Genomic DNA, 247,610 nt, shown 5'->3' on the forward strand with positions numbered 1-247,610 from the left:
TTGAAGGTTGTCGGAGAAGATTGCATCCACATCAGGACCCGATTTCATAAAGCTGTTCACCCAGCATTTCGGTAATGCAGACCGAAACACTAGTATGCATTAGGCGGGCCATGAAAACTATGGCTAATTAGCACACACTAATGAACTACACAAACGTGGGGGGATTTAATGCTGCACTTTAAAAAATGGACTCTGAGCATACCCATGCAAAAATTGAGTAAAAAGCGATTGTAACCGTTTGTTATAAAATGCATTTGGTAGAAATATGTTGTAAAAGTAGAATACAATGATCCACACAAACATGCCTCGAAATTGCATGGTTTTCCTTTTACCTCGTCGACTAACACGGTCGGCCATTTGTGGAAGTCAAATTTTGACTCCCATAATTTATGCGGATCGTTGTATTCTACTTTTGCAACATCTCTCTAACTATATGCATTTTATAACAAACGGTTACAAGCGCTTTTTATAGACCAACTCGTCCGATCCATTGCAACGTGTTCCTTTAATGTAATTTTGGCTGAAAAATACTGCTTGACAACTTTTGCTAAGCAAAAATTGAGTGGGACACCATGCAGTCACAACAATGTAAACTTTATGTAACTTTGGCTGGTAACCCGTTACTACTAAGTATTATTTTTCGGTGCTTAGCATGTTTTTGTGCTAACAGGCTTTGTGAAATTAGGCCGTGGTATGGAAAAAAAAAACCTGAAAAGTGTACAGAAGATGGCAGCCGAGGAGTGCACTTGCAAAGCTATCACTATGGTTAAGCACGGGAGTTATAATTTATTTCAAAGTGAAACTGGTTGCAATTTAAATTAATTGGGTTTGAACAGAGACTCTTTGTCAAGACGATATTTACTGAGCGGGATTCGAACCTCCGGATTAACGTAGGTTGGAGGAGGAGGAAGATTCAAAAGAGGGCGCTATATCAGAAGAAGTTTGTAAATGGTTTGTACAATGTACGTAGGCAATGGAGAAAGGGGCAAATCTTACAGGGGACAGAAGAATCTCCTGGTCTTAATTAGTAAAAGTGGAGAATACGTGTAGCTGATTGTATGTAAACTGCTTGGTGCCCACGGTCCTTAGGGACATTTTCCTGCCATTGACATCAATCAACATTAGAACCATTTATTTATTAAATTAGTCCATTAGTCGAGATTAGTCTAAATTAATCAGTTGCACAAGTCACTTTGATGTGCCCTTGAGCGTGTTGAGTGGAGGCTATAATCTCATGACGTGTTGCGTAAACTCCCTTGGGCCGTGGCGGCTACGGCTAACGGCTGTTGCTAAAGGCGTTACAATGGGCATTCACGATCAAGCCGTAGCCGCAGCCGCAAGTTTGGACACGGCCTTTTCGAAACCACGGCTTTGAATCCGGCTCCAGCTCAACCCTTTGTCTTACGGCTGAGGCCACCGTGCGGCCCGGCTTCTTTCCAAATCAGTTCCAAGGATCTGACTGGCTGAGGGCACTTCAGAAGCAATGAAATGGACCTTTTCGAAACTACCTATTGCGCATGCACAAGCGCTTACTGTAGAACGAGGTGCATGATAGGACCAGGGCCCAATTTCATAAAGACTGTAAGCACACAAATTTGCTTAGCATAATTTTTTCTTCCTTTGATAAAAAAACAAGATTACCGACCACATTTTAATGTGTTGCATATTGCTTGTTACTGACATTCAGCTGTTGTTTGCTTATTCTGAAAATCACGTGGAAATTTGGTTGGTGTTCCTGTTTTTATCATGGAAGAAATTTCATGCACCTCATTCCACGCCTGGCGATTCGAGTTTCAGCTGTACCTTCACCCCAGTTTATTATTCAAGCGACCCTTTTGTTGAGGCAAAATTTATTGCGTCCTTTGGTTGTCTAGGTGACAAGTAATATTATTAAGTGACCAGAGATGAAATAATGGAGACAAGCTGATGGGGACAAAAATGAATAGATGTTCTTTATTGGAGAGATTGATTTCTTGTTTTTGAGGCAAACCTTTGGTTGTTGGAACCATTTGACTCTTTTCGAAAAATAACATCAGAAGATTTCATTTGAAATGGGTGAAACGCTCCCTCGGAAATTGAGTCATGTACAAGAAAACCTGTATCTAAAAACCTATAGAAAAACAGTTTATTTAAGTTGTTAAAATGTGTTTACTTTCTCAAATTATACTTTGAAACTACCCCCCCCCCCCCACAAAAAAAAACAAAAAAAACAAAAAAAACTATTTTCTCCTGCCTCACACTACCATAATTTACACAGGTTTGTTATTTTGTTTATGAAAAAATACGAGTATCTGCCTACCAATCAAAACGACCTATGGTATACAAATGCAAAACAAAATGCTAATGGCCTGACATTTCTATATATTTCTCTCGAAGGCTTAAAGTAACACGTTGCCTTGGAGTTGGTCTTTGAAAAGCGTTTGTAACCGTTTGTTATAAAATGCATTATGATAAGAAAGATATTTTAAAAGTAGAATATAACCTCCGATTATCTACTCCGCGGCAGTAGAATAAAGCAAGACAGTTCCCTAAGAACTACTCTACCTGGCAAGTAGATACACACATGGTGTTACCGCAAACCAAATATACATTGATACCTCACCATGCAATGCCTCAAATCCTAAATAGAATATAATGATCCACACAAGTATCACTCAAAATTACGTGGTTTTCCTTTTACCTCGTCGACTAACACGGTCGGCCATACTGGGAGTCAAATTGTTTACTCCCATAAAATGGCCGACCGCGTTAATTCGCAAAGTACAAGTAAAACCACGTATTTTCGAGGCATATTTGTGTGGATCATTGTAATCTACTTTTAAAACATCTTTCCAACCATATGCATTTTATAACAAACGGTTACAAACGCTTTCAAAGATTAACTCGACCGATCCAAGGCAACGTGTTTCTTTCAAGACAGTGCACACTATTGGTAATTGCCAAAGATTAGTCTTCACAGTATCTCAACATGTGCATAAAATAACAAACCTGTGAAAGTTTTAGCTCAATCGTTCGTCGAAGTTGCGAGATAATCATGATAGAAAAAACACCCTTGTCACACGAAGTTTTGTGTTTCCTGATACTTGATTTTGAGACCTCAAGTTCTAAACTTGAGGTATCGAAATCAAATTGGTGGAAAACTACTTCTTTCTCGAAAACTACGTCACTTCAGAGGTAGCTGTTTCTCACAATGTTTTATACTATCAACCCCTCCCCATTACTTGTAATCAAGAAAGGTTTATGCTAATAATTATTTTGAGTAATTACCAATAGTGTCCACTGCCTTTAATGTACAAAGCTGACACACAAACACAGACACAACATGATCATGTCTGCAACTATTTTGTCAGCTCTGCAAATCCTGTATTACCTTTCAGCTTTGAAAACAGGTGGTGCTTTTAAAATGTCCAATCCTGTTATAAGATACATACCATATCGAGTTGCTTTTGCAGATTCTGTTGACTTAGACTTAGAGAGACAGGTTTGGATTTCACTAAGAGATCAAACTAGTCTTATATCGGGTTAGGACGAGTTACTCATCCTAACTCAGGACTAGTCGTCATACGGTTTTTATATCTCCTATAGTACTTGTCCTACTTTTTTGTGAAATTGACCGATGAGTTCTCACATAACCCAATGTTCCTTTCTGATCCACACATGGATTTTCTGACTGTCAAAGTATTGATGTAAAACAAAGGTCTCTTAAATACAATGGTATAGTCGTCAAAGACCAGTCTTCTTATTTTGTGTATCTCAACACATGCATAAAATAACAAACCTGTGAAAATTTGAGCTCAATCGGTCGTCGAAGTTGCGAGATAATAATGAAGAAGAAAACAACACCCATGTCAAACGAATTTGTGGTTTTTTTTAAAGTATAAATTACCAATAGTTTCCACTGCCTTTAGTATCTCCTATCCTAGGCCTAAGTCCTAAGTTCATAGGACTAGTCCTAAGTCTTTGTGAAATCGACCCCTGAGTTCTCACATAACCCAATGTTCCTTTCTGATCCACACATGGATTTTCTGACTGACAAAGTATTGATGTAAAACGAAGGTCTCTTAACAAAGCTGATCTGTCTGACAATCTTTATTAAAGTAAAACAAAGTTATGCAGAAATGCACACAGAACCAACTTTTTTCCTCGGTACAGTGAAACCTTGCGTTTCTTATCACGTGTCTTATTTTGTTTTAATCTTCACTTTAAATCGGGATATCTGTCAAAATGACCCAACAGACGCCAAAAAAACCCATTATATTAACAATCCAATGTTTAACCATTAAATTTCGGGTCAGCCAGACCCAGTTCCCAATAATGTTCTCCTTTCTCCTTAAAACTGTATCAATCCATGATCAATCCAAATTGCGCTCTACAACACGTACATATTAAGCTTTCCATCATGTGTTTGGATTGATCCGAGGTGATGTTTGTCAACTTGCACTTTCGGTCGTCTGCATGCAGCGTAGCGTGCATAATGTTTAAGTGCAAATTATGTAACCCTAGGATTTGATCGCGAATCTCCATGTGAAATGCATGTGAGGTCAATTGTTCTTTTGGCCAGGGATTGACGAAGGCTCAAGGCTGGTCGCTGACGTATTCCACGAGCCTCGAAGTGTGACGTCAGACGTTCAGGCTAAATACAAAGGCGTCAATATTGTTTATCACTGATGCAAATAATTATTGCATCTAAAAAGCATTTCTGGATAACAATGTGGAGCTAAATCTGCATTTCTAATAATACGCTCCCTTTCCACGAAAAAAAGTATGCTATCGTATTACTGTTTTCAAACAAGGCAAATTTATTAAATGTTTACTTATTCTAGATTTTTCTATCAACCTTTATAAACGTCAAAAGGAATTTCTTAAGTGCCGCGCACATTTCTTTATTTATTGGACTGAGTTAATCTTGGGCTGTATGTACTTTTGTACTCAATGCATTTAAATTGGCTTTTATTGTGCAGCTGCTCCTAGCCGCACTGGATGGACATTGAGCCGCTAGTTTATGAATCTTTATTGTGCACCGCCGCATCTCAGATACATCACACGTACCTCAGGCAATCATTATTCATAACTTCACTGTGTGTGACATTTTTAGCAGAATAACAAGTCAAGATTTCAATGAAACGCACTTCGGACCCCCATGTAGAAATAGATGGATGTTTGTTTTGCCGAGACGAAGGAGTGAATAATAACCAATGGAGCCAAGCGTGTGCGTGCGGACTCTTTGGTGGGGTAGGGTTAGGGGGCAGAAAAGTAACCGCTAATTTGCCCACCATTTTGCGCCATTTTATACTCGGATAAAGGTACTAAGTTCTTATACCGGGTAAAGAGGTTGTCTTTGCTATCTCTGCTGATTTGTCTTTCTTATCAATACTGTGCCCTATCATTTTCTCTTTTATAGTTTTGCCCGAATTATTGAGGGGGCAGTTTCCCCTACCCGCCCTTGGGTTTGCTCGGCCATGTGATCACGGCAGATAAACAATGCTCAGCTTGAGGGGATTCGGATGGGAGGGAGGTGAGCTTATACGGGCGTGCCCTTATGGGATCTTTTACACATTGTAAATTTTGTCAATTTTGGTTGTCATTATTTCCCACTTTCGTTTTTGAGATATACAATGCCCGATATCTATAACCAGGTGCCCCAGTTGTTTCCACATTTTAACACACCCTATTTTCCCTTGTGCGTTCTCAAATATGCATCCATGTGAAGACATCTTTTGTTCTTTCCATTGTCCCTGTACTGAATAATTTCTCATAGACTTTGTACACAAAATATCATGTGTAGCACCCGGCCAGTCTTTAGAATTTCCCTATGGAGTCGTTTTATTTTCCCTTTTTTTTTTTTCCTTGGTCCCAGAAGGTACCGAATATGAGAGCAGAAGTACCCCCTAAAAAAATGCTGACGAATTCCGGAGATATGCAGAGCACAACGAACGACACAATAGGAGGAGGTGGTACGGAATATGCCACAGAAACGAGCACCAAAGGTTTTTGAAACAGTATCATACAGCATCAAGTTTGCACGGTTTCCAAACATAATATACCATACGCATTTTTCAGTTTAACAGCCCATGAATTACCAATTCTTCTCAGTAGACGTCTTCGAAGTCTTGTTGTTTATTTATTCAAACACAGCCTAGGTGGCACCGGAATAATTGGTAGGGGGGTATTACAATGCCCATATCAAACACCAAAAGCTTTTTGGAACAGTAATACAATTCCAGTTTTGGTTTCCAAACATTATGCCATACGCATTTCAATTTAGCAACCCATGAATTACCAATTCTTCTCAGCAGACGTCTTTGAAGTCCTGTTATTTATTTATTCAATAATTGCAAGGCAAATACAGGTGGCAGAAGAATAATTGGCGCACAGCATGAGAAACAAGATGAACATGGATGACCTACATCCACAACATGGTTAACATTGTTAAGTGCGCTAAAACACGATGCGAATGTCACTGTACTAGGCAATATGGTATGGTATTCATTTTCCTGAAACGTTTCCTTGGTGCACCAGAGTCTAGACGATTGAATTCACCCTCAAGCGAGGCTGCAAAAAATCAATGTGATATTACCCTTAACTTTGAGATTATACGTGGCTTTTAAGCCAAGTGCAATTTTGAGTAAAGGGTTTGCTGAGCAGCCGGCAGTTATCAAACCATCGAAGGAAAGTAATAGTATGCGAAGTAAAAACTGCCTGGTCAGACCATGTCCTTACTCTGTCAGACTTGACCAATATCTCAAATACTCTTGAACCATTCAGGGGTCAGGCTGTCACGAAACCTGGTTACAAATAAAATGTTGACCCGGTTTTCTTCTTAAAAATCCGAATCGTTTTTACCCCCAAGCGGGCCAGGCCCAACGGAACCCGGATCCGGGTCAGATTCCTGGTCCTGTTGGGCTTGATCATTGAACCACAGCTCACTCCTCTCCTAACCCCCTTCCCCATAATGGGGGATAGGGAAAGATCAAAAGAGTGTGCATACAAAGAGTGATTCCCAAGACGATACCATTATGCAAAAGGGTTGTTATGTTCCCTTTCTGACAATCAGCGATCCAAACTATGTTTTTACTATGTTTGTTTTTATTGCATTCAGGAATCATCAACTCCTTTTCTTTATCTGCACCAACTATACTTCTAAATTTACCATAAAGGAGTCACGGGAACGTGTTCACCACTTCAATGGGCGTCAACACCTGATCGTGTTTGACCGTGTGCATTGCAATCATAGTACAGTGAGACGTTGAAGGCGCGTGCTGGAGATACCAGACATAAGCGCATGTGCCATTACAATACACGGTGATGTGCACGCCAGCCGTAGATAGCAACTTCACTTGATGAACTAGGTGAAATAATACACCGGATATTGGACATCAGTCTTGCGGATTATTATTGCTCTTGCCGTGGAATTAATATTTTTGTATACTTTGACGGCACCAAATGTCAGTCTACTTTTATAAACCATCACTTACATCATTCCTGGATGATGGAGGATTCTGTTCTTTTACGCTGCCAGCCTCTTTAATCGTGTAAGTGATCTCTTTAGTCTTAACCCACGCAGTTGGTTGGGACTCGACCTCAGTGACGCTTTAATGGCTTTACATCAGTTTGAATTAGGCAGTATTGTTGAGTTCTTCGGTTGTGACATTTTGCAGAGAGATTTGTTCTTCGAGAGTTGAATCTACAAAACTTATTTCAACAATGAGATTCAGGAATTGATTGACCTAGTTCTAGTCAGATGTGAATATTGTTAAGCTTCTCCGTGGTTTTGTTTTCGCGTCTCCAATGAGATTGGCGTTTGCGTTGTTTTGCACTCGGCTGGATATTCCTGTGACAGCACTCTCGCAACTCAAGAATCCCGTCTGGGAATTAGATGAACTTCCCCACTTAGCCAAGAAGCAAATGAAGTGGGACTTTTAATGCGAGTCAAAAGCCTTGGATACCTAGTGTTTGCTAGTCTTACTCTGAAGAGTTCTATGGACAGATTGCACTGTGAAAACGGTGTGGGAGATTAGAAAAAGTCATTAGCGCATTTTCTAGACTGTTCAGCTTTTTCCCCCGCGGGGGATGATGCTGATGGTAGTCGGTTGAATCCCGCGGGTTCAAGCAAGACCATCATCATCACCGGTCCTTTAGGAGGAAAGGAGTGAGAGTAAACAACAAGTGGTGACCCCGTCATCTTATACAGTCATCCATCTTCTTAAGAATAGAGCGGCTAAAGATTTTTTACCAGCAAGTCTTTTTTTTCTTCAACCAGCAGATGTTGCAGGATTTATGAATCTGTTGTTCAGAAAACAGTTGCGCTGTTAGTGTTTTGGCGCATACGCTCATGTCACAATCTCGTTTTATGCAATACCCGTAAGATAATAATTTGTGACCTCCTTCAAAAACAGCTCTGCTGATGAGGACCAGGTATTAAGTGTCACTTGAATAAGAGTCTGCGTGCATAATTATTACCACCTGGAACCAATGTAGTGAACAAATGATTAGTACATAGTCTCGCGAGTATTCGTTTCTCGTATATCGATACCATACAATTGGCATGGTCAGACCTCATCAAGGTGTTGAAGTCTCGCGAAATTATTACACGCCTAAGACGAGACAGGAGGAGACCGTGCTCTCCCAGCAACGCTGAATACAAATAAGACGGGATGCAAAGCCTCCTTTTGGCGGGATGTTTTTCTTGCTCTCTGCACTTTAAAAAACAAGTTTTTGCGTCAAAATTGAAAGGAGGAACCATGCTGTTATGAAGGAATCGCGTCACTGAATCAATATAGAGCATCTGATCCGCCTTGTCAGTGAACTGGAAAATTTCATCTTTTATATTTCAGCACTCGTCGCACTGATTGCGAGGAAAGATTTGTGCTGCTGAAATTAAAACCGACGGGAAAGTGGACTGAACTGGTGATTTCTACTGATTGGCAGCAAGTGTGCAGGCCCCCGCGTATTTTGTGATAAGGATGATATAAACTCTGCTTTATTCACAACGGGACTACGTAATTCGTGATATGGAAGGATGATGAAACTCTGCTTTCAGAATAAAGGGACTACGTTGAATTGAAAAACGGCAGTCATGGATAACTTTACAAACCTGACTTTGGATGGGACTCAACAAAACACTTCATCAACATCCGACGTTTCGTCCGATGGAACAACAGTTCTTTTACTGGTCGTGTATGGAATCATAGGATCAGTGGGTGTGATTGGTAACACTGTCGTTATACTAGTTTACACGCGGTCGCCATCGTTCATGCGGAACGTTACCAGCTCTATCGTGTGTAACCAATCAGCAATAGACCTTGCTATGAGCTTGGTCTTCTTAACCATCAACCTTGGTCCCAAGATAAGCATCCCCACCGACAAAATAGCCGCTAGTTTACTATGTAAACTGTGGATATCAGAGTATGCCATATGGGCCCTGGGAGCGAGTTCAACGTGTAACCTTGTGTACCTAACGATCGAACGGTACATCGCTGTGTTCCATCCGTTTTACTATCGTTCCAAATTCACTTTACGCAAAGCTCGAGTTCTATGTGTTCTACCGTGGGTCATAGGTCCAATCCACGAGTTAGGGTGGGGCCTTACTAATCACGTGACCAACGGCACCTGCTCGGCGAAATGGCCATCCGTCGCACTCAACCGTGCCGTCGGGTTCGTGTCTTTAATTGACCATTACGTCATCCCACTCTGCGTGATGACGTTTGTTTACTCCCGCATTATTTACAAACTGCATAAAGCCTCGAGAAGGGCCGACTTGGATCTCGCCAGCAGTCAGACCAGAAAACGCCTGGTTCAACAGGCTTCCCGTAACGTCATCATTACCACATTCCTAGTGTCTTTAACCTATCTCATTTGCTGGGGACCTAATGAGCTCATGTATTTTTATGTTAATATGGGTGGTGACGTCAACATGGGCGGGGTGCTCTTCCGGTCGTCAGTCGTGATGGCGCTAGTGAATATGTGCGTGAACCCTTTCATCTACGCTATGTGTTATAAGGACTTCCGTATGGGCTTTTGGGTGTGTCTTGGGCGGAAACACGCTATGTACAACGCCCCCTACGGATCCCCGACGCAGTCCCATGAGCATGAGATAATGTCGACGACTGTTCACTGTGGTCACGAAGTACGACGTGTTGTGCATGAGACACAGCAGACAGCCTTTTGACAGGAGTTTATTTTAATCTCAAATTTTATTAAAGTTATCACACATCTATTTTCACTCAGATTTAATTTAACAATCATTGCCTCTTTGTATATTCTCTGTGCTCTGCCAAATACCTATTTCAGTAAACCAAACTAACTTGCGGAGAAAATATTCCGATTTGTAAATTCGAACTGCTCCTTTAATTTAGATATGTGATTACATAGAGGATAAATAATATAATAATAGGATTCGAACTGACTCTAGCTACCGGGCAACCTCGGTAGTCTAGTTGGTAAGACACTACTCTATAATTGCAAGGGTCGTGGGTTCAAATCCCACCCGAGTAAAATACTCTGATATTTGTTTTATCCCCGATGCAAATTTAACATCTTTTAATAATTCTGGGTTCTTGTCACCATTATGAACGGTGAGCACGCTGTATGCCCTACTTTTGCTACGTCACATCCACAAACTTTGCCAACTTACGGACGGCCTTCACGGCAAAAAAAGTAACAAATGTTTATCATGTATCATCAATTTTGCGAACATTACTGAGGAATATGCCACCCAAACAACAACCAGAAAACTGCTTAAATTGATTATTTCAAGTGTTGTGAAAAAGTTAAACACTAACTTTGTAGTTCTCTTTTTGTATTTTTGGTGTTTTTTTAATGTGCAGAGTTAATTATAAGTTGACCAGAATAAGTATTATCGTCAAGTTACTGAATCAAAATGTATACATTTTGTGCAATTGATAATCAAGGACGCTAATGTTTGTAGGAGAGATTTTCTGTTGCCAGCTTGGTGTTTATAAAGTATCCACTTGTGTGAGTTTTCCCGAGTTCCTATGATTGGAATTGATTAAACACTAACTTTGTAGTTCTCTTCATGTAATTTGGGGGTTTTATTGTGCAGAGTTAATAGTAAGTTTTGTAACTGCTGTAAACCCGAGCCTGAGTTTACCCAAACAGCAAAAAAAAAAAGGGGGGGTCGTTTTATTCGTTTTCTAAACTTATACAATTACCACGAGAGATGTTTCCATTCAATGCTCAAAACAAAAATAGCTCAGAATCGTTTTAAAAGCAGTGGACACATTTTGGTAATTACTCAAAATGATTATTAGCATAAAACCTTACTTGGTGACGAGTAATGGGGAGAGGTTGATGGTATAAAACATTGTAAAAACGGCTCCCTCCGAAGTAACGTAGTTTTCGATAAAGAAGTAATTTTCCACTAGTTTGATTTCGAGACCTCAGATTTAGAATTTGAGGTCTCGAAATCAACCATCTAAACGCACACAACTTCGTGTGACAAGGGTGTTTTGTTTATTTCATTATTCTCTCGCAACTTCGACGACCAATTGAGCTCAAATTTTCACAGATTTGTTATTTTTAACCTATGTTGAGATACACCAAGTGAAAAGACTGGTCTTTGACCATAACCAATAGTGTCCACTGCCTTTAATTTCTGACTTCGGTTGTTTGAAATAACAGGTGCACATGCACAAACTCCCATTTACAAAAGCTAGCGGGCGAGAACTTATGATGGGTGTTCTGGAAAACATGACAGTGTTTGATGGCATTTACACAGCTTTGTTGTGTATCAGGTATCACTGATTGGGCCTTTAGATTGGAAGGAGCTAAAAGCACTGGGCACTATTGGGAATTACTCAAAACATGGAGGTAGAAATGCTCAAAACAATTGTTAGCATACAAACCTACTTGGTAACGTTGTTGATATAAGAAAAGGCTCTCTCTGGAGTAACGCAGTTAAGAAAGAGTTATAGTTTCTCACTCAAATAATAAACTCTTCAGCTAAAGTCCTCTATTATGCATCTGAAAGCACACACATTCATTTTTGCAACAAGGGTGGGTATTTTTTTTCACATTGTGCCCTAACTGGTATCTTTGACAACCAGCCCAAATGATCACAGGTTTGTTATTTTATACATGTTGGGATACGTGAGAATACTCACAGGTCTTTGACAATTACCACACAATTACCACACATTTAATTGTACTTATAATTCTACCGTGTGAGTTTTTCTGTCGTCACTTTGGGTAGGCAAACAGCCCATAAAATTTATTGTTGCTGCGCGTTTAGGACGGCTTGTGACATACATACATACATATACATAAAACTAAATATTTATAAAACGCTTTTACATCAAGATCTAAGCGCTGAAAAGAGCAAAACCAGTGGAACTATATACAAAAAGTTACATATGATACAAGTGAGTTTTGAGAGAGCGCCCAGTGCCTTTAAAAAGCTAGTTGGAGAAAGTATGATGGGTTTTCGGGAAAATCTGACAGTTTTTGATAACTTACTACGGCTGTGTTGTGTATCAGGTATCACTATAAAGGCGCCTTAAGATTGGAAAGAGTTAAAGGGAAGGTATTTGTTTTTTAAAATAATGGCAATCATCACTTTTGGTTAGAAGCAAAAACGGCGGCTTTCTAGAAAGAATTTTGAGAAACATTTCACTTTGAAGTACTTGGTTGTTTAAAAGGATATATATAAGTTTTTATTACCAAAAATAACTCAGATTTTGTTTCCTATTCTTCCTGTTTGGATATAATTTTCGCTCTAAGTTTTCAGCTATATTTAAGAATAAAAAATATAAAAAAAGCGATCACTAATGTAGGATTTGATATTTAAAGACACTTGACCCTTTTGGTAATTGTCAAAGACTATAGCCGTCACAGTCGGTGTATCTCAACACATGCATAAAATAACAAACCTGTAAAGATTTGAGCTCAATCTGTCGTTGAAGTTGCAAGATAATAATGAAAGACAAACGCTCTTGTCACACGAAGTTGTGACCTTTCAGATGCTTGATTTTGAGACCTCAAATTCTAAATCTGAGGTCTCAAAATCAAATTCGTGGAAAACTACTTCTTTCTCGCAAACTAGATTACTTCAGAGGGAGCCGTTTCTCACAATGTTTTATACTATCAACCTCTCCCCATTACTCGTTACCAAGAAAGGTTTTGTGTTAATAATTATTTTGAGTAATTACCAATAGTGTCCACTGTCTTTAAACAACCGAACTGTACCAAACCAAAGTTTTATAGGCCCATTTAATTATACTTGTCCTGTAATACGTCCACTATGTATGTACTGCATCATTCTCCCCACTACTTTATAACTGTTCTTTGCAATTGATATTTCTGAGTATCTGTTTGGGATGGAAATAAATGTCTTGAAATGAAATGAAAATGCTGAGTTCCCCGCTCATTTCCAGTGAATTATGCGACTGATTTAATCGTCGCGTTGCTCTATATATGTTCACGCCATATGTTCACGTTGCTCTATATATGTTCATTGAAAAACCCTAAAAATGGTCGTTCGACCCCACTTTAGTATTGTTTGGCCAATAATTGTTCCTCTGTGTCATATACGATTAAAACAAAACATGGCCTTTCCAGTTAAACAATTCTTTTTAAATTCGAAGCAGCGTTTCACAATAAGCTCTTTTTTGCGCCTTTTCTGCTAAAATGGATGTCGATTTGGCATGGCTGTGGGAAGAGCACCTGAACAATTTCAAATTAATTTAAGCTATCAACCAATTTGGAAGCCTCAAAATGAAAATGAATGAATATTCCAATTGGATCAGCAGTTGTTGTTAAACAAATTATTGCATGACTATGCAGGGGTCGTTTTTATTGGGTTTTTTTTTTGCGGGAAATGGCGGGATAAAACTGAATAATATTTGGCTAATTAAAAGTATTGCTTTCATAGTGCCCCGGGATAGAGCCTCAAGGTGTCTTATACACAAGCATATAAAACAACGAAAGCAATTAGATAGATTTTTTTTTTTTAAAAGGGGGTCTGACAAAAAAATAAATCACCAAAAGCAAAACAAATCACCCAATTTGAACCAATTAAATAAAGATATGAAGCGCAAAGAAAAAAATAATTTATGGCAAGAGTTATGTCAGCTTTGACTTCGACACAAAGACAGTTTAGGAATTTGTTACTAGTCTGTTGGTTTGCTTCCCGGGGTCTGGAGGCAAATTTCCATAATCTATCCATAATCTATGAAAATCAGTACGAGCGGGAATAGGGCAACAACATGAAGTGACTGTCCCTTTCAATTAAGCTTTATAAGTATAACTTTCCATCAGTGAGTAGACAAAGCATCATCATACAATATCCATCGCCAATTTCGCAAATTACCTTTCTTACTTATGGCCTATTATAATGATGTTCCCCCTCAAACATTAATAAGCGTACATGAATGGTTTAATACAGAGTTTTCGACGGCGAACTTTTGTCGCCAGCCATCTTGAGTGGACCGTCTGATTAAACCGGACATAGTAATGGGATTTTGCTTGAAACGATTCAGCACACTACAAAACTCATCTGACGTTTGGAACCCTTTTTTTCAATGAGCAAGAAGTCTGGAAAAGGTCCCCTCTAACAAAGATGTTTTTGACATCTTCATTACTGAGTAACAAAAGTCGATGTTTTCAATTTCCTTCTTCTTTGTGATTGAGTTCAATTTTAAAGGCGTCATCGGAACTTAGTTGTCGGGCATGTCAGCGTGGACAGAGAAACACCACGGGGCAATAGCAGTTTGTAATATCAAGCGAAGAGTGTCGTGATTTTGTGCTGACTGTTGTAATAAAGTTGAAATGGAACTTAAAGGAGAGAGACTTTATAAAAGCAAAATTATTTGACCTTTTCCCGAGGGAATAAACAAAATAATCTAGAGGTTAAATTCAGTTTTGTGATGGACTTTATTTCTCAGTAGATTGTAATTCCTTATGTAAGTTGGGAACAAAAATAAAGTTTATATACATTACTGGAAAAATGGAAGGTATATACATCTACATCTATCTATCGACATCTATTCAGCTACTTGACAAAGCCTATTCAGCATCTGGACAAGGGGTGTGGCTGCCGACGGTGGACGGTTTGTGTGCAAGTAAAAACAGGACTTGATGCTTACTCGCATCTGATGGCCTCCTTGAACTGCTCCAAGGTGGGCAGCTCGATGAGGTGTGGAGGAAGCTCATCCCAGTCTTTTTATACGTTTGGCAATCACTCTTAAAATTAATGGCAATACAAACTTTTGGTTAGAAGCCTACATCAGGTTTGTTCGATAGTATCAACTATCAAGTATGTTGAGAAACATTTCACTTTGAAGTATAAATGTGGTTATGTAAAAATAAAAATAAAGATAAAAATAAAAATAAAAACATAACGACAAATTATCCCCCAAATATTTGAATCGGAGAAATGTTACTGACAGGAACGTTCATTGTTTTACTCCAGCGGAATAATCTCCCTGCGTGGACACAAACCGTTCCGAGTATACGGCGATATACCTCAAAAACTCTACTACCTTTATAATTTCACAGGTTGGTTTATGTAGTATATTTCTAAGATATGTTTTCCTTAGGACATAATGTAAAACAGCCGTTGTGCTGTTTGTATCCTGTAGAAAGATCATGAAATAAAATAAATAAGTAATAAATTAAAGGCAGTGGACACTATTGGTAATTGTCAAAGACCAGTCTTCTCTCTTGGTGTATCTCACAAAATAACGAACCTGTGAAAATTTGGGCTCAATTGGTCGTCGAAAAAACACCCTTGTCACACGACGTTGTATGCTTTCCGATGCTTGATTTCGTGACCTCAAATTCTAAATCTGAGGTCTCGAAATCAAATTCGTGGAAAATTACTACTTTCTCGAAAACTACGTCACTTCAGAGAGAGCCGTTTCTCACAATGTTTTATTCCATGAACCTCTTACTCGTTACCAAGTAAGGTTTTTGATGCCAATAATTATTTTGAGTAATTACCAAGAGTGTCGACTGCCTTTAAATAATCGAATGATTCAAATACCGAAGGTATAGCCTAGGCCTACATTCCATTTAAATTTAGTTTGGATGCATTTTACTTTTCACTAGAGTGTAAGTCCTTATGAAAGAGGGGGAAATCGACAAGTTCTGACCTATTCTTTAAAAAGGTGGGAAACGCCATTGCATTTGTGACGCCCTTTAAAATTAACATCATAAAAACTAGCGACTTCACAATTCAAACATGAATGTGTGCACTTTGGGTGTGGAGATTTTGTTTAGTCAGTTCTGCTTGATTTGATGATTTTGGCGAGAAATTCCTTTTGTGAATGCTGGACCTAATGTACTATTGACATCCATTGACGCATGTTTCTAATTTCACTCTAAAAGAGTATACACGAGATGCCACGTCATTAAAGGCACTGGAAACGTTTGGTAATTGTCAAAGGCCAGGGGCCGATTTCACAAAGCAATAAAATTCATCGCAAGACAAATTTTCAGTTTCACCATAGTGATTTGTATTGTGACATCACGTTTTACTAAGCAACTACGATTGATTTGCAGTAACGATCAATCTTAGATCTTTGTGAAATTGGCCCCCAGGGCAGTATTCTCACTTGGTGTATCCATGGTGTATCCCAACATATTATGCATAAATGAATAAACCTGTGAAAAAATGGGCTCATCGAAGATGCTAGAGAATTATGAAAGAAAAGGGAGAAACACCCTTGTTGCACAAATTTGTGTGCTTTCAGATGCAAAATAAAAGACTTCAGCTGAAGTGTTTTATTATTCATGGAGTGAGAAACTACCTCTTTCTCAAAAACTACGTTTCTTCAGAGGGAGCCGTTTCCCACAATGTTTTATACTACCAACAGCTCTCAATTGCTCGTTACCAAGTACAAAATACGCTATAACAATTATTTTGAGTAATTACCAATGGTGTCCAGTGGCTTCAACATGTGAATAAAGGCATGAAATATTATGTTCCATTTTCAAGGAGTTCGAAATGAGTGAATAACGAACTGAATTTATCAATAGAGGCGCCCCAATTCTCCCGTGAAAATAATCCATCTCAAGTACCGTCATAGGTCGTCGATCTACCTTTGAAAAAAATGTATTGCTTATTTCGGTTGCAACAATCGAACCTTATGCACATGACGTCATTTTAGTAGGGCGCCCAAACCCAGAGGTCAAACGGAGGTTGTTCATTGGTCAATCATGTGCGCTGCGCGTACAAATCTGTGCTTTTCGATCGTTTCGTCACCGTTTTACCTCTAAGATGGCGCCTGGATGACGTCAATGCATAAGGTCTACTAATAAATGTTAATCAAACTTGATGGAGTGTGTTCAAGGATTGGTCAGAACCTAGGATTGGAAAATGTGCCATACCATGGCCGAGCGGTAATGGATGAGCACCGGACTCAATGTTTCCGATCAGCAGCGTGTGGGTTCAAGTCCCGGCCGTGGCACTTATGTTCTGAATCCTTCAACAAGATTCTTAACCATAGTTTGTCCTTCGGATGGGACATTTAGCTGTAGGTCTCGTGTAGGGTTGGTAGTGCACGATACAAAACAAAACAAATACAGTGGAAAAGGTGTTTACCTGAGTGTTGGTTCAAGTAGCAAGCACCCTTGATACGGGTTCCATTAGGCTTGTCACTGTAGCTCGTGAGCTCTCACCATGAGGTATCCTTGTTTCATTAAAAAATTATAACATTTTGTACCAGAACGAAATGCTTTGTGGTAGGATTTGTAGTGCATATTAAAAAATAAACGAAACACTGACCAGTGGAAGTTTTACCTGTTTGTTCTTGTTCAAAAAGCTTGATACAGGTTTCCCAAGGCTTCTAAGCTACAGTGATTTATTTTAACCACGGTAGCTCGTGAGCTTTAACGCTCACCATGAATTATTTAAAAATATATTACGGTTTTTTTGACCGAACAAATTGCATTCACGTGCGACCTATCATGGTTCGGCTATATCAATTTGTAGGTTTGTCAGTACTGCCACCAACAGACCATCACATTGACTGATGAAGCAGCCACACTACCACACGGAACCACGTCTCATTACAGTGTCATGCTGCGTTAAATGATTGCATTTATAAAGGAAAAATAATACCGACCCTTGTTTAAATGCATTGGACACTATACTGGTAATTACGAAAAATAATTGTTGGCAAAAAAACTTACTCGGTAACGAGCAATAAGCCATTTTGAGATATGGTGAACACATTCATTGGACACTTACTGGGTTTTGGTAAATCTGTCTGTAAACACCTAAACCAAACAGTGTACTCCATACCTCAAAAGGGCTATTGGAGAGCTGTTGATAGTATAAATCATTGTGAGAAACGGCTCCCTCTGAAGTAGGGTGTTTTTTGAAAGAGGTAAATTCCTCCCTCAAATAATAAAATACTTCAGATCAAGCCTTTTCATTATGCATCTGAAAGCATACAAAGTATAATATGCAACAATGGTGTTTTCTTTCTTTATTCTCTTGCAATTGCGATGACCACAATTGAGCCCAAATTTTCACGGGTTTGTTATTTTGTGCATGTGTTGGGATACACCACGTGATGAGAAGACTGGTCTTTGACAATTACCAAAGGTGTCCATGTGACTACTCCTTCAAAATGTAATTTGAAACATGACGTCGGTGGAAGTCAACAGTACAAAGAGGTCCAGTATCAACAAAGGAATTTTTCGCCAGTCAAAAGATGAAAGGCAAAGCCGTCCCTTGAAAATCGTGCAAACCAAGCAGAACTGACTGAACAAAATCTCCACAATCAAAGTTCACAGATCCATGTTTGAATTGTGACGCGTCGCTCGGTGTTTTATGTTCATTTTGAAGGGCGTCAAATGCAATGGCATTTCCAACGCACCTTTTCATAAAAACTTGATATTTTTTCTTTATAAAAGGAATGCTGGTCTTTCACAATTACCAAACGTGTTTCAATGCCTTTAATTGATTGGTAATACCATGGACCACTGCCCTCGATCACAGGACATCCGGCGAGCGTGGACATCGTGAAAGAAAAACTGATCTTCAATCAATGTAACAAATGAGGCTTGAAGATGGAGAAATAGCCCATGATATTTCTTTTCACAGCTCTTTAGATAAAAATACGTCATCTTTTGTCTGGGGAATTTGGGGTACCGCCAGCAGCTGCTCAGAAAAAAAGTCAAGGCCTTAACACTTTTCAGTCGATGAATTGAAAAATGCACTCAACGCGATACAAAATAATAGAATATTATATAGAATAGTCAGATAGGATGGTTTATTTAAAAACTGTCCTCGTTTACAACAATTTTACATGATACAAAAAAAAACACAAATTGAAATTAAATTGGAGGCTTGAGAACGCTATAGAGCCACAATTTTACATTTCAAATATTGCAAATTGGTAATAGCAAATTTAATAGCAAATAATATTGCAAACTTCTAGGGCGCCATGTCTGTCAATGATAACAGTCCTGGCGCAAAAAAAACAAGAACTCTGCTAAAATGACACAAGACAACCAAAAGTGTTTAGCGCTTTACACTCTCATAAAATCTAATTGTTGTTGTATTTTGGGATGGGGTCTACGAGAGCTGACCGATTTTACTTTTTATGATATAGGCTAACTTAAATAAAAATTGAGTTATGATAATATAAGTTATCACACAAGCGCGAGTGGAATACGGAAAAATATAGCGCTTCTGCGTCCCATATCCAACGAGGCCGAAGGCCGAGTTGGATATGGGACGCAGACGCGCTATATTTTCCGTATTCCACGAGCGCGCGTGTGATAACGTATTTATCTTCAAGCAAACTTGGTGCGTAACATAGAACACACAAGACGCATGGTAGTGATATTAGCCGTGCAATATTATACAAATATTGACTGCGTCGAGTGCTATGGTTAAAACTATGACTCCCGAGGTGATCCCCGTACATTACAAATTGTTTGCACACGCCGAGTCTCACATTGACCGTCAGTATTCAACTTTACTAAGTCGCTTCTCAATTTCGCACGGTGCGCGTGCAGCGTGACTTCTGATAAGCGCGCGAGGGCAGAAACCCAGTGTGTGTCAGTGGCAAGTTTATGAGTGCTCGAAACCGCGCTTCTCTCCAATGGCGTACATGCCGCGAAGCACTCGCAAAATTCGGTCTAAATACTATCCGGGTTTTTATCGAAACTTGAACAGTTTACCTGAATTAAAAGGAATTCGACGGCAGAGGAATACAGTGAAGTGGCGGCCAACAGAAGTTTTTGATATAGAGGTTTGTAATTTTGTGTATTTCTTTCGTTAAAAATTGCTAGAAATTATGGTTTCAGGGCACGCTTAAAACACACACACAGCAAGCTTGACAACGCTCAAAAGTTTGTGGAACGGACCATTTTTGCACAGGGGTAGGTTGTTCAGAAAGAGAGGGACGTTGTGTGTGTGACTGGCTGCCGGCTGTGTAAGCAGTTGCATGTCGGTTGTTGTGACTTGTTTTGTTTTTAATTTAAGCAAAAAAAAAGCAGATTTAATAATTATCTGTTGGACAAAATGTTCAAATCTTTAGAATCTACTGTTAGTGTTATTATGCTTTTATTTCATATGTTTGTTGTTTATTATTAATTAGGCCTATTGTTTTTTCTCTCTTTTTTTCTGAAATATCTGAAATTAAGATAAATTTTGAAAACACTTAGCCTTACTCAGGCCCAGGCACAACAAAAGTAGTAAGGAGGCCAGATCAGTGTTTTCTTTACTATAAACTTCATGTAACAAATACCTCATTTTTCATATTGACATGAATTTATTTCAGATCACAGAAGAAAGCGCAACATAGTACCGTATTCACTTCATTGGTTACTCAAAGGCTTGGGAACAGTGGATTGGCAAATCTGACGTCGTTCTTCGAAGTTCCCAGAGAGTGGCAGAAACTCCTGTTGACATCAAAGCATCTGTGTTCTGCAAAAATCTTCAAGTGGAAATCAAGCACAAGTTGGACTCAAGCCGAAAGAACGATCCAAAGGTAGTTTTGTACGTGGATTGTGATCCTGATGTGTTTGAGCATTTGTTTGGAGAGAAACGCAGAACAATTCGAATTTCAAATACTGTTTTAAGTGGTATATTCGACAAGGACTGGGATACTCGTTGCCTGAACAAGCTAGGCGATTATTGTTTTGTGACTGACAATACAATTGAGTTAAGTTTGACAAAACATCGTCCACTGCTGGAGTTCGTAAAAGGATGGGATGGTGAGCTTCATGAGCATCAGATCCATCGTGGCCACTTTTTGACCTTCGGTTTTGTACGAGGAGACGCCAAAAGATACACCGGTACAATGCATATGTAGTAGTTTGTTTTGAAATGCCAGCCATATGCCAGCAAGTATTCACCCGTCACTTGGACTGAATGTCAATATTCCTATAATTTTTGATTTTGTTAGAGCAAATTATTTGAACAAATCTTTGACAAGTTTGTCATTCGAAGTATTTGAAATTATATGTAAGACACATTCAGTTGAGTTAATATTTTCATCCCGTTTACAGAGTCGAATCAGGTGTTTGGTTTCAAATTTGATTAAACGCTGGAAAAAATCCTGGTCAGGTAGTGGAGCAAAAAAATCATTCAAGAATTGGTGTGATCAAACCTCATTTTGGAAGATCCATGTCCTGTCAACTGAGTTGGCAGGACATGCACTTGTAAACAAAGTCAAAACATTGAAAAGTCAAGCAAAAAAGCTTAAAAGAGAAAACAGGAACAGAGAAATTACAAGACTTGCTAGAAGAAGCCTCTCACATAAACGGTTCAAAGCTAGAGATATAAGTTCTTACAGTCGAAGTCAGCAATTTAAAGTCAAATCTAGACTTAAAGATCATTGCGCAGCAGTATTGAAATTTCTTGGACTGCATGGTTACGAAGCTCACACTGTTCAAGTGAAAAACAGTAACACTAAAGAATTTGAAACATTTACTGTTGTTGACACTGCGGAGAAAAACGAAGCATCAAATTCCTCCAAGCTATCAGAAAAAAATCTAGAAAAGATTAACCTTGCAGTTCTGGTTAAGGATTCTTATAACATTTCTGATGAAGCATTTAATGCCCTTGCTAAAATCTCAAATTTACCAAGGTTATGTGCTGTGAAAAAGCAAGGCAAACAAATTGGAAAGAATCTGTCTGTAACAAAAACACCATCAGACAAGCCAGGGATTCAGAGAAGTCTTCAAGAACTGCTTAAGTTGAAAATTGAAGATTTGGCAAGGTGCAAAAAAATTGACGCTGAACACAGTGACATCCATGTGAAACTGACAGGGGACGGAACATTCGTGGGAAAACACATTCACTTTGTTAATGTAACTTTCACTGTTCTTAATGATGAGGACCCTAACTCGCCTCATAGTCATCATCCATTAGCCATTCTTTGTGACCTGGAAAAATATGATAGCTTGAAAGTCCAGCTCTCTGATATCATACAAACTGTGGAGTGTTTTACTGAGTACATATTGGATGGTGTTAAGTATTCCATTGTTTACTATCTGAGTGGTGATTATAAGTTTCTCCTGACAGTTTGTGGCCTCAATAGTGCAAATTCTAAGTACCCTTGCATATACTGTAAACGAGAAAAAGGAACTCTCCACAATTTATCTGTTGAATCAGCATCTCGTACCACTGCAGAAATTGCCTGCCTTGCTCAGAAAACTTCCAAAGTAAACAAATACTGCTGTGCAAGAACTCCATTATTTGCAACAATTCCCATTGACAGAGTAATTATTGACGTTTTACACATGTTTCTGAGGATATCAGATGTGTTATTCAATTTGCTCATCATTGAGTTGCGAAGATTGGATGCCATTCAGAGTCGAGCATTAAAAGAGTTTGACAGGAATCAGGCAACACATTGTGCAGATTTGGAAAAACTCTTGTCAGACATAGGGATACCTGGGTTTTCTTTTTATCTTGGAAAAGAAAGTAAGGTGCTTAAGTGGCGAGATCTAACAGGGCCCGAGAAGATAAAACTTTTCAGGAATTTGCATAGAGTTAAAGACTTACTTCAAGGTATGTCTGAAGAAGAGGTGCAGCCTATTATTGACGTTTGGCAGGAATTCTTTGAAATTTATGAGTTGTTGCGATCATTTAATGAGTTCTGCACTGGAACAAATGACGGTCCAAAAATTGAAGAACTAAGAGTTCGTGTAAACCGCTGGCTGGAAATGTTTGTTGGTATTTATCACTACAGGCATGTAACGCCATACATGCACCTTCTAGTGAAACATGCAGCAGAATTGATAGAAAGACATGGTTCTTTGTCTATATTCAATGCACAAGGTCTGGAAAAACTGAATCACCTAATGACAGTAGACTACTTCAAAAGCACAAACCACTGGCAGGGTATCAAGGCACTAGACCAGCTAATGAGGAAGCAAAACAGAAAGTTGTGGCTTGCCAGAAATCAGATCAAACTGCAAAAAAAACACAACATTAAATGCGCCAAGTGCCATAAAACTGGCCATAATTCAAAGACGTGTCATTATCATTAATTTGACAACAACTCAGGAGCTAAGTTAATAAGAACTGAGAAGAGTTCGTAGTGCAAGAACAGCTAGTTGGTTTAAATGTTATGCTGTTAAGCAACAATGAATCTATATAAAGGTTTGCTGATATTAAAGTCAATGCTTTTATGTTAATACAATTTATACAAATTGTGCACTCCTGTGTATTTTTACATGATTTATTTTCGTTAAAATAAACGTCTTCAGGAACGTCCAATATAAAAGGCTGGATTCTCACTGTGATATCATCATGACATGATATTCTTACTAGCTATTTTTAGAGAACAATTGTCCTGGGACGGGGTCTACCAAAGAAGTGTGTGTTTTCGATTTACAATTTTACTCATGTGACATACATTGTGTATAGAAACTCAAGTAATCCAGCAAGTGACCTAGCTGACTAAGTGAACTTCAAAAAAAGTTTTTTTAAAAGAAGATAAATCATGTAAAAAATAACCAGGAATGCGCAAAATTATTTGTGTCCAACTGAATAAGTAAAAATAACAAGGTGTAACATAAAAGCATCATTACTTGTGTTCTATGTGAGTACAAGTACATGTATTTGTAAATTAAGGTTATTGTTTCAGTTTCATTACATGAATTGAATTTAAGTGTTTTAAAAATATGTTATTTACAGCAATTCCATTTAATGAACTTTCAGAGATGCTTGATTTTTTAACCAATTTAAATGTTCTGAGAAAGGAGAAATTGATTGAAATAAAATTTATTTTGGATTCTTTAATAGTGTACAGTTTTTTTAAGTGTTTTAAATTTGTTATTTACAGCAATTCCATTTGATGAACTTTCAGAGATGCTTGATTAAACCAATTTTTACATGTTCTAAGAAAGGAGAAATTGATATAATTTATTGTGTGATTCTTTAATATCTAGTGTACATTTTGTTTTACCCCAGAACATAATGATAAACATGTAGTCTAAAAAAAATGCTAAATAAGACTGTCACTCACAACACCCCAGCCTCTAAATTTGATGACATTATAATATTTTATTACAAAATGATACAATAATGAAGCGGATTGATGCACGCGTTTCCGCCCCTCCGGTATGTTACTTCAGTTGAAACCCCCACACGCAGAGTGGAGCAGGTCCATTTTGCGTACGCCACATTGCAAGTAGGTCATGTGTATGGTACCTGTACTGAAACTTCGGGTAGCGGGTGCATTAGTTGAACGAAAGAAGAAAAAAAAGCTGGCACCATCTTCTGTGTGATCTGAAGTACCTGGTACTTGTGTGGCAAAAATTCACTGGTGCTCGTGAAGAACATGACGGTTGTTTATACACAACGCATCGGGGACGATAGAGCAAGCATTCTAGCGCGCCCTCATTACTTACAACGTAACACGGGTCATGAAGTGACATGAACTTGAATTTTGATTACAGCGGGTGGATTCTTTTAAGATATGAACATCAAAACACCACGAAATGATTGACTAATAATGCCTTCAACAGAATATGAAGTAGCAATAATTTTAAAATGTACAACTTCTTCGCCAACTGTCTGTAAAGTTTGAAACCCTATACGTTGTGCGCAACAGTTTCGGGCCGGGTGTGATCGACGTGCGACGCGCTATGCGTAAATGAGACTGCACTATTTGTAATGAGCGTTCTATTTTCCCGAGGCGAAGCCGAGGGAAAATAAAACGCTCCGGGGATCACCGAGGGAGTCATAGTTTTAACCATTGCACGAGTAAAAGCAGTCAATATTTGTTTTATAACACCCCAAACATTTCTAAATACTGTACTATTATTATTAAGTTACAGACCTGAATGCTACAATCCACGGACGACGCGAATACAGATTGCAAACACTTTTACTGAATGTGTTCATGTAGTGTCGTGCAATCCGAAATGGTTACAGACTATTAATTTGTCATACTCGCACACGCAACGGACGTCTGGGTACTGCACGCCGTGTGCTAGTCTGTCGGACTAGCGCACGGCGCCATGTGCTAGTCTTCGGACTAGCGCATGGCAAACCGACGGCCGTCGTCTAGCAAAACTAAGACATGTCATGTGACGCGCTCTAAACCAATGAGCAGGCAGAATACTTGCAAGGGGTGTTATAAAGGTTTTTATCACCACTCCATTCTGCCAATCTGATTGGAGGATTAGCGCGTACTTGAAGATAATAATAATATGAGGAGCTTCGTTCAGCCTCTGCGGGAATATCTTGGTGTAAATACAATAAAAGAAGGTGGTAAGGATAGGTTGATTTTTAACTACATTATTTTTTTTTTTTTTTAATCCCAGAGCGTTTATGTAATAATAAAATTATAGGTTCAGCTTGATCTCACATTAAAGGCAGTAGACACTATTGGTAATGTACTCAAACATATTTGTAAGCATACAAACTAATACTTGGTAGAGAGTAATGGAGAACTGTTGATGATACAACATTGTGAGAAACGCATCCCTATGAAGTTAACGTATAGTTTGAGAAAGAGGAAAGCTCTCATTCAAATAATAACAAACTTAATAGTTACCAATAGTGTCCTCTGCATGTAACTTCTTTGGTTATGTATCATTTTGAACTTTTATGTCAAGTATAAGCAAATAAATGTGAGTTTGGATTAAAATTGAATCGAATGACTGTACGATTTTGCACAGCTATATTGGATTGTTTAAAAGTACACTGCAACAACTTTGGTGCTAAATTTGACAACATAGCTGTTGTCACACATGTTGCCACGTAACTAGATATACAAGAGAGAATCCAATTACCAACATATGGTGTTAAAAGAACACCAATGTAATTCTGCTGCCAGAAATTAGCGTTAATTTTACATATGGTGTAAATTGATGTGGTTTTTTTGGTATCTATAATTATGTTATACAACGTCTAACGGTGCAAAATGTTAACACTCCAGATTGTGCGGTGTAAATCGTCCGCTAGCCCATGGCTCAATTTCACGATGAGCTGCTTAAAGCACAAAAAAGTAGCTAAGCACAGCAACATTATGCTAAGCAGATTAAGGTTACCAGCCAAAATGCCATGTCACGTGTACAATTTATGACTGGTACCCTGCCCATTTCTGCTAAGCAAGGAACTGTTAAGCAAACTGTTCTGCTTGAGCAGCTTTATCTGGCTGATTCCAAAAATCAATCAAGGCAAAATAATTCAATGATTTTCTCGTTCTCTTTATCAAAAAAATAAATAGACCATGTGAACTTTGTTTTCAATAATTGTGACCTTGTACATTATTTGGCTAGTCTGGCAGGCGAGATACTGCACTAGTCATATGGGAAAGTTGGCATTTTGTGTCATAATTTCCACATCAATCCAAGAGTTATATGAAAGTAAAAGCTGGACAAGTTTTGAGATGTGCCCCCTTTGACCATATCAGCAGTTGATATGAATTAGACAGTGAAATCTCAATCAAACATAAGGTTTTCTGTTTTCTTCCATTAGGCTGTATATACAAATCATGCGTGCAGGAAGTCCAGGCTTTGTGGCTCTTTTGTAAACATGTGATGTCACAGGTCACATCGTCTAGAGGGAGCAAAATGTTCATAGACCTTTTCGCAAATACTGGGGCGCGCGCGTAAAGCTTGGAATTAGATGCATTGTGGTCTAGCTGGTAGCAAAATTTGATTCATATCTATCCCACAATGCACCTCATTCAACAGTCTGCGCTTGCGCATTGGTATTTGCGATAAGGTCTATGGGCATCCGATGCCTCTATGAGTCATGTTGCAACAAAAACAAATGTGCATGGCAAAACAAATTATTGCTAAGAGCATTGTTTACCAGACAATGTGCTGCAGTATAGCCAAAGGTATATTGGCTTTGACTGGTCCCCTGGTCCTTCTAGATAAGCAATTAATTCCTTATGAACATTCACCTGACGTGGTTTAAACGTGTAGTGGTTATAGGGCTAGGAGAAGGGTAGGGTTTAAAGACAGTGGACACTATATTGGTAATTACTCAAAATAATTATTAGCACAAAACCTTATGCTTATAATTAATTATCATATTACCAAAAAACCTTATACTAATAATTGTCCACGAATTTGATTTCGAGACCTCAGATTTAGAATTTGAGGTCTCGAAATCAACCATCTAAACGCACACAACTTCGTGTGACAAGGGTTATTTTTCTTTCATTATTATCTCGCAACTTCGACGACCAATAAATTGAGCTCAAATTTTCACAGGTTTGTTATTTTGTGCATATTTTGAGATACACCAAGTGAGGAGACTGGTCTTTGACAATTACCAATAGTGTCCAGTGTCTTTAAAGGTTGTCAGAACAAAGGGGTGCCGGAACATTTAGGGGCGTAACCGCCTGAGTTATGCCCGCTTTGTCTTTGCTTAGCAGAGGTTATCTTATTTCTGCTCAACTGTTTCTCAATGTTCGATTTGATTGGAACTTGACGGGTACATTATTCGAATGTGCTGTTATAGATGACATTTATAGTGACTTCATTGATTGCCCATCCCGTGCTCAGAATATTTCAAACATCCGAAACAGCTTGTGTTTGTGCATAAACACATTTTTAGTTTTCTTGTTCTCTCTTTCTCTCTGTGAAATACGAGCCGTTACTTTGCCAAAATTCCCTGCCTGGCTTCTCACAAATCACCGGTCCAGGAAAAACCTCGGGGCAAATTGATATATTTTCATATTTATTTTTAGTCATCCTGAGGTTTAACAAAAAAACGTAAAACCTTTGCCAGTTAATGCACTATGAGTAATGAAATACGCGCTGTATATATCTCGAGGTACACCGGGTTGTATTAACGCAGCATCAAAGCCTAAAATCAAAGCCAAAGCATTAATTTGTGTGAAATATGAGTTGATTGAAATATTGTTTCCCTTTTGTTCGACGCTATGAAAATTAACTACGACGCGGCCCGTCTAAAAAATTTCAAATAGTTGTTTATGTATTTTTGCTTTGCGTTTGAATCGAAGTCATATAACGCACGTATCTACCAAACAAGGTACTCAAGGCGCTGAGTATATACAATTTTTCAGAAAGATAGGTTATTGCAGTGATGGATTCTGAGACCCAATTATGTAGCACCTTAAAATGGTATACAAGGTGCTATGGTGCATACAGCAGTCACAGCCAGGAACACTGGGGCGAACCCCTTCTCTTTTCGATAAGGGCATGTCTGGGTTCTTTTACATGCGCTCCACAACACATGGGACCAACGGCTTGACGTCCCATCGGAAGGACGAAGCAAAGTGCCTTGCTTAAGGACACAAGTGTCACGGCTTGGGATTCGAACCCACACTCTGCTGATCAGAAACACCAGAGTTTGAATTCGGTGATCTTAACCGCTCGGCCACGACACTTCCATTACCAACACTGCTGATGACCAACACTGCAAAGTATGAGTTATCACTCTTAAAATTACTGGTAATAAAAACTTCCTTGGTTAGAAGTACAGCAGATTTCGGTGGTAGAAAGCATTTTGACAAACATTTCAGTTTGAAGTAGCGTTGTCATTGAAATAATAACTCACTATCCCGTAACAAGTAGAATCTGCTAAGCGTTACTGACAGTAACGTCTCTCGCGGGCATAATGCCCTGCGCGGACATTCCTAAAATGCTCCTGCATATCTTAAACGGCCGCATTTTGAAATGCAATGAATTTTTCACAGGTTAATTGTATTGTGTACACATATATTTACGTTTACATATTCAGTTCTTTTCCGAGTTCTAGAGAGAGAAAAAAGGGACAAAATAAAATGTTCATGTTTTTTCGGGTTTCTTTGAGGGCTAAGGGGCTCAGATTTTCATCTGTATAATGCGGCTCAAATTTATTTAGTCTGAATCATCTGAGTTTCAGTGTCGGCAGATTATTTTGCCCGGGCACACACGGAATATTTATTCATTGGGGATCGTTTGAATCGCCGCAACCTCAGATGACTTTAAAGGCAGTGGGCACTAATGGCAATTGTCAAAGACTAGCCTTCACAGTTGGTGTATCTCAACATATGCATAAAATAACAAACCTGTGAATATTTGAGCTCAATCGGTCTTTGAAGTTGCGAGATAATAATGAAAGAAAAAACACCCTTGTCACACGAAGTTGTGTGCTTTCAGATGGTTGATTTCGATAACTCAAATTCTAAACTTGAGGTCTCGAAATCAAATTCGTAAAAAATTACCTCTTTCTCGAAAACTACGTCACTTCAGAGGGAGCCGTTTCTCACAATGTATTATACTAGCAACCTCTCCCCATTACTCGTTACCAAATGAGGTTTTATGCTAATAATTATTTTAAGTAATTACCAATAGTGTCCACTGCCTTTAAACGACCGCCTTTTGAAATGCAATGAATTTTTCACAGGTTAATTGTATTGTGTATACATATATTTACGTTTACATATTCAGTTCTTTTCCGAGTTCTGGAGAGAGAAAAAAGGGACAAAATAAAATGTTTTTTTTCGGGTTTCTTTGAGGGCTAAGGGGCTCGGATTTCCATCTGTATAATGCGGCTCAATTTTATTTAGTCTGAATCATCTGAATTTCAGTGTCGGCAGAGTATTATGCCCGGGCACACACGGAATATTTATTCATTGGGGATCGTTTGAATCGCCGCAACCTCAGATGACTTTAAAGGCATTGGACACTATTGGTAATTGTCAAAGACTAGCCTTCACAGTTGGTGTATCTAACATATGCATAAAATAACAAACCTGTGAACATTTGAGCTCAATCGGTCATCGAAGTTGCGAGATAATAATGAAAGAAAAAACACCCTTGTCACACGAAGGTGTTTGCGTTTAGACGGTTGATTTCGAGACCTCAAGTTCTAAATCTGAGGTATCGAAATCAAATTCGTGGAAAATTACTTACTTCAGAGGGAGCCGTTTCTCACAATGTTTTTATACCATCAACCTCTCCCCATTACTCGTCACCAAGAAAGGTTTTATGCCAATAATTATTTTGAGTAATTACCAATAGTGTCCACTGCCTTTAAATCCTTACCAAATATGCACTCAGCATTCAAATTATATAATTACTCAAGCTAGAAATCATTTGGTTACCAGCGCTACGTCAGCCAATGAAATCAACGAGCTTGCACACCCGGAGACTTTGATCCCTGTGTGTCTACATAGTGACGTCATTGCGTAAATTTCTTGTTGTCTACTTCACTGAAAATTATTAGGGTTGATGTGGTGATCTAGCTAAAGTCAAACAAAATCTACTCAGGTGAATTCTGACCGTTAAAGCCATTATACACTTTCGGCACAGAAAACAAAACAGTTTTACAAATAACTTACAGGGTTTACAGAAGGTAATGGTAAAAGACTTCTCTTGAAATATTATTCCATGAAATGCTTTACTTTTCGAGAAAACATTAAAACGATTATCAATTCTCGTTGTCAAGAATTACGGAGTTATTTTAAACACATGTCATGACACGGCGAAACGTGCGGAAACAAGGGTGGTTTTTCCCCGTTATTTTCTCCCGACTCCGATGACCGATTGAGCCTAAATTTTCACAGGTTTGTTATTGTATATATAAGTTGTGATACACGAAGTGAAGTGTGGGCCTTGGACAATACAGTTTACCGAAAGTGTCCAATGGCTTTAAAGGATTTGGGTAGGGCACAAAACTCAATGTCCACTTTACAAAACTCAATGTCTACTTTACAGTACCTCAGCAAGTAATACTTTAAGGGAAGCTTTCTACCATCATTATCTTCAAACTGTGTAATAAGTTTAATGTAAATCTGTGGACATTGTGCACAGAGTCCCTAAACCCTTAAGATAAACTGCCAGGAATTAGACTTGCTTATGATGTTGATAGACGACGTAAAACTCTTTCACTGTTGAATACAAAATGAAAACAATCAAAACTTGCAGAATTTGTGATCCCGAACCACAAGGGTTCATTAAAGACACTGGACACTATTGGTAATTTTCAAAGACTAGTCTTCTCACTTGGTGTATCTTAACACATGCATAACATAACAAACCTGTGAAAGTTTGAGCTCAATCGCTCATCGAAGTTGCGAGATATTAATGAAAGAAAAAACACCCTTGTCGCACGAAGTTGTGCGCATTCAGATGCTTGATTTCGAGACCTCAAATTCTAAATCTGAGGTCTCGAAATCAAATTTGATGAAAATTACTTCTCTCTCGAAAACTAGGTTACTTCAGAGGGAGTCATTTCTCACAATTGTTTTAATTATATAACTGACATACATATCCTTGTCATTTGATTGGTGGAACTTACTTCACGTGTCATTCACTATTACTCCCATCCGCCGGCGATCAAAACGACCTATTCGCCCATGGGGAATAGCATTTCTCATTCAACAGATAGGATCATCCGTGTTCCCAATATTTTTGAGCAGTATATACAGCGCCGCCGCGCCGCTGCTAAAACAAAGGAGCACCCGGTGCAAAAGGTTGTGATCCGATTTGTGCATTGTTGCCGCTACGCGGCGCTGTATGATTTTTGGTTTTCAGTAAATTTTTGTGATTTTTCATAATGTTATACTTTTAAAATACATCAAATGACAAGGATCTATATGTCAGTTATATAAAACAAATATTGAGTGGCTTTAATTCGTGGAATGGAAGGAATATTATCGCTCGGTAAAATTTGGACTGTTCCATTTCACTCGGCTTCGCCTCGTGAAATGGAACAGTCCAAATTTTACCTTGCGATAATACTCCTCCCATTCCACTCTGAGCCACCCAATGTTTGTATACTATCAACCTCTCCCCATTACTCGTTACCTAGTAAGGTTTTATGCTAATAATTATTTTGAGCAATTACCAATAGTGTCCACTGCCTTTAATATATACATTGTATTTATTTCGCTTTGCTTGGACACATTTTTAAGTGCTCTGACCTTTCGGTACTAATAAAACGTCTCTGAATGTATTTAAAACGCAATCATGTCCGTATTAGAGGGTGATTGTTGCTGGTGAAATCTCAAGGGAAATTTAACATGGAGATGACACATTTGAGTAAGCAACAAATGCCCTAAGTCGGTTTACGATCCCATCTGTATTACTCAGGGGAGTGCATAAGACATGTAAGACCAGACCTACATAAAAACCTTTTTCAAAACAGGAGTCAGAAATAGAATACAAAGTATAAGAACTCGAAAAGTCATTACGATTCGAAAGGTCACCTAGGTATCATATAACTGTTTTAATATAGGATCGGTGATGATAAAAAATAACATCCTACTTTAGAGGCAGCGGACACTATTGGTAATTACTCAAAATAATTCTCAGCATGAAACCTCACTTGGTATAACGAGTAATGGGGAGAGGTTGGTGGTATAAACCATTGTGAAAACGTCTCCCTCTCTAACAATAGTTTTCGAGAAAGAAGTAATTTTCCACGAATTTGATTTCGAGACCTCAGAATTAGAATTTTGACGTCTCGAAATCAAGCATCTGATAGCACACATCTTCGTGTGACAAGGGTGTTTTTCTGCCATTATTATCTTGCAACTTCAACGACCAGTTGAGCTCAAATTTGCACAGGTTCGTTATTTTATGCATATGTTGATATACACCAAATAAGAAGACTGGTCTTTGACAATTACCAATAGTGTCCAGCGTCTTTAAAATAAACTTTACAGTCTGAAAGCTTACTGATTATAAACATCTTATCAGCACATTTTTGTATCTGAAGCAGAAACATAGTTTGAGAAAACTGTATCCCAAAAGAGTTAAAACCTAATTCAGAATAAAAAAACTCGGAAAGTCAATACAGTTCGACAAAAAGATCACCTGTTTTTAATTTAGGATGGCTGAGAAATAATGGATGGGTTGCTATGGTGATGTGCGGAATTCATTGAGGGCTAACGCCGGATCAGTTATAGCTTCGTGATGTTTTTCAGAGGCATCCTGGAAATTATTTATATAAGAAAAACCGCGGTAACCGGGAACGGATATGAAGAACCAGACGACAGCAATATTGTGGATGGAATGAAAGAGTAACACGGAAGTTAATCTGGGGCAACGTGAAAATCATTCAGCATTGAGTGGAACATGCACTAGACCGGCTGACAAGTCGTTATGTTTGTTGGTGTTCGCGTTCTGGCTCTCTCGGCGATTCTCGTGACACTGGCGTTGTTCTCGCGAGACTGCTGGTCCACGCGAGACAACTGCCACACCCTTTCAAATCCACGGCATCAGATTCATCTCATGATAGCTAGCTTGGGCCCGCGTTTGTTTTGACAATAAATTCTGGCTCTCTCGGCGATTCTCGTGACACTGGCGTTGTTCTCGCGAGACTGCTGGTCCACGCGAGACAACTGCCACACCCTTTCAAATCCACGGCTTCAGATTCATCTCATGATAGCTTGGCCAAGCGTTTGTTTTGACAATAAATTGTGCGTGCTTTGCGTACGCGCTCAGGGCTTCAGACGAGAGGCAGAGCCTGAAGCCGAATCCAAAGCCGAAGTCGTGGTTTTCGAAAACGGTTATTATATAGATCTAAGTTTTGGAAAGGAGTCAAGGAGCCAGTAGCCTCGCGCGAGAGCAGTCTTCAATCACGATAAGAAATAGCTACTCATTGAACTATCACGGCAGTACCGACTTGTCCATAAGTCCACACGAGCACTGGCGGTGTCGCATCAGGCCAATCTGTGTCCTGGAAATAATGGGAAATTAACATGGGCTGTTGGATTCGTGAGTATTTTTTAAACGGGGCGCTATCAAATAGAAATAGAAACTTTATTTCGAAAGTTTGTGAGTGTTTTTTCTTTCTCAGATCTGGAGTGGATGTCCCCGCATTAAGAACAATCACTAATACATTGCCGTCGCAACGCTTCACAGATTCACATGTTGGGCATAACAACTAATCTCTTTGTACATACAAGTTAAATGTTTCACAAAATGTTTTATACTATCGAAAGCTAGCCTGTGGGCTTATAACAAAAACAAATTAGTGCCGATAATTTTAACCCTTTAGTCCCTGCACCGCCCGAGTTTGCTGAAATCCAATTTCTCAAGATTATTGCAGTAAATTACTGGAATCGTAGTTCAAATTTTAAAAGATAGCCATGGCTTAATGTGTATGCACAATTTGTTACCCTTTCGGTAATATTTGTATAAAAGTACAAGTTCTCATGGGAACAATAAATGCCTCTCGTTAAACGGCTACGGTAATTTTTATGGCGAATATTTTTGTGCACGGATAAAATGAACACAATAGCTTTTCAAGGCTTTTGTCTGGCTCAATGCTAATACTGATTAAATGCGAAGGCGTTAATTTTCGACAATATTATCATAAATGATGAACAGTTTCCTGTTTACTAATGAACGTTTTATTTTTCGTAAGAGCTAAATGATTTCATCATCATTAGCTTCGACAAGTCAACTGTGAAGGGAGAATTAATAACGATCTATAACAACTAGATATAATATTAACAAATGCGTAGACCTACTAATGACTATCGAGTTTTCTTTTGATGTTCCTTTTTTTCAACACAAGCTAGCGAGGTTTCCTCGTACCGCATACAGTGTATCGCTTTATGCGGCTGGGCGGTACAGCGGCTAAATGGTTAAAGGGACACACCGGCTCACTGTTTACGCAATTTAGGGGTGTAGAATCATAAATAATGTTTTTATAGATGGTTGCTGTAAAAAAAAATCATCAAAATGTCACGTATTTAGCGAAAAATGATTTTAAAAATCTAAAGTGGCCATATAACAAGCTTCAGTTACACGGACTCTTTGAATGTGATCTTACGTTAGAATTTTCACCATTATTTACATTTTGTAGCGATAATTTGAATACATGATCTTTTTCGTCAATTATTCGTAAATAATTTTGTAAAAAAAATATTTAAATTTGGTTAAGTAAGTTACTTTTAGACGGCTGAAATTAAAACTAGCCCGGAAGGTCACGTGATTGTTTGTACCACTTTTTGGTTAGAACAATCACGCGACCTGCGTTTTTGTCTTAAAATGCTCAAAAACGGCTAAATTTGATGATTTTTTTAAGGACTGTTCTTCTTCATTCCTGGAAGACTCTTGAAGTCACATCTTAGTCTATTTTGTTGCCCAAATAGCCCAATTCGGCCGGTGTGTCCCTTTAAGATGCCAAACCTGTACATTCCTTTAATACAAATCGGACGGTGTAAAGGGTAGAACAAAAACAAATATTTGCCACACTTATTGTTTTCGCGGGATGACTTATTAGCAGTTCCAGTCAACACTTTGTTAGACAAATATCAATAATGACAGCAAACAGCACGACCGACTGGGTCATGGTTTGTTTGTTTGTTTAGATGATCTTCCCATCAAGGGAACTCGGCAAACTCCCACAAGGGGATATAATAAAGGCCAATTTGGCAACAGCTAGACTTGTGGACAAGTCGTTAAATCGGCCCCACGCGGTAAAGCAGTCGAGTTATAGCGGTGCTCTCGCGAGATCACTGCTCTCGCGCGAACTGCTGGCTCCCCGATTTCGACTCCTCATCATAGAGTTAGGCCGTGTCCGAAACGGCGACTTCGGCTACAGCTACGGCTAGATCGCGCGCGTCTGCTATTCTTCAACACTAGTAGACGCGCTGATCTAGACGTAGCTGTAGCCGAAGTCGTCGCTTCGGACACGGCCATAAAAAATTATACTCTATGCTCCTCATAGAGTTTAGAAATCGGTGAGCCAGCAGTTCGCGCGAGAGCAGTGATCTCGCGAGAGCACCGCTACAACTCGACTATCTTTACTGCGCGGGGCCGATTTAACGACTTGTCCACAAGTCTAGAAAAGTGCGCATTGTAAATTTATATTATTATTATATTATTATTATCTAGGCAAACCCTCTCATATCATTGGTTTAATCAAGCAGATGCGGTTCAGTAACTCAGACGACAATGTTTTGTAGTCAATGTGAAATCAGCGGTTAGCTGGGGGATTCGAACCAACAACCTCGTGATTGCAAGTCATCTGCAGTCTCAACCTTTTGACCACGGTGACCGCGGTGTAAGAGTAGACAAAACAAATATTTTCCACACTTATTGTTTTCGCGGGGTGACTTATTAGCAGTTTTAGGCCCACACTTTGTTAGACAAATATCAATAATGACAGCAAACAATACGACCGACTGTTCAATTAGCAGTCTCCGGTTCAATTAGACGTTTGAGCAAATCTTATGCTACTGGTAAGGTTAGTTAAAGACGCCACATGGTTTTAAAATAATTTTAAAGGAACATTATACTTAATTTGTAAGAAACAAAATCGTGAAGATCACAGATTTACATAAACTTACACGGTCTAATGATGACGACAGTAGAAAACATCCTTTGGAATATTTCTATCTGAAATGTCATTTTGATGAGAAAAAAATTCCTGTTGGAGTTTATCTCTCAGTGAGCGTTTTATTGTGAATCGATGTCATGCAAAATGTGTAATCGGGTTTTTACTATTTTCTCGTGACCCATCTTCGAATTCACTGCATCAGCCTCGTCCCTCTCCCGATAGTGGATTTGACTCACCCCCAATCCCTTGCATGCCATCGCCAGACAGAAAACCATCTTTTTGATGTTCTGGATTCCCCAACCTGTTTCGCACGCGGGACAGGATCGGACCTCAGGACCACATTTTGACGACGAGCGCGCACACTGTGTATACGCCTCTCTTAATTATTTATGCATGAGGTACGTCACAATGCTAACTCAAAACGAGGCAATGGGCGCAGCCACTGCAAGTCAGGGGGAAGTGCGCCCATAGCCTCATTTTGGGTAAGAACTATGACGTCATGCATAAGTATTAAGAGAGGCGTATACGGCTTGTTTGCTATAGTTGGCGCGATATGCTTGGGAACCGCTCACACGAGAACGGGACTTGAATCAAGTCTACCGATAGTGTGGCTCTACGAAGCCTGGAGAGACAACGAACAACAATTAAAAACAGGCAAAATAGATGTACTTAAAATAGACCTCTGTATCCTTGGTCACAATTTTTATTTTGCTAACAACGCTACAATAACATATCCGCAGCAAATCGCTACAGTTCTTAAAATAATGATTGAAAAAACAACTGCTCTTCTCCAATTTTAAAGGCTTTGAAATTTCAATATAAACCACAAGGGAAATTAAAGTGGGCTTTGAAATTTGTAACAAAAGACAAGACGTAAACTTTTGTATTGACGCCGTGAAATATCATACAATATCATTTTCCATTGCTTGTGAAAAACCCGACGACGGTGATCATGTTGGTATCGCCTATCTCGACATAGGTATAAAGTAATACACGTGTTCTCTTTGAGAAAAATTGTGATAGACAATCGACAAGCTCGGGGTTGTCCGTAGAAGAATCAATTTATCTTCATACACCGTCAATAGCCGACCATTATACTGTCCCGGTGTACCAGGGAAATCGGTCCGCTGAAAATTCTGTCCCCCATATTATGGAAAATTAAAGTGGGCTGAAGGAGGAAATGTCAAAAGAGGGCGCCATCAGTATAGTTTGTACATAGTTTGCTGTATGTGGGACAGAATGACCAGGGACCGAATCTCCTGCCAAATCGACTTAGTTGAGGCATGGAGGTAGAAAAAGTGTTGGAAAAATGGCGCCGGAATGAGGGTGCTGATGTTTCGGTTATATATTACTCACAAACACTTCACTATCATCAATCTAATAAGCGAAGAAAAAGAAAAAAAAAGGGAATATAAAATAGTACTAATAATAGGCCTATTATAAAAATAAACAAATTGAAACAAGTAAAAAAGACGGGGAAAAAGGAAGAAAAAAATACGACAAGCCCTTCCCTTCGTGAAAACATTGACGACTTGCTTTTATAATTTCATGAAGATAACAGGTTCATATTTAACGTTAAAGAGGTAAAAGGAAAACCATGCAATTTCGAGTGATACTTGTGTGCATCATTATATTCTACTTTTAAAATATCTTTATAATCATATGCATTTTATAACGAACGGTTACAAACGCTTTTCAAAGACCAACTCGACCGATCCAAGGCAACGTGTTCCTTAAGGCTGATAAGTTGGGTGTACTTAATGTGGACTTGACATGCTAATGTTATAGTAATGATATAGGGCTGCGTATAGACCATGTGACCTTTGTTTACAATAAGTGTGGCCTTGGACATTCTTTAAGTATTCTGGCAGGCACTGTACTACACTGGTCCTATGGGAAAGTTGATATTTTGTGTCATAATTTCCACATAAAACCAAGAGTTATGAAAGTAAAAGCTGGACAAGTTTTGAGATGTGCCCCCTTTCATCATTTTATTATCAAAGTTGATAAGAATTATACAGTGCAATCTCCATAAAATATAAGAATTCATATTCTCTTCCATTGAGCTGTGTACAAATCGTGCCTCCAGGAAGTCCAGGCTCTCTGGCTCTTTTTTAAACATGTTATGTCACAGGTCACTATATTATGGCTATGTTATGGTTATTCAAAACCAATGTGAAGATTGCGTTTAGCAATGCCACCCAACATTTTCGAAATTGTGCATTTGCAAGTCCGTAAATAATGGGTTTACAATACATTTTCACGTATATAATGTTTATATGTTATAGTTATATATGTGGCTATAATTATGATTTTTTTATATGTTATGGCTCTATAATAAGGTGATATGTTATGGTTATTCAAATCTAACAAATGTGAAGATTGCGTAGCAGTTCCACACAGTCTTTTCGAAACCGTCTATTTGCAAGTCCATAAATAATGGGGTTACAGAAATTGTTCACGTACAAAACAGAAAAAAACTGACTTATTATATCTACGATTATTGGGCTGGTACTCAACCCATTAAGGGCAGCAAAATAGACACAGATGTAAAGACAATATGGCAGCCAGGTCACCATTAACACCACACTGGTAATCAACAACATTCTGGTGGTCTTCCGCTGCAGAGAAGGGGCACCAGTTGTTTTCACACGACGCCCTCTGTTGTCACGGTGCGCTTGATCTGAAACTTTGGACCCACTCGTGCCCATCTGTGACGTAGATGGGTGGACGTTGTTCTCACTGCTACCCTCTGAGGCCGCCTTGTTAGTTTCGCTTGTCGATGAAGATGTTACCAAGGAGGTAGAAATAGATGCTACTGATATCTTCTGAAGTGACATATTACCCGATTTGTCAGGAACAGTTAGTAAAGCTGGTTCTGGTTTCATTGGTGCAGTTACAGCAGGGTTTGGTTGTTGGTTAGGGTTTGGTTGTTGGTCGATGTTCGGAGGGCTAACAACGGCTTTGGCCATCTTGGACGGCAAACCAATTTTGACATGCTTCCGGATAGTCATGTAGACCCTAGAATAAGAAATGATGATGACCACAAATGCAAATAATAAATAGGCTAGATAAGTTCCCAACGAAACTTGTTCCAATAAGGGAAGGTCAACGTTAATAAATACCTGGATGAATTTTGGAGTTGTTAATAAGAAAGCGACCAGAAATGAGATGAAAGCTGCCACCTTTCCTCTTGTCGCATTAAAAAATCGCCGTTGCGGACGGCAGATACAGTCGTAACGATCCAGTGCAATTATTAAGGTGAGACTAACAGAAGAAGAAATGCAGGTGTCCTCAATCCATCCCATTATCTCAAACATGATGTGCTTATTTATTTGACCTGTTATTAGCGCAAGAGCATCGTACACAAGATCAGAGACCTGAACTAAACAGATAGCGAGATCCATCAGAGCCAACGACATGACCAGAATGTGTGTGCTTGTCGTGATCGCCTTTGACCAATACACGCGGAGAATGAGAGAGTTTCCAGGCACTCCGAGCAACACAATAACAACGCTGCTCATCACACGGTACACGTAAGTACCCACGTCTATTTGAAAGTCACTCGGCTGTATCTCAGTGGAAGAGTTGCCAACTTGGATGTCATCCATCTTAAACGCAGATAGTTATTTAATTTTGAACTCTCGGTCAAAGATGATGCTCACAACACACCCACACAAATCGGCAATCAAATTTGACGATAAGTGATGGTTAAGAGTTTCAACTGAAAATGTGTTAGATCTACCTTAAGAAGTTTGACAAAAATTATAGTTAGGTTGCTATTCGAAACGCAAACACAGATACACCCAAGAACGTTGAAAGACTCAAATTTCACTGCGGCTTTTATAGGCACAGTCAGGGGTAAATTTAGATTAAATTATTTCAACGGCCAATCAGTTTTGCCAAAGTCTTTATTCATGGAAGTACAATGTATGTTATTCCGTATAGCTTGGAGACAGCAACCAAAAGAGATGGATAACAGACATTGAACGTTGTTTACAGAGGTTGCTAAAACATGACAAAGGAAGAAAGCAACCATCTCCAGAAAGGGATGAATTGTGAGAGTTTGCATACCAGGGAACGGACAGAATTTCCAATGAAGGAATTGTGTATCCAAGGCTGATTAGCTTTTCCCGCATCTTTTCTTAAAATAATAATAACAGGCATATAGGGGAAGGCCATTTTTATTTTTCAAAAGGCACTACCATTGGGGAAATAATATCAAACAATATTAAAGCAGGGAAACTTCTTAGTAGTGAGGATACAGCACTACTTTTAAAGAACACACAATAACGTTGTATACTCAAATCAAACTGTGAAACTCCGACGAAAAAACACTCGACTTGTACTTGTGACGCACGTACATTGTTAACTGTATCCACAATCCATTACAAAGACACAATGACGCGCACGTAGCTAAAATCAAACCAACTCAACTCCAAAGAGAAAAAAAAACACTCTTATCTCGCAACTTCGACGACCAATTGAGTTTAAACTTTCACAAACAGGTTTGTTATTTTGTGCATGTATGTTGAGGAGACACCAAGTGAGAAGACTGGTCTTTGACACCCACCAAAGGTTTCCAGTGCATTTAAAGGACACACAATGAAGCACGATAGTTCCAGCCACAATTAGACAGACCAAAACAAACCTACCACATATCGACTTCTACCACGCACGTGTAAAGTTCAGCTCCAACATACCCCCAGCTACACTTAGTTAACCATCAACCAACTCACCTCCGAATAATTGTGAGCATAAAAACTTACTTGGTAAAGGGCAATGGAGAGCTGAAGATGAGTATATACAACATTGTGAGAAACGGCTCCCTATGAAGTAACGTACAGTTTTTGAGAAAGAGGTAATTTCCCACTTAATTAATAAAAGACTTCAGGCCGCAGCCTTTATATTTGATGCATCTGAAAGTACGAAAAATTGTTAAACAATGGTGTTTTTCTTTTATTATTCTCTTGCAACTTCCGATGACCAAGATGAGTTCAAATTTTCACAGGCTTGTTATTTTATGCATTATATGTTGGTGGTATACACCAAAGGAGAATACTGCTGGTCATTGACAATTACCGAATGTGTCCATGCAATGACACCTGCTGCAGTCAATGTTCATTGTTCCTAAGCGGCAATAAAAAAGGAAAATTAATACGGGACCCCAACCGTTTTAACAGGTTTTCGCGAATTCTTTTTGTGTGCAGAATTGAGCCCGCACAATCAGACATCCATATTACAAATAAATCAAACGATCCATGTTTTACTTCTTCGTACAAAATCTTTATTATCAACTGAAAATAAACATATTATTCCAATCAGGAATCTAAAGAGATCAGCTTGAAACAATATCACGTTTAGATTTCACGCAACGGATTGGTTTAAATGTTGACACATTTCATATTTATTTCTCAGTTATTAAAGGAACATTACAGAATTTGGTAAGAAAACAAATCGTCTAAGACAACAGGTTGACATAAAACTTACACGGTCTAAGGATGATGATTATTAAAAAACAGCCATTAAAATTTTCTGTCTGAAATAATATATTTTAAATAAATGAAACTAATTTTCCGTTTCGAGTTTATCGCTCAATGACCGTTTTATTCATTTTTGTTTTGAATCGACGTCATGCAAAATGTATAGGTGGTTTTTCACTTTTTGTTATCGCAACCCAGATGGCTGATCGATCTCAAATTGCCACAGGGTTGTCAGTTTATGTATGTGGATAGCATAAAGTGCCTACACTGCCCGCAAATTTTCCGTTAGCAAAAAAAAAAAAAGATTCTGTAATGTTCCTTTGGCACTGGACACCTTTTTTAATTGTCAAAGACCAGTCTTCTCACTTGGTGTATCTCAACATGCATAAAATAAGTAGGATTTGAAACTTTGCATGGTGGAGATAAGATATATAAGAGTTTGCGGTAACACCATGTAATGACTTTCTCTAAATGAGTTGGGGTGGTTCTGAAAAGTTGGTTTAACTCTGCATAAACCGTTGGTTTAACTCTGCATAAAATAACAAACCCGTAGAAAATTTTGCTCAGTTGGTGGTCGAAGTTATGTGAGAATAATGGAAAAAAAACCTTTATCGCACAAGTTGTGTGCTTTCAGACACCTTTGAATTCGAAAACCTCATGGCGAGGTCTCAATATTCAATTCGATTATTTTAGTTAGAAACTTTCTCAAAAACAATGTGCTTCAGAGGGAGCCGTTTTTCACAATGTTTTATACACAATGTTTTATACTATCATAACGGAAGTTTTTTGCTATCAATTGTTGTGAGTAATTACCAATAGTGTCCAGTGCCTTTAACATAAATGTATTAGTATTTTTTTATCAATTATTAATCTACGAGGTATAATACCGATTAGTATTTTCTGCTGATGATCATTCCAATCTCATACGTCTCTCAACATGACAAGAATGTATCCCAGGGGATACCCATCATCATAGAATAAGTCTGTGCTGAGCGTACCTGCATTGCAATAAGTAAAATGCATCAATAATTGAGTTGTATATTCCATTAAAGGCAGTGGACACTATTGGTAAATGTCAAAGACTAGCCTTCACAGTTGGTGTATCTCAACTATGCATAAAATAACTAACCTGTGAAAATTTGAGCCAAATCGGTCATCAAACTTGCGAGATAATAATGAAAGAAAAAAACACACCCTTGTTTCACGAAGTTGTGTGCGTTTAGATGGTTGATTTAGAGACCTCAAGTTCTAAATCTGAGGTCTCGAAATCAAATTCTCGAAATCAAATGACTTCTTTCTCGAAAACTATGGTACTTCAGAGGGAGCCGTTTCTCACAATGTTTTATACCATCAACCTCTCCCCATTACTCGTCACCATGAAACGTTTTATGCTAATAAACATTTTGAATAATTACCAATAGTGTCCACTGCCTTTAGTTGCTGCAAATTGTTGGTGATGAATAGATAGATAATCCATACTTTAAGAAGATGAAACAGGTGTTTTTTTTCCTCAGGGGTCATGGGTCATGCCGACAGCAATGGTGATGTTTAAAGGGACATAACACAGTTCGTGCTATTGGATGAGATTTAAGGGGTCACTGCCACCGGAAGCTGATCTATTATGACGTCATTTAGGTAGGGCGCCCTCGCTTGAATGTCAAAATGAAGTTTTGTTCATTGGGGCCAATAATTGTTATTTTTGCCGCGCTCGCTTAGAAATCTGTCCGTTTTCATTGGTTTGCTTTTATGATGGCGGTTGAATGATATCAATGCAAAAGTTTTAATGTAATTTAGTGCTGAGATGTATTTCAAAAATGCACTAAACTATCACTTACCAGCTACTTTCTGCCCCCTATAGGCGCTTTGTCATTTGCGACCCACTTCTTGTTGACATCGATAGCTGCATCAGCTTCTGTAAAAAGGAAGGAAACAAAAGTATTAAGCTTTTTTCATCCATGGTATATTGAAGCTCCTCAAATTAATGTGTATTTGTTGTATACTTTGGCCCGAAGGATAGGGCCATCGCTTAGTTTATGTCAACGTAATGCTGGTGTAAAGGCACTGGACACTATTGGTAATAATACTCAAAATAATTGTTGCCATAAAAACTTACTGGTAACGAGTAGTGGAGAGCTGTTGATAGTATAAAACATTGTGAGAAACGGCCCTCTCTGAAGTTGCGTAGTTTTTTAGAAAGAAGTAATTTTCCACGAATTTGATTTCAATACCTCAGAATTAGATGTTGAGGTCCCAAAATCAAGCATCTGAAAGCACACAACTTTGTATGACAAGGGTGGTTTTTCTTCCACCTCGCAACTTCGACGACCAATTGAGTTCAAACTTTCACAGGTTTGTTATTTTGTACATGTTATACACCAAGTGGGAAGACTGGTCTTTGACAACTACCAAAGGTGTCCAGTGTCTTTGAATTTACAAAGACACAAAAGTCACATTCTAAATAATAAACGCATGTAGCTAATTGAGGAATAACTATACTCCCTAAAAAAAATGCGAAAGAGTGTATAACACCACTCTTTACATTTCGGGTTGTCCCTCGTATGGCTCTTTAAAAAAAGTGGTGGTTATTTCACTATTTTAGAGGGGTATCACTCCAGGAAAGAGTGATAAATCACTCAAAAAGATGCAAACTTCAATCTAAAAGATTGGAAGACCACTGGAAAAAGAGTTGTCCCTCATATGGCTCTTCAAAGAGTGCCTTTTCACTCGTTTGCATTCTAAGATAAGTCAATAGTTTTAAACTTTGTAATCTTGGGTTTGGAGTTTTGGTCACTTGTAGAACAGTAAATCAATATGTTTCATCTGAATGTGCCGTTGTATTGTTTCTCAGGTTGGGTCGGGGGTTTGTGTTTCTACACTCAACCTCTGTGGACCCCGGTTCGATTCCTGGACCGAAGTCTTGCATGTGGATTGGGTTTTTTCAGTCCCCTTTGTAGAGACTACGTAGGTTTCCTCATATGTGTTTTCTTCCCACGTTTAAAACAAAAGGGCGACTGTCATAGACGCGTACTTTTTTGAATACCTATTAATACAATTCGGAAGAACTATAGTAAGTGGAGTCTTTCTTTATTGTCTTCTTAGAAAAGTTGGTGTGATGTTTCCATTCTATGATTCTTTGTCGACTAATATAATTCAGATTCAGAAGGGTGTCCTGAAAGTTTACTCATACCGTTTATCATATTGAGCTTTGCTTCCCTCTTGGCCACATAACTGCGACGACGTCTTTGTAAAATTCCGGCATTTACCTCTGTAACATATCACAAACCGAAACCATCAATAAGAATCGAACCAGTTATATCTATCTATCTATCTATCTATCTATCTAATGCGAGTAAGGTGTCCGTTTGTGTAAGAAAACCGCAGTAAATGGTGACGTAGCCGCCTTTTGGGGTCAAACAAACATATAGCATACGATCCCACAAGCGACAGAAAAAGGGCGACTGTCATGGACGTGTACTGTTTTGAATAACTAATACAATTCGGAAGAACTATAGTAAGTTGAGGGCGCTATCAACGATTCGCCACCCCTATCCTACCCTTTGGCAGGGCCATCTCCAATGTGCCCTGAAATTTCTTTCTGTACAATATGATGCTGTGTCATTAAAGGAAACGTTGCATTGGATCGGTCGAGTTGGTCTTTGAAAAGCATTTTTAACCGTTTGTTATAAAATGCATAAAGTAGAATATAATGATCCACACAAACATGCCTCAAAATTGCACGGTTTTCCTTTTACCTCGTCGACTAACATGGTCTGCCATTTATATATGGGAGTCAAATTTTTGACTCCCATAAATGGCCGACCGTGATAGCTCGCACAATTTCGAGGCACATTTGTGTGGATCATTGTATTCTACTTTTAAGACATCTTCCCAACCGTATGCATTTTATAACAAACGGTTACAAACGCTTTTCATAGACCAACTCGTCCGATCCAAGGCAACGTGTTCCTTTAAACGAGCCTAAATTCTTGTATATCATAATCACACCACAGTGCATAGCCACCCGTGTAATTTAAACTTTTTGACCGAGCTCTGTGTTTATGGATTGTTCTGACTAGGCCATTCTCTTACCAGTGGGAGGAATGATCAGCAGCATCGCCACAATAAGGATACATGCTATTTGCACCTTCATCTTTGTTGGCTATGATATGAAAAAAGAAACAGGTTTAGGCCTATAATATATAGATTAGATTTTGCAGTCATGAAAAACGTGTACTTCAATGCTACAAATTACCCGACATAAAGGCAGTGGACACTATTGGTAATTACTAAAAATAATTATTAGCATAAAAGCTTTCTTGGTGACAAGTAATGGGGAGATGTTGATGGTATAAAACATTGTGAGAAACAGCTCCCTCTGAAGTGCCAAAGTTTTTGAGAAAGAAGTAATTTTCAACCAACTTGATTTCGAGACCTCAGATTTAGAACTTGAGGTCTCGAAATCAACCATCTGAACGCACACAACTTCGTGTGACAAGGGTGTTTTTTTTTCATTATTGTCTCGCAACTTCGATGACCGATTGAGCTCAAGTTTTTACAGGTTAGTTATTTTATGCATGTTGAGATACACCAACTGTGAAGGCTAGTCTTTAACAGTTACCAATAGTGTCCACTGCCTTTAAGCGGCGAAGGCTACGTCATGTGACATTATTTCATGGGGTGTGAATAAATATAAAAATACTGTAAGTTGTTATCATTTTGAAGCGATGAATACAAGCAGCCATATTAATATTTTCTTTTGAGAAAATGAGCATAAAATGTGCACGTCTAAAAATGCCCTTATCTCCTAAAGACGCACGCTGCAAAGTAAGGTTGTGTCCGAATTTGCAGATCCGCCTTTCAATGGGAAAAACCAATCAATTAGAAAAGCTACATTTTTAGAGAGTTTCAGAGAGTTGTTTTGCCATAAAAACGGGAAGAAAGTGTAAACAAAAAATGTCGAGATAATTATAATCATTCACATCATGCATCATGCCTATGAAACTTTGAAATGATCTTTGTTAACAACTTGAAACCAATCGAGTTAACACTCAACACCTTTGGTAATATTTTCAAAGACCAGTATTCTCATTTGGTGTAACCAAATAATGCATTAAAGGCAGTGGACACTATATTGGTAATTAGTCAAAATAATTATCAGCATAAAACCTCACTTGGTAACGAGTACTGGGGAGAGGTTCATACTATAAAACAATGTGAGAAACAGCTCCCTCTGAAGTGACGTAGTTTTCGAGTAAGAAGTAATTTTCCACGAATTTGATTGCGAGACCTCAAGTTTAGAATTTGAGGTCTCGAAATCAAGCGTCCGAAAGCACACAACTTCGTGTGACATTGGTGTTTTTTCTTTCATATTTATCTCAAAATTCCGACGAGCAACCGAGCTCAAATTTTTACAGGTTTGTTATTTTATACATGTTGATATACATCAAATGAGAAGACTGGTCTTTGGCAATTACCAATAGTGCCCACTGTCTTTAACAAATCTGTGAAAATTTGACTCAATTTGTCATCGAAGTTGCAAAAGAAAATAAACAAAACACCTTTGGCTGTTGCACAATTGTGTGCTTTCAGATGCCTATAAAAGGCTTCGGGCCTGAAGTGTTTTAGTATTTTGAGTGAAAAATTACCTCTTTTTCAATAACCGTACGTCACATTCAGAGTAAGCGTTTCTCACAATGTTGTACATTTTCATGGAGGAAGATTTATTCCTCCATGATACTATCACCGGCACTCCGTTGCCCGTTCCTAATAAGTTTGTAAGCTAACAGCTATTCTGAGTATAGTGTCCATCAGTGGCTGTAAACATTGCCCTTTTTTAACAGAAAAGCCTACCTTTTGGATCTTGTGTTAACTACGCACAGGCTAATTATCTTGTTTTTTTCTTCTTCTTCAACTGGTTGCAAGCACGTCACGAGCCGGTCGGTGAATGATCCCGAACAGGATGGTGAGAACGTGATTTCGTTCAATACACATAATTGTGAGGTCATTTGTATTAACTTCCTCCACCAATGAAATTGTCCTAAATCAACCCGAGTGACACGAATTGAAAAGCTATTCATGCTGAGCAAATATAAGGCAAGTTTGGTTGTGTGCTTTTTATTCTTTGGGGCGGGGGCTATCGAGTAGTTTAAGATTACCTGGGTGCGGATCAATAGAAACTCGGCTGTCGTTCACGCTTTGCTGCGAACCGTTGGCAGGCTGTATGGCCAGCTCTCCACAAGGACAAAGTTATGAAACCTTGAACCTATAAATAATTTAGCAAAAGAAAACACGAAGACGGTTGAGTGGCCTCAAGTACACAAAACACGAAGACGGTTGAGTGGTCCCACGTACACAATATTATGGCGGACACTACATGAGTGCACTGTTTGGTTTGAGAAGACAAATTTAACCAAACCAATTGTGTCCAACATATCTACTATGAAATGGCTTATGCCGGTAGCTGTACATGGATTTATGAATGCACCCTACTGAAAACAAGCTCCCATAGCATTAATTTACAAATACACAAAACACATTCAGAAATCTCAGCTTGTTTGTTGTTTTGGGGTTGTTGTTTTTTTTTTTTAAATGGAAATTATTTATTAACTCTTGTACTTGAAATCTCTCTCAAGCTGATGGAGAGTCCCAACAATCGTCGATTGCAATTTTCCCTAACGTCCGAGCATACATCTTGAAAATGTTCCTAGATGGTCTAGACCAGATTTCAAAAAAACTTCGAGCGTCATTTTTTAGTAAACGTTGGTAACATACCTTCTAGTTTACCTAATTTGGGGGGGGGGGGCTTATTCCGAAATTAATGATGGATACCAATTGAGGCATATAGGCAGCCGCTGTGGCTACTACTGGTAATTACTCAAAATAATTATTAGCATAAAACCTTACTTGGTAACGAGTAATTGGGAGAGGTTGATAGTAGAAAACATTGTGAGAAACGGCTCCCTCTGAAGTAATCCAGTTTTTGAGAAAATATGTAATTTTCCACGAATTTGATTTCGAGAACTTAGATTTAGAATTTGACGTCTCGGAATCAAGCAGAAAGCAAACAATTTCGCGTGACAATGGTGTTTTGGCTTTAACTTCGATGACCGATTGAGCTCAAATTTTCACAGGTTTGTTATTTCATGCATATGTTGAGATACAGCAAGTGAGAAGACTGGTCTTTGACAATTACCGAAATCTTAGCAGATGACAGTACTTCACATTAAAAAATAGTCGTAGTTCTGCTGTAGTCCCATAATATAGATGTCATAATTGGTAAGGAAAAGACTCCTCTAAGAATAAGATTACAGAATATATACACAAGCTTATAGACCGTGTGAACTTTGTTTACAATAAGTGTGACCTTGTACCTTTTGAGGGTATTCTTATGGGAAAAATTACAATTTATGTCATTATTTCCATATAAATCCAAGATTTTTTAAAGTAAAAGCTGGACAAGTTTTGAAAAGAATTAGTAGACACTGCAGTCTCCATAAAATATAACATTTAATTTTTTCTTCCGTTGGGCCGTGTACAAGTCGTGCGTGCAGGAAGTCCAGGCTCTATGGCTCTTTTGTAAACATGTGATGTCACGGGTCACTTCGTCTACATGTGTACATATGGTCTAGTGATGATGATAGTAGAAAACATCCCTAGAAATAAAGCTAATTTCCAGTTTAGAGTTTATCGCTCAGTGAGCGTTTTGTTATTTTTTTTTAAATCACTGTCTTACACAATTTGTAATCTGTTTTCACTTTTTTCTCGTGACCCAGAGGCCCATCGATCTCAAACTTCTCCAGGTTAGTCAGTTTATGTACAATTGTATATGGTGGATCACATAAAGTACTTACACTGCCAGCAAATGTTTTGTAATTCTCCCTTTAACCCGTATTGAGTTGAACCCTCTGGAGGTATGGTGAAACATATCCCGCGGTTAATCAACAAGATTAAGTCAACGGTAGCACGAGTCTTAGTTAGTGAAGAGAAAATGTGGGCACATCCGACAAAAAAGGTAGAATAGAATGGAGAATAGAATAGAATGGAGAACAAAAAATCCCAAAACGTTTTAAATATTTTGTTTTTTTACAAAATTACATAATATGAAAGACCAGTAACACCAACACTCACGAGTTAAATTCATCAATATCTTGACATAGATGTTTATTACTCTCCCACAACTTGTTAAAATTAAAATGGTACAATTTCCCTGAAGTGCACAGTTTGTGTCCCCTATCTGCAGTAGCAATAAGGAATACTGTCTTTATTAAAGGCACCGGACACTATTGGTAATTACGCAAAATATAAACTGACTTGGTAACAAGCAATGGAGAGCTGTTTGTAGTATAAAACTTTGTGAAAAACGGCGCCCTCTGAAGTAATGTAATTTTTGAGAGACAGGTTATTTCTCACTCAAATAATAAAAGGCTTCAGCTGAAGCCTATTATACATCTGAAAACCTACAAGGGAATTTTTTTCTTGCATTATTCTTTTGCAACTTCGATGACCAATATTGAGCCCAAGTATTCACAGGTATGCATAAACAATTGGCTTACACCAAGTGAGAATACTGGTCTTTGATTTGTACCAAACGTTTCCAGTACCTTTAAGAGGGGTCTGACTGACTTTTCCTTCTAGCATCGATCAGTTAGGTTACATTGATCTGAATTTGTAAAATACAAACAGTTGCCGCAAAAAAAAGTTTTGGACATTTTCAAAAACCACAGTTTCTACATTGTCTCCCGCTTGGAGCGACTTAGTCTAGACTTGATGACAAGTCGTTAGGCGCTGCCTATTTGTCTGCCTTTCATGCAACAGTCACAGTGCGATGTTACACATGCAACAGTCGTAGGTAGCGCGAGGCGACTGACTCACACACACATACTGGGATCGAGGGTGTGTATATCGTCCCCGTAGCTACACCGCACTGTAACTACACACCGCGCTTAACAATTACCGTCTTGACTTCAAGACTAGACTTAGTCTGGCTATCTGAACCCAATGCACATGTTTTAAAATTTTACAAGCCCAAAAGCAAGTCTCAGTCGCGCCTGAACTGAAAGTCCAAGCCTGAGCCCAAAGCTGAGCCTGAGCCCAAAGCTGAGCCTGAGCCCAAATCAGAGCCTGAGCCCAAGTAAGACCCTAAGCCCAAGTAAGACCCTGAGCCAAAGTAAGACCCTGAGCCAAAGTAAGACCCTGAACCCAAGTGAGAGCCTGAGCCCGAGTAATACCCTAAGCCAAAGTCAGAGCCTGAGCCCAAGGCCAAGTCTAAGCCCAAGTCGGAGCCTCAAGCCTGAACCTAAGCCCAAGTCAGAGCCTGAGCCCAAGTCAGAGCCTGAGCCCAAATCAGAACCTGAGCCCAAGTCAGAACCTGAGCCCAAGTCAGAGCCTAAAGCTTGAGAAGCTGTGCATGAGCCCAAGTGGGAGCTAAGTGTTCATTGGTTTCAAATGGGGCCAATAACAATTTAGCTATAAGCCTATTCGGAGTTCCAGCTGCGCATGTCTGTTACTGCTGACAACGCAATTTGTTGCTCTCCCTTGACCGTTTGACAATACGAGCGGGTATTGTCAAAAGGTCATTAGAGAGTAACAAATTGCGTTATCAGCAGTAACAGACATGCGTAGCTGGAACTCCGAAAAGGCTTATTAGACACTGACTGTACAAATTTATGTATTCATCTAATATACACATTTGGTATTGCATAATTGATTTGTATTTACAAAATAAAAATATGACCTATTTGGTTTGACATTTTAACATGTATCTAAGCTAATCAGAACAGCTGATTGCATACAAAGTAAGAGTCGAACAACCAATAACCTGGTTCGTTACATAAATAAGTTACACAAAAAATGATAAATCTTGAATACAGACACCATTTTTCTCAAAATAATTTGAAAAAAAAACCAAAAACCCCAAAACAAACTGTTGAGCAAACTTTGAAAAACATCTAAATATAAACGAAAAATAGTAAAAGGAGCAAATGACATACGTGTATAAATTTGACCCACTGTATATTAGTTTGTTCTCTCAATTTAATTTAGAAACACTGATCGCTATAAAAACAAACCAACACCCTGTCTAGTTTGACCTCCAATTAAACAAATTTTAAGACCGATCCATTAAGGTTAAATGTAAACACAGACGTTTTAAAACCCCATTATCAAAATGTGAATAGGCTTGAACCTTTTGGACTGCTGGGCATGAATAAACCAATCAATTTTAGTTCAACTTTATACGTTCCTAGTGTTTCTGTAGTAAATTTCTCATCCTTTCTCAACACACAAAATGATAGGACTTGAACAAGGACAATGCCGGATCCAATGATATGCATTGTTATCTGGGTGTGCACTTCCAAATCCTTGGAAACTTTCGCAACTTTCTAAATAGATGTTGTACCAATTGGCACCGATAGGTGTAACAATAGATCAGTCCAGTGAGTGTCAAAGTAATATTTAACTACATTATGGTTGTTCCCGTTAATGTTTTTTTAACTGTGGAAGGAGTCCAATATTAATTTTAACAAGGTAGAAAAAGAAAGGAATTCATATTTCCATGAAATCAACTTTGATTTGGTCTTCAAAGTAAAATGACGTTAACTTAGCTGCACTCTTCACCACAAAAAAATCAGAACCATATAAAAAAAAAAGATTTTTTATTTAATACTGATGACGATAGAACACATAATCAGAAGAAAATATAGAAATTTTACCTGATTATTTTTATCAAACGTACACCTTACAAACTTTAACTTAACACACAGATTATTAACTCATTATTATTTCAAATATTAAAAAAAATCTTATATTGGATTTCAGCTTAGCTCATATTGTCTGTCTTTTTCTTAAAACATTGTCGCTCTTCATACATTCGAATACTCAGAAATCACACTAGAGTAGGGACAAAATCATGCTTGTAGAGTGTTCCGACAACCCTATGTTCTGATAACCCATCCTGAAGTTGCTAGGGTCGGAATTAAAAGGACATAGGAAAATAGGGTCAGAACATAAGAGTTTCGAAACATAGGTGTGTGATTGAGCAGTAACCTTATTATTAATATTATTATTATTATTATTACAGAGACTGCTCAACTTGGCACTGTTCCCTCAATATGACGAAATGCCTCCCCCTACAAAGTATACAGCAATCCTTTACTGATCAAGAACTCTTGGTGGAAGCACTGCGGTGGTACCTGGGTTGTACTTAGCCTGGACTCTGACGTCACACTTCGAGGCTTGTGAATAACGCCAGAGACCTGCCCCCAGACCGGCATGTACTTTCACCTTTGACCTACATTCATTTCACATAGAGATACGCAGTCAAAATCTATTGCGGCCGTGACAGCAGTGTACTGTTTTGGCATCTATGGAAAGCTCATGTCACTGCACGTTTATCAAATGATATCATTGTATCCAATGGAATCACTGGATATGAGGAGCAGGGACCTGTAGGATAAAGACAGGGGCCTACAGTCTAGGTTGTACTGCGCTGCCTAGTGACAGGCTTAAGGGTTGGGCTACACAGCAATCAACTGATCAGTCATGGGTTATTGGACTTTTACTTTGCAAACCGCTGGTACAAAAGAATGCTGGTCAACTCGTACAGATATTTTCCAGGTAACACCGGAGTGTCTGCTGCCCCCAAGAGTTCAAGATCGTTGAAGGAATGCTGTATACCTGCAATATTTTAATCATTCCTTGCCTAATGGTACCTCATCAGCTGACGCTGGTTTTTCGGTGGCCGAGACGGCTACGTTCCCCCGCCCATGACTTTGACTTGGCCTTGAAGGTTTTGCAATCTTCCCGGTAGTCTTCATGTTCCATTGGTAAATAAGTCTGCGGCTCACACATTGTCTATGGAACATAAGAGAACAATGGTTTGTTACATTTTAAACTATTAATGATGTTTTTTTCTCCCCATTTTTTCCCCATTTATTTATTAAGAGAGGATTTTTTTACATTTCAATTTATTAATGATGGTTTATCTATTTATTTATTTGTTTCACTCATTTATTTAGAGAGGGTTCCCTTATCAGTATTACAACAGCTATCCCTACGGGTTCTGTGAACATACAGTAAAATAGTAACATAGTAAAATAATTAAATACAGAGCAATAAGAAAAGCCATGAATCAAAAACAGAAAACTGAGTGTATAACATAAACAAAATTCTTACAAGGTTAGACGAAAAGTTACAAACATTTTTACACAAAAGCCGGGCGAATAGTTATTCTAAAACCAAATCAAAATTCAAAATATTAGTTCAAACATTGTTGAATTTCATATCAAATATGGTTATATCACACTTATAACTTTAGAATTACATTCAGCATAATAGAGAAATAGTTTCCACATTCAGGCAGATTCCAATTTTTTGTTCATCTGAACATGGAAAGATTTGCGAATTTTCAGGACACTTTCTGCAGAATCAGGGATACTTGGCAGCTCTGGTAAAGGGCCTCTATAGGGGGAAAATGTAAATTCAATTGGGACATTTCAAGGGGCACCAAGGCAATTACTTGGGGCATGTTGCCTTAATTGCCTTTATGAAGTATCTGGGCAGGAATATTTCAAGGGCACCAAGGCAATGACTGGGGGCACCAAGGCAATTTCCTCAATTGCCTTTGAAGTATCAGGGCAGGAATATTTCAAGGGCACCAAGGCAATGACTGGGGGCACCAAGGCAATTTCCTCAATTGCCTTTGAAGTATCAGGGCAGGAATATTTCAAGGGCACCAAGGTAATGCCATAGGGCAATGAAGGTTATTGGCTACATTGCCTACTGTGAAGTATCATGCCTGGGTTTGGTAAGCTAGAAATATCACAAATATTACTTCTTCAAAAGTTTTTTCTGACGTACCTTGTCGTTTTCGTAGAATGCTTTATACCCGCCGTATAAAATATAGAGTTCTGGATAATAGAGGGTCGGGTAGTGGTCGATGTTGGCGTCCCGATCTTTGTTACGGAGGAAACGGAGCAAGTCCGGCCCTCGCTTGGATGAGAATTCACAGTGGAAGATGATGACACGCCCTTCTTTCTCCTCCATGGGTTTTTCCAAGAAGAACTTTCTGACCAAATCCTTGGTGTAAAGATTCATGGCTCCCTGTAAAAAAAAAATCACATTTTTTTAATGAAGAAAAACCACTGAGACTGAAGTAAACTCCTGAAGGACTGGTGGAAGTGAACTGTTAGCAAAAAATGGCTACCTGAATTATGAAAGGATCACATTAAAAAATAATAATAACATTTTGACCGTAGCAGAACAAGCATTTCTTAAAATGACAACAAACATTTTAGCTGATGTAGAGTAAAAATGTACACAAACTAAGATGCTAAAACTTCAAAGCTGTTGCAAACTGCCCACCAATCAAAAAGGACATGTGGTATAAATGCAAAAGAAGTAGTGAATGGCATGACATTTTCACCTAAACAGAAGGCCTTCAAGAAAGATTCTGCAAGGGTCGAAACGTCAGAACATCAACAAGCCTATATGCTTCTTTTTTTTTAAAGGGCAAGGGCACCAAGGCATTTTTCCTTGGTAAAGGGCAGGCCCCAAGGCTATGACAAAGGGGCTAAAAGCAATCACCTCTGTATCAGTATCTGGGGCCGATTTCACAAAGAGATAATATTGATCTTAACTTCAAACAAATCAAAGTTGCTAAGTAAAGTGTGGTGTCACAATACAAATCACTGTGGAAATACTGACAATTTGTCTTGCAATGAATTTTATTGCCTTGTGAAGTCGGCCCAAGGCCTGCATTAACTATTTTTTGGAAGATGTTGAAATCTGACCTTGATGTGTCCGCCTTTGTACTCGTAGGGGTATCGACAGTCAAGGATGAAGTGCTCCTTGACCTCTGGGATCTCTGACCTTAAGACTCTACACATCGTCTCTGGTGTGATGCTCTTTAAGTCGCGGTGCTTACCATCACACAGCGGTAAGGCGTCCGGCTGAAAAGAATTATGACTCAACATTATTGTATTGTACCAACAAGATATTTTCTTGGCTCTTCTAAAAAATTAATTGAATACAAGGTCTGACCTACTTGTGCATATTATATATGATGCGATCGAGCAAGATGAGTCAGTTGTCGACCCAGGAAATTTAACTTTTTTATTGAAAAGAGCAATCTATGTTTTATTACTGCTAAAACCAAAACTTTGTTTCAAAAGTTGTGGAAGTAGAAACAACAAGAAATGCAAGAGAATAAAACTAAGAAAAGGGGAATTAAAGTTGAGTTGTTTATTGAGTACAAGACAAACTGAAGGCACAAGGAGAGATCCTCAAATCAGGAAAAAACTATTCACGAATCACAAGCCTGAATAAAAGCCTTTCTTTTCCCAATCTGAATTCAGATCAAAATCTGAAATTTCTCATCCCCAGATTACCCCCCCCCCCCTCTTCATTTTACCTGTGATTTCCTTTCTAGCCTACCTTTGTGCGGTCACCAGTGAGCACAGTATGGTCACAATTTAAAGCCATGGCCACTTTCTGATGATAGTCCCGCCCCTCATCCATAGAATGGGATCGCCCAAGACGCCGCGCCCTTGGACTCTGTGAAAGGAGAATGTACCGTCAAGTCAGTTTAACAGATCAAAAGAAGTATTTCATATACGTTGTTTACAAAAAAGTAGGCCTACTTTCTACATCCTACGCCTAAAATAATTATGGTTACGGGAGTAAGATTACCAGCCTAAAATACAAAGTTACATGTACCCTTTATGACTGCTCCCCTCCTCATTTTAGCTTAGTAGACAAATTTTCAGCAAAGTTTCCTGCTTTGAAAAGCAGGTCAACGAAGTTAGGAATGGTTGTGGCAGGCAAAAGAATTGAGAAGATTTCCTTTTTTGTCATAATAAGCTAACAAATAAAGAATTGAAAAAAAAATCAGCTGAACAAGTTTTTAGATGTGCCTGCCCCCTTTCTTCGTATCAAAAGCTGATACAAATCAGACAGTGCATGCAATAGACATCTAAAAATAATGAACAATTTCATGATTTCTTTGAGCTGTGTACAAATTCGTTTCAGGGCTCTATCTGTCTATGGCCTTTTTGTAAACATCATCATGTGATCTCGAAAGATGGTCTATTTTAAAAGTTATAGGCCTACAAAACACCATTTATACCAAATCATTTACAAACGAAAACCACATTTTTAACCTTAGGCAACAATAAAATACAAAATGCAAACTATAAACTATGAATTTAACAGCTACACAGTTAACAGTAAAATTCAAAATGCATTACATAAAATAGTCCTAGGGAGTTAGAAGGAAAACAGTACACAATGAAAAACAAAATGCAATAAACAACTTAGTCCTGGAGTCGGCAGAGGAAAACAGTACCTTAACAACAACAAAAACCAAAATGCAATACAAAAAATTGTCCTGGAGTAGTCAGCAGGGGAAAAGAGTACACAGTAAAATAAAAAAATTTTTTAAACATAAATCAGTTGAATCAGAACAGACAATGAAGAAGAAGAATAGTTTTCACAGCCAATGGTTAAAAACAATCACAGGATTATGTAATGTTGAACACGCAACATCATACACAATATAATTATCACAAAGGTAACGCTATAGATCAATTTTTGTCATAATGTAATGCTAATTCAAAGCCAAAACTTTAATAAAAAAAAAGAGAGAAAAAAAATTCTCCAAAGGTTTCACCTGAAAGCAGTGTCTACTCTTCTTAATTTAAAATTTGAATTTTCACGATTCATGCATAAATCGTTTCTCCCCCACAAGCAAATTAATAATAGTAAATAAATTAAATTATATTACAGCACTGCGTCATGTAACCAAGAATATCCCGTGTGAGGATCTGACATCGAATCGTCTTTAAAAACCATACCTGATATATTTGTGTATCTAATTCTCTATCAAGTTCAGGCGCGAGGGTATCTGAACTACTCCTGTATCTTTTACTCTGAACTGGGCTTGGGGTGTCCCGCGGTCGATCTGCCCGCTTCAAGAAAGACGACCTTCTCAATCCCGGCTGGCTCGGGACTTTGAAAATTGGCCTTCGACATTTGGGACCATTCGGGGTGTCATCTAAGGTGTTGCAGTCGAGGTCACGAAGGGCGTGGTCAGAGGATGGTGTAGGCGGTGAGATGACCATGGGGGCGCTGAGGAGGCTGCTAAGACTCCCAAGTACAGCCGATTCTGAGGTCTGTGACAAGAATGTCTAGAATTAGTAATCTGTACAAAATGCAATTCAGAAACTTCACAAATTTTACATGGTCACAAAAAGTATGAAGGTTTAATCCTTCCTGTATTGAATTTGGACATAACAGACACTGGTGATTGCATTTTTGACCATTCAAGGGGGAAACACTTTACACAACTGAAAGCTGTTGTTCAAAGCAGGCCATTACATGGAGGCTAGGCCTCCGTTGCCCCTGGTCTTCGCCTTGGTGCCCCTTCAAAAGTTTCCCACTACCTTCAAGATTTTCCAATTGAAGTGCCCTTTGCAAAATGAAAATGGCAAAATGAAAAGAAGACGCATGATTGGCTTAGCAGATTTGAACCCATGACGATTTCAGAAAAAAAAGGATACATTTGATTGGCTTTACAGATTTGAATTCCAAACAGACTTCAGTAAAAGGAGATGTTTGATTGGCTCACCTCATTTGAATCCATGAAGAGTTCAGTAAAACCATCTTCCTCATCTTCGTTGCTGCTGACGAGGCGGCAGTGTTGAAGCTTGACAGGGGAGTTGAGTACAGTCGTCTGTGGTCTCGCTGCCTGCTCCAGCTAACACAGAAAAAGAAAACATCAGGACAAAGTTCAGCATATATAAGTTTGATTCCCACTAAACTTCTTTTTGTTTTTGTTCAAGGGACTTAGCGGGAATGTCTAGATCATATGATGGAAGGAAACATGCACCAGACAAGGAGTTGCAAAGAGATGCAGTACGTGAAATAAAGCTGTTGGCTCCTTCTACATCTCAACCACATATGATGGAAGGAAACATGCACCAGACAAGGAGTTGCAAAGAGATGCAGTACGTGAAATAAAGCTGTTGGCTCCTTCTACATCTCAACCACATATGATGGAAGGCTGACTGTGGGTGAAACATGGAGATGTCAAACTTACCAAGGAAGCAGGAGCAGAGATTGGTCTCTCTTTAGTTGTGGCGTTAGACGTTCCAGTCTCGATGAAAGAAATCTGCCTGGGCCGGCCTGTTTTGAAGGTGTCAATTTTCCGCTGCATTTGGAGGAAAAAGCAAACCACAAACATTGCCAATTTGTCAAAATATTCTTCACTGTGGCAAGAAAAAAACAACAAAGGGACCACTTTGCATCTGTTACATTAGCAGGGTTTTTTCCAGTTGGTGTACTTTTCTTAAATACCTGAAAACACACAAAAAATATTCAATATGTGAAACATACCGAAAACAGTTTAAAGTGATTAATACAATAACAATAACATGCATTTATATAGCGCTTAATATAAGGTTTCTAAGCGCTGAACAGGAAGTGTAACTAAGATAATAAAAAATTACAAATAAAAGTGGATGAAATAGCAGAATCTGAACAGACTAGATGGATTTAAATAAGTGTGTTTTTAGAGCGGTTTAAAATGAGTAGCTTTTAAAACAAATGTGACCTTATTTATTTAGGCCAAACATTGGTCATTTTTGGTCAAGAATTCCCGTAGTAAAAAATAAAAATAAAAAATGTGGGGTAGAAACCCGATATTGATTATGTAACTACCTGAACATCAATATTTTCTTGATCATTACACGCTTCCCACATGATCGTCTCTGCTCGCTTTCTTTGACACTCCTTCTCATCAACCTCCGTCGCTAAGCAACCGTTTGAGCCCTCTTCACTTTTTATTTCTTTGGATAACGAGAAGACTGGGGGATCAGAGGCAGCTTGTGGACTGGGGAGGGAATTGTAGCGCCGGAATGCACTCATGGAAGAAGATCTGCAAAGAAAAAACAATTCTTATTCATGTAATTTGGAAGTCTTAAAACTAAGTGAGGAATTTTAGTGTAAAACTTTAAGGTATGCATTAGATTCGGGCCCAATAGATCGATCCAGTAGGCTCAACCCACAACGCAAGTGTGAGCAACTACACGTGGGGCTCTCCAATGCACAACTCTGCTGCGCGCGTAAAGATACGTGCACGCATGTCGGACCTTATTTGTCGGACCTTTGTTGCGTTGTGACTGGTCAATACGCAATTGGGGCGGAGCTTAATGGATCGGTCTAGTTCATAAAGCCAATAGGCATTAACAACTTGCTTAGCACAGAAAATCATGCTTAACAGAAACTGGTTACCAGCCAAAATTCTGTAAAGTTTACATTGATGCAACTCGTGCATGATATCATCTTTATCGTCTATGGTATCATCTTTATGTGGTCTGAAGCATATTATGGCAAGCCCATGTGTTGAAAATGTGAACAAACCAAACCAACTGGGCCCAGATAATTTGCTTAGCTTAGCAAAGACGAATCTTCCTTAGCAGGAAAATGTTCTTAATCAGATTCTGTAAAGTAGGAGTTTCCACAAAGACCTGCAATCAACACATATTATTCACCGAGTTTCCTGTAAATGCTAATTACATGGTTTGATTAATAGGCTATTGCTGACGCACTGGTAACCCAACAAAAGACCAGCTGGCAGCTGTAAAGTTTAAGGGATTTTTGGCTGGTAACCAGTTTCTGTTAAGCATGATTTTCTGTGCTTAGCAAATGTTAATTCTTACACAAAGACTTGCAGTCAATGCATGTTCACTCTGACAGTTCACTATAAATGCAAATTACGTGGTTTGATAAATAGCTTAGGGGCTGAAGTATCCCAACAAAAGACCAGCTGGCAGCTGCCTGCCTCAATGACTAGAGACCAATGAGCCATTATAAGGTCACACACACAACAGCTTGCCAGGATGGGGCAAGGGAGGGAGGGGGTTTTAAAAAGTGGCTCACTGAGTTGGTTAAAGCATGGAGATTGGGGGATAAGCATGGATGAAGAATTTTCTTTCTTCCATGGTTAATGAATGTGAGGTTGGTTGTTGTTGCTGCCTTGCTGTTTTATAAGCCAAATTATCAATGAAGATACAGTAGAAGTCGCATAAGAAAGTTTCAGCTGTTCAGCGTACAGTGTCTACTTGTTGAGGAACAGTCAAAAACTGTGGTATTTTCATCATTGGGGACACTTTGAACAGATGAAATGACCTTGCAAGAATGCTTACCGGTACTACCATAACCATCTTTTATTTATCAGGCTTTCGGATAAAAGTTACCATAACAAAATTTGGGGTTTTTAACAAACATCACCCCAACCTGTAGGCAGAAGGCCTGTTTATAGGTGTATTCACTATTTCACTTCTTTGTTCAGCCCAAGTTTCACTCTGAAAAGGGCATATTTTAAAATCTTTAGGAATGACTTTTTGAAGGGGCACTGAGGAAATGACTGGGGGCAACTTGAAACCATGTAAATATATCTGAGGTGCAGTTTCAAGGAATGAAAGAATAGAAAACCACTCACTGTTCTGCAAAGGGGGACTCGTCTGCGGTTGGGGAACCTATGTAAAATACTGTACCAAAAAAAAGGGGGACAAAATAAACAGTTGTCAGATATTTTCATAAAAAAACAACTAAATATGAAACACAAAGATTTAACACATTCTTTCTAACAGGGATTGCTTTAAAATGTTGTACAAGAACACATTTTTTTTATTCAAGATTTGTTAAAGTTGCATGGCTCAATTTTTGCTGGAAGATATGTCTTCCTTTAAAAAATCTTGTCTGAACGAATTTTGACGGATGATGCATACAAAAAAACATTTAAAAAAAAAACATACCAAAACTTCCGCAAAATAAATGAGATTGCATAATTGTTTGCACATCTTTTAATTAACACATTTTAGGCCTAACGTTGCAGTTTTTTGTTGTGCAATTCCTTTATAAAAAATAAAATTAAAATAAAAAAAATCTATAGGGAACCTAAATTTGAACCTAGCAACTCCAAAGGCCTCAATTTTTGAATCAGAGACTTTTCCCAAAGAAGAGCTACAATGATAAAAAAAGTCAGACAAAGGATTTGGTGGCTGCCTACATGTACCAGCAACTAAGCTTACCAGCAACATGTTCAATCCATCAGCAAAACAGTGTCACAATCATCAATTGTTCACTTATTTCTTGCACATTTGGAGTCCCAAAACAGGTCACAATAGAGAGTCCTATTTCATATTCTGAAAACTGTGTGGATGTGCAACTTGTTCTTTTTTGTAAAACATCTGTTTTTTGAAGGGATCTAGAAACTGAAAGGTCAGTAGAGACCAGTTGATGCATGAGAGACTTTAATAAACCACAAGTAATATTCAAACATTATTAAAGGACTTCTGAAAACCTACAAATGAAACATGAAAAAATGCAGCAAGAGGTTACTGACCTGGTTGTCCTAGATCTGAACTTTGTGACGACGCTCTAGAACTGACCGGGGTGTCTCCTGTGCTAGAGAGTGACAAGCGTCGCTTTGGAGTGCTACCCTCGCTGCATTGGAATAAAGTTTTAAACTCAATCAAAATCACAAACAAAGAAGTAGGGCCTACATGAGGTACGTCTTGATGCTGAAATTTGCATAATAAAGACTCTTAACAGACAAAGCTTAGGACATGTATGTACAGTCATGTTTGTCATGTGACGACCCAAAGTTTCAAAGTCTCCTGTGCGAGAGAGCAACAGTCGTCGTTTTGGAGGCTGCTACCCCCGCTGCATCGGAAGAAAGTTTCAAACACAATCAAAAATCACAAAGAAGGGCATGTTAGACTCAGGTATCTGTTGATGCTGAAATTGGCATAGACTCTTTAAAGGATTTGGGTACTTTTTCAAAATGTCCATAAATTTACATTAAACTTACAGGGTTTGAAGATAATGATAGTGGAAAGCTTCCCTTCAAATCTTACTTGAGGTGCTGTAGTTTTTGAGAAATGAGTAAAACAATGTCATGAAAATACGTTTGTAAATGATTAAAATAATTTTCGTCTCATGAGACGAAAATTATTTTCATGACGTTGTTTTACTCATTTCCCCCAAACTACAGCACCTCAGCACATAGTATTTTTAGGGAAGCTTTCTACTATCATTATCTTCAAACTGTGTAAGTTTAGTGTAAATCTGTGGACATTGTGTTTTTTGTCCTACAAAAGTTACATAGACCCTTTAAGCTACAAAAAAACATAATTCTCGCTCCTTACCAATTTAACTCCCCCATGAACGCAGACAACGTAGTCATTGGGGATGCCAATGTAGGTCCACCCATCTTTGTAGGGAGCAACGGTGAGAAAGGCATGTCCTCTTTTTGGCCGAACTTTAAGGATAAACTTCTCTTCTTCAAGCCAAGCATGTCTTTACGCTTGGTGTTATTAGACGCCATTCTGGTTCCTGAACAGGATGTCAAGGGTTCAGCAATCTTCTTTTCTCTCGGTTGTTTGCTTTTTCCAGGGGAGGATTGATTTCATAAAACCTAAGAGGCAACTGGTAAATTCATTTCCTGCAGAAACACAATAGTATGAAGCGATCACACATCAAATTAAAACTGGGATAATAAATCGGAACTAAAATCCAGTGTTTTTTTTTAACAATGTAGTGCAAATGGAGAAAATTTAAAACTAAGCTAAGGTGCCTGCTACATTACAAAGCTAATTCAAAACCCTTGTGTTACTTTACTCAGATACAAAAAAATACAATTTTTACGCATTCTCGTTGTTCAACAAGGGGCAGATAGTCATTGTTCTACCACCACATCTCATGATCATGATTCATGATGTTCTTTCTTCTGCAGAGAAGGACAAATTTCACAAACACAAGCTTGTGAAAAAGACCTTCAAAACAACTGAAACAAGAGATTGTTTGTTTAACATAACATGACTTTTAAAGGCTTTAGTATATTTTTATAAGAACATTAAACTAAAATTTAATTTAAATTAAATAAATAAATTCAAAAAAAAAAATCAAATAAAATTATTAATTAAGGCCCATCACCAGTCCATCACATGATTTGAATTTTTATTTTAGGGTCACATTGTATTGTTATGATTTACATGGAAAGAAATGAAACTAAACAGAAATAAACCACTATTTTAATTATATTGCTAGTTCGTAGTCGTATGATTTATCCAAAATGTCAAACAATGCAATGCCGTCTCGTGCCGGCCACGGCCCCGGACATCCGTGTCCGTGCCAGCCGTGCCGTGTGTGTGGGGAAAGTGAGCCCCTGGAATGTCGAAGCATAAATCCGCGTCATTGCCGACGAAATTCGTACATATTTTGACACACAATATCTCGCAATAAACACAACATATTCATGTATTCTCAAAAACGAATCACAACTTACCTTCTTGAGACACATATAACCCTAGTAACTACATCCATTTTGCAGAAAATTTAAGGGGATTTTATGAGGGGGTGATGAGAAATTTGTATTTGCCGCTCTGCAAAACACATACACCCTACCGGTATACCACCACCACACACTCGAGTTTGAACCATAACAAAAAAGGACGTAGGAAGTGTTCTGTTCCACTAAGTGCAGGGGGATATAATTACAAATGACCTTTGTATTTATATTTCAAATAACAAAATTTAAAAATATTACACCTCAAATTGTGTGAACTGTTTTATTTTTATGTTAAATTGGTTTTTTAAATTTTTATTTACAACTTGTGATATGTTTATATATATTTTTTATATTGAAACATAAAAATAGGTTACCCTTCAAATAAATGGTACGAACTACCTCCAGCTGATTACAGTCTGGCATCAGCCGCTATTTCGTACTGTTTATATGGAGAGTGTCCAGATTATCTTCTTTTATTTGTTCTTTCGATTGTATTGCTTGTACCTCAGGATCTGGATGAACGCTAAAAGAACTTCTTTTAAAAAAAATGATAAAAATAAATTATCGTTCATAGATAATGGAAAATCCAAGTATTATTTATTTGAATACATTCTCAAACCAGTGGTTGATAAAAAGATGAAAAATTACTTCCTTTGTTCGGTACAGAATATACATATTCATAAGTCACTGCCCGCCCCTTACACAGAGTTCATGCGCAGAGGTCTCCTTTTCGTTTTCGCGCGAAATGTAAAAAGAAACATCGTCCCTCTCAAAGTAGTCGTCCGTGTGAAACTGTCTCCACTAGCGCTCTCAATTTTCCTGTTTTATCCTCATTTTTGTCCGTCTTTCTCCAAATTATTTAAGCAATATGGCTTCTGTAAGAAGTAGAAATCACCAAGGTGAAAAAGAGGACGACGAATTTCGGAGCTGGAGATCACCACATCACAAAACAAGTGATCATTTTCGCAAGCACGGCGACCGTCATCATCATGAGCAACAAGGGGAAGGCGAGACGCGGGAACGTCGTGACCGTGAGCGGTACAGTGATCGCCGGGGCAGTTCGGACAACAATGCCGGTCACAGAACACGCTACAGGGAGAGGTAGATAAAATTACAAGTGTTTAAAGTCTATAATAAGTGTGTGTTAAATTTGGTAATTTTAGGTGTTTTAATCAAACTTGTATGGACGCTGTTGCCGTTCATTTCATGGCAAACATTAAACCAAAACAAAATTGACAAAAGTCCGGGAAAGATTTTCGTATCCTGATTCCCGCCACCACTTTCCCACTAATTTTTACCAAAAAAGGAGTGGGTTGTGGAACAATCCTAGGGCAGGCCTACCTCATTTGAACAAATTTAGATACTTCACACAAAAAGTGGTAGGCCCCTAGCTGGAAACGGGATTTTTGTTTTTTTTTAATAAGTTTTCATTTAAGATATTTCTTCAATCAATTCAACTTCTTCAACTTTCAAGTTTATTGTTTTGTGTCATTCTCGATTGTTGTCACTCTCTCTTGCTTAGACTTATTTAGTCTAATCCTTCACTCAATCACTGCTCAGTCTTCATCATGTTCATGGTCTCGGACAGCATCTTTCTTTGGGTGTTACTGTATCAATATCATTATCATGTGTGTTTTTAGCTTCTGAATCTTAATCATGTTTTCAATAACAACATTATTCCACTGTTTAGGGGCCTAAACAAAATATTTGTGCTTTTTAAGTTTTTGGTTTGATCATATTCATAGTTTGTTAGATCATGCCAAGCAATTTTAAAATCCCCAGCTAAGTCCCCGATAGTCCAGGGTCCCCCAGGACAAATGATGTGATTGTAAATTATTCTGTAAATATCAATCAAGTCACTTTTAATGACGAAACAAATAACAACTATCAACGGATCAATTCAATTTTCCCATTTTTCCTCAGCAAACCTCATCGATGGACGAGTGACAAAAGAACACCTGATGGAAATAAGAAGATGGACTTGAAAAGTAGCTCAGAGTTTCCTTCTCTTGGAGCCAAGGAAATGAAAACCAGATCCAGGTGCGACAAGACAACAATCAATTTATGAATATTTCAGTCTGTGAATCAACGAACATGGGGTTTTGGAACTTTTTCTAGTCAAAACACAATGTCAATAGACTTACTTTAAACTAACACAGTTTGAAGATAATGGTGGTAGAAAGCTTCCCTTTAACTTTTACTCGCTGAGGCGCTGTAGTGTTTGAGAAATGAGTACAAATAATTTGTTTTTGACATTGTTTTACTCATTTCTCAAAAACTACAGCACCACAGCAAGTAATATTTTAAGGGAAGTTTGCTTAGCAAATCCATTTTTAACAGTAATTTTTGCTTAGTGTCAGCTCTATTTAATGGCCCCCTGGGCCCAATTTCATAGAGCTGCTTAAGCACAAAATTTTGCTTAAGCAAATAAATCCTTGCTTAGTAAAGTCAGATTACCGACTAAGACTCCACTCAATTGTAAATGCTATTAGTAAACCACAGCTAAATACCAGTCACAAGCAATGTATATGGCATGAAATTTTTGCCAGTAACATGTGAAAAATAAGCGAGCTATTTTCATGCTTAATTTGCTTAAGCAGCTCTATGAAATTGGCCCCTGGTTTTTACTTAAGAGACGAAACAAACATAAAACAAAAATGACCAAATTAACTCGACTTTCATTTTTGTGCAGTTTCACACCAGACGTTGTGCGGCCGTCCACGCAGCGAAGCGTCATAACCTCGAGTGCAAGCTGGGCAGATAAAATAGTGCAATTCGAGCAGGACAAACAACGAGCCATGAAGGACATGATGAAGTACAAACGTCGTCTGCTGATGTCCGAGTCCAGCGACGGCAGTAACGAAGATCAGGATCTACAGTGAGTATTGGGTCAACAGTGAACAATTTCCCTTGTATTGCAGGGCAAGATGCTTCGCAAAATGTATCAGTTGCTACTCAAAAAACATCACTTGCTACTAGGCCTGGGCGAATTATTTGAATATCCGGTTAATGGCGAATAGGTTTTCCTATCCGTAACTGCGAATGCCTTTTTTTTCTTAACCGGATATCCGCAATGGGCGCGAATACCTATTTATAAACCGGATAGTTCTGTAATTACAACCAAGTAACCGGATATTCTTTAATATCCGAATATCCGCGGACGTCGGGCGACAACTGATATGAATGTTTTGTCTGAATCCTTATGAAACTTCTATTAAGACAGCATAAAACAGCATAAATTAAGTATTTAACTATGCTCACCTCCGTGAAGAGTTAACATAATGACATTTCGGATGTAATTTGTTCAAAGATTACAAAAGTTTTCTTTCACGTAGAGTCAATCACGATCAAAAGAAAAAGCAAATCGCCATCTTAAAATTAGATCTGGTCATTTTTATGAATGAACCGAGTGACACTGTCTAAAACTAATATCAATCCGCCCATAAGATCACATTCACAAACGAACAGCGCCCTCTAGTGGCAAATTTTATATATATTTTATTAAATAGCGGCGAAAAAACTGTTCGAATATCCGGTTAATTTCGGATAGTTGGCCAGCGGTATCCGAATAGCAAAAATTCACTATTCGCCCAGCACTACTTGCTACTCAATATTAGCTTTCATATGCACAAAACATCAGCCAAAAAGATTTTCCTATGCAATAGTGCTGCAGGCCTGATTCTTCCACGGAGGCAACGAAATTACTATCTGCTAGATTGAGTTTCATTCTCAGGCCTGATACTTTACGGAGGCAACGAAGGCGATTGCCTCCGTGTCCCCTGGTCATTGACTTTGTGCCCTTGAAATGCTCCAGTACAAATTTGCGATTTCATCATAGAGTGCCCTTAACCAAGAAGAAAATGCCTTGGTGCCCTTTCCCTTTCAAAAACAAAGCATACAGCCCTGGTGCTGGATGAAATCGTTCCCTGTGTCATCACTCATTAGACAGTGACAGCAAACAAATTTACAAGATTTAACCGTTTATAATGCTCCAGAATGCTGCTATGGAATTTGCAACCAATATAAACACCTAGTAGAAAACATTCCATGAAGACCTGGTTTCTATTCATCGTCCTTTGGCCAAAAGATTTTGGTCGAGAATACCTCAGTTTAAAAGAAAAAACCTTGGGAGAACCCTGACAAAAACATAGATTTTTGTGGCATTGACAGTGTTGCATCTCTCTCCGAGTCTCGCGACACTGGTATTGTTCTTTCGAGACGGCTGCTCCCTACAAGACTACAGCTATTAAAGTACGTCCGCCATATAATGGGGTATTATATGGAAGCCAGCGTAGAGGGCAGTAGTTCCATAAGAGCAGTCTCCCCAGGCAGTGTCACAAGGGTTTGTCTAGTGGACCAATTTGGCTAGAGGACCACTGTTAGGGGGGGGGGGGGGTCGCTGTCCTTGGAACAACCATGTCCAAGCTATGACAATCCGCGCATCTTGATTTTGGATGTTTGAGCTAACTTACACAAACACTCACAGGAAAATTCTATACAACTATTAAAGTGTTATACTTAAATATTGTCATTTACATTGTCATATTAACAGCAAAGGCCACAAAGTAAACATGAGTGCCGAGCCCAAGAAAGAATACGAAACCGACGAGAATATCATCGTACGCCGACAGAAGCAGATAGAGTACGGAAAAAATACACTCGGATATGACAACTACCTGCAAGAGGTCCCCAAGTAAGTTATGCTTATATGTTTATCAGGTCAGCTTGACTAAACCACACCAGGGGGGAAAATGTCTGCCACTCAAAAGATCCTGGGCTGAACCCTGATTTAGTATAGTAGAATAATGAGCATTTCTACTCTGGCATGTCTGTCAAAAACAAAATCTCTGCTATACACAAATGCAGAAAGCTATGATTTCCCCAAGAGAGAATAATTTGAGAAAAAGTATCTGCTTGTCAGAGTTGAAGTGAGATGCTGTTTCCAAAGAGATGGTCAGCATGTGACAAAAAACTATCACCCCAGAAGTGCCGGGAACTCAACAACCGCCTCATCTCTGAATGTTTGCTTTAACCTGTACCCAGGAACAAACGAGTAAAAGGAAAGCACATGTCAACGCCAAATAAGTTCCACAAATGCAGCCGTCGAGCTTGGGAAGGTTTGGTCCGCCAGTGGAGAAAGAAACTTCACGAGTATGATCCAGCGGACACCTACAAACCAGACACAGTCGCCAGGTATGAACAGCTTAAATTTGGGTGCTTAAATAAAATAGTAAAAATAGGATTGCACATAGCGTCATTGCCCGCAATATTTGATGATAAACAATGGGGAAAGTGTTTAGTTTCATCAAAGATGGTGGTCAGTGCTTCATGCGCAATCCATCTAATACACAAGATAGTCACAATGATATTGTGAGCCATTAACGTTTATTTTTGTTCACCTCTAAATTAAAATAAGTGCCATTAGTACTCTATTTACCTTAAATAACCACAAAAAGAGAATAATGCGGTTAGTAACTTCTGACCTTGAAATTTCTGTATTGAAATTGAAAATAATACTTTCATAAATAGCAAATCTTGAAATGTGGTTTATTTAAAAGATTATTTTAACCCAGTTTGAAAACAAAAAAACTGTCTATTTATAAAACTTACAATTTCAAAAAACTAATACATCCAACAAGTTGACTACTTTTGAAAGACACGCCCCAACAGGTGTAAACTGACCTTATGAGAGAACTTACAATTTGACAATTTTTAAACTCTTTATGCATTTGCAGAAAGGAACTCCATTTCTCAGATACAACTTCAGAAGCCTCGTCCACCGACACTGATGCCAAGATGGACATCGATCTCAACAACTCTCTGTCCTCTGCCATCAGCGACTACCTCGCAAGTAACGAAAGCAGTCGCCCTCAGACTCCAGAGTTGGTGAATAACAGACCAACAACTCCAACCACCGAACTTAAAGGTCTAAGCGTAAATGATCACCTCAACGGGAACCATCCGGAGGTCAAAGTACCGAATCAAAGAGAGAAGGGTGATACGGCGACCCCTGACTCGACATTGACCCCGACGGTAACCCCAGCTGATCACGAGGTCGAAGACAATAACAACTACCAGCCACAGTTCAATCCAGGTGATTTGTTAGCGGCGCTTCATCAAGCCTCACAACATATGCAGCCACCCCCTCAGGTCATGCCTGCGACCTTTAACCTCAACCTCCAGTGTGCGCGACCTCCACTTGTCCCCTTTGTCGTCCCCAACATCAATTCGCTACCATGCCCCAGCGGCGTCAACCCAAACCAACAGATGTCCAAGAAAGCCAAAAAGGGTGACATCTTTGATAATTTCAACTTGGATGATTGTTTCAAGAATGATGATGTGCAGTGAATTAATTTGTATCATACAACATCGAGCATCTCATACCTTTGCAGGTTGAAATAATTAGCTCTGAATCTATACCAAATTTTATATTTAAAATAATTCAAAAACTTTGACCAAAATAATTTGTTAAAATCTTTTGACAGCATGTTGAAAAATAGTACTTTTGCAAATGAACATCAAATCAGAAATTGAGGCGAATCAAAGTTTTTAAAGATGTCTCGTCCTAAAATGAAAAAAGAGTATGTTATACATTTTATAGTATCACAAAAAGAGATATTTTTTTCTTTTATGTATTAACGTTTTACTTATAAACTCATTCAATTTGAAACATCTTGTGAGCAAACACTCATCAGCAGTTTTAAGTTTTTAAAGCTAAAGTTTTAAAGATGTGTGTCATGTAATTTACAAAAAAAATGTACCTTTTGTTCTGTATTTTATATGGTTGTTACTTGGTTTCCTTTTATAGCATTTTATATTATTTAAATAGTTTTTAGGTCTAACAAGTGAAAGACTCGTGAAAGACCAATGAACATTGTTTTAACAATAGTTTCAAAGTTAATCGATCACTGAAAATTAGTAGTAGCAATCTAACAACCGATACTTTCTTTCAAAAACCAAATGTAAATATTTAACTAAAGTTATACTTTCATCACTAAACTTTTTGGCTATTTTAAGTTCCGTTTCCCCTTTCTAGTTTATAACAAAACTTCTTTGCACATTTTAAAGAGGTTTAAATTTAAACGTGAAAATAGCGTTACTTTTTGTTTCCTTTGTTGTGTGTACTTCAAAGGTTTCCATTTCTAAAGTGTTAACATTTGATGTATTTTTTTATATAGATCAACCGTAGCAAGTGTAACTTCATTTGTTCCAGTTAACTAGCTAACTTTTTGGCAGGATTAAAGGAAAACCAACAAATTTCTGCGGATATTTTAATTTGCTTTGTATGTTTTAACAATTGCCATGCTTTATAAGTCAGTGTAAAGGTCTTAAACTGTTTTGGGTCCAATCTTCAATATTTACATCTGTGAGTCATTCAGAAAAAAAATAATTGTTTGTGTACTACAGGGTTCTTTTTCAAAACTGGGGGGCTTTCTGGACCCAAATTTGTGAAGTTGGGCTGTAGCATGCTGAATTGAACAGGCATGAGATTGTTCAGACTTTTGGCTGAATTCAGACTTGCTATGTCGGCCTGGTGAAGAAAATCAGACAATATTTTTTCAACCAATAGAGAAATCCTGCTCATTGGTCTACTTCTCTATTGCTTTGGATACTGTTTCCAAAAGCTCTTTGTATTCTATAACTCCAGGGGTTATCAAACTGTAGAAATGGCATCATTTCAAAATACCTTTGAATTTGTATCCAAGTTTCAGACTTTTTTGTTAAAAATAACTCTCACCCCTGACTGAAACAAGCTCTTTAGAATGGAATTCTCGGACTGTAATGTTTGTCTTGGCTTTAAAAGCCCTACCAAGCTATCTGGAACACTCTACATGTATATGGTTTCTCTTGATGAAATTATTATTTTTATATACAAAATTATCAGGGGGTATTATTTTCGTATCGACTGAAATTTTTGCATAATACCTGCTAGCTCTTACATTAAGAGAACTCTTTTACCAAGTATAACCATCAGGTCTAAGAAGTAACAAAACGATTGAAAAGCATTGAGGGAAAATAACTGACGTACAAGATGAAAAAGAAACCAAGCTTTTTAATCACATTTATTTATTTATTTCAATTGTCAAACCATTTGAAACCATTCAATTGCATGGGTAGTCTTGGTTCCAAGACCACTGGTGTTGCGCGGTCACACACAACCAACGTTTCGATCTATGCATGGCAAAACTTGTACACGAAAGTAGCTGGCTCTCTGTTTCTCTGTTTTCTGGATCTCACCAGAGATGGTTTACACTTTTTACACTGAAAAACCATCTCTGGTGAGATCCAGAAATCAGAGAAACGGAGCGCGCTATGTTCGTTCATCACAATCGTGTACAGTTTTTGCAATGCATAGATCGGAACGTTGGTTGTGTGTGACTGCGCAACACCAATGGTCTTGGAACCAAGACTATTGCATGGGTTGATTTAAGGTGGTACAACTGAACATGTGTTCTGTGAAGAAGCATTTCTTTGCACATGTATCACTAGTATTGCTAACTGCTTGGTCAACTTATCTATCATCAAAGCCATGTGGGCGATATTGAGTGGTCAGACAGTAGGAGGGTTGACTGTGTTCTGTGAAAATGTAATCATTCACATGATACTGTATGCTGGCAAAATTGCATTCAAACCAAATTGGACGATGTTGATTGGATAGACAGTAAGCGGTTTAGATCAGGGCCCAATTTGATAAAGCTTTTTTAAGCAGAAAATTCTGCTTGAAAAATTTCTTTGCTAAGCAAGAATTGATCTGGGCACCTATCATAACAATGTAAATGTAATGTAATTTTGGCCGGTAACCTGTTTCTGTTTTAGCAAAATGTTTGTGCTTAGCGCATTTTGTTGCTTACAGGCTTTATACAATTGGGCCCTGCATTCACAAAATGATAGCATATGCAAGGTGGATGACGTGAATGGTTAGATAGTAAGAGGGTTGATTGTGTACGGTCAATAACTGTATTCACAACATGATAAATGGACCCTTCCCATGAAATATGCTAATTAAATTTACGCATACATACAGACCCTATTGGTTGGCAAACACCATAGAGTTGTGCACTAAGCAGACGCGCAATCGGTCTGCGTCACGCAGCCATTAGCCATGTACAAAACAGCGTGATTTTCCCTCATTTTGCCAACCAAAATGTTAGTGCGCACGCGCTGTGTGCAATTTACATATTTCATGGGAAGGGTCAATTGCAGGGTGGCATAGTTTGTCTATTATTCACGATACAGTGGATGGTGTTGATTGGTCAGAGGGTAAAATACCGAGTACATTGTATACATAAAGTTAATTATTTCCGCATCATAAATATTTGAAAATGATTTTTTTTTACACCAATTATTCATCAAAAATTTTAAGACACACTGTACATAGAAAATGTGTTGGAAATACTTAAAAAAGATTTGAAAAGAACCAAAATAAAAGACAGAACTTAACTTTAAAAAAGAAAAGATTCCTGTTTTATTTGTAAAAGACCTCTGTTTCGCTACATCATCGTTAGAAAGGTATCAATAGTTTGAGATTGCACTGCCATTCTCATCTCCACAATTATCGACCAACTTCTTACAAAATCAAGAAGGGGAAGAAACATACAAAAAGAGTACTGAGCTATATATAAAAATGGCAGAAAAAATATTAAAGATGCTATGGCAGATTTTTGGCAGATTTGACCAAAATATTTTGATTTAAAATTCAATAGGTATTTTGATGGCGGTCGAGAAAGTTGCAAGCTTTCATTTGAGCCATTGCTCTCAAAAAGTCCGCCAATTATTAGTAGCAGTGAAATAAAGAGCTCAAAATTAGTTTTTGTAGGGATCCCGACAATATATCACGCGACCAAGTGTTTTATAAGAAACGTTTTTTAAAAAATTCATGGTTCCTGACCATTAAAAGTAAAAGTTAAACTTTTTTTCGTTAGAGCGGGTGATACTCTTTGAAATACCATTCACTCAAAAAAATCTATTTTTTAATGTTTGGGGCCAAAAATCTGACATAGCATCTTTAAAACAAAACAGAGGACAAATAATTATAGGCACTGATTGCTATAAGCAACTTATGCTTCAACGCATGTCAACATCATGTTAACCAACTCGGAACTGACCTCGCACAAATTTAGTAAACTGGTTTACAAAGAACGTGAGACTGGTCCATTGTCAACTTGTGCTTAAAGGAACACGTTGCCTTGGACAGGTCGAGTTGGTCTTTGAAAAGCGTTTGTAACCGTTTGTTATAAAATGCATACATGATTAGAAAGATATTTTAAAAGTAGAATATAATGATCCACACAAGTATCACTCGAAATTGTGTGGTTTTCCTTCTACCTTGGCGACATTTAATGGCTCCCGTAAATGGCCGACTGTGTTGGTTCGCAAAGCAAAAGGAAAACCATGCAATAACCAGGTAAATGTCTGTGGATCATTATATTCTACTTTTACAACATCTTTCTAACCATATGCATTTTATAACAAACGGTTACAAACGCTTTTCAAAGACCAACTCGACCGATCCAAAGCAGCATGTTCCTTTAATTAATTTATAATTTTTGCTACTAAGCAGCTATATGATTTGTATGCCTTGGTTCTACAGCATTCGTATTGCACTGCCGAGTCTAATTTACACCACTTTTCATTTTCACTTTAAAGACACTAGGGACGCTATTGGTCAATTGTCAAAGACCAGTCTTCTCACTTGGTGCATCTCAACATATGCATAAAATACCAAACCTGTGAAAATTTTAGCCCAATTGGTCGTCGAAGTTGCGAGATAACAATGAAAGAAAAAACACCCTTGTCACACAAAGTTGTGCGCTTTCAGATGCTTGATTTCGAGACCTCAAATTCTAAATCTGAGGACTCAAAATCATATTCGTGAAAAATTACTTCTTTCTCGAAAACTACTTTACTACAGAGAGAGCTGTCCGTTTCTCACAATGTTTTATACTATCAACCTCTCCCCAATACTTGTTACCAAGTAAGGTTTTTATGCAATAGTGTTGCCATGTCACACAAGAGAAACTTTATATTAGCAGGCATCTTGACCCAAAATCTTGGGTTGAATTTGAGCGGGAACATCCACAAGACTGCAGGACTCAAGCTCAGAATTTTTACTAGACCATAAAGCGTAGCAATTAAATAATAATGATAAAATTACAAAGACTAAGTTCCGTTACTTACAAAATAAAATGAATGCCGTTTGTTTATTTTAAGAACTGTTTGTGGTTACCGACCTGTTTTTGCGTAGCTCTCAAAAATTGTTTCAGTTAGTGAACTTTACGTCAGAAAATTGTTTTTCGTCATGGCCGCCAAAACACACTCCTAGTCGAAGTCAAAGTGTGGTGGGCATTTTTTAAACAGTCCCACAAATGTATTCGATCGCAAAACACACCTCTACTCTTGATATAAATATGTGGGGAAAAAAAACCTCAAGCCACCAGTTATCCTTCGATCGAGACCAAAGACGAATAAATGAACCTAAATTTAACATCTATTGAACCTAGGTCTGTCTTCGCCATGACTAGAGCAAGCTAGTCAAAACGTTGAGACCAATTCAAGAACTGACTCCGCAGATTCGATCCTATAAGCTAAAGTAGTAGTCCTAGCCAATTTCCTATACCTTCCCATCGGGTAGTAGTTTTAAAGCAGGACAGTTCTTTTCAGAACTGAGAAGTCTCCCGAACATCTACTCCGCTGTATAGTAGAATAAAGAAAGACGACAGTCGCAGAACAAACTACACACATGGTGTTACCGTAAACCAAATACATATTGATACCTCACCATGCAATGCCTCAAGTACTATATAGGTTTGTCTTGTTTTTAACAAAATTTTTGCACAAAGGTGCAAAGCAGCTTCAAAGGCCTGTTGTCAGTTGTCATGGCAATGTTGTTGGTTGTCATGGCAACGACTTCGGTAGAAAACCTGGTGTTATCTGTGCATTCCACTGTGTCCCATCATGCTCTGGACCATGGGAGGATGGTAGGAGAACGTGCCTCCAGAATGTCCTGCAAAAAACAAAAAAACAAAAAAATCGGGCCTTACAATTGTTTTTTAGGGCAGAGGCAGTTGTTGACCATGTAATTCCAAAACTTGATATTTGAAAACAGTGAAAATATGAGAAGGTTTTTCACTATTTTCTTTCACGACTAAAATTACCGATTGAGCTTTCAATGACTTGTCAATTCATATCTATGTTGGGTCACATAATGTGCAGATACTTAATACTAGGCGCTAAATAAATTAAACATATTGTATTATTATTACTTTTCTTTGACATTTACTAATGGTTTTTTTGCAGGCTTCAAGCTCCATCTACTCAAGACATATGACCCTGTCCCTTTCGCCCTACAAGAATTACAAACCTAGAAAGACAAATATGACAAAGTCACCTGGAAATAGATTTTTTTTTCTTTCAAACATAAGAGTATATGCTAACGAACAATAAAACAATTTTTTTAGTAATTGTTTGTCACGATTTATATGTTTAAAAAATATATAAAGTTGTTTGGGGGGCTGATTCCGCCTACCCCTTATGTGACGTCAATCAAGGCAGACTTTGCCTGCAATGCGTATAGTAAACACACGTTCAAAGTACATGTACGTCCAAGTCGTGAGTTGGTACATTTCAAAAAGTGTTTTTCTGCATTCAGCAGCAATACACCTGGTCGGCATTGCCGGAAAAAGACATACAAACTCACGACTTGGTCCATACATGTACTTTGCAATTATGTTTACTCTACGCATTACAGGCAAAGTCTGCCTCGATTGACGTCACGAACAGCGCCCTCTCGGGTCGGGGTCTACTCTTAAATTTGTAAATAACATAAGAACTGATTTTTTAAAACCTTAGTTTTGTTTATTCACATTCCATTCATCAAAACACATATATTAGTGACAAAAGCTTTATTTTGAAAAAATACCACTTCCAGGTGACTTTAAGTTCTTCCTAGTTGGAAATAAAATTTGTCATGTTTAAACATCTTACCTTCCCCCGTACAGCCCAAACAGTTTACGCCAGTTCTCCAACACCCCAAAATTGTAGGGACTTTTGTACACCTATAAAATAAATATATTATGGTCAGATAGAACTGTTGATAAAAAGCTTGCAAAGGGGGCTATCCAGGCATTTTAACTTTCGTAGAGCTGCTTAAGCACAAAAATAATCTAAGCAAAACAAAATTATGCTAACCAGAATAAGGTCACCAGCCAAAATACCATGTCACATGAACGAGTTGTGACTGGTGTCCTGCTCATTATCGCTAAGCAGGGATATCTTAAGCAGTTCCTTCTGCTCAAGCAGCTCTATGAAATTGGGCCCTGGTATTAATAATGTGTAACAGGAAGGCCCCTGTTCTCCAGGCTCTAAACATTCCAGAAATCATCTCAACTCCTTAGGAATATGCAGCACCGCCAACCAAATGGGCGCACAGGTTGTCAATCATTCACACCAACAATTCCTACACTACCCTACTCCTGGATGATGAGACCCAATTATAGTCAAATGTCTCGCTCAAGTGTGACAACGGTGACTCGAACCCGTACTCCGATGACTCAACCACCAGAACCTGAGTCCCATACTAGACCTCTCGGCCATGACACGCTGTCATCAGGGATATGAGAGAGAAAAGTGAACTATGAGCTCAAAGCGTGAAAGCTTGCAAGCACAAAACAAAAAAAGCTTGCCAGCGCGAAAGCTTTGAAGTGCGAAGCCTGTTTACATACTTTATCTTTGGTCTTGACTGCCATACTCTGCTATCTGGGGTGGATTTCACAAAGAGTTTAGACGTTTCGTGTACCTCCTAGGAATAATAATAAGTTAGGAGTAGTTCTAACTCTTTGTGAAATCGACCCCTGGGTTGTTCCATATGGTTTTATCTTGATTTTCTTATAATTTTGATCTTAGTTATAAAATATGTAAACAAACATTCTTTCCCCCATTTGGGTGCCGGTAGGGGTTTAACAACATTTAGATTTCTGGTTTAAATTTGAGAATTTGAATCCCTGCACTATTAAAGGCAGTGGACACTACTGGTAATTACTAAACATAATGATTAGCATAAAACCTTACTTGGTAGGAGAGCTGTTGGTAGTATAAAACATTGTGAGAAACAGCTCCCTCTGAAGTGGCGTAGTTTTCGTGAAAAGAAGTAATTTTCCACGAATTTGATTTTGAGACCTCATAATCAGATTTTGAGATCACGAAATCAAGCATCTGAAAGCACACAACTTTGTGTGACAAGGGTGTTTTTTCTTCCATTATTATTTCGCAACTTCGACGACCAATTGAGCTCAAATTTCCACAGGTATGATGTTTTATGCATATATGTTGAGATACACCAAGTGAGAAGACTGGTCTTTGACAAGTACTAATAATATCTAGTGTCTTTAAGTTAAAGAGAATAAGTACATCTGATCGCAACTCACCACATTGACCTTCTTCAAGCGAGCCCTCTCAGAGTCATTAGTGTATTTCTCTATGCTGGTCTCTCCTCGTGATACAAGACGAGCGTGCCAGAACGTCAGCAGACCTAGAGCTATTAGAACGCTGAAACAGATGATGAACTGAAACACGATGGCTTTATGGTACGTCGACTCTGCGGGCGTCAGGGATGAAACGTACCCCGACTGTGAACTTGTGCTATTTTTTAGCTGGAAGAAAATTCAAAAATGAAACCGATTTTATTTTTAATGAAAAATAAAAAGATAACGATACTAAACAATTATCATTATCGTAACATGTATGAGAATATTGTTAATTTCTATTAAAGGGAATGTATATGTTCTGTAATCACTCTTAAAGGCAGTGGACACTATTGGTAATTGTCAAAGAATAGCCTTCACAGTTGGTGTATCTTAACACATGCATAAAATAACAAACCTCAATCGGTCATCGAACTTGCGAGATAATAATGAAAGAAAAAACACCCTTGTAACACGAAGTTGTGTGCGTTTTATGGTTGATTTCGAGACCTCAGGTTCTAAATCTGAGGTCTCGAATTCAAATTCGTGGAAAATTACTTCTTTCTCGAAAACTATGGCACTTCAGAGGGAGCCGTTTCTCGCAATGTTTTATACCATCAACCTTTCCCCATTACTCGTCACCAAGAAAGGTTTTATGCTAATAATTATTTTGAGTAACTACCAAATGTCCACTGCCTTTAAAATTAATGGCAAAAAAAACTTTTGGTTAGAAGCCTACAGCAACTTTGGATAGTATAAAGCATTTTGAGAAAACCCATAATCTCAAAATATGTAAAACAATATGTTTTTATGACCGACAATTTTTATCTGAAAATCATTACTGTCAGTATAATGTTTCTCAGATTAAAGGCAGTGGACACTATTGGTAATTACTCAAAATAATTATTAGCATAAAACCTTACTTGGTAACGAGAAATGAGGAGCTGTTGATAGTATAAAACATTGTGAGAAACAGCTCCCTCTGAAGTGATGTAGTTTCGAGAAAGAAGCAATTTTCCACGAATTTGGTTTTGAGACCTCAGATTTAGAATTTGAGGTCTCGAAATCAAACATCTGAAAGCACACAACCTCGAGTGACAAGGGTGCTTTTTCTTCCATTATTCTCTAGCAACTTCGACGACCAATTGAGCTCAAATTTTCACAGGTTTGTTATTTTATGCATATGTTGAGATACACCAACTGTGAAGACTAGTCTTTGACAATTACCAAAAGTGTCCACTGTCTATAAATTACTATTAGGGATTGTAATTTGAATACTCACTGAAGCTTGATACGAGTGCAGAAATGTAAGGAGCAGAGATCCAGCCATTAAACTATCAAACGTCTTCTGTAACAAGAAACAAAATAATTTGTTAAAGGGTGTGAAAAAAATTGGTAAATGCCACCCAAGTAATATGCCTGTGATTTTTTTAACAGAGCTCAGGAAAATACCAAGTATACAGTGCTAACACACATTAATAATTAAAATTTCCATCTATTAAATTACAAATATGAGTATTCACTTCTTTACAAATAAATTAACATGGTATAAAAATGGTCATGGTGGAAAACATCCCTGTAAATATATCTATCTGAAATTCCTTTTTACTATTTTGAGATATGCTTGACACATTACAAGGTTACTATTGAGTTCTGGGTAAACCTGTCTGCATGCCCCAACCCAAACCTTGCACTACTGCCGTGTCCAACATACCTCCCATAGGCTAATTGAATTTTAGAAGGAAAACAATAAATGTTGAACAATAAGTTTTGATTTGTCTAAAACCAAATTATTATTAGGCCTATATTTGTTATTAACCCTTGGAACTCGAGCCTATTGTATAAAAAAAATCAAAAAAATTGTGGAAAATAAATAATGAGATCTAATTGTAGACAGATCTACATGTATTACAGCTTTATAGTCATGTTTAATGTTGACCGGATAATGATAGATAAACCAGTCTCTTTTACTAAAACAACCCAAGCAAATAAATGCAAACTTTTCAAGAAAGGATTGATAAAAGGGTTAACTGAACATTATTTCCAAATCCAAACACTGCAAAATGAACAATATTTACAGGAAAGAGGCAAATAAAAATACAAAATGCAGGGATAAATAAATCACGACAAAGCATGGAAGTAAAAAAGGGTCCTTGAAGAAACAGCTTGTCTGGTGTGGGCCCCCACAACTATATTGTTTATTAAATTCAATTTTCTGGTCAAAGCCAACATTTATTTCATACTACTTTTCTCAAAATAACACATACATACAAAATTTTACATAAATAAGCAAAATAATAAGAATGGATAAAAAAATGCAAGTCGCCAGACACACAAGGCCTGAAGGCCACTTCAAGGTATGGGCTACAATTATTTTTGTCCAGAGGCCATTGCCACCTACACCTAGGGCTGAAACAGGGTTACCCCTTTTACAGTCCATACGGATGTAGGCTTGGGTATCATCAGTCCAAAGCCTGGCCGGTAGAGCAGAAAGCACTACCTCCCCAATTTTATGTAGCAAGTGTCACGACCGGGATTCAAACCCACACTCTGCTGATCAAACACCAGAGCTTGAATCCGGTGCTCTTAACCGCTCCACCATGACACGCCACATACTGCAAAGGAAAGAGTTAACCTATGTTGACCAAAATAAAGAGAGCATGGGGCTGTCAGATTAAGTCAAGGCTTGTAGAAGACAGCCTAGAAAAGTAAACTACAAATGTTGAGACAAGACAAATAGAAATGGAAAAGAACAAAAACTTTTCCACATGATGTAATAGGCCGTGTCCGAATCGGTGGCTACAGCTTCGGCTACGGCTGGATCACCACTATGCATTGAAGTATAGGATGTCCTTAGCAACACCCCTAGCAACAGGCGTAGTCATAGCTGTAGCCGCAAATCCGGACACGGCCGAAATCTCACCTTTGGATCAAAGAATTCCTGGCGGAACAGCGGCCATGCCGATATACAAACATAGAGAGTTCCAATCCACATGTAGATGCAGAACAACATGAAATAGCGATGGTTATAGTGTCCTATGCAATTGTTGACCCATGCTGTGTAGATTAATTATTAAGGAACTTGCTTTTGATTACGGGTGATTTTGCTTGTTATGGGAATTAACACTCCATTAAAGAATTTCCGAGTGTGGCCACAACAGAATCAGAAAGTACAGATCCTTTTCACTGAGGGTAAGTTGACATTAAATTAATTGGGTTATTAACCTTTATGGCCCGGATGAGCAGTTTTATCTGCCTGGGGCAGTCAGCGGCCCTACTGGTTTGTGCATGATCCAATTAAGTCTACTGTTTGGAAAAGGAATTACATGGAGATAACAGGTGTGAGTTGCCAGACGAAAAGGATGTGCCTCTTTCTTTAATGATTTTTTTTTGTACGGAATATACAGTGTGCCCTCTACTGTTTAAAGGCAGTGGACACTTTTGGTAATTACTCAAAATAATTATCAGAATAAAACCTTTCTTGGTGACAAGTAATGGGGAGAGGTTGGTGGTATGAAACATTGTGAGAAACAGCTCCCTCTGAAGTGCCATAGTTTTCGAGAAAGAAGTAATTTTCCACGAATTTGATTTCGAGACCTCAAGTTAAGAACTTGAGGTCTCGAAATCAACCATCTAAACGCACACAACTTCGTGTGACAAGGGTGTTTTCTTCTTTCATTATTATCTCGCAACTTTGATGACCGATTGAGCTCAAATTTTCACAGGTTTGTTATTTTATGCATATATGTTGAGATACACCAACTGTGAAGGCTAGTCTTTGACAATTACAAATAGTGTCCACTGCCTTTAAGAGAGGTAAACAAGACCTGTGGTACATTGAAGATTTTCTGACAAATCAAACCCTGGGTATGAAAGTCCTACAATCTACATGGCAAAAGAGAAAGGGCTGACCCCAAATTCCTGAGATTTACTTTGCAGTTGTGTGCATTTTCAGAGATAAAGGATACGACAGTGATGATCCATCTTCAGAATGCATTTATTACAGATGCTACAGTGGTGGGTTCGGGGCGGCTTGGGAGCAATGCACTTCTTGCATATAGAGGAGACGCCAGTTTCCGAAACAATCTGGAAATCAAGAATGTGATGTCAAGATATGTTTAGATGAGCGGAGTATTTCCTGTTTGGCTATTTTTCTGGTATTGATACCTTGCAACACCTCAACTGTGGCACTTAAGCCAATGGCCAGGGAGGACAAAACCAGGGGTCAGAGAGGTCAAGACCAGGGGCCAGGCCAGCTAGTACCAAGGGTCAGAGAGGCCAAGACAACGAACGAGTGAGTTCCAGGGCCCATATAAAAATACTGCTCAGCAAATTTCTATGCTAGCAAAACAAATCGGTGGGGCACCAGTCACAACAATGACTTTTGGCTTAGGCCAAGTAATATTTGTCTCTGATCAGCAATTTATTTTGTGCTTACCAGCTTTATGAAATTGGGCCCAGGGGCCCGGGAGGCCAAGACCAGGGGCCAATTTCATAGAGCTGCTTAAGCAAAAAATTTGCTTAAGCACGAAAATGGCTCGCTTATTTTACACGTATGTTACTGGCCAAAAATTCATGCCATATACATTGCTTATGACTAGTATTTAGCTGTTGTTTACTTAGCATAACAATTGAGTGGTATCTTGGCCGGTAATCTGATTTTACTGAGCAATGAATTTTTTGCTTAAGCACAATTTTGTGCTTAAGCAGCTCTATGAAATTGAGCCCTGGGGCTAGGGAGGACAGGACCAGGGACCAGTGAGGACAGGACCAGAGGACAGGGAAGGGGAGGCAAGGGGCCGGAGGCTCACTGGACAGGACCAGAGGACAGGGAAGGGGAGGCAAGGGGCCGGAGACACCAAGACCAGGCCAGACAAGACCAGGAGCCAGGGACGCCAAGACCAGGGGTAAGGGAGCCCAAACCAGGCCAGGGAGGCCAAGATCAAGGGTCAGAGAGGGCAAGACAAGGGGCAAAGGAGGCAAAAACCAGGTTCCACAGAGTCCAAAACCAGGTGCCAGGGAGGTCAAGACTAGGACCAGGGAAGCCCAAGACCATTAGTAAGAGAGACCAAAACAAGTGGCCGGAAAGCCAAAGACCAGGGGCCAGGTAGGCAATGGCAATGTGAAGCATGGGCCAAAGGAGCCAAGACCATGGGCAAGAGGAATAAGCATTAGAGGTTTAAAGGGGCCTAGACCATGTAACTCCAGGCATGTTAACAGCTATTCATAAACACCCCAGACAGTTTCTCTACTCCTTTTGGTGGAGAGCGCGTCACGTGGGTGTGCATAAACCTTTTGTTAATGCACACTGGAGCTCTGTTTATGCACACCGAGCTGGCTTCCGCATGTTGGGCGCGCAAGATTTTCATGAGGAACGTGCAAATCATAGCTATCAGCGCGTAATCTAAGCGCGCGCGCGTACACACAACCCTTGCGCCTCGTACAGATTCTTCACAAAGTTTTATAGAAAAAAAATTCAAACCTTGAATTTTCAATTGTTAAAGTGTATATAACTGTATTTGTTTACGTTTTTCAACAAAAGGGCATTTATGAATGGGAATAAAAGAGTAGTGACTTGTTCTTCAACGCCCATTACAAACCTTGCAGGGTCATTGCCGTGCGATAAAGGCCCTCGCCTTCGGCTCGGGCCTTTATCACACGACCGCCGACTCTGCCGGCTTTAAACATATGTTAAAGATTTAACTCGTCGCTGCCCTTTTATTCCCTTAATCAGAGAAGGGGTAATGAAGGAGGGGGTTAAAGTTTGGGAGGGGGTTACCTGAGGTGGGTATCCCGGGGGTGTAGTGACCCCCTTGTAGTAATGGAAGGCAATATTCATAAGCAACCAATGGCCAAAGGTCAGGTGAAATATCGTCTGTACGTGGTCTTCATTCTCAAGGCAGCGAGGTAAGATGCATAGGTAGAAGACACTGATGACGACAGAGGTTAGCAAGATGACAAGGACCACCATCAACTGAAGTGATCAAGGAAATATAATAAAATTAGTCTCATGACGATGACTAATTAGAGCAAGCTAGTCGATACGTTGAGACCAATAGGCCGAAGCCTTTTGTGAGTTAGATTTGAAAAGTGTCTGGTACTATGGGTGCGTTCGTTTAGCTTCCCTGGGTCATCCCCGGTGTGTGGCGTTTTTTTTTTTCAGGACGAACGTGGGTAATTATCTGCACACGTTCGTCCTGGAAAAAAAAAACGCCACACACCGGGGTCGACCCAGGGAAGCTAAACGAACGCACCCAATGACTTGCTTAGTCAAAATGTACAGTTTACATTTGAATTACTCAGATATAGAGACAGCTTGCTAGGTAAACTGGTTTGGGGCAAGCCTTTGCATACAACCTCCAATGAGTAATTAACCCTGGTACCATTGTGCCATACACCATCCATTCAGAACTGTGTAAAAATGTTCACCGTCTCTTGTGTAACTAGGCAAAAAGCTTGTCCCTAATCATGTGACCTAGCAACTGTCTTGATAGTCTGAGGAATTAAAATTTAGGAGTAACTTGTGATCAAACGCAGCATTGCACCAGACAGTATTCAAATCTAACCCACAAATGGCTTATTAGGAACTCACTCAGCGATAGTGAAGTTTAAAAGGAGAAGTTCCCTCGATCCACTATAAGGTGGGCCCAATTTCAAAGAGCTGCTAAGCACAAAAATTTGCTTAGCATAACATTTCTTCCTTGATAAAAACAGAATTACCAACCAAATTTCCACGTGATTTTCAGGATAAGCAAACAACAGCTGAACACCAATATAAACAGGCAATATGCAACAAACAGAAAATTAGTTGATAATCCTGTTTCTATCAAGGAAGAAATTTCATGCTAAGCCAATTTTTTGCTTACCAGCTCTATGAAATTGGACCCTGATTTTCTACCTTCCGCCTAGGTAAGCAGTTATTTTCGGGACTAAAAAGTCAAATCGAAAAAATCTACTCTCCGATAGTACATGTAGAATATAAAGCAAGTTCTCAAAAGAACATAATCTACCTCATTGTAGATCATGTCAATAGGTCTTACTTTTACAATGTCACAGCCCAAGTTTTTGTCAACCCTAGTTGAAAAACTACATGTATGGATTATTATAGTTGCAATAATTGCAGTCCCCCTATGTCCACCAAGAAAGAAATACGACCTTAAAGGCAGTGGACACTATTGGTTATTACTCAAAATAATTATTATCATAAAACCTTTCTTGATTACGAGTAATGGGGAGAGGTTGATAGTATAAAACATTGTGAGAAACAGCTCCCTCTGAAGTGACGTAGTTTTCGAGAAAGAAGTAATTTTCCACGAATTTGATTTTGAGACCTCAGATTTAGAATTTTAGGTTTCAAAATCAAGCATCTGAAAGCACAGAACTTTGTGTGACCATGATGCGACAAGGGTGTTTTTTTCTTTCATTAATACGACGACCGATTGAGCTCAAATTTTCACAGGTTTATTTTATGCGTATGTGGAGATACACCAACTGTGAAGACTAGTCTTTGACAATTACCAAATCCAATAGTGTCCACAGGTGTCTTTAAACAACTCATACTATCATATTTAATGGGGCAATGAAAACAACTCACCGGCCCCATATATTTTGAGACTACACCAACGAGCCAGAAAAGCGGTTCCATACAGGTATCAAACGCCATCCAGCGATCGTTGAAGGAATTATACGTCAAACTGCGGAGGCAGAATTTGAAATAGCGCCATTGATCCAACATACGAGTGCAGATGTTACGTCTCTTTCTCTTCTTGTCGTCCATGGCACTTAAAGAATTGAGGTTATAAAGTGAGATTTTGGTGTGTTCTCTCATGGGGCAATCGGCATCTACAAGAAACAGACAAGATAATGGTAGGAGACCAAACTAATCGTTTTGCAATTTAAACTACTATTTCAAATAATCATTCTTTTCTGTACTGGGTTGGGGAAAGACTTCCAAAGCTCCGCCCACTCAGGTTCAAAATCTCAACTTGGGAAATTCGTGACCGTTTCGCTCCGGGCTCTGGTATTAAGTTTTTGTCCTTTTTCTTCAAAATGTTTCCTCAATGGTGTTTTGAGTGTTACCTATGACATGTATGAAAGGAATCATTACAAATTGAGGATCAAGTTAAAATGGAGCAAATCTGGCAAATCTGGACCATTTCGCCCTGTTTCGCCCTCGGAATTTAGCTCGTAAGGAGGTACTTTTAGAAACTATAAGGCTCCCTCGTGAGCCCTTATAGTTTCTAGAAGTAGTAAGGAGGGTTACCTTAAATCGCAACTAAAACTATGCCTACCCGTGACGCATTGCGGTTCTGAATCGCGATAAACCTTGGGATGCCAGGTCTTACTCTAAAACTAAAATAAAAAGGACAGAAAAAGGATGGTCCGATGGAAGTCCTTCCTGAAAATTCCTCTACAAACAAATAACACTACAGCAACTGGTTGAACTTGAATCATATAAATTAACAAGGATTAATATGCAGGAACAAGAATGGTGCCTGGTTGATGGTGGTCATGGCCCATGGAATGGCAATAATGGAGAGCACGCTCGATGTGGATGAACAACATGGTGAACATTATTTACATTTTGATTGAACAATCGATTTAAAGGAACACGTTGCCTTGGATTGGAGGAGTTGGTCTATAAAAAAGCGTTTGTAACCGTTTGTTATAAAATGCACATGGTTAGAAAGATAATTTAAAAGTAGAATACAATGATCCACACAAGTTTGCCTCGAAATTGCGTGGTTTTCCTTTCACCTCGTCGACTAACATGGTCGGCCATTTATGGGAGTCAAACATTTGATGTGTGGATCATTGTATTCTACTTTTACAGCATCTTTCTACCCATATGCATATTATAACAAACGCTTTTCAAAGACCAACTCGACCGATTCAAGGCAACGTGTTCCTTTAACTACACAAAAATAAATGACAAAACTTAGACCCAGTAACTGGGGCGCTGTATTGTGTAGGCCTACAGTCGTTTGACCAGTTCTGAATCACTTTTTGAATTCACATTGTTTTTTGTTGCAATCTCTTTGATATTTTAAACAAAAAAGTTTATCAGTTTACCTAAACATGACATAAAACCACCAAGTATTCACTGACAAAAAAGATTCGTTCTTTTGAAGAGGCTTTAAGAAAAGTAATGTCACCTGTTTGACCAGTTCAGGATCAGTTGAATCTATTCTGAATCAGTAGAGTGCCCTTTATTGCAAACCCATACTCCCATTCATAAAACTGTCTCTCAAGGACACAAAACTTCAGAGGTGTGTTGGCATGGACTTGGACTTCATTTGTTTAGTGAATGTCAAAAAAATGAAAAAGTGAAGCGAACCTAAAAAGCATTATCGACCCCTCCAAGTTTAAATTTCTCAAAAAAAAAAAATCTAAAAGAATTTGTTGAAGTAATGTTTCTCAAAATCATCTGAATAAACTTTCTACTGCAGTAGTATGATTTTACCATACTTAGTAAGTTAGTGCGGCACCATTTGACGCAATGAGATGTTGAGTGATCCCGAACTGGTCAAGGGTAAGTTGCCCCCCTAAAGAAGATTTTGGTAACTTCGTGTCCTCAAAAAAACAAGATGTCTGCACAGTATTTACAGGAATGTTTTTTTACACATTTTTATCATTTTACATAAATATTTTTTGCCCCAGCACTCCAATTCTAAAGGTAAGAAGTTTTAACAGTGTTTTTCAACCAACATTTTTAAACAAAAAAATGATAAATTTCGCAGACAACCTTCAGGAAAACAGCATAATTTATTTGCTGATGATGTTTGGCACCTTATTTTGGGTTTGTTGGTTTAATGGGTGTTAATCTTCACATTTATCAACAGAAATTGGTAATAATGAGAAGTGATATAACTATTTGGTTATTGCAAAGTTGAAGTGATCCCGAACTGGTCAATGATCCCGAACTGGTCAAATGACTGTACTCCTTTTTCGAAATTTTGACAATGACATGACCGATAATGTCAAAACTTAGAAAAGGAATAGGCCTACAGCGCCCCATTTACTGGGTCTAGGCTAGGTCCTGTCTAGACAAAACTCTCTAGTCCTATCTATAGAGTGAGAGACAAAACTCAAAACTCAATGCAAAATTGAGGAAACAATGAGTGGGCCTAACTAAATACTAAGGCCTAAAAAAAAAATGACTTCACATCTGCTTCACACTGCCTGACTCAGTGACTTCCCTGAAAGTCAGGAAGTCAGGCTAGTCTTTCCACCTAGCGGGAGATAAACATCACACTCATAGTTAAAAGCAATATAAAAAACAAGAATAAAGAAACACTGCATTTAAATTACAACTTATAACCTCAAATCAACAAAACAAAACTATTGACCAACCTTTTTCTATCCAGCAGTGGCCCAGCAGTGACTACATATTTTGCGCATAGAGAAAAATAAATCGAGAAATTCAACGGCGTGCTTATCTAGCGCCCTCAATAGTCAACGAAGAAATTTTTGCAGACCGGTCTTGCCGAAATATTTTTTTCCACACACGGCTGCAGATTATTTTTTTTCACATCAAAATGTTTCAGAAATCGAAGCCAGTGCACATGAAGGGGAGTGCTTCCCTGCTCTACAACAACCTGACGGTCTTATCGAGTCCTGAGAAGAATATGACGACCTACGCGGTGGTCCACAAATCGGTAGTTTGTATGGCGAGTTGTGCCAGCGACACATCGAATGTCAGCCACAAGCAAGTCGCCTGTAAAGACCCGTCACCAACCCCGCAAAGCACCGTCATTCTACAGGTGAAAATTTACTGATTTTCTCTTGTTCAATTTTCATTTCGAGTTATAATTGCAGAATCACAATAAATTAAGAATGATTTATGTTGGCTTATTGTGTTTTTTTAGCAGCTGGATGTTATTAATATAGTTCAAAAACAATGGCAATGTCAAACATTTCGGGAAAAATATTTTAACATTTTCTGACACAATCTCGCTGTCTGCCATTTTACGGATGCTAGTAACCATAGCAACCAAATAATGGTTTTTCCAATCAAATGCTAGTTTTGTTCTGGATTTTTATTTTGACATGATTTTCACTTGTCATTTGCAAATGTATATTGGTTAGCTAGTTATGTTTGAAAATTCCCACAAAAATAAAATTAATATGTGGCCCCTTTTTTGTGGGCGTGTTATATTTTTAGTTTTAATAAAAGTCATTCTTTATTTGATGTTTATCATTCAATCAACTGTAGATCTTTACCTTTTTTTTGTGTTCTTCTCGAGAAAAAAAAGGAATCAAAGTGGCTCACAAATTAAGTTTAGAATGTATTGGACGGTCCGGGAGAGTATAATTTGTAATGTAATGACAATTTTATTGTTCAATTATTATTTGTTTGAATTTTTCCCTCTCAGGCCAAGTTTTGTCAGCTACCAAATCGGACATTGCTCGTTCTTTGCTACCAAAGAGGAATTCAGGTATGAAGACAATCCCAGTATTTTCTTAACTCCTCATCTGTCGGCTACGTCGGTGGGGAAAATACTGCCTTTAGAATTAAATCTTCCCGACAGAATTTAATAATTTTGGAAATCTGTGTATTACAGAGCTTTTTTGTAAATGATCAAAATATCCATGTTGGTCTCTTTGCAGATGTTTGAGCCAGATGGTTCAGCTCTGGTGTTCTGGCATGCAATAAGTCACATTGACCCAAGCTCAGGTAAGATAAAATCTCTGAATCACGCTTAAAAACAAGACTAAACCATTTCTTGACGACACAAGACCGGTTCATACTTCCTTTGAATGCTTTTGTGCAAAGCAAATTTGACGTCACAGCTCTCTGTTTTTGCTGCAAATATTTCCCTAAGAAATAGGCTCTTCCGAATTGTACGACGCGATTTTGTGACGTCAAAATTTGTTTCACAGTGCATTATCAGGAAGTATGAACTGGGTTTAACAATAACTGCATTTAAGTTTTAATTGTAACACTGGCCTAACAAATATTTCATCCTGGTTTAAACATTTTTTCTTCTTATTCCAACAGGCATGGCATTTGCAAGAGGAATTGCGGCATTGCATGAAAACTACATCGCTGTCGGTAAGCTTGTCTACAGACACTAGTCTTGGTTTCGAGACCCTGCAGCATGCAGTTGCGCGTCAAAAAAATCTTGTCACCACCAGAGGGTGTAATATAATTCCTTCAGCCTCTTTTACAGTAACATCCTGAGCAGATTCTGTAAAGTTCCCACTAAAACACTCCTCTGATAGCAGTTACAGGAATGATAGTGCCCTCTGGTGGCGATGGGTTCATGGGGCGATAGTGGATAGTTTTTTGTGACTACGTGCGTTCAAGGCTACACAATTGTAGTGTCTTTGAACCAAGACTATTCAGACACTAATGGTGGGGTGTGGCGCTCTTGAGCACCTGCCTCAAGTTCTTAGGGAACATTTCCCCTAAATAATTCTCGAATCTACCACTCTTGATGTGAAATTCTTGGAATTCTCTTCCGCAGGTACATCCTCGGGCCAAATTCTTATCTTCAGTATCCCCTCGAGAGGGACCAACGTGATGTTTTCGGAGAGCCTTAGCAGTCATTCTTATCCTATCAGTGCCATAGCCGGTGACGGGTCAATCATGGCTTCAGCCGACGACTCTGGATGCATCATGGTCTGGCAGGCCGGACAAAAAATCAATCGGGTTTGTCGGATCAACGGTGGAGGGTAAATCAGTCTATAAGTTTCTTCAGAGCAACTCGTGGTGTGCCTGGGAGAAGGCGTAAGGCTCTGTGCCCAGAAGGGCGTAAGGCTCTATACCCAGGAGGGCGTAAGGCTCTATACCCAGAAGGGCAGAAGGCTCTACGCCCAGAAGGGCGTAAGGCTCTATGCCCAGAAGGGCGTAAGGCTTTATACCCAGGAGGGCGTAAGGCTCTATACCCAGGAGGGCGTAAGGAGCTTTGCCTTTCTTACAGGCTCACAATGTACTTTTTTCCCAGTAACAAAAGGCCGTTAGCAATAAATTGGCTCCTGACATCAAAGTATAGCCTGACTGTTATATTCTTGTTGCTAGAGTTACCCCAAAGAGATGTTTTCCCATTCCCATGTAGAACTTAACTTTCATATGATAACTAACGAATGTTAGAAAACGGATCAAACTTTCACACTAAGTTGTCTTGAAACACAATTAAGCACAATAATTGCCTTCTACCGTTCTCTGTTATGGCAGTCTTCCAAGCACACGACAAACTTTCCTAGCTTTTCACCTCTGAAACCCAGGTTCAAATCCCACCGGGGGCACTATGTGGATTGGGTTTGCAGTCCCTGCCCAACTGCTTGGGTTTTCCCTGGAGTAATTCTCTCGGCTTTCCCTCCCACATCTAAAATTAAAACTTCCTTCATTATCTTCTCTCCATTGGTTTCACTTCAAGTTCACTTTCTGAGAGTCCTGGCTTCACAACCAGAATTAATTGATCAATCAAATGAAATGAAATGAAATTTGTATTCCATTTCCTTCTCAGAGTATCATGTTCATCAGTCTGTTTATTTGATGGCTTGGTGATCGGTGGTTATGGTAGCGGACACATCAGAGTCTTTGATGCCATGAAAGGAGTGTTAGTCTCTGAGATATGCGCTCACGCTAAGTGGATTCACTCTATTGACATAGCACCTACTGCTGGACTGGTAAGTGATTTTAGTAACCCTTCTTTCGTATTAATGATAAAATTAATATGTTTATTGAGTGCTTTATCAACAGGCTTCTCATAGCCCTGATTTTTTTTTTTTTTTAAGGACAAATTTTAAAGTGTTTTTAATTCTTAGACTTATTTATGTTGCATCATACATGTATAAGGGTTTGCGGCGCACTCGGCAACCATTGCCAGAAACACCTGGGTGAACCTTTCTCTTTGCGATAAGTGTAAAAGAGCTGCCAACTCTCTGATTCTGCAGAAAGTTTCTTAAAATTAATTTAATATTTCCTTGTTCTGGTAAAGGAATCTTGTTTTATTATGTTGAATGTAATTCTAAGTATCTCTATGATTGCAATACATCCCATTCCATCCGACTCTCTGCCAATCAGAAACATCGCCCAGCCACGACACACCAATCAATCTGACAATTCAATATTTCCTTGAATGATAGATGCACAATGCATAGTGGCACGGTGCGTAAAGCGTCGCCTCTCACCAAGGTGACACCTGTTCGATTCCCGGCCAGGGCCATATGTGAGTTGAGTTGTGCGTTGGTTCTCTGCTGTGCCACAAGGGTTTTCCAGAACATCCGGTTTTCCTCCCTCGGGAAAAATCAAACACTTTCGATCTTGGCCGTGCTCTGTGGTCATAATGGGTTGATGTGGCTGACAGCCAAAGGTGCCCTTGCATGCCTGCTTCTCGATCACATTGTAGCCGCATCCTTCGCAATTCAGCTCTTAGCTGCGAGTAAGGATGATTAGCCCCCAAATTATTATTATTATTATAATGCCAGCCTGCAACATGATATCATGTGGAAAACTAAAGTGAGCACCTTACTTTCAATTCGCTTGTTTTTCTTCTTGTCATGTATAGCTGTTGTCGACATCAGAAGATACATTTGTTAGGGTGTGGTCAATTGCAAAAGATGGCGACGTCACACAGGTAAATTCACTAATAATCATAAGTCTGGTTCATACTTCCTTCGAATGCGAATGGCATCACAAAAATGCAACGAATTATTCGCAACAGTTGACTTATGCTCAACACCTGTGAACTGTCCTGTGACGAGTCTTGTGACGTCATATCATGTCCTGTCACACATGATGTTACCGCAAACCCACAAATTATGTTGATGCCTTGTCATGCAATGCCTCAAATCCCATAGACAATAATTATTCTGTGCTAATATCCAGTGCCTTCTGAAGACCAAGGACAACACAAAAAGAGAAAATAAAAGGACTCCATTGGGAAATTCTAAAGACCGGGGTGCTCCACACGGAATCTTGAGTACAAAGTCTATGGAAAAATCTTTTACTGGGACAATAGAAAGAACAAAGACGTCTCCACAGGGATGCATATTTGAGAATTTGTGTTCTTAAACCTTCCTGTCAAAAATGTGCTTAATTTTTTGAACATTTTCGTTTTTCATAGATTCAGTTGATGTTTGCTGAGACCGTGTCTGATACTCAGCTGACGGGAGCGCAGTTTACAAACAAGAGCGGACGAAATTTCATTCTCTCGGGCTACGACCTGAATGAAGTTGTGTGTTATAACCAAAAGTAGTGATAGGGACCATGGAAAGATGTTCGCGGGACCATGTAAGCTATTGACCAGTTCTTTCAGGTTGTGGGAAAGTTTTTTTTTTAATGTGTTATTCAATTCAAACTCAAACAGGATTGTCAAGTGCTATGTTTTTCTTGTGCTAATGTATTCCACCGCAGTGTAGTGACTTTGAAGGCAGTGGACACATTTGGTAATTGTCAAAGACCTGCAGCCGATTACACGAACTCTAGGATTAATTCTATCTCGAGTTAGGACGAGTAACCCGTCCTGACTTAGGATGGGTTTAATGTGTACTATACAGAACTTCACTCGTTCTTAGTCTTAAGATTAATCCTAAGTTAGGAAGAGTTTGGTGAAATTGAGGGCAGTATTCTCACTTGGTGTAACTCAACATATGCATAAAATAAGAACATTTTGACTCAGTTGGTCATTGAAGTTGCAAAAGAATGTCAAAAAAATAAAAACATCCTTAAAGCTGCACAAACTTGTGTGCTTTCAGATGCTTAAGAACGCTTCAGGTCAGAAGTCTTTTAGTATTCGAGTGACAAAATTAATTACAATTTCTCAAAAACTACGTTACTTCACGATGTTATAATATCAACAGCGCTCTATTGTTTGTTACCAAGTAAATTTTATGCTAACACTTATTTTGAGTAATTACCAATAGTGTCCGATGCCTTTAAAGCCCTCTGTTTATGTTATTTAGCCTAGCATTATGATTAGTGTTTCTGTGGCCCATTCAAACTGGTGGTGGTTAACCTCGCGAACGCTGTGTAGCCACAAAGTGACTGGAACAGAGACCACACGGAATAGCTTCGTAGTAAAAGAAAAGTAAATTCAAACTATTTTCTGGCAGTGCCTTCAATATTTTCTATCCACAGAGCTAGAACGGTTTCCTTTGAAACGGAACATTTTCACTAAAAATTAAAGATATTTTGTCATTAAGGAAGGTAATTGTAACGTAGATTCACCACATTTCCAAGTTTGGAAGTATCAGTGTCAAATTTTAAAATTATATATTTTGTGAAAGGCCAGCAAACTTGAATATAATTCTAATAATTCCATCATGGCAAAAAGTGTTTTACTATTGCTATTTCATTCTTTTTGTTTAGCCTTACACCGATGTGTGATAAGTACTGTATGAAGGGGTAAAAGTCGGTGCTGCATATCTTATGAATTAGAATTATATATAAGAACTATCGGGTGCATTGGCCTATATACACGGCCTGTCATGCATGCATGCGGCCATTTTTTAAGTTGACAAAACAGCATCGCACAACGTGTGTTTGTGCAGCCATTTTGTAAGTTGACAAAACAGCGTTGCCTAGCATTCAATAAACACAAACTCCAACGTGTACTTCATATCCAAACGCGCGTACAGAATGGCGCCTGTGTCTCCATGCGGTCATGTCGCGTTTGTTCAAGCAGCATCACCAGTGCGCCCTCTAGTTCTTATATATAACTCTATAGGAGGTACACACATGATGTACATTGAAATGATAGCAATTTAACCTTTAGTAAACCCCTAGAGTTATAGTTTTCAAGGAGCTTCTGAGAACAGTATCCTCAGTACATCTAAGAGCACAACTTTCATTTTATTTGTTCTGGCTGTGAAGCCAAGGGCTCTCAGAAAAACAAACTTGATCACTGTACTAGCCAAGAACCCCCAATGTAGAGAAGACGATGAAGGAAGTTTCAGTTTTAGATGTGGGAGGCAAAACCCCAGAGAATTATTCAACGGGAAAACCACCCACGCAGTTATGTAGAGAGTAGAGACCCAATCCACTTGGTGCCGTGGCAGGATTTATACCATGGCCCTAGGGGTGGAAGGTGAAGAAAGATACCACAACGCCAACCAAACTTTATTTATTTGGAGATAACAAAATTTTGTTTGCCAGAACTTTAAAAAAACTTATTTCAAATAAGTCTAAAATTTCTTATCCCTGTGTATAGACAATGTGACCTATGTTTACATTCAAACCGCCCACTGTATGCGTCATGTTTCAGCGCGCAAAAAGACGCGTAGTCATGGTAAGATTGCATACACTTTCTAGCTGGCTGCCAAAACACAAAGGTTTTGCCCGGCGGTATGCGCGCAAATCATGTTATGGTTTTCGAGTGACGTCAAATATCATATCGTCTATACTCGGTACTTTCCGATTTTTTCCTGGACAAATCGATGTAGGAGTAAAAAAAAAATAACCTCAATGCAGGCTTTCTAGTTGTTTGAAAGTTAATGTTATTCTGTGAATGTATTCACAAGTTTTCAAAGCTATATTTATATTGTAAATATTATTGTATTTGTGACAGTACTTGTTTGACTCTATTGTGTAAATTAAGTTGGAAACATTGTAGTGTATAAAGAGTGACTTTAAATGTTGTAGTAGAAACAAAATGAGAACAGATCAACAAGCAAAACATGATGTCATTTAAGGTTTCTTTTTTAATGGAAACAAAAATATTACAAGAAATTAATCCTTATTTTACTGAAGCATTCACCCTGACCTTGCTTAAAAGTTTAAATTTGTGATGAAGTTGAATCCTTTAAAAAAAGTTTATTCACTTTTTTGTGTAAAAAAAAAGAGATGTGCAATTAGTTCAATAAACTCCGTCCAAGTAAGTTGATATTACTAAAACTGAAATGTCTTTTCAAAGGTGAACAAGGGTCAATATAAAGAGGATGCTACTTTAAGAACTTAAAATTTGACAAAAGTGATCTTATGATCTAGTATCCTGGGGTGGATTTCACAAAGAGTTAAGACTAGTCGTACTCAAGTTAGGACGAGTTATGAGTTACTCGTCCTATCTAGCCTTCAGTTTTTAATAACTCCTAAAGAGTCCTAGGACTAGTTCTAAGTAAATAGGACTAGTCCTAAAGTTATCAGGCTTATCTTTGTGAAATCAACCCCTGGGCAGGCAAGCCTCCTCAAATTACCCCCCCCCCCCTTCTTCATCCCATGGCATGAAAATACTGTACTAAAAAATGTGCCAACTTAATTGACCATCAAAAGATATAGATACAAATTTTACAACGCCTTATATTCTTCAATCAGATCCGACCATTATTCGCTTAAATAAAAACCAAAAGAAAAACACTGTTATCTTGCATCTGAGGACTTTAAGTCCTACTACTGTACTTATCTTTTCTCAAGGCGGCTATTCCAATCCTTCTCGGAATTAGTTTCTTTCTTTTTGTTTTGTTAAAGACACTGGACACTGTTGGTAATTGTCGACGACTAGTCTTCACAGTTGGTGTATCTCAACATATGCATAAAATTAAAAAACCTGTGAAAATTTGAGCTCAATCGGTCGTCAAATTTGCGAGATAATAATAAAAGAAAAAATACCGTTGTCACACGAAGTTGTGTGCTTTCAGATGCTTGATTTCGAGACCTCAAATTCTAAACTTGAGGTGGAAAATTACTTCTTTCTCGAAAACTACTCCACTTCAGAGGGAGCCGTTTCTCACAATGTTTTATACCAACACCCTCTCCCCATTACTCGTAATCAAGAAAGGTTTTATGCTAATAATTATTTTGAGTAATTACCAATAGTGTCCACTGCCTTTAACTGAAAGTGTTGTAGGAATGCATTCCATAATTGTTTACAATAAATGTCATGATAAAAAGAAAGTCTTCTGTGAAATGATTCCTTCAGTACACTATTTATTAAACGTTATCGTTCTTATTAATTGCAAATATTAATCGAATTTCATCCCATGTTTAGTGCCAGTGACAACTAAAAAACACTGTACACTAAATTGTGCTGGGCATTTTCCTCTTTTTCAACCCAAGAACAAATTTTCAAGTCAGATTTCAAGCATTAGCTATACTATGAAACCGTCTGCTGCCACTTTTAGCATTGTTACATCTCCAATGAAATCAACAAAAACTTGGCCTCTTTCTGAAACCAACACACCTTCCCAAGATGGACTCTTTATTTATCTTTATTTACCATGCAACTATGAAAAATCTTCCCAATAAAAAGGATGACGCTTTAATACTATTTACAGAACTTCACAATCCCAGGAATGTCATGAGCTCATTTTGCAAGCTTTTATTATAGTCTGTGCCCTTTACTACAAAGAACCCTGATAAAACTTGTCGCCAAGACTGATTAGCAGACTTCCACTGCAATGTTTTTTTCATAGTAAACTAAACTAGGCACATTGAATTTTTACATCTTGCTTTTCCAACTTCACCACCCTGATAGTGCAACAAGAGACTTGCTTTATGCCTCCGACCATTAAAATTACAAGATTGTTGCTGCCTTTCTATTTTAAGGACAGGGTGTTATAACCACACAGAAGAAGGACTTGGGGAAAGTCTATTTACACCACCGTTTCAAATTCATTCTATTTACAAAGGTCATTCCAAGATAAACAACTATTGGTCACAAAAAAACACTGCAATTTATATTCATGGTCTTGACTGCAGGGCAATGTGCGTGTTTCTAAAACAGCGCCCTTATGTCTCAACAAAAATACCCGCAGCATCTACAGGGCTCATCAACGTATTCAATAGAAGAACTTCCGGTTTATCCAATACTTTCATGCATCCTGTATGCCCATGACAAAAGCGCCCTCACAGGACACCACTTAAACATATGCGCAACGCCTTGTCAACTGAACTCTCTTCGTTGCTGTCCTCATCGCCAGAACTTCTGGTAGTTTTGGATGCATCCTATAAGCGCAAGACAACAGCACTCTCGCTTGACAACAGCGCCCTCGCAGGACACCACAAAACTATACGTTCAGCGCCTATTCCTCATCCGAGCTGTCCTCATCACTGTCTTCGCTGCTAGAGTCTCTTGCTTCTCTGATCTCGATGCTGAACTTGTACTCTTGATCGCATCCCATGTAGGCGTCGCTCATGTAGTAGATGGTGTAGTTGTGAACGCCAGGGGACGGAGCCACAAAGTCCAGCTTGACCTTGGCCTTGTGCTGGAGGGTCAAACGCTTGATGGAGATCAGACTGTTGGTCTTGGTGTCGCCGATGACCACCCACCAACCTTCTTCTCGTTTCTACAGAGGCGCAACAAAATATTATTAGTTTGAACAGAGAAGAGTTGTGAGGATCGAGACTCTACCAACTGAACTACCCAGCCCAAGGTTTATACTAATAAAATGGAGGTGTTCAACAGCACCGAAACTGTTGAAATATTATACTATACACAAAGTAAAAACCAACCTAATCAACTTCTTTTTTTAACAAATTTCACATTAAAAAACCACATCTAAAATACACATAAACAAATTTAAAAGCAATTTTTTCATACAAATGATCATGATTTGGATTAAAACTTAAACACACAAACAATTGTAATACAATGCATTTGGCAAAAACATACATTTAAATTTAATGTAATGGAAAAACTGCACATTCAATAAACGTAAACAAAACAACAATCATGGATAAGTATCAATGATAACCAGTATTTGTTTTTAAAATGCCACTCAAATCAGTTAAATAAAGACAAACATTTCAAGAAATATCAGATACTTTCAAACAGGCTCAATTGTTAAAATGAACAGAAAAAAAACTCCTGTACAGAATGAAGAACCAGACATTTGCATCTTGCAGTCAGGGAAATTTTTCAAATTTGTTCATCAAAACATGGAAAGATTAGTTTATTTTCAGGGAACTTTCCGCAGAATCAGGGAGAGCTAACAGCTGTGTAATTGAAATATACTTTTCATGCCTTTATTGATGGGGTTTTTTCTGGCAAGACCACAAAGTCAGAAGATCGGAAAACATTTCTGGTAAAAATTTATCAACTACCAAGCTTCAGTGGCTTAGCACAATCTGGACTTCAACCAGCGAAACTGTCAGCTGAAAACGAAGGTGTCTTTCGATCCTCTTGCCTTTGTGGTCTTACCAGAAAGAAAAACATCATTATTCTATTGTTAAGCCCGATTCCTGCGAATGCGAATGAGAAGAGAATGTTGACGTCACAAAATTCACAACGAATTTAGCAGCAGTTCAGCTCTGGTCAACTCACTTGCGAATATCGCTGCGAAAGGATAGTTGTGACGTCAAATTCACATCAAATTCGCTTTGCATTTGCATTAAGTATGAACCGGGCTTTACAGAACTGATGAAAGTCAACACCGATATTTAATAATCCTTTTTTGAGAGAAAACAAGAAAATGAGACTAAAGTAGGAGGAATATCATGATTGTGCTGAACTTACCTGGGGGAAGAACGGAGCTACGACCGGTCCAGTTACTTCATCTTCTCTTTCCAGAATTACGTTGACCACAACGGGAGAGCCACTATATACAAACAAACAAACAAACAAAAACATTCCATTGTTACATAATTGTATCAAAAATCTATCCACCTAATTCCACAGCGCAAATTTTTGAGAATTGAAAGGGATTTATCAGACTGAAAGTCAACATTTTAACAAAACCACAAGACAGCTGGACTTGTTTGGTCCTGAATTTATTGGCTCGATTCTGGAAGACTTGAATTCACCTGACGTCATCATTAGCAGAAATAATGCTTGGTAAATTTCATTGAGTGGAGCACCAGTTGCAACACTGATTTTTGTTGAAGTCTTATTTTGTGCACCCAAACTTTCAGAAAGGTAGGTTATTGCAGTGATGAATTCTGAGACCCAACTATTTAGCACCTGATAAGGGTTTACAAGGTGCTACGGCGCATACAGCAGCCACAGCCAGGAACACCGGGGTGCACCCCTTCTCTTTTCGATAAGTGCACTAGGTTCTTTTACATGTGTTACAAGACCTATGGGAGCAACGGCTTTACGTCCCATCCCAAGGACGAAGCAATGGTAAAGTGTCTTGCTTAAGGACACAAGTGTCACTGCTGGTAAACAAGCACCGAATTCAAACTCTGGTGTTTCTGATCAGCAGAGTGTGGGTTCGAATCCCCAGCCGTGACACTTGTGTCCTTAAGCAAGACTCTTAACCATTGCTTTGTCCTTCGGATGAGACGTTAAGCCGCTGGTCCAATGTGTTGTGTAGCACATGTAAAATAACCCAGTGCCATAGTTTTCGAGAAAGAAGTAATTTTCCAAGAATTTGATTTCGAGACCTCAGATTTAGAACTTGAGGTCTCAAAATCAACCATCTAAACGCACACAACTTCGTGTGACAAGGGTGTTTTTTTCTTACAATATTATCTTGCAACTTCGATGACCGATTGAGCTCAAATTTTCACAGGTTTGTTATTGTATGCATATGTTGAGACACACCAACTGTGAAGGCTAGTCTTTGACAATTACCAATAGTGTCCACTGCTTTTAACACTGTAAACCTAGGTTACTCATGATCTGTCCTATAGGGAGACAAAATGTATGTGCAGATCAGGGCCCAATTTCATGAAGCCTGTTAGCACAAACATTAGCAAAGCACAATCAAATCTTGCTTAACAGAAACTGGTACCCGGCCAAAATTCCATAAAGTTTACATTGTTGCAACTGGTGCCCCACAAGAAATTTGGTAAGTTAGTTTGGGAAACTGGGCACTGGCTCAATGCTAAAAATAGATGAATCATTGAAAAAAAAACACCAAATCAACCAAATCATACTATGGATTAGGGAGATTTGGGATTGATCGGATTATAGATTAAAGATGCTATGTCAGATTTTTGGCAGATTTGACCCAAAAATTTTGATTTAAAATTCAATAGTTATTTTGATGGGGGTCGAGAAAGTTACAAGCTTTCATTTGAGCCATTGCTTGAAAAAGTCCGCCAATTATTAGTAGCAGTGAAATAAAGTGCTCAAAATTAGTTTTTGTCAGGATCCCGACAATATATCACGTAACCAATTCTTATGTGTTTTATAAGAAACGCTTTAAATTTTTGTCATGGTTCCTGACCATTAAAAGTAAAAGTTAAACTTTTTTTCGTTAGAGCGGGTGATACTCTTTGAAATACCATTCACTCAAAAAAAAATCAATTTTTTAATGATTGGGGCCAAAAATCTGACATAGCATCTTCAAGATTGAACATTTACATATATTTTTTGCAACCATGGACAATACTAAGTATGGTTGAATTAAAATACAACAATCCAAAAAATTATCAAGGTGCTTACAACAATACAAGAATTCATTCTACTATAAAAACATTACTAAAATTCTAGTTCTAGCGTTAGAGAAAAGAGAAGAGCCAATAAAACGACATAATAGAAAACATGATCGATAAAAAACACAACACGCCACCAAAACGTAAACAATAATGGACTACAACATACAAGCTCAGTTTGTTAAAACAAATAAAAGACAGTGGACACTATTGGTAATTGTCAAAGACCAGTCTTCTCACTTGGTGTGTCTCAACATATTACAAAAAAATAACAAACCTGTGAAAATTTGAGCTCAATCGGTTGTCGAAGTTGCGAGATAATAATGAAAGAAAAAACACCCCTGTCACACGAAGTTGTGTGCTTTCAGATGCTTGATTTCGAGACCTCAAAATTCTAAATCTGAGGTCTCGAAATCAAATTTGTAGAAAACTACTTCTTTCTCTAACACTACATTACTTCAGAGGGAGCTATTTCTCACAGTGTTTTATACTATCAACAGCTCCCCATAACTCGTTACCAAGTGAGGTTTTATGCTAATAATTATTTTGAGTTACTACCAATAGTGTCCACTGCCTTTAAACAAATAAATAAATGTAAAACATACCTCTCCAGACTGTCTTTATCCTGTACTTCATATGTCAATTCAATGTTGGGATAGCGATTGCAGAACCGAGCCACGTCTGCCATCTGGGCGTCGGCGAGTTGAAGGAGTGCGTTACGGTCCTCATCTTCCATCTCCATGATGTCAAATATGCTTTCAACACCCTGAAGTAAAAAAAAAAAATTCCATACAAATTATCTTTTTATCAAAACATTAATAAAACTTGATGAGCAGAGTTCAGGAAACAAAAGGTCAGTTCTTTATAGAGTATCAAAAACAGGACAGTGAAAGCGCAGAATTTTGTGGCCAGCATAAAAACGTGCGCGTGACCTCAGCATACATGTAGCGTTTTGATTATGCAAGGGGGAGCCATGATACTGGACCAAGGTTTTAGCCAGATATTAAGGGGTGTCCAAATTTGTTGCTTATTTAAAACAAGGGCGTCTGAATTGTCTTGAACAATACATTTACATGTAAATTACAGATAAAACAAGGGTGTCCCAAATTTACAACAGGCTGTCCAAAAGACACCCCTCTGGCAACTACTATGTATTGAAACCATGTGAGACTGAGTTGAGATTGACTATATTATTATCCGATGAGGTTAACCTGTGAGGTAATTGTAATGCTGTTAGAGGATGGCAGTGGGGCAATGATAGGCCCCGGCACCGAAGGCTTTTCAGCATGGATTAATCTTCCTCCAATAATACGTACAAACTGTGTACTGATACACACAGAGACGCCAAGATAGAGGGTGGAAATAGACAGTGATACACACCCACACACACAGGGTGGGAATTACTCAGAAACAGTTCATTTCTCAGATTCAAATGTTTGGCCGTCAAAAATTTATCCAAACCATATTAGTTCAAAGAGAGTCCTTCCTCAAAATAGTTTAAACTATCAACAACTATGTACAGTGCTTCTAACCAGTTCAACTATAAAAATGTATATAAAAACAAAACCTTTGAATATTACTCCCACAATTAGTGAACATAAAACATTTTGAGAATACAAGTCTGAGCTACATACAGAGATACAACCAGGTGTTCAGAAAAAAAAAAAAAATTGTGGTGACATTTTGGATACTTAACCAACCCCCCCCCCCACTCAACCTGGACTGATTTTTCTTTTGTGGGAGGTGAACATACGGAAACTGTATACTTTTTTATTTTATGGGTCAAACAATTTTGTTTTAGTAGCCCTACAAAAAGTTTTCAAAACGTAAGTAGTGAAAAAAAAAAAATTTAAAAAAAAATCAGCAAAGTTGGTATTCCGACAAAACCGGAAAAGTTGCATCTCTGTAGCTATTATTTGTGCTCAAGCAGCTCTATAAAAAATGGGCCCTGATTAACCCACTGCCTAACTGTAAATACCTTATCAGTGCAGTTCTTAATGAGATCCGATGTGAAGTGAGGAAGTTGCTTTAAGTAGGAGTCTTTATTCCACATGGATTGAGTGACCATCTGAGCTAACTCCATCGCTGCCAACGCTGGGGATAACCAGCCGTTACTAGAGAGGACGTCAACACAGGCTTGGATCAACCTCAGAGCCTGTCAAACACAAAGGGATAATATTGTTGTTATTTTTTCTTTCTACCATTGCACCGATGTGTGTTAGCACTAAATACTAAGTACTTTTCAGAGTTCAGTGGGAAAAAAAACACAGGCATATTACACGGTGGGAGTTGAACCAACGACCTTTGCAATTCCAGATCAGGGTCATACCAACTGTGAATATTGTTACTGTTACGTTTGTACAGCATGTATAGTACATGTATATAAATTTTTACAATCGTTAGAAATCTGGTTCACTGCATTGTGGGCAGATGCCTACGCTCCTTCGTGCCTAGAACGTGCCCAACTTTGTGAGTCAATCCAACACAAAATTGCAACAAAATTATGGCTTTGCCATCCCGCCTGTTGGAGTTTGCACAGTAGCAAACAGATGCAGATACAGCAGCTACAGAGATGTGTAGGCATAATTGTCAGTTTGTCAGATTTGCGATGGAATGTACATGTAACAACAATTTCACAGATATATAAGTATCAGGATACCCCTGAAGAAACTTTGAGACTTGATATTTTTGGCACTTACCTTGCTGAGGATCTCTTCTGTATCTGACTGGAGCTCGGCTGACAGCTGCATGCGACCAAGATGTGCCTGGACCAGCAGGTTGGTCTTGACGTGAGGGTCGTTGAAGCGAGCATTAGCGAGCTTGTTGGGCACTCTGCTGGCAAGCTGGAAATCAGAAAAGAATACCGTAGTATCATGAGGCAATTTACAGACAACCAGTTCCAGCATTCACATTTGATTGTTCACATATTATTCTTGGCGATCAAAAGACATTGTTTTCAAAAATACTCATGTGCTACCAAAGTGGTCCTGCAGCATGCACTGCAGTCAGTTGCCTGTTAAAGTTGCTTCGTGTGTCAAGGCACTTAGGAAACAGGGCTGGCGTGTGGGTTAGGGGTGTAAATGTGATTTTGTAATGCTGTTAGAGGATGGCAGTGGGGCAGTGATAGGCCCCGGCACCGAAGGCTTTTCAGCATGGATTAATCTTCCTCCAATAATACGTACAAACTGTGTACTGATACACACAGAGACGCCAAGATAGAGGGTGGATATAGACAGTGATACACACCCACACAGACAGGGCAGCGACCCCTCGTCCATCTACTGTGGACTAATATACATAGTGACACCAAGATAGCATACCTGCCAACATTCGAAACCCAGAAATAGGGACAAGCCTGGCCGGGGTCCAGGGGTCACCAAGGCGGGGTACTGTGAATGAGTGTTTTCTTCCAGGGGGCTCTGCATTGCAGGGGACAGTGCCCCCTGGAAGCTAACAGAACTACACAGCTTCCAGAGTCATTTGGGGGCTAAACATTAACAATAACATAAAGTAAATTAACTTTGAATGTGGAACTACTCCATAAAAACGATACATTAGTTCATTATTATTTGATAACACAGCTTTTCACCACCTTTGTATGTGGATTGTTTTGCTTGTTTTAGTTAGGCAGTGTTAGGTGGGCGACTATATCGCCCCGTCCACCGTGAGCAATACTCACATCGGTTCTACATATGCCACAGAAAGCGTGATGCCTACTTTTTGTTGAGCTTTTAATGCACAAGAAATCTGTGGCGCAATTATTGTTAAAAACACAGGATCTCTTCGATTTACTGCCACTCATTTTGAAAATCAACTTACGGTTTTAACAAAATGGCGACCGCAACACCCTTCGTATATCACGACGTCGTCGACGAAACAAATACATGTGCATAACGTATTATGTATGTACACACGCGCACACACTCACGCACCGCATGTATTGGCTTGACACAATAAACTTGGTACAAGTCCTCTCCACGAATCTCTCTACGCGTACAATGTTGTTGCACGGACTAAACGGACACTTTTTGAGGGAGCGCATGTTTCAACAAGTCTATGATACAACTAAACTCTTCATCAGTCGTTTACAACATTTGTTTTTATTGATATACACACACACACACGCACACACCCCATGCTTGACAAATGATTTAATAAACTTGATACAAGTCCTCCACACGAATCTCCCTCTACACGTGCGTACTTGTTCACTCACACGGCTACTTTGGGATGAAATGCACGTTCGCTCAGCAAGTCTAAAATACATCTAGTCTTGTTCTCAGCCGTTCATCATCAATTTTCTTACTTTTTAATAATAAAATCATGAAATCTGAGAAACCGGGACAGTCCCGATTTCAGGCGTCTTTGAAACTCAGAAACCGGGACTGTCCCGGGAAAATCGGGACAGTTGGCAGGTATGAGATAGCAGGGTGGTATAGACAGTGACACACACCCACACCGACATGGTAGGGATACCAATACAGATAGGGTTGGGTAGGACTAGGGTTGGGTAGGACTAGGGTTGGGGTCACTGAACAAACCATGTTTAGTATAGCATTTCTTAACAACAATCACCAGTCATACAATACAGTTTTGAAAAATGCAATCAACATGCTCAATGTCCAACATTTCCATCCTTGACCAAATTTCATGGGTCTGCTTACTGTCAGCAGAGAATCAACACTTGGGGAAGCAGGGAATTCTGTGCTTGCATCAAGCTTTGTTTCACAAGTTTGCGGGGAATTTTGGCTTGTGCGCAGACATACTCCACATTAATAGGCATTGTACGCTATACACAGCCAGCGCAGAAATTCGGCGCTTGCACGTAAGCGGAGAACGGTGATCGTAAGTGTAGAATTCGGCGGTAAGCAGAGCCATGAAATTGGGCCCTGATCTCCAACGATTGCTAAAATCTGCTTTATACCTGCTTCATGACGGAGTCCTCATGATGTCTGATCGGGATCTGCTCGTACTCCGCGGCCGAGGAGATAATCTCAATCAATCCCTTAATCTTGGTCTTGTTGTTGAGCGACATGCTGAACAGCTCGATGGTGGTGTAGTTGATGTAATAGTAAGCGGCGATCATGCCCAGATTAAGCGGGGAAATATCCATCTCGTCCTCGATGCTGACACACTTGGATTGCTGAAGATCCTGGAGGGTGTTCTCCACCAACTCCGAGAGATGATCGGAGAGATGACGATGGGTAACTCCTGGGATGAGATGAGGACAAATTAATACAAGGATTTGAAATGATAACAAGATGATCTACCAAACTGAAGTTCAACAATTGAAATCACAGTATCCCTTTACTTAATTACAAAGGGACAATTAGCATCAGTGGTTTCTCTCATCAGGATATCAGGATTACGTCCCTGAGAAACATTCAATCATCATATGCTAAAATCAACTCGACCAAATTTAATTCAGATGTTGAGCAGAATTAGCCGGTACATTAATCGAGAGGTCGTTGGTTGAAATCCCGCTCTAGTTAATTTTTGTCGGATAAACCTATATCAATAAGAAAGGCGTACTGTCCAATTTGTGACTTGTTTCCAGCAAAAAATATTTGCTCAGCAACAATTTGTAAAGCAATACTTTCAATTTGAGCAGCTCAGCTGTTTGAAATTGGGCTCTCGACCAGTGGGTGGGTGTGGGGGGGGATCATGCTTTTACCTTGCAGGTTGTAGTAGTTAGGGTTCTGCGTCTTACGCCTGTACAGGAACGTCCAGGTCAGATAGTCCACTGCATCCTGTTTGTTTTCAATCGTCTTGGTAACCACCTCAGCGTTGAAATGATCATGAAGACAATGATCCAGATGAGACTGTAAAAAAAAAACGATTTCAAAATTTCATTTAGTGTCAAGGGATGTTTTCTACTATCATCATAATTACACCGTGTAAGTTTTCGGGTTTTTTCTTATCAATTTTTTAAAGGCAAATTCTACGATTGCTGCGGCTGGAGATGTGATTGGTACCCACTTGATGGGTTCAACATTCTTGATGAAAATCCTATTACCTAGTTATCTCTCAACAAGTTCGTGTAATGCTGTTAGAGGATGGCAGTGGAGCAATGATAAGCCCCGGCACCGAAGGCTTTTCAGCATGGATTAATCTTCCTCCAATAATACGTACAAACTGTGTACTGATACACACAGAGACGCCAAGATAGAGGGTGGACAGTGATACACACCAACACAGACACGGTGACACAGACAGCGAAACACACCCACACAGACAGGGTGGTGATCACTAATTCATTCACTATGCACTATGAATTTTTTTGCTGTGTTCTCAGGAAGTAGACACTGTATTCAGCTGACACTTGCACAGGTGACTTTTATTGTGTGACAATTTCGCCGATAAACTCAGCTCAGCCTTTATATTGCAATGGATATAAATGCAGATGAGCTCATGAGAAACACTCACCTCGACTGGAAGGGGCTCGTACAGAAACTTCTTGTAGAAGTCTTTCTTTGAACCTTGACACAGGATGACGCACTTGCCAACTGCAAAAACACAAACAACAAAACTATTATCAACCATTATGAATGTGACAACAGTATAACTGAAAATAAATCCCTTGTCTGAACACAGGACTATGATTTTAGCCAAACGGTGAAATTCAAAACTTGAGTGTCCCTCACCCCTCTGTCTAACACCCTACATCCAACTCTTAAACCGGACAGCAAAGTATTCTCAGTATTTTAATTTCAGTGGTCCGGCCCCAATTGTAACTTCCACAGGTCATTCTATAATGAGGCTAACTTACATAAAAACCACACAATGCCACAGAGTACCATACCTTCCACGCTAGCATTGGGTATTGCTAGCAATTGGTATTTAAAGGCAGTGGACACTATTGGTAATTACTCAAAATAATTATAAGCACAAAACATTACGTGGTAACGAGTAATGGGGAGCTGTTGATAGTGTAAAGCATTGTGAGAAATGGTTCCCTCTGAAGTGATATAGTTTTTGAGAAAGAAGTAATTTTCCTTGAATTTGATTTTAAGACCTCAGATTTAGAATTTGAGGTCTCGAAATCAAGTTGAAAGCACTTAACTTCCTGTGACAAGGGTGTTTTTTCTGCTATTATTATCTCACAATTTTGAAGATCATTTGAGCTTAAATTTTCACAGGTTCGTTATTTTATGCATATGTTGAGATACACCAGGTGAGAAGACTGGTCTTTGACAATTACCAATAGAGTCCAGTGTCTTAAAGAGGTACTTTCATTACCTTCATGTTCAATGTCAGGTCTATTTGCTCGTCCAACCATCTGTAGGACATCAGTCACAGGGTAATCTACATACCTAAAAATCAATAAACAGACGTTAATTACATCACAGCCATCTTGAGTTTTCCCCAAAAGAACAACCTACAGACAAAGTGAGGCTTGAAGTTCAATTTGGCCGGGTCCCTTTCACCCTTTAAGTGCTATTATCCAGTGTATAGACTGGGAAATATACAAATACAAACATGGGCCCATTTCACAAAGAGTTAAGATTGATCATAATTGCAAATTAATCGTAGTTGCTATTAAGTAAAGTGTGATGTCACAATACAAATCACTATGGTAATACTGACAATTTGTCTTGCGATACACTTTGTTGCTTTGTGAAATCTGGCCCACATACTTCATACTTCATGGAGCAATTGCCTTTGTTGCCCCTAGTCATTGCTTTGGTGCCCCTTAAATGTTCCAACAGAAATTGAAAATTTTCTCATGAAGGTGCCCTTTACCAAGGACAAAATGTCTTGATGCCCTTGCCCTAGCACAAACAAAGTAAATTGAGTTTTCAAGGAAAACATTTGTTACTGTGGCCCACCCTGAACGACACTTACGCGTGTATCTTTCCATTGTAGTATTGCGTATCCATGACGACCACCAGGTGGGCGGGGAAGGTCATCCCCCAGCACATGTTCCTGGCAGCGACGACGATCTGGATGGCGCCTGAGGTGTAGAGTTGCTCCACGACCTTCTTCTCCATGTCCGAGAGACCCTCGTGGAGGTAGGCAATGCCGTTTTCCAGCATCTCACAAAGCGTCTGTGGGCAGACAAAGAAAGGCGACGTCAAACACGGACTTCAAGAAGATTTGCAAATCAGTTACATGCACTTTGCGCATGGACAAAGAAGAAAGCCTGGGAGTGTTACTGGAAATGGACTTCAAGAATATCTTACTAGTCAACGAGTCAACAGGGTTGGCGTGTGGTTTAAAAATGTCTCAAGTGACATAACGTGGCTATTCTCAACAACTTCTTGTAATACTGTTAGAGGATGGCAGTGGGGCAATGATAGGCCCCGGCACCGAAGGCTTTTCAGCATGGATTAATCTTCCTCCAATAATACGTACAAACTGTGTACTGATACACACAGAGACGCCAAGATAGAGGGTGGTGAAGACAGTGATTAACACCCACACAAGCACAACAGAATTAGTCTTACTAGAATAGGGTTACCAGCCAAAATACCATGTAACATGCACAGCTTGTGACTGGTGTCCTGCTTACTTTTGCTTAGCAGAAAATGCTTAAGTAATACTTTCTGCCATTGGGCCCACTTTCATAGCGCTGCTTAAGCAAATTGTACAAGTGACATGGTATGTTGGCTGGTAACTGTATTCTGGTTAGCCTTTTTTGTTTTGCTTAGCTTATTTTTGTGCTTAATCAGCTCTATAAAATTGGGTCCAAGTCCCGGGTCAAAGGTGAAGGGTTAAGATACTGACCTCATCGTTGACCTTGCTGAGGTGGCCAGCGAGGTCCTCCTTAGCTACATGTAAGAAGCGACTGTCCTCGGTGTCCTCGGCTGACGCGTATGTCAGGAGATCGATGGCCGTCAGCTTGGTCTGCTTCCGCGATGGCACAAAGACGATGACGGGTTTGTTGGGCGAGTATTTCAGGATGGCGTTGTAGGTCGGTTTGACCATGGCGATGAGGCGGGAGGCAGTGTGGGTGATGTTGAAACCCTGCGGATAGAGGTCATGGTTAATGTCAAATTAGAAATCTCGCAAAGTGACAGGATTGTAAACTTGGTTTTGTAAACAAGTTAACTCTCAACAGTTCTTGTAATGCTGTTAGAGGATGGCAGTGGGGCAATGATAGGCCCCGGCACCGAAGGCTTTTCAGCATGGATTAATCTTCCTCCAATAATACGTACAAACTGTGTACTGATACACACAGAGACGCCAAGATAGAGGTGGCTATAGGTAGTGATGCACACCCACACACACAGGGTGGGAATCACTCATAAATCCAATGTGTTTTTGGTCATGACATGACTTCTTACTTACTGTGAATGAAGATGTTTGTAGGATAATTTACATGTCAAAGTTTCAGCTTCATTAGAAGTTTTTTGAAAAAAATATCTAACATTTCTGGAGACTTGCGTAAATCCCTTCTTAATGCTAAAACATTTGTTATCTCATTGACAAAAAAATATTTTTTAAAATTGTTTTACTAATTTCTCAAAAACTACAGCACCTCAGCAACTAATATTCTAAGGGAAGCTTTCTACTAGCGTTATCCTCAAACCGTGTAACTTCAATAAAATTCTGTGGACATTTGTGTTTTGTGTCGTAACAAAAAGGTACCCAGGTCTGTATGATTCGCTACTGAAAGGTTAAGGGCACCAAGGCATTTTCTCCATGGTAAAGGGCACCCGTGAGGAAATTGTTAATTTCTACTAGAGCATTTCAAGGGCACCAAGGAAGGCAATTACCAGGGGGCATGGAGGCAATGACTAATTGCTAAAGGGCACCCTATGACCGAGGAATTTGTAAATTTCTACTGGAGGATTTCAAGGGCACCAAGGCAATTACCAGGGGGCGTGGAGACACTCACCATTGTGCCTCCGTGAAGTATCAGACCTGCGTACCCAACCGTTCAACTTATTTCAGTAAACTGCTCAACAAATTTCAAGAAAACATAGACAAGGAAGACTGAAAAGCATTTTCAATTTTACCTGGATGTGCATCTCCAGTGGAACCGGTCTGACGTTAGGATGGAAGTTGAAGGTGTTGGTGGTGCTTGCTCCTAGCCACTGGGCTACGTCCTTAGCGTTGGCCAAGGAGGAGCTGAACGCGAGGAGGCGGATGTTGCGCTCAATCTGGGAGGAGATGTACCGCATCCGGGAGCAGATGACTTCAAGAACCGGCTGGAAGAGACAGAGAAATTAATGACCATTTCAATTCAATTCAACTCAACAATTACTTATTTCATGCTACTCTTCTCTAGGCCTGGGCGAATTATTCGAATATCCGGTTAATGGCGAATAGGTTTTCCTATCCGTAACCGCGAATGCCTTTTTTTTCTTAACCGGATATCCCCATAGGGCGCGAATAGCTATTTATAAACTGGATAGTTCTGTAATTACAACCAAGTAACCAGATATTCTTTAATATCCGAATATCCGCGGACGTCGGGCGACAACTGATATGAATGTTTTGTCTGAATCCTTATGAAACTTCTATTAAGACAGCATAAAACAGCATAAATTAAGTATTTAACTATGCTCACCTCCGTGAAGAGTTAAAACAATGACATTTCTGACGTAATTTGTTCAAAGATTACAAAAGTTTTCCTTCACGTAGAGTTAATCACGATCAAAAGAAAAAGCAAAACGCCATCTTTAAATTAGATCCGGTCATTTTTATGAATGAACCGAGTGACACTGTCTAAAACTAATATCAATCCGCCCATAAGATCTCATTCACAAACGAACAGCGCCCTCTAGCGTCAAAAAAAGCAAAATAGTGAGCACAGAAGAAGATGGAAAAGAGTCTATCAATGTAGACCAAAATATAGAATGTATGAGCCTGGCAGATTAAGCAAAGGCTTGTAGAAGACAACCTATTGACAGGTTAACTAAAAACAAGGAGACAAGACAAACAGGTAAAGCAAAACAAAACAAAAGAACAGACTGAGTTGCAATGAGAGAAATAATGAGAGAAATATTAAAAACCATTACACGGTGCTACATAAATAAATAGGTCTTATATTTCAAAAACAGCTCCACATACCTTTTAGAAAAAAACAATGAGCGTTTTTTCGGCACCTTAGGGTGTGATCCAACGCCACAATAAGCACACAGAAATTGGTTTTCAAAGAAAATTACTGGCAACATGAAACTTTGTCTTACCCCATTGTCACCACCAATAAGATGCAACTCATCCACGATGAACAGATGTACGTTCTGAACATTCTTGCGCTGCTTCCATCGTCGTGACAAAACATCCCATTTCTCTGGCGTGCTGATGACGATGTTGCCCTTTGCCAGGAGCTTCAAGTCCGTGCTTGTCTCTCCGGTCAGTAGGACCACCCTCTTGCCTAGCTGCATTTGGAACTTGGCGTGCCATTCAGCGTAAACCTATTCCAACGACGGACGCAAATCATTAAGGAGTAATGGTTTACAAGGTGCTTCATTTGCAAAATATATTTCAGCAAGGAGAGCCTATGCTCAGTTTAACTGAATGACTGATTCACTGCAATGCATGATTATAAAACTGTAAATAGTAATTATAATAATTAACTGTTTTAAGAGGACTATCAACTCCTACCTTTACCCCTCCCCTCCCCCCAAAGTTGTTTCCAACTAAATGAGTGTAGCAGAGACAAGGTGAGAAAATGTCAGTCAATGGAGTACAAACACACCATAGAGAAAGATGGGTCTGTTCTTTAATTGATTATTGATCTACCTCCAAATGGTGTACAGTCTGGCTACAGGTGAAGCCAACCTGTGATAATCATAAGGAGGATGTGGAAACTAGACTGGTTTCCACCTTCATTTATGGAGCATGTATCTCTGGCCAAAATTGTTGTGTTAAAGGCACTGGACACGTTTTGGTCATTGATAAAGACCAGTATTCTCACTTGGTGTGTCCAAACATAATATACGCATATAATAACAAACATGTGAAAATTTTGGCTCAATTGGTAATTGATATTGTAAGAGATTAATGACAGAAAAAACACATAGGCCTGAAGTCTTTCAATAATTGTATGAGTAAGAAATTACCTCTTTCTCAAAAACTATATTACTTCAGAGGGAGCCGTTTATCACAATGTTTTATGCAATCAACCGCTCTCCATTGCTCGTTACCAAGTATATTTTGAGTGCTAAAAATTATTTTGAGTAATTGCCAATAGTGTCTAGCACCTTTAAAGTTTGGACTTGTGAGGAATGCATCCTGCACTTTAGGCTTACCTGTTCAGCCAGGGCTTCCAGGGGAGTCACAAAGACACATCGACCTTCCGCTGACTGAGACAACATTCTCAAGATGGCAAACTCTGCGATGATCGTCTTGCCACTCCCTGTGGGTGCACCCACAAACACGTTCTCGTCTCCGTTGTATACAGCGTTGAAAACTACAGAAACAAGAAAACAACAAACTTGAGTGTAAAGAGCAGGGGCCCAGTTCCATAGAGCAGAGCTCAATTTTATAGAGCTGCTAAAGCAAAAAAATTGGTTAAGCACGAAAATAGCTTGCTTATTTTACATGTGTTACTGGCCAAAATTTCATGCCATATACATTGCTTGTGACTTGTATTTAGCTATTGTTTACTTAGCATAACAATTGAGTGGAGTCTTGGCCGATATTCTGATTTTACTAAGTATGGATTATTTTGCTTAAGCAGAATTTTGTGCTTAAGCAGCTCTATGAAATTGGGCCCCGAGTAAAGCACAAAATGGCAGCGAAGCAAAACAAAACTATGCTTATCAGAATAAGGTTACCAGCCAAAGTACAATGTCACATGTACAATCCGTGACTGGTATTCTGATTATTTTTGCTAACGAGACAATTGTTAAAATATAATTTCCTCACTTCAGCTAACCCCCCCCCCCCCCCCCCCGAGTTGTTTTCAACTGAATTTTTTCTCCGTATGGCCCATTACGAAGAGTTGTTTTAAGCCTTGTCTGGGGTGAACTCGCACAAACATAATAGCAGAGACAATGTCAGTCAATGGAGTACAAACACACCATAGAGAAAGATGGGTTTGTTCTTTAATTGATTCTTGATCTACCTCCAAATGGTGTACAGTCTGGCTACAGGTAAAGCCAACCTGTGATAATCATAAGGAGGATGTGTACGATGTAGCCGTGGATGAAGTCGCTTGATTTGAATTCAGCCCATATAAAATTTACCAGTTCCCACTTTGGTCCCTCTTAAAGGAAGGGTATATGTTTATTAATCAGTCTTAAAATTATTTGCAACAAAAACCTACTTGGTTACAGCAGCTTATGACAGTATAAAACATTTTGAAAATTATTTCACTAGAAGTAAAGTGTAAAAAATATATCAAATTTGAATCTGAGAGTAACGGTTCTCAGATTCCAATTACAGAATTATTTTCCTACATGGACATAACTTTTTTGTCCACTTCTCAAAAATGCGACCACCTTTCGAAATGAATTTTTCACATGTAAGTTTTTTTGTATATTTATATATATTCATCTAGGATTAAAACACACAAACAGTTCGAAAACCCGAAGGTATGCTTTCCCATTAAGAACGCTGTGGCTATGTTTTACCTTGAGTCTGTATGGGGTTGAAGACAGAGAATTTACTGTTGTACAGCGTCTCAAAGGCGGTGTTCCTCAGGGCGGAGACGGGAAGGGCTTGAAGGTCAAGAAGCTCCGTGGGTGGAGGGTTCTTCTCAGGGAGGATGAGGTGACGAAAGGAAACCGGTAGCTGCGTCTCGGACGCTGTGGAGAAAATCAAACAAATTTAGAGAACAGAAAACAAGAATTGTTCACCAGACCCAAGCTCTGGTGTTGTCCGCAGCAGGATGTGGGTTCTAATCCCGATCATGAACATTTTTCCCTTGAGCAAGGCACTTAAAGGCAGTGGACACTATTGGTAATTACTCAAAATAATTATTGGAATAAAACCTTTCTTGGTGGCGAGTAATGTGGACAGGTTGATGGTATAAAACATTTTGAGAAACGGCTCCCTCTGAAGTGCCATAGTTTTCGAGAAAGAAGTAATTTTCCACGAATTTGATTTCGAGACCTCAGATTTAGAACTTGAGGTCTCGAAATCAACCATCTAAAGCACACAACTTCGTGTTACAAGGGTGTTTTTTCTTTCATTATTATCTCGCAAGTTCGATGACCGATTGAGCTCAAATTTTTACAGGTTTGTTGTTTTATGCAAAGGTTGAGATACACCAACTGTGAGGGCTAGTCTTTGACAATTACCAATAGTGTCCACTGTCTTTAACCATAATTGCTTTGTAAAGAGGTTGGAAGGTAGTGCACTCTGCTCTACCGGTTAGGCTCCTAGTGGACAACACCCATGCCTACATCCTTACGGACTGTGAGGGGGGGGGATAACCCTGTTTCAGCCATAGGAGTAGGTGGCTCTTTGTCCCCTTGAAAGGGCTGCCCGTGGCCTTGTGATTTAGGTGATCTCAAATTAACATTTGTTAAGGAGTTTGACCATTGCTCATCCCTGTAATAGCAAGCAAGCAAGCCCTGTAATAGCAATGTGCATTTTTATTGATGTCAGTCAATGGAGTACAAACACACCATAGAGAAAGATGGGTCTGTTCTTTAATTGATTATTGATCTACCTCCAAATGGTGTACAGTCTGGCTACAGGTAAAGCCAACCTGTGATAATCATAAGGAGGATGTGGACACCAGACAGAAACAACCAACAGAAAAGTCATATATATTTGATAAAGTGTCATGGCCGAGCGGTTTAGAGCATCTGACTCAAGCTCTGGTGGCGGAGTCACCAGGGTGTAGGTTCCAATCCCGGTCATGACACTTGTGTCCTTGAGCAAGACACTTGTGTACTGAGCAAGACACTTGACTATAGTTGCTTCTCTTCACCTAGGGGTAAATAGGTACCTGTAAGGGTAGAGATGATCTCTTGTGATTGATTTAGCTTGGTGCGCTACAAATTTGGCAGCACAGGCTGTATACTCCCCGGGGAGATGAGATGGTTTAAGGAAATAATTACAATGCACAGTGACCAGGGGTAATAACATCAGGGCACCATGAGCGTAACTGAGTGACGTATTGGAGCGCTATATAAAAAGCCACTACTATTATGAATTTAAACTATTAATTGGCTCACCGATCCATCTATCTGATACGACACGGATGAAATACTGAGGGGGTAGCGGCTCAAAGACAGGAACGAAGAACTTGACGACGTGCTCGTCCTGAGCAAATTTGCTGTAAATGACAAGCAAACCATACCACAAAATTTATAAAATGATGGAATCAGTCAAATTTTATGCTCTACAATTTGATTGAATAATTTGACACAGAACTAGCAAGCTTTTGTTTTCTATTCAGATATTTTCATAGTAAATGTGCCATCAGTGTGCCCGACCTAGTTCGTCCTATCAGGGTGTTTAAGTCTGAAACAGTGCTCTCTGCTTGTTCCAGGCCTGTGAAGTGGGTCATGAAAAAAAAAAAGGTGAAAAACTGTTGTCCGGATTTTGGGCCAACGGGAAACTTGTCCGGATTTTGGGCCAGCACTACAAGTGTTAAAAGGCTTTTAAACTGCAGCGTAGACAAAGCATTCACAGAAACATAAGGCCACAACTCTTACACTGTAACAATGTGTTGTGCATCCTCATTTTCAATATATTTTTCGTAGCATTCCTTAGACAGGTATTCCGCAAGCACGATGCGTCCTCGTCGACTGCCATATTATTTACTTGATGCAAAATATACACACACAACATACGTTCGTCGTGTGATGGGGAAACCATGTGTGCCTAGTTTTGTCTCAAGGTGTTGGCTATTTAGTACAGCTTTTAGGTGCAATGGAACAATGACATTGAAGTACATGTATAATGGACATCGCGCTAAAAAAAATTAACAACAGCTCAAATGAAAGACCAACACGGAGCATTTTACTGGGTCTAGCCCCCGACTAACATGTCAAAATCAAATCGTAATTAAAGTGCTTCCCGATTCCAGGTACTTGCTGCTTGATGATCTACTTGGGATGTAAAAAAGAAGATAAAAACGAACGAGGAAAAAGCGGAACCCGCAAGAAAAACGCGAAATGGGAAAATGAAAAAAAAAAAAACGGAAATCCGTGAAATGAAAAAAGCGGAAATCCGCTTTAAAGTGGAGATTTCAAAGGTTTGTTGTTCTCACCCAAAAATTCTTGCTTTGCCGGGGCGCAAAACAGAGAGCCATTACAACAGCTTTATTCCTGCACCTATTACTGCATCTCTTTGGGCCTGATGCATGTTTCCCCTCCATCCTACAATCTAGACTGTTTTAAGCAATCAACTCCTACCTTCAGCCTCCCACCCCCCACCCTCCTATTTCCAACTAAATGAGTGTAGCAGAGACAATGTCAGTCAATGGAGTACAAACACACCATAGAGAAAGATGGGTCTGTTCTTTAATTGATTCTTGATCTACCTCCAAATGGTGTACAGTCTGGCTACAGGTAAAGCCAACCTGTGATAAACATAAGGAGGATGTGGACACCAGACTGGTTTCCACTCTGCTTACAACACCAATTATTCGTTCATTTTTGGGGTGTTTCTTTCTGGTATCAACTTTTTGCATTAACTGATTGTTCAACATTAAGTGAAATCTCCAGTCGCCCGAAACGAAAATAAATATTTTTCAAAGGGTTTAATATTTAGAAAGGCTGTATTGCTCACCCCTTCAGTAAGAAGTATTCATGATGTAAGATGATTTCACTGTCCACATCCTCAACCAAGATCCAGAATGCCTGAGGGGTGAATTGCGATAAAATATATGAATACGAGTGAATTATATTGTTCAACACACTTAAAAACTTACACAGGAAGTGCGAGTACAAACAAAATGGTGGACAGCATCAGTGGTTTCTCTCATCAGGATATCAGGATTACGTCCCTGAGAAACATTCACTCATCATATGCTAGGAACTTTAGGCAAAACATTTAAGTATGAGGGATTTTTTTAGACGCGAGGAGGCAGCAAACTAACCAAGTAAAATGATTGTTCAAGTTATCAAAAGTTATGTGCGCATGCTCAGAACTTAAAGGAACAAAACACAAAGAATTTTTTTTAAACGCTGATTGGGTCAACAATTAAAAATAAAAAATTTAAAAATGTTAAATGTTGACAATTCTGAATGGCTTCTGAGAGAACTCTTCCCAATGAACAAAGAGGCAGTTTACATAAAATAAAAAAATTGTCAAAATATCAGCCTCGACTTTACCTCTGAATTGCCGTGAACCTTTTCTTCCCACTGGAAGTCTGGTGTGATGGTCAGCTCGACCCTTAGCGTGCTCCTGGTGATCGGCTGAATGTGGGTGGCCAGCTCAAGCTTGGGGAACTGATGGACGTACTTGTGCAGCGTCTTGCCCATCTTGGGCATGCGGATGAGCTCACCGATCTCGTTGGGGCCCAGGTCGTAGAATCGCTCCCAGGGGAAGTTCTTCTTCTCGATCTTTCGCACGACCTCCTCGGGAATCTTGCGGAATTGTCTCAGTGGGTTCATCGACTGCCACCTTGGATGTAAAGCAGATAAGAGATTTAAGATTAAACATATACATTGTCATGCTAAAATACATGAACATTGTCTTCCCTGTGTATAAGGAGAATACATACAAATAAAGGAAACAACAAATGTCTTGAACTTTGAAGTCAAAGCAAAACAAAACTGTGCCAAGGATCACAAAGCACGATTTCGAGTCCCGGTCATGACACTTGTGTCCTTAAGCAAGACACTTTACCATTATTGCGGCGTCCTTCAGATGGGGTGTAAAGCCATAGGTCCCAAGTGTTGTGTAATGCACGTAAAAGAACCTAGTTGACAATGGTTGAGAACTAATCTCTTAGTTTAGCCTCAGCTCACCTCAACTCAACATTGAACTTCTATCCATGTTGAGTGCTAAGTGGCTCTCTGCGCAAGTTTTAAACTATCGCACAAATGTTTCAAACTTGCACAAACTAAAAATGCAAACACTTATTTGGCTGCGATTGTTTACACACTCGGGGCAAATAGTGGACAGCATCAGTGGTTTCTCTCATCAGGATATTAGGATTACGTACCTGAGAAACATTCAATTATCATATGCTAGGATCAAACAACCATTATTGGGAAAGAACAAGAATCCAGTACAACTATCGTTAAAAGAAGGGGGTTTGCCTCAATGTTTCTGGTATAGTTGGATATAGATTGTGCCGCAGCACCCTGTAAACCCGTTTCTTTTTTGGACCCGTCATACTTACATTCGTTTGTCAATCATCTTAGCCAGTGACATGGTTTTGTCCGTCAGTTGTGCCCAACCTCTGTGAAGAACAATCTCAAAGATGGCTCTGATCAGCCTGCCAGCAGACTGAAAAGGACATCAAAGAAAACTACCGTCAAAAACTGTCAGTTCAATCAAATGATATTTAATTAAGCTTTGCAAAAAAAGTCTGCAACCAAATTGATGAGGTAACATTTGGAATTATGGGAATAACAGAGACGGCGACGAGGTCATCAACAGGCTTTTTTTTTTCTTTTTTGCAGGGGTAGCAGCAATGCAATTAAGTTCACCGAACCTGCAAGGTTCGACAGTTTAAGACTAAGTCATCACTCTTTTAAAAAACCTGGGGGGAAAAGTTGAGAACAAATCTCCTTTTTATCGTCAGCTCGCCTAAACTCTGCATTGAAATTATGTCTAGCATTGGGTAGCTCTTTGTGCAAGTTTCAAACTACTGCACCAATGTTTCAAACTTGCCCGAGCCAAACATGCAAACTTAAGTGATGTTTACGCACTTGGCAGATAGCATCAGTGGTTTCTCTCATCAGGATATCAGGATTACGTCCCTGAGAAACATTCAATCATCATATGCTAGGATCAAACAACAATTGTCGGGACAGACCAACCATCTTGAGTTTCCCTCCTTTTGCTTATATTTAACCAAAGTGAGGCTGGAAGTAAGAAAATAGTCTGGTCCCTTCACATGACACATTAATCAACACAATCACCAAGATGGTGTATACAGGGAACCTGATCTCTACAAACCTGTGTGATGTAGACCATGTCAGACACCAGAGCGAATCCGTCCAGTTTGAGCTGAGATATGTATGCTTGGAGCAAGACGTTTACCTGAATAGAGTCGACCATGAAGAAGGAATTAATAATTTTTAAATGTTATTGTTATTTCTTGGGTAATATCTTGTGCAATATGTTGATGTACGTTGGAATTTATATTTCATGTATTTTTATACCTGATGAATAAAGAAATTAAATACAACTCAATCGAGTTAAATTTCTGCAACAAATCAAACCACATCAAAATGAAGCATTCTTAAATAGTTTATAACCTATTTTCAAGTAATTTCATATCATTTCAATTATTCTGGCTGTGAAGTTAAGGACTCTCAGAAAAGCAAACTTAATCACTGTACTAGCCAAGAACACCAATGGAGTGAAGACAAGGAAGGAAGCTTCCAGTTTTAGATGTTGGAGGAAAACCCAAAAGAATTATTCCTGGGAAAACCTTGCCAGTTTATGTGAAGAGGGTGAGGCTTACAGTGGAATCATACCACAATTTACAAACAGGATTTCAAACATCACATTGTGGATTAAGAAGATTTGCCAGCTTATAAATATTCATATTACCTCATTAAAATATATACATATTTAAATTAGCACAGAAAGAGTGGTTACCTTTGCACTCGGTTCTTCAATACTCTCTTTGATGGGAATTGGAACTCTCTCCAGCAGTTTAGTCAGCTCAAGCTTCTCTTCCTGGACATAAATTAATTGTTTGTATTAACCATTCAGCAATGAACCTATAGAAGGGGCAACCAGAGTGAGCAGCCCTGGAATTACAGGGAGGCAATGGCCTCAGTTGCCCCTGATCTTGGCCTTGGTGCCACTTCAGATCTTTCCCGAAGACTTTAAAGGCAGTGGACACTATTGGAAATTACTCAAAAATAATAATCATCATAAAACCTTTCTTGATTACGAGTAATGGGGAGAGGTTGATGGTATAAAACATTGTGAGAAACAGCTCCCTCTGAAGTGAAGTAGTTTTCGAGAAAGAAGTAATTTTCCACGAATTTGATTTCGAGACCTCAAGTTTAGAATTTGAGGTCTTGAAATCAAGCATCAGAAAGCACACAACTTCGTGTGACAAGTGTGTTTTTTTCTTGCATTATATTCTTACAAATTCGACGACCGATTGAGCTCAAATTTTCACAGGTTTGTTATTTTATGCATATGTTGAGATACACGAACTGTGAATGCTAGTCTTTGACAATTACCAATAGTGTCCACTGTCTTTAAGACATTCTAATGACAGTGCCTTTGAAATATGAAAATGTAAGAGGAAAACCAAATAAGGGTTGAATGAGTAGGTGGGGCAAAGGTTTTTTTTGTTTTTTTTTGGGGGGGGGGGGGTTGACAGTCTTACCTCTCTGACGACCATGTTCCTGAACTCACTAGAGAGAGAGAAGACCCTGAACAAGTCTATCTCACTCAGGGTTGGTTTCAGGAGACTGTTGTAGGTTGAGATGGAGTCATTGGTGCAGTAGTAGTGGCTGGCAATGCGACCCAACTCAGTCACCTAGAAAATGCAATCAGAACAAATCACAGGCGTCAAACATCACACAAATTCAAACAAAACTTATACTAAACTTTCACTGAACTTAAATTGTTGTCAGTCAATGGAGTACAAACACACCATAGAGAAAGATGGGTCTGTTCTTTAATTGATTCTTGATCTACCTCCAAATAGTGTACAGTCTGGCTACAGGTAAAGCCAACCTGTGATAATCATACGGAGGATGTGGGCACCAGACAGAAACCACCACAAGAAAAGTCATATGTTTCATAGGGTGTCATGGTCGACTGGTTTAGAGCATCAAATTCAAGGTTGGTGGTTTAGTCATCAGGATGTAGGTTCGAATCCCTGTCATGACAATATTGTGTCCTTGAGCTCTTGTAAGAATTCCTTGTAAAACTATGCAAACAATGGACCTTATCGCAAATACTTGGTACACGCGCATTAGGAGTGAAATGAGGCGCATGCTGATCAAGCTAGCGATCATGTTTGATCGGTAACTAGACCAGCATGCACCTCATTCAACAGTTAGCGCTTGCGCAATAGGTATTTGCAAAAAGGTCTATGGAAAAGTACAATCTCTACTGCCAACTAGTGGCAACACGTCACCTATGGGGAATTCTTACCTGGAAATGTCCAGATTTCCTTTCGTACTTGGCCAGGTTGTTCTTATCCAGCTGGCACGCCGCCGTGTGGATCAGATTAATCCGATGGCTCTCCAGGTACGGATCGGAATCCTTGCCGTCGACCGGTATCCCGTAGAGGGTTGGGTTGCGCATCATGCGGATGTACAGGTAGGTGTAACCGAGCCAGGTGACGGCGTCCTTCATCGTCTGGATGTTGCCGAGGACGACTTCCGCGTTGAGGTTGTCGCCGAGCTTGCTCACGAATTGACTCTCAACAGGAAGCTGAAATTATAAAAGGAATCAAGTAATTTTAAAATCTGACAATTAAAGGTGAGGTATACATTTGATATTCAACTTTTAAAATTAATGGCAATAAAAACTTATTTGGTTAGAAGCCTACAGCATTTTGAGAAACATTTTTGAGAAACATTTCACATCAAAGCAACGTGGTCATGTAAAAAAGGTCATGTAAAAACGAGTCTTCAAAAAGACTGGGTTGCAACGTTAACCCATTAACTATTTTAACAATTTTTACCATCAGTCCTTTTGGTCGGCAAGTTATTTGCAACAGCTTATTCTATTTTTCTCAAGATAAAAATATGGCCCCTCATTTGAATCCGAGAAGCCTTACTATCAGTAACCTTTTCCTTGGTAATTTTTCCCTCTATTTATTTTATTTCTTTCTTTATTTTCCCAGCTTCTACTTTTTTCGACTTTGATCCATGACGTCTCGCCTCCCAATTCTTACCTGCTGATTCTGGAGAGACAGATAATACTGGAGCTCACTGTGGCCTGTTATTAGAATACCCTCTCCCTTTGTATCGTATTGAGGGCGCCCTGCACGCCCCAACATCTGGAGTACGTCCAATGGACCCAGCTCGATCCAACGCCCCTTCTCTGGATTGTAGATCTGAAGACGGAAGGAAATATTTTAGTCAATGATCGAGTCATACAGTTGTAAATTTGTTAAAAACTGGTCACTTTAATTCAAATGACTCGCATTCCCCGGAGAGTTATATCTAGCATGAATCTGTAACAGGTGTGTGTGTAGAGCCAGCCTTGTGTACTGTATGTGACATTTTGTTACATTTTACCAGATATCACTTCCATACATCCAGCTTGGTCTGAAAAAAAAGGTTGCACAGCAAATCTCAGGGTTGTATGCTTTGTTTTTGAAAGGGCAAGGGCACCAAGGCATTTGTTTCTTGGTAAAGGGCACCCTATCATGAAATTTCAAATTTCTACTGTAGCATTTCGCCTTCGTTGCCTCTGTGAATTGTCAGGCCTGAAGTCTGAAAAAGCAAGGGACCAACTTCTTAATCTATTAAGCAGAAACATGCTAAGCACAGAAGTTTATTGCTTGGCAGGTACAGGTTATCAAGTAAATTTCCATTCAGTCTTCAAGACTAGGCCTAGTTACGATCAGGATTCAAACCAACTCTCTAACGAGTCGGCCATCAGAACTTGATTTTTTATGCTCTAATCAACTCAGCAAAGATGAGGAAACTTCAATACTCTGCAAAAATACAGTAAGTCCGAAATGCAAAATATGTAGAGATTTCTCCCACACACCCAAACCAAAGACAATCCATACCTGTGTTCCTTTGATGATGACTGTATGTGCTGGCAGGTTAACACCCCAGGCCAGCGTTGCCGTTGAACAAAGCACCTGAATGTGACGATCAGCAAACAGATCCTCCACCAGGGCTCGATCTACACGATTCATACCGGCGTGATGGATGGCAAAACCATACGGCAGGAGGTCTTTCAACTCCAGGTTCTGAAACAACAAACGGGTATCACATTGATTTGTGAATTACATTATAATAATAATAATAATAGTAATAATTAGTTGTTATATAGCGCTTTTCACGCGCAAAGGGCTTCCCAAAGCGCTTCACATTATTTTCCCTGGTCACTGGGCCTTCAATCATTCCTTAAACCATCTCAGCTCACAGGGGACTATACAGCCTTGTGCAACAAATGCGCTACTCGGCTAGATCAATCACAAGAACCATCTCTGCCCTCACTGGTACCCATTTTACCCCTGGGTTGAGAGAAGCTTATGCTTTAAGTGTCTTGCTCAAGGACACAAGAGTCACAACCGGGATTCAAACCCACACTCTGCTGATCAAACAGCAGGGGCCAATTTCATAGAGCTGCTTAAGCAAACAATTTGCTTAAGCACAACGTTATTTTACACACGTTACCGGCCAAAATTTCATGCCATATACATTGCTTGTGACTGGTATTTAGCTGTTGTTTACTTAGAATAACAATTGAGTGTATTCTTGGCTGGTAATCTGATTTTACCAACCAAGGATTTTTTTTGCTTAAGCAAAATTTTGTGCTTAAGCAGGTCTATGAAATTTGGCCCAGAGCTTGAATCTGGCGCTCTTAACTGCTTGGCCATGACACCCCACTGTCAGTGCAAACAAGTTGTATTTGTTTTCTTTTTTTTACTTACGAGAGATCCTTACATCATAGGGTTTCAAATTTACACTGGAACGCAGGCCCGAAGCCCGAGGCCAGTGATTTTAGCGTTGTTGTCAGTCAATGGAGTACAAACACACCATAGAGAAAGATGGGTCTGTTCTTTAATTGATTATTGATCTACCTCCACGTAGTGTACAGTCTGGCTACAGGTGAAGCCAACCTGTGGTAAACATATGAAGGATCTTATTTCTCTGATATTTCTCATCCCTGATCTCAAAGTTTCAAGAGAATCTTCCTCACCTCGGCCTGTTCAGCCTCTGTCCGGAGTACTTCGGTGGACGCCGACCCTTCACGTAGAAACTGACCGAGCGTGTCATGCTCCAAACACATGTCTCGGATAGCTCTAGCCGTCTTCCCTGTCTCCTTACGAGAATGGACGAACACCAGGACCTAAAAAGATATCAACCCCAAAAGTAAAGTGAAGTAGAATTAATGATGAGGGTTACTGGAGAATCCCAGAGGCCCTCAGTAAAAAGAAAACGAATGCAGCCAGGGAATCTCAGGAATTTCTTAAAAGGGTTTAAGGGGATTCCAGTTTAAAGACACTGGACACTATTGGTAATTGTCAAAGACCAGTCATTTGGTGTATCTCAACATATGCATAAAATGACTAACCTGTGAAAATTTGAGCTCAATTGGTCGTCCAAGTTGCGAGAAAACAATGAAAGAAAAATCACCCCTGTCAACGAAGTTGTGCGCTCTCAGATGCTTGATTTCGGGACCTCAAATTCTAATTCTGTGGTCTCGAAATCAAATTCGTGGAAAATTCCTTTTTTTTCTCGAAAACTACATTTCTTCAGAGGGAGCCGCTTCTCACAATGGTTTATACTACCAACCACTCCCCATTACTCGTTACCAAGAAAGGTTTTATGCAAATAACTATTTTGAGTAATTACCAATAGTGTCCACTGCTTTAAAAGAAAAAGATTGCTAAGTTTGGGAACATTTCAAAAAGAGCACACTCTGCTACATATTTGTCTATAACTGCTTTAACTTCAAACCTAGAAAGAGCTCTTTACTTGTACAAATTCTGGAGGAACTTCAAGGCCCTCCAGAATGTCATCAATCGATCACTGACAGGAGACAATTAGCATCAGTGGTTTCTCTCATCAGGATATCAGGATTACGTCCCTGAGAAACATTCAATCATCATATGCTAGGATCAACACGGCCAGAATAGGTTTGAAATGTTTTTTAAGAAGAGTATAATGATCCACTGAATTATGTCTTAAAATTGTGTGGTTTTCCTTTTAATTTGCGAACACAATATTGAGGCATATTTGTGTGGGTCATTGTTTTCTCCTATTAACACATCTTTCTAACCATTGCATTTAATAAGAAAGAGTTACAAACGCTTTTCATAGACCAACTCGCCCCATCCAAGGCAACATGTCCCTTTAATGTTGACCAAGGCGGGGGTGGATTGAGACCGAAGACCAACCTGATTCTTGCCGGCGTGTTCCATCACCTTCTCATACACAATCTCGTTCATCAACTGGAATCTCTTAATAGCTTTCTTCTCTGTAATACCGATGTACTGCTGTTCCAGCGGCACGGGGCGGAAGCTGTTGTCAAAGAAGAACAGCCCCTTCTCCGGCTTGACACGCAGGAACGTAGCTACGTCTTGGTAGTTGGGGAGCGTGGCGGACAAACCGACGAGGCGCACATCTTCTTGAGATGTTTCAATGTTGCGGATTGTTCTGGTGGAAAAAAATAATGCCAAATAATGAAACAGTCAACCCTTTAGTGCTTAAGGTGGTCGCTAGCGACCACCAAAAACACATCAAATTGGACTTTTATAAACAGTCATAACTTAAAAACAACACCCCCAAATATACTGCCCTCATTCGATTGTTTAGAGCGAGTGTTGAGCATTTGTTTGGTGTGATGTTCAACAGGGGATGCTATTGAACAATTTTGAGAACAACTTAGTTGAACATATATTTTTTTATTTTTATTTTCAAAATTTCATCTGTGCAACAAAGAGTTTAATAATAAAAAATAACTAGTCCTCATATAGCGCATTTTTCAATAAGAGTATAATGCGCATTACATTATCACGATGGTCATTGGGCCAATAACCATAGAGCTTTATATATATATGCTAGAGCGCTAACACCCCGCTATACACGCACTAAGGTTTTGAAGCCGTGTGGGCGCATCCATGTTTATGTACAAACCATTACAAAAGCTTGAAATTTTGTACGGCAATTGTACGGCTATTTGCATGATAGTGCGTTTCTTCTTTTCCATGTGTCATCGAACCAAAAAATGCAGCAAATGTGAACGCACAATCTGCTGATCAGCGTACAAACTGCGAGCGCCTTGAGGCGCGTATATTTTGTTTTAGTACGTCAATTAGCACAATCGTTAAAGGCAGTGGACACTGTTGGTAATTACTCAAAATAATTATCATCACAAAACCTTTCTTTATTACCAGTAATGGTAGAGAAACAGCTCCCTCTGAAGTGACGTAGTTTTTGAGAAAGAAGTAATTTTCCACGAATTTGATTTCGAGACCTCAAGTTTAGAACTTGAGGTCTCGAAATCAACCATCTAAACGCAGACAACTTCGTGTGACAAGGGTGTTTTCTTCTTTCATTGTTATCTCGCAACTTTGATGACCGATTGAGCTAAAATTTTCACAGGTTAGTTATTTTATGCATATGTTGAGATACACGAACTGTGAAGGCTAGTCTTTGACAATTACCAATAGTGTCCACTGCTTTTAATTAGGCAGCGCAGGGACGTCGTTCACGAATGGGCAGTTGCATATGTAAAACGCACGCGCCGTCATGTAAAAAAATCGCGGCAATGTGTGTTCTCTCAAAGTTAAAATCGTTCCATAGTCACGCACCACCTCCAACATGTCTGCGCCCAGGATGGCTTCAAAACGCAGAGCCAGTTAGTGCTCTAGTCAATATACATGTAGCTCTATGCCAATAACATACCTAGTATCTGTCTGTACAAGAGGAAAAGAGTGTGTTCAAGTATGGTAATTTTTCAAGGGGGCACTCTCTACTACATATGGGGCATGGTATACAATCACAAATTCAAATCTACAGAGAGTTCTTTATTTACAATTGGTTTGCAGTAACACCAAGAGCTTTTTACTTGTACAAATTCTGGAGAAACAAAGCACCCTTCGAAAATAAACAAATATCAACAGAGGGACAATTAGCATCAGTGGTTTCTCTCATCAGGATATCAGGATTACGTCCCTGAGAAACATTCAATCATCATATGCTAAAATCACCACAGCAATAATGGTAAAGTGTCTTGCTTGGGACACAAGTGTCACAACCGGGACTCGAACCCAAACTCTACTGATCAGAAACACCAGAGTTTGAGTCCGGCTATCTTGAGTTCCGCTCCGCCATGACATGCCACAAAAATTTCAACAATGACGTGTTGACAATCTTACCTTGCTATGACAGCCTCCAGCACTGGACCTCGATCGTCATGCAGAAGATGGATCTCATCCTATGGAAGGAAAACAAATCATTATAGAAACACACTGATTCACCTATAGACCTTTACCATGCCGCCACCATCTTTTGTCATGTACCTTGCATTCAAATCCATTAACCACTTCTGATTCTCATTATAGGTAAAAAGGCACCAGACTGTTTTATCCTGTTCGGTATATGAATGTGATTGGAAGAGAAGCCAAGATGGCCGCATCGAGTCCCAAGGTCCCTTGCAAACAAGATCTTTGGTTTCAACTCTAACACTGGATATTTGTAATGCTGTTAGAGGATGGCAATGGGGCAATGATAGGCCCCGGCACCGAAGGCTTTTCAGCATGGATTAATCTTCCTCCAATAATACGTACAAACTGTGTACTGATACACACAGAGACGCCAAGATGGAGGGTGGATGTAGGTAGAGAAAGCTAGTTAACAACTACATGAATGAGCAATTTACAACCGGGTTTGTGGAAACAAAGATACTGCTTGTACACACACGGAGATGCGGCACACTGGTATTTTCATCAAGTATCAACACAGCAATTAGAATGTCTTAGCGTTGATCATGGAGCAGTAAGCGATTTTTAAAGTTATATGCAAACAAAAATCAACATAAAAGAGAAAGATAAGCTCAGCGCTAGCCTCTTTTTTGTTATTGTATGGCCACCATTCAGTCAACTGAGTGAGACTGAGTGGTTTGGCGTTTTTAACTGTGAATTCCAAAATTTAAAAGCGCCCAAAATACACAAAGACAGAGAGGGCAGTGTGTCACACTCATAAAAATTGCTCCTTCCAATTAGGACAATCAAAATAAGCCTAAATTTTGATATTTTTCACACGCAAAAAGTGACTAAAGGTAAAATGTTTAGATTGGTTGAATGGTGTGTTCACCGACAACTAGAAGATTTACTCTTTATAAAAATTGACTTACAATGATGATGAGCCGCACAAGCTGTGTGTATGTCTTCTCTCCGCCTTTGCGCGTGATGATGTCCCATTTCTCCGGAGTACAAACGATGATCTGTGTACCGTGGATTTGGTCTTTGGACAGTTGGTGGTCACCGGTCAACTCAGAGACGGTGATGCCGTATGAATCAAGGCGCTGGCAGACAAACAAAACAAAATTTTAACAACAACAGTTTTTTTCTAATTATGACCCAAGAAGTCCCAGAGTCCTCCAAAATTCATCTCTTGGCTTAATCTGATTGTTGGAGGGAACAATCCTGTGGACTGGGGAACACTAACGGACAGAAGGGAAGCACATAAACTAAATTGCTTTTATAAAATGATAAATGGGCATCTTGACCCCAAACCTAACAGATGCATGATAGGCACTCAAGCCAACTAGAAATTCTTACTTCCAACTCACAAGATAATGCAAACTCTTTTTCCCCAGAACGATTAAGTCTTGGAAAACAACCTCCAGCTGTCAACCATTACTCAATCCTGTTCAACAACATATAAAGCTGCTGTTCTTAATGAAAAGTCTATTCTTCGTTAGGAGCACCCTCCACCACCTCCAGTGAAATCTCTTTCATAGAATGTGTTTGAGAACCAACACCACCAAAACCAAACCAGCGACATTTTTCTAAGCTTGGGCGATATTGCTTTTATTATCCCACGATATATCGTCAAAAAAGTATCGCGATATTCGATTAAATCGCGATTTATATTTGAAGTGTAAAATTCTGACATTTTACGATGCCCAATTTTCATACTTCAACATTCTAAACAAATCGAGGTATGGATCTGTGAGGTGTACTGTCTACCCATGGTGTTATAGCTCTATGAGTTACACACACATAAAGTGTCTTTTAAAGTGTCTACTGCGCATGACTGTTCGTACATGTGTGTATATCCTGCCCATTTCATTCTAGCTAACCAATAAGCATCCATAATGCAAGACGTCTCAATTAGGGAAGACGTTGTGATACTTCATCAAAACCACATATGCCGATAATTCGATTAACAAAAAATCAAGACGATATTGTAATGTTGAAGAAATGGTATTGCGATTTATGATTATATCGAGATATCGCCCAAGCTTACATTTTTCCCTGAGGAGTAGTGATCTTATAAATATCAAAAAGTTTGGCTGTGTTGAATGACTAAAGACTAGAGGAATAATGAGGACTCTGTGAGAGTCTCTAGCCAAAGACCATATGGAGTACGGGTAAAAATTAAGGTGTTTACTGACCTTCTTGAAGTTTCCCACCATCTCCTGTACCAGGGATCTCATGGGAGCAATGTAGATGATCTTGAAGACATCGGTATTGATGGTGCCGTCCAGGTTGATGTTTTTTCCAATCTCTCTCAGGATTGTCAACAGAGCTACGTTGGTCTTACCGGCTCCCTGTACGGCAGTGACCAAAAAAAACATTTATATCAATGTACGGACTACAAGGTAACCCTTTGCATTGGTACACATCCTACGAGGCAGCTTTATTAGCAGTCTGTTTCTTAAAGTCACTGGACACTTTTTGGTAGTTAGCACAAAAACTTACTTGGTAACGAGCAATGAAGAGCTGTTGATGGTATAAAACATGTGAGGAAGTAACATAGTGTTTAAGAAAAAGGTAATTTCTCACTCAAATAATAAAATAATTCAGCTAAAGCCTTTATTATGCATCTGAAACCACACAAAGTTGTGCAACAAGGGTTTTTTCTTTCTCTCACAATTGAGCCCAAATTTTCAAAGGTTTATTTTATGCATATGGGCGATTCCAAGCAAACATGGACATGACACCAAAAAATAAAAATTGTGTTACAACTTTCTTTCCACTTAAAAGTTATAGCTAACATATGAAAGGAAACAGACATTAACTTTTTTTACACACTCTGTACCATTTTGTACAAATTCAGCTCATGTTTGCACAAGCTGTGAACAGACCCTAAAAAGTGAGCACATTAAGGTGATTTCTTCAAAGTTAAATATTGTCCCCCACAAAGGTTCTTCCAGCAAAACTTTAATAGTTAAGATTAGCAGCAGGTACAACTATTTAAAATCCAGAATGAATTTTAATTTGTGTTTCTCATTTAAGCAATATGTGAGTGTACTTGTGGGAGTTTCAAGAGGGCGTAATGTGACTAACCGAGAGATGAAGTTATTTCAATTGCACGAAAAATCCACTGACTATCGTCATGGCAATTCAAAATATGCTTCTACCCTTATTACCAAGTCTGAAATGAGTAAAGAAATCAACACTCCAGTTGGTGTATTTTAATAACGAGTCATCAAAAAGTGTAATGCGACTAACCGGTAATGCGACTAACCATGCAATGTAATGTGACTAACCAAATCTTTTTTCAAGGAGGACGCTAAGAGGTCAGCAAAGCTGGATATCTTGGTTTTGACTTACTAGAGGACAATATTACATGAATTAAGAGATCTGTGGCTCTGCAGATGCCACTCATGCCCTACCCACAATGCATTTTTCCAAAGCACATGCTGAAAACTATAACATGTGTTGTACAAGTGCCACTCCAATCTGGTACTTCTAGTGTCATCATTTGTACTGAGTCTTAATGTTAACATATGAAACAAAATAAAGAAAAGCAACATTTCTGAGAATATTGAGTAGAAAAGTGAAGTAATGGAACTAATTTACTCCACAAATTGTGGACATATGTACATGTTGTACCATTGCCTAGGCTGAAAAAGCAGAATGATGTTAAAATACAAGGAATTCAAGAAGAGCACAGAAAAATCTCCGAAAAGAGCAAACAAAAGCAAAAAGCTGATGTCCTCTTGCCACCATTTTCCTTCAGAAAGAAGAAACATGATAACTACAAAATGCTGCCTTACAAACTAGGGTAGCAATGCAAGGGTAGCAATGCATGGTCAGTGGTGTGTGGTGTAACATGCAGTGAAATGTATCCAGGTAAAGTCGAGGAGATGGGTGATCAAGAAGGTTTTTTGTTTTGTTTTATACACTTTTTCGACACAAAACAAATTGTTTGTTGCATTGAGGAACCTGTGATAACCAACAAGGCCATTTTAAATTCACAGTCCACTTTTAAACAATAACCCAAACTTTGATTTTTCAGGGACATGGTTACATGTATGTAAGTCACTTTAAATCTGCAATTTTATTTTTGTTCAGTTCCTACATACTCGGCAAGATATTTAACATTTTAAGTTGAATGCACAGCCAGCTCTGAAAATAAAGGTGGTCAGTAAAATGGGAAATAATAATATTTCTGAAAAATGTAAGTTTGCTTTTCTAAAAATACACATTTCAGCCTTGTTTCTATGATTTTCAAGTGAAAAAGCGTTATTATTTTAGTAAAAACAAGTGAAATTAATTTATTTTGTTTGTTGATAAGGAATTAACCCAATTTTGCCAAACAAGAACTCAGTTTGGGCTCCATTGGGCTTGGCTTAAGTGGCCGGACAAACTGTAATGCGACTAACCGTAATGCGACTAACCATGGTTTTGCCACGTAAACCTAAAAGTTCAAGTTGCTGACTATTTATAAGTATCCTGTTGGATACTAATGTATAAGAGATGTGTGCTAAATGTAGTAAAACCTTTGCAAGTTTTTTAGTTTGAGGAAACTTTTGAATTGAGACAAGTGTATTTTTTATCATGTCCTTTTTGTGTAATGCGACTAACCACTTTTTACAACGTTATAACATCCAGAGTACAACGCCCACAACATTTTTAATATCATCACTCCAAAGCCTTGGGTGTCAAGTACAAATCAGTCTATAAACTTAGTGGAAATAATATCTCACATAGAACTACTAGCACCAAGATCAAGAAATGACACTAAAAAGTGTAATGCGACTAACCATGGAATCGCCCATATGTTGGAATACACCAAGTGAGAATACTGGTCATTGATAATACTACCAAACATGTCTAATGCATTTGTAACTTGCCTATTATCATTTTTAGGAAAGGCTACTTTTGATTTTTTCAATTAAGTATAACAAAAAACTCTACTATCACATTTTTCCTCTGAACAAGACAGAATTTGTCTCGGAGCTAACCCCCATTTCCTCAGTAATTTTCAGTTCCTACAACCAGCCAGGGCACAGCAAAAGATTCAAAATGTCAGTTTCTTGGGTCTTACTTACAGTCGGGGCACATAGCACAAGATTCAATTTGCAAATATGTCAGTTTCTACTGACTGTCGGGGCACAGAGCAAAAGATTTGATTCGCCTATTTCTCTATCTTTTTCACAGTTGAGGCACAGAGCAAAATATTCCAAGTGCACATATTTTTAGTTCCTACATACCGTCGGGGCACACAGCAGTAGGTTCTCATCACTTTCTAGCGCTGACTTGTACAATCTGCTCTGAATCCTGTTCAAGCTCTTAAAACCCTCAAAGGCCGGCTGAGCGTACTTGGGAAGTCTCTCTATTGGGACTAATGACTGCAAGATGAAAGAAAATGTACAATTATTTCTTCGACCATCTTTACGAACAATGGTAGGCATTTTTAAAATACACATGTTTGCATTAAGCCTGATTATAGACATATTTGATTAAATCCTTGAATGATTGGTTGTCAAACCACTAAGCAAAATAGGACCTTTGACACAGCTCCAAATAAAGTCAGTTTTCTTTATGGCAATGAAGGTCATTTTTGAGCCCATCTAAGCATAAAGCATAAATAATGAGCAATTTTTGATAAATACTTCTTGCAGGATTGCTTGGCGAACCACGCCGCTACATATAATAATCAGAACATTTGCAGAGCTTAAAATTAAAATTCAAGTTGCCCATAAAGAAGGCCATCTTTAATAAAAGCCAATTTTTTCAATGCACATTTGACACATCTCTAAGCCAAATTCAAAGCTGCCTGTAGAGATGCAGCATAACAGGAACAATTATGTTCGACAGTGATTTTACAAATCACATTCTCCTCAAACTAAAAATTCTTTAAAATAATCTGCTATATAGAATGCCCTATCTTGTTCAGGAACCTACCTCAGCGTCGTCAAATGGTTTGGGTTTGAGTGCAGGAACGTGGACCTCCTCGTATCCCTTGCGTTGTTTACGGAACGAGCCATCAGGAAGTTGACATCTCTTGTTGGCCATAAGATGACCGCCTTGAGCGAAGACTAGGTCATCAATATCAAGCATCTCTGTTGGCTGTAATACCTGTCACCAAAAAAATTGGATGGCACGTTTATCCAGAGGTCGTTGTTGAAATTTTGCTGAAGTCAATTTGTCGTTGTTCATCCCCAGTTAATTTACCCAGTCAGTTTTCCTATTGGTTTGTCATTGTTACTTGATATCTGAAATAAAAAGTTGCATCCCATTAAGTGTGAAACCCCCTGGCTGCCGCTGCCCAGGTTGTATCATAAACTTGGGTGTGATCCCTGGCTACACGGTGGTTAATGTTTGTTCAGCTTCTGACTGGCACCCCTGGCAAACATAGGGCTAGATAGCTCAGTTGGTAGAGTGCAGCACATTAATCCAGATTGTTGGTTCAAATCCCTCTCTAGTCTATTGTTTTTTAATCAATGCCAAATAGTTTTAAGTTTACCTAGTCAGTTTCCCTTGTGGTTAATTACCTCAAACAAAAACAATTGCATCAAGCCGTTGTACAAGTTTGAAATTGACGTGTGTTTGACACAAACATTCTGCAGACAGAGGGACAATTAGCATCAGTGGTTTCTCTCATCAGGATATCAGGATTACGTCCCTGAGAAACATTCAATCATCATATGCTAGACTCATCAAGACCTAAATTCATAGGTCTGTTAAGCAGAAAGTATTTCACAACAAAATTTCAAGCTCAGCAAGAAATTCAATAAGTAAACTTTTATTTTATTTATTATACTATTAAAAAAAAAAAAATCATGGCATAAAAGAGTTTTTAAAATTGACCTTTAAACAAAAGCTTTCTGAGCAATGTTGAACCAGTGTACATTATGAATATTATATCTATCAACAAACAGAGACCAGGACCCAATTTCATGGAGCTACCTAAGCGACAAACTTTGCCTAAAAATTTCCTGCTTAGCAGAATTGAGCAGGATAGTAGTCACAAATTGCATATGTGACATAATATCCTTTAATATGGTAAGAATAAGGTCACTGTGCTACTTTTTGTGCCCAAAGAGCTCTATGAAAATGGGACCTCAGCAACCTATGGAGCAGAGCAACCGACTTACATTTTCCGGTTCGTCTGTTTCCATGGCATCCAGGTCAGCATCCACCTTGGACTGCCTCGCAGCTGCACGCCTCGCTCTCTCCTCCTTGATGATGTCTTCCTTGTCCGTCTCAGTCAGGGCTTGGAGGATCGGGGCGAGGGTGGGGTCAAACTTCATCTTGTCTTCGATTCGCTGTTTCTCGGTGGCATCTTGGGCGCGGCTCAGTAAGGTGCAATACAGGACTGCACGAAAAATTAACGACGGAAAGTTGTAATTCTGGAGGTAATTTTAGTTTAAAAGACAGACTTGATCTAACTTGCCTTGGTACTTCTCAACAGGGTGTGGTCTCCTGCCCCCAAGTCCCTGCCAGGTCCCCTCTTGCTCCCCTTCAATGGTCTGCCTCATTCCCTGGACTACAGGGCCCAATTCCACATAGCTTCTGAAGCAGAAAAAGTAGCTAAGCGCAACAAAAGTTTGCTTACCAGAATAGGGTTACCAGCCAAACTACCATGTTACGTGTACAATTTGTGACTGTATCATACTCTTCTCTGTCTACTTAGCAGAAAATTGTTAAGCAATACTTTCAGCTTAAGCAGATCTATTAAATCGGGCCCAGAGTTTGACAAAGACAGAGGGACAATTAGCATCAGTGGTTTCTCTCATCAGGATATCAGGATTGCGTCCCTGAGAAACATTCAATCATCATATGCTCAAAAGTAAACCCTGGAGAGCGCCCCCAACTCCTGCAAAATATTCATTGCGAAAAAGCCATGTGATGTCAAAATTTGCTTCGCATTCGCAGGAAATATGAACTGGATTTCTCTCAACTTACTCATTTTTCGATGTTGTCTCAGCACCTTGATGAAATCAAACTGGTTGGTGCCGAGTAGCATCACCAGCTGATTCTCAACTTGTCCGTCGTCTGCGGCTTTCTGCAAGTAGGAAAAAAAAAACATCGTCAAAACATCGTCTTCAACAAGCACCGAGGAAAGACTAAGCCACAAAGACTCTCTCCACTGTTATCCTGTATTAAATTCGTCGGTAATTGCAATTTCATATCCTAATGATAATGGTGATCCGCATCAGTGGTTTCTCTCATCAGGATATCAGGATTACGTCCCTGAGAAACATTTAATCATCATATGCTAGGATCAACATGACCCATAAATCTGTGAAGTAGAAAGTACTGATAAAAGAGCTCCTTGCTTAAGTGCTAACCGTTGCCAATTTCATAGTGATGCTAAGCACGAAAATTTGCTTAGTATGAAATGTTTTCCTTGATAAAAACAGGATTACCGACCAAATTTCCAGTTGTTGCGTATTGCTTGTTACTGGCATTCAGTTGTTGTTTGATTATCCTGAAAATAACATTGAAATTTGGTTGGCAATCCTGTTTTTATCAAGGAAGATATTTCATGCTTAGCAAATTTTTGTGCTTAGCAGCTCTTTGACATTTGGCCCATGACTCAAACCTGCTCAGAAACACAGGAGCTCAAGTCCAGTGTGCTTTATACAACTTGATAACAACACATCAACGCATAAGGTCTATACTTTTATGATCTCACCATGTTATTATCCTCTCCCATTACCACAAACCCCTTTCCCAAATCAAAAGGATTTTGAAATCTTAGAGATAAACACTCCTCACACTTCCTCACCTTCAGTATGTCCAGGACCTCTGAGGAGCGTGCTTGAGACACGTTGGGGTCGTCGTAGAACTTACTGAGTTGTCTCTGGAGCCAGAAGGCGTCAATGTCCCGTGGGTGAAGATCCTTCTTGGACATACCCATGGCTGCCTCGCTTCCACCAAGCTATCATAGATAAAAATTAACCATATTCAGTTTGTCCCAAACATTAGCCAACCTGTGGCAGACCACAAGCTATTGAAAATTCATTAACAGCGTTCTCTACAAGTGGGTTTTGGGAGGCTCAAAAATTCTGAATCAGTTGATGAAAAAATTATTTAGTGAGTAGTTATGTCAATTTATCTCTTTATCTCAGTTTTGTTCGAAGTTTGCTATTTAAAAAAATAATGTTTAGTTTGCTCTTTAAAAAAGTATTATTTTGATATTTTGAGTGATTTTTCACAACAGGAGGTTGGGCTAATTAGAGCGTTTTTTTTATCCTGGACTTTCCCTAACCTCGAAAGTGACCGTTGTCATACTGACGGCTGATGATGACGTCATACCAACAGGCGCTTATCCGATGACATCATACTGCCTCCCCCTAAAAAAAGTCTGTGGAGAACACTGATCAAATTCCACCACTCTACCAGTGACAAAGGTCAAGAATGACTGGCCATATGCCTGGGATGAGATTTGACAAACTTGAAATCCCTGAGAATGCATGATGGGCCTGGGTTCCCTCTTAATCTAACTTAATATCTAACTTAAACAAAATATGTACGCGGTTAATTACTTAAATTTATTCATGACAATAAAAAAAAATTATTGGACACTTGAAGATACAACTTATATTAAAATAAAAATTTCATAGGCCAAATAAATAACTTCAACTTACACTTGTGGACAGGGTACCACCGTAACCGGTGTCCATTCCTCCTTCATCATCATCGTCCTCAGACTCTTCATTTTTTACCTCTCCACAGTCGTCGGGGTCATCCTGAAACAGACAAACAAACATAGACTTAATTTCAATTTAAGGTTTTATACAGAATTGGTAAGGATAAAAAACTTCATTGTTACTTGTCGTCTGAAACCGGATTAAAAAGTTCATACTGACACAATTTTTTGGGCTAAAATGAAGTCATTTTTAGAAATCTGTGCAACACCCGTTTCATTGGCAAGTATTATTTTAAGGTAGGCTTTCTACTATCATTATCTTCAAGCTGTGTAAGTTTAATGTTAATCTGTGGACATTGTGTTTTTTGTTACAAAAAGTACCCAAACCCTTTAAAAGTTAACTTACATCATCTTCTGAAGCCTCAAACTGAACGTTTACTCCGAATGTTTCATCGATTCCCTCCTCCTCTATAAAGAGAAAAATTTACATTAAATGACCTCATCACCCTCGGACTGGACGCTTTGGGGGTAAACAGACAATTTTGTCATCCAACCAATATGGTTGGTAAGATGCTTTTAAAATGGGACATAATGATTCACAAAAATATCACTCAAAATTGAGTGGTTTTCTTTTTACTTTGTGAACTAATGCCATCCGCCATTTTGTGCAACCAAAAATTTGACTCCACAAAATTAAGAACGTTGTCAGTTCATCAAAACCAAAAAATTGACCTAAAAAAATTACGAACGCTGTTAGCTTATCAAAACCAAAAATTTGACTCCACAAAATTATGAACTTCGTTAGTTCAATAAAACCAAAAATTTGACTCCACAAAACTGCAAACATTGTTAGTTCATCAAAACCAAAAATGTGGGTGAGAATCAATTAATCGCAAAATTCAAGGGTGATGTCTCCCCATAACAGAATGAAACAGGAAATACATGCAGACTCGATATTCTCAACAATTTCTTGTAATGCTGTTAGAGGATGGCAGTGGGGCAATGATAGGCCCCGGCACCGAAGGCTTTTCAGCATGGATTAATCTTCCTCCAATAATACGTACAAACTGTGTACTGATACACACAGAGACGCCAAGATAGAGGGTGGATGTAGGTAGTGATACACACCCACACAGACAGGGTGATATAGAAAGGGTGATACAGGGTAACACAGATGGGGATCACTCAAACATTCACAGTGTACAGATACACACATTACTAATGCAGTTAAACATCTCAGGATCATTAGGTGGCGAGTTGAGGAAGAATTCCTAAAGGAGACAGTGTGGGCAAAAACTCATACACTCACTGTGGACAAATGAACACAAAGACATCAAGATAGAAAGGTGATATGGACAGCGATACAAACCCACACAGACAGTGTGGGGGAAAACTCATACACTCACTGTGGACAAATAAATAAACACAAAGACATCAAGATAGAAGGGTGATATCAACAGCGATACAAACCCACAAAGACAGTGTGGGGAAAACTCATACACTCACTGTGGACAAATAAACACAAAGACATCAAGATAGAAGGGTGATATAGACAGCGATACAAACCACACAGACAGTTTGGGGTTCACTCTAACACTCACTGTGGACCAATATACACAGAGACGTCAAGATAGAAGGGTGATATAGACAGTGATACGAACCCACACAGAGAGTGTGGGGAAAACTCATACACTCCCTGTGGACTAATATACACAGAGACATCAAGATAGAAGGGTGATATAGACAGCGATACAAACCACACAGAGAGTGTGGGGAAAACTCATACACTCACTGTGGACTAATATACACAGAGACATCAAGATAGAAGGGTGATATAGACAGCGATACAAACCACACAGACAGTTTGGGGTTCACTCTAACACTCACTGTGGACCAATATACACAGAGACGTCAAGATAGAAGGGTGATATAGACAGTGATACGAACCCACACAGAGAGTGTGGGGAAAACTCATACACTCCCTGTGGACTAACATACACAGAGACGTCAAGATAGAAGGGTGATATAGACAGTGATACGAACCCACACAGAGAGTGTGGGGAAAACTCATATACTCCCTGTGGACTAACATACACAGAGACGTCAAGATAGAAGGGTGATATAGACAGCAATACAAACCACACAGACAGTTTGGGGTTCACTCTAACACTCACTGTGGACTAATATACACAGAGACGTCAAGATAGAAGGGTGATATAGACAGTGATACGAACCACACAGAGAGTGTGGGGAAAACTCATACACTCCCTGTGGACTAATATACACAGAGGCATCAAGATAGAAGGGTGATATAGACAGCAATACAAACCACACAGACAGTGTGGGGAAAATTAATATACACAGAGGCATCGAGACAGAAGGGTGATATAGACAGCGATACAAACCACACAGACAGTGTGGGGAAAACTCATACACTCACTGTGGACTAATATACACAGAGACAAGAGACATCAAGATAGAAGGGTGATATAGACAGCAATACAAACCCACACTGAGAGTGTGGGGATCACTCAAACACTCACTGTTGACTAATATACACAAAGAACAAGATAGGAAGATGGTATAGACAGCGACACAAAACCACAAACAGGGTAGGGATCCATCTTATGTACACAGTATAACTTTCAAAATTAAAGGTTAGCTGGGGGGGGGGGGTAAGGGTAGTCAGCGCGTAGCATGACCGAAGCCTTTATGGCGCGGGTTCCAGGGCATGCCCAAGGGCTTGAACAATAATGATTTACCACTGTTGTGTTAAAAAAGCAGGCGTACAAATGTGTCTACATCAAGCCACCATCAGACCCATACAAAAAGGCGCACCTTTCCCTAATTTTGCCAACCAGTAGCGCTAGTGTGCACATGCAATGAGCAATTTATGTATTCCCTATGAAGGGTTTATTAGGGAAAGGGGGAGGTGTCAGAACAATACTTTACCAATAGCTTTCTTTTCTTTCTCCGATCCATAGTCTGTTATTTTCTTGCCCAGATTGACAAGCAAGGCGAATCTTTCCTCAGCCAAGGATCCCAACAACATTTCCAGTTCCTTCTTCTTGTCCTTGTTCTTGCTGTGCTCATTCTTGAGGGTTGCTAATACCTCGTCGGCTGCTCCGCATAGGATATCTCTTGGCTACAAAGCAAGAAGAATTAAGCAGGGTCGTCAAAGGTTTGTTTAGGTGATTTATCGTCAAGGAAACTCGGCAAGCGCCCACAAGGTGAGATAAACACCAAGCTGGCAACAGCCAATCTCTCCCATACAAACCATTGTTTATGATTTAGAAAAATCAAGAAAATTGTGCTTCAGTAAATTATATAAAGCAGAAACGTAGCTTCATGAACAATGATAACATGGGAAACACTGAACAAAATGTCATTATAGGATATATATGACCTTTCCACTCATCTGAAAAAGGTCTCAAGTCCTTGTAATGCTGTTAGAGGATGGCAGTGGGGCAATGATAGGCCCCGGCACCGAAGGCTTTTCAGCATGGATTAATCTTCCTCCAATAATACGTACAAACTGCATACTGATACACACAGAGACGCCAAGATAGAGGGTGGAAATAGACAGTGATAATCACCCACACAGACATGGTGGGGATTACAGATAATTAACCTATTTTTTCTCTTTTTTGAGGGGGACAACAGAAAAAACAATACCATCGACTCCAAAAACACAAAACAGGCAAACATGGACAAACAACAAATAAAACCAAAGTACAACTGGAGACTAGAGCCTAATGTTATAAAGTTTTGTTTACAAACAGTGACATTTGACCTTTGAGAACTTCTTACCTGATCCCCAATGGCGGCCTGAATGAAACTCAGCAATGCCTCGTATGTATTTCTGGTTTCCTGAGTCTTTGGTCTGTAGTAAATCCCAACCATGTCCTCTATGCCCTGGGACAGTAAAGTTTGACCTTTGAACTTGTTCATGTCGTAGCGGGCATCGTCACGTTTCTGTCGCCTGAAAATACAAAAAATAGACAAGAATGTTCATTGACAGTTTTTCTCAAATTGGATTGTTTTTTAATCCCTCTCTCTAAAACCAAATTCCTTTGATATTGAAGGAAAATATTTCGCAAAATATTAAAAGTTATCAACAGCTGCAGTGCTTCTTACCAAACTTTTATTGTCATAAATTTTTACAGTAATTACCCAAAAAGGTAAGCACTCAAGAACTACTGTTTATGATGACACAGAACACGTTGTCAGATTTCCAATTGATCAAATAAACCTATAAACAAAATAAACAAATAAGGCACTTGCTCAAAAATATTACTTTAAAACTGAATCCCGACTTACTTAATCTTTCTCTCTTCCTGCATCGGAGGTTTTGTTCTTTGAGCTCGGTCGCCCATCTTACTTCCCACCAGTTTGCCCACAAGGGACATGACCTCACCTGTGGCTTCATCGCGACCTCGGCGCTCGATCAACGAGCGATCAACTTGAAGTACAAGATTGGAATTCTGTAAAGCAAACAAAATTTACATTTAACTCACAAGCGCTAAAACAGTCGATTTCAATTAAAGATCAAGAACAAAATCCCCCTGTCGGTGTCATGTCACACTCACTTCATCCATTTACCACTTCGAACCATGGACCTTTTGTACTTTTTGCAAGGTACGAAGTGACTTTGGACACTTTGTACCCTGGCCAGGTACCTTTTACACGATTCAGGATGTGTCGTCAAAGTTTTGTTAATTGACCTGTTGTGACTAGACTCGTCTCGATTGCATCAGAGCTGTCCTAGATCTCATCGGATTGAGAGATTTGTTTACGTCAAGCTTGAGTCCCAAGTTTAATTAATGAAATGTAATAAAAAATATGAAAATTTAAAAATCCAAATGTTTTGTTTTAAAAAAACACAAACTTTGTTGAAGAGTAAAACAAAACTCTAAAGATTTCATTTTTTTAAACATAAAAAATATTTTGTTTTGACAACCGCAAATGTTGATAAGGAGAAAAAACTTCAATTATATAATTTTTGTTTATAAAAAAAACCCTGTAAATTTAAGTTTGAAAAAATTAACAAAACTAAGTTAAAAAACAATACTTGTATCTTAGGAAATTTTACAGCATAACATTAGAGGTAAAGATTTTACTGACAACCAACAGCGGCAAAATGAAGCAGAAGGTACAAGGCCAAGTAAAATAAATAACATGTTGCTCGTGTCCCCCCCCCCTCCGCCTCAATTTTAGCAGCCGCACCAATTTTTGTGTTATTTGTAGTTTAAAAAAAAAAAAACGATATGGCGGCCATCTTAGAAATGGTGGCCATCTTGAATAAAAAAATTGAAAATAACAAATAACAAGGACCTCCCTCACCAACTTTTTCAAAAAGTCTGGACGAGCAACATGTTATTTATTTTACTTGGCCCAATACAAAGTGCCTCAGCTCAGCTGGCGTTAACGAAGTGATCTGAATTCATGGAATTTATAAACTATCAAAGGTACAAAGAATTGAGTAACAATCCTCCCTGTCTGTATTGCAATATTAAAATTTTATTATTTGAAATAGAATATAAAACAAATCTACACAAACAAAGTGAAGTCTAAATCCGCCACTTTACTTGTTTTTAGCTGCTTCTTAACTAAGAAACCCAAAATATTGTATTTTTTTCTTCACCAAAATAAAATGCTTTTCTTCTTATGAAAAAGAGTTGTCCGATTTTGACATTTTTTACAGCAAATGCAAACCCAAACAATCCCCCCACCATCTATCCCAATCCCCGCCCCCCCCCCCCAAAAAAAGTTATAAAATCAAAAACTTCAAAAAGGGAAACAAATTTTCGGGGAACATCAACAGCTGGGTCAGTAAATGGAGTAAACTTACCACTAATAATAGTTTGAGGCAAACCTTTCACCAATAATAGCAAACAATTCTGATAATTTCAGGTTTCCCCCATTCATTCTAAACCTCGGTCGAGTTGACCAAGCGTGGTGCAACAGTGCATGCAATTGCATGCAAGTATGGCGTTTTGGTTGCCGAACTTGCCAAGTTTCTTAACAAATTTTTGCATTACCTTTTGTACGTATTTAAAGTTCGTATGAAATAAATAATGACACACAAATACGAGTGACCCTTACAGTGTGGAAAAACACTACAACTTTTGCAAAAACCAAGCTAAAAATGTATGAAATACTCACCGCTTTGTACTCGTATTGCAACGAGCGTGCTGTGGCGTCGGCCATTTTGACTCGGAGGCCGATTTACAAAAAAAAAACGCATGGCATACGTTTTAACGCTCATGCATTATGCATTTTTGTCTTTCTACGTCATGATTTGTACATGCTGTTCTTATTCCAGGGGGGTATTTCTCTGGCTCAACATATCACGGCGATTTGCGATATTTGGCTGGACTGTGGTGTAGTGCATTACAAAAGTTGTTTATTTTATCTGTTTGTTTGCATACATAATTCGATGCTAGCACAGTCATCATTTATGATTGTTAGAGCAGCTCTGTGTCGAGTTGGCGGTGCTTTTTCAACGATTAAAATGTCACAACTCCATACAACTGGGAAGAGGAACTCCAGCAAAGTTGCTGTGGTGAGTGTTTAAAGGGCGCCCTCACTCTTCTTGCCATTATTTTTGGCAAGTTCTGTTTTTGACTATTTTTTTGTTGTTGACATAAATATTTAAAGTGAACGATTCTGTCTGAGAACATTGTGCTTTTGAGTTTTGCCATCCAGTTGGAGCTTATCAATTTTTTAGATCAATTGATCAAGATCAAGATGGTCATCCACCACAGGTCTGATGGTCCATGGAGGGGGAGGAGCTCTGCCCCCCTCACCATCATTCCTCTGTACCTAAGCCTGTGGATTGGATGACCATCCATGCATGCACAATCATAATGTTATTTATTTAAGACCAAGAGTCCAAAGCAAACAAGTCAAGCTATATAAAGAGAGCTTTGTGCACACCTGGTTTCATCCGCAGACCAGTTGCTTGCTCCACAGACAGTGAGCATTTTCAGTTCTTAAAAAACATTTGACTTTGAGCAGCTCCTCTGTGCTTTTTCAACATCAAAGAAGAACAACTCCAGCACAGCCATGAAAGTTGCTGTGGTAAGTGTTGAGAGGCACCTCTTCTTGCCAAATTATTTAGCAGGCTCAACCTCCATCCATGGCTCAACTTTCTTTCATTTTGGTTCGCGTTCATTTTCAGGGGGGGTGAACAGGAAGGGAAGTGGTGGGATGATATTCTTTTTTTTCAAAAGAATAAACTTCACAACTATTTAAAAGACTATATATAAAAGAATATAATTTATAAAGTCAAAGTTGTTCATGTTATTGAACAGGGGTGTGGGTTTCACAAAAGAGTTAAGAAAGAAGACTAGTCTTGAGCCAATTCGAGCCACTGACTGACTCAACGAGCCAATCACGGCTCATCTTGAGCAAATCTTTTGAACCATTTGTGAACAGAGGAGCTTGGCTCAAAATGAGCCAGGTTTTTACAAGTAAAAACTTAAAAACCTGGAGCCAAAAATGGTGTCTCTCTTTTGACGTTCACAAATGGCTGAACAAATTTGCACAAGATTAGCCATGATTGGCTCTTCGAGTCAGATGGCTCAATTTGGCTCAATTGTGACTACATTTTTGGCTCAAACTCAGCATTTTTGTTTGCCTTGGACTGGGAAAGTGCATGGTCATTCGCTGGCACAGGAATTTTGGGGAGCCTAGGAACCCCCCCCCCCCCCCCAATGCCTGTGGACAACCATGCATAGTGTTATTTATTTAAGAATCCAAAGCACACAAGTCTTAGCGAAGACTTGTGTGCCTTGTGAATAAGGCTTGCCTTGGTAGTCACCTAGGGCCCCCTGTATGCCATAGGGAATGTGCCTTCCAAATGGTCCATGCTGCACAAAAGATGGGTCCCAATGTGTTGCCAAGGGTTCAGAGTTGGCCACAAAAGTGTTGTTTTGGGTTTGGTTTTTTGCCACAAAAAGTGACAAAAATGCAACATCCATTAAAGCCATTGGACCCTTTCGGTAAACAGTGTTGCCCAAGGCCCACACTTTGTGTACCACAACTTCTATATCAAATAACAAACCTGTGAAAATTTAGGCTCAATCGGTCATCGGAGTCGGGAGAAAACAACGGAAAAACCCACCCTTGTTTCCGTGCGTTTCGCCGTGTCATGACATGTGTTTAAAATAAATCTGTAATTCTCGTTAACGAGAATTTATATTGTTTTGCTGTTTTCTCAAAAAGTAAAGCATTTCATGGAATAATATTTCAAGAGAAGTCTTTCACCATTGCCTTCTGTAAACCCTGTAAGTTATTTGTAAATCTGTGAACTTTTTTTTTTTTCTGAACCGAAAGGGTCCAATGGCTTTAAAACAAAGTCAAATAAATCCCTATGAAAAGTGAAAGTGGCTGCCAGATAAAGAAAAGTCTTTTTTTTTTTAATTTCATTTTTTAGGTTTTGTCTGGTTGTGGTGTTTATGATGGCACAGAAGTCCATGAGGCCGCTGCGTAAGTAAAATTTTTCTTTTAAAGACACTCGACATTATTGGTTATTGTCAAAGACCAGTCTTCTCACTTGGTGTATCTCAACATATGGACAAAATAACACACCTGTGAAAATTTGAATTCAATTGGTCGTCAAAGTTTCGTGATAATAATGGAAGAAAAAGCACTGGTCACACGAAGTTGTGTGCTTTTAGATGCTTGATTTCGAGACCTCAAAATCTAATTCAGAGGTCTCGAAAATCAAATTTTTTTGAAAATTGTTCTCGAAAACTACCTCTCTTCAGAGGGAGCCAGTTCTCACAATGTTTTATACTAGCAACAGTCCTCATAACTCGAAACCAAATAAGGTTTTATGCTAATAATTATTTTAAGTAATTGCCAATAGTGTCCACTGCTTTTAATTCAATAGTAATCCACACTAATGCTAAAATTAGAAGTTCAGTACTCGTATTGCAGACAACAAATAAAAATTCACTAGCCTATATATATGCACACATGTCCAAGTATTATTTTAACTTGAGTGTACTGACTGTACTTCTGTGCTCTGGCATGCCGATACGGTAATTGTGTGAGGGCTGGTTGTCATGAGATCGGGGTATTTTGAGCAAAGTTTACATCGATAGAGGGGGTGTTTTTCTATAAAATTGGTATACACAAAGTTATGTTTGTGCGCTGCAACTTATTGGGGGAATACACTTAGAAAAGTATAAAAAAAAAAATATTTGGAATTTTTCGTCATCTTTGTTTTCTAAATACAGTATCATTTTTTGTTTCATGTTGTGTTTTACTTTTCTTCCCTTATATACACTAGCATCCTGGTCCATCTGAGTCGCGGAGAAGCTGACGTGGATATATTTGCCCCTGATGTGGACCAGATGCATGTGGTTGACCACACCAAGGGGCAGCCAGCTGAGGGTCAGACAAGGTATTTAGTTTTTTGAGAGAGTTCTGAAGTTCTGAAACTCAGCCATAACACGAGTTGTGTACACATTTGTGCACTGAACCCACTTTGCACTGAGCAGGGCCCAATTTCATAGAGCTGCTAAGCACAAAATTTGTTTAGCATGAAATTTCTTCTTTGATAAAAACAGGATTACCAACCAAATTTCTATTCGTTGCATATTGCTTGTTAACTGGTATTCAGCTGTTGTTTTGCTTTCCTGAGTATCACATTGAAATTTGGTTGGTAGTCCTGTTTTTATCAAGGAAGACCTTTCATGCTTAGCAAATTTGTGTGCTTAGCAGCGCTATGAAATTGGGCCCTGATGTACTTACCGCATTATATCAAATTGCATGCTGACATTCAAAACCACAGTGGATGATATTGTTTAGTCAAACAGTAGGAGGGTTGACTGTGTGCTGTGAAAAAAAACCTTCACCCCACGTGATATCATATTGCAGTCTGACATGGCACTATCTTTCAAAACCACAGTGGATGATATTGTTTAGTCAAACAGTAGGAGGGTTGACTGTGTGCTGTGAAAAAAACCTTCACCCCACGTGATATCATATTGCAGTCTGACATGGCACTATCTTTCAAAACCACAGTGGATGATATTGAATAGTCAGACAGTAGGAGGGTTGACTGTGTGCTGTGAAAAAAACCTTCACCCCACGTGATACCATATTGCAGGCTAACATGGCACTTTCTTTCAAAACCACAGTGGATGACATTGAATAGTCAGACAGTGGGAGGGTTGACTGTGTGCTGCGTTTGTATTCATCATTTGATATCATTGCAACAGGCTGGTATCTATTGGACAACAGTTGAGATCAATAAAATGAATACTTTACTGTTATAACTTTTATTGGCTTCTTATTACAGAAATGTTCTGGTGGAGTCGGCCCGTATCGCTCGTGGAAAAATCTCACCTCTGAGCGCGCTCAACGCGTCTACCCATGATGCTGTTCTCTTTCCAGGGGGTTTTGGGGCTGCCAAGAACCTGTAAGTTCAAATTTGTGTTTCGTTTGTTATTGGTATATTGTCTGTTCATTTTCTCAAGTTGAATGCGATAAATAAAAAAATTACCTGTGATTACCAAGTGATCCCTCACAAGCGTACACAACTTTGCTGTTTTCTTAAAATGCTCCTTGTACATTCTGATTAAATATCAAAGTCTGGTCTGAAAGAATCGAACACTTTCTCGGTAATATGCACCATCTTGTTCAATCGGATGTATTTATTTTGAACATCTGTTACAGTCTGTGATTTGACACTCGAACCTCACTCACACAAACAACTGACAGCATTGAGCTATTAAAAGGATGTCACTCACAGGTAACATTGATTGTTCAAAAGTAACAAGCTTCCCCCCCTTGAACAAGACATGGCATGTAACCATTTGTACTTTCAGATGTTTTCTAATCAGTTTTAGTTATGAAAATGCTCTAGCAAATTTCCACTAATCTAAATAAAACAAGTGAGTGTGTACTATTTTCAACCCACTTACTAAGTCAAAATAATTCTTTGGCCGCAGCTCGACAGTTGCCACTGAGGGTGCAAGCTGCACAGTGAACCCTGATGTGGAAAGAGTCATAAAGGATTTCCACAAAGCCAAGAAACCTATCGGGTGAGTAACCATATTGCCACACCCCCTTTTTATCCAATAAAATTACAAATCATTTAGGTGATCAGTTATCATTACTTGGTCAATCAATCGGGGTGCTTTTCTGCAGTGGTAACCAGTTACTGGTTTGTGTAATCCCAGTGGTTAAACCCATGGTAAGTTATACCGAAACGGGTATTGGTGACAGCCGCGAAAACGCACCTCCAGTCGAGGCCAAACAGCATCTCGAGCCTGCCCAGTGATCTTGGTCCAGATGACTGGGTCAAGCATGCAAGCGCTGGCCAAGTCGATGTCCAGTGTCAGTAAGTCCATGAAGGAGAAAGATCTTCTCCCCACGTGAGTTGGGCTAGCTACAAGCTCAAATAATAAATAAATAACTTTCGATTTATATAGCGCCGAATAACTAACACTTAATTCTCTAAGCGCTTTACATTAGTGCCCTGGTCATAGGGCCAATAACATCCCTTTTTAATGTTTCTCAGCTCCCTTGGGAGTATACAACCTGGGCAACAGTTTATATCGCTCCAAAGGCTTTTTCATTCACAATATCAACCTCTACCCTCGCAGGTACCCATTTATTCCCCTGGGTGAAGAGAAGCAATTATAGTAAAGTATCTTGCTCAAGGACACAAGTGTCACGACCGGGATTCGAACCCACACTCCAGTGAAAACGCACCAGAACATGAATTTGATGCTCTTAACCACTCGACCATGACACTCTACAAAGATAATGAACACAGGGCCTTGCAATCTTGAGACTGTGATTACAGGGTGTCATGTCAGGGTAACATTATTTACATCATGAGCACCACGCTATATATAAATGTGTTAAATTTGTATTTAATATTTAGTTTTCATCCGTGGCAGGTTATGTTGCATTTCACCAACCCTAGCTGCCAAAGTCATCCCTGGATGTGAGGTCACTGTAGGTCATGACAAGGATGACGGAGGGAGGTGGCCGTATGCTGGAACAGCCGGAACCATTGAACAGATGGGGAGTAAGCACATCAACAAGAATGTCTCAATATCCTTTAAAATTATTCCTCATCACAGAGTCTTGTTTTCAGCTTTTTCATTGTCACTTTTCCTGTAGTATGTTTGCCAAAAAATTATGTTAAAGGTGACAGTGGATACCAATTGCATCTCTAGGTGCAGCATTTGCAATCGGACCTATCGCTTAGAAATCTGAGAATTTGTTGTTGCACGAATGGCTTCTCGGATCATACGTATTTGGGTGAAAAATTATCCAAATCATTTTACTCTGAAGGTTCTCTATATAACTTATATTATAATTTATAACTCCCCTTACAAATATTCTGCCTTTTCATTGGTTTAGAGCGCGTCACATGATATGTCTTAGTTTTACTAGATGGAGGCCGTGTGATAGTGCATCGTTTGCCAGGTGATAGTGCGTCGTTTGCCGTGTGATAGTCCGACGACTATCACAATTAGTTGTGCATCTGTGTATCTGAAACGCGTGTACGAATGTTACGTGTATGAAGATGATAAATAGTCTGTTGGGGTATTATAAAACAAATACTGACTGATCTGCGCCTCGGGAAAATAGAACGCTCCGGGGATCACTCGGGAGTCGTAGTTTTAACCATAGCACTCGAAGCAGTCAATTTTTGTATACTATCAACAGCTGCAGTACTTCTCACCAAGTACGTTTTTATGGTCATTTGTATGGGTTAGCGTGTTATGTTTAGTTTAAATACTTCAAAAATTATAATTGTTGAAGTATTTATCAATCTATGCCCCAACCTTTTAAGTTGGATTTGTTGCATTTCAAGAAACTGCAGAGGAGAGTAGAGCCATTAAAAGAGCACAACCCCTCAGCAAAATAAAAGAGATAGATTTAGGTGAAACCAAAATCTGTAATTCCACCATTGTCTAGAGCCAAGTTTCAGTATACAATCCTTAATGAATTTTGTCAACGAGATCCATGTAGATACGGCCAACAAGATTGTGACGACGCCCGCCTTCATGTGCGAAACGAAACTTCATGAGATACATGACGGCATTGGCAAGATGGTGACAGAAGTACTGAGTCTGGCCAAGTAAATCTGAGTTGTAACAACACTGGAAGTAATAGCACCATAGGACATTCTAAATACAGAGGGGCTAGTAATTACCACTGTAATTGAAATGGATTTGATCTGATGGGTGTCTGTCATCAGGGCCCAATTTCATAGAGCTGCTTACGCAGAAATATTTGCTTCACAATTCCTGCTTAGCAGAAATGAGCAGAATACCAGTCACAAATTGAACATGTGACATGGTATTTTGGTAGGTTACTATAATCTGGTAAGTATAATGTTGCTGTGCTTAGCTACTTTTTGGTGCTTAAGCAGCTCTATGAAACTGGGCCACGGAATTGACAGTGATTCAGGGAACTACGGCAGTGAATGTATTTTTACCCAAACTAAAAGACAGTGTTGTGAGTCGCTGCAGGGGAGGGGCTCCTGCTCAGAATTCTTAGCCAACCAGGACCCCCATCCCCCCTCCCCCATCCCATCCCAACACCCCAAAGGCAATCCAGGTATTTGAAAGAGGATACTGAAAGCAATGTGTGCATTCTGAACGTTTGATCTTGACATTGTGTGTAGGTTTCATTTATCTGTATTCAAACATTATTTCAAAAAAATTATCTGCTGTCGATTCAACCTGGAGAGGACAAAATATTTAGAGCAATGTCACGCACAAAACAAAACAAAAATTGTATTTACAGAGGGTAATTGTTGTATACCATTGCCTTCAAAAAGATTTATTAATGGGAGAGGCTTCAAAATATTTCTCATAGATCATGGTTTTATAAGTTTTTGTTTAGATTATGATAAATTATATTAGTGCTAAAAGCACATTATATTCACACTAACCCCAGCCGAATTTAGCACTGCTCAGGGTGTGCACAACATTGGTAGTATTTTATGTAAAATAATGTTCACATATTTGCTCATAAATTACGGGGTATTGAGTCGGTCATGATGGGAAACTTCACTGGAGATGTTTCTGCTTGAAATGAGATAGTTTTTGAGAAATGAGTCACACAACTCATATTGATCTTGCAAGTAAAAAACTCAATATTTGAAAAACAGTGACATTTTTTTAAGGATTTTAGTTCCACTTTTTTATTGTGACTCCAATGACCGATTGAGCTCAAACTTACACAGTTTGTTATTTCATGTATATGTTGGGGCACATATTGGTATTTGACAATTACCAATAATGTTACACATGTCCTTTGAAGTGAGTTACCATTGTGGAATCTTGTAGGAAATTTATTAAAATAAAGGTTGAATCAAATTAAATTGTTGTCCCTTGTTTTTATTCATTGTTTTAAAACTTGCTTTAAACTTAAAGAAGTAAAAAAACACATCTTTTAGTGTTGTGAAGTTTTGATATTAATTTGTAAAAGTTTGATGTGCCTGATCTTCATACTAATGCCAGTTCAGAGCTGCTGAAGCAGAAAAATTAACGAATTCAGTAAGAAGCATAAACCACTTCTTGCTTCAAAAAAAGGTTTTAGCCAAATTGTCATGTCTTTGACTGGCATCCTGCTCATGTTTTCTTAGTAGACATCTTTTGAGCACTTCACTGCATCGATGAAAATGACCTCTGATTGCCACCCATACTTACATTCTGCCATAAGTAGCATTAGTCTTTGTTCTTTGATTTTAGTCTTGTGTCAAGACACCAATGTTGTTTTAGTTCACAACCCAGCACTGAAAGAGGGCGCCATCATCTAACGACGATCAGAGCCGTATACGAGACGATAACCCGTGTTTTTTCACCGATTCAAGATACAGTTTTTTGTGACATCACACATGGTTTTGGCCAACCTGTGGGCGGCTTCCACTGCAACTACAACAAAAAATTGTAGAAGTATCAGAAGTAGTTTATACAGTTCGCCGTATGGGGGACAGAATCTCTTGCCACACCGATTTAGACATTTTTTTGCTCAACATGTCAGATACAAAATAATGGCCCGATGTTTGTAAACAAAGGAAAGATCCATGTTGATGTTGAAACATTCGGCATTCTAGACCCCATGCCGTGCTTGTTTTATCAAATCCCCCACTAATCTCTCTAAACACTGCCACTTAAACTGTGCTTTAATCCCATCAGATCGATGAAGGAGGTAGACTCCGTTGTTCACGTTATTGCCTTTTTTGTTCACTTCATGCACCTGAGACAATAAAGAAGAACACCTTTGACAAATTCTAGGCGGGAAGGATCTTGGAAATTGCCCAAAACCCAAAATATGTCCTTGGATGAATGCCTTCTTGTCAAGTTGGATTTAAATGATCCCATAATCAGATCATGAAAGTCGTTGAGATCTAATCTGGCGAAGATGACTGGATTGAATTGTGTGATTTTAATTAAGTTGATGAAACAAACACTTGAAGCAAATGACTTTTTCTCGTGCTTTGATAAAGTTGGATTTTATTTGGTAAAAAAAGGTGTGTTTTGCCTTGTGACGTTTTCGACAACTTTGTTTTGGCAATTTCCTCCTCGGCTCCCCTCGGTTATTTCGTTCAGTTAATGCGTTTATCGTTATTAATTTTTTCGTTTCGACTTTTGGTGTAAACCCTAAATCAAAAAGTGGCTTATAGGATTATTTTTGGACGAACTTGCATTCGAGAAGCATGGTTTCGATCAGGAAAAGGCTAGCCGTATGTATAGATAGCTCAAGCGGGTCGGCAGTGCATAAAAGTAATTGGCGAGTTTGTGCCGAAGCACCGTAGTGTCCTAGCAACCCGTTTGTCTAATTGGGTAATTACCACATAACTTCTTTATGTTAATAAGGGCAAGCACTTGTCATACAAAACGAGAAGTACTTGACAAGTTGTCGTTAAGCTCATAAGTCAACATCGATGCACACATAAGTTTTTTTCCCCATATTAATTGTATGCATGGCATGGAATATTGCCAGCGTGACTTCAGTCTGGATCTAGTGCCTAGAGGTACGATCGATCTCCCCCAGTCCGTACACCACTCGGCATGGGTCTCTCCGGGTGTTGTTATTTTATCGCAAGGATGAGGACCCATTCATAAAGCATCTGGCACTCGATAAGTCTGGACGGAGTAAAAATGGCAAGCAGGCGAAGACAGCGGAGTTTGGATGACTCCACAGGAGCTCCTAAGGTGACTTTATAAATGTTGATTAATAACTGTTTTGACAATCATTATTTTAAAGTAACTTTACCTATAAAGTGAACATGCGGGTCACTTGTACATCTCTTTTTGGGATACAAGTATTGCGCTGAAATGAGCCGTTGTGCATGGTCCCAACATTCCTCATAAAAGAAATTACACATTATAGCTATTTCTTATTTTCCACACCATGCACAAGTTTTAAACATCATGGCCTATATCACTTAAGTTTTTGTAATGACAAATGATAGAAAAGGCTGTTGCAAACTGGACCTTAGTGCCTAGCCTATAAAACATTGGTGATGGTCTGACGTTTCGACCCTAACACATGCAGAACAGAGCCTCCGCTTCAACACCTGTGTGTCTAGGCTATACATGTTTATGTGTTTTGATGTCATGCCTTACAAATAGGTCGAAACGTCAGGCCATTAACTATTTTTGGTTATTATGTTATGAAGATAACGATATAGGCTATACACCCCCCATCCACGTATATGAATGTTAAATGGATAGGACATTTCAAGTTGTTGCACTAAATACATCACTTCAAATTCCTCCCAAATTATTGACACAAGAAGAAGAGTGACAGGACGCTAAACAAAGCAATGTTGGTTTGGCTTTTGTGTTCTAAAGTGCCCGCAGCCTGAGTGTATAGTTACTTTAGTGAAAGTTTACAGAGTAAGAACTGCTTGTTTACTAACTTTCAGCGAATGTTTTTCTCAAAAGGTTGATGCACATCCCAAGGGAAGACGTCGGGCATCTATCGCCGTTGTACCGTCTGCAAACTCGGCTAGAATGGTGAGTGCCATTCTTGTCCAAGGGACTCACAGTCTCCGGGGACGGAAATCGCTGGGACGTCACCGCCCGGGGTGGAGCAAGGCTAAATATCCGTACGGGGGAAGAGAGCTTTTTGGGAACGATATGACTTTTGGTGGAAGAAGGGGCCTTGACCAGTGGCGATATAATGTCATCAGAGTCTTTTAATTTTGTCCCGGCACTATTATTTTTTCTTTTATCCCATTTTAAAATCGTTTTATTCTATGGCATGCGAGATTCTTTGGCGCATTTTATCCCATGGGGCAGTTTGGATGGTCTGAAAGAACTAAAAAATTATAACGTTTTAGTGGACGACAATATATTGCAATATTATACATTCTTAATTAACTTTAGAAAGTTTGAGTTCTGGAGACTTCATTGCAATCCTTTTTTTTTAAAGTCTGAGCAGTGGGGTGCCTTACTAGTACAGAGTCCTTGGGCAAGCCGCCAGCAATAATCATTTACTCGCTCATAAATGTTAACATTCTCCCATTTTGTAAAGCCCTACAATTACAATTACAATTGAAGCAGAAAGAACGGGTCAATAGAGCAATCTTCAACATTTATTGCTCTGCAAAACAGGTCATCAGTCACATTAGCCTATATGTGGTGCAGACAATGTGGTGCGTTTTTCTATGCGTTCGTCATAGCCGGATTGTGAGAGTTCGAAGTGACATTTTTTTAGACTGGCTTATAACGGTCGGATTGGTGCTAAAATCAATTTGTCATCTACGGTCTGAATAAGAGAAGAAAAAGAAGAAAACAAACCTAGGAATTAGAAACTTATAAAAATACATTCTTTAGGTAAAACATTACTAGCCTAATTTGTGTCATTTTCATTTCAGTTGCAAGATATGTCAAAGTTCTTCAAAAAGGTAGATCCCCTCTTTATTTTTTATTTTTCTTGTCAGGATCATTTTCCGTAGGGGATGATGACCATGGTCGATGCGTACGGCAGGAGTCTGACACTCATGATTGATTTGCCGTGAATGCCACTCATGTTTTTTGCTTACATTCAACTGATTTTTTCCCTAAAAAATAGCTGTGGCCCATTCCACCATTCTACATAATTTTGTTATTATGTTTCTCAATAAATTGATGGGGTGGCTGCCCGCCGGAGGAGAGTGCGCCCGGAAAACGGAGGTTCCTTTTATTGGCATGTTGGAGTCCACTGCATTTTTCAGATTTTAGGCGGTTTCCACTTTCAAATTATTTTCAAACAAAATTACTACTTTTTTAATCCAATGAAATATTTAGGCTACTAATTTTGCCCAAATTTTGCAAGTTATTGTTTCAAGGTAGAATCTCACACACAGTTTCGGCCCACTTGGTTGCCCGCTGATACGGGCACTGTACACACTCGATCGCCCGCCAAAGTTTTTTATAACTCATAAAACAGTCGTTGTGTTCCCACTTAGTTACAAAATGGCGTCCACATCAACCAAGAGAGGGAAGGGGAAAACGTCCCAAATAAGCATCCAAATAACCGGGAAAGGCTCTGAGGCATATAAAGACGTAGACTGGAAAACATTGAGTGTAAGACAGTGATTTAATTGATGTTAAAAATACGTTTTGTTGTCGTAATTTAAACACTTTTACAGTTACTTGAAAATCTTGTCGTTCGTGTGACGTCTGGCCGTTCTGTGTGTGTTGTACACGGCGGGCAGCAGATGATAGAGACGGACGGGTGTGTGTGCACGGACAAAATGACGAAAGGGTTGGCTGTGCTGCTGTGTGTGTGTGCAGTGCTGTCGCAGACATGGTTCCGCAGACATAATTTACCCCCTTTTTTTTGAGGGGGGGGGGGGCTCACAAATGTATATTGAATTGAACCATATTTAATAAAAAACATTAGGGCATATTTAGTTTACGTTGGTGCGTGTACAGGCATGTACGCACCAACTACACGTTGCGTAAACACACCTCCGTTTTTTTTTAGGGCGCTACAGTGTGACCTTGTTTACTCAACACAAGTACTCCACACGACCAGTCGGTTTGTACCGTGGGGGCATAGTTTTCCCCCACCAAATGGGTACAGAATTGAATTTCAATCCCCGTAAACTGCGTAAGAGTCTTCCAAAGTTCACTCTGTGTCTGTAAGTAATATTTCTAAATTAAATATCACGCAATTAACGCAACCTCCGGCTACCTCCGGCTACCTCCGACCTCCGACTTTTACCAACACCCGTTTTTGATGTGGAGGGGAGGCTTATTATTTAATTAGTTGATTTCATTTGAAATTGAACCAACCATTTTTGTGCATTGTTGATCTCATTTAAGGGGGAACACGAGGGTAAGTGTTTGTAAAGTTTAAAACTTACCAACAATAGTCAATAAATTATTAAAGGCAGTGGACACTATTGGTAATTACTCAAAATAATTATCATAAAACCTTACTTGGTAATAAGTAATTCTAATTGGGAGAGGTTGATGGTATAAAACATTGTGAGAAACGGCTCCCTCTGAAGTGACGTAGTTTTCGAGAAAGAAGTAATTTTCCACGAATTTGATTTCGAGACCTCAAGTTTAGAATTTGAGGTCTCGAAATCAAGCATCTGTGTTTTTTCTTTCATTGTACCCTGCAACTTCGATGACCGATTGAGCTCAAATTTTCACAGGTTGGTTATTTTATGTATTTTGAGATAGACCAAGTGAGAAGACTGGTCTGCGACAATTACCAATAGTGTCCACTGTCTTTAAAGACACTTGACACCATCGGTAATGGTCAATACTCAAAGACCAGTCTTCTCACTTGCTGTATCTCAACATATGCACAAAATAACAAACCTGTGAAAATGTGAGCTCAATCGGTCATCGAAGTTGCGAGATAATAATGAAAGAAAAAACACCCTTGTCACACGAAGTTGTGTGCTTTCAGATGCTTGATTTCGAGACCTCTAAATTCTAAATCTGAGGTCTCAAAATCAAACTCATGGAAAATTACTTCTTTCTCGAAAACTATGTCACTTCAGAGGGAGCCATTTCTCCCCATAACAAGTAACCAAGAGTAAGGTTTTATGCTAATAATTATTTTGAGAAATTACCAATAGTGTCCACTGCCTTTAAAAGAGCACAATAATTGTTTTTAAACTTGTTTAAAGCCATTATACTCTTTCGTTACAGAAAAAGAAAATAAAAATCACATATTTACAAATAATTTACAGGGTTTACAATAGGTAATGGTGAAAGACTTCTCTTGAAATATTAGTCCATGAAATGCTTTACTTTTTGAGAAAACATTAAAACAATATCAATTCTCGATAGCGAGAATTACGGATTTATTTTAAACACATGTCATGACGCGGCGAAACATGCGAAAACAAGAGTGGGTTTTCCCGTTATTTTCTCTCGACTCCGATGACAGATTGAGCCTAAATTTTCACAGGTTTGTTATTTTATATGTAAGTTGTGATACACGAAGTGTGGGACTTGGAAAATACTGTTTACCGAAAGTGTATAATGACTTTAATGAAGGCATTAACTCGAAAACCAAAGGCTTGCAGCAATCTTAGCACTTTTTTTTTGTACATAAATAATGTCATACAATCTTATTTGTAATCACCTACTTATTTTATACTCTAAAGGACGATGAAGCTAAAGCTATTGAGAAGGGAAAATCATTAGCTTGGAATGTCCTGTCTAACACTCAGACGCTGGCGCTTCAAGACCTGTCTGTGGAAGATGTGGAAAGGTAAAAATTACGAAGTTTTAAAAGGTTTATCACAAGTAAAGAATGAATAACTTCTGAGTTTCCCAAACTCCGCAGTCCTTTTTCCCCAGTTTTTACAGACGGTTGTGCACACATGTTAACACCATATTTAGAAAAACATCCCACTCTAAGTATCATTTCCGAGTGAGGTTAACCCATCAACTGCGCAGGTTATAATTATGATATTTCATGTAATTAAACAAAGGATACCTTCTTAGTGAAGTTAATCACTGTAGCTAGCTCACAAGCCTGAGGAACCAGTAAACAAGGGTGTTTGCTATGTGAATCACAAACACCAGGTTAACTCCCTACTCTTCCATTGATAAGTGTGCTGTGGTGCATTTCTCAAAGAGTTAAGACTAGTCTTAGGATGAGAGTTTTCCTACTTAGGACTAGCCTTAAAGGCAGTGGACACTATCGGTAATTACTCAAAATAATTATCAGCATAAAACCTTACTTGGTAACGAGTAATGGGGAGAGGTTGATAGTATAAAACATTGTGAGAAACGGCTCCCTCTTAAGAGACGTAGTTTTCGAGAAAGACGTAGTAAATTTCCGCAATTTGATTTCGAGACCTCAGATTTAGAATTTGAGGTCTCGAAACCAACACAACTTCGTGTAACAAGGTGTGTTTTTCTTTCATTATTATCTCGCAACTTCGACGACCAATTCAGCTCAAATTTTCACAGGTCTGTTATTTTATGTGTATGTTGAGATACACCAAGTGAGAAGACTGGTCTTTGACAATTACCAATAGTGTCCAGGGTCTTTAAGTTTTTAATATCTCCTATGACTAGTCCTAAGTTAAGACTAGTTCTAACTCTTTGTGAAATCGACCCTAGGGTTCTTTCACAGGCACTAGCAATTCTAGTACAAGGGACCTGTGACTTAATGTCCCATCCAAAGGACAAGGCAATCATAAAAAGTAGCTTGCTCAGTGACTCAAGTGCCACACTAGAGACTTGAACCCACACTCTGCCCATCAGAACCACAAGAGCTTCATCAGTCTAGTGGTCAACTGTTTGCATTGACAAGCCAATGTTGAAGGTGGAGCTCAACTGTACACAGAACTGTCTTTGTATGTACTTTCTAGCTCAAGTACCATCTCTTTCATATATGTTTTGTCTTTACCTATACCCCATTCTAGCAAACTGGCAGACATAATGAAGTTGAATAACTCAGAGATTGACCTGGGCGAGGCGATACTCCTCGACTACTACGTGACTGGATTCTGGTGGGCCAAGGAGCAAGGCTTCACCACACAACAAACATCTGGGTTCTTCTCGATTCTCCATCTTCTTCTTGAAAACATCAAAGGTATGCTACTAATTTTACACTTTCCAAAGTAGCTATAAGAAAAAGAAAGAAAACAAATCTGAAAGGATTTAAAGGCAGTGGACACTGTTGGTAATTACTCAAAATAATTATCATCATAAAACCTTACTTGATTACAAGTAATGGGGGAGAGGTTGATGGTATAAAACATTGTGAGAAACAGCTCCCTCTGAAGTGACGTAGTTTTCAAGAAAGAAGTAATTTTCCACGAATTTGATTTTGAGACCTCAAGTTTAGAATTTGAGGTCTCGAAATCAAGCATCAGAAAGCACACAACTTCGCGACACAAGGGTTTTTTCTTTCATTATTATCTCGGAAATTCTACCACCGATTGAGCTCAAATTTTCAGAGATTTGTTATTTTATGCATATGTTTAGATACACCAACTGAGGCTAGTCTTTGACAATTACCAATAGTGTCCACTGTCTTTAAACATGATGGTTTGAAATACGCTTTTAAAAAGGATGTTATTCACACCTCTTGTTGGTTGTGTTTTCTGTTTGGCTGAACCATTGTCATGTGAGGTTCAATAATATAGGTTAGTGCAAGAAGTTTGTGCCAGTGAGAAATTGACGCTATTCCAGCCATCTTGCTGCGCATTGTATTGTAACTAGAATGGAGTTCTCAAACATCTGGGAATATACTTACAATTTTGATGTAATAGTTATAGCACCCTCTCATAATGTTAACAGTGACCAGCAAGTAATGTCTTCATCTTGAAACGTGAGATGGTGGTAGCTTGTTTGATGTGAGGGAGATTGTTCCATAAATGAGGTGCAGCAAAATTGAAAACTACATTGACCATTATGTTTTGGTTGCAATGTTAGGGATTACAAGGGTGTCTTTGTTAGCTGAACGGAGGTTTCTAGTAGAAGTGTATGGATTGAGTTGATCAACAAAGAGCTTTTCAGAAAATTGTATTTTTCCCCCAAACCTTTTTTAAATATAAATTGTTTTATATCCAGCATTTCAAAGACTGTCAGGTACCAGCTTAGAAATCTGTCTCATATCCGTAAGTTTCTGACCTTAGAGGCAACCGTGGTTAAATCAACTACAACGCCTCCAGAACTCAGCTGCTAGACTTATCACTCGTGTCAAACGCTCATCTAATATCACCCCGACCCTACAAGCATTACACTAGCTTCCTGTTCGGGACCGCATCACCTTTAAGGTTCTCCTTATGATCTTCCACTCACTGGATGGCACGTCACCTGACTACATCAATGACTTAATCCATGTGTACAAACCTCCCAGACAGCTCCGCTCCTCAAACAACCTGCTCCTGAACGTTCCACGTTGCCTGCACTCCTGGGGTGATCGCTGTTTTTCACATGCCGGACCATCTCTTTGGAATAGCGTCCCACTTCAACTCAGAACAGCAGATACTTGTTCCAAATTCAAAAATCACCTCAAAACATATCTATTTCGGAAACAATAGCCTCCAAATTTTTAGTTGTCTTGTGTCAATGTGTATTAGCAGAGTTCTTGTTTTTTGCGCCAGGAGTGTCATCATTGACAGACATGGCGCACTAGAAATGTTAATTATTATTATTATTATTATTATTATTATTATTATTTCTTTCAGATAAACAGCTGTCCTTGTCAGACAATTTGTGCGAGTTTCGTAAACTTCTTGTGGGTATTGGGACTGAGGATGGCAGCCAGAGTGGAGGTCTGGATTTCTTTGATTTGGATCACGCCAAAACCATCACAGATTTCCTGAAGACTACGTAAGTTATCAAGATTTCTAAAAAAATTAAATATATTTTGTCTTATGTTTCAATATTCTTCAAGATGTCAGGTCTGATTTTTTTTGCCAATTTTGACCCATAACATTTAGATCATATTTCAAACAACTATTTATTTTAATTTATAGATTTGAGAAAGTCAAAAGGTGTTGCATGAAAAAATCCATCAATAAGTGGTATTTCACTAGTTAATTTAAAATGTGGAATAACTTATTGTCAGAATCTCGACACTAAATCACGCCATCAGCCATGTGCACACAACTTTTCATTTACATGTATTTTGTGCATTGTTCGAGATGTGAAAGTATTTATATGTTTGTAATGTTTAAATGGCAGCATCTGTCAAAATTTGAGTGAAAATTAATTGTGCAGTTTTAAGAAAAAAATATAAGTTTGAAAGAAAACAAATCTCTTTTTTAAAGGATGATGTCAAACTTCAAGCTAGCCGGTTTTTCCACACCAAACGGTAGACGATGCCAGAAACAAGATGTAAAAAGAAGCAATTACAAAGCATTTTATTTGGTTTACCCATACAACAATGTGTGAGTAAACACTGAGGTATGGTAAAACCAAATAATATTCCTTAACCCGATGCAAATTTAACATCCCTTAGATTAACAAAATATAATATTATCTTATTCAGGTTCTTCCAACATCATAGAATGTATGAGTTTCTGTTTCATTCAGAAAGAACGGAAGAGATTGTCGGGACAGAGGTAAGTAGATTACAAGTTCAAGAACTAACCCTCCCAAAATATGTTGGCAGACAAACGAGCAGATTAATTGGTATATACAACAAATATTATCGTCCCACTCCAAGGGCAGTTAAAATTGGTCACAGACATACACACAGTCTGATGACTTTTACAAAATAGATTAAAGGGTGTAGTACGTTTTGTAGGACAAAAAAAACAATGTCCACAGATTTACACTAAACTTACACAGTTTGAAGATAATGATAGTAGAAAGCTTCCCTGAAAATATTACGTGCTGAGGTGCTGTAGTTTTTGGGAAATGAGTAAAACAATGTCATGAAAATAATTTTCGTCTCATGAGACGAAAATTATTTTAAGCATTTACAAACATATTTTCATGACATTGTTATACTCATTTCTCAAAAACTACAGCACCTCGGTAAGTAATATTTAAAGGGAAGCTTTCCACTACCATTATCTTCAAACTCTGTAAGTTTAATGTAAATCTATGGACATTTTAAAAAAGTACCCAAATCCTTTAAAAAGGTCTACCGACACATTCTGATGTTTGCATCCCTGTGGAGACATCCTTTGTTCTTTCCTTTGTCCCTGTAGTTAAGAACCTCCTATTGACTTTACACACAACATTCCTTGTAAAGAAACCCAGTCTTTAGAATTCCCCCTATGTAGACCATAGAGTTATATATAAGAACTAGAGGTTCGACGAGTGATGCTTCGTGCACAAACGCCACGGGACCGCAAGATGACAAGTGCGTCATTCTGCACGCGCGTTGAATATGAAATACACGTTTGAGTTTTTTTTTATTGAACGCTCACGCGATGCTGTCTGTTCAACTTACAAAATGGCCGCACAAACACACGCTGTTAGATAGCTGTTTTGTCAACTTAGAAAATGGCCGCCTGGGCGCATGCCGGGGCGCGTATATAGGCCAGTGCGCCCTCTAGTTCTTATTATAACTCTATGATGTAGACCCTTTGTTTTCACTTTTCTGTTTTGTTCTCGGTCTCCATAAGGTAGTGAATATGAAATCAACATTTTGGGTCGTTAAACTCGTTTAAGTGAATTTAAGTGTAAGCATGCAAATCATTTTTGTCAACAGCTTTTAGTTGAAGTGCTCCCTCCTGCAACGATGCCCTACCCACCACCCCTTGATGAGGGTATCCGAGAGGAGGTGTACTTGAAGCATATCGCACCCGCCCCTCCTACTCCGACCCCTGAACCTCAGGTACAGGAAGATGTCGAGGAGACTCAAGAAACTGAGAAGACGCCGAGGGTTGAAGAGGACCTAGGTAAGAGCTGGATATTAGGGTGCCCCAGAGACCTCTATTACCCCCCCCCCCCCCCCAACGTCCAGGTGCACTTGATCGACTCGCCATTAATCTGTTGGCCATGATAAATCTTTTCAATTGTTTCAAATATGATGCGGTCAAACTAAATAAGTCATTTGTCAAAAACATCAGTGTGGAGAACGAGCCAAAACAGGTCAACAGGGTTGAACTTTTCATAAATGTGAAAAATCTTTATATTAATTCATCGAGCAGGTCCATTTTATTTGAAAGTAATTTCAAAGTTTCTTTCATAAATTTACTCCCCACTGCATTCTCTCACAGCCCCAGAGGAAGCTGACGCTGGGAAACAAGAAGATGTTCTCGCTGGTGTATCAGCTGATGAAGTCAAGGCAATGTTTGACGTCGTATCAAAGGAGCTTTTCGCTGGACTACAGGTAATGGGATTCTTTAAGGCCCAATTTCATGGCTCTGCTTACCGTCAAATTCTGTGATTAATTGGATCACTTTTCTCTTCTTCCTGCTCATGCGCGATTTTCTGCGCTGTAGCCCCATTGTATATGACGTCACACTCTCAAAAAGGAGGCAGATCATTGGACAAAAGCTGTTCTCTGTGCGTAAAAATGTGCGTGTGACCTCAGCGTACCCATAGCCTTTGGCGTTATGCAAGGGGGAGCTTTCTACACAATACAGAACGCGCCTCCAAACAATGCGCGTAATTTTGGGGTGTCAACTCTCTTTTGTGCATGTTTGTATAGGATTTTGACACCCAGGATAGGCACATGTGAGTACGCTGCGCATTTTGCAAGGGGTCTATAGCTGAATAAGTAATGAATGCCTAATAACTGTTTTCTAAATCATTTGTTCATGATTGCTTTTTTTATGTTCTTTTTCTTGCAGAGTGAAATTTCAGATAAATTGGTTGAGAGGGAAGGAGAGATAATTGGAAGAATCAACAAGATTCACAGAGTCATGGAGTCATAGTCTGAAACAACAAAAACATCTGAGAATAAAACAAGGACCTCAAAATTTAAGACATCCGTTCTGCTTTAGCTAAAATGAATCTTATGGACATGATGTCATTTCAGTAGGGCGCCCTCATCTAAAGGTCAAAAGGAGGTTGTTCATTGGCCAATCCTGTGCGCCACGCATGACAATCTATGCATTTGATTGTTTTGTGACTGGATGACAGCAATGCATAAGGTCTATACATGTACATGTACTGTGTTAAGGGCATAGTCTATGACTGGTCACCTGAAAAACTTTGCTACTAAATAAGCAAAATGAGTGTTTTCTGATGAACTCCGGGATGTGACTGTGGACAGTTTTAGGTTGATTGGAGGTCTGCATACAAGTATCATGCTTTGTTCTTGTAAGGGCAAGGCGGTTTTTCTCATTATGGGCCCCTGTATGAGCCCTATGCCAAGGTTTGGTGGCCCTGCAGCCGATTTCACGAAACGCTGGGATTAATCCTATCTCGTGTTAGGACGAGTAACCCGTCCTAACTTAGAATGGGTTCAATGGGTCCTAACGTATATGGATATGGAATTGAACTCATCCTAAGTCCTAAGATTAATCCTAAGTTAGGAAGAGTTTGGTGAAATCGATGGCTAAGGTGGATTTTACAAAGATGTAAGACTAGTAGTCTTTATCTTGAGTTGGGACAAGTTACTCATCCTAACTTGGGACAAGCCTTAAGTTTTTAAAACTCCTAAAGAATCCTACCTAGAGGACTAGTCCTAAGTTAGTTTTTAATAACTCCTAAAGAGTCCCAGGACTAGTCTTAAGTTAGAACTAGCCTTAAGTTTGTGATAACTTCTAAAGAGGTCTAGGACTGGTCCTAACTTAGACTGTCTTTATGAAACCGACCACTGGCCAGTGTGACATTTATTAATCCGTCCATCTATATAAACTGTATTGTATTCTAAAGATGTATTATATTACTTGTATATATTTTTTTTTAAGTGAGTTGTAAAATATACTTACTACAATCTGTAAATAAAATATCACTTTCAAAGTTGTGAATTTATTCAGAGAAGTGTTTGGTTATTCATTTATGTAATTATTTAGTGTAGCCACAATCTGGCTGTGACGTGTATATATTAAAAAGAAGAAAAAAAACCCCATTAAACATAGGGATTGGTGGGCTACTGGGTAGAATTGAACAAAATACAATTGGGGCATGCTTTAGATGGTGTCCTGTATATTGTATACCTGAGGATGGCACCCGAAGGTAAAGCTTGGGTGCCATTTGTCCCTCGAGGACCAACCTCGTAGACCAACCCCATGGTGACGTATTCCTTTAAGGCAAAGTGGGCACAATTACAAATCAAGAAAAACTGGGGAACAATAATGGAAGTTTTTGACAAATTAGATCCCATTTATCGTTTTCCACTACAGTATCACAGGAATGAAAATACGATTACTTTAGCTCCAGTTCATGATTTCTACAGCCTCATGTTTGGCCAAGGCAGGGAATAACTCTAGCAAGGTGGAAACTTTCACGGACACTCGAGCATGTTTCAACTGCTGAGTTACCCATGCATATTAAGTTGTACCATACATTGTTCTCGACCAATTCACAGTTTAAAAGCTTGTATGGTTATGAGCCATCTGTAAAAAACGGATCAAGCAGGCAGGATTCAATACCCAAAATACAATGATTTACTCATCTTTTATTAAAAGTTTGTTTGAAGAAACTAGAATTAGCTGTTCCAAACTTAACAAATTGAAAAGAACAACCATTATTCCTCCATGGAGAACAACTAAAGACATTTCATTTCCTATTGGTTGATAATCGGCTGGGCGGAATTCTGATTGGTAGAACCTAAAAAGTTTGCATTTGATTTTGTTTTGTTTTTGTGGCATATATTTTTGTGAGTGGCGCTATGATGGCATGATGTCATCGGCTGTTGATTTTCCAGATGTTTCTAAAAAGTTTACGAGTGAAGAAAGCCCAAATAAGAATATCCTAATCTTGGTGACCATCTACGAATCGGCAAACGCGACCCAACAATAAGTATGGAGCGTCAAATCTGATATAAAGATGTCTTTAAATCAATGCTGAAGTTTCATATTCATTTCATTCGAATAATCTCAATAATTAGCAAAATTATTATTCAAGTTAATAAATAACATTTTTGATAATTTTAAAAATGAATTTCCTGTACCCAGACTTACTGATATTGGTGATTGTTTGTTGTTATTTAAAAATGTTTAGATTTATGATGTATACGGCGGCTTATAAAAATGCAACCAAAAACTATTGCCCATCTATAAATAGTTGCCCGTTCGCGAATTACATACACGGGGCAAACCATAACAAACCACACATTAGTGCACACAACGTACATACGGCAAGTATAGGGACACGTCATTTATTGAAACTTTGGACCGCCGAATAATTTCAACTTCGCCAACATCATCTTTTGTTGGCTATTCTCTTCTGGATTGTGGTAGTTCTTGTAGAGGAGAGGAGATTTGAGTTGATGAGTCACCAATTGTTACTAGTTGCTGGTGGTAGACAAGTTGGTAGGTCTCATCTCATTTTGTGGAAATATTCTATTCTACTTCATGGTTTAATGTTATTGTGAAAATGTTAGTGTAGCCCACCTTGTTTGTTGAGCTGTTAATGGCTCCGCTTTTAACATCGGTCTCATCACTGTCACCCACCTTGTTGAGCTGTTAATGGCTCCGCTACATCGGTCTCATCACTGTCATGGTAATGGTGACAGTGATGAGACCGATGTTAAAAGCGGAGCCATTAACAGCTCAACAAGGTGGGCTATTGTTAGTGTGTAGCGAGTGGTAATCATGGTAATTTCCATGCAGTGTTTACTTTTTTAAACATTGTGCTGCTGTGCTGTTAACCAGTTACAGTATGGATGGGTAGTCTCCCCGTCTCCAGTCACTGAGTGATGGTCTACAAATATTGACTGCTTCGAGTGCTATGGTTAAAACTATGACTCCCGAGGTGATCCCCCGGAGCGTTCTATTTTCACGAGGCGAAGCCAAGGGAAAATAGAACGTTCCGGGGATCACCGAGGGAGTCATAGTTTAAACCATTGCACGAGTAAAAGCAGCCAATATTTGTTTTATAACACCCCAAACATTTCTAAATAATGTACAGACTTTACAGACCTGAATGCTACAATCCACGGACGGCGCGAATACAGATAGCGAAAACTTTTACTGTGCTCTGCATGTAATCCGAAATGGTAACAGACTATTAATTTATCATCCTCTTACACGCAACGGACGTCTGGGTACTGCACGCCGTGTGCTAGTCTTGGGACTAGCACACGGCAAACCGATGCACTATCACACGGCCGTCGTCTAGCAAAACTAAGACATGTCATGTGACGCGCTCTAAACCAATGAACTGGCAGAATATTTGTAAGGGGTGTTATAATCTCTGTTAGTTCTTCCTCCCTGCTGTATCTAGCAAAGAAATAGCAAACTTAAATTTCTCAATGCTGTTTTTTGTACCCATTCATTTTCAAGAGGACAGTGGCCCATGGGGAGTGGATGGAGTCTCCCTTCTCCATTATCAATCTGAAATGATCATGTGACCTTGATTTGAGTAACTCAAAATATGCAAATCAATTTGATTACTCAAATAAATAATGTTAAAAAAACATGTTATTGTTAAATTAGCAACTTTTTCAAAGTGTTGTTTACATTTTTTAAACAAAAAACCAATTCATTACTCGTCACCAAGAAAGGTTTTTATGCTAATAATTATTTTGAGTGATTACCAATAGTGTCCACTGCCTTTAACAACAATGATGATATTTTCCCCTCAGAATGACCAGACATCACGCTCGTCTGCCTGAACCGTAGACGATGTTTGGTCGAATAACAATCAGCAAGACTCTCCTTGTAACAGCTATCTCGTTATCGCTGGCCCTCAGTGAGGCAGGGAGCACTTCACAAGAAACAAAGCCACGGCAACCTCCATCTGATGATGTTGGATCCAGGCCCCCTCTCTACAAAGAAGGGGCGCGAGTTGCAACTTATAACACTTGCAGTGAGAAAACGGCATCCAATCATAAACACAGGTTAGAATGTAACGAATGACACGACAACAACCTACATTTTGGAATGGGAGTGGCTGCCACTCTGAGTTCGGTCGGTCGCAGGTCTGCAGGGGCTTAGCTCATCAATTAGACTAAGCATTTTTGCTTGCATTTGGCCTTTTTCCCACATCCTTTGAACTTTCCTTGAAATGTTACAGTTTTCGAGAAGTAAGTAGAAATACGTCCGACCAAATCTCAAAGTTTTAAAAACAGTGATTTTAACAGATGTTTAAACTTAAACGACCGACTGAGTTTAAACTTTCAGGAAAAATATCTTGGGTAAATAGGTTTTACATGCTAAAATAGTTTTTGTCTCCTGAGACGAACATTCTTTTTGTGACATTGTTTTACTCATTACTTAAGAACTTAAAGTTTCATGTAAATCTGTGGACATTGTGGTTTGTGTCCTACAAGTAGCCAAACTCTTCTTTGTGTATTTATGTTTTGTTATTTATGTTTATATTTCTGTTGTAATTGTAATTTGTTGTATTGTAAAGCGCATTAGAGATGTTAATTCATATTATGCGCTATATAAATAATAATAATAATAATAATAATAATAATAATAATAATAATAATAATAATAATAATAATAACAACAATAAGACTTGTAATGCGCACATATCCACCCTGCTGGGTGTTCAAGGCGCAGTAAAACCAAAACAAGACAAAAACAAAACACAACACAAAGAAAAACAGACACAACAAAATTAGTCATTGAAAACCTGTGACATAAGATAAGTTTTGAGAAGAGACTTGAATTTTGAGGTACAAACACAAGATCGAAGATTAAGTGGTAGAGAGTTCCAGATGCGTGGCGCGGCTGAAGAAAAAGACCTGTCACCCCATGAGTGTCGAGACTTGGGTTCAATGAGGAGAAGCATGGAACTTGATCGAAGATTCCTTGATGGAGTGTAAACTTGAAGCATTTCAGAAATATAGTGGGGAGCCTTGCCATTTAGAGCTTTGTGGACAATGAGCATCAGCTTGAAGATGATTCCATGTTATTTATGATTATTATTATTATTTGTTTAAGTTTACATATTTCAGTTAAATTATTTATTTAATTGATTATTAATATCCTAGAGATCTGATGATCGTGAGTACCCTGGATGGTAAAGTGTCTGCTCTTGATCTTCACAATGCCGGGTCAGTCCAGTGGACGTTGGATACAGACATCGGTCCTCTAATGGACTCCTCCATTAGTAAACTAGAGGTATGCATGACAAAAAGTCCCTATCCACAGGGGAAAAAAGTTACAATTGTACCGTGTCACATTCACATGCATATAACATTTTAAAGAAAAGAAATGGATACTGAACCCGCAGTCCGTGTATTTGCTAATAAGCACAATTTTGCAGAGAACCAGCTGCAACTAGTGTTCATTTCATTGTGTTCTGGTGGGTTACCGTTTTCTGCGGAGCTAGACTTTGTTCTATGCTTAGTACTGTTTGATCAGTTGGTATAAAGTTGCAATTTTAATACCTTTGAGAAAGACTTGAAACTTCAGGCCATTAACTATTTTTTGCATTTACACTATAGGCCAAAGATTATAGAGCGCCGAAGGCGCAAGATGCGGAACTGAAGCTTTATCTATTGTTGGAACGTGAAATACGCATGGGCGCCATTTCAGCAAGTGAATGTTTTGTTTTCCATTGATAGAAATGGTCATTGTCTGCACTAATCTGCACTAATCTATTGTTGTATCAAAAGAGTTACTTGCCGAAATGGCGTCCAGTGGGATTTCACAATTCAGCCCGAGTTCCGCATCTTGCGCCTACGGCGCTCTATAATCTTTGCTATAGGCTCTTTGGGTTGGTAATTCAGCTTATTCTATTTTTTCTTTTTTATACTCTTGTAAGATCGTCGGTACTGACGGCAGCTACAAGGTGATTCCATCCCTTGATGGGGGTTTATACCGCTGGGATGGGCACAACGTTGAGCCGGTACCCATCAATGCAGACACGCTTATGAGCTCCTCGTTCAAGCTAAGCAACGATGCTATGATGGTTGGAGGGAAAGAGACGAGTACTTATGGTATCAATGCTGGCACAGGGCAGGTAAGCTGAATAAGCGTCTCAAGAAAATAATTACCCAACTTTTGAATTTATGTTCTGCCAAAATAGCCTACTTCAGAAGTAGACAATCCTGCACAATTGTACATTACGTAAAGTTTCAATTTCTTTTTCTATTCATTACTAGAGTTTCAATTAGCCTTTTTGAGGTATGATGGCCACTATAGGAGTGCACTGTTTGATTTGTGTGTATACAGACAAACTTACCCAAACCTAATAATGTCAAAGTATCGTGTCGAACATATCCCAAAATGGCTTATTCCTTGCTGTTTTCATTACTAGAGTTTCAATTCGTTGACCAAAGCAATTATTTTTGAGCTTCAATTCATTGCTCTGCATATTAATAAGAATTTCTATTCCTTGCTCTGCACTTTGAGTTTCAATTCCTTGCTCTGCACTTTGAGTTTCAATTCCTTGGTCTATGCATTTCTTAGAGTTTCAATTCCTTGGTCTATGCATTTCTTAGAGTTTCAATTCCTTGGTCTATGCATTTCTTAGAGTTTCAATTCCTTGGTCTATGCACTTCTTAGAGTTTCAATTCCTTGGTCTATGCATTTCTTAGAGTTTCAATTCCTTGGTCTATGCATTTCTTAGAGTTTCAATTCCTTGGTCTATGCATTTCTTAGAGTTTCAATTCCTTTGTCTATGCATTTCTTAGAGTTTCAATTCCCTGGTCTATGCATTTCTTAGAGTTTCAATTCCTTGGTCTATGCATTTCTTACGAGTTTCAATTCCTTGGTCTATGCATTTCTTAGAGTTTCAATTCCTTTGTCTATGCATTTCTTAGAGCTTCAATGCAATGGTCTACACATTACATTACAGTTTCAATTATGTGCCCTAAGTCATAATGAACATAGTCTGCCTGTTAATTAAAGTTGTATTCCTTGCTCCTCACATTTTTCAGAGTTTTAAATCCTTGCTCTACGCATTACTTACAGCTCCAATTCCTTTCCCTGTATTGTTAGATTTTGTATATTTGCGGCGAGAGCGGTTGTCACATGTTCGAAGAGAACCAAAGTAAAGATGAAGATGACATCATCGTTATTCAGCGAGTTCAGAGAATATGCCGAGCCGTTGAGCAGCGCACTGGAGCAGAAAAGTAAGAAACAGTTCTCAGTTCTGGCAGGGGTTTTTCTTTTGTACTTTCTCACAATCTATGCACGAATTTCATAAAGCTACTTTTAAGCAGAAAATATTGCTCAAGAATTTTCTGCTTAGCAAAAATGAGCAGGATACCAGTCACAAATTGTACATGTGACATAGCGGTTTGGCTGGTAACCTTATTCTGGTAAGCACAATTTTGTTATGCTCAGCTTCTTTCTCTACTAAGGCAGCTCTATGATGGGCTCTGTTCATCCCTATGAGTCTGCTGTTATAACTAATGCCACTGAGTTGTGTCTTGTACCTTGGCTTGCTACGCCAAAAACTCTTGCAGTTCTTACCTAAGATTTGGGTTGGAATCCCGGTAGTTATACTTGTGTCCTTGAGCAAGACAATAGTTTCGTCACTGCGGCATAAATGGGTACATGTGAGGTCAGAAATTATTGTTGGTTTTGATTTAGCTTGGTGTGCTACATATTTGGCAGCACAGGCTGTAAACTCCCAAGGGAGCTGAAATGGTTTAGATGAAATAAATGGCCCAGTGACCAGTGGTAATAATGTTGGAATGCTGTGAGCGTCACTAAGTGATGGATTTGAGTGTTATATAAGAAGCCACCATTGTTGTTAATAACAATAATGACATATTTTTAACAATTAACATATTTGATTTCTTTCTACAAAGATGGAACTTCAGTGTCGGTCAACACGAGATATCCTACCTCCCCGGTTCCCATGACAACGAAGATGCTCACCACGACGACGATTACGATGATGACTACCAGGGATCAGTCTGCATCGAGGAATCGGACGAGGAACGGGCGGACTCCAGAGACTTATTGCATCCCGACTATAAGGTCTTCATCTCTCCTGGAACGGTGTTAGCCTTCAGTGAGAATGATCCTACCAGGTTGCTGTGGAAAAAAGAGGTTTGTGATTTTCCAGTTTGCCGTGAGAAATACTTCATGAGCAACTTTGTGGGGTGTCAGTAATTTTGATGGTTTATAAAAAAATTCAAACTTTGCAGCCAAATTGAGTTTAAAATACAGAGTTTTATAAAAAATAGATTTGTTAAAAATTACAGAAAAAAAACTAGGAAATACAATTTGGTTTTATACATTTAAAAGTAAACTGGCTTGTGTCAGTGACTAAAATATTTAAACCAAATTGCACGGTTAAAAAAAAGCACATAAAAAGAACAAGGATAGTGGCCGAGTGGGTTAGAGCATTAAATTCAAGTTCTGTAGGATTTGAAACTTTGCATGGTGGAAATACGATATGGAAAGGTTTGCGGTAACACCATGTAATGACTATCTCTAATGAGTTGGGGTGGTTTTGAAAAGAACCGTTGGCTTCAACAAATTCAAGTTCTGGTGGTTAAGTCACTGGAGTGTGGGTTCGAGTCCCGGTCGTTACACTTGTTTCCATGAACAACTTTACTATAATTGCTTCTCTTCACCCAGGAGTATAAATGGGTACCTGCGCTTTTTGTTCCAGGGATGTTTGAATCATTGTTAATGATTTGTTGCTGTTTCATCCTTTGATATTCCACCTTTTCTTCAGTTTTCAACTGCCATTGCTGCCGTGTGGACCATAAAGGAGGGCCAGCTGAAGCCCCTTGATCTCTTCGATGTGAAAAACATTCCTCTGTTGGGAGCTGATGGCAAAGTGCCCCCATCCTCGGAATTCGTTCATCCTGTTCTCTACATGGGTACGTTTAAAGGGAAATTATGTCATTCATATTTGTGTTTATATGGATTTGTCGGTTAGGTTATAACATGGAAACTCATTCCACTGACCTGTTAACATTCACTTGTTCGTGACTGCCAAGAAAAATGAGAGCAAATGGTGAAAATTTTAAAGCCGTCAGACAGATCATGCTCTATTGAAACTCACACATTCAAATGATGGTTGGTCAACAAACGCTTCAAAATTTTACAAAATGAATATTACTCTGAAAGAGAACGGCAACTGGTGAAACAATTTCACTGCTTGGCAGGCCTGGAATTACACGAAGGTCACAGAGGTCATGGCCTCTGTTGCCCCTAGATTTGGCCTTGGTGCCCCTCAACATTTTCCAATGGAAGTGACCTTTGGAAATTGAAATTAGCCTAGCCTTCTCAAAGATAAAATTCCAGGCCAGGCTTAATTGGGAATAAAATGTACTTTCATTCAAGAAACTCTGAATGCCAATTTTAAATTTATAATGTAACGCTATCATATCATTTGTAGGTGAATACAACAAGCAAGCTTATGTGCACCCATCCAAAACGCTGCAGCAGAGCGTCAACGAGGCAGCAACAGTAGCAGCAGCTGCAGCAGCAGCAAGTCAAAGTTCATCTGGTCCAGGAAGCAGCAACGCTCTTGCCTTACCCAGAGTTCAGTGGCGACCCTACATATCAACGCCCTCTAGAACGCCGATTGTTTCTAACTCGAAGCGACCACCATGGGCTGTGGATGCTGGCTCTATCACAGTCTGGTCTCAATATCCATTTGGTATGAAACTTCTTGATTTATTTTTACCTTTTTGATATCTTTCCCCCCTCAAAACACAAAGTTTGCCACAATTCCAGGGCGTGTTATGGTCTAGCAGTTAGGAGCACCGGATTCAAGCTCTGGTGTTTCTGATTAGCAGAGTGTGGGTTCAAGTCCCGGTCGTGACCCATGTCCATAAGCTCTTAAGAAACTTAACCATGATTGATTCGTAAAGTAGGAGAAGTAGTGCTTTCTGCTCTACCAGTCAGGCATCTGATGGATGATACCCGAACCTATATTTGTATGGACTGTAAAGCGGGCAACGCTGTTTCTGCCCCAGTAGTAGGTGGCAACGGCCTCCTGGGACAATAGTTGATTTGTAGCCCACACCTTGAAGTGGCTTAAGGCCTTATTTGTCTGGCGACCTATTAATAATAAGCTTAAGCCGTGTCCGAATTCACATCAATCTTGTCCCCTGTGACATGAGGTTGCCTTGGTAAGATGACCGACTAGAAGGATTGTTTTGAAATTGGCGCTACGAAGCGTCCTATAACTGTCTATATAGGACTCCTATATTGAATTTTGGAGCATCACAGCAGTATATACATGGCAAGAATAACATATGATGCATGTTCCACCAATCAATGAAAAGGATCTTTGCTTGAACCAGTTTTGTTTGAAACTGTTTGTTGCGCTTTGACTTCTAATCATATTTATGAATTATTGTGTATGTTAAGTTTTTCAGTCAAAGAGTTTTGATCAGGAAAATTTACAAAACTACAGTTTTTTTATTTTATTTTTTAATTTTTTATTATCATCCGTTTTTGTGTCCGTTTGTCTTTGTTACAGATTTAGGATATTACTCACTGGATCAGCAGAGCCTTTTAAAGTTTCATGTGATTGGTCCAAACAAGAAACCGGCTTTTGTTGATTCTAACGATAGCGGTTCCCCTGACGACCCTGATGGACTTGAAATATTGCTGACAGTCTCTGCTGCATTTTGGTGGTAAGTAGCTGGAAAGATTTTTTGTAAAATGTAGAATTAATCTTTGCCTTTGAAGTCTGCTTTTAATTTCCTGTAAGTAAAACAAAACTTTCAAAAACGAACTGAGGATTGCGAATGTTTTAAGGAACATTTAAGAATTGGTTAGAAAACAAATCGTCTAAGATCACAGATTTACGTCAAACTAAAGGCTAGGTCACACAGGCCCCAATAACGAGAACGAAAACGTTAACGATAAAAATGAACGCTCGTGCTTGGTTGAAGTGCTCCAAGCAGAATACGCCCAAGCTCATTCAACCAATGGAGGGCGTGCATTTTTATCGTTATTGTTTTCGTTCTCGTTATCGTGGCCTGTGTGACCGGGCCTTTACACGGTCTATGTTGATGATAGTAGAAAACATCCCTTGAAATATTTCTGTCTGAAATGTTATATTTGATGAGAAATAAATCACACTAATTTTTCATTTGGAGTTAATCGCTCAGTGAGCATTTTAATAAAAAAATAAAAAATTGATGGCATGAAAAATGTAAATTGTAATCGGTTTTTCCCTATTCTCTTGTGACCAAGATGGCCAATCTATCTCAAACTTCTACAGGGTTCTACAGGTAACATAAGCGCTCACACTGCCAGCAACTGTTTTCTTAGCAAAATGCAATTCTGTAATGTTGCATTGTTCCAGCACTTGACAGGGTTAACCACTTCACTTTTCTTAACTGGCTCCTGGCTAACGGTTATAAATACAAGGAACAACTTATTTTCAGTGGCCGGTTTTATTTCGGAATTCTACACCATTTTAAGAAATTATCTTTTTACATTTTGTACAGGAAAGAAATCCTGGCAATAAGTCTGGTTCTGGCCCTTGGTATGCAGTTCTTGTGTCATATGCTGAGGCCAGGTGCCAGACTAGAGAGAGTGGATAGTTTAAGCTTTGGCAGAGTCAGCACACAAGAGTCGGTGTTTGAGGACACCAGTGGAGGTGCAGAGAACCAGCCAAAAGAGTATAAATCGAGGTAAGAATATTATCGGGCTTTGCGAAGCCATGGTTTTGGGTTTGGGCTCTGTCTTGGACTCTGTCAGTTGTTTTGAAAACGTGTGGTTTCGATACAGGGCTTCAAAGAGGTAGAAGGAGCCTAAACTCGGGGTCCAAGCCTAATCGATGGTTTTCGAAAACACCCATTCACCTTGGCATGAAGTTGTGAGGCTGTGTCTGAATTAGAATAAGTAACATGCATAGTGGCTACAGCTAGATTTTCGTGTCAGTCGTGTGTTAGCCGTAGCTGTATCCACCACTTCAGATACGGCTAAGGCTGTGGATAAAAAGGCAGGTCCCTCAAAAATTTTGATTATCAATGCACTGATTGTACTAATCAAATAGGGAATCAGACAAAATGTCCTCATTCTGAACTTGTAGATTTGCCCCGATCCACATGCTTCTTCATTTTGCATGAATAGATATTTACATTCTTTGATTATGAAAGGTCAAATCAAATTTCCCCAGGATTTTTTAAACTCTGGCATTTCGGCCCAAATTTTGGAAGTTTTGCCAAAAACACACTAAGCTGAAATGAGGACCTTTATAATGTTTTCTACTTTTTATCTTGGTTTTAAGCAAAGTGCAAATCTTCAAATTCTTCAAATCGTCAGTCTTTTAATTATGCCTTTTAATTTAATTATGTGTGTTTATACTTGTGCCCTCTGGTTTTTCCCAATGTATTTTTGACAATGTTTAACCTATTAATATCTTGTTTATTTTCATATTGTTAATTTTTTATTTTGTGTAATTTTTTAATATATTTGATATTTTTCACTGTGATGAATGTCTTTATAAATCGTTTTTGCAAAAAAAAAAAAAAAAAAAAAAAAAATGCCCATGTGCAATCTGGAGTGTTCTGTATGGTTTTTGTCTTGATGAGTATTGGGAATTTGAGTGTTGTGAATTTAAAGAAAGAAACAAACATGAAACCGATGTATTATAAACTGCAATTTGCACATTTCTTTTGTGGTCCACCCTTTTCATGGTCTTCTTTCAATTCACTTGTCCAAAATTGTATTTAATTTAATGAATTTTGTATGTATTCGATTGTTTGTGTTTTGTTTTTATTTGTATTCTTAATTTTTGTTTATTCTTACTAGTATAGTATTTAGTTTAGCCACTGTTTACTTATTAAATATCTGCTGTTGCTTAGTTACCTGTTGTTTATTAGGCCTACTTTGTTTACAATAATAATTACATATCTATATTTATATTTTTGTGTAGCCCAGGTTTGGGGCAACAGTTTAACGAATCATAGTATGTATTCCTTTTGCTGTCCCTTGGCTATCTCAAGTTTATTGTCTTGTGTTTTGTCATAAATACAGTTTTTACGGTAAACAAAAGATCCTCAATAGTAATAATAGTATCGGCCTTATACGATCGTTTGTTTATTGGGAGAACACTGATTCATTATTTGGCTTTAGAATTTTTAGATACTGTTTTTAGTTTGAGATATAATCTTTAATTATGATATAAACCCATCTGGCTACTTGTGCTCAGTTTTTTCAACACTTTTTACAATTTATGTTTGTTTGTGTACCTGAAGTTTTTGTCTTTTTGAAACCTTTTTACCTTTTCTTTCCTCCAGGTACCTGACGGACTTTGAACATCAGCAGTGTCTTGGTAAGGGTGGATTCGGCATCGTTTTTGAAGCCAAGAATGTTGTCGATGAAAACAGCTATGCAGTCAAGAGAATTTGCCTTCCAAACAGGTACAGAGAATTCTGACAATTCTATGCAAAATATTCAAGCATTCACATGAGAGGTTTTTAAAGGGTCTATGTACTTTTTGTAGGACAAAAAACACAATGTCCATAGATTTACACTAAACTTACACAGTTTGAAGATAATGATAGTAGAAAGCTTCCCTGAAAATGTTACTTGCTGATGAGGTGCTGTAGTTTTTGAGAAATGAGTAAACAATGTCATGAAAATAATTTTCGGTGATCATGAGACGAAAATTATTTTAGCATGTAAAAATGTGGTTTCATGACATTGTTTTACTCATTTCTCAAAAACTACAGCACCTCAATTAGTAATATTTTAAGGTACGCTTTCTGCTATCATTTTCTTCAAACGGTGTAAGTTTAATGTAAATCTGTGGACGTTGTGTTTTGTGTTACAAAAAGTACCCAAAGAGACTTTTTGAATATTGAAGTTTTATAGTGAAGAGGTAGCCAATACCAGCGATGTAGTGCTGCAACAAAACATGATCACTTTCTCCCCTGATGAGAGTTTGCTTCTTGATTAACTCCCTTTAACCAAATTGTTGTTTGTTTTCCACAGAACCCAAGCGCGTAAGAAAGTTCTTCGTGAGGCTCGGATATTGGCTAGATTGGATCACAGCGGTATCGTTCGCTACTTCAACTCGTGGTTAGAGGAGCCCCCGGCGGGTTGGCAGAAACAGCAAGATGATCTCCTCCTCGGAGACAGCCACGTCAACTCCAGCCAAGCCACGCTTCTATCCCATTCCACAACGGCCAATTTTAACAAGGACAGTCTTTTAGTGCGAGACAAAGAACAGTTTCTGAATCAAACGGGTTCACATCTTCCAACCCCAGGCGGGGACAGAGATGTAGAGAGCGATCTCTTCATACCGACCGTCGCCAATGAGGACCTTTCGCGGCGAGTCGGGACGTACCTCTCAAATTTACCGGATGAGAGCGGTTCATTTAGTATCGAATTCCGTGATGAAGATGACGGCGAAGCAGGGATGAACTTAACACCAAAGATCGACGAATCGGATTACGGCAAAAGTGGCGACTCCGATTTAAAAACACCAGTGAATGGTCCACTGTACCTTCCCTTCAAGAATTATTCCATAGTTCCAAACAATCACAGACAACCCGACTGTGAGACCTCGGACTCACTCCAAGTGGTGTTCGAAACGAACAGTACTGCTTCAAAAAGCAACCGCGCAAACACGAGGAACAATAACACGAATAACTGTGGGTCGGAGAGCTCCACGTCCGATTTCAGTCATGAGCTGTCGAGGGTTTCTGATGGACACTCGAGTAAAGGCGAAGCCGAGGAGCCCAAACCATGTCAGGGTGTCCCTAAGGTCTATCTTTACATCCAGATGCAGCTTTGCCAGAAAGAAACACTGAAGGATTGGTTGGGTGCAAACACTCTGAGTAGGGACCGGGTGAAGCTTCTGCACATCTTCCAGCAGATCTTGGGAGCGGTGGAGTATGTTCATACGTGTGGGATGATCCATAGAGACCTCAAGGTAGGATTAGGGAGTAGGATAAAGGCCTGGTCCCACTACATCGATAACGAGAACTATAACGATCACGACGCAAAGAGAACGCATTCCATTGGTTGAATGAGCGTGTGCGTATCCTGCGTGGAGCAATTCAACCAATAGAATGCTTTCTCTTTGCGTCGTGATAGTTATCGTTTTCGTTATCGCTGCAGTGTGACTCTGCCTTCAGTTGGCAATTAAAGGCACTGGACACTATTGGTAATTACTCAAAACAATTGTTAGCATAACACCTCACTTGGTAACGAGCAATGGAGAGCCGTTGATAGTATCAAACATTGTGAGAAATGGCTCCCCGTGAGGTAGGCCTACTTTAGTTTTTTGAGAAAGAAGTAATTTCTCACTAAAATATTTGAATTGAATTATAGACCTCAGCTAAGGTCTTAGGTCTTGAATTCAAATCTAAAAACACACAATTTGTACAAGGGTGTTTTTCTTCCATTATTCTCTCGCAACTATGACAACCAATTTTCACAGGTTTGTTATTTTATGCATATGTAGAGATACCCCAGGTCAGAAGACTGGTCTTTGACAATTACTAAAGGTGTCCAGTGCCTTTAACAGAGTTCGTTTGAAATGTAGGAGTGTTACTTTTTGTTGCTGTGAAGACATATTTGAAATATAACTCAGGTTTCCTTGTGGGTTTTACTTGAAGTATTAAGTTAAATATTGTCAAAAAAATAAAAATAATAATGAATGGCCTGACGTTTCGACCCTAGCAGAGTCTTTCTCAAAGGCTAAACATAGTAAAATATAGTCCTGAGCCAATGACCTCATACATTTATTTAATTCACAATTTGCCGTCTTTCTTTCCCATCCAGCCATCCAACATTTTCTTCTCGGCAGAGGGTACCGTCAAAGTGGGTGACTTTGGTCTGGTAACTGCAGTCGACACACAGATTGAGACATTGGACACACTGGATGATGACCAGACTAGTGTTGACTCTAATAAGAAACACACCAGTCAAGTTGGGACCCAGCTCTATATGAGTCCAGAACAGGTAATGATACTATCAAATTTGTTACGTGGAACCTTTTAGTGATTTTTTTTTTTAAATATCATTTAAAGGCACTGGGCACTGTTGGTAATTACTCAAAGTATTTATTAGCATAAAAACTTACTTGGTAAGGAGCAACGGAGAGCTGTAATAATAAACATTGTGAGAAACCGCTCCCCTGAATCATGTGGAAAGCCTGCCAATAGAGGGCGCCATCTACGTTTTCACTTGAGACCTTTCACACCCACCATGCAAAGTTTCAAATTCTAATCGTTATTTGTGATTTGTGTTTTTCCAGCTGAGTGGCAAGAGTTACGACCACAAAGTGGACATCTACTCCTTAGGTCTCATCTTCTTTGAACTGTTACATCCTTTTAGCACACAGATGGAAAGAATCATGGTAGGTGTTATTTTTTGACAGTCTTGAAGATATTTGAGGTTTTTAAGTTTCAGTAGAGGGTGTCTTGGCCTAGCGGTCAATCGCACTGGACTCAAATTGGTGTTTCTGATTAGCAGAGTGTGGGTTTGGGTCCCTAATTTGTGATCTTTATGAGCTCCGTCAGCATTTACTTTAATTTTCCGATTCAAGCCTAGTTTAAGATTGTAAGGAAATACATTTTTGTCTAACAGCTCCACAATATTTGTGTTAATTTATTTATTTTTGATAGGTAATGACAGGATCCCGGCAACAGAGTTTTCCAGATAGATTTCAAAAAGAACTCCCAAAAGAGGTAGGAGTTTTTTTTATTTATGTCTTTAGTTGTTTTCTACAAATGGTTGACTTGTGTATGTGGAGTGCTTTTCCCAAGTTCTGAGTGTACAGACCAGAGTATGGGATATACAAATAATTTTTTAATTATTTCTTTGCTTGTAATTCTGAGAAAGAGAAACAAAAATGGCAGATCAAAATGTTAATTGGTGACTTTTTACTATTTTTTCAGACCGAGCTTATTAAGTGGCTACTGTCGAACTGTCCAATGGAGAGGCCCGACACCATTGACATCACAGAAAGCACCACCTTCAAACGCCTGTACAGAGACTTTGTCCCGCCAAATCCATTGACCAATAGAGGGCGGTATGCTTCAAACTCCAGCAACTGAACACTGTCGATTTATCTTGTAGAAAGTGCCTGTACAGAGTTTTTGTCCCGCCAAATGCATTGGCCAATAGAGGGCGGTACACTTCAAACTCCAGCAACTGAACACTGTCGATTTATCTTGTAGAAAGTGCCTTAGAGATAATGCTCTCAGTGTAAATAGGACGACAGACTAATCCATTTTAGGGTGTAGTCGTAACTATTACTAGCGAGTTTCACAGTGTGTAAATCTCTTGTGGTGGAGTGATCTCCTATCTTATGAAGACCACAACAAAACGGTAAAGGGAACCCAAAAGTGTCTCCATTGGGGATTTCTAAAGAGGGGGGTGCTCCACAAGTGTATAAAGTCTAAGGGAGATTATCAACAACAGGGACAAAGGAAAAAAACAAAAAATGCATCTTCAGGGATGCGCAATTGAGTTGGCTCCGACTGTGTGTAAATTTCGTATGGGTTGCAGGCCTGTATGCTTCGTTTTTGAAAGGGCAAGGCATTTTCTCCTTGGTAAAGGGCACCCTTTGATTTCTACTAGAGCATTTCATGGGCACCAAGGCAATGACCAGGGGGCATAAAGGCGAACACCTTTGTTGCCTCTGTGAAGTATCAGGGCTAGGGTGGAGTGTCTGCTTTGAGAAGAACTGTTATGGTCTTGACTGTTGCAGCTCCAGGAAAAAGAATGGGCGTCATTTTAGGTTGTTTTTCCCGATTGCTTGGACATGATGATTCTTGTGTAGCATTGCTTGCAGTTTTGATCTTATTCATGCTGGCGCTTTTGTGTAGTTGCATAAACATTGGTTGATATGCCTGTTTGATGCATAAGAAATGGGTTGCTGGGCACGATTATTGCTTAGATAGTATGGCGGCACATTATAGTCGCCTTGAGTTGTCTCTAATGTTTCTACATTTGAACTTTTCTCAGGTTATGTCGTTATCAGTGCATAAAGTTATTCATTGAGGTCATCGATGACCAGGGCCTAATTTCATGTAGCTGCTTAAGCAGGAAGGGTAGCTAATCACAACTTAATTATGCTTACCAGGGTAAGGTTACCACCCCAAAAAAACATGTAGCACCTGTGACTGGTAGCCTTCTCATTTTTGCGTGGGAGATTTTGAGGTATATTTCCTGCTTTTAAAAGCATATCTATGATACTATACTCTGGGATCTATTTCACAAAGCACTAAGATTCATCTTATGATGTGTTGTCATTATGATCATAACAGTTTGCGTTGTGACATCACTCTTTGCTTAGCTGTTAAAATGGATTTGCACTTGGGTAGGGTCATAGATTGGTCTTTGATCAACATAATGCTTATTTATAGGCAAAGCTGTTAAGAAAGAAAGAGAAAATGAAAGTTACATGAACAACTTTCAGGTGGCACTTGCTTTAAAAACTGCTTTTCACAAGAATGTCAAATCCATCCAGGTTTTAGTGAGGTGGCAGTGGGTACATCACTCGTGAGGGAACACCACCCCTCAGAAGTCCTTAGATCTGATGTTTATGGTGAAAAATTATCTGACAAGGAAATCTCTCTTAAATTAGTTTTGCAGTGCTTCTCGCAAAGTAAGTTTTTATGGTCACAATATCTACCAATATATGACCCTATCTTTCAGATAAATTTTAGCTCTTTGTGATACAGTCCCCAGGACCAAAACATTGCCAAAGCTATAACGTATCTTAAAACAATTCACTTGACTTTTTGATTGTCTTTTAAGATCTCTTCTTCAAACGCAAAAGTAGAAGTCAGACAAACATTTATGAACTGCTGTAATTTATTTGATACATGCAAAATCAGGTTTCCAATATACAACATCTAACACAAAACAAAATTATTTCATAATACTTAAATTTAAATATCTTTTTTTGCTAACTTTATACAATAATCAACAGATTCACATTAAAAAATTAAGATTCTAAAAGTATTTGAGGTTTTCTCAGCATCAAAAATGTAATTCCTTCATTAAAAACAGATGTTAGTAATGTCTTTGCTTTTCATGGTGTTGACAAACATAAATATATGAAAAAGCTATAACTAGTAGTCTTGCAGGTACAACCTTTTGGAAATCTCTTTTGGAAGGGGTGTTGGCTTTCTTCTCAAGAAAAGCAGGAGAACTGTTTTAAACATTGAGACCACAGCGGCTCTTTTCAGAGCCAACACTCCTCTCAAAATTGATTTAAACATGATTGTTCCCACAAGGTTACTAAATTATAGTTACATCTTAAAACAGGTGTTTGAAATCGGCCATTTTTTTAACAAACTAAACTCCTTTCTACTAAAACTTATAATACATTTTTACTGTTTCTGAAATTTTAAACAGGATTATTGTCTGCTCTGGTAACTTTTTTGAGATGATGTTTGTTTTTGTGAATTTGTGACTGTCAAGTTGATTGCAGCTGAAGTTTTACAAACTCTTGCATCACTCAAAAATAAATATCTTGCTTTTTTGCTTTATAATTATTGTTTTCAACATGTTAACAACATGCTCATCATCTCTTTTGTTATTGAATTTTGAAATATGTTGCTGTGCAGTTTTTTTTTTGTTTTTTTTTAAAGTGAATTGACACTTGTACAATTTACATTGATATGTTTCAATGTATCCTCTTTGCCAATGTTGATTCAGTTTTTTTTAGTTTTTTGCATGGAAGCCCGTTGTAGAGTGTGCTATTTAAATAGTGGGTGTCTTTTCCTTGCATCAGAATAGCGACGTTTGTATTGACAAGGTTAAATTTACTCAAAAAAGAAGAAAACAAATCTGTTCTTTACATCAAATCAAACAAGGCCAAGAGGGAGACAGAACATAAGAATAATGGTCGAGCTAAATACATATCCCTGTGTGGGAAGCTTATCCAAGTTCCCTTGTTATGTGTATCTAAAATTAAAACTGGAAAAAAAACACAATTTTAGCAGAGATTTTTCTTGCATCACAATACAGTTTTAGGTTTTTTGACTGTCTGTAGACTCATTTTGTTTTTACCCATACACACCAATGTGTGTAACCACAGTATACTCAGTACTTATTTAGTATGTGACAATGCTAGCACACATCAGTGTTCATGAGTGAAATTCTTTATTTTGGTGCAAATTTAACAAAATGCCTGTATATTGTTTTCTTGTATGAATGGCCAAATTAATAATAGTTATTAATAGTAAAGAGTTTGTTTTACTGATCGAATCATGTGAATTTGGTTCACACACCCACTTATACACGGTGAAAAACACTATTAAAGTTTGCAGTTATTCATAAAGGTTTGGTTTATCACCAGTGATGTACAATGCATATTTGTTGCCTTGTATAAAAGTCACACTATGTGTGAGTAATTATTAAGTACAGTGTATATAGATATATTTTAAATTATACTTTGCAACTTCCATGTTTTTAAGTTTATTTTGTTATTGAGATATTTTTGAAAGTAAGATGGTTCCATATGGATTAAAAACTTGGTTTATTTGGGAACATAAACTTAACTTGTACTTGTTTTATTTTGTTAATGACCTTGCATGTCCTGAGTTTATTTGTTACCACTTTGGTCCTAAGTAGACTGCTTTAACGTGTGGTCTAGCGGTTAAAGGAACACGTTGCCTTGGATCGGTTGAGTTGGTCTTTGAAAAGCATTTGAAACTGGTTGTTATGAAATGCAAATGGTTAGATAGATAATATTTTAAAAAGTAGAATATAATGTTCCACACAAACAATACATGCCTCGAAATTGCACGGTCGGCCATTTTGTGGAGTCAAAATTTTGACTCCGACAGTGTTACTTCGCGACTAAAAGGAAAACCGTGCAATTTTGAGTGATACTTGTGTGGATCATTATATTTTACTTATATAAATATCTTTCTAACCATGCATTTCATTACAAACAGTTTCAAACACTTTTCATAGACCAACTCGTCCGATCCAAGGCAACGTATTCCTTTAAAGAGTAGCGGACACTTGTAAGCTTTGGTGTTTCTGATCACCAGAGTTGTATCCTTGAGCATGATACTTTACCATAATTGCTTCGTTCTTTGGATCCGACACTAAGTCGTAGGTCCCGTGTACTAGGAATTGGTATTGCACATAATAAAAAACTAAAACTGAACTTCTAGTGGAAGAGGGGTTAAACCTGGTGTTTCTGGTTCACAGAGCAAGCACCCTTGTTTACAGGTTTCCTCGGGCCTGTGAGCTACAGTGTTTAAGTTCACTTGTGAGGCATCTTTGGTTTCATTGGAAGAAAATAATAATAATAACAAGACGTGCTTTTTAACGGGTCTCAATTAATGTGTGAATATGCCTGAGATTTTCGCAGTCTATCAACTCCTGACAACTCTTGAAACTTTTTAAACTGTGTCAGGACTCGTGAAGTCTTTTTCATTTTGATTTTGGTCATTTACAAACATTTCTGGTCCAGTAAATCTTTTGCAGGCCTGATACTTCACAGAGGCAACGAAGGCGATTTCCTCCATGGCCCTTGGTCATTGCCTTGGTGCCCTTGAAATGTTCCAGTACAATTTAGTGCCCTTTGCTAAGGACAAAATGCCTTGGTGCCCTTGCCCTTTCAAAAACGAAGCATACAGACCTGTTTTGAACTACAAGCCCTTTAGATTTTTGCCCCCAACTTTGAGCCCTGTTATTTCACATCCTTGTCTTTATCTTTGCAGAAATTATGACGGCCATCACATAACAATGCTGTTGATTTGTAGCTGGTACTAGTGGTTCTTGCCATCCACTGTTGCCTGGCACTGTTCGCAAATATCCTGGGTAGATTTGATGGTCGCCACAGTAAACGGGTTGAACTGGGTTGCTAAGTCAACCTGGAGGAGGTGTGCTTTCACTAGGAAACAAAACGAAATAGTTAGACATTTGAAAGATGCCTGGGATGGAAATCAATAAGACAATTTTGTTTTTTGATGACACAAGTTTGTACGTGTTCACTTATTTTCAAACATGAGATCAAAAACAAATTGTTTTATTTATTTCTTAAAGACAAAGTGCACCTTTGGTTTTGAAACAGTTTAGTGAAACTGTGGTTATTTCATTTCATGGTGGTAGTGGTTTTTTATACATATTATTGCCAAAACCTTGAGTGGTTACATTGTACGTTTGAGCTTTAAAAAAAACTTTGTGTCATGTTGAACTCTCGGAGACCGGAGAAGGGGAAGATCATAAATGTTTTACAACCGGGGTGCTGCAAAAGGACACCGGTGTAGAATCAACAGACGAATGGGCCACCCTCATGCAAGACCGATATACTTGGGATAAGCCATACTTGAGCCCGCCTGTGGGCGACCGAGTGAATGAGTGAGTGAGTGAGTGATGTTGAATTTGAATGACTTACAGCTCATGATGCTCAATTGTTCCTTGGTGTTTTTGAGTTGCTTGTTAAGAGCTTCTAGATCTTCCCTTTCCTTCTGATACTGTTGCTCCTGCATCCCAAAGTCCCCTGCTGACCTGTGGAGTTCTTTCTTTTCACACAAATCAAACAGAGAAGGCTTACCCTTTGAATCAGTTACTTATAAAGTAGGCTATTTAACTAAACATACTGACATAGATTAGTACAACCACAACAAAGGAAAAAGGCCCATGTATTGTATGTTGACACATCTAAAAAAAAAATAGTAAAAACACCAACCCAAATTAAATAAAAGTGAAAACAACAACAAGCAACCAACCATTTCAGACTCAGCTCAGACGCAAAGACATCTTTGCTAGGGGATTTCTATACATTTTTAAGAAACAGCATTAAAAAATATTTTGAAACACAATGCTAACTAAAGTTACATGTACATTTAAGAATAAGACTAAGGTAATCTTACATGAGCAAGTGACAAATAAAAGTTAAAACTGAATGAATGTTCAAAGTTCTTCTTTCAGACTTTCACAACTCACTCAAGTCACTCACATCAGTCACTCACACTGACATAGTTGCGATAACGTAAAAAAAACCTGTTGTGTGAAAACCCACAGAATGTATTATTAATCAAACTTACTTGCATTTTGTCCTGACAGATTATCTTTCGCTATTCTGTAACTGTTCTTCCACCAAAATTGTTCTAAAAACAGTAATTTGACTGTAAAATTTGCGGAATCACTCTTCGACTTGTGCCTACTCCTCAACAAAGTGGAAAGAAAACTTTTCAGGAGGAATCATGGGAAATAATTATCGCGAACTACAGGTTACAAAATCTTTTCATCTCTGTGCGAAAGTGCAACCTCGTTCTCGGAGAGGTGATCGATCTTCTTGAGCTTTTGCGTTTTTCGTGGCTTATGCAGGAGGAATAACCCGATTTCAGACTTGAAATCAAGTCTAAACAGTAACCGACCCAGCGTTTGTTGGCTCGGATAGGCTTGGTTTCAAGACGGCGGACTCTAAAAACTTTCGAAAGTTTAATGGAATTCTTTTTAAAATGAAACACCATAAGGCAATACCAGTTAATAATAATGTTGATAAATCACAAAGGTTACTTGAGAAAAACAAATAAAGGCTGTAATAGTTATTTCAAGATCATGAATTTTCAAGAGATGTACACGTCACGAATTGTTTCTGGTTACCAACCAATTATCACATAGCAGCGCTCGGAAATTGTTTCGGTCAGTGAACTTTACGTCAGAAAATTTGTTCCGGTCGTGACCGCCAAAACGCATCCTTTGCAGCGATATTTTTAGAGATCAATGGCGACGACACAATTAATTTAATAATTTTGCCGGAGCCACTCGTTATTTTTTCTTCCTTTCCACTTGCTGCCTTACTGTTTTATAAACGATACATCTGATTTGAATTGATAGTTTTTTGTACAAACTCTCGTTAAATTAAAATTGTCCTCGCCATCTTGTTATATGACGCATGCAGCCGAAAATTACGTCATACACCCTCTCTTGCTCCCATAGTGTCTGTCATCACGTACGCAACAAGTGAATGTACTATCATTTTATAGGTTAAGTTGTAGAACGTTCCCATGAGTACAGAACCACATAATACGGAAATGAGCAGCCAATTTAACCAGCCAATAATATTGCTCAATTAATTGGCTGCTCATTGTTTGCTGAAATTGACCGAGTATTTTTAACCGTGTTTTTTATCAAGGGCCTTTCCCCGCGTCGTTCAATATTTATCATGCAGCTTTAAAGGAACACGTTGCCTTGGATCGGACGAGTTGGTCAAAACAAAAGCGTTTGTAACCGTTTTTTATAAAATGCATATGGTTGGTTTGATGTTTTAAAAGTAGAATACAATGATCCACACAAGTTTGCCTCGAAATTGCGTGGTTTTCCTTCTACTGTGCGAACTAACATGGTCGGCCATTTATGGGAGTCAAAATTTTGACCCCCATAAATGACCGACGTGTTAGTCGACAAGGTAAAAGGAAAACCACGCAATTTCGAGGATGTTTGTGTGGATCATTGTATTCTACTTTTACAACATCTTTCTACCCATATGCATTTTATAAAAAACGGTTACAAACGCTTTTCAAAGACCAACTCGACCGATCCAAGGCAACGTGTTTCTTTAAGTATGATTGTTGCCATGATCGGTTGGAAACACTTCATAGTGTAACCAAGTTGCCAAGGGTTACAATCAACCCACTAGGTTCTCTCGATCAATTTCGTCCAACTAATAGCAGCCAATTTAATTTTCATGCGTTCGAACTAAAGCTATATAATTTTGCTTTCTCCAGTGGTTAAGCCTTCTACTGCGTTTCAAATTCAGAATTCGGCCATTCAATTTCGTTTTGAGGCATAATTCCTTTATTAGCTCTCTGTTCAGTTAAGCCCATGGTCATTTTTTTCATGACACACAATCATCACTCAATTTAGCAAAGCTGGCTTGGCTGGAGTTTTTGCTGATTTAATTATTTTCACTTTTCGCAAAGAGGCAATCAATTCGCTAAATGAGGATTAAAATAGGTACGACTAAAGAAATACGAATAAACAGATAAACTGCACTGTTATTCTGCTGTGTAAAAAAACGTTGTGTAAAATATTTTTTAAACAAATTGTGTAACTTGTACACAACGTTGTGTACTCATTTCCAAGTTGTGTACAATGCTAGTTGTGTAATGTAAGTTAAATATTATAAATCGATAAACCCTCCAAAACTGAATTTACACAACTATTGTGTAAACTTTGAAGCACGTGATCAAAAAGCAACCAATCACGAAGTACCTTTGCTTGGCAAACAAAACGGACAAAACAAAATGGCTAACGTACCTTGCCGCTACTGTCGACAAAAGCAGCTAGGATTCGAAGATTTTGTTCATTGTGGCGGTAAGTAAATAACAATTCACTGGTTTTAACGAAGAGTACCGTAATAAGGACCATTTTGTGTGGGTATCTGTCAGTTGGCTTTCGGTAAATTAGCATAAAATTATAAGTTTTTACCTCGTCGATGACAACGGGTTACACGGATCGTAAAGGCCATTGTTACAACGCTGCACACTGTGCAGCGAAAATTTAGAGTTTGCATGTAACTATAATATTTTTAACCCTCCGTAGTCAGATCAATATTGGGCCCAAGAGAGACGTCAACCCATGAGAAGTTTGTTCATTCAATGCAGACACTTTTAAAAATAAGTTTGACAGTTTTAACGTTAGTTATTCAAGTCAGTTTTGCTGTATTTTCCGACTAGTTCTATCATTCAATCATGTCTATTCCGTCAACTCGACCTATCTCCAACTCAGAGTACATGTATAAAAATATTGATTTTTAGTCCCCCCGTGCACAACGCACACCGACAACCCGCGTGTGTTTCGGAGTGCTCCAAGTCCATGGTCTCACATGCACAGCATTGTGTGAAGGCTTGAACATTTTTCATAGACATTTTGTTGTATATCTTCTGACGATTTGACATAAATTTTTCTTGCAAAACACTGTTTAGTTAGCTGAAAATAGTATTTATTTGGGCTTTTATAAGGGCTTGAAAATTATTATTCGGTATATGGAATTATTTGGTATGATGCAAAGAAATTTTAACTGCAAAACATTGCAGGGAATTTTGGACTCGTACATTGTGAAAAAATGCAAAGCAACTGGAAGAAAAACAATTATGCCCTTTGGCTCAGCACTAACCTAAAGTGGTGCTGGTGAGACTAGCTAGTGGCCCCTCATGTTTTTTTTGTAGGCCTACTCTCAGCTACTTGATTCTGTGTTTTAAGTATCTGTTCATCCAGACTATTTCAAAATTGTCTTTCTTTTTAAACAGGGTGGTACGTAACAGATATCCAACACTACATGATCAGCATTCCTGCATTGAAGCACCAGCCACTGCCATTCATCCTTCTCACTTGGTGGAACTTGCTACAGCACAAACTAGTTAAGGATGAGTACTAGTTGGATTCTGAACGTCAAGCTATGGAGATCATTATGTGCTGGATGTAGAACAATCATGAACTATCAGCCACACTGTTCAATACACGCCTGTACTGTTAGGAAATGCAAGAAGAATAGCAAAAACCAGCTCCCTGGAACTACCAACATGACTATCTGGACGGACCGAGTAGATGAACTTGTTTCATTGGAGAGTTGAAAATGAACAATTGACTGCAAAACAGTATTTATAAGGGGAAGCTGGATGTTTGAAAAGTGGACAAGTTGTTTGTCATGTTGCATTCCTTTTTGCGTCATTTTATAACTAAATAACAGTTTATCTAAGTGACAAGACACAGCGTGTTGCTCTTGAAATTCGCAGTTGTTCCATAAAAAAACAGAATAAACAAGCAATATTAAAGACTTGCTTATTTGCGCAAAGCATTTTGGCCTTGGCCAAGTTCTCTTATGGACCATTTTGTCAACATGAGGTCGATATTGGCTGGTGACCAGCACACTTTTATTGTCATTTGTGATGAATGAATGTATGATTGGTGTAGTTTTGACCAATAAAATTTATTTAAATATCATAAAACAAGTTGCTGAATTATTTTCTCATTAAGTGTCTACACTTTACTTAAAAATGGGCGTTCCACAACTAAATATTAATACATTGTGAACAACTATAATTGTGAAAACAAACTAACTGATTGTTATGTCAACAGTTTACACAATAATAGTTAACCCTTTAGTCCCTGCACCGCCCGAGTTTGCTGAAATCCAATTTCTCAAGATTCTTGCAGTAAATTACTGGAATCGTAGTTCAAATTTTAAAAGATAGCCATGGCTTAATGTGTATGCACAATTTTTTACCCTTTCGGTAATATTTGTATAAAAGTACAAGTTCTCATGGGAACAATAAATGCCTCTCGGATAAAATGAACACAATAGCTTTTCAAGGTTTTTGTCTGGCTTAATGCTCATACTGATTAAATGCGAAGGCGTTAATTTTCGACAATATCATCATAAATGATGAACAGTTTCCTGTTTATTAATGAGCGTTTTTTTTTTCGTAAGAGCTAAATTATTTCATCATCATTAGCTTCGACAAGTCAACTGTGAAGGGAGAATTAATAACGATCTATAACAACTAGATATATTAACAAATGCGTAGACCTACTAATGACTATCGAGTTTTCTTTTGATGTTCCTTTTTTTCTACAAACACAAGCTAGCGAGGTTTCCTCGTACCGCATACAGTGTATCGCTATACGCGGCTGGGCGGTACACTGGCTAAATGGCTAATTTGGTACTTTACACATAATTTTGTAGAATTTAATTTTACAAAATGATGTGTAATTCAGTATACCCAATTATTATGTAAACTGTTTACACAGCTACTTGGTTAAAAATCTTTTACACATAATTGTGTACACTTATCACACAACTGTTGTTTAAAAACTACACAACTGGGTTGTGTAAACCGTTTACACAACAGTTGCTAGGTTCATATAGTAAACAGGGGTTGTGTAAAATTTTACACAAGTTGTGTAATTAATTGTGTAATTGTTAACCAATTAATGTGTAAGCCGTTTACACAACTGGTTGTGTAAAAAACCTTTACACATAATTGTGTACAATTATCACACAACTGTTGTTTAAAAACTACACAACTGGGGTTGTGTAAACCGTTTACACAACAGTTGCTAGGTTCATATAGTAAACAGGGGTTGTGTAAAATTTTACACAAGTTGTGTAAGATTTAACACAACCGATGTAATGAATATTGACTGTGTTAAAACAAATGACGCAAAAACAGTACTTTTTTGACTAGTCCTAAAATTAAATCGATTGAACCTTTCCGTAGCATTTCGTTCGCGAGAAAAATAATAGCGAGGTGGTTAAATTGGCTACCCATTTCCTGAAATTGACCGAGAAAACATACGTTTATGCCCAACAACATGTTTGCGCATAGAAATGCTGGAGAAAACATGCATCGAATATAATTTTACATAAACGATACTTTTTAAACGGAGACCCCCCCCCCGAATTTCAAGACACAAAGATGCAAAAATCACAAGGAATAAAACAAACAAATTGTGCTCATCACAATCATTATAATATCACTCAACTTCAGAAACTGAAATCAGAAACGTAAGGTTATTTTAAAAAACAAGGACCACTACCGTTTTTGAATACTAAACCATGTTTCTGTACACAGTTATGGTTAAACCAAACCAAGGTCAAAGTGATTACCACCAGTGCTGATCAATATCAGATTATCATATAAGCCTCACTATATATTTTAAAGGAACATTACAGAATTGGTTTTGCTAACAAAACAATTGCTGGCAGTGTAAGCACTTTATGTAATCCACCATACATACTGACCAACCTGTAGAAGTTTGAGATCGATCAGCCATCTGGGTCACGAGAGAATAGTGAAAAACCGATTACAAATTTTGCATTGCATCGATGCCAAAATAAAAAATGAATAAAACGCTCACTGAGCGATAAACTCCAAAAGCGAAGTAAGATTATTTATTTCTCATCCAATATGACATTTCAGACAGAAATATTTTAAGGGACATTTCAACTATCATCATCGTTAGACCGTGTAAGTTTTATGTGAATCTGAGATCTTCGGGATTTTCGTTTCTTACCAATTCGGTAACGTTCCTTTAAGTTAAAAAAATAACATCAAACTACCTGTCCTTTTCACATCATGCATTTTTTTAGACCGAATATTATTATTATTATTAACAACCTTTCCCAATGTATATCTTATACATGTTAGGAAAGCCTAGTTATGAACAATATGTACTAGACACCCCTATATTGTATCAATTCTTTTCTTTTTTCTTTCTGGTAATCGTTTATATTTCTCATGTTTATTTCTGCTTTCTGGGACTGAGCTAGTGGCCCCCCCCCCATGGTTTTTTTTGTAGTAGTAGGCCTACTCTCAGCTACTTGATTGTGTGTTAAGTGTCTGTTCATCCAGACTATTTCAAAACTGTCTTTCTTTTTAAACAGGGTGGTACATAACAGATATCCAACACTACATGATCAGCATTCCTGCATTTGAAGCACCAGCCACTGGCCACTGGGGCTAGGGACAAACCGTACAGTGACGATACATTCTGTTGCGTTTTCACTTGGTTTTATCGAATGTTTTCGACCCTCAAAGAAATGGTCTTATAGATTGGTTTTTGTCCATGATTAAGAATACGATACAACGAAAGTCACGTGTGAGTGATTAACTGAGCAAACACTCCAAAGCCGAAGCCGTGGTTTTCGAAATGGGCCTATGACCCTATGGACGAGCTACCCCAAGTAAGCACGTGACCCACTAGTCCGGCGCCTATTGGTTGACGGAGTCGAAGCCTCCTCACAGGTTTCATGAAACCCGACGCCTTCTCCTCACATTCTATTTATCGCGAAGAGATACCAGTAAAGTTAGGTGCCGCGATGGCTTACTGCGAGGGAATTTTGCTGGAAAAAAAAATGTTGATATTTCTCTTTGGAATTCTCGTGTCGTTTTGCCCGCTATCTTGCCAGTGCCTCAATCTCACACGTAAGTAAATAACGGGAAACTTATTATTTTTTGAAAACCCATATTATACTCTCTAAATGTAAAGGGTGTGAAAAACACCACTCTTTACATTTCGAGTTTTCCCTCAATGGCTCTTGACTGGTGGTTATTTCACTCTTTTAGAGGAGTTTCACTCCAGGACAGAGTGAAAAATCACTCAAAAAAGATGCCAACTTCACTATAAAGAGTGGGAGAACACTCGAAAAAGAGGTGTCCCTCATAATAATTATGGCTCTTCAAATAGTGCTTTTTCACTCTTTTGCATTTAGAGAGTCTACACAGACCCAACATTACTTAAAACAAACAATTCGGTAAACTAATGCACAAAATAATGGTTGCTTTTATAACAAATATCTTCTGTTTTTTTGAAATTTTTGTCATGCTTATTTATTTTCAGAATTGGATCATTCGTCAATGCAAGCCAGCCAGGTATCAGACTACGATGGTAACTCAGCTGGACGAGCTATTGACGGACGCTACTCAGATACACGCTTGGCCTCAGGGCAGTGCGCCCACACCGGTAAGTTTGATATCTAAACATAATTCATTTGGTTTTTACCCAATTGTACACCGATGTGTGTTATAGCACTGTTTACTCAGTACTTACCCGAGTGTGGAAAAAATACCACAGGCATATAACTCGGGGTGGGATTCGAACCCACGACCTTTGCAATTCTAGAGCAGTGTCATACCAACTAGACCACTGAGATTGCCCAGTAGCTAGAGGCAGTTAGAATCCTATGTTTTTAGCAGCGAGTATACTGCTATTAAACATTTTTTCAGGATAAATGCATTGGTGTTAAAAAGAGGGGACAAGTCGGGGAAAAGAACAGGCTTGTATTTTTACTTTTAAAAGAGTTTGATATTATAATCTACAAGTAATCTACAAAACCAAAATTAATATTCTTTATCCCCGATGCAAATTTAATATCTCTTAAATCTACAAGTATATCATCGGTCGCACCACAAACTGGTAATATATTTAAGGCTAACTTTATACAGTGCGCGACGACAGCAAACATTGCGTAAATGAAAAAACTCTTTTTCAAAATGCTCAGTTGGAGACTGCGCAAAAGAAATTGATCACCAAGTTAAACTTACGTCTTCCTCAGTACAGAATTGTCAATGTGTTTTGAATCTTATCTGTTTTGATGGGTTAAACAAATTCATTTGGGGTTGGGTAAAGAAAAACATGACTAGAGCGGGGTTTGAACCAACGAACCAAGACACGATGCACTCAACTAATGGGCTATCTGGCCCTATATGCTGGTGATCTTCCCACTTGGGAAAACAAATTAATAGTTCGGTGCCAGTTGTTAAATTTCGAAAATCAAGTATAATGAGCCAAAAGATCAACTGACATTGTAATTAAAGGAACACGTTGCCTTGGATCGGTCGAGTTGGTCTTTGAAAAGCGTTTGTAAGCGTTTGTTATAAAATGCATTAATAAATACCTTGGACGGTTTCAAGTCTCTAATTGGTCAAAACCCGGTCACGTGTGAGAGTGTTAACGATGGTACAAAGACCGGCTTTGGAAAATAGCTAATAAGTGGCCACTAAATCAGCATACATTGTGTAAACCTTGCGCGTTGCACTGTATCGCACGCTTATTTATATCCCTGTTAGTTTCATTGCAACCTTGGTTGGTGGCTGGCGCTGTTAACGGACCTCGCCTCCGGCCTCCGTTAACAGCGCCAGCCACCAACCCGGTCATTACCACGCAGTGAAGACCGGGTACTCGCACTGTTATTTCCTAATTATAGACCGGTGTTGTAAAAGTAAAATACAATGATCCAAACAAACACGCCTCAAAATTGCACGGTTTTCCTTTTACCTCGTCGACTAACACGGTCGGCCATTTATGGGAGTCGAATTTTTATAGTTCGCAAAGTAAAAGAAAAACCACGCAATTTCGAGGCAAATTTGTGTGGATCATTGTGTTCTTCTTTTAAAAGATCTTTCTATCCCTATGCTTTTTGTAACAAACGGTTACAAACCCTTTTTATAGACCAACTCGTCCGATCCAAGGCAACGTGTTCCTTTAAAAATTAATTGGGGTTGAACCCACACAAAAATTACCAAAGTTATGTAGTCACTTTCCCTTATGGTTCATTATGAGTTACTAGGGAGGTTTATAGCTGCACGTTCAATGAACTTGAACGCGAACGTCAGAAAATTGTGTCGTTAAAATCTCACAGTTTTAGCATACGTGAAGTTACCATTTTTCACGTCAGGTCGTACGTGCGTGCAGACGTCATACGTGGGCATGCAATACGCCCAAAGTGGCGACGCCACCTAGAAACAACACAGTTTTATGACGTTCACGTTCACGGTTAATTGATCGCGTAACGTGAAGCTATAAACCTCGATATGTCACTTCGTGAAAACGGAAAAAGGTGCATGACATAGAGCGATGTGTACAACTCAAACGCAAAACCGCGACTATTATTTTAATTAAAGTGTGATGTCACCAGTTGGATGTCACTATAATGATTTTGCACCATCGGTACCTTTTTGCTTCCTCCTTTATCCCTCGTGCAATAACACACCACAATCTCAATTTTAAACGTTAGTTATAAATTTATCGCCCAGTCTCCAGTATTTTTCTTTGGCGCTTTTTAGTGTTTTTTTCTTGTAATTGTATTTAGCCATTGTCTGTTTTTTAATGTTTTTAATGTTTCGATGTCTTTACTGTTAGCGAGCATTTGAATTACCCTTTTTGGGACCTGATAAAGATTTTTTTTTGTATTGTAACCTTGATGTTTGATATTTTTCCACATGATTCCAAACCTCTGTTTTTTAGGCGTTGATTCCCATCCCTGGTGGAAGGTTGACCTGGGAACCGACCATTGCCTCGGTCGTATCACTCTCGTCAACAGAGGAGATTCTTCTAGTAAGTTCAAAACGTTGATACTTTAGAACATAAACGGTCTTTGGAGAGTTATTAACCTGTGCCCAATTGCATAAAGCCTGCCAGGAATTTGCTTAGCATGAAATTTCTTCCTTGATAAAAGAACATTACCAACCAAATTTTAATTTGTTGTATATTACTTGTTACTGACATGCAGCTGTTCTTTGCTAATCCTGAAAATCACGTGGAAATTTGGTTGGTAATCCTGTGTTTACTAATTAAGAAATTTCATGCTAAGCAAACTTTTGTGCTTACAGGCTTTATGAAATTGTGTCCTTGGCCTATCCCTAAGCGCTGCTCAACAGCAGATTTATGGTTACTGTGCGGTTTCCATTTCATATGCGGTTTCCATTTCTTCAACTTCAAGTTTCTTCAAACCTTGTACAGTACGCAGATGACACATTTTTGTTCAAAAATGTTACAACTGACGCGCCGGATTCTCTACTTCAGAAGGACCTAATAGTTAACAGGGCTAAATTGAACTGTTTGCGCTTAAATGCTGACAAGTGCAAATCGATACGGTTGACATGGCGACGTATGAGCAAACCAGAAAACAATCTTGGAAACTCCCCCCTGGAATGTATGGACTCCATCAAGCTTCTAGGCTGTATATTCCAGAGTAACTTATCTTGGGATCTTACAAGTGCAGGCTGTTACTTCAAAATGTAATAGACTGATTGGTTTGATTCGCCTCATCTCTGGCAACTGTCCTTCGTGCGTATCGCTCCATTTGTTCAAGACTCTTGTGCCGCCAGTCTTGGACTACTGCTCACCCGTCTGGTGGGTTTACCGTAAAAAACACATCAATTCAATCGAATCGGTACAGCGCAGAGCCAGCAGGATGATACTACGGCAAAAATATATGGAACAGCCTTATCAAGAAAGACTGAAGACTCTGGGTCTTATGTTGCTGTCTGACAGAAGAACTTTTTTAAACATTTGCTTTATTGTAAAACTGTTGTTGTCCACTCGGTATAGTTTTATGAATGACTTAACTAATCTGTCTAAAGTTAACTCCCGTCACACAGAATTGCTCACTTTTCATCACCTAAAACCTAGGATGGATGCTTATAAATTTTCTACCATTGTTCGCTTTCCTAAAATGTTCTCAGAGCTCACATTGGATACCAGGAATGTTTTGATTTTGGAGGGGTACAAGTCCTTTCGTATGAAGCTGAGGGGGGAATTTTTAGTATGTTAATAGTGCTAGTGGTTTTAATTGTTGTTTTCTTTAACAATTGTCTACAGACCTTTTCACACTACAGGTATTTCCCGGGAAATTCCCGGGAAATGTTAGTCGATCTGTTCACACTACAAAACATTTCCCGGGAAATAACATTTTCCCGGGAAATAATTTACCCAGTTAAGGGGTAGGGTTAAAGGAGTTAACCCCGGGGAAAAACGTTTTTTCCGGGAAAAGCAGCTAGTGAGAACGAAATTGGGTTTAACTTACCCCACCTTTTGCTTCCACTGTGTTGAGACGTCATTAATCTCGAAAGGTCACAGACGTCAAAAAATAGCGCGCCAAATAATTCGCGTGGTAACAATAGCCCTTTTTTGTTTTCTCCTTCTGAAAGTGTTTACGTTTAGGTACGAAAATAAAAGTGAATTACATCAGTAATTAACAAATATTATATGAATTAAACAAATTGACCACGTGAATGGAATAGGAATAGAATAAAAATAGTTAGCGTGAACAAGATTCCTACTCGTACACACGCCATGTGTGTATGGTATTTCTTATTTACATGTACTTGGGCGTTGATGGACTTTTGTTGTCCAGAGTCAGATTGGAGTTCTTCGATCGACATTGCTGTCTCCCACCTGACAGTAAATATTTTAGTTCAATTTGTTGCTCAATTTCTTACGATGGTAGAAGTGACCGATGGAGTGATGATGAAATTTTGAAACTAGTTGCATTTTTGGCCGACGATGCAGTCCAAAAACAGCTAGATGGGCGTATATGATATAGGCCTACAAGAAACGGGAAAGTTTTCTCAAAATTGACTGACTGCCTGCGTGGTGCTGGATATGAACGGACCCCTGCCCATTGCAGAAAAAACTGAAAACCGTGGGAAAAAAACTATAGGTCGTTGGATAAGAGTTTTGTTTTTCAAGGCCTAAATATTTTCTATTGCATAAGTGTTCTCCTGCAAATACTTTTTTTTTAGAAGAAACATACATTTAAAAGTCTTTATGAAGCCACGAAAAAATGCTAGCCAATATAGGGTTAAAGCCTATTCCGTGTTCTTTCTTTGCACAATACGGAAAACAGCACTGCCGATGTTGGAAGGGAAGATTGCTTCTTTTTCTTTCTACTGCTATTGTCAGATTGTGCAAAGTCGACCATGCGGTATTTTTTCTATAAAACCTTTAATTACCTTGGCCCTAACATCATGGACATTATTATGCAATCCTCCGAAAATGCCATTCAGAAAATTTCTAGGCCTTGCCCCAGGGTTGATTCCCTTAACCCTGCCCCTGAGCAGGGTTAATTATTTCCTGGGAAAACGTCATTTCCCGGGAAATTCCCGGGAGTATTTTTGTAGTGTGAACAGATCAACCAAAAGTTCCCGGGAATTTCCCGGGATATAACTATAGTGTGAACAGGCAAACATTGAGATGAACGCCAACACAAAACCTCTGGGTAAAACACGGACACAAAAGTCCATTCAATTACAGTTCTCAAAAGAAAAAAAAGCTGTCGCAGAGTAGAAAGCTCCCTTTCGCTTTTTCTAATAGCAACTTGCTCCCACCAGTGACCGCTCTTCATGGTAGACCAGATTGACCTTTGACCAATACTTTCAGCAAGTGGCACAAAACCCGTCAATCGCACGACAAATTCCATCCGATTGTTATACCGCATGTCTTTAAAGGAACACGTTGCCTTGGATCGGACGAGTTGGTCTATAAAAAAACGTTTGAAACCGTTTGTTATGAAATGCATATGGTTAGAAAGATATTTTAAAAGTAGAATATAATGATCCACACAAGTATCACTCAAAATTGCACGGTTTTCTTTTTACGTCGCGAACTATCACGGTCGGCCATTTATGGGAGTCAAAATTTTGACTCCCATAAATGGCCGACCGTGTTATTGGACGAGGTAAAAAGAAAACCACGCAATTTCGAGGCATATTTGTGTAGATCATTGTATTCTACTTTTACAACATCTTTCTAATCATATGCATTTTATAACAAACTATTACAACACGCTTTTCAAAGACCAACTCGACCGATCCAAGGCAACGTGTTCCTTTAAAACACTGTCACAGCAATCGTCTTCTCCTGACAAGACGTCAGCGACGTCTTCCCCGAACTGCAAGACTTCTTCTCCGCCGTAATTACACAATATATTGGTATAACAACACGCAAATACACAATTAATGTGCAGCCATTTTGGGTCGCATGTGGCAAGGATTTTGCAGCCGGCCGCGTGGCATTGTGGGAACGGACTTCCGTCCACAAACATTTGTAACTTCCGCATGGGCTGACCTGTTTACCACATTTCCTGGGGTTTGATCGTAAGTGTGAAACGACCGTGCATATTCCTAGGAAATAGTACTCCCGGGAGTTACTAAATTGGGATAGTGAGAACGGTTGCTGGGGTGGCGGTGGGGTTAAAAACTCCCGGGATTTTCCCGGGAGTCGATTTCCCGGGAAATGGCTATGTAGTGTGAAAAGGGCTTACGGGGTCTCTGTGTTTGTTTGGGTGGTGTTTGGGGAGGCTCTCTGCTATCATTGTCCTCGGGCCCAGTGGGTTGGCATGAATCTGTGAGGGTGCACTCTGTGCCAATTTTATTTTTTCTGAGGGTTTTTAGTCCATTCTATGTTTTTTATTTTCAATTGTTGTCCCTTCCTCTTATCGCTGCGGTGTTTTGTTGTGGGTGTAGTTTTTTGTTTTCAATAGTCTGGTTTTGCTTGTGTTTTAATGATTTCTATTGTGTGATTCTAAAATGTTTCAGTGCAATCACCTTTTTATATTGTATAATTATATTTTTATCGTTGGCAGGGGTCTGGTTTTACACATCTTTTGATGACAGTTTTATACTTTTGTTTTAACCTTGACAGCCCCTGTACAACTTGTAACTATTGTGTATGTCTAAAGATTTAAAATAATTAAAAATAAATAAATAAAATATCGACCATGTTAACCGTAAGCACTCGAAAAGGCGTGCTAACCTTCCGTTGCTAACTGCATAAAAATGAATGACGTCACAAGGCAAATCCATGGCGTACATTTCGCCGCCTAATTTTCTCACTAAAACCTGTGAGATAAACTTACAACATGTTCTGATGCATGTAAGAAAAATGTGCTTAAACGTTAAACAGCACTAAAGGGCACTGGAGGTGTTTGTAAAATATTGTACTGGCAACCATCCAGTGTAATGGTTGTAAATAAGTGTTTTAAAAATTGACGTACCTGTACTTATATTACTTATATATAATGTAAAATTTTCATTGACAGCCGATCGATTAACTGGTGCCGTCGTAAGGGCAGGCATAGAGAGTGACATTTTCAGCAATGCGGCGTGTGGGGTACCAGTGACATCAGACCAAGCATCGATCCGTGGGGGACACACACAGATTGTGTGCGATCCGCCCGTGATTGCCAGGTACGTCAGTGTGGACGACGATGAACATGTGTATCATCAAGACAATCATAACAATGTCCTAATACTGTGCGAGGTGATAGTTGAAGAGTACCCCATGGAAGCCTGCTCTCAAATGACAAGTAAGAAATAAAAGAATATTGACAAAGAACAATATTATTTTGTACTTTCTTAAAGACAGTGGACACTATTGGTAATTGTCAAAGACTAGTCTTCACAGTTAGTGTATCTCAACATAAGCATAAAATAACAAACCTGTGAAAATTTGAGCTCAATCGGTCGACGAAGTTGCGATATAATAATGAAAGAAAAAACACCGTCACACGAAGTTGTGTGCTTTCTGATGCTTGATTTCGAGACCTCAAATTCTAAACTTGAGATCTCAAAGACAAATTTGTGGAAAATTACTTCTTTCTCGAAAACTACATCACTTCAGAGGGAGCCGTTTCTCACAATGTTTTATACTATAAACCTCTCCCCATTACTCGTTACCAAGTGAGATGATGATACTTATTTTGAGTAATTACCAATAGTGTCCACTGCCGTTAAAGAGAACCATTGCTGAATGCTGCAAAAGACAAACACATAATATTTAATTCATTACATCCTTGATTGATAAACTAACTGTTATCATATTGCTAATCCAGGTCATTGCATCAATACGATATTGGTATATAATTATGTGGAATCAATCAACACATGTGTGTTTTTACCTTTAAGGGGATTGCTACAACAAATTTACTGAGCTCGAAGAACAGTTTTTTTTCCCGCAAACGACCAAAGCATTCCCGCTACAACTATTGTTTTTTTCTGGTTTTACTCCTCAGCCATTGGTATGTCTACAGCTTCAATAAAAGTGGACCCTTCGCTCTCCATCACCGGCATGTCCACATTGATGTTCGTGGGAAAACATATCACCACTTCACGCCCTCTGTCGGTCGTTCACATCAAGTCCCCCATGCAATGTTTCATGCGTTGTAAGATTAATAACGGGTGTTGGTCTTTCGACTACGTCATGACTTCTGGTCAGTGCAGGCTCTACGATGTAAAGGCTGGAGACTTGACGGCAGAGGATCAGCCTGGCTGCTTGGTGTACGCAGTAGTCCGTGGCTAGACCAGAACTGCAATATTATTCGCGCTCGAGAGTGTATTGCAAACTCATTTTTATTTTTTCTTATTAAAAATCTTTAAATCTTAATTACCCAAACGGAGTTCCTTGGGGGACACAATATTAATAACATTATAATGAAAATAAATTTAGATGTCATGAAATTATTCAAGTTCTTCATAAATAATTTGAGTTAAAGGCAGTGGACACTATTGGAAGTTACTCAAAATAATTTTCATCATAAAACCTTTCTTGATTACGAGTAATGGGGAGAGGTTGATAGTGTAACACATTGTGAGAAACGGCTCCCTCTGAACTAACATAGTTTTCGAGAAAGAGGTAATTTTCCACGAATTTGATTTCGAGACCTCAAGTTTAGAACTTGAGGTCTCGAAATCAACCATCTAAACGCACAAAACTTTGTGTGACAATGGTGTTTTTTTTCCTTTCATAGTTATCTCGCAGTTCTTTGTAATTACGCTCGAAATAATATCGTACTCACACAGTGTCATTTCATTCGCATGGAATAATCAGTTCCGTATGTACAAAATGATTTTGTTTCGATGGCACAAAAAAAGAAGAGAACTAAACTTTTTCTTGGAAAGTGAGCTTTTATCATTATTTTTGTTGTCTCTTTGATAGATATAAAAGTTCAATTCGGCTTGTGCTCTTTCGAGATAACTATCTCGGGATAACCACATTAAAAAGTAAGATTGTAAAATAACATTTGCTTCTGGCTAAAGGTTAAGTTTAAAATTTGATTCTTATGAACCGTTCTTCTTCATTCCTGGAAGACCTATCTCCTTGGAGTCACGTCTAGACAAACTGAGCCGGTGTGTTCCTTTCCGAACTGTACCTTTCATTGTTTATGTAATCCTAAGCATGCGCAAATTACCGAGAACATGGGATTTTACCTTGATAAGTCTGCTGCCACCAAGCATCCCAAAAAGTCTAAGTTTTCTTTGAAGAAGAAATAACCGAAACTGCAGTCGGCAGAGTAAATTGAGCAACCCCAAAACAGAGTCAAGCCTCGTTTTTGTATTTGGACCCCAAATAAAAACATTGAAGCGGCCTCACTTTGACGCTTATTGTCAGGTGTGAGCATCATGTGCCGCCATAAATTTTATTGTGACTATGTATGTCTTGTGAATAATATGCCACCAAAAAGCGAGAAACCGAAAAAGGACTCTTTTTTAAACGTGTGTATTCATTTGCCCGGAGTAATAAGGCTTAGGCCTATCTCTTTACTGGCAAAGGTCGAGTCATACGGGTCACCGAGACCAAGGCCAGGGGGGGGGCATACAGTGTCCGAGGCAGGCCAGATATAATGTTTAAATAAAAAAAAAAAAAAAAAAAAAAAAGTTCGGTAGTTACTGAAGAGTTCGGTAATTACTCCAAATAATACACTTCTGATTGACCTTGATAGAACTTCTTTTTGAAACAATTAACCCTTTGAAGTTATGTAGCTTTAGTTGGAGCGGTAATTTTTCACCATAAAAATAACTGGTAGCCGTGTGTGCTGAGTGCTAGTGTTGGGAAGGATCATAGAGTTATATATATAAGAACTAGAGGGCGCACGAGTGATGCTTCGTGCACAAACGCCACGGGACCACAAGATGACAAGCGCGTCATTCTGCACGCGCGTTGAACATGAAATACACGTTTGAGGTGTTTTTATTGAACGCTCACGCGATGCTGTTTGTTTAAGTTACAAATGGCCGCACAAACACACGCTGTGAGATGCCAGTTTTGCATAGAGTTAAGCCGTGTCCGAATTGGCGACTTCGGCTACAGCTACGGCTAGATCAGCGCGTCTGTCAGTGTTGAAGAATAGCAGACGCGCGCGCCCTAGCCGTAGCTGTAGCCGAAGTCGCCAATTCGGACACGGCCTTAATATATAACTCTATGCAGTTTTGTCAACTTAGAAAATGGCCGCCTGCGTGCATGCCGGAGCGCGTATATAGGCCAGTGCGCCCTCTAGTTCTTATATATAACTCTATGGGAAGGATCCATAGAAATAGAACCCGGAGAACGCTGAGTGTCTCATTGTGCGTGCGGATACGTTGTGAGACCATTTTTATGGACGCGCACACGCCATTTTCGTAACGCGTGTATTATACAATGACATCATCATTGACCAATGAAAACACTAGAAATGGTCTATGTGCGCTGACATCTTGCCATCTTGCCATACGCGCGTGTCACACGATGATCATTTTGCCATATGCGCATATTATACAAATATTGACTGCTTCGAGTGCTATGGTTAAAACTATGACTCCCGAGGTGATCCACGGAGCGTTCTATTTTCCCGAGGCGAAGCCGAGGGAAAATAGAACGCTCCGGGGATCACCGAGGGAGTCATAGTTTTTAACCATTGCACGAGTAAAAGCAGTCAATATTTGTTTTATAACACCCCAAACATTTCTAAATACTGTACTATTATTATTAAGTTACAGACCTGAATGCTACAATCCACGGACGACGCGAATACAGATTGCAAACACTTTTGCTGAATGTGTTGAATGTCGTGTCGTGCAATCCGAAATGGTTACAGACTATTAATTTATCATCCTCGTACACGCAACGGACGTCTGGGTACTGCACGCCGTGTGCTAGTCTGTCGGACTAGCGCACGGCGCCATGTGCTAGTCTTCGGACTAGCGCATGGCAAACCGACGGCCGTCGTGTAGCAAAACTAAGACATGTCATGTGACGCGCTCTAAACCAATGAGCAGGCAGAATCTTTGCAAGGGGTGTTATAATGCGCGTTATTGATACGCCGCGTCCACAGACGACACAGAAGGTGGTCGAGCTCAGCATTCTCCGAAGGATCCAACCAGAACTGAAAGTGAAGCCAATCAGCGTTGCCCCTCTGTACATCCCTGCCAGGGGTAAGTGACGAGAGGCATCGATACGGCGCGCTGCCCAGGGAACGAGGCAGATGGCGAAAGTGTACTCAACTACACGTTCCAAATGTTTTTGTCGACATGGCAACAACCAACATGGCCGCTTCCATGGACAGAAAGTTTTGGGTTCAAGTTTTTGTAAGTTTGATTGACCGTTTGACGTGATTGTTCCCCAATAAATCTCAATTTTGAATACTTTGGAAAGATGGTAAGAATATATTGTGTTCATAATGAAAGGTGTGTTACTTTTTTGTTGGTTTTTATAAAGGTGGATCAGGCTCAGATCAGCAGAGTCTTGAGTTGAGAGAGAGGAGAGGGCAGAGGGAGGGGAAAGAATTATTAGAAGAATAGATAACGAATAATATAGCTAGCGAACTTCTGAGTGCGCTGACGAGTGACGTACATCATTTTGGTATGTGATTGTGATGAATTGTGAACGGACGATGCCATTAATTAATTATGGATAACTTGGTTCCGTATGGCGCCACCACTTTTTCACTCATTTTTTTACAAAAAGGGATAGGCCTATCTCATTGTTTTTTTTAAAGGTAAATTATTAGATACTAAATTATTTCATATCGAATGAAAACGTGGTGGCGCCACATGGAAACTTTTCCACAATTATTTCTGAGTCAACTCAACATGCCCCTGAAAATAATAATAGTAATTAATACTAATAATCTATGTATTCAGATTCCCCTTAAATTCATAATAAGTCAAGTTACTGCACTATCGTAGCGTCATACGTTATCGACCCTCACATGTTTTCGGTCCCCAACTTTGATTCCCGTTTACCGCGAAATTGTGCAAGCTGCACCGGTGACAAAAGCTATGCAGTTTACTCACGGTCTGTATTTTCATCAGGCTTAATCATGCTGAGAATAAAGTTTCCTGTCGTTGGTTATGCTCAAACATTTATAAAATGATTGATTTTTGGTACTAATCACTAGTGCATTATTATGCCAACATTCAAGTGAGTCAAAGAAACATCATCCAACCTCGAAAGTTCAAAACAAAATTACTATCTGCTAGATTGAGTTTCATTCTGCTTTAGTCACTAGATTGATCACGTGAGGTGGTTACTATTTGGGATTCTATGGTGCGCAAATGTGGGGAAAATATTAAAATATTTTAAGTGAAAATGACAACAGTTTTTATTATTTATTTACTGCATAACTGTTATAAATTCCGATAAGCGTAATAAATATTAAATCTACATTTAAGAGAAAATATCATAGATTGGTTTCTTATCTCCTGAAACCAAACATTACTGATCTGAAATGGGGGAAAACGGATTGTTATGAAGTGTGAGTGCATCAAGGGGGGGTGGGGTGTTTTACTTTCATGCCTTATGATATCTTTGGATTCTATATAGTAGCCATAATGCCTTAGGACAAAAATGTAATTAAATTTGTTAAGTACTAATTGAATAATATTTTTGATTTACTTTGCCCGCCATACTAGCTTCTGAATATTCAATAAGATACCAACCAATGAAAGGTGTGAAAACATATGACGTTGCTCCAATGTCGTGCATGCACAAGCACTGTTAATGGCGGACTGTCTCTCGCAACGTAAAACCAAAACTTTAAAAATTTCAACACACCATGAAGTGAAAGTGTTATTGTTGAAAAATTGGATAGATGATTTGAAAAATTGAAAAAAAAAAATTAGTTTTTGATTGTGAACAATTTTCCTGTTATCCTACTGAAAACACATGACACCAGGATACAGTTAAAACAGTTAAAAGAGTCAAGCGTCAATTCAAGAGAAGAGGAGGAGTAGACACAATTGATTCTTGACAGTCAGAGTCAGACAGTGGATAATGAATTTTATATGCCAGCATCAGCTTCCGGTTGCACTAAATACCGACAACTCAAGACCCCTCACGACAACTCACGACAATTTTTTTTAAATGCACTGTTACAGAACATTTTAATATTAGTCAACCGTTAAGTATATGCACAAGACTCATATGCACTCAAATCACTTTCAAACTGTTGAACTGTTTAGTTTGGTTCTGCGCCTAGTAATATAGTGTTAGGTAGCTAACCCTCTGCTATGTCACTCATTGTGAATTCATAATCATGAAATTATAATTAATAAATCAATTAAATAAATTAACTTTTTAATTTAGAGCGTGAAAGAAACGTTTTTAGAAAATCTGATTGTAACATGTTAAATTTTGATTGTTTTAATTTTTTAGGTTTTTAGTTTGAGCCAATGCAGGCTTATGAATTAAGGGATTACACTACTCTCTCTAAGAGGTGAATTCATTTGAAGGAAAGAAAATGGCCATGGATCGACTGCCACTGCACCCAGAACTCTTCCCCTGTGCTGACAGGGTCAAGGTCCCGCAAGTTGGAGCAGATGCAAGTAGCTTCAAAGGGAACCACATCAATTTGTCCGACCTACGCCCAACTCCGTACTTCAGCAAGCGTCAGAACATGCTCAGGCGAGACTACCTGCAGAAAATCAGCTCGGATCTTGTTTTCAGCGAGGACGTTGTTAAATCTCACGCAGCTCATACGTTACCCTATGATAAAAAAACCATCAAAGATGCTTACAATTACACCGATATCATCCAAAGAGAGAGGAAGAAGTTCGTCGGACCCGTGGGTCGCTACAATTCGAGGACGACAGATCAGCATTTACCTTGCCACATAAAGAAACGATCCACTCATCGTCTGGAACCACTCCGAAAAAAGAAACTTAAACCGATCGTTACTTCCAACGGCCAAGATGACCGTGAGACTGTCAAAGCCGACACCGATTCCACAACTAACGCAATGTCCAAAACCTTCCTCACCGACGATCAAATAGGGATCGAGGACGCGGTCGAAGAGGCCAACGCTAAACAAGTCAAAGTCAAGCACTCCCAAAACTGGGACGAGAACTTGCTTCTGAATCTTAGTAAGAACACCGCTCGCTGGATCGTTGGGGAGCAGACGGCAGAGGGACCTCAGAAGGACAAGTTACACCGCATGCTGGTCGATCTGTACGGAGAACCGTCCAGCTACATGGACACTCTGATCCACGATGACGTGAGTGTAAGTGAAATAAGCACAAAGGAGACAACGGTTCTGACGACCTCTAAGGTGGAATCCAGTAAGCAGCAGCAGATGTCATTTCAGAAGGCAGCTAATACCCTCGCCGGGAGGGAAGAAACGGAGCCCGAAGAGGATGGAGTCAACTCTAGATCTTTAGCTTCTTTCTACCGACAGCCAGATGCTGTCAGGCGACAGCAGAAACAAATGCAGAAAGAAGTGGCTGGTAAGTGTTGTGTGAAACATCAGGGTCTAATTTCATGGCTCTGCTTACTGCTAATTTCTGCGCTTGCGATCGCCATTCTGTGTTTACAGGGCAAGCGCTAGATTCTTGCACTAGTGATGTGGAGTACTCTTGGAGTACACAAGCAAATATTCCCTGGTAGTCTGTGAAACACGATGTATGCGCCAATTCTTTGCTTATAATGGGAAGCAGACCCATGAAAATTTGCCCTGAAATTGTTAGTCGGAAATGGTGCTTAGAAAAATGTGATAACAATAAAATGTTAGCAGAGACCCAGTCACCACATTTTATGGTATTTTGGCTGGTAACTTGTTTCTGCTGTTAAGCAGGATGTTTCTGTTCCACAATATCCATTGTGAGTAGTTTAGGCCTACAGAATCAAAGGGTTTTTGCTCTCTCATTTGGGCCCAATTTCATGGCTCTGCTTAACGTAAGCACAGTATCGGCGCTTTTAGAAGCAGGGAATTCTGTGCTTACGGCAAGCATATATCACGGGTTAGCGGTAAATTTGGGCTTCTGCGCGTGTGTACTCCACGTTACTAGGCATTCTACGCTTACAAGGCTAGCGCAAAAATTTGGCGCTTGCACGTAAGTGGGGAATCATGATCGTAAGCGCAGAATTCGGCGGTAAGCAGAGCCATGAAATTGGGCCCAGTAGAATCGGGTTACCATAAAAATGCCACACAATGTGTTCTGTGTGTTAAGTGGGTGGTTCCCTGCAACAATGTTTCATTCTGCAAAATCTCCTGCCTGGAAACTAAGCTGATTCGTCTGAAAATTCTCTATTCTCACAGGAGCAATCAACAGCACAGCCCGGGAGATCAAAGTTACTCGAAAAAAGACTAAGCCACCTCCGACTTTGAAGGATGTGATGAATCCAGCGCTCAGTGATACAATACACGACACTCACAACCAGTTTGAACAAGAGTGGCTTTCAGGTAAGAAGAAAGTTAGACACATTTTTATCATTGTCAGCCAAGGTAACTATCCTGCAATTGTTGTGTCTTTAAAGGCACTGGACACTATTGGTAATTACTCAAAATAATTGTTCGCACGAAAACTTACTTGGTAACAAGCAATGGAGGGCTGTTGATTGTATAAAACAGAAACGGCTCCCTCTGAAGTGACGTAGTATTCCAGAAAACGTCATTTTCCACTAAAATTCTTGAATTTGATTTCGAGACCTCGGAATTAGATTTTGAGGTCCCCGAAATCAAGCATCTGAAGGCACATAACTTTTTCTTCCATTATTATCTCGGAACTTCGACGACCAAAATTGAGTTAAAATTTTCAAGGGTTTGTTAATTTTTTGCATATTGAGATAATCGAAGTGAGAAGACTGGTCTTTGACAATTACCAAAGGTTTCCAGTGTCTTTAAATTTTTCCAGCATTATAAGGCCTAGCTCATACCCATGCTCCCCTGCCCATCAACCTAAAGCTGGGCAAGTAAAACTAGCCCAGAAGGTCACGTGATTGTACCACTTTTTGGTTAGAACAATCACGCGACCTGCGGTTTTGTCTTAAAATGCTCAAAAATGGCTAAATTTGATGATTTTTTCTAAGGACTGTTCTTCTTCATTCCTGGAAGACCGTTGAAGTCATATCTTAGTCTATTTTTTAGCCCAAATAGCCCAATTCAGCCGGTGTGTCCCTTTAAGCAAAAATTTTGCTTAAGCACGAAAATAGCTCGCTTGTTTTACACATGTTACATGGTTACTGGCCAAAATTTCATGGCATACATACATTGCTTATGACTGGTATTTAGCTGTGGCTTACTTAACATAACAATTAAGTGGAGTCTTGGCCGGTAATCTGATTTTACTAAGCAAGGATTTTTTGCTTAAGCAAAATTTTGTGATTAAGCAGCTCTATGAAATTGGGCCCAGTTCTTGTGTGAGGCACTGAACTGAGAGGTGGGCTCTGACACCAGGGCCCAATTTCATAGCGCTGCTTAAAACGGTTAAGCAAATTTGCGTGCTTACTGTAGCAGAAAAATTTGCTTAAGCCTTAGCGTATTTCACAGGTTAGCAGGAAAATTGGGCGGCCATATTGCGTTTGCGCGCTTACCGTGAATTTGCAGTGTGACGTCATTTATTGTCGTGCGGTAAGCACTGGAAGGTTAGCATGCCTTTTCGTGTGCTTACGGTTAGCAGCGCTATGAAATAGAAATTGCAAAGTAAGCACAAAATCGGCCGCTAAGCTGGGCTATGAAATTTGGCCCAGGCGTGTCATGGCCAAGTGGTCAAGCGCACTGGACTCATTATGAGTTCTGGGGTGGATTTCAAAAAGAGTTAAGACTTAGGACTAGCCATGTGTTGTTTATATCTCCTAGGACTAGTCCTAAGTTAGGACTAGTCTTAACTCTTTGTGTAATCGACCTCTGGTGTTCCTGATCAGCAGATTGTGGGTTGATTGTCGGGTCCCATTATTGCTATCTTCTGTTGTTTCTGGCAGTGGCTGCTAAATGCACCACATCACCTTGATGGGGTGCTACATAAATCAGTCTGATATAATAAGACGTCAAAACCTCATCTTGAAATATTTAAATTTGTTCAAGCACCTTTAACAACCTTATCAGTAGATACTTGTGATATTCTGTAGATATGTGTGCTATGTGTTCTATATGTGTGCTATATGTCTGCTACACATTGTTTAAAGCCATTGGACATTTTAGGTAAAACTAATGTCCAAAGGCCCACACTTCGTGTATCAAAACTTACATATCAAATAAAAAACCTGTGCAAATTTAGGCTCAATCGGTCATGGCGGTCGGGAGAAAAACCCACCCTTGTTTCCGCACGTTTCGCCGTGTCATGACATGGGTTTAAAATAAATCCGTAATTCTCGCTATCGAGAACTGATAAATGTTTTAATATTTTCTCAAAAAGTAATAATGTTTCAAGAGAAGTCTTTCACCAATATCTTCTGTAAACCCTGTAAGTTATTTGTAAATCTGTGAACTATTTTTTTTTTTTCTGTTCCGAAAGTGTAGAATGGATTTAATTATCGTTAAAAACTCTTCTACTGTACAAGAAGACAAATGCCCAAATTTTCAATGCCTTTTTGAGCTAATATGGCCAACGGAACGGATATTCTTATTTCCCAATCTTAGGAGCCCAGCAGATGCACCAGCCAGCCCAGGATCGTCTCCTCCTAGACACTGGTAACCAGTACCAGGTTACCAGGCAGGAGGACTTCCCTCAAGATCCAACCGTCTGGAATGGCGTCCTGGACAATAAGAAGAAGATGAAGAAGACAAAGGACAAGAAAGACAAGAGTGGGACGCCGAGGGAGCACCGGGGCTACAAGAAATGGAGTCAGCTCCCTGTGGCTATACAGGTATGTATAAAGCCATTCTACACTTTCGGTAAACAGTGTTGTCCAAGTCCCACACTTCGTGTATCACAACTTATATATAAAACAACAAACCTGTGAAAATTTAGGCGCAAACGGTCAACAGATTTGGGAGAAAATAACTGGAAAACCCACTCTTGTTTCCCTACGTTTCGCCATGTCATGACATGTGTTTAAAATGAATCCGTAATTCTCGCTATCGAGAAGTGATATTGTTTTAATGTTTTCTTAAAAAGTAAAGCATTTCATGGAACAATATTTCAAGATAAGTCTTTCACCATTACCTTCTGTAAACTGTGTAAATTATTTGTAAATCTGTGTACTTTTTTTTTTTTTTCTGTACCGAAAGTGTGTAATGGCTTTAAACAATGTGTTCATTTTAACCCTTTGCATGCTATCGGCGACCACAGTCGCCACGCGTGTTTATTCCCTGCGCGCTGTTGGCGACTCCAGTCGCCCAGCAGTACTGCAAATAAATAGATGAGGAATTCTGGGAAACTATTGACCCCTGACCCTCCTCCAGCTGCATGTATCTAGCTGTACATGTATGCAATGATATTTCATCTTGAAAAAAACGATCTTTTGTCTCAAATTTTCTCACAATTTCCGATCAAAAAGCTGTACGCTAAGACAAAATGCGGACACAATGGACGTCTATGCGGCATTCCTGGAAAATGTTCAGGACTCAGATTCGGGAGAATCATACTTTGAAGAGCTTTTTCGAGAGATTCTGATATGTTGAGAATGCTGTATATGTAAAAACAGAGGAAGTAGTATAGGTTTTTATATCCAGTTCAAGCATCTGATTTGTGGATTAGCGTGTACTGGAGATAAAGTAATATAATAAGAATCAAGCGGACAATTCGGAAAAGTTGAGGTTTGCTGAACTCCCGCGACACACCCACAACGAAAACAGAGCTGTGACCTCAAATTTGCCTCGCACGAAGCAGTCGCAGGAAGTATGTTCAGGCTTTACATACTGTACCTTCCCAACCTCATCCCTAGGGTGTGTCAAGTGGTTACAAGGTTGACCGCTCTCTCACCCTGGTAATTGGATCATTTGCATATCCAAAATATTTGGACACATATGCAAATTAAAATAGTCTGGCTGCTTATCGAAATTTACATCTTCGTCATAATCTCGTAGTACGGCACCAGATTTAATAGCTTGTTTGTACATTGTTAGTTGCAGGCGGCTGGCTGTTTTGACAAAGGTAAACATTGTAAAGTCATTGTCCAATTAGGGTCCAAGTAAGGAGTTTCCCTCCCAGGGTTTACTATTGTAAACATGGTTTGAAATAAAGTAAACCATGGGGACGAGGTTGGTACCTTCCCTCTTATAAACTCTCTGCCATTTGTATTTTTTGACAGGGTGACGTATCGTTGACCATTCATGAAGCAGGATATGACCCAGAGGCACATAGGGAACCAGACCCATCAGAAGAGAGGCAGCACAAGCAAAACTATGCCCTCGTCAGACTGAGTAAGTCAGCCTCAATATATGGATGGTGATTTAGTCAAATATAACAACCCTTTCGTATGTACATATTTCAGCAAATTGACCAACCATAATAAGCTGCACAGGTTGTGTGGGGTAGCGCAAACATGTGCTAAGCTAGCTGTGTATAGATGCCAGGTTTCAACCTTATTATATATTACATTGCAGGCTGGCGTATCATTTAAAACCACAGTGAATGGTATTGAATATGGTCAGACAGTAGGAGGGTTGACTGTGTACTGTGTAGATGCATTAATTACATGATAGTGTCTGTGTTCTTAGGCTGTCATAGTATAATTTATCATTTAAAACCACATTATAGGATATTGAATAGTCACACAGTTGAAGGCTTATAAGAACAATTGAATGTTGCTTAGAACTGCAAAATATTTGATTGTGTTTTGCTAATTTGTTATGAAAATTTATAGTACATTTTTATTGTCATCAATGTTGTACTATTTAATTTATTTTTTTAACTTTACTATACCAAAATTATTGAGACTACAGATACATTATACTTTCGTCTTGTTCTTACCTATTGTATTTTTTAAACTTGCAGTTGACGAGTGGCGAACAAAATGGCACCTCGGTAACAAGTGGTACGACAGCACAATTGATGAACTTGTGCGCGATATGTCTGATATCCATGAGCATGTCCGACTCCAGGCCATAGCAACCATCGCTAAGGCAGCTACGTACAGGAAACCAGCAGACCCAGGAATTCCTCTCAAAAGTGAGTTGTTGTTGTTGTATTTTTTTAAACAAAGTAGGCGTATATATTGGGTGCATTTTATTCTTACTCAGGTTGCCCTAGGTTGCCCCCCACTGGTGCGCTCGCACTTGAGTAAGCCTCTAGGACTCTGCTTGTGGAGCTGGTTACTTGGGGCTGACAGAGGTGCATGACGTCACAACAAAAAACTTTCTCAATGGCCACCATTTTGTTTGTAATTAAGCGGGGCACTTTCAGGAAGTTTGAAACACATTTTTACCCTTAAAACAGCGACTTTGTGAGCAGTGAGTAAGTATTTCTTTAAATAAAAATGGGTATTGTTTGTATCAACACGGTCTTGTAAAATAATTGAACGTTGCAGTTTCATCTTGAGAATAATTATTTTATATCTCTTTGTGAATCTGCGGATGTGATGCACAAAATGAAAGTAGTTCCGATCGTCTATTCCAAGATGCAATGGTGTGTTGCTTGAGGAAGTTGGTGTTCGACTTGGTCATGTCAGGGGCTCACCCAGATATGAGCACACGGGGGTCAACCTGGGGAAGCTAATTGTACACACCCATATTTGAACCGGAAAAGGTGTAATAATAATATTAATCGCTGAAGAACGATTTTCACCCAACATTCATGACATTATTAAGAGGTTCCTTTCTGGCAGGTTGGGAAAAGAGGGAGGGGACACACAGTTCTTGTTTTTTTTTTCTCCAAAATACTCTATAAAAAAGTTTGACTGGTTGCACGATGGAAAATAATTTATTCATGGTTTAGTTCCAATGAGCAAATACATATGTTGTGTCTTCTTCAGTGATACCCCATTTCTCAGTTTCATCAGGGATTTGTCTGACTGTTGCTCCCCCTGTGTCCATAGAGTTATATATAAGAACTAGTGGGCGCATGAGTGATGCTTCGTGCACAAACGTCACGGGACCGCAAGATGACAAGCGCGTCATTCTGCGCGCGCGCGTTGAATATGAAATACACGTTTGAGTTTTTTTTTATTGAACGCTCACGCGATGCTGTCTGTTCAACTTACAAAATGGCCGCACAAACACACGCTGTGAGATGCCAGTTTTGTCAACTTAGAAAATGGCCGCCTGCGCGCATGCCGGAGCGCATATAGGCCAGTGCGCCCTCTAGTTCTTATGTAAAACTCTATGATTTGTTGTGTCTTCTTATACAGTGATACCCCCATTTCTTAGTTTCATCAGGGATTTGTCTGACTGTCCCATTGTCACAGGTACCTTCGCACAGAAAGCCTTAGCTGCAATGAATAAGATGAAGGATACCGGTGAAGAAGAGGGAATTCTACCTGAAGTTCTGCTTCAATGTGTAGTAAAAGCATTGACGGATACCAGTACAAGGGTCAGGATAACGGCTGCCATTGCTCTATACACGCTCAATAGGCCAAATGAGGAGGTAGGGAACCAGTTAAAGCAATCCTTTGTTGGTTTTTAGCTTTGAAATAGAAACATGAGTTTGGACGCAGCGTAGCAATACGATACCATGTGAGATGTGTGTATTGCAAAATGATAAGGGGTATTAGTTTATAGGATTTGAGGCATTGCATGGTGAGGTATCAACATATATTTGGTTTGTGGTAAGACCATGTGTGTATCTACTTGACAGGTAGAGAATGTTCTTATAGAACATTTTTTTTAATCGACGTACTACCACGGAGTAGATTTATCTGATTGTTTGGGAGATTTCTCAATTCTGAAAAGAACTGTCCCACTTTTTAACTACTACCCGGGCAGAAGTTATAGAAAACTGTAAGACTGCTACTTTAACTTACTGCACTACCACAGATACTAGTTAAGTAATGTTTCTCAAACAAGTCAATTCCGTTTAACTGGTTCTAATGATTCCAATCCAAACTATAAGCCCACAGCTATAAAAAAAGCCAATTATATCAACATGGACTGTGAAGGGGGTAAGCCTGTTTCAGGTCATAAGTAGGTGGCTACATGTTGATTTAACACAGCCCAAATCAGTTAAGCGTAGCCCTTGTCTTGAAGTGGCCTACCGTAGCTTTGTGATGATAGGCGATCCCTCTCTCTCGAAAAAAAAAAAAAAAAGGATCAAACATGATTCAAAATAGAACTATCCCTTCTTCACAGCCACAAAGTCAAAACAATAGGTGTGGCTGCTAAAAAGCAAAATATTTATCAAACTGCAGAGGATTGAAAATATTGTATTAGATTTTGTATGGGACCGTTCTCCTGGGATAGTGTCCGATGAGGCTAACATTTTAAAGAAAAGTGGGGGTCTTTTTTTCTTCTTTTTTTTTTGTTTTGTAGATGTGTGCTTCATTTGACCACTTTAGGAAATTTGGAACAGAAACAAAAAATGTGATTGCACAGGCCTGTATGCTACATTTTTGAAAGGGCGAGGGTACCAAGGCATTTTCTCTATGGTAAAGGACATCCTTAGAGTAAATTGTAAATTTCTACTGAGAGCATTTAAAGGGCACCAATGCAATGACCAGGGCCCAATTTCATAGAGCTGCTAAGCACAAAAATTTGCTTAGCATGAAATTTCTTCTTGGAAAAAAACCCAGGATTACCAACCAAATTTCTATATGTTGCACAATGCTTGTTACTGGTATTCAGCTGTTGTTTGCTTATCCTGAATATCACATGGAAATTTAGTTGGTAGTCCTGTTTTTATCACGGAAGAAATTTCACGCTTTGCTAATTTGTGTGCTTAGCAGCTCTATGAAATTGGGCCCAGTTGTGCATGAGGCAATGGCCTTTCTTGCCTTCGTGAAGTATCAGGCCTGCATGATTGCAGTTAACCAGTTAAATGTCTGTCCCAACCCTACTTTATATGATTTCTATCATTATGCTTTTAACTCATAATATCAGGGGTCAATTTCATAAAGCCTGTAAAGCACAAAACAGAAAAGTGTTGCAGAAACTTGGCTCCATAAAGTTTGCAACTTGTGCCCCACTCATTTTTTTCGCTTAGAAAAGAAATGGGCTAAGCAGTATCAGCTTTATAAAATTGGGTCCATATCCTATGTAGAAATCAAATGTCCATCAGTGTTATCTGCTTAACAGTTTTATGAAATTGGGCCCTTATATCCTTTGTAGAAATCAAATTCCCGTACTAACATTTTCAATTGTGTGTTATTATGTCGATCCATTTTAAGCTTTGAGCATGTGTTAATATTGTCCGTTTATTCCTTGTTTGCATGCCTGTTGGATAGCCTTCAAATGTCACGGTTAGTAAACGACAACAAACTGTTCTGTGTGGACATCACCTTATTTTTTGAACAGCACTCTTTTCATGTTTGAGCCTTAGAAAACACCCTCTTTTTCAGCACCTTGTGATATTTTACACTTCAGTTTTGTTTCACAGTTTGTTTTTACACAGATTTTCAAATGGAAGTACTGCATTCACTCGTGTCTGCAGAGTTTTAGTTTTATTTGCTTAACTTTAGTCGTCATTTGATATTGTTAAAGATGCTATGTCAGATTTTTTGCAGATTTGACCCAAATATTTTTATTTAAAATTCAATAGGTATTTTGATGGGGGTCGAGAAAGAGACACATGCTTTCATTTGAGTCATCGCTCGAAAAAGTCAGCCAATTATTAGTAGCAGTGAAATAAAGTGCTCAAAATTAGTTTTTGGCGGGATCCCGACAATATATCACGTGACCAATTCTTATGTGTTTTATAAGAAACGTTTTAAATTTTTGTCATGGTTCCTGACCATTAAAAGTAAAAGTTAAACTTGTTTTCGTTAGAGCGGGTGATACTCTTGGAAATACCATTCACTAAAAAAAAATATATTTTTTAATGTTTGGGGCAAAAAAATCTGACATAGCATCTTTAACATAACTGTTATGAAACTTGACTATGCCTTTTAAAAAGTTATATCTGACTCGGTTATGGTGATTTGTTTGTTCATATTTGATGGTAATTGAGGAAAAATAACCTGGGATTAAAATTGACTAAACCCTGAGCTAAAATTCATAGAGCTATTTGAGGACAGTTTGTTGATAAGCAAAACAAAAATTTGCCGACCAGAATTTTGAAGGTTTACCAGCCAAGCTAAAATATCACACTTTTCATCTTTGACTGGTTTCCCGTTGGTTTTGCTATGGCGAATATGGTTAGCCAAACTTGTCTGCCAAGTCTGGAATTTCATCTTTGAGAGGGCAAGGCCACTTTCATTTTGCAAAGAGCATTTGCAATGGAAAACCTATGGGAAAGGGGCACCAAGTCTATGGGAAAGGGGCACCAAGGCTATGGGAAAGGGGCACCAAGGCTATGGGAAAGGGGCACCAAGGCTATGGGAAAGGGGCACCAAGGCTATGGGAAAGGGGCACCAAGGCTATGGGAAAGGGGCACCAAGGCTATGGGAAAGGGGCACCAAGGCTATGGGAAAGGGGCACCAAGGCTATGGGAAAGGGGCACCAAGGCTATGGGAAAGGGGCACCAAGGCCAATGGCTCACAGAGGCCATGGTCTCTGAGTAATTCCAGGCTTGGGGTCTGCTTAAGCAGCTCTATGAATTTTGGTTTAGGTTTTGAGATGGTGCATCAAATTGTGCAATTTATTACTTGATATAAAACCAACTATTTTGTTTGAATGCACACTAGTTTTATAAAGCAAATGTAACTAATGAACTAAAAAACATTTACATGTATTATATTTTTGAGGTAATTTTTATTGTAAACCAATTCTCTTAGTCTTCGACTTTTTATTTGGTTTGTATTGTTATAAAATGAACCAATATTGAATTGAATCAAATTTAATTGAATTAATATTTGTCTACCAGGCAAGAACGATTCTAAATGACATCATGCGTAATGGCAGTGAACCCGAGCGCTGGGCCTCGGCTCAGTGCCTCGCTCATGCCGGTGTCTGCGACTCGTACGTAGTGAGCGAGCTGATACAGCAACTACTCGGCAGTGAGGACATGATCAAGAGTGAGCGCTGTGTGAGTCTCATGGCAAGGTTGAGCGGTAACTCAACCATCGTGCATTCCATGGTCGGGGAGCAGTTGAATAGTACCAGTTGGCGTCAACGGATCATCGCTTGTAGGGTACTGCCGAGGCTGAATGGAGTGATAAATAAGGTGAGTGACACATGCCTCCACTGGAGGCTATATTGCTTGGTTAACCACTTCCTTGGTAGACTGGTCCCCTGTCTTTATCCTCAAGGATTAAAGAAAGCTTACATGCGCACTGATGTCATTGAATGCAATGACGGGCATTGAAATTGGATCTTGAAGGAGCACAGCAATTTTACTCTGATAAGGGCCACTTCTATGTGATCTATAGACGATGTGACCTCTGAGGGAACCATACCCTTACAAGCCTTGCTTCTGTATGGGTCCCCCACAGTTTCACGAATGTCAATGCTTATTATTCATTTAATTAATCTTGTCAAACAACTATTTATTTCTTTATTTCCAACTAATACATTGCCTATGATTTGATACTGATTGTGATTTTGAAACTGTGGAAATAAACTGATGATGATGATGATGATGACGTCACTCGAAAACCATAACAAGATTTGCGTGCATACCGCCGGGCAAAACCTTTGTGTTTTGGCAGCCAGCTAGGAAGTGTATGCAATCTTACCATGACGTATACAGTGTTTTGTCAACAGAGGGCGGTTTGAATGTAAACATAGGTCACATCGTCTATATGTTTGTATTTAAACCTTCCAAAGGGCACCACGGCAAAAGCATAGGGCACCTTGGTAGTTGCTGTGGGCGTTGTTGGTCATTTTGAGGTCGGCAATGTTTTCATTGGATAAACTTTCCATATCTGTTGTGATTGGTCCAAGGTGATGTACATGTAGTTTGTCAGCTTGCACATTTTAATTGTCTGCATGCAGCAGATGCATAATGTTGTTTTTTGTACGTGTAAATGATGGCCTACTGTTGAATAAATTGCAAATGTTCGTGTGGTCAAAGGTACACCTGGAAGGATCCTGCTAGGAGGCTCTCAAAGCAGGTACCTGGCGTTATTCTCAAGTCAGAAAGTCAGATTTCCAGACTTTTAGCTTTGTGGCTTTTTAACATTAAACTCTCATCTCCATTCACTTTGAACCCAAAGGATATCACTCACAAGTTGAGTAACTTGATGTGGAACGATTGGCATCATGAAGTCCGCAAAGCGGCGGCGCAGACCTTGGGGAGGACCGGCCATGGGAAAGAGGTCCATGATGATCTTAGAGACAGACTCCTTGAAGGAAACGAACGAGATCGTATCGACGCTCTACATAAGATTGCTCATCTGGGTAAGTTTGGAGGCCACAGGAGTAGCAGGTCTGGTTTGTGGCCGATTTGACAGGAAAAGATGGATTTAAATTTTAAACTTATTTTTTGCAGATTCATTAAAGTTGATGCCTTCATGTTTTGCATGAAATAAAAAAACAATTCTTAGTGTAAATAATTAAAAATGAAGAACTCAATACTGTCAGAATTTTTATGTTTAATGACATCCATAAACCAGTATGTTTGTGACATATGCACAGAATGTTTTTTTGTTTAAAAAAAAAGTTCTTTCGGCAAAAATCAGCCTAGGCAACTTCAAGATAAATGTTTGATTTTGTCCTTTCCCTCTTAACTATCTAGGTATAATGACTGCCCGCCTCCTGCCAGCTTACCTGCAATGCTTCAGCGACGCTTACATTGCAGTTCGCATAGCTGCAACTAACACGGCTAGTCTGCTCATTCTTAAAGACCCCAAAGTCACTCAGAAACTGCTGTTCTTGACGCAGTTTGACGCCAACTGGAAAGTCAAGGCACATGCCATCAAAGGTATCTGAATTGTTTAAATAAAATCCCCCCACTTCCATTTGAAAAAAATAAAAAATATTGGCACTTTCATTTTCTCCTTGGTGATGAGAAATAACTATAAAAGTGTTTTGCTCTAAGCACAAGTGCCACGACCGGGATTCGAACCCACACTCTGATTGACTCAGCCATCAAGTCTTGAGGTCGATGCTTAAGACAATTCGGTCATGACAGTCTACTTATGCTAGGTGCTTTGTTTTTTATAAAATCATTTAACAATCCGTAACTGTTTGCCTCTGATATTTTGGCTCCATGACTATTGAGCTTTGGGAATTCAGAACATAATCAGCAGTGTGAAAATTTGACGTGTCAATCAGTGACTTCTGGGCCCAATTTTATAAAGCTGTTTAGCAGAAAAACACACTTAGCAAAAAAGGAGTAGGGCACCACACAGCAATGTAAACTTTATAATTTCTTAATGACATTGGGCCCTGATCTTCAGAAGAACAACTACGAATTCCAAGACGTAGTTTCATGTTTTTTTGTTTTTCCATCCTGCAAAGTTTCAAATCCAACCTAACGGAGTTATGTCTTTATCCAATCACATCACAGCTCTTGGAGACATAGGCCAGCTCAGTGAGCCAATCCAGGAAGCCGTACTATGGGCGGTACGGTTTGAGTCGGAGCCAGGGGTGCGTGCCGAGGCCTTGCAGTCACTAGTCAAACTTGACATCGGTGGTAAGCAGATTGCTGCCATGCTGCAGGACAAGCTACTGGTCGAACCCGATCATCTTGTCAGAATGTAAGTTCAGGGTTTTTGTACACTAATTTTATTTTTTTCAGTGACTAACCAGCAGGGCCCTATTTCACGTAGCTGATTGGACAATTTGCTCACAAACTTTGTGCTTAGCAAGAAGAAGCAGGATACCAGTCAGAAATGGCGCATGTGATATTGTACTTTGGTTGGCGCCTTATTCTGATTTGTGCTTAGCTACTTTTAGGACTGGTAAGCTTATTGTTTCACTTGCCTGCAAAATCGTGTCCATATTGAAGTGTTTCCTTTCAACATTTTCATTCGAGGGCATTCAGGTTGGCTCGGTGGTTTCTTCCATGTTTTTCACATCTGTGGACCATGGTTCGAATCCCCATTGTTTCTCCGGTTATTTGGGGTTTTTACTAACTCATCTAAAACTGAGCATTTCTTTATCACAGGTATTTTCAGGTCTACAGAGCCCAATTGCATAAAGCTGTTAAGCAGAAAACACTGCTGAGCCCATTTCTTTGCTAAGCAAAAAAAATTATTTGGAAACCAGTGTAAACTTGAAGAAACTTTGGCTTGTAACATGTTTTAGCTTAGCAAGTTTTTTGGACTTGTAGGCTTTATAAAAGTGCTAGTCATCTTTGAGGGTCCCTTCATTACTTCATGACAGTTATAATGTTTAAAGACACTGGAGACTATTGGTAATTGTCAAAGACCAGTCTTCTCACTTGGTGTATCTCAACATATATGCATAAAATAACAAACCTGTGACAATTTGATCTCAATGGGTAGTCGAATTTGCGCGATAGTAATAAAAAAGAAAAAACACCCTTGTCACAGGAAGTTGTGTGCTTTCAGATGCTTGATTTCCAGACCTCAAAATATAATTCTGATGTCTCAAAATCAAATGCGTGGAAAATTACTTCTTTCACAAAAACTATGTCACTTCAGAGGGAGCCATTTTTACAATGTTTTATACCGTCAACTGCTCCCAATTACCCGTTACCAATTAAGGTTTTATGCCAATAACTATTTTGAGTAATTACCAATAGTGTCCACTGCCTTTAATGAGTATTATCTATTTTTGTGTTTAGTGTAGAATCTTAACTGTAATCTTATACCGTAGGCCTAATTATTTTGTTTTGTTCATATTTTGTAAATATTTTGTTACATATTTTGCATTAAGGAATCTGTGATTCATAAACGCGCTTTATAAATTTATTATTTAGGTACTTTTGTGTAACAGTTAACTGACATCTTTGATTTGCAGGCAGCTAGCCATCGCCCTACAATCCATGGGTGTGAGTCCCACTGGTGACATGGAGATGGTTCAGCAGATTAAAGATGAGGTTCGGAGACTGTGTACTCGCTACAACATCGCGGCTAAAATTGCCGAGAATGAACTGGAGGAGAATCTTGATGTGCAGCGGGAGAGATACTTCAGCGAGTCGCCTAGGTCACCAGATGTAAAGGTTGGCACAAAATGCGAAGATTATCTGCCCTACGTCAGGGATGTGTTTTTTTTTTTCATTTTTAAACGGAAATTCATTTTAATTAAATCCCCGCCCCCCGAAAAAGAAAAAAATATATAGATAAAAATAATAATGAATAAACTCAAATTCAATTTTTTTTTAAGAGACTGGACACCTTTGGTAGTTAATTGTCAAAGACCAGTATTCTCACTTGGTGTACCCCAAAATATGCATAAAATAATAAACCTGTGAATATTTTTGGCTCAATTGGTCACCGAATTTGTAATAGGATAATGAAAGAAAAACACCCTTGTTGCATTACTTTGTGTGCTTTCAGATGCATAATAAAAATGCTTCAGCTGAAGTTTTTTATTATTTGAGTGAAAAATAACTTCTTTCTCAAAAACTCAGTTACTTCAGAGGGAGCCGTTTCTCACAATGTAGTATACTATCAGTAGCTCTTCATTGCTTTTAACCAAGTAAGTTTTTATTTTAACAATTGTTCTTAGTAATTACCAATAGTGTCCAGTTCCTTTATGCACCAATTGTTGCTCAATGAAAAAAAGGGGGAAAACTTAGTCAACATGTCTACTTTTATTTATAGGTCAAAAAACCCAAACCTCTCCCTTGTCGCTCATCAACCAAGGAGAGTGGACGGAGCATCAACACACCCAGCATCTTCGTGGACTCTGAGTTTGACGACAATGAAAACGACAGCAAATCCAGCGATGATGATGACGACGATGACACCCCTTCAAAACAAACGCCTGACATGGCACTCCCTAGAACGCCCTCGTCCTCAGGGCAAGACAGGGGCGGACTCCTGAGTCCCATCGTCACCACGAGGACCCCAACTGGTTCCTCGTTACGTGGGCGGAGCCCAGTGGAGAAGCTGGAGAAGCTGATTGAGCTCTATGAAGGGTCTTGCTCCGTGAAGGAGTACAACGAGTATGTGAAGCCGGAAGATGAGGAGACGGAGGAGATGGTGAGTGAGGAGATGGGCGGGGCCAAAGATGCCTCTGCCCTGAAACTTGAGACGATTAACGAGAGCATCGAGGAGGAAATACGCATCCTCAAGAGGCGGGAATCAGAAGCCAGCATCTCTGGGCCGGCACCAAAAGATGGCACTCCTACTCCTTCTGAATCAAACAGACAAACCCCTGTCGACTCCAGCGCTCTCCCCAAGTCACCTTCAACGCCAACTCCTGGTGTTGACTCAAACCAGATTCTTCATGATGAAGATGTCCGTGTGTCTATGAATGGTAGCGATGGAATTGAAGATGGAGCAAAGAGTGCTGGGAGTGGCTTTGGTAGGACATCAGTAAATGAATCATTGAATAATGATACAGATGCAGAGTCTGATAGTTCGTGTGATAGTTAGAGTCTCGGCAAAAGAAAAAAAATGGAGGAATTTATCTTACAGTCCGTCCACTAAGTTTAATCTCAACTTCCATTGAAAAAAAGGGAAAAAGGCTGCCTTTTGGAGTGACACTAATCCCAATCAAGTACCGGGAAAAGTTGTTTTCATCCCGAAGCAAACTCGTTAATCAAGTCACATTGTAAATATCCAGGTTTTCCCCCCTTTTTTCCTTGTAAATACAACACAGTACAAACAGAAATTATAATTCTTTTAATTTGTGTATTTATTTGTCTAAATTAGATCAAGATGAGAAAATAAACTTAGCTGTTGCAAACAACTTACCAACCAAATGGACCAATGGTATACATGTAAATGCAAAAAATAGTTAATGGCCTGACGTTTCGACCCTAGCAGAGTCTTTCTCGAAAAAGACTCTAAGACTCTGCTAGGATCGAAACGTCAGGCCATTAACTATTTTTTTAATGAAATCAAATCGAATAAAATATTTTGATTTTATGTGTCCTTGTTGTCTTGAGTTTCTCATGCTAAAAACTGTCAACTTAAAGTTAAACTTATGCTGTTTTCAATTGGAGAAGTTGCAGTCTGTGTGTGTCAAAAGTTTAACAGTAACTTATTTACAATCATCGCTGTAACTCCTTGCATAAGACTTCAACAATTTTACAAAGTCAAAGTTTAGCTTCTGACTGCATTTAAATTATGACTTTTATGAAACATGTTTTCATTCCTGCAACATGGATATTATTTGGAGATTTTCCTGCAGAAAAATTTATATCATAATGTAAATTCAGGGGGAAAAAGAAGATAAAATTATGCTTTTGAAAAGTGTCGCCTACAGATATCTCAACGTAGATCTACAAAACTCAAGGGTCATCCATCCTCTCCAGAGTCTTTTGCCCTGGGTAAAAACTCAGCCCCTTAAAGTTCCGCTCCTTAAACGGCTCCATGGGATCGTCTGGGAAGTAACGTCTTCGCTTCCAATATCCTGACACCATCAAGTCCAGCTTCTTACTCTGTGTCTTGCTGCAGAAGACGTGCCACTTGTTGCGAATCTTACGACTCGGTGTTTTCTTCCAGCGTTTCTTGTTGCGTCCAGCGATCGTCCGCAACCACAGGCCACTGGAAAAAAACAAATATTGACATTTGAATCTTGGACACTACATTCTACATGTACTTTAATTTTGTGCATTATTGCTGTACAACAGAGGGCCGGTTTCAAATGTTTAGCTTGCGTTTGGGTTGTTCGACGGACTCAACCCTTATGTTAAATTATTAGAATCTGGTGCCAACCCTCAGAAATCTGAGAAACGAAATCTGAGAAAAGTATAAAGTGCTTAAAGGAATCGTTGCCTTGGATCGGTCGAGTTGGTCTTTGAAAAGCGTTTGTAACCGTTTGTTATAAAATTGATATGGATAGAAAGATGTTGTAAAAGTATAATACAATGATCTACACAAATATGCCTCAAAATTGCATGGTTTTCGTTTTACCTCGTCAACTAACACGGTCGTCCATTTATGGGAGTAAAAAAGTTGACTCCCATAAATGGCCGACCGTGTTAATTCGCGACGTAAAATGAAAACCGTGCAAACAGTGATACTTGTGTGGATCATTATATTCTACTTTTAAAACATCTTTTCAACCATATACACTTCATAACAAACGGTTTCAAACGCTTTTTTATAGACCAACTCGTCCGATCCAAGGCAACGTGTTCCTTTAATACACATGGGTGTAAGGGTAAAAACAATTTACATGTACATGTATATTCTTTATTCCCAAAGTAAAATTAACATCTAATAAGTGAGCTATCAAGTAATTTTTTTTTTCAGGATCATTACCATTTAGATGAGCCGTCAATACCACCATAGTGATTTGTTTTGCGACATCATACTTTGCTTAGCAGTTACATCGGCTATTTTGTGAAGGGCTATTGTCGTACTGAAAAAAAATCACCTTTCAAAGATGAATCTTGGTGTTTGTGAAATTTAGCTCGAAGTCTGGTAAAAAGTTTTGCGCTACAAGCCAAATTTGATTTTTTTTTTCTTCTGAGGATGGGTGGTTCCATCTCTCTCCGTACAGGTTTAGCTAAAAGATGCCAAGCGTTAGCTCTGTCATGGCTTCTGATAGGCTCACATCTATTACTTTAGAGACTTACTTATCAAAGCGGTAGAATCTATCTAAGACGGCCCTGACTGACTTCTTCTTGCCCTTGTTCCTGCTGTATCTGATAACAGTTCTAGTAGGCTGACGCTGTGGGGCTAGTGTCGTTCCTGCCGCTAATCTAAGACATCAAAGATGACAATTTCAACAATGTTGAAGTCTTGATATGCATACATAAAACATTCTAGGGTTAAATGCCTTCTTGATATTAAACTGTACAACAATATGTGACATGTTTAAAGGGAAGGTACACGTTTGGTAATTACTCAAAACAAATATTAACTTAAAAACTGACTTGGTAAATGGTAACAAGCATTTGAGAGCTGTTGATAGTATAAAACATTGTGAGAAACGGCTCCCTCTGAAGTAACGTAGTTTTTTGAGAAAGAGGTAATTTCTCACTAAAATATTAAAAGACTTCTAGCTAGAAGTCTTTTATTCCTATCTGAAAGCACACAAATTCTTCTTTCATAATTTTCTCCAACTTCGATGACCAATTGACCCCAAATGTTCACAGGCTTGTTATTTTATGCTTATGTTGGGATACACCAATTTACCGCAAATGTTCACAGGCTTGTTATTTTATGCTTATGTTGGGATACACCAAGTGAGAAGGCTGGTCTTTGACAATTACCAAAGGTGTACAGTGCATTTAACCCTAAACAACCCAAACCAGGGCACAATTTTATTAGAGCTGCTTAAAGGCACTGGACATGTTTGGTTATTCCTCAAAATATGTATTGGCATAAAAATACTTACTCGGTAACGAGCAACGGAAAGCTGTTGATTGTATAAAACATTGTACGTATTTGAATCTTCTCAGGCATCTGAAAGCACCAAGGATGTTTTTTTTCTTTCATTATTTTCTGGCAAACTTTTCACAGATTTTATTTTATGCATATGTTGGGACACACCAAGAGAGAAAACTGGTCTTTGACAATTAGTGTCCAGTGCCTTTGAAAGCACAACAAATCTGCTTACAAGTAATAAGGCTACAGTAAAATTACCCCGTCACAGATAACATGTATGGACATCAGCATTGTGATGATGGCTTCCCACTGACACCCCCAAACAGAATAAATGAACCTTGAACCTTGAACCAACAAAATAGGAAGACTGCCATAGTAGGGCTAAAGCTAGATTAGATAGCCCAGTTGGTAGAGCCCGGCACGTTAATCTGGACGTCCCATATTCAAGTCCCACTCTGGTCAATTTATTCATTGTTAGTACCCCCAAACTAGTTAAAATTTCCCTTGTGGTTAATTAGAGAAAACTGTCTAACATTCTCAACTTACTCAACTTGATCGGGAGGGTGAGGCATGGGGATGGGTGGTTTGGGAAGAGGTTAAAGCCATTATACACTTTCGTAAAAAAAAAAATCACAGTTTTACAAATAACTTACAGGGTTTACAGAAGGTAATGGTGAAAGACTTCTTTTGAAATATTATTCCATGAAGTGCTGTACTTTTTGAGAAGACATTAAAACAATTATCAATTCTCTATGACGAGAATTACGGATTTCTTTTAAACACATGTCATGACACGGCGAAACGTGCGAAAACGAGAGTGGGTTTTCCCGTTATTTTCTCCCGACTCGGATGACCGATTGAGCGTCAAGTTTCACAGGTTTGTTATTTTATAAGTTGTGATACACGAAGTGTGGGCCTTTGGACAATACTGTTTACCGAAAGTGTCCAATGGCTTTAATTACACATACCTTTGCAGGAGTCCTGTGTTGTGAGTTCCCACATTACAACTACCAGCCAGAAGGGAGTATGACCTTATCTGCAGTGACACTGCTGTAGCTATGGCCTGATTTGATAAGTTGTACCTCTGTGCCTTTAATTCTGGCTTCACAAGGAGCTTAGGTGTGGTGGTTGTTTGAAATGATTGAAAGTAGAGGGACGATGGTCTGGTTTGTAAATAGCTCCTACTGCAGCATATTCTTGCTCCTGATGAAACAAAAAGTGGATATAAAAACAATAAAATATTAGGTCAGAACAGAGGAATGTGTTTGAGTTGGGCATGATTGAACGATTTGAGCAATCGAACAATCTATTAACCAGCCTGATGGCTGCCAAATTTACCAATAAACGCGTGATCACCAATATATAATGTCACAGTGCAATCTAGCAATTGTGCAAACTGAGAGAATGCATCCAACATTTACATATAACAATTTTTTTTTATATCAAACTTTAATTGAGTAGGATTTGTTTCTGTCCCTAGAATAAATTAAAAGTTAGGATATCCCCAATTCAAGCAACTGCCGAACTAATATTCCATATATAATAAAACCCATTGTTTGCTTTGTGCTATTTAATGTCCTTCCCATGTGCAATTTCCTAGTGTATTATAAATAATCAAAAAGGTGTTTACTGTTACTGTAGTGTTTTATAAAAAAATAAACCAGATACACATGTATACCAACTTACCAAGGAGGAAGAAATATTTATTCCTCCATGCCATTTATACATAAACGCAAGTTTCTAATTTTTGCCTAAAAACTATTTGGGCAGTTTGACTAAGATACTAGTACTAGTAGTAATACTACATGAAGGCAACAGAGGCAAACCTCCATATCAACTATGCCCTCTGGCCCCCTACTCCTACATCCTAAAATGTAGGACGGTCCTACATTTTTGAGGTTGTCCTTAATATAGAGTAATTCGACAGAAAGTTGAATTGAAGAACAAAATAAATTCTGGCTTGCTTTGAAGAAAGCTTTACCACTCTGCGTGTCGTGACATAGACCCAGTAACTGGGGCGCTGTCCTTTTTTTGAAATTTTGACATTATCGGTCATACTGTTATTATAGCCCTGGTAGGACGTCAGTCAGTGCCAAATGCAGCGGAGGAATCCAACCTGGGCTATCTGTTATTACTAGCTAGTGTGAAGTGAAGTGACCGATAATGTCAAAATTTCGAAAAAAGGAATACAGCGCCCCAGTGAGTTACCTGGTTACTGGGTTTAGTCGTGGTGACCGAGTTGTAAAAGCACTGGGGTTAATTTAATCAAAGCTTTTGTGTTTCTGATCGCCAGAACAGCGGGTTCATGTTCCAACTGGTCCGGCTGGGTTCGAATCCCGGTCTCCAAGTTCCAACATTACATTGTTGTCAAATGCCAAACGCAACAGGACCAACTGACAACTCGACCGTCGAGCAAGACCAGCTTGTGTACTCATTGGAGGTTGAAATCTTACTTAAAACATGGTTAAATGGAAAAGTTTCCGTATGGCGCCACCACTTTTTCATTCGAAATAAAATAATATAGTATCTAATTTACCTGATTGATATATCCCTTTTTGTAAAAATGAGTGAAAAAGTGGTGGCGCCATACGGAAAGTTATCCGGTTAAATAACAATCCTGGAAAGCTTTCACAATTCTAAATGGTATATCGAGCCTCTAAATACGATATTTAAACCCCCACTTACCAATCTTTTGCGCCTGAACAAGAACACTCCTTATGGGCGCCGCCATTTTGAGTTTGAGTTACACTCTGATCTAGCGCCCTCTTTTTTTTTACGGAGGCCTGTGACGAACATTACAAAATGTGAGGATTGTGTTGTGTGGGCGGTGCGTGCACAGTTGGCTCTTTCTGTTCTGAAAAGCCACCTATGTCACAAGAGTCAAAGGAAATTGCACCTATCTTTTACTAACAAGCTAATAAATACGCAATTTTGTTGTCACTCACGAATAAAACGCCACTTTGATCTAATGAAAAACAAAATCTCTAAGAGAGACTGCCTCAACAGGACCAACTTATTTGCAGTTGCGACAGGCCAAAAATACTTTACCCCGCCCACACGCGCATAACAAAACAAGCACAAATCGTTCACTGCGTTCCATTAATTTTGTTAAACAGACTGACGAGAAACTCTGTGCTCGGCCATCGGGCATCCCCTTCCCCTTCTTTTGGTTCAGGGTAACTGGCCTAATTCCCTAAACAAACCAAAGTAGTAGGCCTACAACCTTATTATTAGATTGATTCATGATTTCAAGATCATGAACTTGTGTGTCCATTGGTGATGTTTCCAAAACCACTATACCGACAATACACGCAAGGCTACCGACGAAAGTCCAAGTACAACACCATGATCAAGGAACACGTTGCCTTGGATCGGACGAGTTGGTCTATAAAAAAGCGTTTGTAACCGTTTGTTATGAAATGTATATGGGTAGAAAGATAATTTAAAAGTAGAATACAATGATCCACACAAGTTTGCCTCGAAATTGCGTGGTTTTCCTTTTACTGTGCGAACAAACACGGTCGGCCATTTATGGGAGTCAAAAATTTGACTCTCCATAAAATCAAAAATTTGACTCCCATAAATGGCCAACCGTGTTAGTCGACGAGGTAAAAGGAAAACCGTGCAATTTCGAGGCAGGTTTGTGAGGATCATTGTATTCTACTTTTACAGCATCTTTCTACCATATGCATATTATAACTAAACGCTTTTCAAAGACCAACTCGACCGATCCAAGGCAACGTGTTCCTTTAATAAAAACGGTTTATTTCTAAAATTGGGGGGGGGGGGATGACATACACAATTGACGTCATGCAGAGCTGCAGTCTACGCTGCCATATGTTTTTAGTGAAAAAGCGAGTCTTTAGTGTGTGATGACGTGACGTCAAACTTGGTCAATAACAGCATATTAAATTAGCAGATTTCAGATCGCAGGGTGGCAGACTCTGGTAAAAGGGACCACTACTTAAAGGCAGATGGACACTACTGGTAATTACTCAAAATAATTATCATCATAAAACCTTTCTTGATTACGAGTAATGGGGAGAGGTTGATAGTATACAACATTGTGAGAAACAGCTCCCTCTGAAGTGACGTAGTTTTCGAGGAAGAAGTAATTTTCCACGAATTTGATTTCGAGACCTCAAGTTTAGAACTTGAGGTCTCGAAATAAACCATTTAAACGCACACAACTTCGTGTAACAAGGGTTTTTTCTTCTTTCATTATTATATCGCAACTTTGATGACCGATTGAGCTCAAATTTTCACAGGTTTGTTATTTTATGCATATGTTGAGATACACCAACTGTGAAGGCTAGTCTTTGACAATTACCAATAGTGTCCACTGCCTTTAAATGGATGAAAATCATTCACAGGTTTGGCTTCTTAATCTGGTTTGATGGCTTTTTTGTTGACACCTCACCATGCAATGTCTCAAAACCACAAACAAGAGTCTCGAAATGAATGTCTGTCCAATTGAACGATTGACCCCCAAAACTACGTACGGTTATTTTCAAGAAAACAAACAAACGCAACTTATTTTGCTGCACCATTTGACTTTTATTTCCCATAACAATAGCATTGCATTATTTCATTATCACATTTTCAATAATTCTACAAAAAAAAGCAAAGTGATTGAGCCTATTGTACATTATTTTTCTGTTCTACATTTTGACAAGTTATCGCTATAAATATAACTACGGAGCTCCAGAAGGCCAATCAAAATTAATTAAGTTGACTTTAGAGATATGGCACTTCTGGATCTCCGATCAATACATTCTCAATATTACAACACTGTGGTTTTTATATTTTTTGTTAAAATCATTAAATTTATAGTTGATTTACAAATAACGACTCTACAGTTCTCACAATGAAAGTTAAATATTATTTTGCATTTGTTTTATACTATAGGGCATCGCATAACCGAATACTGATATACGTTTTGTCATAGTGGTATAATGTTGACAACAAGGCAGCTAAACACTGTTGATTTTGAGACGGTAAACAACATGAAGAGATTATTCATGCATATAATGAATATGCAAATTATAGTTCCTCTGGCTCAACAACAAGATTGTGATTATTCATTCACATCATGAATATGTAAATTATATTAGAGACTGAAACGTGATCAGCACAGTCATTGTCTACGTGTATTGATTAGACTATAGAGGATGCATTTCAAACCCATCCGTAGACAGAAAGTCAACACATCCAATCAGAACCGATTAAATATGTAAACTACATACGTAAGCACTCGAGAGTACTCTGATTGGCCAGAATGAGATTCATTTGCATACCCTTTCAGCAGGCTGCAAAAACACTTATACCATTACGTTATTAACGACACCCTTAGACTTGATTTCAAGTCTGAGATCGCGAAATTATTCCTCTGCATCAACTACGAAAAACGCCCCTCATTATTATTAGCTATCACAACGACGGAGCCTAGAAGAGGGTCCTATTTAATGAAAATAATGTATTGGCTACGGGTCACACTAGAAGCCACGATCGCAGACTTGGAACCAAGTCTACGACACCCGTATGGCCTATTATCATTTTCTAAATAAAAGTCGCTCCATATTGTACAAGACGTCAACCGAAACGGTATAAGACGACTCGACAGAAGATTTAATATTCCAAGAGGAATGACATTTGCAGCGTACATTGAAGTGGCGCCGTGCTGAGACTAAGGGATGTTGAGTGACAGACACGGTCTGTGTTAACCGGGGAGCGAGCGAGCTCACAGTACGGCCAAACTCTGCTCGACCGTACGGTTCAACCTTTCGACGTTAATGATACAAATGGCAATCATTAATTTGTAAAATACACTCAGTGGCATTAATGCTGATGCACTTTAATGGGAAAAAACGTATGTAAAGGTACACTGTATTGAGTTAAAAGGAGTCCAGCGAGCATACAAAATGTCTTATTTCTTATTCTAATGATAACAATGGGCCGACATTTATTTTTAGCGCATCATTCTTACAGGATTTTAAAAGTCAACCAGGCACTCTCCTCGAAATCTATCCACCCTTTTACTGTCAGCACAAGGATGCCTAGAATGGATTTATCAAGCAATATTCTGTAAAAATTGAGCCCATCATCATTGTAATTTCAAAATGTACAATCTTTATCAATCCACTAATCTTTGAGCATGGATCATTGTTTTGATCGTTCTTCTGATAAGACAAAGAGGGTATACTTAGCACTAAAACCAAACGTTATAGAGAAAAAATATGAAGAAATGTCATCAGTTTTAGATGTGTAGTGGGAGGACAATTCCGAACGGTGCTAAAAACCCAAGACACATGTACGGTTTCGGTCTGAGATTCGACCGGGGGTCCACCAAGGCGAAAGGCAGGGAAAGATTCAAATTGGCAAACAATCATGAACGGCACTGGACTACTTGTAACTATACAAACAATTATTTGTTAGTATAAAAACGTGAAGCCTTTTAGATGACTAGCCAACAAAGTTGTGCACATGGTGTTTTTTCTCTCGCAAATTCGATTACCAACTGAGCCCAATTTTCACAGGTTTGTTATTTTATGCATAGCCTAAATTTGGATACACCAAGTGAGAATATTGGTCTTTGACAATATTACCAAACTGTCCAGCGCTTTTAATAAAAGTAGTACGAGTAGGCTAAGGACAATAAGCGTAAAGCATTTCTTCATTAACTGGCACCAGTCACCCATGTGACTCTGATTAGATTTGTTTCCTATCACACGAATTTACAGCTGCAAAAAGTCTGCCACATTTTAAAAACCATGCCATTCGCTCATATTTTCCCCGTAATTTCTATCAATTTTCCATTTGGATTGTTATGTTATTGGTCGTCATGGCAGACGACACTTCAAAAAGCTGCTTCGCATGATGACTGTTGGCATGGCAACATCACTAGCGGTCATGTGTAATAGAAAGGTATTTCCTCGCCTTCCACCTCTATAGGATTTTCGGTTCCAATCCCACATGGGGCTCTATGTGGACTCGGTTTTCAGTTTTATTCCTGACTGCGTGGGTTTTATCCGTGGAATAAACCTCTGAGGTTTTCTTCCCACATCTAAAACTGAAATGTCTTTCATTCTTTTCTCTTCATTTTCTTTTGCATAAAGTTCGCTTTTCTGAGAATCATTTGCTACACTGACTTCAGAATGAATTATTAATAAATTCGATGACAAGCGACTTATTTCAAGAGTTTTAAAAAATAGTGAATGTTTTGGAAACACATTGACATTATTTTTGTTTCCCAGTACATTTTGTCTTTGTATTCTGTCGTGTTTTTCTCAAGAGCGCTTATGGATATGTTTTATTATGTTTTATGCGCTATACAAGAATCGTTAATTATAATTATTATTATTTAGAATGTTTTCAGGTGATTGTTACCCGACCCCACAAAAAAAAAAGAAAAAAAAAAAGTAATCTGACATATCTTGAGATCACATAACACCTCATCAGTCAGATACGACGATAACCGAACAACAACAACAACAGTAATTTAAACTTAAAATGATGAATTCACATGGCCCAAAAGGGAAGCACGTTTTAACTGTTTGGGCACAGATCCTGTGCATACGGAATGTAATGAACAATGGATGGTTAATTATATAACTATATTGTGCTCTTTCAAAATGTTCACTCTTTTATGAGTCATCAGTTTTGACGTCATTTCTAAAGGAGTCGGTTTTGACGTCATTTCTAAAGAAAACATCAACATGCTGAGCTGTGATAGTCTCTATTTTTATATGCATGTTATTCTATTCTTGCCTAAAAACGGATAAGCAAAAATCACCCTTGATAATTTTACGGTTCGTCCTGAAAAAGATAACTTTTTCTGTTTGATATATTTTGTAGTTTGTCTGAAATAACTCCTTGATGCCAAATTCTTCAAAATCAAATTTGGGGAAAATCACTGATGGTAAATTGACAACAACCCTTTAAACTGATGATATATGCGCCGTTTCTCGGCAATGCATTCGTGTATACAGCTGATCAACATACAATCCTAGTCGCCTGTAATACTCGCACGACTAAATCACAGACTAAAATGCAGAAGGCTTGTTTTTATCGATTCTAGAATAATGATAGATGAGTAATTGGGTCTGGACAAAAGGCAATTAGTCGATACTGCGGATATGAATTGTATAGATGGTTTCAGTAAAAAATACCCGGAAGTTGCAAAATAGTATCGAAAAGAAACATTAAATATAGAATCGAATTTCATTTCATATTGTCGAATAATATTATCCGTAATTTGCTTTTAAACATTGTAAAGCGAAATGAAATAATATTGTATACTTACATGGAATGAATAATGAACGGGAAGGTACAAATCGGAATTGAAAATATTACTTTAATTTCCGAATAACAATGGACCTATGCAATGAGCAAAAACATAAGTGATACCGAGATTTGGTTGAAATTTTATTTCAGTTTGGAAATTCGATCATCTGATACCGAAACAAAAATGTAATTTTATTATTTTGTCCTCGTTATCTGAAATGGAAACAAAACTTAAGTGTCATTACCTCACGTAGTGTAGACTCAAAATTTTGAGTATTTTCATAAGATAAACTGATATCTCAATGCCAATTCAATTAAGCTAAGTGTGAATTGAAACTCTTTAGAAACCAGTCAATAATAATCGAATAAATCAGCGTGTTGTCTGAAAAAGCGGGGGCTCTTTAAAAGCAATTCACGGCGGTCAACTAAGGTGAGGTCGCGGTGTGGAGGCAATAAATTGACCTGTTATAGTTAGACTGATTCGTCATGATTTAATTTGCATTCGTCTTTTAAGTTGCAAAAGCTAATTTCTGATGACGGTGAAGGTTGTGAGATGCAGTGAACGTGTTGGTGACGACTATACCGACATGATGTTTAGAATATTCCGATTGGCAATAAGTTGATATCGAATTGGGAAGAGTGCACTGATTTTCGTTACTGCTGCTCTTCCCGATGTTGTTGTTGTTGCTTCTGTTGTCATTGGTGCTGTTGTTGCTTTTGATGCCTTTGTTGTTGTTGTTTTTGTTGTTGTTGTTGTTGTTGTTGTTGTTGTTGTTGTTGTTGTTGTTGTTGTTGTTGTTGTTGTTGCTGTTGCTGTTGCTGTTGCTGTTGCTGTTGCTGTTGCTGCTGTTGTTGTTGTTGTTGTTGTTGTTTTTGTTATTTTTTGTTTTATTTTTTTTCGGTGTTGTTTTGCCGCTGCTGCTGTTGTTGATGTTGCTGCTGCTGTTGTTTTGTTATCGTTGCTGTCGTTGTTGTTGCAGCCTTGTAGCTGTTGTTGTTGTTGTTGTTGTTGTTGTTGCATGTTGTTGTTGTTGTTGTTGTTGCTGCCGCTGCTGCCGCTTATGTTTTTGTTGGTGCTGCTGTTTCGCCCACACAAACAAGTTCATAACAAGAAAGATCTTCATATAGCTACGGCAACCTTCTTACTTTCCAAATGGATATTCAGACATTTCATATTGGAATCAACAATTATCGATTCTGTTGACAATTATAATGTCAGTAACCTTCAAACCTATAATTGCTGACAATGTAGAACGCTTTCACGAGGTGACATCATTGATATCAAATTATTTGTAAATTAAACTAGAAAAAGACGCGGCTCACAATATAGCCTTGACATTTATTGTCAGCGAGACTGTTTCTTAGAAATGTTCTTTCAATTTATTATATTTATATTACGTGACTCATCAAGTTCCTATAGAAATGCTTCGCGTGAACGTATATAATTCGCTCCAACAATAGACATTATGCTTCTGACAAAGGAACAAAAAGGAGTGGGTCTATAACTGGTTTATTTCCTTTTTTTAATGAAAATAATGCACTGAAAGCTTCAGCGTCAAATCGTTGTTTTTCCTTAGGGCAGAACGATTCCAATGTGTTTTCATGTACTCATTTTCAGGATCTCAGTCCAGACGAAGTTCCCTGTGTGAACAGAGATAGTGAAAGGGTTCAACATTGTGCAAAATAGCTTGCATTCTCTGCGGCCAACAGTTCATTCGGCCAACAATTGCTGGGCCCAATTTCTTATGGCTACTGGGAAAATATCGCTTAACAATTTTCCGCTAAGCAGAAATGAGTAGGATACCAGTCACAAATTGTACTTGTGACGTGGTAGTTTGGCTGATAACCTTATTCTGGCAAGCATAATGTTGCCGTGCTTAGCTACTTAGCTCAAATTTGGCCCAGATCGCCCATCACTTTATTGAGGACTTTTCGTAACCCTACTTTATTGTATGTAAGCGTCCTATATGAAATATTTCCATTTCCATTTCCATTTCGAATAATTAAATCGCTGCAGTTATGTGGAGGCCTCCACCTGCCGCACAGAGACAACAGAATAATTAAATGGGTAATTAACCAGATTGTTTGAAAGGTCATAAAGCTTCACGGACGATGTCCAGGAACAACATAGGCTTACAAAATGCAACACTTATAGAGTTTGTATTAGCTTTCGAGAAAGACTTCCAACTCATGAGGTATAGAGATCTTTATCATGCTGCCTATCTTGGTCACGTTCCTCGTATCCTCGTAAGAATAATGAATGCTAATAATCATCTTGCAATTAGGAACCAGACTAATTTGTTCTTGCAGCCTCGATTTGGTAACATTGATATCAATGGGAGAAATTCAAGATGGCTGCACCGTGATAAAGGTATATGTCGGATTTTATGCCCTGAAATAAATGGTCCTAATTGCCGGGAGGTGTAGAGACATTTTATCAAGATTGGTTATAGGATGTTTAGATAATTACACTGGTTTAAAGTGTACATGTATTCTTATTTGGAGGGTGAATAACTCGACGGGCACTGCTGAGACTCCCCATATTAAATTGAGCAGATGATTAAAGTTCAAGATTCTAATAACAATTGTCCCTCTACTGTAAAAAAACAAAAAACAAAAACTGTGAGATTTAAGTATTTTTTCGTGACTGTATTTTAGCATTTTGCACTGTATGATATGCGATCCGAGTTTATTTAGTGGGTATACGCCTATAGACCTTTATCATGGCGCGGCCATCTTGAATTTCTCCCATCGATATCAATGTTACCAAACCGAGGCTGGAAGAACAAAATAGTCTGGTTCCTATTTGCAAAATGGTTATTGGCATTCATTATTGTTATTTGATACGCGGAACAAGACCAAGATGGAGGCAGCATGATAAATGTTTATAAGGCGCCATCTCAGAAGAAACTATCATTGGATATCAGATACCCTCATACCATAATGGTGAATTTGAGATACGCGCATATATCCAACGCTATAGCGGTCTTTTGCGCGATATCTTAATCATGGGTTGGTCTATATTTTATAGTCGACACATTCATTACATTCGTTACAATAGTTATGTGAAGGTCTTAGAACCGAACTCGACCTCAAATCCTTTTACGACCGTCTTGTAAGGAGCGAAGGTCGAAATGGGCTCCACGGTATCTCTATTATCTTATTGGATATCATCAGATACCCTCATAATTATTTACATACACGGGTGAATTTGAGATACGCGCATACCCAACGCTATTGCGGTATTTGGCGCGATATCTTCTCATGGGTAGGCCTACAGTCCACTTAAACAATTACTAAAACTGTTTCTACCTCCATGCTCTTAGTGTGATCGTGATCTGAATCTAAATGATCGACGACAGTAGCATCTCCGTCGCTACCATTCACGTATTTTGGCATCATTTTGAAACCAATTTCTGACAACCAAAGGAGTTTTATATCGCGGTGAATACTGGAGTAGAACCAAAGCCATAAGTCTCTTGCGAAAAACAGCAGAATTTATTTCGCTCATACTGCGAGACGATCTCGAATTGAACGCAGTTTGAAAGGGAAATTGTATGCCTTGTATTGCTATAGTTTGGTATCTAAAGCACTTTGAGAAACATTTCACTTCTAAGTGAAGTGGTTATGTAAAAAGCTATAAGTTTTTATGTCCCAAAATTTGAATCTGAGAAAAGGGATTATTCTTTCATGCGTGATAAATACATCAACATTTATACATGATTAAAACAATCGAACGGTTCCCAAAACCAAAGGTTATAAGTATAACGTGGGCTCTCTCATTGAACATTTGTTTTGTGAATTTTAAATTGTTTTGAAATACGATATGTCCCATGACGTCTGAATCTCCTAAACCCACCTGCAAAAAACACCCGTATCCTGGGTTACCCCCCACCTCAAGCGAAAAGGAGAAAACTCAACATCTTAAAGTTATTCCGTTCATGTGCCATGTCTGAACACCCTCAACCTGTATACATAGATGACCAGCAAGGCTTGACGCAGACAACCTCAGAGAGCCCCGTAAATGGTTGTCATGACTACACGTCTAGTACGTAGCCGTTATATTTTATCATACATGTTTTTTCCCGCCCACGGTGAATTGTCGTCTGCGGCACCGAATCGGCGCGGAGTCCTATACCGTCATAATGCCGGTGCGAACGGACGGTCATGTTTATATCAAAACAGATTATTTCCAATTCGTTTAACGAAAACATATGGATGCGGAAATAGCCGCAAAGCTGGTGTGAAATCAGAGATGATTACTGTCCGAGTTGTCAAAATATTTGTACAAACTATTTGTCAAAATATTTACTATAGTTTGTAGATGTTCAGGGATTTCAAAATCCCTGAACATCCACGAGTACCACCCACTAGTTTTTGCTTCATTGTCTCCGATTGACTGTTTAGCATGTTGTTCGTTGGTCATTATTAGACTGTTATCGTCAAAATTAGAGAGCAAAACATTAGGATATCCAGCCTGGTCTAGTTACAGGAAAATAGCAAAGTTCTGACTAATTATGAAGACAAGCTTGCCGAGTGTGAGCCATTGGCGACTTGTGTAGTATTGTTCGATTAGATTGTTCGAGCCAATGACAAACAAATTGCGTCCACACACAGCAGAAATCGGGCTGTTAAAATGACATCTTTGTCACAGATACAAAAAAGAATCAAAATTATGACCATATTATTTTAAAGGTTTCGTTTCTATGAAGTTTCTATTAACAAAAATTGTGTTATGTTTAACACCCTTTAATGTTAATTTTGATTCTCTCCTCGGTATTTATAGAATGTAACAATACTTTGTGTCAATTGTAACACCCGGATTCTGCAGTGCATAGAAACTTAATACTAGATATGGGGTTCCAAAGCAGAATGTTCCTTTGGTCGCTCATCATTCAAAAACACGCCATCGAAACGTTTTTTAATAATTCACCACACAATGTTCAATAACACTTGGAATCGTATGCTCGCCAGGCTACACACAAGTGTCTGAAATTGCTGTAATGTTGACGGATAGAGCTCAGACGCAAAGCTGATTATAAAAAAACGGATCCATTTTATTCCAGCGATGTTCAGCATTTAATTTGATTTGATAGCTTCAGAGATGTGCTAATCCATAAAGGGCGATTTACTTTACTGGACACGGGACTCTTCGTCCAAGCCTTCGTGTTTAGAAAAAAACAATTTGGAAATGTTGTCTCTGGTAGACGACTAAACCGAATTTTAGCGCGATAAACACGCTCAAGTATGGAGATCTGAAAGGCACATGATGCCGAACCAAAATAATATTCTAATGGATAATACAATGATAGCCAAGGTTATTAGGAGTCAGGAAATTTTGATGATGTCCTCTATAAGGCACCGTATGAATTACCTTGGTGATTTCATCCCACTCCTTGTATTGTTTTATAACGCATAAACATTTCCAAGAATGCGAAATCTTTCTGCTGTCAAAAATTGCTCATGGCAGCTGGCCCTTTCGAAACGCACGGCTTACAAGGGCTCGGGCTCGGGCGTCGTTTGTTATTTTAAAGGCAGTGGACACTATTGGTAATTACTCAAAATAATTATTAGCATAAAACCTTACTTGGTAACGAGTAATGGGGAGAGGTTGGTAGTATACAACATTGTGAGAAACGGCTCCCTCTGAAGTGGAGTAGTTTTCGGGAAAGAAGTAATTTTCCACGAATTTGATTTCGAGACCTCAGAATTAGAATTTTGAGGTCTCGAAATCAAGCATCTAAAAGCACACAACTTCGTGTGACAATGGCGTTTTTTCTTTCATTACTATCTCGCAATTTCGATGACCAATTGAGCTCAAATATACGCAGGTTTTTATTGAATGCATATGTTGAGATACAGCAAGTGAGAAGACTGATCTTTGACAATTACCAATAGAACGTACACTTTTGGTATGGGACTTCAAAAAGCGTACGGCAAAAAAGAGCCATACTTTTATAAATACAAAGGGTAGCTTAATAACACAACTACGCTTACCAGAATAAATTTACCAGCCAAGGTACCATGTCACAAATACAATTTATGTTTTTGGTATCCTGCTCATTTTATGCTTAGCAGAAAAATTGTTGAGCAATAACTCTATGACCAGTTGACAACATGAACAGCGTCGGAAAGTCCACAGAGAGACGCTTATAATCCTTTTAGTTATGAAAGCTCATGCAATTAGTATTGGCTTTGTAACCAAATTCTATTATATTTGTTAACTACATTAAAACCATTATACAAGCGCTTCAATATTTATACACGGCTGTTGCATGTTGTAGGATTCACACACAAATTGAAATTGTGACAATTTTTCACGTGAAATCGAAGTTATCATCAAACATTAATTGTTTTTGTGGACGAAAAACTGAATTACTGATTTCTTTTAAAAGAAGATAACACGCGTTCGGCGTGTAAACTTAATTGAATTCGAGTTTACGGCTAGCTGTTACCGCCAGAGGATCAAATTAATATGGCGCAATAATTTTTATGAGGTTTTTGTAAATAAAGACTTAAAATAAAGACAAGAAATTGTGGTTTAAAAGAAATCAAATCTAGTTATCAGTAACTTTCAGCTCACTTCAATTAATTGTTTTAGATAATTAAATCAACAGAAATATGCTGTAGTCTTCAGTTCAACTTCAGCCGGAACTGTAGGCCTTAATTGCTGATGTAAGAACAAAACAACACCTCACATATTTGTCAAAAAAACCCAAAACCGCTTTGGTCAAAAACTGATTTCAAATCATGTCTTCTCTTCAATAAAGTCTTCTCTCCATTAACTTGCAACGGCAGGAATACTAATCTAATCTACCTTTAATAAACACAGCGGTGTCAGACGGAATTAAAAAACAGCTCATGCCTTTTCAAAAACTGACATTTCGCAAAACACCACTGGCAATTTTTTTTTTGAATTTACTGTCTCGAAATTAAAAGGTGATATTGAATTTGACATTATTAAATCTCAGACTGCGGCTATATCTACTTGCTGGTCTCCTTAAAGGAACTGGACACGTTTGGTTATTGTCAAGACCAGTTTCTCACTTGGTGCATCCCAACATTATGCATTCAATAACAAACCTGTTGAAATGTTGACTCGATTGGGCATCAAAGTTGTAAGAAACAGCACAATTAAGTTGAAGTCTTTGAGTGAGAAATTACCTCTTTCTCAAAAACTACGATACTTCAGACGGAGCCGTTTTTCACAATAATTTATACACTACCAACAGCTCTCCATTGCTCGTTACCATGTAAGTTTTTATGCTAACAATTATTTTTAGTAATTACCAATAGTGTCCAATGCCTTTAAAAGGTGATATTGAATTTGACATTATTAAATCTCAGACTGTTATGCGGTTATCTATAGTCTCGCTCAGGTCTCCTTGAATACGGGGTGGAAAATGCTCGTGTCATCGGAATTAATCTAAGAACCTTACGTAGACGTGTCATGCAGTATTATTACACAAGATGTAGCCACTGGGCTTGCACCTCGATCTACCGCGTGATGTGAATGCAGTTTCAACTATTTTTGTACAAGAGAGAGAGATAACTGAGGGACAAAAGCGATAATATTCTGAGCATTGCCGCAGATGTCCAACATGTCTCTGTAAACACACCGTGACTGGAAAATGTATTAGACACAGAAGTTCCCACTTGACGTCAAACTGTGTCGGCCATCTTTACGAATACGTTTTTTGAGCGCCAAATTTTAATGTTGTATCCCGTTTGGTAATCACTTTCAAGAATAATGGCAATATACACTTACTTCGGTTAGAAGTACAGCAGATTTCGATAAAGCACAAAGCTTTTTGAGAATGATTTCACTTTCGGAACAGAAAAACAAAAAGTTACACAGATTTACAAATAACTTACAAGGTTTACAGAAGGTAATGGTGAAAGAGTTCTCTTGAAATATTATTACATGAATTGCTTTACTTTAAGAGAAAACATTAAAACAATCATCAATTATCGATAACGAGAATTACGGATTTATGTTAAACACATGTCATGACACGGCGAAACTTGCAGAAACAAGGGTGGGTTTTCTCGTTATTTTCTTCCGACTCCGATGACCGATTGAGCCTAAATTTTCACAGGTTTGTTATTTTATAATAAGTTGTGATACACGAAGTGGGGGCCTTTGGACAGTACTGTTTACCAAAAATGTCGAATGGCGTTAATGTGGTTTGGCCTTTGGACAAAATATAAGTTTGTAAAGCTTGTGAATCCGAAAAGCGCTACTGACAGTAAAACATCTCTTAAATTGTGTTTTCCAATTACGGATTATTCTAACCGCGTGGCATCGTTGTTCCGGATTTTTGGCGATATCTCAATTCACAGGCTTTATTTATATAGGATTAAAACATTTAAACAGTTCAAAACTATTCCAAAGGTATTTGCCTTTAAACGCGTAGGCCTATAGGGCACGCTGGATCTTCATCAAAACAAAACATGATTGGTCGGTGAACCACTTTGCTGTCATAATAAGAACGCTAAACCCAAAGTCAACCTTAACATCCTTTTTCGAAACTCCGCCTTGGGCTTGACAACATGAGTTATCATCTTCGCTCTGTGGTCATAATTAACCTATTGTTATAGTTCATTTGTTTTCTTGTTTATGATCTTCCCATCAATGGAACACGGCAAACTCCCACAAGGAGTTATTATGTCAAGCAACAGCCAATCTCTCCCCTAATACAAACATTGTTTTAACATCAAGACATTGTGATTCGATAACTAAAGACGTCATAGTCATTGTGATGAAATCAACGGTATGCTGTGGGGATTCGAACCCCAAACCTTGTAATTTCAAGTCCCACAGTCTGACCACTGGACCCTTTCGAGTCCCAGCAGCCTGACCCATGTCTCGTGACCCCTGACCCAATAATTCACATTAAAGATTACCCATTTGACGTGAGAATCTGTGTCCAAATGACCCAGGAATGGGTCAAAGTGACGCAGAATCCGAGTTTTAAAATCACGTGTACAAACCAGTTTCCAGCTCAGCCTGATCCACAAATGGGTCAGGCCTCCTGGTACCCTGAACCGAGTCAGAATTTACCCAGATTTCTGACCCGATTGTTGTGGAAGTTTGAAGGAGGAGGATCAAGCCCTATTTAGCCCAAACCGTTGTATGTTGCTCGTTCGGGTGGCGTCTATCGACACCCTTTTTTTTGTCCTTTTAACAAATCACATAATTCATTTGGGGTCGAACAAGAAAATTGACTATAGCGTGATCCATTAATTCCCTTGTGGTTTAAAATTTTAAATCACAACTATATTATACTCTCTGAAAAGGGGGTTGATTCATAAAAACACATGACCATCCACTTAACAAATAAATTGACATTTCAAAATGTTCTGATTCTTCGTTATCTATTATTATTTAGTTTCATTGTTTACCATTCAGCTCATCAACTGCAATAAATTCAAGCTTGTTCAAATCCACTGAATACAAATTTACATTGTCTGCACACCCTACAGCAATAAGTGACTCATATTCTATATTATGCAGGGAAAGTAAAAGAGGCTTTAAAGCGACGTCAAAACCTTTGGTTTCTCTTTTGAAAGGGTTCATATAAACCTTATATCAGATAAATATTATACTAAAGTGAATGTTAATGAGTGCAATGGTGAGAATAATGTTCATTTGAAAGATGGAATGTGCCACAACGAGGCGAGGTCGAGTTGACTCAAACATTACACTTTTCAGTGAATGAAAGTAAATCTCGACTATTGCACGAATGCAGAACATTATTTGGTTTGCTTAAAGGAACACGTTGCCTTGGATCGGTCGAGTTGA

General features: G+C 38.9%; 12 protein-coding genes, 1 long non-coding RNA gene and 8 other non-coding genes across 26 annotated transcripts; 8 read left to right on the top strand and 13 right to left on the bottom strand.

Moving 5' to 3' along the window:
• The first annotated feature begins 9,076 nt into the window (after positions 1-9,076).
• LOC139940412 (histamine H2 receptor-like) lies at positions 9,077-10,168 on the top strand. Its single transcript, XM_071936646.1, has one exon. It carries the CDS (start codon positions 9,077-9,079, stop codon positions 10,166-10,168), a length of 1,092 nt encoding a protein of 363 aa, XP_071792747.1.
• Positions 10,169-41,952: 31,784 nt separating this feature from the next.
• Positions 41,953-48,151, bottom strand: LOC139940776 (uncharacterized). Its single transcript, XR_011786500.1, has 5 exons — positions 48,034-48,151; positions 46,273-46,342; positions 45,371-45,448; positions 44,019-44,095; positions 41,953-43,181 (listed from the first exon to the last, which is right to left on the bottom strand). It is a non-coding gene; the product is annotated as an uncharacterized lncRNA (long non-coding RNA).
• A 2,162-nt stretch (positions 48,152-50,313) lies between these two features.
• Positions 50,314-64,663, bottom strand: LOC139940851 (M-phase inducer phosphatase 1-like). Its single transcript, XM_071937230.1, has 12 exons — positions 64,529-64,663; positions 63,390-63,685; positions 62,585-62,685; positions 61,679-61,727; positions 59,896-60,112; positions 59,276-59,386; positions 58,805-58,933; positions 58,032-58,349; positions 56,614-56,733; positions 55,971-56,129; positions 55,039-55,281; positions 50,314-54,033 (listed from the first exon to the last, which is right to left on the bottom strand). The coding sequence occupies exons 2-12, from the start codon at positions 63,566-63,568 to the stop codon at positions 53,896-53,898; spliced, it is 1,764 nt and encodes a 587-aa protein (XP_071793331.1). The 5' UTR covers positions 63,569-63,685; positions 64,529-64,663; the 3' UTR covers positions 50,314-53,895.
• A 562-nt stretch (positions 64,664-65,225) lies between these two features.
• LOC139940488 (uncharacterized) lies at positions 65,226-71,806 on the top strand. Its single transcript, XM_071936770.1, has 6 exons — positions 65,226-65,632; positions 66,455-66,571; positions 67,224-67,409; positions 69,084-69,224; positions 69,575-69,724; positions 70,267-71,806. Exons 1-6 carry the CDS (start codon positions 65,400-65,402, stop codon positions 70,877-70,879), a joined length of 1,440 nt encoding a protein of 479 aa, XP_071792871.1. The 5' UTR covers positions 65,226-65,399; the 3' UTR covers positions 70,880-71,806.
• Positions 71,807-74,114: 2,308 nt separating this feature from the next.
• On the bottom strand, positions 74,115-89,409 carry LOC139940489 (palmitoyltransferase ZDHHC16-like). The gene is made up of 9 exons (XM_071936771.1): positions 89,344-89,409; positions 86,585-86,832; positions 84,770-84,964; positions 82,959-83,076; positions 81,914-82,047; positions 80,273-80,338; positions 78,955-79,179; positions 77,516-77,586; positions 74,115-76,535 (listed from the first exon to the last, which is right to left on the bottom strand). Exons 2-9 carry the CDS (start codon positions 86,816-86,818, stop codon positions 76,427-76,429), a joined length of 1,152 nt encoding a protein of 383 aa, XP_071792872.1. The 5' UTR covers positions 86,819-86,832; positions 89,344-89,409; the 3' UTR covers positions 74,115-76,426.
• A 52-nt stretch (positions 89,410-89,461) lies between these two features.
• Positions 89,462-97,206, top strand: LOC139940302 (WD repeat domain 54-like). The gene is made up of 8 exons (XM_071936497.1): positions 89,462-89,753; positions 90,366-90,428; positions 90,601-90,667; positions 90,992-91,045; positions 91,461-91,668; positions 92,463-92,625; positions 93,507-93,575; positions 94,065-97,206. The coding sequence occupies exons 1-8, from the start codon at positions 89,529-89,531 to the stop codon at positions 94,194-94,196; spliced, it is 981 nt and encodes a 326-aa protein (XP_071792598.1). The 5' UTR covers positions 89,462-89,528; the 3' UTR covers positions 94,197-97,206.
• LOC139940301 (U5 small nuclear ribonucleoprotein 200 kDa helicase-like) lies at positions 96,769-145,226 on the bottom strand. The gene is made up of 41 exons (XM_071936496.1): positions 145,177-145,226; positions 143,332-143,495; positions 142,822-142,993; positions 141,964-142,156; positions 139,418-139,479; positions 139,010-139,111; positions 138,148-138,300; positions 137,322-137,421; positions 136,511-136,731; positions 135,318-135,491; positions 134,624-134,761; positions 131,576-131,731; positions 130,310-130,480; positions 129,333-129,391; positions 127,350-127,608; positions 126,149-126,298; positions 125,007-125,192; positions 124,161-124,322; positions 123,413-123,694; positions 122,637-122,789; positions 121,889-121,969; positions 121,241-121,324; positions 120,459-120,565; positions 119,443-119,734; positions 118,898-118,968; positions 117,337-117,437; positions 115,783-115,956; positions 114,457-114,617; positions 113,392-113,619; positions 112,216-112,407; positions 110,981-111,220; positions 110,099-110,301; positions 109,493-109,566; positions 108,680-108,759; positions 107,928-108,075; positions 107,178-107,464; positions 104,953-105,096; positions 104,232-104,408; positions 102,859-103,019; positions 100,389-100,470; positions 96,769-99,219 (listed from the first exon to the last, which is right to left on the bottom strand). Exons 1-41 carry the CDS (start codon positions 145,219-145,221, stop codon positions 98,956-98,958), a joined length of 6,453 nt encoding a protein of 2,150 aa, XP_071792597.1. The 5' UTR covers positions 145,222-145,226; the 3' UTR covers positions 96,769-98,955.
• LOC139941265 (small nucleolar RNA SNORA57) lies at positions 103,474-103,609 on the bottom strand. Its single transcript, XR_011786583.1, has one exon. It is a non-coding gene; the product is annotated as a small nucleolar RNA SNORA57 (small nucleolar RNA).
• Positions 105,340-105,475, bottom strand: LOC139941268 (small nucleolar RNA SNORA57). Its single transcript, XR_011786587.1, has one exon. It is a non-coding gene; the product is annotated as a small nucleolar RNA SNORA57 (small nucleolar RNA).
• Positions 108,290-108,425, bottom strand: LOC139941269 (small nucleolar RNA SNORA57). Its single transcript, XR_011786588.1, has one exon. It is a non-coding gene; the product is annotated as a small nucleolar RNA SNORA57 (small nucleolar RNA).
• LOC139941270 (small nucleolar RNA SNORA57) lies at positions 110,513-110,648 on the bottom strand. The gene has a single exon (XR_011786589.1). It is a non-coding gene; the product is annotated as a small nucleolar RNA SNORA57 (small nucleolar RNA).
• Positions 111,316-111,451, bottom strand: LOC139941266 (small nucleolar RNA SNORA57). Its single transcript, XR_011786585.1, has one exon. It is a non-coding gene; the product is annotated as a small nucleolar RNA SNORA57 (small nucleolar RNA).
• LOC139941263 (small nucleolar RNA SNORA57) lies at positions 129,648-129,783 on the bottom strand. The gene has a single exon (XR_011786581.1). It is a non-coding gene; the product is annotated as a small nucleolar RNA SNORA57 (small nucleolar RNA).
• LOC139941267 (small nucleolar RNA SNORA57) lies at positions 139,980-140,115 on the bottom strand. The gene has a single exon (XR_011786586.1). It is a non-coding gene; the product is annotated as a small nucleolar RNA SNORA57 (small nucleolar RNA).
• On the bottom strand, positions 142,448-142,583 carry LOC139941271 (small nucleolar RNA SNORA57). Its single transcript, XR_011786590.1, has one exon. It is a non-coding gene; the product is annotated as a small nucleolar RNA SNORA57 (small nucleolar RNA).
• A 92-nt stretch (positions 145,227-145,318) lies between the features above and the next one.
• Positions 145,319-153,379, top strand: LOC139941117 (glutamine amidotransferase-like class 1 domain-containing protein 3, mitochondrial). Of its 2 annotated transcripts, none has more exons than XM_071937556.1 (7): positions 145,319-145,576; positions 147,452-147,504; positions 148,313-148,426; positions 149,327-149,446; positions 149,979-150,071; positions 150,936-151,092; positions 152,007-153,379. In XM_071937556.1, exons 1-7 carry the CDS (start codon positions 145,319-145,321, stop codon positions 152,130-152,132), a joined length of 921 nt encoding a protein of 306 aa, XP_071793657.1. In that variant the 3' UTR covers positions 152,133-153,379. The 2 variants fall into 2 exon arrangements, with proteins under 2 accessions (XP_071793657.1, XP_071793658.1); XM_071937557.1 differs by lacking the exon at positions 145,319-145,576 and adding an exon at positions 145,881-146,094.
• Positions 153,380-155,072: 1,693 nt separating this feature from the next.
• LOC139941144 (ciliary-associated calcium-binding coiled-coil protein 1-like) lies at positions 155,073-165,987 on the top strand. 3 transcript variants are annotated; one of them, XM_071937592.1, is made up of 10 exons: positions 155,073-155,216; positions 155,952-156,023; positions 156,887-156,916; positions 159,626-159,732; positions 160,898-161,067; positions 162,671-162,815; positions 163,477-163,549; positions 164,650-164,839; positions 165,161-165,273; positions 165,737-165,987. In XM_071937592.1, the coding sequence occupies exons 1-10, from the start codon at positions 155,163-155,165 to the stop codon at positions 165,818-165,820; spliced, it is 1,038 nt and encodes a 345-aa protein (XP_071793693.1). In that variant the 5' UTR covers positions 155,073-155,162; the 3' UTR covers positions 165,821-165,987. The 3 variants fall into 3 exon arrangements, with proteins under 3 accessions (XP_071793693.1, XP_071793694.1, XP_071793695.1); XM_071937593.1 differs by lacking the exon at positions 156,887-156,916; XM_071937594.1 differs by lacking the exons at positions 155,073-155,216; positions 155,952-156,023; positions 156,887-156,916 and adding an exon at positions 157,441-157,577.
• Positions 165,988-168,182: 2,195 nt separating this feature from the next.
• LOC139940528 (eukaryotic translation initiation factor 2-alpha kinase 3-like) lies at positions 168,183-185,650 on the top strand. The gene is made up of 16 exons (XM_071936821.1): positions 168,183-168,367; positions 169,642-169,896; positions 171,001-171,130; positions 171,777-171,974; positions 172,955-173,088; positions 173,773-174,016; positions 174,651-174,798; positions 175,320-175,583; positions 176,412-176,568; positions 177,391-177,576; positions 179,188-179,310; positions 179,885-180,827; positions 181,682-181,861; positions 182,157-182,258; positions 182,527-182,589; positions 182,800-185,650. The coding sequence occupies exons 2-16, from the start codon at positions 169,682-169,684 to the stop codon at positions 182,956-182,958; spliced, it is 3,246 nt and encodes a 1,081-aa protein (XP_071792922.1). The 5' UTR covers positions 168,183-168,367; positions 169,642-169,681; the 3' UTR covers positions 182,959-185,650.
• A 10,076-nt stretch (positions 185,651-195,726) lies between these two features.
• LOC139940551 (uncharacterized) lies at positions 195,727-205,670 on the top strand. Its single transcript, XM_071936856.1, has 5 exons — positions 195,727-195,810; positions 196,226-196,348; positions 198,632-198,721; positions 203,208-203,474; positions 204,180-205,670. Exons 1-5 carry the CDS (start codon positions 195,741-195,743, stop codon positions 204,464-204,466), a joined length of 837 nt encoding a protein of 278 aa, XP_071792957.1. The 5' UTR covers positions 195,727-195,740; the 3' UTR covers positions 204,467-205,670.
• Positions 205,671-207,380: 1,710 nt separating this feature from the next.
• Positions 207,381-226,993, top strand: LOC139940536 (HEAT repeat-containing protein 4-like). Of its 3 annotated transcripts, XM_071936835.1 has the most exons (15): positions 207,381-207,507; positions 207,638-207,781; positions 209,576-210,642; positions 211,455-211,598; positions 213,774-214,000; positions 215,387-215,498; positions 216,073-216,246; positions 217,481-217,659; positions 219,452-219,466; positions 221,029-221,328; positions 222,320-222,503; positions 222,841-223,026; positions 223,615-223,804; positions 225,033-225,234; positions 225,839-226,993. In XM_071936835.1, exons 3-15 carry the CDS (start codon positions 209,661-209,663, stop codon positions 226,613-226,615), a joined length of 3,672 nt encoding a protein of 1,223 aa, XP_071792936.1. In that variant the 5' UTR covers positions 207,381-207,507; positions 207,638-207,781; positions 209,576-209,660; the 3' UTR covers positions 226,616-226,993. The 3 variants fall into 3 exon arrangements, with proteins under 3 accessions (XP_071792936.1, XP_071792935.1, XP_071792937.1); XM_071936834.1 differs by lacking the exon at positions 207,638-207,781 and having other exon boundaries at positions 207,381-207,577; XM_071936836.1 differs by lacking the exons at positions 207,638-207,781; positions 219,452-219,466 and having other exon boundaries at positions 207,383-207,577; positions 225,839-226,992.
• Positions 226,994-227,081: 88 nt separating this feature from the next.
• On the bottom strand, positions 227,082-232,264 carry LOC139940552 (large ribosomal subunit protein bL35m-like). The gene is made up of 4 exons (XM_071936857.1): positions 232,208-232,264; positions 230,491-230,725; positions 228,769-228,894; positions 227,082-227,731 (listed from the first exon to the last, which is right to left on the bottom strand). The coding sequence occupies exons 1-4, from the start codon at positions 232,251-232,253 to the stop codon at positions 227,476-227,478; spliced, it is 663 nt and encodes a 220-aa protein (XP_071792958.1). The 5' UTR covers positions 232,254-232,264; the 3' UTR covers positions 227,082-227,475.
• Between the last annotated feature and the right edge of the window lie 15,346 nt (positions 232,265-247,610).

The sequence above is a fragment of the Asterias amurensis genome, chromosome 8 (genome assembly GCF_032118995.1).
Source record: "Asterias amurensis chromosome 8, ASM3211899v1".
In the NCBI taxonomy this organism is placed as follows: domain Eukaryota; kingdom Metazoa; phylum Echinodermata; class Asteroidea; order Forcipulatida; family Asteriidae; genus Asterias; species Asterias amurensis.

Coding starts and splice junctions, on each gene's coding strand:
- LOC139940412 (XM_071936646.1), top strand. CDS start 9,077: ATGGATAACTTTACAAACCTGACTTTGGATGGGACTCAACAAAACACT.
- LOC139940851 (XM_071937230.1), bottom strand. CDS start 63,568: ATGGCGTCTAATAACACCAAGCGTAAAGACATGCTTGGCTTGAAGAAG. Junction 62,686..63,389: donor TTCATGGGGGAGTTAAATTG/GTAAGGAGCGAG, acceptor ATTCCAATGCAG/CGAGGGTAGCACTCCAAAGC. Junction 56,734..58,031: donor TAGATACACAAATATATCAG/GTATGGTTTTTA, acceptor CTCCTTTCACAG/AGTCCAAGGGCGCGGCGTCT.
- LOC139940488 (XM_071936770.1), top strand. CDS start 65,400: ATGGCTTCTGTAAGAAGTAGAAATCACCAAGGTGAAAAAGAGGACGAC. Junction 65,633..66,454: donor AGAACACGCTACAGGGAGAG/GTAGATAAAATT, acceptor ATTTTTCCTCAG/CAAACCTCATCGATGGACGA. Junction 69,225..69,574: donor TACCTGCAAGAGGTCCCCAA/GTAAGTTATGCT, acceptor ACCTGTACCCAG/GAACAAACGAGTAAAAGGAA.
- LOC139940489 (XM_071936771.1), bottom strand. CDS start 86,818: ATGAGAGAACACACCAAAATCTCACTTTATAACCTCAATTCTTTAAGT. Junction 84,965..86,584: donor TCTCAAAATATATGGGGCCG/GTGAGTTGTTTT, acceptor TGATCACTTCAG/TTGATGGTGGTCCTTGTCAT. Junction 82,048..82,958: donor GAAGATGGATCATCACTGTC/GTATCCTTTATC, acceptor TAATCTACACAG/CATGGGTCAACAATTGCATA.
- LOC139940302 (XM_071936497.1), top strand. CDS start 89,529: ATGTTTCAGAAATCGAAGCCAGTGCACATGAAGGGGAGTGCTTCCCTG. Junction 90,429..90,600: donor GCTACCAAAGAGGAATTCAG/GTATGAAGACAA, acceptor GTCTCTTTGCAG/ATGTTTGAGCCAGATGGTTC. Junction 92,626..93,506: donor TAGCACCTACTGCTGGACTG/GTAAGTGATTTT, acceptor TGTCATGTATAG/CTGTTGTCGACATCAGAAGA.
- LOC139940301 (XM_071936496.1), bottom strand. CDS start 145,221: ATGGCCGACGCCACAGCACGCTCGTTGCAATACGAGTACAAAGCG. Junction 135,492..136,510: donor AAACAGACGAACCGGAAAAT/GTAAGTCGGTTG, acceptor TTTTGGTGACAG/GTATTACAGCCAACAGAGAT. Junction 111,221..112,215: donor CACTGGAGATGCACATCCAG/GTAAAATTGAAA, acceptor CTCTATCCGCAG/GGTTTCAACATCACCCACAC.
- LOC139941117 (XM_071937556.1), top strand. CDS start 145,319: ATGCTGTTCTTATTCCAGGGGGGTATTTCTCTGGCTCAACATATCACG. Junction 148,427..149,326: donor CCAGCTGAGGGTCAGACAAG/GTATTTAGTTTT, acceptor TTCTTATTACAG/AAATGTTCTGGTGGAGTCGG. Junction 149,447..149,978: donor TTTGGGGCTGCCAAGAACCT/GTAAGTTCAAAT, acceptor CTTTGGCCGCAG/CTCGACAGTTGCCACTGAGG.
- LOC139941144 (XM_071937592.1), top strand. CDS start 155,163: ATGGCAAGCAGGCGAAGACAGCGGAGTTTGGATGACTCCACAGGAGCT. Junction 162,816..163,476: donor ACAGATTTCCTGAAGACTAC/GTAAGTTATCAA, acceptor TATCTTATTCAG/GTTCTTCCAACATCATAGAA. Junction 165,274..165,736: donor AGCTTTTCGCTGGACTACAG/GTAATGGGATTC, acceptor TTTTTCTTGCAG/AGTGAAATTTCAGATAAATT.
- LOC139940528 (XM_071936821.1), top strand. CDS start 169,682: ATGTTTGGTCGAATAACAATCAGCAAGACTCTCCTTGTAACAGCTATC. Junction 179,311..179,884: donor AGAATTTGCCTTCCAAACAG/GTACAGAGAATT, acceptor TGTTTTCCACAG/AACCCAAGCGCGTAAGAAAG. Junction 180,828..181,681: donor TGATCCATAGAGACCTCAAG/GTAGGATTAGGG, acceptor TTTCCCATCCAG/CCATCCAACATTTTCTTCTC.
- LOC139940551 (XM_071936856.1), top strand. CDS start 195,741: ATGTTGATATTTCTCTTTGGAATTCTCGTGTCGTTTTGCCCGCTATCT. Junction 196,349..198,631: donor AGGGCAGTGCGCCCACACCG/GTAAGTTTGATA, acceptor TCTGTTTTTTAG/GCGTTGATTCCCATCCCTGG. Junction 198,722..203,207: donor CAACAGAGGAGATTCTTCTA/GTAAGTTCAAAA, acceptor TTTCATTGACAG/CCGATCGATTAACTGGTGCC.
- LOC139940536 (XM_071936834.1), top strand. CDS start 209,661: ATGGCCATGGATCGACTGCCACTGCACCCAGAACTCTTCCCCTGTGCT. Junction 211,599..213,773: donor TGAACAAGAGTGGCTTTCAG/GTAAGAAGAAAG, acceptor TCCCAATCTTAG/GAGCCCAGCAGATGCACCAG. Junction 223,027..223,614: donor CAAGGCACATGCCATCAAAG/GTATCTGAATTG, acceptor ATCACATCACAG/CTCTTGGAGACATAGGCCAG.
- LOC139940552 (XM_071936857.1), bottom strand. CDS start 232,253: ATGGCGGCGCCCATAAGGAGTGTTCTTGTTCAGGCGCAAAAGATTG. Junction 230,726..232,207: donor TGTTCAGGCGCAAAAGATTG/GTAAGTGGGGGT, acceptor TTGTTTCATCAG/GAGCAAGAATATGCTGCAGT. Junction 227,732..228,768: donor AGATTCTACCGCTTTGATAA/GTAAGTCTCTAA, acceptor GTTTTTTTCCAG/TGGCCTGTGGTTGCGGACGA.